The sequence below is a fragment of the Canis aureus genome, chromosome 19 (genome assembly GCF_053574225.1).
Source record: "Canis aureus isolate CA01 chromosome 19, VMU_Caureus_v.1.0, whole genome shotgun sequence".
In the NCBI taxonomy this organism is placed as follows: domain Eukaryota; kingdom Metazoa; phylum Chordata; class Mammalia; order Carnivora; family Canidae; genus Canis; species Canis aureus.
In genome coordinates this window covers 53,110,312-53,354,104 of record NC_135629.1, presented here as the reverse complement: position 1 = coordinate 53,354,104, position 243,793 = coordinate 53,110,312, and the positions used below count along the sequence as shown (strand labels likewise).

General features: G+C 45.3%; 2 protein-coding genes, 3 long non-coding RNA genes and 2 pseudogenes across 12 annotated transcripts in view; 3 read left to right on the top strand and 4 right to left on the bottom strand.

Moving 5' to 3' along the window:
* Positions 1 to 1,411: 1,411 nt before the first annotated feature.
* On the top strand, positions 1,412 to 136,639 carry INSR (insulin receptor). Of its 3 annotated transcripts, XM_077860063.1 has the most exons (22): positions 1,412 to 1,503; positions 17,965 to 18,516; positions 82,800 to 83,121; positions 88,418 to 88,566; positions 90,099 to 90,243; positions 92,646 to 92,860; positions 93,806 to 93,932; positions 96,379 to 96,629; positions 97,894 to 98,061; positions 102,565 to 102,766; positions 104,310 to 104,345; positions 109,730 to 110,001; positions 110,952 to 111,091; positions 118,441 to 118,600; positions 121,135 to 121,237; positions 122,710 to 122,777; positions 124,462 to 124,706; positions 126,357 to 126,467; positions 126,569 to 126,728; positions 128,290 to 128,419; positions 128,779 to 128,913; positions 131,516 to 136,639. In XM_077860063.1, the coding sequence occupies exons 2-22, from the start codon at positions 17,976 to 17,978 to the stop codon at positions 131,868 to 131,870; spliced, it is 4,035 nt and encodes a 1,344-aa protein (XP_077716189.1). In that variant the 5' UTR covers positions 1,412 to 1,503; positions 17,965 to 17,975; the 3' UTR covers positions 131,871 to 136,639. The 3 variants fall into 3 exon arrangements, with proteins under 3 accessions (XP_077716189.1, XP_077716190.1, XP_077716191.1); XM_077860064.1 differs by lacking the exon at positions 104,310 to 104,345; XM_077860065.1 differs by lacking the exons at positions 1,412 to 1,503; positions 17,965 to 18,516 and adding an exon at positions 67,185 to 67,252.
* Positions 136,640 to 138,058: 1,419 nt separating this feature from the next.
* On the bottom strand, positions 138,059 to 140,030 carry LOC144290654 (uncharacterized). The gene is made up of 3 exons (XR_013358238.1): positions 139,925 to 140,030; positions 139,306 to 139,394; positions 138,059 to 138,731 (listed from the first exon to the last, which is right to left on the bottom strand). It is a non-coding gene; the product is annotated as an uncharacterized LOC144290654 (long non-coding RNA).
* A 23,917-nt stretch (positions 140,031 to 163,947) lies between these two features.
* LOC144290652 (uncharacterized) lies at positions 163,948 to 213,956 on the bottom strand. Of its 4 annotated transcripts, none has more exons than XR_013358234.1 (3): positions 213,798 to 213,956; positions 204,423 to 204,518; positions 163,948 to 164,351 (listed from the first exon to the last, which is right to left on the bottom strand). It is a non-coding gene; the product is annotated as an uncharacterized LOC144290652 (long non-coding RNA). The 4 variants fall into 4 exon arrangements; XR_013358233.1 differs by lacking the exon at positions 163,948 to 164,351 and adding an exon at positions 179,538 to 181,351; XR_013358235.1 differs by lacking the exon at positions 163,948 to 164,351 and adding an exon at positions 192,826 to 193,096.
* Positions 208,595 to 209,306, top strand: LOC144291069 (ADP/ATP translocase 2 pseudogene; annotated as a pseudogene).
* Positions 213,957 to 214,071: 115 nt separating the features above from the next.
* On the top strand, positions 214,072 to 215,457 carry LOC144290645 (fructose-bisphosphate aldolase A pseudogene; annotated as a pseudogene).
* Positions 215,458 to 217,333: 1,876 nt separating this feature from the next.
* On the bottom strand, positions 217,334 to 220,294 carry LOC144290647 (uncharacterized). The gene is made up of 3 exons (XR_013358226.1): positions 220,040 to 220,294; positions 219,838 to 219,928; positions 217,334 to 217,720 (listed from the first exon to the last, which is right to left on the bottom strand). It is a non-coding gene; the product is annotated as an uncharacterized LOC144290647 (long non-coding RNA).
* A 17,265-nt stretch (positions 220,295 to 237,559) lies between these two features.
* The window catches only part of LOC144290644 (uncharacterized), a 20,626-nt gene continuing 14,392 nt past the window's right edge, over positions 237,560 to 243,793 (bottom strand). For all 3 annotated transcript variants that reach the window (XM_077860081.1, XM_077860080.1, XM_077860079.1), the window contains 3 exons: positions 242,021 to 242,116; positions 241,277 to 241,359; positions 237,560 to 240,780 (listed from right to left, as the gene is read on the bottom strand). In XM_077860081.1, coding sequence (XP_077716207.1) covers positions 239,998 to 240,780; positions 241,277 to 241,359; positions 242,021 to 242,116 — 962 coding nt within the window. In that variant the 3' untranslated portion in view covers positions 237,560 to 239,997. The remainder of the gene's footprint in view (positions 240,781 to 241,276; positions 241,360 to 242,020; positions 242,117 to 243,793) is intronic.

Here is a 243,793-nt window from a genome sequence, read left to right as displayed (position 1 = left end):
AATTGTGCCGGGCGCTTTCTTATGCTTTATTGCTCTTGCACCTCGTCAAATCGGACCGGCAGGGATTGTTACAGGCATTATAGAGCCGAGGCCAACCCAGCCAGAGAGTAAAGTCCCACGTCCAAGGCCACACAGGAAGTGAGGGGAGGGGGAGCCAGATTCCACTCGGTGCTGGCTTTCTATACCTAAGGCTCCTTCCCCCAGCTCAGGAAGGTGGCTTGGCTGCTATGGTGCCCTATTCGTGAATGACACTTGCTGGACATTCAGACACACACAGGGACTGTGGGTCTGTGTGTTGAAAACGGGGTGTGTCCACCTGCGCTGGAACCCGGCTCCGTGGGGCCTGGTTCGCTCTTCTGCGAGGTTCTGCACGTTGTCCCAGGTGTCTCTTCTCCGACTTGCACCCCAGGCCGCGCCTGAGGCCCCCCTCCCTCGCCCCTGCCACGGAGCACACGGAGCGCCCTGGGCGCGCGTGCACGTGGCCGTCCGCAGGGCCCCGGGCGCGGGGCGGGGGCGCCCTCGCGTCTAGTCCGAGACGCGCTGGCAGGACTGGGACGAGGGTGACGCGAGTGCAACATTTACGGGAGTACCAGAAACCCCAGGGACCAAGATAAACAGCGTTTTAATGAAATCTTAAAAAAAAAAAAAAAAATCAAACCGAACCTCCCAAAGTCCACAAGGGAAACGAAATAGCGAAAAATGTTACGGAAGGGATCCGTCCGGATGGGTCGGCATCGGGGGCGCCCCCGAGGCCCGAGACGCCTGGGCGCGGGGCGCGGGGGGCGGGGTGCGGGCGCCTCCAGCGCGGGGGGCCCAGGCGAGGGCGGCGGGCGGGGCGGGGCGGCGCCTCCCCGCGGCCGTCCTGCCTCCCCCTCCCGGGCCTCTCCCGGGCCTCTCCCGGGCGCCGAGTCCCTTCCGAGTCTCGATCCGCGCCGCCTTTTCCCGCGACCCGCGCGGGGCCCAGCTGACGGGCCGCGTTGTTTACGGGCCGAGCAGCCCTCGCTCCCGCCGCCCGCCCGCCGCTCGCCAGCCCAGGTGCCCGCCCGTCCGCGCGTCTGTCCGTCCGCGCGTCCGTCTGTCTCGGCGTCCGCAGATCGCGGCCCAGCGCGCTCGGGGCGGAGAGCCGGGCGGCCGGGGCGCAGCGAGGGGCTCCGGGCCCTGAGATCGCGGGACGGGCCCCGGGCCGCAGGGGTCCGGGTCGGGGCCGCCGCCGCCGCCGCCGCCGCCGCCGCCGCGGGATCTGCAGCGGCCGAGGCCCCGCGCCCCTCGGGGGCCGAGTGGGGGCCCTCCCGGGCGGGGCCGCGGGCGCGGAGAGGAGGGCGCGCGCCCCGCGCCGCAGAGCATGACCCCCGCGGGCCGGCGCCGCGCGCTCTGAGCCGCCGGGACCCCGCGCTCCCGCAGCCATGGGCGCCCGGGCCGGGCGGGGGGCGGCCGCCGCGCCGCTGCTGCTGGCGGTGGCCGCGCTGCTGCTGGGTGCCGCGGGCCACCTGTACCCCGGAGAGGGTGAGTCCGGGGGCCCCGGAGGGCGGCGGGCGGGCGCGTGGGGGGCCACCGGGAACCCCGCGCCCTCCCCGGCGCGTGTGGGGGCGCGGGCGGCCGCGGCGGGAAGCCGCTGACCTTGGCCTTTGCCCGCCTGGGCTCGCGGTTCTGCGCCCCGCGTGCGGGCCCCGGCCCCGAGGAACCTTGCCCCAGTGCCCGCCCCGCCGCGGGCGCCCCTCCCGACGCGCCTCGCACCCGTGCCCGGCCCTCTCCAAGCCCCGCTCGCCCGGGAGACGCGACCCGGGTGCCCGCTGGGTCCCCGGGTCCGGGCGACCTGGGGGCACCGCATGCCGCGGGCGCACGGGGTCCCTCGGGGTCTCTGCGGATGGGCGCCCCAGGCGGGGCACTGCAGAATCCCACCCCTCTGCTTGGACCTAGGCCGGTGGCTACCCGGACTTCAGATCCATGTTTACACTTTTGGGTTCTGTTTCCAGATGTCCGGAGGCAAACTCTAGCGCCTTGGCAACAGGGCCTTTGTTGTAGCAGAAGGGGGCGGGGGGGGGGGGGTGTTGTCTTTATTATGATTATTATAGTTAGGGTCACCGAATGCCCCGGACTGATCTCTCTGGACCTTCACAGTGGCCTCCGGAGGTCCATACGCGTTACCCATTTCATAGAGGAGTAAATTGAGGCTGAGGTTAGGAGACGGTTCGATTTGCCCTAAAGTCAGGGCCAGAGGGAGGACTCTAACCTCTCTGTGTGGTGCCCTGGGGAGGCTCTGGACTGCTGCATGTCCTATGTCTCCCCATAACCCCCACACCCCCCCCCTCCAGCTCTGCCTTTCACAAGGGCTCTTTTACCTGCCAGTCCAGGGAGGTCTCTAACCTCAGGAGAGGCTCTCACACCCCCTAGCCCCATGGACTTCCCTCCCCAGCCTCCCTGCGCTGGCAGCAGATGGAGGCAAACCCCAACTCCAGCATCGGCCTTGGGCTTGGTAGCCGTCCTTTCTGCTTGTGGGGCAAGAAATGAAGAACCTTTAAGAGAACATGGCTGGAGTTCCCCACTGGTGTTTGAGGCCCCACTTTAAAAATATCTGTTGGGTTACTTTTTCAGAATTGTCCATAAAAGGAAATCAGTCATGGTGAGGAAGGGGTCGGGGAGGGAAGGAAAGCAGCTCCTGAGCTCCCTGATGGGGAATGAGGTCCCTGGCAAAGCACGCACAGGCTCTGGCGTTGACAATCCAGGTTTGCGGAGCTCCTCTCTCAGTTACACCACGGTTCCGAGGCCCAAGTGCTTGGTATACAGCGGGCGCTCAATAAAGGTGGCAGTCGGCTTGAGTTCTTGTTAAGAAACTCCAGACAAATGTTAGGACTAGTCTAGGATTTGTGTATGTATGTATGTGCGTGCGTCTGCACACGTGCATGTGTGTGTGTGGTTCCCTGCTCTTCTGTTCCTTGTAGCTTTGGTAATTTATTGTGGACTTGTGCCTGGGCTTGCAGGGCCCAGGAGGTGGATTTACCGCTTCTTTACATGTTCACAGTTTCCACAGGGGTAGAGGCATATACTTCTTTTGTCCACTGCGATGTTTCCAGAGCCTAGAACAGTGCCTGGCACATAGAAGGTGTTTGGTTAAAATATTTGTTCTTGGTTCAGCTCATATTCTTCGTGTTCTCACCAGTACTCCAAGCTATGGCTTTTTCATTCCTCGGGTAATACCCAACTTAGACATAGTCATAAGAGCAAGCTCTCGGCGGGGGCTTTTCCATGTGCTCCGAATATATAATCTTAGTTAATCCCCACCATGGCCTTGTGGGGTGGGGTTTATTATCATTTTTCCCAGGTGAGGCAGTTTGACTAGGTGGCAGAGCTGCTGAGGACCCTACTTGGCCTGATTTCTTCATAAAAGGTGGCTCTCTTGGGTTTGAGCTTCCCTCCCACCGACCTGTGGTAATGGTTAACAAAATCCTATTGAATAAATGAGATGTGATGCCCCTCAGAGGTTCGGAAACCTCGAGAAACTTTACAGATCATTAATCTCTAATGTCAGCCTGTAGGGCGTTTTGGTTGGGGTGGTGGCGGTGTGATGTTTAAGAAGTGAAGGACTTTCTTAGGGGGGGATGTCCTATGGGATGTGCTACTTTGGCCCGCTCTCCTGTGGAGTCCCTACTGCTCTGCTGAAATGGGTAGTGTCTCCCCCCTCTGTTTCTCCTCGGACTGCCTGGCAGTGGCCTGAGATTACTTGGGGGCATTGCAAAGTTAAAGGATGAAGGCAATGTGGGATTAATTAAAAGAAAAGCCTGCGGGGCTTCGGGGGGAGTCCAGCGAGTTGGCTAATTAAGGTGAGAGAGGCTCGCTTCCAGAGCGCCCTGGTTTCTCGGGCACTCCTCATTTCACAAGGGTGGCCTCGGATGTCTCTCTTGTGTGTCCTCTTGTGTGCTTTGGGGGCCCTCGGAGCAGGACTTTTGCCTACTTCCTAACCTCCCTGGGGTTATTCTTAACTTTTGCTTCCCTCCTGGAGCCCTGCCCGCCATCCTTGTCCCACTCACTCATGGAGGTCATTGGGGTGGGGCTCCCTGGGGTCCCCACTGCAGCCCACTCCGTCAGTGACTCAACCTGGATAGAGTAGATCCTTTCAACTTCATCGCTCTTAATATTTGGGTTGAGACAGTTCCCGGTTGTGGGGGGGCTGGCTGTCCTGTGTATTGTGAGGAGTGGAGCCGCATCCCTGGCTTCTCCACCCACAAAATGCCAGTAGCACGTCCCTCCCTCCAGTCATGACAATCAAGAGTCTCTGGGCATTGCCAGCCGCCCCAGTTGAGAACAGCCACATTCAGGAAGATAACTTTTTCTTTGTCTAGGACACTTACCCACCTGGGTCCCTGCTCTCTTTGTTCCAGGATCAATACCCCGCCCCTCGACCCCCGGCCCACCACCCGCCTCCAGCCTTCCCCTGCCAAGCCTCCCCGGTGGGCTCTAACCACCCTCCCTCTCACCTCTGGCCCACTGTGCTGCCCGCAGCATCTGGCTAATGTCTCCATCGCTTTGCTTTGCCCATGGCTCTTGTGAAGGTAATGTGAAGGTAATCCCTTACCTCCCAAGTGCGTCTCCTGTCGCCTCACCCCAGCTGACCTCTCGGGGCCTGCCACTGTCCACTTCCTCCCCTCGGGGAGGGCAGGAAGGCACGGTTTCCTGCAGAGTTGTCACCTGCACCTGGCTCTCTCTCCATCCTCTCTGCTCCCTTCCCTGGGCTCAGATGTTAGCTCTCTCTTCCTAGAGGGCCAATCCCTACTGCCATCCACTCTCAGCCCAGTTGTGAATTTACGTAGTCAGACTCCTTCATCTAGAACAGGGGCTATCAAACTGTGGCCCACAGGCCAACTCCCGCCTGCCCACACCTGGTTTTGTGAATAAAGTTTTATTGGCATCATCTTAACAGTTGCTTTTGTGCCCTAATGGCAGAGTTGAGTAGTTGCAATTGCATGGCCCATAGAAATGTGTATATCTTGGCCCTTCTCGGGGAGAGTTTTGGGACTCCTGATTTATGACAGACTCTTTGAGGATCATGATGACATGCCTAATCGCTTGCGTGGCCCCTGGTATGACATGAGTGCATCACGAATGCTTGGGGATGCTGTGGCGTGTTCCCCTTTACAGAGACATGTACGCTCTCTGAACATATGGGTTCCAACGGGGAGAAAATACCATGATGTCCCCTCCTTAGCTGTGTCTATGGTATCAAGATTTATTTATTTGCACAGTCATCTTGGCGTTGAATGAGGATCCCTCGCTGTCGGCTTTGTGTCTAGAACTCAAAAGAAAGTGGTGTCTGCTGTGCGATTTTCTTTCAAGACCCCTGGTGTTACTTTCTATTAAGAGTACATACATTAGGGGCGCCTGGGTGGTTCAGTCCATTAAGCTTCTGCCCTCGGTTCAGGTCATGATCCCACGGTCCTGGGATTGAGCTCCGCTTCTGCTCTGCGGGGAGCCTGCTTCTCCCTCTCCCTCTGCCTGCTGTTCTGCCTGCCTGTGCTCTCTCCCTATTAAATAAATAAAGTCCTAAAAAAGAATACATCCGTGAGGGGCGCCTAGGTGGCTCAGTCAGTTGAGGGTCAGACTCTTGATTTGCTCAGAGCATCATCTCAGGGTCGTGAGATCGAGCCTCGGTGCGGGCTCCCTGCTCAGCGGGTAGTCTGCTTGAGATTCTTTCCTTCTCCCCCTGCCCCCCTCCTCGCTGCATATGCATATCTGCTCTCTCTCTCTCTAAAATAAATAAATCTTCTAAAAAAAAAAAGAATACATATGTTGGCTTATGTTTTGCAACGGGACCCTATTTATGGGTTTTTAATTAAAATAACAAGTAATGCATGCTCATTGCAAAAAAATTTACAAAAACCTGGAGAGGAAAAAATCAAAGTCCCCCTGCAACACTTTGTCCCTAAAATCATGCCATTTCTCTCCTGGGAAGTGACTGTGCTTTTGTTTGCATCTTAAAAATTGCGTGTGTGTGTGTGCGCGCGCACAGTTATGTGAATTTTAACCTTCTTTTTTAAAAAATGTATTTATTCATGAGAGACACACAGAGAGAGGCAGAGACACAGGCAGAGGGAGAAGCAGGTTCCCTGCAGGGAGCCCGATGTGGGACTCGATCCTGGGTCTCCAGGATCACCCCCTGGGCTGAAGGCGGTGCTAAACCGCTGAGCCACCCAGGCTGCCCAAGTTTTAACCCTCGGATAGAGTTGTGTGACTGCCCCCACACTGGGATACAGAACAATCCCATCACCCAAATTCCCTCTGGACACCCCTTTATGGTCACACTCTCTCCATCCCTAATCCCAGCAACACTGTTCTCCATTGTTACTGTTTTCTCTGTAGACTTTAAAACATATCTTACAACTGAATTAATGTTTTTAAGAAAGATTTTATTTATTGGAGAGAGAGAGCACGAACATGAGTGGGGGAGAGGCAGAGGCAGAGAGAGAGAGAGAGGGAGAAGCAGACTCTCCGCTGAGCGCACAGCCTGCGGGGGGACTGAGTCCCAGGATCCCAGGATCATGACCTGAGCCGAAGGCAGACGTTTGACAGACTGAGCCACCCAGGCATCCCAACACTCAGCATTTTTAATTTAAGCACTCATAAGCTCCTCGTTGTTCACGGATTCCTTACTTGTGAACTCACCTAGTCGCTAAAATGAATTTGTAACTCTAAAATCAATACTCAGTGCACTTTTGTGGTTGTTCCTGGACATGCGTGGAGCATCAAATTATTTGAATCGCCACATCGGCCCGTTCCCAGCTGAGGTCACACGTGGTCGTGCTGCTTGCTTCAGCTCTGGTGTGCCGGATTCACACAAGCCTCTTCTTGGGCGATGCATATAGCGCCACATTTCCAGCATTTTTGTACGTTTTGTTGGTGATTTTGCTGTTTTGAGAGGGCCTCGCCCATAGTGTGGACGTGCTGTGTAGTATAAGCGCAAGAATAAATGCAGGCAGGCTGTGATGTGCCTTATGGAGAAAATACGGGGCTAGATAAGCTTGGCTCAGGCCAGGAGCTGTCGCGCCTAGTGCTGTTGGCTGTGATTCAAAGTTAATGAATCAACACTGTCTATTAAATAAGGTGTATTTAAACAGAAATGGACATAAGGCAAGGTTATGGATTAATTGATTGACAAAAACATTGTGGCCAGAGGCTTGTAGGAACCTAACCCCGTCTTCCCCAGGGACGATGGCCCAGAATTTGCCGATTCCATGTTCCAGGGGACCCCAGAGACAGAACTGCTGAAACTGAGAATGGGCTGTAGGGTGGTTTCCTGTCATTGTGCTTTAAAATTTGTGAATTTGGGTTTGCCAGTGCCCATGTAGAATCTCGTGGAACACACATGCCCCTTTGGTCCTGTTTTGATCTGTGCAAAAAATCCTTGGTTTATATCTTGGAAAGTTCAGGAGATGGCACCAGACCCCCTGGCTTTCATCTCGAGGAGGGGTCCCCCGTGTTCTGTTGACCCTGGTGTCAGGGAGTGCTCCAGTGGCTTTTGGGGTTTTATTTAAAAATTTTTTTATTTTTATTGTATTTTTGAAGATTTTATATACCCATTCATGAGAGACACACAGAGAGAGGCAGAGACACGGGTAGAGGGAGAAGCAGGCTCCCTGCGGAGAGTCCAACTGGGGACTCGATCCCAGGACCCCGGGATCACGCTCTGAGCCAAAGGTAGATGCTCAACCACTGAGCCACCCAGGCGTCCCATAGAAAAGAGAGTTTGTTTCCAGCACAGCAAGATTTGCCAGATGCAGCCTGGATGTGAATTCCAGTTGGAGTTCAGGGCAGACTCATGAGGATTAAATTGGATTTCGCATCTGGGTTTTTCTTCCAATTCCCTACGGGTTGGGTGTCACATCAGGGCTGTATGGTAGCCTCTGTTTCGTGTTCAGGAATAGCAGCCCGTTAGCAGGAGTTTCTTGCTTCTCTCTCATGCCTTTGCGGGAATGTGGAAAACATAGGTACTTTTCAAAAACTGTGTTTGCTAACAGTGTGCAAAAAAGGTAGCGCCCGGACACAAGGGGTAAAGAGAGTAGAGCTCCCACTGTGTTCCTGCAGCCTCTCTGGGATTTCTTGTTGCCAGTCTGTTTTCAAAGATGTTGCCCTGTTTTCCTCCCAGATCAGAAAGGGGGTGAGCTCTGAGGTGCTCCTTCCTAATTACATGCGGTTACATTGTATCGCAGCCACCTGCTACTTTTTGTTGTTGTTGTTGCCCCAGACCCACATCTGTTCCTGGCGCGCCCCAAAGCCCTCAGGGACTCCGCATGCCCCCCACTGTGCCTGCTGTCCACAGCACCCCAAACTGGTCCTGTCTCAGTCTCTCTGCGTTCATTAGTGACTGGCCCCTCCTCTCCCATCCCCTTCCCTCCTCCACCGCTCCGGGTACCGCAGGTACCAGGTCGCAGCGATTGTAGTTCCTTGGTGTCTCCCTCCTTGCACCCTCGTCCTTCCCTTTCCTGCGTCATCCTCCACCCCCCTCCTTCCCTTTCAGTACAGATGGGGGGCGGGGGTCAGTATCCGTGTGGGTCCCTGTAGACACTGGTCTGCCCATCGGAGACGCGTTCTAGAGAAGCCTTGACTACGTGGGTAGAGGAGATGGTGCTCTAATGTAGGTTGGAGAAGGGCTTGCTTGCTACGGGTTTGTCTAGAGCAGGAAACCGAATCCTGTAGCCCCCACCCCTGCCAGTTCATACTCGAAGTCCTAACTCCCTGATGGGACTGTATTTGGAGCTCTTGGGAGGTCGTAAGAGTAGAGCTCTAATTTGATAGGATTGGTGGCCTCCTGAGGACAGGAGGAGAGGGATCTCTTTCCTCTTGCCTGTGCCTACCAGAAAAGACCAAGTGAGGAGGGCGAGGAGGCAGTGTCTGCAGGCTAGGAAGACAGCTCTCCCCACAAACTCACCTTGATCTTAGACTCCCAGCCTCCAGAACCCTGAGAAATAAATTTCTGTTGCTTGGGGCACCTGGGTGGCTCAGCGGCTGAGCATCTACCTTGGGCTCAGGTCGGGATCCTGGGGTCCTGCGATCGAGTCCCACATCGGGCTCTCCGCAGGGAGCCTGCTTCTTCCTCTGCCTGTGTCTCTCTGCCTCTCTCTCGGTGTCTCTCATGAATAATTAAATAAATAAAATCTTAAAAAAATTCCTGTTGCTTAAGCTGCACGATCTGTGGTAGTTTCTTATGGCCGTCCTAGCTAAGATGAGAACTGACATCAGAATTGGCTCTGAAGCATAGCCGGTAGGGCCTTGGGCAGATAAAATGGGTGAGGGTCCAGCTTTCTTTGAAATTGTTGGGGTGGCCCACCATGCTTAGGGGGTTCTTTTTTTAAAAATTTCATTTATTTCTTCATGAGAGACAGGGAGAGAGAGGGGGGCAGAGACACAGGCAGAGGGAGAAGCAGGCTCCCTGTGGGGAACCTGAGGCAGGAGTAGATTCCAGGACCCCAGGGTCACGACCTGAGCCCAAGGCCACCTCCAATGAGCCCTGAGCCACCCAGGTGCCCCAGCTTATGGGGTTCTCTCTAACAACAGTCAACAGCCCCAAAGAAGGTGTCTGATGGCGTTGATCCTGGAGTGGAGTGCTCAGTGGGCCAGAAGAATGGGGGTGGGGGCCCCTCCCCACCCGGGCTGGAGAGGTGGGCCAAGATGGGTAGCTGGTATGTCGATCCGAGGCCTCAGCAGAAACCAGCCCTGCTGACACCTTGAGTTTAGACCCCTAGACTGCAAGACTGTGAGAAACTAAGGTGTGGTGTGTAAGCCCTGCAGCCTGCGGTTCTGTGTTCCGGCAGCCCGAGCAGGCTGATGGACTGGGTTCAGGTCCCAGCTCTGTCTCACCTTTGCTGTGTGGCCTTGGGGAGGACACAGCCCTTTCTGAGCCTCCGGCGCTTTCCTCTTCTAGAAAAATCTGTCTGGGCAACACATGCACAGGTGTTTCACCTGTGTTCCAACCTTGTGCACCCTCCCCCCTCAGGGCACTTACCACCCCTCTGTGTCCAGCAATTTCCGGTGGAGCCCGACTCACATGCTGTGGCTGATGTGGCCTAGTGCGGCTAACTTCTGAAAGCCTGTTTTCCAGAGCTTATCTTCCCCGTCTGAGGAATTCACGGATCGCCTCGGGCCTTTTGATGCCTTGTGGACATCACAGTCAGGCATCTGCCTTCTCCCGAGGACAGAGAACCTGTAGGAGCTTCAGTTACATATTTCCCAGAGTTTCTCCGACTTCCACATCAGCGCCTTGTAGGCTCTTGGTTTGTTTAGGAGATCCCCTTGGTGCATCCTCCAAGACTCTAAGAAGTTTCTAGAAGGATGATGGTCTGCATGGTGAATGTCCCATCAAGGCCATCTTTCCCTCTCGTCCTCTGCTCACAGTTTTCTTCTCCATCATCCACGTGTGATGGTCCGCTGTTGCTCCCAAGTATCTGAGGGACCCCCGTCTCCTCCTCCGTCCAGCTGGGCTCAAGGACCACCTCCCTCAGGTCTCCTCTCTGGGGGCTGCTGCTTCTCTCACTGGTATTTTGACCAGGAACTTGCTGGAAAAGACTATAGTGCTTTAGTCTCCCCCAACCCTGGTCCACCCATAAACCTCCCTGAGTCGCATGTGTGGACCCATTTGCAGCAGACTTCCAGAACAGGACTCTCTGGTCCAGGGGCATCTGTGTTTATAAAATTGCCCTGAGCCTTGGTGGTTTCATCCCTCACCCTTCAGCCCCACGTTGTCAGGATAGGCCCCCCCCCAGGGCCTAAGGTGAAGCCCCTTAGATCTTGTCTGAGCTGGCTTCTCTCTGATACTTATTTGGCTCCCTATTACTTCTGTTTCCATTGCCTTCTGTGCACCTGCTTTCCCACCTCATGGGGCCAGGAACACTGAAGTCCAGAGAGGTTAAATCACACAGCTGCCAATCTGCAAAGCTGAGATTTGCATCTGGGGCCATCAGGCTGTCAGCTCATTGCTTTAGCGCACTCTGATGGCAGCTCGTGGCAGTAATTTCAGTGTCTCTATGAGCTCGTAAGCCTCCAGCCTTATCCATCTTAATAGTCCCCGTGCCCAGCGTGATGCCCCGTGCGCCGGGATGCCCAGCCAACATTGGGATGAATGAATAACAGAGTTATTTCCATATTTGCTGACTTGCTGGTCCTGGACCCTGCATTTGAATCCTGGTCTCTTGATTCTACTGGCCACCTGCTCCAGCTCCCCCATTTCTCTTTGTCTGAGGAAGTCCATTTTAAGAGCCAGTCTTCCGGGCGGGCAGAGAATCTTCAGGATGTCTGATACCACGGTGTGCCCGAATTTTCATTTCTGAAGGTAATAAATCTAGGAATTGGTTCTGTGAGCCCGGGGCAGAGAACTAACACGTGCACATGGCCAGGTTCCGGTTCTCCTCTGTTCTTCATAGCCTTTTTATCACGTGCTGCCATCGTTCCCAGTGAGGAAACTGAGGCAGAGATTGAAGAGGTGGCTCAGGATTACACAGCTGGCAGGTGCTGGGGTAGGAAGCCAGGTCTGGTGGGTTTCTAGCACGGCCCAGAACTCATATGGGTGGTGGCCGGACACCTAACCCAAGGCTCGTTGGCGTAGGACTCCTGAATTTCGGGGTGCTAAGACTGGCAAGAATGCAGAGAAGAGTGTGTGGCCCCAGGATAGATCACCAGGGAGCATTTGAAGAATGTGGAGACTAAGGACCGAGTGCATTCACGATTGGACACGGAATGTGTAAAACTCTCAGCATTGGAAAGCACTCAGAACCTTCTAGATACTTCTTTCCCTGCCCCTCTGCACGTCTTGCCTGCTTTCATGGTGGAGAGACAACCAGGGAGAAGGGACACTTTCCAAGATGGCCTTCATGTTACGTCTTCTCTTCTGGAAAATCCTCAGATTTCTCAGGCCCGGCAGGAAGTTCTAGACCAGTGTTGTCCAAAAGAACGTGTCGCTCTCAGGGAGATGGTGGCCATTGTCTACGCGAGGCTCTTGAGGCTGTGGCCAGGGTGCCTGAATCTTTACTTTTATTTTCCTTTAGTTCATTTAAATATTTAAAAAAAGTCAATATTTGATTCTGTTGTTGGAAAACCCTTTAGTACATTTGGAACAAGTTGGGGAAATGCGCCTACGTTCTCAATGATCGTTGTAGGAAATCTATATATACGGGTCTAGTGTTTCTGCTGCAGATTTAGCATCTGAGTTGAGACATACTGCATGGCATTTTGAAAGCTTACTGTGAAAAGTACCTCACTAATAATTAATTATTTTTAAATTTATTTTAAAAATTTTAATTATTTATTCATGAGAAATGCAGAGAGACAGAGACAGAGACACAGGCAGAGGGAGAAGCAGGCTCCATGCAGGGAGCCCGATGTGGGACTTGATCCCGGGACTCCAGGACCACGCTCTGGGCTGAAGGCGGTGCTAAACCGCTGAGCCACCCAGGGATCCCTCATTAATAATTTTTTAATGTTGAAGTGACATTCTTGGATGCATTGCATTAATTAAAATATACTTAATTTCATCTCTCTCTCTCTTTTTTAAAGATTTTATTTATTTGTTCTTGAGAGACAGAGAGAGAGAGGCAGAGACACAGGCAGAGGGAGAAGCAGGCTCCCTGTAGGGAGCTTGATGTAGGACTCGATCCCAGGACCCCAGGATCACAACCTGAGCCAAAGGCAGATGCTCAACCTCTGAGCCACCCAGACGTCCCCAGAACCGAATAATTCTTTTTTTAAATTTTTAAATTAAAAAAAAAATTATTAATGTATGATAGTCACACACACAGAGAGAGAAGCAGAGACACAGGCAGAGGGAGAAGCAGGCTCCATGCACCGGGAGCCCGACGTGGGATTCGATCCCGGGTCTCCAGGATCGCGCCCTGGGCCAAAGGCAGGCGCTAAACCGCTGCGCCACCCAGGGATCCCAAACCGAATAATTCTTAATGCACCGTTTGTGTAGATGTTAGTCCTAGTAACCACCTCCTCCAGGAAGCCCTCCTTCCTTGATCCAGACCAAATCAAATAGCTCGTTTCTATGATCTCTTCTGGCCCGTGAAGCTCTCCTTGAAGGCTTCCTCTTGGTTATATTTTAAGTTGACTTAGGTCGTTGATAGTGACTAACTAGTCCGAGAGATCTAGGAATCCGGATCTGTCCTATTCCCGATGGCACTTCCATACCTGGAACAATGTTGGGCACAGAGCCGATCCTCCTCAGATATTTGCTGAGGGAGTGGACAGGGGAAACGATCTTTAACAGGCTTTCTCTGTGTTGTCACTGCATGAAAACTGTTTCACTGTTTCCTGATTTATGTCACATGCACCCGCTTCTTCCTTAGGCGTGTTTTTGAAAGAACAAAGATGGTAAAACTGGAACATAGCTACAGCATAGACTCGGCAGGTAATCGCAGGGCTGCGAACCTAGTGCCACCACTGAAAGCTCAGCGTGTGTGAGTCGCGATTTGCTTGTCACACAAATGGGTGTGAAAATGCACCTCCTCTGGGGATTATTTTTAGAATTCAGGGAGCCAGAGAGGAGGCCAGCTACTTTACATAGTAAATGCTCAGAAAACACAGTAGCCCCCCCTTATCCACAGGACTCCCCCCCACCCCGCTGCCTGTGGATGTGTGAAACCACGATAGTACTGAGCCCCACATATGCTTTACTTATTTTCTATACACACATACCTACGTTATGTGACTAACGGGTGTGTAGCACACCCAGCGTGGATGGGTCGGACAAAGGGATGATTCACACACCGGGCGAAACAGGATGGCGTGAGATTTCATCACGCTACTCAGAATGGTGGGCAATTCAAAAACTGATGAATTGTTTATTTCAGGGATTTTCCATTTAATATTTTCTGACCGCAGTCAACCGCGGGTAACGGACCCTGGGGATCACAGGGGACTACTGTATTGGCTGTCGCTGGCTCCCCTGCACGCCCTGCTCCCTGTTGTCCTTATCTCCCAGCGTGTAGAGGGGGTGATCAGCCACGTGTACCACTCATCAAGAACCTGAAGCATTCCTCGGTTTCCCCCCCGCCCCAGAGGCATTAAAAGCCAGCAGAAGGCCCTACATTTTATTTCTGGCACCATTTCTAACATCCTCGGGATATCTTCTGTCCCAACAGTAAATTGCTCTATTGTTTGGACTAATAGGGACACACACAGCTTTAATGAGTTGAGTTAGATTCATGGGAGATTTTTAAAAAAGCAACTCTTTATTGTTCCCTACTATTGCCGTCATTTAATTTTTTATAACGACTTTATGGAGCTGTGATTCAATCCCATACAATTCACCTATTTACAGTTTACGATTCGCTTGGCTCTTACTCCATTTGCTGAGCTGTGCAGCCATCGCCCCAGCCAATGTTGGCACATTTTCATCACTCCAAAGAGAAACCCCGTCTTCGTTAGCTGTCCCTCCTGAATCCCTCCTCTCCAGCCCCTGGGAACCACGAATCTACTTCTGTCTCTGTAGAGTTGCCTGTTCTGGATGTTTGATGTAAATGGAATCATGGTGCATGTGGTCTTTTGGGACTGGGTTTGTTCACTGAGCATCATGCTTTCAGACTCCATCCAGGTCACACATATCAGAACTTCGTTCCCTCTTGGGGTTGAGCCATAGTGCATCGTATGGCGATGCCACAGCTTGTTTATCCATTCATTGGTTGATGGACATTGGGCTGTTTCTCCTTTTTGCCTGTTAGTGGATACTGCGCCAGTGGCCATTTGTATACAGGCAGGCACACATCGTTTTATTGCACTCCACTTGATCGTGCTTCGCAGATACTGTGATTTTTTACAAGTTGAAGGTGTGTGGCAAGCCTTTGTCGAGCAAGTCTCTCTGTGTCATTTTTCCAAAGCATTTGCTCACTTTGTGTCTCTGTGTCACATTTGGTAATTCTCATAATATTTCAGACTTTTTTCTATTCTGTTTGGTGATCAGAGATCAGTGATGATGACTCACTGAAAGCTCAGAGGATCATTAGCATTTTTTTTTTTTTTGGCAATACACCATTTTTTAATGAAGGGGAGTACATTTTTTTTTTTTTAGTGATAATGCTATTGCATGCTTACTAAACTTTTTTTACATAGTATACTGTGAATATAACTTTTTTTTCGAGAGAGGATGGGGGAGGGAGGGGCAGAGGGAGAGGGAGAGAGAGAGAATCTTAAGCAGGCTCTACAGCCAGCACAAGTGTAGAGCACAAGCCCCTGATGAGGGGCTTGATCTTACGACCCTGAGATCGTGATCCGAATCGAAATCAAGAGTCAGATGCTTAACCAACTGAGTCACCCACGTGCCCTGAATGTAACTTTTATATGCACTGGGAAGCCAATAAATTCATTTGATGCATTTTATGGAGATATTTGCTTTACTGCGGTAGCCTTGAACCAAACCTACACTATCTTCGAGGTATGCCTGTACAAGTTTCTGTGTGGTTGTGTTTTCATTTCTCTTGAGTATTTATCCAAGAGTGGAATTGCTGGGTCATGTGGTAACTCTTTGCTTAATGGTTTGAAGAATCACCAGACTGTTTTCCATGGCAGCTGCATCATTTTATATTCTTACTGGTAATGTAGGAGGGTTCCAGTTGCTCTGCATCCTTGACAACACTTGTTATTGTCCATCTCTGATTTTAGCCACCCTAGTGGGAGTGAAGTGGTATCTCATTGTGGCTTGGATTTGCATTTCCCTGGTGTCCAATACTTAAATGAACATTCATATCTGGTTTTGCCGTGGCCTGGGGAGGATGGCAGGCAGGTGTTTTTTGCTCCTGGACCAATTTTAGTGTGTGTGTGTGTGTGTGTGTGTGTGTGTGTGTATGTTGGCAAGGAGAAGTGGCCTCAGGAGTTTGATTATGATGAATGTTAACTCAAGTTTAAGGGCACAAGGAGAAGGGAAAGCTTCCAGTAGGTATATGGGTGAAAGGAAATCAGAGAAGGGTGTCTGGAGGAGGTGGCATTTGAGTTGGATCTTTTTTTTTTTTTTTAAGATTTTATTTATTTATTCCTGAGAGACAGAGAGAGAGGCAGAGACATAGGCAGAGGGAGAAGCAGGCTCCCTGCAGGGAGCCCAATGTGGGACTTGATCCCAGGACCTCAGGATCACGACTTGAGCTGAAGGCAGATGCTCAACCACTGAGCCACCAGGGGCCCCTGAACTGGATTTCGAAGGATGATGGGCTGGGAGCTAAGGCATAAAGGGCTTTGAGAGCCAACAGAGAGCTAGGGCCACCCTGTCCAATACGGTAGGCACCGGTGACATGTGTCTAGTTCCACTTAAATTAACTAAAGTGAAGTTAAATATTCAGTTCCTCAGTCTTATGGGCCACATTTGAAATGCCTGAGAGCCACAAATGGCTGGTGGCCTCTATAGTGGACAAGACAGATACAGAACATTTGCGTCAGTGCTGAAAGTTCTGTTGGGCAGCATTGGGTCAGGGCAAGGGTCACCACCCGTTTTTGTAAATAAAGTTTTATTGGGACACACCCACACCCACTCATTCACATACTGTCTCTGGCTGCTTTTGAGCCCCAGTGGCAGAGTGGAGTAGTTTCTGCACGGACCGTGTGACCCCCAAAGGTGAACGTATTTACTATCTCAGCTGGGGAAGTAAAGGCATAGAGCCCTGAGATGATTGTGATACATTTGGGAGACATAAACAACAGCAAGATAGCTGGCATTAATTGAGCACCTACTATGTGCTGGGCACTGCTCGAATGCCTGTGTTACCCCGCTCACTGCTTCTCATAGGTCATGCTCCGAGGGAGGACACGGAGCCTTGGAGTTGTGAGAGTGGTGGGCAGCCTGTTCAGTTGGTGCAGGGGAGTGAGTGGGGGGGGGAATCCCCGAAGGCTGGGGGGAGACATGCAGGGTGATGGGGAGCCAGAGAAGGTGCTGGAGTCTGGGAAGGACTGTCTTTGGGAGATGGGCGTGTAGGGTGTTTGTGCAGGGTAGAGTAGACGCCCTGCGAAGCTCTTGCCACACCCAGGTGACAGGGAACGAGGCTGTGACCCTGTGCCTGGGAGGAGGGCAGGTTGGGAAGAAGAGTCCTTGAGGGAGGAGAATTGACAAAACAAATTCAACTACCCTTGCCCCATTTTGACACGGGCAGCTTTATCCTCATAAAATCATCTCCTTTTTTTTTTAATTTTATTTATTTATTCATGAGAGATGGAGAGAGGCAGAGACAGGCAGAGGGAGAAGCAGGCTCCCCGTGGGGAGCCCGATGTGGAACTTGATGCCAGGACCCCGGGATCATGACCTGAGTCAGAGGTGGACACTCAACCACTGAGCCACCCAGGCTCCCCTCTTAATAGTGTGTGTGTTTAAGTATTTTATTTATTTATTTAAAAGATTTTATTTACTTAGAGACACACAGACAGGCAGAGACACAGGAGGCAGAGGGAGAAGCAGGCTCCCTGCGGGGAGCCCGATGTGGGACTTGATCCCAGGACCCTGGGATCATGACCTGAGCCAACCACTGAGCCCCCCAGGGCCCATAAAATCATCTCTTGAAGTTCTCCGAAGTTGACTCGCCGGGGTCGGCTCCCCTGCCCCTTCTGCACCTGCTGTGTTACTCAATCCCACGTAGTCCTAGTGTCTCCACCACGTCATATTCGACGGGGTGGCTCTAAGGCCGCTAACAGTACCTCCAAAGGACTTACGTGCTTTGCCTTCTGCAAGTGGTGACTTAGGGACAGACCCTCTAGAGAAAACCACGCATCGGGGCTCGCTATGGTGTTTGTGGGGCCCCGGTGTGGAATGGAAACATGGGGCCCCTTGCTCAAAAATGATTAAGGATTTCAAGATAGATGGAAGAGCCCCGAGCCCCAGGCAGGGCCCTTCTGAGTGGGTCTCGCGACTCAGGTTGCACACCTGCGAAGCTGGCCCTGCCACTACTTCTTCTAACCCATCCGTGGCATGTTTGCTCACCTGTCTTGCTTTCTGCTTGTTTTTCCTTCCAGTGTGTCCTGGCATGGATATCCGGAACAACCTAACGAGGCTGCATGAGCTGGCCAACTGCTCGGTCATTGAAGGACATTTGCAGATACTGTTAATGTTCAAAACGAGGCCCGAGGATTTCCGAGACCTCAGTTTCCCCAAACTCATCATGATCACTGATTACTTGCTGCTCTTCCGGGTCTATGGGCTGGAGAGCCTGAAGGACCTGTTCCCCAACCTCACGGTCATCCGGGGCTCGCGCCTCTTCTTCAACTACGCGCTGGTCATCTTCGAGATGGTCCACCTGAAGGAGCTTGGCCTCTACAGCTTGATGAACATCACCCGGGGCTCCGTCCGCATCGAGAAGAACAATGAGCTCTGCTACCTGGCCACCATCGACTGGTCCCGCATCCTGGATTCTGTGGAGGATAATTATATTGTGCTGAACAAAGACGACAACGAGGAGTGTGGGGACATCTGTCCAGGCACTGCCAAGGGCAAGACCAACTGCCCTGCCACTGTCATCAATGGGCAGTTTGTCGAGCGGTGTTGGACACACAGCCACTGCCAGAAAGGTATGCGGGGGGTGCAGGGCTCTGAGTCGCCTCTCATGCCTTGTTGGTTAGAGAGAAGCTGGAGGCCTTCGTGGGGCCAGGGGGTGGCACCCTTTTTCTGCGGGAGGGGTGGAGGGGCCTCTGATATGAAGCACTTCTGACTTTGCAGGCTGCTTGGTCTCCCATAACGACTCCTCAGCGCCGCCCTTGTGGCAGGAAAGTGGTCTGCGTGGCACATAGACACGTGGGCATGGCTACATTTCAATAAAACTTTATTTACAAGCCAAGCTGGGGGCCAGGTTTTGTCAACTCCTGGGCCGGGCAGTGGAATGTTCCTCTTGCTTGAGAAGGCGGGTGGAGGTGGATGCGTGCGGACTTCGTTGTGGGGGGGAAAGAAAAAGTTTATTTCTTCTCTGATTATAGAAGTAAGATCGCTCAGGGTAGATGTCTGGGAAAAGAAGTGGGTCAAGGAAGGAAGCACAGCCACGGTCCTTACTCTACCATTAGTGGGGCTACTTCCTTCTAGTGGTTGTCTCGTGTCTTTATTTATTTACTTACCTCTCCCCGTCTTTGGACAGTGAGGTGATTTCCAGTTCTCAAGAGAAGGATGAACATTTTGGGATCAGAGCTTTATCGAGCAGTTGTTTCTTTAGGCCTTGCTCCTCCAGAAGTGAAATTTCTGGGCCAGAGGCTCTGGATGCCAGTTGCCAAATGACTTTGCGGAAATGTCGTGTTGACGGGCGCTCCTCCTAGCATTGGCCGACAGGGAACACCTTGGCCGGCTCTGAGTGTTGTTTGAAACCTCTTTCATAATTTATTGGAGGGAGGGGCCGAGGTGTTGTCATTGTTTGTATTTGCATTTCTTTGATTGCTATTGGGGTTGAGCCTTTTAAAACATGTTTATCATTTGGGTTTTCTCTTCCTGTTCATATGCTTTGTCCAGTTATCTTTTAGTAGGTTAGTGGTTTTCGAAATCCTAGTCAATGCGTGGTTTTCATAGATGAAAGCCATTGACCCTCTGCCAATTGTATTTTCAGACATTTTTGTTCAGTGGTGAAAACGCTCTGGATGTCAGTTGCCAGAGAAGCTTCAAATGTTTATGGAGTCTGGAGCTGGATCTCTGCGTGCCTCTCATGTTACTTTATGTTTAGAAAGTCCTTTTCCATCTGTAAAATGAATGTTTTTTTTCTCTTTTTTCCAAATTTCCTATTTTAATTTTAATTATCATTAAGAAAAAATTCATCTGGGATTTTGGGATCTATGTGCATGATTCAAAAGGATGTCCCTTTCCCCCAAAATAATTTGCTGGGGTCTCACTGCTGTTTATTGCAGAAATTTATTGCTTTGTCTTTGATTTGGGGTCTCTTTCTGGATGTCCATAAATATGTTCCCTGCACCAAGGCTGCTCCTGTTCTAATCAGTGTACTTTTATAATGTTTTCATAACCAGGGAGACATGTTCCAAACACACACCCGTTACTTTTTTATTGTTTTGACTCTTTCATACATCATGAAATTCCCTGGGAAGAGTTAGTGAACATGAGACCGAGGTGGGAGAAAGTGAGTGGGGGTGCTTAATGGTTGTATCACTAAAGATACAAGGGAAGGGACAAAGGAGGGTCTTCTCCCCTGAGCCCAAAGCTATTGGGAAGCCACAGAAGGTGAGTCCTGAGTACAATCCACAGAATTGTCAGTGAGAAGCCATCTGAGCCTTGGGGAGGAGCCCCTCTGAGGCCCAGGTGTTGGGTTGTGGGGTAACAGAAGGTGAGAGTGAAAGCCACACCTCTTCTGAAAGGTTGGGCGGGGAAGGGAAAGAGAGCCTCGTTGTCTGAGGATGGAGGAGGGTACGATGATTATTATACTGTGGAGCAATCTTGGAGACGTTGGCAGGTCAGGGACAGAGAGAGTCGAAATCACAAAGTTGGGGCAAAGTCTCAGAGAAGTCGAGTGACTACTTGTGGGTTTGGAATTTTGTAGAACAGGCAAGCTTCTGATGCGTGGGTGGGCAGCAGGTACGGGTGGATGAACTGGGAGCCATGGATTTGGGGGGGGGGTTGGCATTCACGATGGTGAGGGGAGAAGGGGATGTTCAGGATCTATGTCACAAGGGCACACGGCTGCAAGGGGAGCACTGTTATCCTCATTTTAGAGACCAGAGGGGTTCCTTAACTTCCCTAAGGCCACACAGCTAATAAAAGACAGCTGGGGTTCGGGCCAAGGCCGAGACACAAAAAAGGCAAGGGTTGGGGGAGGGGGAAGGCTGTCCCCTCGGTTTAGAAATGGCTGAGCCACTTGTAGTTGGGGCACCAGGGAAATAGGGAACATGCTTTTATTATTCCAATGCTGAGGTCTCCAAATTTAGGTCTCTTGTTTGAAATGCTCCGGGCTCTTGTGTCTTGAGATATAATTTAAGACATTCCTCTGTGGATTTATTTCTGTACACATTTTCGTCAAAATATCCAGAATGGTATTATCTGCAGAAATGTCCCTGATGTGAGCAGTTTTGTTTTTTTTGTTTTTTTGTTGTTTTTTTTTTTTTTTTGCTTTTTTTTTTTCTTTTCCTAATCTCTTGCTTTTGAGAACAGCCTTGTTTTTTTCTGCACTGGGGGCTTTGTCATGGGGGAGGGTGTGGCTCTGCACATATTGCTGTGACCACCTGCTGAGGTACGTGGCTCCTGGCATCTGGCCTTGCTGTCAGCTGCTCCGGGTGCGTGATCAGAGCTGAGGACCCCTCGGCGAAGCATCGTCCTCTCCTAGTAACAGATGTTGAAATGATTGTTCTTGGAACCCGTGCCCCTGGCCTTTTCTTTTTCCCCTTAATTCCTTTTATTGCGGTAAAATGCAAATAATATAAAATTCACCATTTTAAGTTTTCTTCTTATTCTTTTTTAAAGATTTGGGATTTTTATTTCTTATGATTTTTTTTTAAAGTAAGCTCTCTACCCAATGCGGGCCTCAAACTCACAAACCCGAGATCAAGTGTCACGCGCATGCACTATCATCTCAGCCAGCCTGGTGTGGGCCCATCCTAAATATTTTTAGGTGCACAATTTAGTGACATTAAATATACTCACACTGTCGTGCAAGCATCCGCACCATCCATCTCCAGACGTTCTCATCTCCCCACATGGAGACTCTGTCCCCATGAAACACTGACTTTCCACTCCCTCCCCTACCCTGGCTCCCACCTTCTACTTCCTGTCTGTATGGATGGGACTCCTCTCGGGACTCAAAGAAGTGGAATCCCATAGTGTCTGGACTCCTGCCATTGGCTTATTTCACTGAGTATGTCTTCCAGGTTCATCCACGTTGTGTGTGTGCATTGAACTTCATTTTTCAGGCTCAATGATCTTCCATTGTGTGGTTGGACCACATTTATTTATCATCATCCATAGATGGGCTTCCACATTTTAGCTACTGTGAGTAAGGTTGCTGCAAACGTGGGTGTATGTCTCTGGCTTTTTATTATTTATTTATTTTGATATTTATTTATTCATGAGAGACACACAGAGAGAGGCAGAGACACAGGCAGAGAGAGAAGCAGGCTCCCTTTGAAGAGCCCGATGCGGGACTCGATCCCAGGACCCTGAGATCACCACCTGAGCCGAAGGCAGATGATCAACCACTGAACCACCCAGGTGCCCCCATCTCTGGCTTTTTATTTTATTTTATTTTTTTTAATTTTTTTTTATTTATTTATGATAGTCACAGAGAGAGAGAGGCAGAGGCACAGGCAGAGGGAGAAGCAGGCTCCATGCACAGGGAGCCCGATGTGGGATTCGATCCCGGGTCTCCAGGACCGCGCCCTGGGCCAAAGACAGGCGCCAAACCGCTGCGCCACCCAGGGATCCCATCTCTGGCTTTTTAAATGCTTATGCTTCCTTGCTGCCCTGGCCTTTGAAGGCTTATCTAATGTCCGGTGAGACTCGAACACAAAACAGACCAAAATGAGCCTTTTGAGGATGCTCCCCCCTCTCAGGAGACAGCCCCGTGGCCAGTGAAAAACTATCCATCAACTCGTTTAGTTCTCTAGAGCCCCCTCAAATGCTTCCCGGAACGTCGAGAGCCGTTGTCTTTTTCTTGCATGATTGTCAGGCTCTGGAGGCTTTTAGGGTCGGGGCCAGTGCTTGGGATGACGGTGTCAGATTGTTCTCTGGACCCGGTTTATGCATTCTCCACAGTGTCCCTTCTTCATCCTGTTCTCAATGATGCTTTAAGCAGAGAAAACAAAGCAAGGCTAAAGGAAGGCCAAGGTAATGAAAGGGAAAAAATATCATTGTGATGTGGGGTTTGAAGTGCTTCTTCTCCATCACCCTGCCCGCGGGTTTGGGGCGCAGATTCCAGGGGAGGCCAAGTGCGACAGGCCTTGGATGGGCAGGGTGGAGATGCAGGACTCGACCCCAGCAGCCTGGGACCACCACCTGAGCCGAAGGTGGATGCCTAACCACCTGCGCCACCCAGGCTCCCCTGGTGGCTAATATTGCCATGGACTATGTGACAAGGCACACTTGCCGGGAGGGTTCTAGGCGAGGGCTCTCTGTGGGTGGGAGCATGGGTCGAAGCCCCAAATTTGCCTTTGGGCCTTAGAATATCTCCCTTCCCCCAAATCACTGTGTCATTAAGACCCCGAAGGTTGGCCTCGCCAACCCTTTTTCAGAACTGCCTGGAGACCTGTTTTGCTCCTCACTGGTCATGAGCCAGGTCAAGCCTCTGTCTCCTGATCCAAAAGATGGGGACAATTATGGGACCTGCTTGTCAGAGTTGTGGTTTGGGAATAGGTGAGGTGGTACAGGGGGTGCATTGAACCCAGCACCTGGCACTCTGCGAGTGTTCTAGAAGCTTCCTGGGGGGCGCCATGGGTCCTCTACCCTTCTGAGCAGACCAGCCGCTGGGTGAATACTTGCCAGGGGTTGGCTCCAGTTCTGACTTGGGGCTTAGGGCAAGCAGAGGAGAGCGCCCTGTACGACCTGCCCACGAGGGGTGTTGGACCAACAGCCCAAGGGGAAGACCCCTCTGCCCACCTGGTGTCTTCACATGCTCCAGACCTCCAGCTCTGGGCTGTTGGGGGCATCAGAAGCCACAGAGCTTGCTTGACCAGCTGCCCTAGCCAAACCTACTGGCATTTTTTTTTCTGGGAGGCCACCCCAGCTGCTTGCTGCCAGTCAGAGGAGTGGGTGAGGCTGGGACATGCAGGGTGCCAGGAAACTGGCCGCGATGCCACATATGACATGGGCGGGAGTGGAGGAGCAGACAGTGGAGGGAGGCAGGTCTCTCCTCCCTGGGTTTGATACATCTTTGTTTCAGGTTCTCTGAACACTGGGGAGCCCTATTTAGATTAAATATAGAATATTTAATTCTGCCTTTGACTTTTAAAAAAAATTATTTATTCATGAGAGACACAGAGAGAGAGGCAGAGACACAGGCAGAGGGAGAAGCAGGTTCCCTGCGGGGAGCCCAATGTAGGACTCGATCCCGGGACCCCGGGATCATGCCCTGAGCCAAAGGGAGATGCTCAACCACTGAACCACCCAGGTGCCCTTGCCTTTGACATTTTAATAATCAGAATCTTCTTGGTCACAAACGACTTATTTTGTGGCAGGCACTGCTCTAAGTGCTTTGCTTGTAACACTGCGTTGAGTCCTCCTCTAATTGCTTCTCACAGACGAGGCCACGGAGGCCCCCAGAGGATAAGCCACTTGCCCCCGATCTTGTGGCTAGTGAACAGTACAGATGGGATTCCAACTGGAAACCCAGGCGTTCAAGCTCAGAATTTGAGCTCTTCACCATGAGGCTCTCCTGCACCCAAGGTGGAGATTTGGGGAAGTACAGAAGACAAAGGAATAGAGGGGAGGGGGAAATCCCCTAGAATTTTCGCTGCCAACATTCTGGCTGCTCCTCCCTCCCTCCCTCCCTTCCAAATTTATTTATTTGTGAGAGACCCAGAGGGAGAGGGAGAGGGAGAAGCAGGCTCCCTGCAGGGAGCCTGATTCAGGACTCGATCCCAGGACCCTGGGGTTAGGCCCTGAGCCTAAGGCTCAACCACTGAGCCACCCAGGTGTCCCTGGCTGCCTTTTCTTATAGCTTTTTTCATCCTGCCTTAAGTTAGCTGCCTCCTCCCTCAGGCTAAGATTTCTTGAAGACAGCGACGGTGGCTCTCCTTGCTGTGTCCCAGCACCCGTCATATAGATAAGCAATGGTATCTTTGACCGCTCAGTCCCAGCTGATATTTATTGAGCACCTGCTAAGCGGTAGGCATTCGACTATCGCTGCCTCATGGAATCCTCACCACAGCCAGCTTGCGAGAGGATGGGATTCCCATTTTACAGAAGGGGACACTGAGGCTAGAGCGGTAAGTAAGAGACTTACTCCTGGACACTTTGCTGGGGAATGGTTTGACCTCAGCCTTGTCTGGTGTCCTTGCCTGGAGGTCAGCAAACTGATCCGTGGGCCAAATCTGACCCATCAGTGATTTATGTGTGGCCCATGAGCTAAGAACGCTTTTTATATTTTACAAAGTTGTGTGTGGGTGTATGTGTGTGTGGAAATCTAAAGGATAATATTTTACGAAGGGTGAAAAATGCTGTGAAATTCACATTTCAGTGTCCCAAAATACAGGTTCATTGGAACATGGCCAGGCTCGCTCTTATATTCATTTACATAATGCCTGTGGCTACTTTAGTGCCATGAATAGTTGCAACGGAGACTGTATGGCTCTTTACAGAAAAAATTGTGCCCACCTTTGTTCTTGGCTACATACCTTATAAAGATGGGGTAGAGGCTGTTGTCGTTGGAAATTGGGAGCATCCTTGCATCCGGCCAACACGGTATTCCTGCCCCTTGCTGGCACTGAGGGGAGGGGACTGTGAGGCATGGGGTGCTGTCCTCACCTTACTTTACATCAGGAGTTCTTGTTTTGGTTGGGGAGTCAAAAGGCAGGAGTGAGTTACCCACTCAAAGCAGCCCAGCTGGCAGGAGACGTCACAAGGCAGGCAGGCCACCCAGCCCCCTTTCCTGTTCCCCTCCAAGTGAGTCATCGGATTGGTGGTTCTAGATACGTCTGGAGCCAGAGCACCTGGAAATCACGATGTTCTCTAGATAATATCGTTGCAGAATATTGATAAATTAAATTCCTTTGTGGCTGTGTCACTGTAGTCTCTGCAGAAAACAGGAAAGTCTAACTTGTGCACATGGGCATTGAATAATAATGATAATGATAATGATAATAATAAAATATGGTGGATTGTGTAGCATAATGGGCCATTTGAATTTTTGATCCATATTCCTTTTTGTTTTGTCGACAGTCTTTTTAAAAATCTAGGAGAGGATTAAAAGCACCGAACTGAAAAAAAAAAAAAAATCCAGGGTCATTGTAATTTCCTTATCATGGAGATGACTGGAATTTTTAAAATGAACTTCTGGCTTTGGGGATGACTGGATTTTATATAGCAGGAAGGAGCAAGTGCTCCCGGTTCTCCCCAGGGTTGATGACAAGTCACCATTGGCATTTGTGGAAGGTTGGAGTGGTTTGGTTCCACTGGCAAGTGATGCTTAGAAAGAGGGTAAGAAGGAAGGGTGTTGGGCACCTGGGTGGCTCCGTGTGGTTGAGCGTCTGCTTTTAGCTCAGGTTGTGGTCCTGGGGTCCCAGGATTGAGTCCCATATTGGGCTCCCCACAGGGAGCCTGCTTCTCCCTCTGTGTCTCTCATGAATAAATAAATAAAATCTTAAAAAAAAAAAAAAAAAAAAAGGAGGAAGGGTGTTCCAGATGGGTTGAATGGCAATGACAAAAAACATAGATGCCTTTTGTGGGCAAGATTAAGGAGGCTGCCTCATGCTGTGCAGAGGCTCAGACCATCCCATGCTCTGGATGCCAGATGTTTTCCTGTGGCTCGAGGGAGAGGTCTTGAAGGTTACATTGGGGCTGTGTTCAGGACGGCCTGTTTCACTGATAGTGAGTAAACAGCTGTGCCAAACCAGGCATGTTGCTGGGACCTCAGAGTCCTTGCTGAGTTGGGGAAGAAGTCAAGGATGTCACTATAAAGTTATAAGCTAGGTAGGCAGAAAGTGTTTTGGGAGGCTGGAGCATACACTGAAGGAAGGTAGACCAGTTGACCGCATTGAAATCTTTAGTAGTGAAGATTCAGATCAAGTTTGAACGAGTGCCCGGCTTCCTGGAGGGGGCTTAGGGGATTCCAATGAACTATTTTATCGCATAGAGAAGTAAATTGGCCCAATCTTTTTTTTTTTATTTAAGATTTTATTTATTTATTCATGAGAAGCACACACAGAGAGAGGCAGTGACACAGGCAGAGAGAAAGAGGGAGAACCAGGCTCCATGCAGGGAGCCCGACGTGGGACTCAATCCCGGGTCTCCAGGATCAGGTCCTGGGCTGAAGGCCGTGCTAAACCGCTGAGCCACCTGGGCTGCCCTGGCCCAATCTTTTGGAAGAAGGTGGTGTAGAGTTAAATACATAATTATGGAAAGGTGGCCGTCTGGTAACTTGGTAACTGGTCTGACAAGTTTTTCTTTTATTCCCTCCTCCTTGACGAAATTCATTGACCAGTTATTTCCCACCTTGTCACCAGACCCTTTGTCAGGATTAAAATCTGTTCTTTGTGACTGAACACCTGAAATGTCCCCAGGGAGTTCCCGGGGACCTCAGGTCATATGGGGCTCAGAAGCCAGCACCATGCAGTTGTCCTTGTATCCACACATCTGTCCCTGATAGAACATTCCCTTTCCCAGTGAAGAGTTTCAAAATTGTATCCCCTCTCTCCTCTCCTGCCCCCCATTCTTCCTCTCTCTCTTCTCTCTCAGGCTTGGAGGGTGTCTGTGCTAGCTCAGGCTTAGAGATAAATACTGTTAAATAGGATACAAAAAAAAATTACTTTCCTCTGGGGCCCCATTGTTTGTCATGTGTGGGGCCATATGAGTGGCAGCCATTGGGCTAATTTCCTTCAATTCTGGGTTTGGGAAGTGACCCAAGATCTCCCAAGCCAGCCTTAAGCCCCAGACACGGGACAGAGAGGCATGGGATGAAGCGTGGATCAAATGGCGCTGGGGGGCATCTGGTAGATAAAAGCCCACAGTCGTCAAGTGCCTGGAGGGTTTGGGGTAGAGGGTCCTTTGAGCTTTTTATTAGAGAAGTTTCTTTGCTGCTTCTTTTTTTTTTGTCTCATCAGGTTGGGTCTTGGGTCTTGAATGACCTCCCCAGGCTTGCTGGCTGCTGTCTAGAGAGGGAGGCTCCTTGATGAGCTTTTTCTAGAGTGTTTCCAAGTTCTTGCCTATAAGAAACTGTTATGCTTGGAAGATGTGATAAGGACCGGGTTTCAAGTATTCACAGAGTATGCACAGAGTGTGCACAGCCCCAGTGTTGCTTATTGACCGCCTGCAACGCTTGTCCCTGGGCAAATGGATTCCTGCCACAGCTACCTTATTAGTGGTGTGGAGGTTAAAGGTTTTCACCTTTGCAAAAAAACTGCTGGCTCTCACAGCAGGAGATACGGAAAAGCAAGACAGGCTTGATCCGAAGCATTCAAGATTTCTCTTCTTTAAAGAACAATTTTTTTATTATGGTAAAATGCACGTTAGTGCATTTTAAAAACTGTTAGATTTACAGTTAGTGACATTTGGTACATTCGCGGTGCTGTGTGACCATCACCGCTTTATACTTTTCATCATTGGACAAAGGAGCTGTGTCTGTTAACAGTCTGTTTTCAATCTGTTAGAAAGAATTACTAAATGATCCATGAGTTCCACTTCTAGATGTATCCCCCCATCCCTTCCCCAGCCCCCACTAATCTGCTTTCTGTCTCTGTGGGCTCACCTATTCTGGATGTTTCAGTATGAATGGAATCATGTGCTATGTGGCTTTTTTATGTCTTCTTCTTCTTTTCTTTTTTTTTTTTTTAAGATTTTATTTATTTATTCATGAGAGACACAGAGAGAGGCAGAGACATAGGCAGAGGGAGAAGCAGGCTCCCCGCGGGGAACCCAATATGGGACTCGATCCCTGGACTGGGATCATGCCCTGAGCCAAAAGCAGATGCTCAACCCCTGTGCCACCCCGGTGTCCCTATGTCTTACTTCTTTCACTAGGAGTAAGCTAGTGGTTTTGTGGTTCACCCACGTTGTAGCATATATCAGGACCCCATTCCTTTTCTTGCTGAATAATATTCCATTGCCTGGATATGCCAGTCTTGTGTCTCCATCTACCAACAGATGAACATTTGAGGTGTTTCCACCTTTTGGCTCTTGTGAGTGGTTTTGCTGCAAACATTCATTTGTGTACAAGCTTTTGTTTGAATACTTATTTTCAATTCTCCTGGAGGGTATATATCTGGGAGTGGAATCGCTGGGTCAATTAGTAATTCTGTCTAACAGATTAAATCAAGATTCATTTATTTCTTTTTTAAAAATATTTTATTTATTTATTTATTCATGAGAGACAGAGAGAGAGGCAGAGACACAGGCAGAGGGAGAAACAGTCTCCATGCAGGAAGCCTGATGTGGGTCTCGATCCCGGGACTTCAGGATCACACCCTGGGCCAAAGGTAGGCACTAAACCGCTGAGCCACCCAGGGATTCCCCCCCCTTTTTAAAAATAATTATCAAAGAAGACACAGATTCAGAAAACCAAATAAAGTGAATGTATGGCCTAATGGCTGCTCCTTCCCTTTGGGCAAGGCTGTGGCTCTTTGATAATTTATATATTTTTTTAAAGTCTGAAAATTCTTTTCTGTAGTAAAATGGTATTCATTGGTCTCTCTGTTTTTAATGTATAATAAACAAGGGACAGACTGAACTTGGTGATGAAACTTTGTGTTCTTTATGAAGGCAACTTTTGCTAAGAAAATTATTTTTATGAGTGAACGAGGTATGAAGGTTATTTGCAAAGGACTTTTACAAGGGCAAGGGGAAAAAAAGCCCCAAGAAGTTGATCTTAGGGCTCGTGGTTCTATGGAAGACAGAGTGGATAAGACCTTGAAACACATGCCAGAGGGAAGACAACAGATAAATCTGAGAAAGGAGAGATGTTCCAAATGGGGACGAATTGGGTTTTTTAAAGATTTTATTTATTCATGAGAGACACAGAGAGAGTGGCAGAAACATAGGCAGAGGGAGAAGCAGGTTCCCTGCAGGGAGCCCAATGTGGGACTCCATCCTGGGACCCCAGGATCATGACCTGAGCTAAAGGGAAACATAACTGCTGAGCCACCCAGGTGTTCCCCACATGGGGATGAATTTGATGAAGAAAAAAAGTTGAATTGTCTTAAAGATGCCCATGTGGGGGCACCTGGGTGGCTCAGTCAGTTTAGTGTCTGGCTCTTGATTTTGGCTCCGGTCATGATCTCAGGGGTGTGGGATGGAGCCTGCTTAAGACTCTCTCTCCCGGGGTGCTTGGGTGGCTCAGTGGGTTAAGCGTCTACCTTTGGCTCAGATCGTGATCTCAGGGTCCTGGGATCGAGCTCTGCATTGGGCTCCCTGCTCAGCGGGGAGTCTACTTGTCCCTCTGTCCCCCACCCTTGCTGCTAATGTGCTCTCTTTATCTCTCAAATAAAGAAATGAAATCTTAAAAAAAAAAAAAAAAGCATTTAACTCTTGGTTTTTGCTCAGGTCGTGATCTCAGGGTTCTGGGATGGAGCCTCACATCAGGCTCCATGCTCAGCACGGAGCCTGCTTAAGATTCTTTCTCCCTCTGCCTCTCCTGTTCATGTTCTCTCTCTCTCAAATAAATAAATCTTTTAAAAAAAATTCTCTTTCTTTCTCTGTCCCTCCCTGTGCTCCTGCCTGCACTCTCTCTCTCTTTCTCTCTTTAAAAAAAAAAAAAAAAAAAAAAGCCCCATGTGGTTTAGAGGAGGGTATAATTCTTCACAGACTTTTTTTTTTTTTCCACAGTTTTGAAAGGATGCCTTTGAAAGACAGCCACACAAGTCCAGTGCACTGCTTGACTTGATTTGGGGACTTCTGGCCATGGGGAGTTTACAAGTCTCTCACGTTGAGGGTGGCAAATAGCAACATGGGCATCTGCAGGATGAGAAATAGGAGCTGGGGACATGAGAGAGGGAAGGGCACAGTGGCACACTGGCCGGCCTTGAGGTCTTGGGAGGAGGGAGGCAGGGAGCTAAGGTGGACCCAGATCATAAAAGTTACAAATTCTGAATCGCAGGGGCACCTGGGTGGCTCAGTGGTTGAGCGCCTGCCTTTGGCTCAGGTCGTGATCCCGGGGTCCTGGGATTGAGTCCCGTGTCTAGCTCCCCACAGGGAACCTGCTTCTCCCTCTGCCTACGTCTCTGCCTCTCTCTATGTCTCTCATGAATAAATAAAATCTTTTAAAAAAATTCTGAATTACAGAAGCCAGAGAATGACAATGACCCCATCTTGACCCACAGTGTGAATATTGCCTGCACAGAGACAAGACACGTTGCTGTTTTTCCCGACTTAGCGAAGGATTGCTTGAGAAGGCTTTAGCCAGCCAGGCATGCTCAGTGGGGATCAGCTCTTAGGGATCTGTTCTTGCTAAATGCATAAGTGTACGATGGCATGGCAGGCTGTTTTATTTTAGAGGACAGAGTATTTCTAGAAGGCTTTCTTAGGTTTGGGGGTAACCCCGCTTGCCTCACACTGTTCTCCTCTGAATGTCTTATAATTGCTGCTTCCCCTGGATGGGTGGGTGGGCTTCAGCTGCTGAGGGTCCCACCTCTGGTGGCAGTGGAGAACCAATGTAGTGAATTCCAGAGCTGGGCTCTCCCTAAGGTAGCCCTTCTGGTCACATGGGGCAAAGCTTAACTGCATTAAAATGAGATGAAATGAAACATGTATTCCTCGGTTACACTCACCACGTTCAGCCATTGCAGATGTAGAGCATTTCCATCATTCCAGAATGTTCTGTTGGCCAGCGTTGTTCTAGAGCATTCCCATCATTCCAGGATGTTCTGTTGGCCAGCGTTGTTCTAGAGCATTCTCATTCCAGAACGTTCTGTTGGGCAGTGTCACTCTAACTTCCATCATTCCAGAACGTTCTGTTGGGCAGCGTTGGTCTAGAGCACTTCCATCATTCTAGAGCTTTTCATTCTGTGGTTAGATATAGCTCTCAGGTCAGATAGACCTGGATTTGAATTCTATCTCTGTGTGTGACCTTGGACAAGTCGACTGGCTTTTCCGAGTCCGTTTCCCCTTCTGAAAGGAGGGAATGGCAAAGGACCCAACTCTCATCATTTTTTTTTCACAACTTATAGCTGATATCCCCTCTTTTGATAAAAATAAAAATCTTATTCCTCTGCTTTTTTTGGTTTTGATTTTTTTCCCCACTCTTAACTGTGAAATAAAACGTTGAATTGTTTTTCAACCTTTGTGCCTCCTTGAGAGCCTATAGAAGAGAGGAAGGAGAAACTTGGGAAGGTTGCACACATAACAAAGGGGCTATTCTAGGTATATATGAATGAGAAGAGGAACAAGGAAGGGGTAGGTGTGTGGAGTGGGGCATGAGAGTGTCATCAAGAATGGGGGATACGTCAGCTCCTTCCTGGCTTCTCTTTTCTCCCAGGGGAACAGGGAACAGTGCTTTTCAGTGTAAGCAGAATAGAGCGGGTGTAGCAAAGAGGAAGTAGCCTCCAGATGGGGAAGGCACTGAGGGAGGGGACGCCAGTTTGATTTTGTTTTTCTGGCTCAGCATTGAGCATCTCAGTCAACTCATAATTGCTGGTAATGGGAATCTAGTCAGACCAACTAAAACTATGGTGCAGGGCAGGTGGTTTATTGGGAGGACATAGGGCCTTCTCTTGGAATGTGTATCAGCTAGCTTTTGCTGTGTAACAGATCGCCCTGAAACATAATGGCTTTACACAGCTGTCATTTCTTTTGCTCACGATTCTGGGGGTGAGTGGGGCAGGTTTTCTGGGCTGGACCCATCAGCTGACCACAGACACAGGCTCGGGCGGCTCAGTTGTGAGTCTGGGACCAGCTGGTGGCATGGGTGGTGGCTGGATGATCTAGCATGGCCTCAGTCACATGGCCGGCGGTTGGTGCTGGGCTGTCAACTGGTTTTCATCCCTGTGGCCACTCATCCTGCAGTAGGCTGGCTTATACTCGGATCACATGATGGTCTGGAGGTTCCAAAAGTAGCAAGAGATTAATCCCTAGAGCACAAGTGTTTTCCAAGTCTGTGTTTGCTTCATGTGTGCTAATTTCCTACTGGTCAAAGCAAGTCACGTGGCTGGGGCAAGCTAGAGGCAGGAAGGAGCATAGACTCCATCCCCTGGTTGGATGGGAGGAATGTGTGGTGGTTTTTGCCATCTACCACAGAACCCCAGGGCGGGAAATGCCGTGGCACTCTTGAGACATTTTAGCCAGGATGTAGAGCTTGATCAAACACCCAAGACTGTGTGTGGTGTAACTGAGAACCTAAAATGATTTTCCTGAGCAGTTATTTAATTTCCTGAATTCCAATGATGGAATAATCGGTTCCTTTCCCAAAATTACTCTTGATGTTTTCTTTATCATTTATTAAATTCAACCAAACACCAGTGGCCTGCTTCTGGGATACCAGTTCTGTTTCATTCATCTGTGTCTATTCTTTTTTTTTTTTTTTTTTTTTATTCATGAGAGACACACACACAGAGAGGCAGAGATACAGGCAGGAGGAGAAGCAGGCTCCATGCAGGGAGCCTGATGTGGGACTCGATCCCAGGACTCTGGGATCATGCCCTGAGCCAAAGGCAGACGCTCAACCACTGAGCCACCCAGGCGTCCCTTTTTTTTTTTTTTAATTAAAAAATTATTTTTTCATCTGTGTCTATTCTTACTCCAGTATCATACTGATATAATTACCGTAGATTTAGAACCTGTTTTATTAGTGGTAAATCTAGCATTTCCTATTGGACTTTTTCAAAGTGTTTATTTTTCTTTCTTTTTTTTTTTTTAAACAGAATTCTGTTTTAAAATTTTTTTAATTTTTTTATTTATGATAGTCACAGAGAGAGAGAGAGGCAAAGACATAGGCAGAGGGAGAAACAGGCTCCATGCACCGGGAGCCCGATGTGGGATTCGATCCTGGGTCTCGAGGATCACGCCCTGGGCCAAAGGCAGGCACTAAACTGCTGCGCCACCCAGGGATCCCAAGTGTTTATTTTTCTGATTGCACCCAAGAATCTCCAAATCTACCTCCTCCAGCATATGTAAAACCCATCGAAATTCTTATTCGAAAAATTGTATTAGATCTGTAAATCAGTTTGAGAATGTATACCTTAGTATTTTAATATTTTTCCTTTCCCTTCAGGGGTGTAATCAGTTTCTCCATTTGTTCAAATCTTTTTACATTGTTCTTTTAAAAATATTTATTCTCTATATTTCTTGCTATGATGATTCCTGTATTGTAGGTTTTTTTTTTTTTTTTTTGGTAAATATTTATTTATTTATTTGAGAGAGAGAGAGGGAGAGAGAGCACGTGCGCCCATGAGCTGGGGGAGGGGCAGGTGCAGAGAGAGAATCTCCAGCAGACTCCTCACTGAGCTGGGAGCTGATGGGGGGCTTGATCTCACAACCCTGAGATCATGACATGAGCCAAAATCAGGGGTTGGATGTTTAACCGACTGCGCCACCTAGGCACCCTTGTATGTAGAGTTCTTGTTCAGTGTTGCTACTGTGAATGGGCATATTTATCCCAAATCCAGATCCTTTAGTGAAATTGATTAGTTGTGTTTTAATTTTTTTTGTTCAATGTGTGCAATTTTATCCTCTACAAATTTTGGTCATTTTTTTTTAACCCTGTCTAAATGTTGTGCTTCTCAATTTAGTTTTAAGTCTTATTCTATTGGGCAGCCGAGGTGGCTCAGCGGTTTAGCGTCGCCTTTGGCCCAGGGCGTGATCCTGGAGTCCCGGGATCGAGTCCCACGTCAGGCTCCCTGCATGGAGCCTGCTTCTCCCTCTGCCTGTGTCTCTGCCTCTCTCTCTCCTCTCTGTGTATTCTCATGAATAAATAAACAAAATCTTAAATCAATCTATCTTATTCTATTAACTCAGGCCTCACGACTAATATTAAATATTCAACAGTGGCATTACCTGACATCCATGGTTAGCAGTTATCCTCATATAAAATCATCCTTACTTTCCTGCAGTAAACTCTACTTGGTTGTGGTGAATTATTCTCATAGTATAATGTTGAATTTGATTTGCTAGGTTTGCCTTGTTCTGGTTAGTTTTTATTATTTTGGGGGGATTTTTGCCATCTCTGTTCATGAGTGAAATTGTGCTAAGCTTTTGGTTTGTTTGATTTTGCAATCTCTTCATTAGGTTTTATTATCTGATATTCTAGCCACATAATGCGAAGTAGGCAAGTTTCCATTTTACATATTTTAGAATTATGGCATCAGGACTAATACTCACTTGAATAACCAGTTATTTGTTGGAAAAAATCACATGGTGTTATCTAACATTCTGGGAAAGTAATTCTTTGAGAACCTTTGAAAATTTTCATATTAGAGTGTTAGAGAAATCAGCTAAATTTTTTTTTTTAACCTCTGGTAAGATCTTTTTGAGTCCGCTTTTGTGATCTATAGTTTCTTTTTTTTTTTTTTTTTTAAGATTTTATTTATTTATTCATGAGAGACATAGAGACATAGGCAGAGGGAGAAGGAGGCTCCCTGTGGGGAGCCCAATGCGGGACTCAATCCCAGGACTCCGGGATCACAGCCTGAGCCAAAGGCAGATGCTCAACCATTGAGCCACCCAGGCACCCTTGTGATCTGTATTTTCCTAGCAATCATTTTGTTGAGATTTTTGGATTTAATGGCATGCTGTTATGCTTGCTATACTCTTGTTTGTATATTTTCCTTACATCTATTTAGATTTCCCAGTTTTACTCTCCCCCCCGCCCCCGCCAGGAAAGCAGATGTTGGATTTATTTATCAATTCCTCCTCCAGGGCAGCCCCAGTGGCTCAGTGGTTTAGCACTGCCTTCAGCCCAGGCCATGATCCTGGAGTCCCAGGATCAAGTCCCACGCTGGGCTCCCTGCATGGAGCCAGCTTCTCCCTCTGCCTGTCTGTCTGTCTCTGTGTGTGTGTGTGTGTGTGTCTAATAAATAAATGAAATCTTTAGAAAAAAATTCTTTCTCCACAATTTATTAGTTACTTAAAGGAATCTTATTTTTTTCATTTTTATATTATTTTGAGCCATGCTTTTGCCTCCCCCCCCACCACCGTGTTTAATGTTTAGATGACTCACCAGACACCCAAATCCTTTTTGAAATAAACTGGGGAATTGAATGAATGAACGAGTAAAGAATTTGATAATGTTCTTTGAATACAATTAAAGCTTTTAAGGCCATAAGTTCAAACCCCGAACATGGCTTTGGCCGCCCTCCAACCTTTTGGCTATGTAACATTCTTGTTTTCAAAAGAATTTGTGAATATAATTTTGATTTGTTATTTTTTAAAAATATTTATTTATTTATGATAGTCACACACACACACACACACACACACACACACAGAGAGGCAGAGACACAGGCGGAGGGAGAAGCAGGCTCCATGCACCAGGAGCCCGACGTGGGATTCGATCCTGGGTCTCCAGGATCGCACCCTGGGCCAAAGGCAGGCGCCAAACCGCTGCGCCACCCAGGGATTCCTTGATTTGTTATTTTTGATAATCACTATTAGGAAAGCAGCTCATAAGGGCCAACTCACTTTCAATCGGTTTAAGTGATGAGAATGCTCTGACTTAATCTTCATCGGCACTCTAGGCATTGTCCTTGCTTTACAGCTGGTTTTAACAGCCAATGAAAAACCAAGAGTGCCACAGGAGGGAAAGTGACTTGCCCAAGGTCATGCAGGTAAGCAGTAGGGGTGGGGCTAGGCCTGGCATCTAGCCCAGGGTCTGTTTTGATTCTGAACCACGTGCCTTTTGTGACTCTGCTACGGGCCTCTCCAGTTGAGTGAGTTTTAATCACTAGTCGTTAGGGTTTAAAGAAAAATTAACTGTTTAGCCTAATGGGTCGTCTCAATCTCCAGTTGATGGGATTAAAAATTTAACTTGTCCTGACTTGTAGAGTAGCTGCATTTTGTGTGGCCTCTTGGTTGCCGAGTGACTGTTCGATGGATGAACAGCTCCTACAAATGAATGCTGCTCAGAGCCGCCAGTGTAGGCAAATGTAGAGTCAGAGCTCCCAGTCTACCCTGGGATGTCCCCCGAGCTGGACATGCACATGGGGTGTGGAACTAAAGACTTCACTTCGATGGCAGAAGATCACTGGCCTCCCAGAGCTGGGAAGCTTTCTTATTGCTCACTGGCTCTGTCATCCCAGCTGCCCTGCCTCCTGGGACAGCTGGAACTGGTGTTTTGCAAAGGCACTTTCTCCTTTTGTCATTATGTGCTTATGGTTTTGTGATGCTGGCTTGGAGGAGCCCGGGCTGGGCCAGTGCTGAACTTGACCTGTGGGCTGCCCCGCTGTTTGGCCCTGGTTGCTATTTCTGGGTCTTGCTCTCAGCGTGAGGATGCTACAAGGCAGTGTGACTTGTCGTGACGTCACGTGGTCAAACCTTTCCTTTAAAATGGTCTGTGATTCATCTTTATTTTTACGGGGCTGTATCATGTTAGAAGTATTACAGTAGGAGTTTTCGTTTGAAATCTAATAAAGGTTTTAATCTGCCATCTGGAGTCTGTGTTCCTTACGCTTTTTTATTGTTCATGACTAAGAGCGGTGTTGGGCTCGGTGGTGGTGGTGGTGGAGGGGGGTGGTTTGGCGGTTCTTATCTGCCGGGAGAAGAAGGTCCAGCATCCAAAACCTAATTTTTTTTGTCGTGGCCGCAGGCGGAGGCTGAGAGCTGAGTGCTGATCCTAAGGAGTCCTTCCTTGGAGCAGTTCTTTTCTTTTGACCGAAACCTTTTATTTTTAATAGCTTTTTTTTTTTTTTAGATTTTATTTATTTATTAATGAAAGACATAGAGAAAGAGGCAGAGACACAGGCAGAGGCAGAGAGAGAACCAGGGTCCATGTAGGGAGCCCGACACAGGACTTGATCTGGGGTCTCCAGTATCACACCCTGAGCTGAAGGCAGACGCTCAGCCGCTCAGCTATCCGGGTGTCCCTTATTTTATTTTATTTTATTTATTTTATTTTATTTTATTTTATTTTATTTTATTTTATTTTATTTTATTATTTTATTATTTTATTTTATTTTATTTTATTTATTTTATTATTTATGATAGTCACACACACACACACAGAGAGAGAGGCAGATACATAGGCAGAGGGAGAAGCAGGCTCCATGCACCGGGAGCCCGACGTGGGATTCGATCCTGGGTCTCCAGGATCGCGCCCTGGGCCAAAGGCAGGCGCTAAACCGCTGCGCCACCCAGGGATCCCTATTTTATTTTTTATTATTTTATTTAATTTTTAATTTTTTAATTTTTTCTTTTTTAAACGCGATGAGTTTAGGCAGGTGTTTCTCAATCCAAGCACTACTGACATTTTGTGACCGAATAATTTTGCATTGTGGGGGCCGTCCTGTGCATTGAGGGATAGTAAGCGGCATCCCTGGTCTCCACCCACTAGGCGCCAGTAGCGTTGTCCCAAGTTGTGACAATCGAAAACGTCTGCAGGCATCACTGCCACATGTCCCCTGGTCGAGAGCTACTGCTCTAGTGTGAATATCCTCGTTACCTTCATTTAGTCCAAGAAATAGCACCTTGCCGGTTCCCACTCAAGCCCCTGGATGGGCCAAGGGTCCCAGTCTCTCTTACCTCTCCCCCCACCCCTCCCTGCCCAATAATCATTGTCCTGACCTGGAATAATCATTGCCTTGTGTTTCTGTATACAGTAGTCCCCCTTATCTATGGCTTTGCTTCCTGTGGTTTTAGTTACCTGTGGTCAGCTGTTGGCAGCAAGCAGATCCTCCTGATGAATGCCAGAGGGTCACGAGTCACCTATGTCCTATCACGTAGGCATTTTATCATCTCACCCCATCACAAGAAGGATGAGTACGGCAGAGTCCGATATTTTGAAAGAGGGAGACGGAGAGAGAGCACATTCACGTGACTTTTGTTATAGTCTATTGTTACAATTATTCTACTTCATTATTGACTATTCATCTCTTACCGTGTCTGAGGTCTAAGATACACCTACGTACGTATGGGAGAAACAAAATATATAGGGTTTGGTACCATCCTCGTTTTCAGGCATCCTGCAGGGATCTTGGAATGTGTCCTCCATGGGTAAGAGGGGCGCCACTGTCGATTGCATTGCAAATCCCTAGATGCTGTGGTTTAATCTTGCCCATGTAAAAAACAAAACAAAACAAAACCCCCCCCCAAAAACATGTATTAGATCTTTTAAAAAATTGATATTTTTTATTTCTTAAGTTATCTGTGCTTATTTCTGAGGAATATAGGTAAAAGGAAAAGTATCAGGTCACCCTAAAATCCACCCCCACCCCCACACATGGCTTTTAAATTTTTTTTTGGCTTTTTAATTTTGATGAGAAATCTTTCCTAATTGTCGCTGCAAACATATGTGTGTCAATTGAAATCCTATTATGCGTTCAAGAAAATGAGGTTACATGATGCCATCTGATGCCTGTGTTGCAATCTGCTTTTCTTCCTCCCTTTGGATCTGTTCTTACTCTCTCTATGTAAATATGAATCTATATTATACCTTTAATTCTATATAAATATGATCCTATCTCATACTTTTAATTCCTGTATTGGTGGACATTTTAAGGTTGTTTCCAGTTTATCATTGGCGTGAGATCATGCTGTGACAGAGATTCTGATGTTTACGTTTGTTTACTTCTCTGATTGTTTTCAGCTTTTATTTTTTCACAATTTTATTGAGATATAATTTGCAAGCAATAAAAAGCACACATTTTAAAATTTTATGAAGAGAGAATGCAGAGTGAGAGAGAGAGTATATAAGCAATGGGGAGGGGCCGAGGGAGAAGGAGAAACAGGCTCCCCACCGAGCAGGGAGTCCGATGAGGCGGGGAGATTGTGACCTGAGTGGGAAGGTAGATGCTTAACTGACTGAGCCACCCACAGGCTCCAAAATGCACATATTTGAACAAAATAATGCAAAGAGCTTTGGCAAAAGTATATACCTGGTGCTCACTCTGTGTTGGACCCTAGTCTTAGAGCTTTATAGGTATTGATGCATCTCATCTTCTTGACAACCCAAAGAAGTAGGTGCTGCTGTTATTCCCATTCTGTAGATGGAGACACTGACTCCAGAGAGGCTAAGTGGTTTCCCCAGGGTCACACAGCCAGTACCTGCAGTCTTCCTTCGTCTCCCTGTGCTTTCCTAGTTCTCACACTTCTGAGATCGTGGGTGAGTAAGTAGCTGAACACCTGCAAGCCTCAGTTTCCTCATCTGTAAAATGGGATAGTGGTACCTCTGCAAGTGGGTTGTTAAGGTCAGTTGGTAATGTGGGGGGTTAATTCCTAACCGCTTGGTTCCTGACTGGAAGCATCTTTCAGAAGTGAGAGCTCTGTACCCCACCAGCCCCCACGTGGTTCCAACCCCAAATACCTCCATCAGACTGTCCCTGGGCAGTTCTGCTTTTAGTGTCAATTTTCCCCTGGATGTTTCCTTCAGGGGCAGTGCCTGGTGTCACCCTATTTAGCCAGTTTGAGCGAGGGACTGGCTTGATTCTCCCCTGCAGCTCCTCCTTCAGCCCAGGCTGGAGCTGAGCATCCCATGGGCACCCCATGAATGTTGGAATGAACTTTTCTCATTCAGGGCGCTGGTCCAGGTAGGTCAGACCTCGCTTCTGTGTGTTCATATCTGGGAAGGTAGCTTTAGCAGATAGATTTTGTTTCCATCCTGTCTTATAAGACTGTCCTCTTGTGATTACTGGGGCCTTGGGCATCCGAAGGACTTGTGAAAGGTTTGAATCAGAAGGAAGAAAACTACAGCAGCAGGATTCAAAGGCCTGTATTTGAGCATGTATTTGATGCTTACTGTGTGCTGATGAGCACGCCAATCCTCAGGACAACCCTCTGAGGGATAAGATGTTAGCTTCCCCGTTTTGTAGAAGAGGGAACCGAGGCATCAGAGGGTGGCCTGACCAACGTGGCAGCTTCTGGGCCCACTCTGTGTAGTGTGGCATGTGCCTATATGTGCAATGCCTGGTGGCAGCCTTTACCCACCTTCTTCCAGCGAATCCCTCCGCTGGTGTCCCCATGTGGACGGCCACCGCTGCTGGCTGGGTCCCCGCCAGCCTTGCAGGGCTGTCGCTGGAATCGGTTGCAATGTGCAGCGTGAAGCTGCTTGGTCAGCTCTGTGAAATCCTGTACAAAAGCGAGCTGAAACCCAACAGGGCTCGCGTCCTCCCACTTTGTGTTGTTACAGTTTGCGTAACTCTTCTCTCTGAGACGGAGGTGATAGGATCTGAGGGCAGGTATCAGGGGCTCTGGATCTCTGCAGGAGGCCAGGCGTGCCCTGTGGTGGTTTGGTGTTTGTGTTCTGCAGAGGGGCGGCCCGGGCGGGTCTCTGATCTGCAGGTGCCCTCGTCACTCTGGCTGGGGCTGTCACATGACGACACGGACCTCTTACGCTAGCTACCAACTCCTGGGGCTCTCCCACACGGCTTCCCGGAGTCCTCAGCTGAGCACTGTTATCTAACACATTCCTGCCTTGCTCGCCCTGTGCCCTGGGGTCCTTGTTGAGAAAATCCCAAGCTAACAGGGCCAGGAGGGTGGCAGCCGTATTGCCCTTGGGTGGGTGGCTGGAATTTTCGCATTCCCTGGCATTGGACCCTGGCATTTGGGGTAAAGCAAGTCAGGATTTTCCATGGAGGCAGAGCAGACGCCTGCTGGCCTTGGGCAGGTGTCTTAGCTCGGGTTGCTAGAACAAAATACCGAAGATTGGGTGGCTTAACAATAGACATTTATTTCTTCCAGTTCTGGAGGCTGGTAAGTCCCAGATCAGGGCACTGACAGGTTCTGTTCACCCGCGTCTTTGCTTGCACGCGGGCTGCCTTCTCGCTGCACCTTGCACGGCCCTTCCTTGCTGCCTGCTCCTGGAGAAAGAGCTCGTGTTCGGACATTCAGGCACGTTATTGCGTTTACCAGTAGCTCGTCCCTTTTTAAGATCGCGGAGGAGAAATCCATTGTGTGGGCATCTGGGATTTCATATTTCCCTGTAAAGAGCATTCGGGTTGTGTTCCTGGGGACGTGTGCCCCCGAGCCTTTGTGTGCCTATATGCTTTCCTTTCTCCCGGATACACACCTAGGAGCGGCATGCACATGTTGATCTAGGTTTAACCTTAAGAAACTGCCGGACAGTTTCCCACATTACGACACCGCCAGCAACGTACCAAGAGTTCAGTGGCTCCGTGTCCCCACCAGCTCTTGGTACTGTTAGTCTTTTTTCACGTTAGCCGTTCTGGTGGGTGTGAACTGATGTCTCATTGTGGCTCTCATTTGCGTTTGTCTGATGACCGGTGGTGTTGCACATCTTTTCACAGATGTATTGGAGATCTGTATATGCTTTGTGGAATGATTGTTAAAATCCTTTGCCCTTTCGTTTTTTCCTTGTTTCATTATTTGAACATTTTGCAATCAAGAATGATGTCAGAGAGAGGTGTTGTGAATATTTTCTCCCATTTACTGGCTTAACCTTTTCTTTTTTTTTTTTTTTTAAACCATGACTTTTGAGGAGCAGCCAGTTTTTAAGGTGATGTTATTAACTTAATTAGCTCCAAGTCGTGGCTTTGAGAATCCTCCTGAAACTCTAGCCCCAGATATATGATTTTTGCATGATTTTATTCTTTTTTGTTTGTTTATGAATAGCATTTTTAAAAAGATTTTTTAAATTTATTTATTCATGAGCGACAGACAGAGAGAGAGAGAGAGAGGCAGAGACACAGGCAGAGGGAGAAGCAGGCTCCATGCAGGGAGCCTGACGTGGGACTCGATCCCGGGTCCCCAGGATCATACCCTGGACCGAACGCAGTGCTAAACTGCTGAGCCACCTGGGCTGCCCGAATAGCATTTGTTTTTAAGGCCAGTTGGAGGTTTACAGAAAAATTGAGTAGAAAGTTAAAAAACAACAACAACAACAACAACTCTTGTAGAGTCCCTCCCCCTCCCAACACAGCTTCCCCTATTATTAACATCTTGCATTAATGTGGTACATTAATACTGCCCTCTCTATACACAGGGGGTTTGTTCCAAGACCCCCAGCGGATGCCTGAAACCGTGGATAGTACTGACCCCTGTCTATACTATGCCTTTTCCTCTACACACATATCATCGGTGAAGTATAATTTACAAATTATGCCCAGTAAGAGGTTAACAGCAAAACAGAACAGTTACAACCATATAATGTGATAAAAGTTATGTGAATGTCATCTGTCTCTCAAGACTCTTGCTGTGCTGTACTTACCCTTGTTCTTGTGATGATGTGAGATGATAAAATGCCTACGTGATAAAATGCCCGGGAGGGGAGTGACACAGGTACTGTGACGTCACGTTAGGCCACCGAGGACCTTCTGATGAAGCGGCAGAGAAAGAATCTGTGCTTTGGATCATGTGGTTAACTGCATGGTTGACCGTGGGTAACTGAAACCGTGGTGGTGGTGGGGGGCTACTGTATATTTGTTGTAATCAATGAGCTAATATAGGATTATTAACCAAAGTCCCTAGTTTACATCCAAGTTCATATGTGGGGTGGACATCCTCTGGGTTGGGACATAATGGATAATGGCATTATTATCCACCGTCAGTGTCAAACACAGTGGTTTCACTGCCTGTGCTCCAGTTCCCTCATTCCCAGAACTTTTTATTTTATTTTTTTTTATTTTTGTCTATTTATTTGAGGGAGAGTGACAGAGAGAGAGAGAGAGAGAGAGAGAGCGCACAAGCAAGTGAAGGAGCAGAGGGAGAAGTCGACGACCCGCCGAACAGGGAGCCCAATGCGGGCCTCGATCCTAGGACCTGGGGATCACGGGATCACCACCTGAGCTGAAGGTAGATGCTTAAACCACCTGAGCCACCCAGGCACCCCCCTCCTTCCCAGAACTTTATTCTGTAGCATGCTAGAACTCTTTCATGTGAGTTTGGAGCAAAGATGTTAGGGTGGTTTTCTATCTGTAAGTTTAAGGAGTCAGAATTTAAGAAATTAAAGACTATCCTTGGAGAGGGAGAAGCGTAATAGGGGTCTAATGACCTTCTCAGGATCTTTCAAGGGAGGGAAAGCTGGAGGTTGAACCTTGCCTTGTTTTTAGACTGTGGACCAGGTTTAAAGCTCGACAAGGGAGGGTTACAGTGGGAATTAGGGCTGAATGATCAGGAGTGACGATCCGATGCTGGCATGTGCTCTCAGGAATGTTTGTGAACAATCTATTTCCAGAAATTATATATATATTATATATATATATATATAATTGGATTATAAATATATTTTGGATTATATATATAATATAATAATATAATATAATATATATTAATATATATAAATCTTATATATATTATAATATATATATTAAGATTTTCTTTATTCATGAGAGACACAGAGAGACACAGGCAGAGGGAGGAGGAGACTCCGTGCAGGGAACCTGATGTGGGACTCGATCCCAGGACTCTAGGATCACGCCTTGGGCCAAAGGCAGGGGCCAAACCACTGAGCCACCCAGGGATCCCCCAGAAATATTTTAACGAGAGGCGAAGAACCGCCGCCCCCAGCCCTCGTTTCCGTGATTAGAACATGTGAAAAACGCATTTTGAAATCTTATCCTTAGGTCCTGATGCTCTGAATTGTCAATTTTCCCAGTTGCTTTCCCTCCTGACTATATTGTACCAAGGATCATGCCCACGGGAAAGTGCACGGAACATCTGCCCGGTTTAGCGAGTCATTTTAAAGAAAGTCGGGCTTGGGTCGAGTAGCGGAACATTGTGGGCTCCCTGCAAGCTCCCTCACACTCCCTCACATGTCCTTTTCCAATCATAACTGCCTTCCTCTCCCCAGAGGTAACTTTTAAAAGCTGACTGCCAGGACCATATTTTTAACTAAATGTTGAGCCAACACAGTGCTGCATACATTTGAATGGATCAACAGCGTTTTACTCACTGTACAAAACTCTGCAGGTGGATTTTTACTGTTTGTTCTTTTGATATATCAGGTACTGACTGGATCTCTACGAGGGTCCCACGTTAACAGTGGCTTCAGACACATTTCAAACACAGAACGTGTGTACGTGGGGATCCCTGGGTGGCTCAGCGGTTTGGCGCCTGCCTTTGGCCTGGGGCGCGATCCTGGAGTCCCGGGATCAAGTCCCGCGTTGGGCTCCTGGCGTGGAGTCTGCTTCTCCCTCCTCCTGTGTCTCTGCCTCTGTCTATCATAAATAAATAAATAAATCTTAAAAAAAAAAAGAACGTGTGTATGTAATTAAAAGGGGACGCTGTTCTGGGGTTCAGGGAGGTCCAGAGCAAAGGTGCAAAGTAGTAAGCCCTGATTCGTAAAGGAGCTGATGGAGAATACAAGACTCTGTTTTGTAAAGGTTGTTCAGGAGTTTCCATCAACAGGGTTGTTTCCACAGACATCAAATTATCCAAATGAAAGATTAAAAGCAAAACAGCTTGGAAGTCATGTTTGAGGAAACACTTTGTCGTCGTGATTAAGGGCTCAGATGAGTTTAAATCTCAACCCACTGTTAACTCACAACAGTTCTGGGCAGGCTGTGTATTCTTATGGGATTTAAAAAAAAAAAAAAAAAAAAAAGGACACCTGGGTGGCTCAGTGGTTGAGCGGCTGCCTTCAGCTCAGGTTATGACCCCAGGGTCCCAGATGGAGTCCTACATCAGGCTCCTCTCAGGGAGCCTGCTTCTCCCTCTGCCTATGTCTCTGCCTCTCTCTTGAATAGATAAATAAAATCTTGAAAAGAAGAAAGGCCTCTGTTTTCCCACCTGTAAAAGATAAAATACAATCCGAGCTTCCTCATGGAGTCATCGTAAGATGATGCACCTAAAGCATTTAGCACATAATAGGGAGTCACTTAGAGTGAGGACATCACAGTACAGGTTGAAGAGTATGAGGGGGAAGCAGTTGAACGTCAAACATGTGAAAAAAAAAAACCCAGTTGTCTATATTTGTTTTGTTAAGATTATCACACACATATGTATACTCACTAGCTTTGGATTACTAAAGAACCTTGTTAAGAGCCAGAATAAATGGGTCTTTCAATATTGGGAGAAAGCTAAAAGACGTTTTGCTTTCCTGAGCTGCTCAAAATTGCAGGGACTTGCCATCCTTGGTTTGAAAGTGTCGGATGGCCAGGTGGCAGGTTGGTTCAGTGGGCAGCGTGCCTGTACGTGTGTGTGTGTGTGTGTGTACGTGTCTGTGTGCACGTGGTGTTTCTGTCATTGACAGTGGCATTTGCAGTGCTCGGCTTTAGGGCTTCATTGTGGAACTTTCTTGAAAAGCTGTAATCAAATAAAACACATGCCAGCACCTCCCCGGGCACACGGGGAGCCCTTGTGATCTGTAACCAGGCCCTGCCACTTCCTAACTGTGGGAGGCTGGGCGAGTTACTCGAATTCTCCAAAGTCCCTCAGTTTCCTTGCCTGGAAAATGGGAATAGAAACATAAAGTCGGAAAAAAAAAAAAAAAAAAGAAAAGAAAAGAAAAGAAAAGAAAAGAAACATAAAGTCGTAAGGATCAAATAAGGTAAAGCAGGATTATAGTTATTGTTGCTATTATTGGAGCTGTATTATAAGTGTATTCACGTTGTTGCTGTTGTGTCATTCTTTTTATTTTAATAATTGAGACAACTGACATACTGTAAAACGCACAGATCTTAAGTGGTTGGTTCAGTGGATTTTGATTTTGATAAATATGCACTTGTGCAACCGCCACCCAAACTGAGATGGAACATACTGTCATCACCCCCAGAAGTCACCTTGTGCCCCTTCCCAACGAATTCCTCCCATCCCTGGGCATTGTTGATGATGATCATCATCGTTATTGATTGTTGTTGTTCCGTTTCTTCTTTGGAGAAGAGGAGAGTGGAGAAAGAATTGCAGGAGCCGTGGGGTGGGGCACAGGGGGAAGGGTGCAGGCGGCCCAGCTACGACCCCGTCACTGCATTTGTCATGCGTTTCATGCTAAAGTGCGAGACCCAACCCCAGACAAGGCCTAAGACAAGTTTTGCTGGAGAAGTTTAAGAGGCATTGGCAGGTTGTGGTAGGTGAGACTCACTGCCGTGAGCTGTTAGGATCCAAAGACCAAGGATTTGGTGGAGGTGCGAGAGGGATGTGGGCGGCAGGTTGCGTGGTGGCAGAAATACACCCCGGACACCCAGTGGCTCTGAACTTTATCAAGACAGTATGGAGCCTTTTAACCAAGGTCGGGATCAGGAGCCTTCCTCGTCCCCCCCCCCCCCCCCCCCCCGCCTTCCTTGCTTTCCAGGCTGTGCAGATGATGTGAATAATTCAGAGTTTCTGGGACTCAGCAGGCCGCTGTGGCTCTCGACTCCTGGCTCTTGCTCCCGGGGCCGCCCAAGTTCTCGGGCCAGCCAAGGGAGTGAGCTTCCCGCGTCCTGAGCCAGGCGGGGAAGCTGGAGGCTTTTAAAGGCCATAGCTCAGGCCCTAGACACGTGTTCCTTTGGCGTTCACTTTGCTGAAAACACATTCCCTAGATAGTTTCTCTTCTGCACAGACCTCTGGGGCTCTGGGGCACACTGGAGGCCCTTGCTGTGTGAGGAGCAACCTGATTTAGTCTCCCCTTGGGGAGGCTCTGAGCTCTCACATTTTTGGAAGGTGGTGAGCCCCATTGCAAGCTAGACACTCTGCATGAGTTCTTGTCCCGATGCTTCGGTGACTTCCCGAGGTGGACCCCATTATCATTTCCATCTCATGGAGGAAGAAATTGAGGCGTGGACAGAAATTGGTACCACACCCAGGGGGCCCCAGCTCCTGCCAAAATGGCCTGCAGCTCTTGCCCCTGCTCACAGCCCGACTGGGCCCAGGGCCGGAAACCTCCCTCCCCTCATCCCTCCAAGCAGCCTTTGAGGCCTGTCACTTGAACCCCTTAAATGGCCTCAAATCCGTCTTCTGTGTCCAAGCTGCTCATCAGTTGACTTTTGCTTTCAATCTATCTGCTAAGTGCCAGGTACTGTTCTAGGCTCTGAGGACACGGCCCAGGACAGTGACGACGGGTTCCTGGCCTTGTGAGGCTGACATTCCCTCCGGGCAAGGGTAGATGCCAGTAATAAACTGGAGGCCACTGGGATACCACCTCCTGTTTGCTAGGACAGCAACTCTCAAAACATCAGAAAAAAAGCAGTGTTGGGGTACCTGGACGGCTCAGGTGGTTAAGTGTCTGCCTTTGGCTCAGGTCATGATCTCAGGGTACTGGGATCGAACCCCACATCTGGCTCCCTGCTCAGTGGGGAGTCTGCTTCTCCTGCTCCCCCGCCACTGCTCTCTGTCAAATAAACAAAATATTTTTAAAAATGAAAAAAAAAAAAAAAAAAGCCAAACCGAAACCAAAAAAGCAGTGTTGATGAGGATGTGGAGAGGTCAGAAGCCTTATGCACTGTCAGTGGGAATGTAAAATGGTGCAGCCTCTGGTTTTCCTCAACGAACCATAGAATTATCACATGACCCAGGAGTTCCATGTCTGAGTACATACCCCAAGGAATTGAAAACAGAGACTCGAAGAGATGTTCATATAGCCATGTCCACAGCAGCGTTATCCGCAGTGGCCGAAAGATAGAAGTAACCTGTGTGTCCATCAACCACTGAATGGATAAACAAAATGTGGAACGTATCCACACAACGGAATATGATTCAGCCTTGAAAAAGGAAGAACGTTCAGATACCGGCTACGACACAGATGACCCTCAAGGACATCATGCCCCATGAAAGAAGCCAGATACACAAGGACAAATACAGTATTATCCCACTCACAGGAGGTCCCTAGAGGAGCCATGTCCATACAGAAAATAGAGGGTCACTTGAACCCAGGAGCTGGGGGGCAGGGGATGGGGTGTCAAGGCTTCTTGGGGACAGAGGTTCAGTTTGGGAAGATGAGACCGTTCACAACTGTGAATGTGCCTAATGTCCCTGACCTGTCCTTAAAAAAAAAAATTAACGTGGTAACTGTTATACATATTTTATCACCATTGAAAAAAGGAAAAAGAAAGAAAAGAGGTCTTTGTGGGAAGACGTAGGGATTTCATTCCAGTGTGTCGGAAAGTCCTTGGCAGGCTCAGAAGTGTCTTGTCCCACTTGGAGAGCTATGTGGCGTTTTCATCTTTGGTGTCTTCAGTATCTGCCTGGTGGCTGCAACGTGGCAGGCAGCAGTGACATTCAGTGCATGAAGGAGGAAGGAATTCAAGTGTCTTGGGGGAAAGAAGTGGATGCTTGTGAGTGTGCCCAGGGCTGGGGGGCTGCTGTGGGGCAAGTGGAGAAGAGAGTTCTTGTGTTCTGGCACTGGTGGGCTTAATGTGGCCAAGAGGTGGCATTTGGCATGTTCTGAGACCCTATCTGCCACTGCGGCCCCACTGGGCTCTTTTATGGGTTAGATTGTGTGCCCCCCAAAAGGAGATGCTGGAGTCATAACCCGCAGGACCTCTGAGTGTGACTTTATTTGGAAATAGACTGTTTCCGGTAGTAATCAAGTCAAAATGAGGTCATTAGGGTGGGTCCTGGTCCGAATGACCGGTGTCCTTAAAAGAAGAGTTGGGAGGCAGACACAGAGACAAATGTGTACAGAGGGAAGATGACGCGAAGATAGAGGGGGAAGATGGTCAACTGGAAGTGAAAGGGTGTGCCTGAACAGACTCTTCCCTCAAAGCCCTCAGAGGAGCCAACTCTGAGGACACCTTGATGTTGGACTTCCAGCCTCCAGAACATTTCGGATGTCGTAGCCGTGTGGTGTGTGGTCCTTTGTCGCAGCGGCCCCAGCACATTTGTACAAGGTCCGTCTCCAGATGGAAGTGGGTTGAAAGCCTCAAAAGGGTTGATGTGATGGGGTTTGGAGTTTATACTTACAGGCCCTCAGGCTTCTAAATTTAGACCTGTGCTCCCATCAGCCCTCCAGTTTGTGATTCCCTTATTGCCTTATTCTGAAAAAATTTTCTCCTACCACGTGTAGGAAATAGCTATCCATATGTTAGTTGTTTTTTTTTTTTTTAATAGTTCTATGCTTTTCATACACATCTGGGGTTTCCCACACCTTGGCCAAGAGGTGAGACCTCTGACAAGTAATCAAATTTGTCAGCATTGGGTGTTGAATGGTCCATGTCATGGAGAGGGGGTCATACATATTTCCTTGGTTTTGGGAGAATCTGATGTTAGAACCCATTATTCCAGGGGCGCCTGGGTGGCTTAGTTGGTTAAGCATCTGCCTTCGGCTCAGGTCGTGATACTGGGGTCCTGGGATTGAGTCCCAGGTGTGTGTGCGGGCGGGTCCCTCAACAGGGAGTCTGCTTCTCTTTCTCCCACTGCCCACCCCCCACCCCTGCTCATACTCTCACTCTCAAGTAAATAAAATATTTATTATTTTTTTTATTTATTTTTAAAGATTTTATTTATTTATTCATGACACACACACACACACACACACACACACACAGGCAGAGACACAGGCAGAGGGAGAAGCAGGCTGCATGCAGGGAGCCCAATGTGGGACTTGATCCTGGGACCCCAGGGTCACACCCTGAGCCGAAGGTAGATGCTCAACTACTGAGCTATCCAGGCATCCCAATGAAAAAAATTTTTTTTAAAGAACCTCTTATTCAAAAGCATCAATCTTTGCACTTCTTGACTTCATGTCAAAACTATAATGATTGTAAAATGATCATAAAATATCTTCCATATAATTCTTCCTAATTTTTGAAAGCACCACAGCTTTGTTTGTTCTTCTTATAATGTAGAAAATGTAACCAAGTTCCCGGAAAGAAAAAGGAGAGGAAGAAAAAAATTTTTTTTAAATTAAAAACTGGGCAGTCCCGGTGGCTCAGTGGTTTAGCACTGCCTTCAGCCCGGGTGTGATCCTGGGGACCTGGGATCAAGTCCCGCGTCGGGCTCCCTGCATGGAGCCTGCCTCTCCCTCTGCCTGTGTCTCTGCCTCTCTCTCTCTCTCTCTCTCTCTCTCTCTGTGTCTCTCATGAATAAATAAATAAAATCTTAAAAAAACAAACAAACCCAGACTTGGAAGCTCTGTGTGGGCTTTACTGTGGGATGATAAGTCTGTAAACGGATTTGGAGAGAAGTGGCATCTTGGCAATATTTGCTTGTAACCTTTCACTTTTCCAAGAGTTCTTTTGTATTCTTAGGAATGTCTTATGATTTTTCTTCAGATAGAATATGAGTCTTATGAGCATGGTTTTTAGGTTGACTGGCTTTCTATCTCTCCATCCCTTCAACAGCCATCTATCCAACCATCCATTTGTCCATCCATCCATCCATCCATCCATCCATCCATCCATCCATCCATTTATCCATTCATCCATCTACCCACCCACTCACCCACCCCTTATCCACCTATTCTTTTTATTTCCCACCCATTCTTTCATCTACCCATCCATCTGTACACCCTTTCATCCACCTCTTTATCTACCTATCTGTCTGTCTACTGTGGGAGAGATTTTTAAAAAGTATTAAATGAGGCAATTTTCCAGAATATGGGACAGGGATTGTTTTCTCTATTCACTGCTACTTTACTAAGTGTGTACTAATTCTAAAGGCCATGGAGTTAATGTCCTTCAATTTTCCAACTCTGTAATCATAGCACCTGCAGATAATGATGATTTGCTGCCCTTTACCAATAATTATGCCAGTTATTGCTGTTAACCTTGTTACGGCAGGAACTTTCGGAACAGCGTTAAATGACAGAGTAGAACGTGGGTCAGCCGGGCGCCCTCCTCATTGGAGTGGAATGCCTCAATTGTTTTACTGCAGAGGATAATTATATAATTGTTAAGACTCTTGACCTTCCTGTTTTTAGCCTCCGTTAGCAAATGGGGTGTGATCATGAACTCTTGACTGTCTCATATAGCCAAGAGATCCACCTGGCATTTGGCCGTGTATAAGGACGGCAGATTCAGTGTGTTAAGCTGTTAACCTGTTAAAACCGCCTTGAAGCCCCCACCCCAGTTTTCAAGCAGGGTGGGAGTGTTAGTTTGTCACCTCCTGCCAAATGGCCATGTTCATTCCGGAGCCTTCATGGAGGGCCGTCATGCCCACTGTGGGCTTCAGGCCTGGGAACTCTTGGGACCCTGTGTCTTCATTGGGGTTAGGGTAGGTCTCAGAACTGCCCTGCACGATGGTAGGCGGAGAAAAGCTGGCTTTGTGACAGGTCCCACCGGGGCCTTGGGGAGTTGTTTCTTGTACCCTGAGAGAGGCCCCAGGTTTGGGAGAGTCTGGTCCAGGTGTGCCAGAGGTTTTTTTCCAGGTGATGCCAACCTAGCTCCTGTGTTGAAATAGGACCTTCGAGCGAAGGTGCTCTGGGTATGATAAGAAACAGAGAAATAGGGACACCTGGGTGGCTCAGCATTTGAGCGTCTGCCTTTGTCTAAGGGTGTGATCTCGGTCTGAGGATCGACCTGGAGACCCGGGATCAAGTCCCGTGTCGGGCTTCCTGCGAGGAGCCTGCTTCTCCCTCTGCCTACGTCTCTGCCTCTCTCTGTGTGTCTCATGAATAAATAAATAAGGGACACCTGGGTGGCTCAGCGGTTAAGCATCGGCCTTCGGCTCAGGTCATGATCCCAGGGTCCTGGGATCGAGTCCCACATAGGGTTCCCTGCATGGAGCCTGCTTCTCCCTCTGCCTGTGTCTCTGCCCCTCTCTCTCTCTCAGTGTCTCTCATGAATAAATAAATAACATCTTAAATAATTGGCCATATATGTCTGTTTTCGGGGGGAGGAGGGAAAGCTTTCAAAACCAAACCGAAATGATTGTGTGGCTGCTGTGGTCCTCGTGGAGGTGGGCTGCTTTTCCAACCCCAGCCATGCGTGGCTCAGTGCAAACACTGCCCTGCTGTGCAAGGGCAAGGGGATGTGCGGTAATTGCTGGTCGGTCCTCTTGGTGAAAAGCGGAGCTCCACGTCCCCGTTGTTCTGAGCCGGCTAGCATCCATGCAGAGCTCTAGAGCACTTTGGGAAACACAAGTGCTCTTTGGGCAAACATGCAGGTGTCCACCTCCCCCCCCTCCCCCCCCAATGATGACACAGTCGCTTCTAAGCGCAGTTTCCTTTGTCCCAGACGGGGTTGCACGTTTGTTAATTTTCCAATCTTCGCTGTTGCTTCTTTCCTGGTCGTCTGATCTTTCACACCGAGCCTACTGAACACACACAGGAGACAGGGTGTGCTGGAAACCCCAAGCCATTCTAGCAACATCCACGTTTACCACTTCGAGAATAAGAGTCATAGTCGCCGAGCGCCTGATGGCTGGCGTTGAGAGGAAGGGATTCCACGTGGCCCCGTGGCCAGCTTTCCTTGTTTCATTGGTTTCCAAGGTAAGATTTGAACTGTTTACCGAAGGAAATTAGTGTAATAAGTCTCCTCTGGCATATATTTCCAGTGTCCAAGTGGAGCTGCTGAGATGTTGCTCAAGAGTAGCAGGAGGGTGGCGGGGGGGAGCGTGCGTCATGTCAGCCCGAGGGGGTTTTATCCGCGTTTTTGCAATATGGAAACCTGTTTGGAATGTGGGTGCATTTCCTTCTTTAGGAAGGTGAGGAAAAACTGGGCTGGTTTCTAGGATTTATCTCTTCTTTGGACATTTAAAATTATGTTTGTGGTTTTCTTTTTTTTTTTTGAATTTTAAAGATTTTATTTATTTGAGAGAGAGCAAGTGAGCATGAGAGAGCACGAGGGGCAGGGAGAGGGAGAAGCAGACTCCCTACTGAGCAGGGAGCCCGATGCGGGACTTGATCCCAGGACCCCGGGATCATGACCTGAGCCAAAGGCAGATGCTTAACCTATTGAGCCACCCAGGCGCCCCAACATATTTTTTTCTATATTTTAATTTTGTGTGTGTGTGTATTGTAGCCAGGCAAGACTTTTTCCCTGAATTTGTGTCAAAGTTAGAGGTGTTTAGATCTTGACTTTGATGCAGTTGCGAGGGGGATCTTGTCACTCTGGGGCAGGGTTTCTCTGCCCTGGCACGTAGGACGTTCAAGGCCGGACCGTTCTCTGGAGGGGGACTCCCCAGGCACCGTGGGGTGTTGAGCAGCACCCTTGGCCTCACTGCCTATATACCGGCAGGCCCCCTCCCCAGAGTTGTGACAACTCCAGACGCCACCAGTGTCCCCTGGGAGGGCAAGGGGTACAGAACCGTCCCCTGTTTGAGGACCACTGGACTGCGACAGTGGAATCTGGCAGGGGGAGGGCACTGCACAGTTTTCTCCTTTTCATGGCAAAATGGAAACCTGGAGCCAGCTGTCAGCCACGTGTGTGTAGAACCAGTGGTTTGGCATTGCGGTGCTGCCTGCTGACAAAAACCACATCTCCACCCCAGGGGGACCAAAGAAGCTGAGGAAATGTGATTACGGTCCACGGCGGGTGGGTTTATGGGTTTCCCAGGTGCCGCGCTGCGGGGAGAGGGCGCAGCGCTAGGGAGCAAAACAGGTTACCCTGCTCTTGGATGCCATCTGTTAAACACCCGATCAGAGACATCGTAGACGGGAAGGGCACAGGGTGCAGCAGCAGGGTTATTTGGTTCGGGGCGGGGTCTAGAAGCAGAGCCGAGGAAGGCAGTGTTCAGCATTTTCCCCGGGGTGCGTCACACACAGCAGGACACAATAGGAAGGCATCACCCACCTGTGTCGGCGACTGGCCCACAGCAACACTGTCTCGCTGTGGCTCGGCCACTCACTAGCTGTGTGACCGCAGGCGGCTTACTTACCGTCTCTGTGCCTTGGTTTTCTCATCTGTAAAATGGGCATGACAGTAGTGCCCAAGGTCGTTGGGAGGAACAGCTGATTGATCATCGATTGGAAAGGTGCTTGGCGTGCCTGAAACACCGCCCGGGGTCGGAGACGGGGGCAGACTGTCCTTTCGCCTGCTGCCTTGGTGGGGCGCTCGCCTGTCTCCACGTCTGTCCACCCGCTGTGACCTCCCCACCCCACCCCCGACCCCTGTGGCTTCGCTTGCTCTTCGCCAGCCAGCCAACTCAAGAGATAAGTGCAACCTGGATGTTTAGTGGAATCTAGAGGCTTCTTTCTGTCCCTGTGCCTTGGTGAAAAAAGGCCCGGGGCTCGTTTGTGCAGAAGCCCACCTGCGACTGGTTAGCCGGGACCGTCCCCGCTGTCAGACACGAGCCTCATCTGCACACCCTCTGCTATATTTAACCGCGGCCCGCGTCCTCGGGACCGCCCGTCTTTGGGCTTCCTTGCCCCTCGCAGGTACTGGCCGAGACCTTCGTCCTCCAGTGGCGACAGTGTCTTCCTTTGTGCATTCTTGCTCCTCTGGTCGAGATGTGGCTTGGTCGCCTGGAGTGGGGCCGTCGGCGAGTCTCCTCGGCTTCACGGAGGCTCCTTGTCCCCACGGCCGAAGACTTGGCTGCGCACCCTGGCTGCCCGGCACCTTTGAGCTGCCCATGAATGGGTTTTCAGAGCTTCTCTTGTTTACTTCACTGCACGCCTCTCTGTGGGCTCTTGTGAAATCATCGGGAGAGGAAAAGCCAAGTGGAAAACAGCCCTGCTTGGTGTCAGGGCTTGAGGGTGATGGAGGGAAACCGAAATGGAGATTTGCATGGACTGGTTTGCACATGTTACAAGATCTTATCTTTTTTTTTTTTTTTTTTTAAATTGTGTGTCAGTCTGTTCTGGTGGTTCAGGGAAGGGAAATAGGGAACTCTGGGTCTAATGGAGGACAAGGATGGATAACAGATACAGCAGATGAAGGGCTCGGGAGCACCTGGGAATACCCACAAGCCATTACTTATTAGGCACCATCTACTGGATACATGGCCCTCCTAACCATCAAAAGAGGTTGGATTTGAGCCTAAGGTTTGGCTCCAGAAACCCAGCCTTTCCTGCTCTACTCTGCCTTACAGAGGAAGGGACCTTTTGTACTGGGTTTTGATGGTTGAATAGGAGTTTGAGGAAGACAACTCCCCCTATCCCATACTGATCTTGACCTCCTGTTCCTCCTAGAATTGGCTAGAGGCTACTACCCTGGGGGCCATACTTAGGTTACTAGGGTGACCAGCTTGTCCTGACTCTCCCAGGACTGTCTTCACTTTAGGAAGCTTTGCTTCCTGGGAAACCCATTGGTCCCAGGCAAACCAGAACCGTTGGTCACCCTAGGTTTCACCCAGCAGCAGAATTTGACACCAGAGCCCGGAGGTCTGCTGAATCCTCTTTAACGTGTCCCCAACCATGCTCATCTCTCAAAATGCTCCCTTACATCTTCATGCTGGGGTTCATTGTCTAGACCCTTCCATTTCTTGGCTCGGGTGATAATGAAATGAGGTACTTAATGCTTGTGATGAGCTGTGCAGAGTACTTGGCACATGGTAGCCCCTTTTGGTTTTAGTCATTGCAGTTTTAGCCCTTTTTGTTCTCTTTGAGACTATAGGGGCTGACACCCTGTCCCTGAATCCAGCAGGCTTCCTTGTACCCTTTTTTTTCTTCCTTTTTTTTTTTTTTTAAAGATTTTATTTATTCATGAGAGAGAGGGGCAGAGACACAGGCAGAAGGAGAAGCAGGCTCCCTGCAGGGAGCCCGACACGGGACTCGATCCTGGGTCTCCAGGATCATGTCCTGGGCTGAAGGCGGGGCTAAACTGCTAAGCCACCTGGGCTGCCCTGTTGTATCCTTTTCTGAGGGAGCATAATCATTCCAGCCTGGTCCTCCCCAAGGACCTGGCTGTTCCCCCCAGGAGCTGGGGGTGGGCACAATCACCGTCAATTAGGGAACAGCCACATGTGTGCCCGAGTTACGGGGCGGCATGGCAGTGTCGAGTGTCAGCTCTTAGCGGAGCAAGGAGGAAGCAGGTTCAGGGTTAGGACTCAGGGCCAAGACAACCGAAGGTCATCAGAGGCCAGGCATTTGAGTTCTGGCTGCAGCCCAAAGCGTCAAGCTGGGCCAGATGTTGGTTGAGTCTCTTCTCCTTCCAGCTGCTGCCACCATCTTTCCCATTATCTTGCTGCTATCTGCTGAGCAGCGGCCACCCCTGCTCACTTATTTTTATTTGTCTACTTATTTATAAATATTTATTTATTTTAGAGAGAAACAGAGAGAGAAAGTACATGAGCAGGGGGAGGGACAGCAGGAGAAGGAGAAGAGAAGAGAGAGCGAATTTCAAGCAGACTCCCCGCCGAGCGTGGAACCTGATGCAGGGCCCGATCTCACGACTCTGAGAGCATGACTGAGCTGAAATCAAGAGTCTGACACTTTTTTAAAAAAAGATTTTATTTAATTATTCATGAGAGACACACAGAGAGAGGCAGAAACAAAAGCAGAGGGAGAAGTAGGTTCCCTGCAGGGAGCTGGATGCGGGACTCAATCCCAGGACCCTGGGGTCACAACCTGAGCCGAAGGCAGATGCTCAACCACTGAACCACTAGGCGTCCCATCCCTGCTCATTTATTGAGGACGCCGGCTCAGACACCAACCCACCCTGGACCCTTTCTTCACTGGTGTTCTGCAGGAAAATAATAGCCGTGCATGTTCATCGGGTGCTTAGTCTGGGCCGGGCCCAGAGCTAAGTGTTCTCTACCCACTTTCCTTTAAAACGTGGCCGTGAGCTTCAGGAACCTGCTCAGTTTTCACCAAAGTACCAACCAGCCTGGGCCTTGTGGTTTGACCACGTCCTAGAAGGAAGACAGGGAAGCAGAAATGGGGAAGGTCGTCAGGAAAGGGGGGCTCAGCACTTTCTGGGGCTCACCGACACTCCAGGCAAAGTCGCGCGCTTCGAGCCCTTGGGGTCCAGCCGGAGTGGAGGGGGTTTTGTGCGAGCAGATGTGGGTAGCGGTGGCGGCGGCTGCCTGTTCGGCCTGGATCGGGAATCTGGGAGATTATCGTGCTGTTTCGGTTGTGATCCTCTCCCCCAGATTTAGACAATGACACAGAGGACAGATACGAGGAGCCATGACCTTCTCTGTGTCCTTGTTGGAAGCATCCGACGCTGCGGGAGAGGCCTGGCTGGGCCCGACCGAGCTCCCTGGTGGTCACCCGAACGTGCCTGGACCGCAGCCTGTAGTCCTGGGTTCCAGTTCTGGTTCTGCTACTTCCGGGCTGTGTGTGCCCTTGGGATGTGCTTAACATCTCTGTTTCCTCTTCTATAACCTTGGGGGACATGATTGTATCTGCCTCATCCAGTTGTCGAGTGGATTACACAAGACAGTGGCTACAGGTCCCTAACCACAAGTGCCTCACAGGGAGCTGGCCCCTGTTATTTCTCCTTGGGATCTAATGGGGATTGAGAACCCCCAACCTGTGCCCATCTGGAGAGAGGTCATGCTTTTTGTTTTAAATCCTGGGTAAGGGATCCCTGGGTGGCGCAGCGGTTTGGCGCCTGCCTTTGGCCCGGGGCGCGATCCTGGAGACCCCGGATCGAGTCCCACGTCGGGCTCCTGGTGCATGGAGCCTGCTTCTCCCTCTGCCTGTGTCTCTGCCTCTCTCTCTCTCTCTCTCTCTCTCTCTATGTGACTATCATAAAAAAAAAAAAAATCCTGGGTAAGCTCAGTAGCGAGGAATGAAGACCTCTAGCCGGGTTAGAGGGACCTGGCTCGGTGACCTTGGGGAGGCTTTTAACTTTTAACTTGAGTGCTGAAGACCAGTTCTCTCTGGTCAGGCAGCTGGCGGCCCAGGCGTCTTGAGGTTTTTGTTGCCTCCAACCCATTGGTGCATTTGTTCCTTAACCGTTTGGGGGGGGGTGGCCACAGGTGAAACATGACCCAGACCTGCCTCCTCAGGGCTGCGGTGGATGGACCTCCATGAAGGGGGTCATTGGAAGAAACGGGTTCAGGGCCGGCGGAGGGAGGGAGGTCACTGCCTGCCTCCCTCGGGGCGGGGGGGTTGGGGACACATGTGTCCTCTCCTACCCGGTTTACTTCGTACACTGAATCCCACCCCCACCCCCCCACATCGGACGCCTGTGTAGTCTGATTATGAGAAAACACCTTCATGGGGTTGATAATCCTTGAAAGGAGCTGATTTATATAATGTTTGGCCAGGCTGTTAATAGCCGACCGGCCCGGGTTTTAGAAAGTTCAAGTGCCTGTGTCCCGTGTCCTTGGTTCTGTAAAAAAGCCCCGCATTGGGACGCCTGAGTGGCTCAGCAGTTTAGTGTCTGCCTTCAGCCCGGGGCGTGATCCTGGAGGCCCGGGATCGAGTCCCACGTCGGGCTTCCTGCATGGAGCCCGCTTCTCCCTCTGCCTGTGTCTCTGCCTCTCTCTGTGTGTCTCTCATGAATTAAAAAAAAAAAAAAAAGCCCCACATTTACAGGTCCCTCTTCCAGAATCATCTCTCAGGCTTACAGAACTCTGTCTCTGTTCTGGGTCCTGTTTTAGCACATAGGTTCCTCCTGTAACCGGGACTGTGAGAGACTTTGACTTTTTTGTAACGTGACACTTAGTAAGAGTAGCATCTTCTGTTTCTCCAGGGTTTCTGGTTTTCTTAGGACCTGGGTTAGTCACTTTCCGTGCACGTCAGCAGGTTTAATTTTCTAACGGGCTGTAAGGTGGGGATTGTTACTCATTAACCCCTGTTTACAGATGGGGAAACTGAGGCCCGAGTAAGTTGGCTCACTTGCCTGATTTCACACAAAGGCAGACTTGATCGTCGACTCTGGGTCAGCCCCACCTCCCAGTCTGACCTCTGAGTCCTATTTGGTATCCCTTCTGTCCTGCTCCCCACAGGCTGGGAAGTGTGAGCACCTCTGTGTCCCCAGGGCCCAGCCCAAGGCCAACCAGAGAAGCCATGTGTGTATGTGGCTTGGCTGGGGGTCTTGTGATCATCACAGCGCCCATCAGTCGTCTTGGTGATCACTGGCAGAGAGGCAGTGTTTGCAGAACCACGCAGGAGGTAGAAGGAATTTACTGGAAGGCAGAGGGGGTATTGGCAGAAAGTCAGCATCGGGAATCCTGAATTTGAAGACCCTGCAATGTGAACATTAGAAGTTCCGACTCTGGAGCCAGACTGGGTTCGAATCCTGGCTCCTTCCACCATGCCCTTGGTGTGTGACCTTGAGCAAATTACTGAATCTTTTGTTTCCTTATTGACAAAAGATGGATGATGTTGTACCTGATGCGGTTAGCGGGAGGATGCAGACCTCTTAATCAATGCCTGGCGTGGGGCTGGCTCTCGCTCCTTGAATGTGTGCGTGTGTATGTGGTAAAATAGACATAATGTGAAATCGATCATTTCAGCCATTTCTAGGTGTCCAGTTCAGTGGCATTAAGTACATTCATATTGCTGTGCAGCCATCACCACTGTTCATCTCCAGAACCTTCCATCTCCCCACACGGAGACCCCATCCCCAGGAAGCACTGACTCCCCACCCCCTCCCCACCCCTGACTCCCACCACCTCCTCTCTGTCTCTGTGCATGGGCCTTCTCTGGGAACCTCCTGGGAGTGGGGTCATGCAGAAGGAGTCCTTCTGGGTCTGGGTCCCCTCTCTAAGCCCGGTGTCCTCAGGGTCCATCCACGTGGTAGCAGGTGTCAGAGTGTCCTTCCTTTTTCAGGCTGGAAAATAATCCAGCGTGCAGATGGGCCCCCTTGTGTTTATCCATCATCCATCAATGGTGCGGTTTGGGTTTTCTTTCTTTTCCTTCTTTTCTTTTCAAGATTTATTTATTTATTTCAGAGAGAGCACAAGTGGGAGAGGCAGAGGGGGAGAGTCAAGCGGACTGTGCAGTGGGAGCCAGACGCGGGCTCCATCTCACGACCCTGAGATCATGACCTGAGCTGAAACCAGGAGTCAAAGGCTCAACTGACTGAGCCACCCAGGCAACCGTGCATCCTGGGTTTTAAAACCCACCTTCACGCTGACATCTTGCACATGTGTGCCCAGGTCATGGACAGCGAGTAGGTTTTCCGTTGCACATCTGTCCAATGGAAAGCCTGCTTTTCCATCTCCGGGCCGTGTGGGTCTTCAGCCGTCTGTCTACGAGAAATGAGAACATCTGACCTGTTTCCCGAGATGAGTGTGGGGATGGGATGAAAGAAAACATGTGAAGCTGCTCTGAACATGTCAAACAGAGAGACCTCCGAGGGCGGGCTCCCTTCCTCTCACACCATGGCTCTGACTGCTTGACTTGCTATTTCACTTTTCCTATTCCAGGTCTTTCCCAGGTCTTTCCCTGCTGGATCTGGATTGTTGATGGTGGATGCTTTTCTTTGTGAGTGACTTTAGCGGCCCAGGCACCGGGCTCTGGATTATCCAGCTTTAAAGGTGTGCAGATTCTTTGCTTCTGAAATCATCCTCCCTGAGACATTCTCTGTCTTGATGCATTGAGACCCCCATAAAGGAGGACTGACCCTGAGCATTCACCGGTGAGAGAAGCAAAAAGCAAAGCAATACTGGTTCTTTGCGTGCTTCACCGAGGGTGGGCTCTTGCAGTGCCCCGTAGTGGTCTAAGGAATCCTCAGTGTTGTTCCAAGCCTCACATTTTAAATGGAGCTTAGGAAGGGCCCCCATTGCTGGCCTGGGGCTTCAGGAATTCATGGAGGGACCAGGGACTGGCAGAGAATGACACGGAATCAAATGGAAGCTTCTCTCTGGCTCTGCCTGCCTGCTGGCTGGTAGCATGATGAGGGCAGTGGCAACGGGACCCCCATGGCCTGGCACGTGGCCGACCCTCAGCGAAACTCCTGCAGGTGGATGGTGCAGTGGATTGCACACGTGTGTGCAGGTTGAGAGCCCAGCTGGAGATATGAGATGTGGGTTATGGGGACTCTGGAAACTTCGGTGTGACTCGGGGGAGGGTGGGGTGCTGGAGCCTCTGCAGCTGTAACTCAGGGCTGGAGGGACAGACGAACGTTGCAATTTCAGGCCCATTCCCTTGTGTGATTTCCTTCTGTCTTTGCCACAGGTCACGCTCCAAGGCAGGGGTTCTCGCTGGAGGGTGACTCTAGCAGTATCTGGGCACATCTGAGGTCATGACTGGAAGGGGTGGGTGTTACTGGCATCTAGAGGGTGGAAGCCAGGGCTGCTGCTCACTGTCCACCCTTGCGCAGGACCACCCCCAAGACAGAGAATGATCCGGCTCCTGATGTCCGCTGTGCTGCGGTGGAGAAAACCTGGTCCCAGACAACAGTGATGGTGGGATTGTCAGCCCCAGATCAGTCCCAGATCTCCCAAACCTGTGACGTGGGAAAGCGCCCCAGAGTTCCCAGGTGTGCGCTTGGCAAGGAAGGAGGAGCTAGCAGGTGGTCCCTGCCTCACAAGGACCGGTACCCCCTCCAAAGCTCTGTTTGGCAGAGGATGTGTTTGTTGCCTCTTGCCCGTGGTATCTCTCGTGATAAGCTTTGTGGGTTGTTCCGGATCGTGATGTTGGGGACAGCGTCCTTGTCTCCTGCTCCTGGCCCTGCAGCACTCCGTCGGTGGGAGAGGAGGCAGCTGCCCAGCTCAGTGCTCTGCTCCTGTGTAAAATGTGTTTGTGCACTTTGGTTTTGGTTCAGAGGGTCACTGGGTTGTGTGCTTTCCTTTCGTTGTTAATTTAATTTGTTACTAATAATAAAATCCGGAACTCACCTGGCCCTGAAGCCCCAGGTCATTGAGAAAGCTTGGTGGCATGCATGAGCTTTTCAAAGGCTGGCTTTGGAAAAAAGCAGAGGATGGAGTAAAATCGCCCCCTGTTCCGGAACAGCAACATTTCCTGAAAACAGAATTTACCTGATTGCTGACTAAAGCCAACAACTCGAACCCAAGGGGTCAATTTTTCTAGAATTACCTGGTTGTACCAAGGACAGTTTGAGGTCTCTGGGTAGGGGCACAAAATTTAAGGCGGCATCAAAAATATTCAGTACTTGGATGCTGTATTTGGAAAAAAAAAAGTCAAATTTAAGGCCAAAGTATTTATGATGAATAAAATTTCAAAATTTTAAACTTTTTTTTTTTTAAAGAGAGTGTGTGCACATGTGCATGAACTGGGCCGGGGGGTTGGGGCAGAGGGGAGAAGGAGAGAATCCTTAAGCAGGCCCAATGCTGAGTGGAACCTGACATGGGGCTTGATCTCATGACCCTGAGTTCATGACCTGAGCCGAAATCAAGAGTCAGATGCTTAACCTACTGAGCCACCCAGGCGCACCCAGATTTCAAAATTTTAAATAAAAATGGGATCTGACCCTGCTCACCCCATCCCAATCTTTTTTTTTAATTATTATTTTTTTACCTCACCCCAATCTTGGTCCTATTGAATCCTGATTTTAATAAAAAAATTTGATATTTGATGCACCATGGACTATTTGGCCTTAATTTGTTTTAAAGATTTATTTATTTATTATTCATGAGAGAGACAGAGGCAGGGGGAGAAGCAGGCTCCCTGCTGGGAGCCTGATGCAGGATTCGATCCCAGGACCCCGGGATCATGCTCTGAACTGAAGGCAGACGCTCAACCACTGAGCCATCCAGGTGTCCCTTTTGGCCTTAATTATGATTTTTAAAAATATTGTTTGTTCTGATGATCGTGTGGTTTGGCATCCACTTAACATTTGTGCCTGAGGTGAGTGCCTCATCGCCCACCTTATCCCAGTCCCAACCCTGGGAGTCTGGGTTGTTTTCTCAGATTGTTCTACAGATGGGGAAACTGAGGCCCATGGAGGGCTGAGTTTCTGTCCTGGGGTCTCAGCCAGCAAACTGGGGCAGGGACTTGATCCTGAGCAGTTGGACCATGGAATCCAGACTTTTCTGGCTTTTAGCTTCTTGTTGACTTCCTATAACTGTGCATGTTTGGGAGGCCAGAGTTTCTCCTGCTTATTTACAAGGAGAGACACCCCTGTTTCTTTTTGGTTTTTACCTTGAATTAAATCAGGGCTACATGAATTATATAAAACCTTGTCACGTAAGTGCTCAAACCATCAGATTTCGGCCGGTGTGTGTGTGTGTGGTTTTTTTTTTACTTATTTATTTATTTATTTTTTAATCAGGGTGAAATGTATATAACAAAATTTACCATCTTAACCATTGTTAAGTGCACAGCTCAGGGCATGAAGCACATTCACATTGTTGTGCCACCACCCCAACCATCCATCTCCAGAACCTTCCATCTCCCCACAAGGAGACCCTGTCCCCCTTACTCCCCCATGAAGCACTGACTCCCCCTGCCCCCTGCCCCACCCTTGGCTCCCACCATCTCCTCTCTGTCCCTATGGATGGGCCTCCTCTGGGGACCTCCTGGGAGTGGGGTCCTGCAGGAGGGGTCCTTCTCGGTCTGGCTCCTCTCCCTGAGCCTGATGTCCTTGGTGTCTGTCCATGTGGTGGCAGGTGACAGGGTCCCCTTCCTTTTTAAGGTTGAATAATGTTCCGCTGTATGCATGTTTTTCTGTGTGTCTACTTATTCATTTATATTTACATCTATCTAATCACATTTTGTTTATTCAACTGATTTTTTTTTAAAAAAGGATTAAACATGCAACGATCAAAATCATCTTAAAGCAGGGTACAGGGAAAAGTAAGGTCCTCCCACGTCTATCCTCTTCCCAGAAGCAATCACTCCTCTGAGTTTCTTATTCATCCCAGAGGGGACTTGTGTGCACATATGAGTGTAGATGCCACTCACATCTGCCTGCCCCCGTTTGTGCACAAACACACTCTCCTCTATACTCTGTGCCTCGGCTTTCTCCTTTAACGTGTTTTTCTTTTGTGGCCACATCAATTGTGATGGACTCATCCAACCTGCAATCGATGGACATTCCCGGCCCTTTGTTGCTGTGAACAGTGAAGCAGTTGGCTGTCCTCATCCTTGAGATGCACAGAATTTTTCTTTGGGAGCTGCCATCCTGAGGGCTGAGAGCATCCTAGCCCTTGCTCTGGGGTTGCAGTAGGGTGGGTGAAGTAGTGTTCAAAGATGGGGCGGTTCAGAACATTCTGTATTTAAGCCTGTAAGTTATTCACACATTATTTTTGTCCTCAGACCCACACGGATCTTTTATGGGGTAAAATGCACAACTTTTACAGAGTTGATCTCCACGTTTGCATCCACGGAAGGGCAGAAGCGAGAGGTTCCAAATACATGTCTGGTTTGTTCCGGCTGTCGGGGGTGAGGTGGGAGTTACACGTTCATTGCTTGCTGCACGGTGTACTTGGAGGAACTAAGCCTTAATTATTAAGGTGATGCCCAGGCTCAGGTGGGTTTGCAGGCACCGCCAGGTGTGGGCCATTACCCTCAGCGCGCCACCTGGTCTCACCTGTCCCCGGGGTGTGGGGGTGCCCTCTCAGCCTTGCGCTCATGCCCCAGGGGGAGCTTCAACGAAGATGTGATGGTGAGCGGTGCAGCCGGGTGAGCCGGATGCAAGTTTTATGTTTGGTTTGGCCCGATCTCATTTTTCTTTCTTTGTCTTTTTTTTTAAAAGATTTTATTTATTTATTCACGAGAGACACAGAGACCCAGGCAGCGACATAGGCAGAGGGAGAAGCAGGCTCCCTGCGGGGAGCTTGATGTGGGACTGGATCCCAGGACCCCGGGATCACGCCCTGAGCCAAAAGCCCACTGAGCCACCCAGGCGTCCCCTGATCTTATTTCTGAGACACACTTGGGGACCTGAACTCCGATAACCAGCCTGCCCAACCAAGCCCCCTAGGCTTACCCAAATGCGCACCTGCATCCCCCACCTGGGCCGGTTCCTCTCCGGGTCCCTCCTAGGTTATGAGCCGCTGCACCCCCCCCCCCCCGCCCCGCATCTGGGATTTTGCCTTCACATCGGGGTTCCCGACGCCCTTCCCTCTGCCTCTTGACCCCCACCTGCGCCACAGCCCTCTGCCACCCTCTTGCACACAGGCAAGCTTTAGGTCTTTTCTAAGGTCCAGTGCCTCGTATTTGGTAGTGGTCGCGTAGCTCTTAGCCAGTTACTGCATGCAAAATGGTGTGACTCTTTTCTATCCGATTCCTGAATTGTTTTGTGTCACTGATGACGTGTGTGGGTGTTGTGGCCCTAACCCTGTGCCCACCCCCCCCCCCCCGCAAATGTGCTGAGCTGCATTTCCAGGTAGTAACAGGGAGTTGAGGCCTGGCTTCAGCCCAAGGCCCAGTCAGTCACCTACAGGGCCGCAGTCTTGTCACCTCCAGGCTCAGGACTGGCCCCGAATCACCGTGGCTGGGCAGGGCTCCCAGCCCATGCACGTGAGGATGTTCGTAAAAGCAGTGGCCACTGTTTATGGCTTTTAGCCTTTGCTGGGCGCTGGCGTGGGACGGACGGTGGATGAAAGACACAGGCACCCACTCTCGTGCCGCCCGTACTCAGGGGGCCTGGTGTTCGGTAAACACGTCCACAAGCAGATGGACAAGATAATTTCAAGTCGGTGATAAGCCCTAGGAAGGAATTCTATCAGAGTGACAAGACAGGCCAGGGCCAGTGGAGGCTCCAGGAGGTAGACAGGTCGAGGGAGTCCCTTTGAGAGGAAGCTGCCACGGAGGCAATGGGGAGCAAAGTGACTTCTTGGTGGCTGGATCTGCATGTGCAAAGGCCCTGGGGTGGCCTGATGTTTTTTAAGGAATCAATTTTTTTTTTTTTATTGCCTGGTTACTCAGTGCCACAGCAGAGGCACAGAATGAAGCTCAGAGCAATTCTGCAAGCAGGTGGCCAGATGATCCTCCATTTTGCAGAAAGGGATGTGGGCTCAGAGAGGTCAAGATACTTGCCCAGGAGGCCAGAGTCAGGCAGTAGCAGATTCCACCTTGGATCTTACTCTCTGCCCTGAGCTTCTAGCCACTGGCATGCACTCTCTGAATAGATTACCATGTGGGGTATAAGGACAGCACTGCCTCACAGCCTCCATTAGACCCCCTCGGTCAGCTCAGCAGCTGCCCCCCCTGCCTCTCTCAGGCGGGGTCTCTGGCTCTGGCACCAGTGGGCCAGGACTTATCCTGGCCCCTTCTCACCCCCCATTTCCTTAGAGCCATGGCTGTTGGTTTCTCACACATGTAATGATTGTTCTCTGAAGCTAATCAAGATTCTAATGCTTGTGTGTGTTAGACCCCATTTTTTTTAATGATTTCATTTATTTGAGAGAGTGAGCGAGAGAGAACAAGTAGGGGGAGAGGGAGAAGCAGACTCCCCGCTGAGCAGGGAGCCCAATGCAGGGCCCCGTCTCAGGACCCTGGGATCATGACCTGAGCCGAAGGCAGATGCTTAACCCATAGAGCCACCCAGGGGCCCCTAGACCCCATTTCTCTAATGTAAAGTTTCTATTTGGGCACCTGCTGTCTAATTTTCCAAGGTGGGTTTTTTTCTTTCTTGCTTCTTTCTTTTTTTTTTTTTTTTGGCTGCTAAGGAAAAGTGCATTAATTTTTATTTTTGTATCCTGTGGAACTCTGTGAATAATGGGCAGTGGGGGGTGAGGACTGCCAAGGAAACAGATAGGAAGGAAATTCTCAGGGTGGGGGGGATATCTGAGAACCAAGGTACATCTTTGATCTTCAGATGCCATGGAGGGAAAGGCCAGGTGAGCTGGGGGTGAGGGTGGTGGGGGGCGCACCCAGGAAGGCCAGGGGCTGTGTGCGAGTTCCGGCACCAGCCCAGTGACATCACAGAGGGGTGACTGTCATTGCCTGAGAGCAGTGCCAGGAAGTAGAGGTTTGTGAGCCAAATATGAGGTGTTTTCCTGGGGGTGCAAAGGGGACACCCAACAAGGTGGAGCCGTGTCCCCGTGGAGACTGTAGGTTTCTTTATCTGCCTGAGGATTTCCTTCCTCCCAACCTTTCTCTCAGTGTGTGTGTGTGTGTGTGTGTGTGTTTGTGTATGTGTCTGTGTGAAGGGACACAGTTACACCTCTTGCTTTGGGTCTTACTCATTTTAAGTTTGAGCCCAAAGTCATTCGAGGCGCAAATTCCCAACCTTTCCCAGCATTTCATAATCACAGGCCTCAGGGAGGAATGTGCCCCAAAGCCCTCCAATTATGGTTTCCTTCGGAGGCTATTAAATCTTGATCCCTGAGAGGAAAATTGGGCATTCTCTGTTCTCCCTTTCAGTCTCCAGTGTTCTGCTACTGTTGGTGAGCCCTTCTAGAAACTTCCAAGTGGTTCTGAAGGCCGTTTAGGTACCATTGGGAAGTGTGGTTATTTTATGACGTTGCTGGGCTTTTTAGAAAGAGCACGTCGTGGGTTTTACAATGATCCCTGGACAATCATGTTAGCTGTGTCCTTTGGGGGGAAGATGAGAGTGTGGGGTTGATGGGAAGGTGGAGAGACTGGGGATTTGACTTCGAATGGACACACAAGTGTCTGGTGGGGACCTGCCTGTGCTGGCTGTGGGGATCCTGGAGAGCATGGGCCCCGGTGTTTTCTGCCTTGGATGCCCGCCTGGCCTCGGGCCGCCTGACATGGAGCAGGTGGATGTTTGGGGAACAAACATGGGGAACTGAAAGGAGCACGGTGATGGGCTGGGTTTCCAGGGTCACCAGTGATGTCAGATCTCAGTCTGTGTCCCCTGCTGCCACTCCTGCCCCATCCTTAGCAGATGGCAGGCTACAAACGTGCGGATCGGCACACTTTCCCTAGAACTCTTTAGGGGCGGGGGGTGGGGGGGAGATGAAAGTTGCTTGGGGCGCATTTTCGATTTGATCATCTAATCCAAATCTAGTGCCTCCCCGCCAATGGGACGGAGGAGGTCCACTACTTTGTGGAGGAGTCAAGGCCGGACAGATGAGATGCCTGGCATGGTCGCTGGTGGCTGAGGACGCCTGCGGAGCCCCTTCCTTGGGCTCTTCTATACAGATCATGTTTCATGCATCATCCCATCTGATCCACGAGACAGCCCAAGCTGCTCTTACTATCCCTGTGGAGACACACAGGGAAACTGAGGCATGGGCCGCAGAGTCACAAGACCAGGAAGTAGCGTGCATCGGCTCAAAAACCCAGGTCTGCCAGAAGTCATAGTTCTGTGTGCTCCACGCTGGTGATACGAAGCTGTGGATCTGGGGTCTGATGAGAAAGCCTCCAGAGAGATTTGGAGAGAATGCAGAAATCCCCCCACGCCCGTTCATCGTATCATCGTACGGTCCCCAATCCAGGCCCGGTCGCTGAGGGACCGGGATATAGGGCGGGCTGGCTGTACAGCAGCCTGATTGCACGGTGAGGCCGGAGAGGGGACCCGTGGGGGCTGAGGCAGGACAGGGTTCCCCCAGAAGACGGCATTTAGCTCTCTGGCCGTTGAGTCCAAGAAAGGAACACTTGAGCTTTTCCAGAATAACCGGCCAAGGAAATTAACAGCCCCCTGTGAACTTTGCCTAGAGTATCAGCACCATTGGTAACTCAATGTTCTTGATACGTAAACTAAATGTTCCTGAGCCATTCGGCCGCCTCCCCGAGAGGTGTGGAATTGTCTCTGCTGTTCCCCAGCTGGTGTCGGAGCTCAGGAGGGTGCCTGCGGCTCAGCAGGTGCTCAGATCTGTGGACTGAAGGGACCTAAAGGGATACGGGGGCGGGGGGCCTGGCATTGGGATGTGTTGTGCTACCTAGTGAACTTTTTAATTAAGAAGCAAAGAGTTCATAGGCAGCCCGTCTCTAAAGGTCGAAGGGGTTTCCAGGGCATCTCCATGGTGCCGAAAACAATCCACCTGTGAATAAATACTGGCCGGAGAGTGAGGGCGTGGATGTTGTTGATCCTGGTGGGGAAGCACCATCCCTCCGTGGTCATAGCATGTGTGTAAAAGAGGCCAATAAGCTTTCTCACCACCAAGAGAGAAGGTGACTTAGTGTGGGTGTTGAGGAACTCCCCATCTAAGTTTTAGATGGTACCGGGCATCCAGTGTGACGGGAGAGCATTCCCATGATTTTATTTTCCTTCATGCACTTTCCCTAAGCGTGTGCCCGGACTTGGCAGCGTAAATAGAGGTGGAGCCAGGGAGTTGCAGGTGTCCGGGCTGTTTGCTCAGGTAGATGGAGGGCTACGAAGTGGATCTGCAGAGCTAGTGAAGTCTGAGGATCCAGTGGCCAAGGGGCAAACTCATTCTTTTCTGGGGTTGGAATACACATGGTCAGGAAATGGGTTTTCCCCCAAATCAGAGAGCTCCATCCCCCCCACCCCCAATAGCATAGTAGTGTTGGAGGCAAACACACTGTAGTGTCCCAAAACAGCCACAGGGGCTCTTGGCGTGGAGAGGACACCTGGAGCTTCTGGTCTTTTCTAGACAGAAAATAAAGCAGCTAGACTGGCTTTAGGGACCATCTCAATAAGGAAATATGCCACAAGTTCTCTCCTTTGGTCACGATGGAATTTGCAATATAGGTGTGTTTTCTTTTTTTCAGAGTTAACTCTATTCTCCTTTGTGGTGTGCCTCTGCAGAAATGCAGTACATTGTGCTGTTTACTTTTGTCCTTGAGAAGTCGAGAAGATTTTCCCCGTTCCCTGTGGCTGGGTCTAAACTCTGCTAGCTCATGTGTGTAGCAGCTCCCGGGAAACTTGAATGTGTACATTCAAGACCACCGTGTACTTGTTATTTTTTTTTATTTTTTATTTTTCGTGTACTTGTTATTGAAAAGTCATCAGTCATGTGAACGAGGGGACTTTTTTATGGTGGAGATTGTCCCCGGGAAACCCTCCTTACAATTGAGACCTTCCACTGTGACAGATTTCAAACTCTGACATTCCCCATCTCTACTTCCTTGTTTCCATGGAGGCTGCAGTTCTCTCTCTCTCTCTCTCTCTCCCCCTCCACCTCCCCCCCACTAGAAAATGGCTATACCTAATGCCAAAAATGACACGGAAAACTTGACCATGTGTGGAACGGAGAAAAATAGGCAAGGAACTCAAGGCAAAAGGTGTTAGTAGGGAGGAAAGGAGAGGTTTTGCATTGTGTGAAGGGACCATCCTTACTGAAGGTCCACTAGCAAAGTATCAAACTTCAGAGAGTAATTTGTAGGAAGCACAAGAATTGAGAAATCTTTGGGGAACCTCAAACACCGTCTTGATCGTGTAGATAAACCTCAATTAGGCAACAAGGAGTTTGGATAATGTGGTTAAATAAGATCGTGATAACAGATACAGACTGAACTTTGTACTCTACGACTGATACACATTTTAAAGTGCTCTTGGAATATTCAGAGAGATTATCTATTAAATCTCACACAAAAAAAAACCCCACAACCAAAAAGGACCCCCAACAGGGTCCAAAAAGCAGACATTGCACTGGCCCTAATCTGTTGCTACAAGTAAATGTAAGTGGAAATTAATTTTTAAAAGCTTAACTGAACAAGCATGCGAAACAAACTCCTACCATGTGATGATTAAACACAAAACATAACTCTTAACTTGGGCTGGGAGGATCTCGATACTGTAAGGATAGACTCTTTAGAAGGCAGCGGAGTGGGTGCAGAGACCAAGGCAGGGCCATAAGCGATCACATACAGAAATCACAAAAATGACATGACAAATAATAGAACAGGTCTACACCAGAAGAAGGGAATAATAAATTAACAGGGGCAAAGTGATTTAGAGAACAGAACTGTCCTATTCGAGAGCTGGGTCTCGTAGAGCCACAACACCCAAGAAGGTAGCCACGAGCCACGTGAAAATTGTTTCTCAGTCACGTTAGTCAAATTTCCGGCTCTCCGTGGCTGCATGTGGCTCGTGAATTGGGACAGCACAGATACAGAACTTTCCTGTCAATGCAGAAGGTTTATAGGATAGTGCTGTTTTCTAAAGAATTTATAAAGTAAGGTAACAAAAAAAAAAAAAAAAAGAGGGGGAAGGATGGATATTATAAAATTAAGAATGAAAATAGAAATGGAATTTAGAACCCAATAAAAGAAATATAGACAGCTCTGGTGATACTTTTGGGGGATGTTATTGAAATTTCTTCACTCAGTGTTTTAAGCACTTATTTTACTAGATTGATCAGTACCTCGTGGAAGAAATTAAGGCTCTGATTTTGCCCCGAAGAGCAGCTATGCCTGAATCTCATAAGCCGTGCCATTGTCATTGCTAACTTCTGAAGAGCCTGTAAAGTTTACCTTGGCTCAGGAAGCAAAAAATCTGAGTAGGTGGAAACAGCTTTTAAAAAGTTATTACTCTTAGTATTAGATACACAAATGGAGAAAACTTTAAAAATGCCCACCACAAGCAAGCAGGGGTCCTTGTACCTTGCAAGAGTGTGGGCTGAGGAGTGGCTTAGCGAGCACAGACACAATCACTTGAGTGCAGAAGCCCTGACGTTCCCGACTGCACACATTCAAGCCCGGGTCAGGGAAGTCTGAGCACCCAGCTTCCTTGTCTGTCGTTTGTCTTATGGGTCGTGCCCAGCTGCCCGAGGTAGAAACTTGGGAACCATCTGGGAGAGAAGTCCTGAAGGCTCCACCTCCCTGGTGGTTTCAGAACAGTCTCTTCCTTCCAGTCGCCTCTGCCCTTGCCTTGCTCAGCCGTCCACCAGACAGCTAGAAAATTGCCCTAAACCTGGATCTGATGCTGTCTTTTCTGGTTGAGGCCCTTCCTCGGCTTCTTAGGCAGCGCAAAGTCCAAGCCCCTGGGCTCCCTAACTTTCCTGTCTGCCCTGACCTCCCATGCCTCTCCCTGTACTTTGCCCTTCATCAACTCTGAACTGTTTATAGTTCCCTAAAGGCAGCCCCGATGATTCATGCATTTGCACGTACTGTCCCTCCCCCATGGGATAAAGCCAGTCAGTCACCTGATCCCCCACTTTTTTTTTTTTTTACCCCCTATAAGCTTTACTGTGCACCTACTGTGTGCATGGCTCTGGGACCCAGTGTAGGTCAGGCAAGGTCCTCCCTTTCAGAGCTTACCTGTCTGTTGTGCATGTTGGGGGGGGGGGGGGAAGAGAGAGAGAGAGAGAGAGAGAGGCAGTATCTCCATTCATGTCTGCATACCAGTGCCCACGAGGGGCCCGATCCAGGTGGGCCAGGGTGGGGAACAGGTGAATAGAACCCACAGAACTCCGTGATGCCACCCGCAGCCCCATTCTCCCCGGGAGACCTGGGCTCGGGTTTTGCCCCTGCTGCTTGCTAGCTGGGTTGGCATTAGCCAGGCAGCCCTTCTGTGCCTCAGAAGGAGATGGTTGTTTGAGCAATGGGATTAATATCTTCTAACCCTTGTGGGTTGAACGTTGTATTCTGCAGACGGAATTCACATCTTAAACTGCACTCTTGGTGGTGGTGGTGGGGGGTGGTGGTGGTTAGAGATCATGCCCAATGGGGGCCTCGCTTTACTGGAACTGCAAATGCACGCCGAGCCCCCAAGGTCTGACGTCTTCACGTCTACAGGGAACACTGGCTGGAAGGCATCCCCAAAACAGCCTGTAGGTTTCCTTAGAAGTGTAATTTAGGAGTAGGGCCTCAGGTTTTCTGGGGGAGTGGTGGCTGGAAATACCCGGGATAGGGTCGGGGCAGCGCTGTCCCGCTGTCCGGCTCCGCGGGCTCTGCCCTCGCCACTCCCCCTGGCCTCCGGTCCGGGGGTTGCGCGCTGTGACCCTGGCAGCCGCTGCCCCTCTCTGGGCCCCGAGCGCGCGAGGCCCGGGGCCAGGGCACCCCTCGGCCACCCCCGGCGCTGCCACGCGGTGACCCGATCTCCTCCCGGGCACACGCCCAGCTCGCGCGGTGGCTGCTCGGGCGGCCCGCGCACTCGGCTGCACCGCTGCTTTTCGCTTTTCCCCGAGTCGGGTCTTTGCAGGCCCGTCCCTGGGGTCCGCCCGGCGGGGAGGCCCTCCCGGGGCGCCCCCCCCCGCCCCCCGCCCCGTCCCCCCCAGCGCGGCAGCCCCGCGGCGGTCACGGCCCGAGCGCCAGTCGGGCCGACTGAGCCCCGCGCGCCCGGGGGCGGGGCCACAGCTCCGGCAACACGCCCGCCTATTGGCTGAGCGCGAGGGCGGCGCTGCGGCCGCCGCCACCGCCCGGCCTGGATCCCACGGAGCGGACCGCGCCTCGGGCGCCTCGGGCTTTGTGCGGCGCGCGGCCGCCGCGGGCTCCAGGGGGCGGGGCCTCCCCCCGCCCTCGCCCCGCCCGTGAGGAGCTCAACACGCGCAGCTGCCCGCAACCGCCCAATCCCGAGGCTGCCTGCGCGGGCAGCGCTGCCCCTCCCCTTCCCCGGGCCCGCCCCCTTCCTGACCTGCGCGCGCCGTAGGTCTCCTAAGAGCTTCGCAATTCGATTCCAAAGGCATCTGGAAAGCCGATCGGTCGGCGCGCGTGGGGGCGGCCTTGTCGGGGCAGCAGAGGGGGAGCTGCCCTGCTTCAAGGACACGCGTCCTTGCGGTCGTCGCTTCGAGTGGATCGCACGCTCCGCAGAGCGTCTGTCGACCACCCAGCTGGCTGCACCATCAGATCATCTACTGGATTCCAGGGGGTGGGAGGGGGGCTGCTGCCCGCGTTCGGGACGCCGGGGCGCCCCAGGGGTTCGAACCTCCACCGCCCCGGGGTTCGGGGCTGGCGTCGGGGCGGGGAGCGGCGGAGAGGATCTGCGGATGCAGACCGAGTGCATGACTCTGCAGAGTTTATAAAATTCACACTTTCAGGGAGAGCCACGGGGCCCTGTGGGGAATGTGTCTGCAGGCCCATGACGCAACTGTTCCGTTTGGAAATTTCTGGAAAGCAGTAATTTGGGGAATAATAAATCTTGAGTGGTGTGTGTCTTTTTTTTTTTTTTTTTTCCTCCCCCCCAACTACAGGCTTTGGAAAGAAATGTACCAAAATGTTATTAACATATGTCGTGCTATGGAAACATAGTGGCTTTTTCCCCTTGGGCTTTGTTTTGCTTTTTACCATATAGCTGCTTCATGAAGGAACATGAAACCGATTTGAACTTAAAAAGGCAAAGAGGAAAAGGAAGGGTGGCTGTCTTTTTCTAAGCCCGTCGTTTACAAGGCAGCCTGCGCTAGCCTTTCCCCCTCTTTATTTGGATTTATTTTAACCTTTTTATTTTGATGTGGTTTTCAAGTTTCCAGAAAAGTTGCAAGAGTCGTATCCAGATTCCCTAGTTGCTTACATTTTCCCCCATTTGTTTTTATCTCTAAGCATTTAGGTACATTCATTATATACTGCTTTTTTTTTTTTTTTTTCTTTTTCCTGGACCTTTGGAGAGTCAGTCACAGGCTGACTTAAAATTACTTTTACTCGTAATTCTTCAGTGGTTTTCTAAGGACAAGAAAATTGTCTTGCACAGCTGCAGTATAATGAGCACAGTCAGAAAGTTAACACTGACGCAATATTTTAATCCACAGCCTCGTGTAGAACTCTCATCCCTCCTGCCAGTGTTGTCTTCATCAATACTATTTTTCCCCCCCGACCCTGTTTTGGATCTAGGACCACACTTCTTATTTAATTGCTTTGACTGTTAAAAGGCAAAAATGATCTTAAGAGAATGTTTGTAAAAGCTCCCAATCGAGGCAGGCAGCTATTCTAATGTAGTGGTACTGGTGTATTTGGGGGTAGAACTGTATAATTGATCAACAGTACTTTATTAATTGTCTGCTAGAGGCTTTAAAAAAGTGTGTTTTGGGGATCCCTGGGTGGCTCAGGGGTTTAGCGCCTGCCTTTGGCCCAGGGCGCGATCCTGGAGTCCCGGGATTGAGTCCTACGTCGCGCTCCCGGCATGGAGCCTGCTTCTCCCTCCTCCTGTGTCTCTGCCTCTCTCTCTCTCTCTCTCTCTGTCTATCATAAATAAATAAATAAATAAATAAATAAATAAATAAATAAATAAATAAATAAATCTTTAAAGAAAAGTGTGTTTTCAATACATGTTGGTTTTAAAAGGTACATATATGTAGCAAAAACAAAAAACAAACCCCCAAAACCCACCCCACCTAATTTGCTGATATGTAAGGATGCCCTACTTACCCTCTATTCCAAGTTCATTCCACTCCCCACAGTTTTGAGGCATATATCTTGTGTCCCTTCCAGAGGGGTGTATGTTTCATTTGTCCTTTCTTTGCCCCCCCATTTATTTATTTTTATTTTTAATTTTTTTAATTCTTTTTTTTTCCAGATTTTATTTATTTATTCATGAGAGACACAGAGAGAGAGAGAGGCAGAGACACAGGTAGAGGGAGAAGCAGGCTCCATGCAGGGAGCCCGATGTGGGACTTGATCCCCAGACTCCAGTATTACACCCTGGGCCGAAGGCAGGCACTAAACCACTGAGCCACCCAGGGATCCTCTATTTTTAATTTTTTAAAAAGATTTTATTTATTTATTCATGAGAGACACAGAGAGAGGCAGAGACGCAGGCAGAGGGAGAAGCAGTCTCCTTGCAGGGAGCCTAATGTGGGATTCGATACTAGATCCTGGGATCGTGACCTGAGTGGAAGGCAGACACCCAACCGCTGAGCCATCGAGGCTAAAATAAATCTTAAAAAAAAAAAAAAAAAAAAAAAAGGAAGAAGAAGAAGAAGTATACGTTTAACTTTGTAAGAAACTACCTAACTATTTTCCAAATGAGCTGCCCTGGTTTTTGCATTCCTGCTATGTTTGATTCTTTCCTTTCTCCACAAAGGAGTTACATCCTTTAGACACTGCTCTCTGCATCTTGCTTGTTTGACTTACTCCGTCAGAATGCCGTCTTTTTTTTTTTTCTTTTTTAGAAAGATGCAGTCTTTATTTTTTTTTAATTTTTATTTATTTATGATAGTCACAGAGAGAGAGAGAGAGAGAGAGAGAGGCAGAGCCACAGGCAGAGGGAGAAGCAGGCTCCATGCACCGGGAGCCCGACGTGGGATTTGATCCCGTGTCTCCAGGATCGCGCCCTGGGCCAAAGGCAGGCGCTAAACCGCTGCGCCACCCAGGGATCCCGTCTTTTTTTTTTTTTTTTACAGCTGCATACTATTCCACTCCTTGAGCCCCAGTAATTGATTCTCGTGGTCTCCTGCTATGGACTTTTCGGGTGTTTCCAGTCCTTTGCTGTTATAAACCCAACTGGTCCTGTAGGGTGAAGCCAATCCTTTTCCAGGTTTCTTGGTACCCAGGTTCTCTCTCACCTGCAGGGCAGTTCCTAGCAGGAGAAATACTGGGTCAAATTGCACTTGCCTCCTTCGCTTTAATCACCTTTTCCTAAATAAGTTGACCTTCCTGTCGATCTCCCTCTGGGGAGCATTGCACTTACTTCTAGGATCCAATCAGAGGATTGGTGAGCCACCTCCTCACTTCATGGATTTATGTAGGGTGCAGTTATCAAGCTTCTCAACAGGGCCTAGTGGGAAAGCCACTTGAGGTAAAGTTTCAGGAAGGCTGTGGCTGCTGCTTTTAGCGTAACTGGTGACCAGGGGTTTTTGGGAACCTTTAGGGAGAAGTGGGAGGGAATTGAGGCCAGCAGTCAAGGCACCATGTAGGGAAGAGGGAGATGGATGGACAAGGGAACTTGTGTGTTTGGAGGAGGAACTGGTGCTTGCTGTCTCTGGGAGATCTGGGTAGATGTTCCCTATGCACACGTTGTGCATCTGCACCTGTCCTGGGGAAGTGGGCACCCGCCCCCCCACTGCTTGACATTTTCTCAAAGAGGCTGCTATTGTCTTTAACAGAAACAGCCTGGGTGGGGGGTGGCTCAGAGGGCTGGGGCTGGGGCTCATTTGGTGTTTATGAGAGGGGGCGGTCGAGCTCAGCTCGTGGAGAGGAAAGTCAGCCCCCTCCTCCATCTGGTCATTTTTCCTCTTGCACAACCTGTGGTTTTCATAATTCAGCCTGGGGAGGGGTGGGGGGCCGCAGAGGCTGGCCCAGCGGCATTTCTATTAAATAAGATCAAGTACTTGGAAACAGAATGGGAGACACCCAGAGGTGGCTTATCGTTATCAAAACATAGTCTTCAAAAGTTAAAAACATAACTTTTAAGTAAAAAAAAAAAAAAAAAAAAAGGCAAAGGAACACCACCAGTCAGTCCATTCCTTTTAACTCTTTGGTGAGGAGGCCCGCAGGAGGGCAAAGCATTTGTCATCGCTGAAATAGAATTGCAAAGTTAGCTATAGGGCGCTTCATGTCCTTTGGGGCCACAACACTGGCATCTCTGGGAGGTTATGTCTGCTGGTGGAGGAAAGTCACTTACAGCGTATCCATCTATGAGGTGATGTTGACTCCCTCGGAGTCTAGGCCCTGATAGGGATGGTAACTCAATCACAGGTATGCTTCCCTGAGCAGGGGCTGGCAGTCTATCCAGCCCCTTGCCTGCTTCTGTAAAAGTTTTATGGGGCACAACCATGCCTGTGCACACATGCACCTTCTCGGGGGCCGCTTTGTGGCCCTTTGTGGAAAAAGCCTGCCAGCTGCTGTGCTGGAACTGGAGGTACTTCTCAGGTGGGCTCCAGCATAGAGTTGGAAACTCCTGCTCTCAGCCTCCGGCCTTGTGTGCAAGTGTGGAGTATTTTTTCTTGGCATTGTCTAGGCCGGAAGGCTTATGTGTTTGGGAAGTTTTTGTTGGGTCTTTGCTAATGCTTCTTTTGAACTCAAGGGCTGACTCTCAGACACAGCCCCAGCCCAGGAAATAGAGCCCTTCCTGTTCTCACATGTGCCTTCCCAGAGGGTGGGGTCTTTGTGGGTCCTAGGTATTGTTGTCTGCCTTAAATATTGCTTCCTGCCATTGACCCTCAGCCCTTGGGTCCCTGCAGACAGTTCATTAATCACGATGGCGATCATGATAATAGTATCCGTAGTAGCTAACTTGTATCAAACCTACACATTGATCAAAGAATCCAGTGCCTGGGTGGCTCAGTCTGTTAAGCATCTGACTCTCGATCTTGGCTCAGGTCTTGATCTCAGGGTGGTGAATTCAAACCCCATGTTGGGCTCCATGCTGGGTGTGGAGCCTACTTAATAAAAACGAATCTAAATGAAAATCTAAATGAAAATGGACCCCAAAGAATCCAGTGCTTTATCCACATCATCTTATTTAGTTGTGAGAAGTTAAGGGATTTTACAAACTGTCCCCATTTTACAAACAAGAAAAGGGAGGCTGTTGCTTCTTTAAGGAAATCTTTATGGCGGGCCTGTGGGGTGGCGGGTGCTGTGTTGCCAAAGCTGAATGAGGGTCGCTTCGTCCCTTGGCTGCATGGACCCTGTGGATGGCCACGGTGATTCTTTAGACCCAGGAATATCAGATTCAGAGCCAAAAGATCAAGGGTTTAGCTTTGACCCTGCTGCTTCTCAAAAGGGCCTGTTGTCTGGCCAATGTGAAATGGAGATACCAGTACCTACCCCTCTCTCTGCTGGAGTCCTTGTTAGAATTAAGTGAAAATCTAATGGGTGGTACGTAATCCCTAAAAAAACCTACACAGACTTTCTTCCATCACCCACCTACCTTCCTTCCTTTCTTCCTTTCTTTCTTTTTTTCTTTCTTTCTTTTCTAAAAAATATTTGTTTATTCATGAGAGACACACACACACAGAGAGGCAGAGACACAGGCAGAGGGAGAAGTAGGCTCCCTACAGGGAGCCCGATGAGGGACTCCATCCCAGGACCCGGGATCACAGCCTGAGCTGAAGGCAGATGCTCAACCACTGAGCCACCCAGATGTTCCACCTGCCTTTATCCTGTTATACCTTATTAGTTCTTTCTGCGTCCATAGAGTAAAAAGTCAGAATATGCACCATGCAGAGATGCTCCAAATTTTGCATTTGCATGTAAATATTCATGATATTTGTGGAGCACCTACAACCGGGGGATGAGTCTTGGATGCATTCTTGGGCCAGTGGCTAAAAGTTGGGTGCCTGGAACTGCTCCAGAGTCATTCCTTTTGCCTCCTCTCTGTGTGATCGGAGCTGTGCCTCCTGAGCTCCTGCTGGCGGAAGCCCCGTCTTAGGACTGGGTGTCCCAGGAGCGGGTGCTGTGAATGGAGCAGACATAGCCTGCCCTCTAGCCTTCCTCCTAGACAGATGGTCAACAAACAGCCAGTATAATTTTTGAGAGTGATAAATACCATAAGAAAAATGTCATCAGATAATGTGTTAGAACATGGTTAAGAAGGGGGGAGTGACTTCCAGTGGGGAGGTCAGGGAAGGTCTTTCTAAAGTGCTGGGACCTGAAGGAAGAGAAGAGCCAGTCATCGGGAGGTAATGGGGAGGGCGCTCCAGCCAGTGGGGACAGCAGATGCAAAGGTCCTCAGGTAGGAGTGTGTGTGTGTGTACAGTGGGGGGGGGGGGGAGCAGAAAGGAGACCCAAATGGTTGCTGCCTGAGTCTAGGAGAAGGACTCCAAGGGGCCAGCAGGCTAGACCACAAGGGACCTTGGAGGCCTTGGCAAGGACTTGATTTTCATTCTCAAAGCCTCTGCTGTCCAGTGTAGGAGCCAGTAGCTACCTATGGCTGGTAAAATTAAAACTGAAATCCAGGGATGCCTGGGGGGCTCAGTGGTCAAGCGTCTGCCTTCAGCTCAGGGTGTGATCCCCGGGGTCCTGGGATCAAGTCCTGTATTGGGTTCCCTGCATGGAGCCTGCTTCTCCCTCTGCCTGTGTCTCGGCCTCTCTCTCCGTGTCTCTCATGAATAAATAAATAAAATTAAAAAAAAAAACACCCAGTGAAATCCAATGAAAAGTTTAATTCTTCAGTAGAAATTGGAACCCTTGGGTATGCTTGCTAGGAATGTAAAATGGTGTAGCCACTGTGGAAAACAGTATGGCAGTCCCTCAAAAAATTAAAAATAGAATTACCATTATGATTCAACAATTCTGCTGCTGGGTGTACACATAGGAGAATTGAGAGCCGAGTCTCGGAGACAGATTTGTGTATCCATGATCTTCACGGCATTATTCACAATGCCTCAAAAGGTGGAAACAACCCAAGTGCCAATTGATGGATGAATGAAAAAATAAAATGTGGTATATGCACGCTGTAGAATGCTACTCAGCCTTAAAAAGGAGAGCATTTCTGACACCTGGTACAATATGGATGAGTCGTGAAGACATTATGCTCAGTGAAATAAGCCAGTCACATAAGGACACGTGGTATATGACTCCACTCCCAGGAGGTGCCCAGAGGAGTCCCGTCCACACGGACAGAGAGGAGATGGTGGGAGTTCAGGGTTGAGCAGGGGGTGGGTTGTCAGTGTTTGATTTTATTTATTTTCACTTTTTAAATATTTTTATTTATTTATTCATTCATGAGGGATAGAGAGAAAGAGAGAGGCAGAGACACAGGCAGAGGGAGAAGCAGGCTCCCTGCGAGGAGCCCGACTCAGGACTTGATCCCAGGACCCCAGGATCATGACCTGAGCCAAAGGCAGACGCTCAACCACTGAGCCACCCCGGTGCCTGAGAATCAGTGTTCTAAATACAGACAGAGTTTCAGTCTGGGAAGAGGAGGACGTTTGGTGATGGATGGAGGGAATGGCTGGTCGCCGTGGCGGCGGTGGCGGTGGTGGTGGTGGTGGTGGTGGTGGTGGTGGTTATATCTTGGGCCCCTTTTAAGGGCCACTGAGCTGTGCCCTTAAAAATGGCTAAGATGGTCAATTTTATGCTGTGTGTATTTTGCCACAATTAAAAAAAATTGGTTCCTCATTGTACTAACCACACACGAGAGCCGCAGGGGAGTAGTGGCTACCGTGTTGGTGTTGGACAGCGCAGCTCGAGAACATTCCCGTCCTCGCAGAAAGTTCCATCAGATGGTGCTGCTCCTGTGGGAATGCGGCTGCAGGGGCCGATTTGTTGGGCTCCACTGGGGCCTTAATTAAAGTCACTGCAGCAAAGAGCCCGAGGGGCTTGGGGTCAGTAGCACTCACCAGCGTCCAAAGTGTGCTTCAGGCCGTGCAGAGTGTGTGAGCGAAGAAAGCGACTCCAGGGACCGGTGGGGTCACGGCCGAGGTCTGTCCAGCCTCAGCGAAGCCCCGGTCCATGGACAGATTTGCCCGCAGACTAGGAAGGGAGGCCCGGTTATTAGGGACCAGGCTGGTTATTAGGGACCAGGCCAGATGCTGAGAGACTGAAATCAAGGGGAGGGGGTGTATTTAGGGGATGGGTGACAAGCTGCTGGGGGAAGCCCGGCCAGAGTCCAGACCTGGGGAGGCGAGTTCAGCTGCGCGGAGCCAGGAGCTCCCCGGGCCATGAAATCAGAGGCCAACTTCTGGCCTCCCCACCTGCAGGGACCAGAAACACCCCCTCCCCTAACCTCCGGCTCCGTGCTTGTTGCTTAGGCACTTGCCCAGCTGTGTGTTTGAGCGACTAACCTGCTTCTTCCCTTAGACCCCACCGCAGGGAGGGTCTGTGGCCACCTGGGCCCTGCACTTCCTTGTTCTTTGGCTGCAATGTTTATTTAGATCGAGGCGATCGGATGTCTGTTGAAGTGATAAATGACCTTTGGGCAATTGGCTTAACCTTCCTGTACCTTGGTTTCCCCCTTTGTAACGTGGAGGAAATGGACAAAATACCGTCTCTTTTTACCAGTCCTGCAGGAGCGTGCTGGAGCCGGCTTGCTGGAGCCGACGGTCACACTGGCGGGACATTCGTGAACTGGTGATTAAAGAAGCCGCTGTGGAAGTTTACGTGCTGTAGACTTATAATTAACAAATTCTGGTAAAAAAAAAAAAAAAACAAAAAACAAAAAAAACGAGGCGACAGGGATGCCTGGGTGGCTCAGTGGTTGAGCATCTGCTTTCAGCTCAGGGCGTGGTCCCGGGGTCCCGGGATCAAGTCCCGCATCGGGCTCCCCTCAGGGAGCCTGCTTCCCCTTCTGCCTGTGTCTCTCATAAATAAATAAATAAAATATAAAAAAAAAAAGTAAATTCAAAACAAAGCAAAACATCTGAGGCACCTGTGTGGCTCAGTGGTTGAGTGCCTGCCTTTGGCTCAGGTCGTGATCCCAGGGTCCTGGGATTGAGTCCTGCGTCAGTCTCCTTGTGGGCAGCCTGCTTCTCCCTCTGCCTGTGTCTCTGCCTCTCATGAATAAATAAATAAATTTTTTAAGTAAATTGTTTAATTAATTAATTAATTAATTCATGAGAGATACACAGAGAGAGAGGCAGAGACACAGGCAGAGGGAAAAGCAGGCTCCCTGCGGGGACCCCGAAGCGGCACTCGATCCCAGGACCCTGGGATCACGCCCTGAGCTGAAAGCAGACGCTCACCCACTGAGCCACCCAGGTGCCCCCCGAAGTGCTCCTAAATACCGAGGAACAAGCCACTGGCTCGGGGGCTGACACGAGTTGTTAGTTGTGCCTGGCATGGAGCAAGTATAGTAGAAGTGAGACTCTTCCCGTTACTATTTTGTTTGGCTTGCACTCCCTCACCCAGACCTCCCGTCTATGCAGGCAGCAATTGGGCGAAGCTGTTGACCAGCTGTTTTCTTTCCCCCTCCAGTTTGTCCGACCATCTGCAAGTCCCATGGCTGCACCGCCGAGGGCCTCTGCTGCCACAGCGAGTGTTTAGGCAACTGCTCCGAGCCCGACGACCCCACCAAGTGCGTGGCCTGTCGCAACTTCTACCTGGATGGCAGGTGCGTGGAGACCTGCCCACCCCCGTACTACCACTTCCAAGACTGGCGCTGCGTGAACTTCAGCTTCTGCCAGGACCTGCACAACAAATGCAAGAACTCCCGGAGACAGGGCTGCCACCAGTACGTCATCCACAATAACAAGTGCATCCCCGAGTGCCCCTCTGGCTACACGATGAATTCCAGCAAGTGAGTCCTGGGCGCAGGTTCCGGGGACGGAGCGGGGGCGGCACAGAGGGGGGAGCGACGCGGGCTTGACGGTGGGGGTGGCACCTGTTAAAACTGTGTGACACGCAGGAGTTAACTGGCTACAAGCAAGTGGCCAGCTTCTTGGGTCTGTCGGATGCCGTTTCTGCCTCCTGTTTCCATCCTGGCCTTTGGAGCAGGAGTCGACTAGCTTTCTGTAAAGGATGAGAGAGTAGAGGTAAATGTTTTCAACACCTTTGCACACCCCTTTATAAAGGTTTTCTGTGCTTAGCTTTGGGAATAGAAGATGCAAAAGCAGGAGCGCTTGGTTTTCTGCTAGAATCCTTCACGTGGACAGGACTGTCCGCAGTGATGGAGCTGCCCAGGTGTTACAACCAAGAGCAGAGCTGAGGTTTTTACGTTTTCTGCACCCTGGAGCCAGGCAGCGAGCTGAGATTAGCCTGGATCACAAGGAGGAAGAGACTCCATTCTAGACTATTCTCAGGACTTCGCCTCTTTTTGAAGGACAGTGCCATCAGACCGTTTCCTCCTGTTCGGGTGAGGAATACGGTTTTCTGTCCTCGGCGGTGAGTCAGATTTCCTACGCACATCACAGACTTTTTGTTCATGTTGTTAGCTTCTCAGATGAGCTATTTCGGTGTCTCAGGGCTGTAACCAAGTTTAAAAAATCTGTTTCCTGGTTTTTGTGCGGAGGGTTGGAAAAAAAAAAAAAAACCTCACAAAACAACAAAAACCAAATCAGAAACAGACGCACGTCAAGGGGCCTTGAGCTGATCTGCTTACGTAAAAAATCTTCCTCTTCAGACTTGAGAATTAGCCAAGCGAGCGTGTTCTGGTGGGAAATTTTATTTCCCCGGGTGGAGTGGGTGGGAAGGAAAACAATCTTTATTTCAGTCCTTAGGAGCCTCTCTTGGAGTGTTTGTGAAACCTGCAAGTACAACATGTTTTGTTTTACTTGTTTTTGACAAAACCTATCAAGTGGCTTTGTTGGTCAAAAATAGGCTTCTATAAATCACCTTTGCCTGCCAGTTTTTTTTTTTTCTCTTTTTTTTTCCTGGCCAGTTTATCAGTCAGGTTGGGAAAATGACTATATTCCTTTTGATTCATATCTGGGTTTTTTGTTTTTGTTTTTGTTTTTCCATGTTTGAAATAAAGCATGGATATTAACATCTTCCGCTGAGATGTTTGTTTAAAAGACACTGGCTTTACATAAAAGGTTTTTTTTTTTTTTTTCCCTGACGATAACCGAGACCTGAGATGTAGAGGAGATTTCTTTGATGCAATTGCTGATGGTACAACAGCCCCTAGAACTGAAACCCCGGGAAACTGGCAGCACATCCTGTGATGTCTGGGACCTTTACTGAGGGGAGGAGGGCAAAGTGAGAGATGCCAATTATAACTTGTTGTAGCAATATTTTACTTTGTTGGTTAAAGAAAAAAATTACCAGCTTTCCTTTTTTTTTTTTTTTTTAAAGATTTTATTTATTTATTCATGAGAGACACAGAGAGAGGGGCAGAGACACAGGCAGAGGGAGAAGCAGGCTCCATGCGGGGAGCTGATGCGGGACTTGATCCCAGGACCCTGGGATCACGCCCTGAGCTGAAGGCAGATGCTTAACCACTGAGCCACCCAGGTGCCCCATTAGCTTTCCTTCCGAAGCTTTTTATTTTATGAAAGACTTTAGGGCCCTCGTTTTCTAATGTGGTTTGATATCAAATAGGACCAGATATGTTTTCTTCCAGTCTGGTGGTTTATCTGGGAAATTGGTGTCTGACAGTTTCAGAACAGAGGTCTCGGAACCCACGTGATTGATTAAGAAGCCTCACTGTCTATGGTCCCTTTGAGGTACCTGGTGGGAGCACCAGGGTGCCCTTTACTGGCACGAGGAGGGCTCGATATTTGAGTGACTGTTAAGAGTGCGGCAGGTGTGGGGCATCCCCTAGAATGATCTTGGTGTGGCTGGCTTCTTGTCATCCAGGTCGCAGCCGAAAAGTCACTTCCTCTGAGAACCCTCTTCCCTATCTGACCGCCCTGTCTGAATTAGTATCTAGCTCCTTCTTGGCATATCACACAGTTTTCACTCTGATCAATGATATTTGATAAATGATTCAATATCACCGGTTGCTATCACAATGATTCAGATATCACTAATTGATATTTTAATTGCCAATTTGTTCATTTTAACCCAACCTGACCGTATGTTTCACAAGTATATCGGTCAGCTCTTTCTGTGTAACAAACCACCCAACACTCAGTGACCTTAAACAACACTCATTTATGATTTATAGTGATTTCGTGGGTTGACGGGTGGTTTGGCTGGGCTGAGCCAGCCCGGACTGGATGGTATAGTAGAGCCTCTCATATCGTAGATGGGCAGCCGAGGCCTCCCTCCATGTGGTTTCTCAGCCCAGCAGCCAGGGAGGGCTGCTCCCATGTGTGTGCAAGTACTTTTCAAGCCTCTACTTGTGTTACATTTGTTAACGTCCCATTGGCCAAAGCAAGTCACACGGCCAAGCCCAGATTCACTGAATGGGGAAGTAAACCGCACTTCTTGGTGGGATGGGCTGCAAACAACCTGTGGCCATGATAATCTCCCACAGGGAAAGTACGTCTGTTTTGCTCACTCCTGTGTGCCTGCAGCTTTGAACGGGCGTTGGCAAAGGGCCAGATAGTAAATATTTTCAGCTCTGAGGGCCATATGGTCTCTGTTGCAGCTACGCAACTCAGCCCCTATAGCATGCGAGAAGCCATAGACGATACACAAACCGACGGGTGTGTCTGGGCTCTGGCGTAATGTTATTTGTAAAGACAGGTGGCCAGCTGGCTTTGGCCTGCAGGCCGGAGTTTGCCGACCCCTGGCTTAGAATATCACCTGTCACATAATAGGTGCTCTGTGAATATTTGCAGAATCAACAAAAGAACCCAAACATTTGGTCACTCTTCGGTTTCCACCCCAGCTGCTCTGGTATCAACCAGGTGTCTGCAATGCAGTTCTGACCCTCTCCACCTCCTGGAGTGAGCATCACACTGTGTCCTTCATAAGACTGCCCTCACTCCAGATACCAGCCACGCTATGGGGGTACCCAGGCCACCCGTACTTCTCATCACCTGGCTATAAACATAGGGGTTCTCACTGAACCTGTTTTAGGTTCGATAATTTGCTAGAACAAGTTGCAGAATTTACATTAAAAAAAAAAAAAAAAAAGAAAGAAATCCATGCTGTTCAGGCCGTCCCGAGCCTGTTAATGGTAGCATCCTTGATTAGGGATGCCCACAGGGCTCTCCCAGGAGGCAGGCGTCGCATGTGGCGAGCTCCAGACCTTTCCCCATCAGGGCCCCTGTTTATGGCTGGGCCGGCCCTGGTGGTTCTCATTATGATCGCCACACGTGCTTCAGCGAAGACCATCTGGGACCCTTGAGGAACGAGGGTTAGGACTCACAAGGCCTCACCAGAGGGCTCACGGCACCCTCATGGGCCACACAGTGAGCTCATGGGGGGAGAGAGAGAGAGAGAGAGAGACTGACAGTGTGGACTGGGGGTTCCACCTTTGTTAGAGCCCGAGGTGGGCTGTCCAGGGTTTCATGGGATCACTCTTTACTGGTGAATCTAAAGCATAAGAAGAGGAATTGGGGTGGGACGGAAGTGGGGTCACTTGGGCAGGCAACTCTCTAGGCTACCCAGGGCTTTCTGGAAGAGGGAGCTTCATGGCCGGGCAGCCAGGTTCCTTATCGGCCGTGTTGCTCCGACGTGTCCTGCAACTGGCCATACATTTATTCCAGAGGGATGTCTTAGGAAGTGGATGCCTTGGCAATCAAAGCTTACCATCAGGCACTTACACTACCCATATTACAACTGCAGCTTTATTATTAGGGACGCACATGTTATCAAGGAGAGAGCCCCAGCTCTGCCCTGTGGAATCCTACATGCATTCACTGTCCAGGACGCGCCACTGAGTGGGTATCCAGAATTTTTCCTGGGGTCTCATCACATAGGTGTGTGATTAAGCGAATCCTTGACCACGTGATTGAACTCCGTCTCCAGTGGCTGAAAGACCCACAGATCTAATCCTATCATTGGTGTTTTGGGTGACCAGCCCCCATCCTAGAGTTGCATGGGACCACCACCTGTCACCTCACTAGCATAGCAGAGATGCTATGCAGAAAATTCCAAGGGCCTTTGGAGCTCCGTGCCAGGGCCTGGGACTGCCACCCCAAAGGTCATTCTGAAGAACTGAACATGCCAACACCAGTAGCAATGACATGGTGTGTAGCCAACACCAGTAGCAACGACGATACCACTGATAAAAAGTGGTCATCAGAGCAAGAACTGATGATTCTTGTTTTCTGTGTGCCAAGTGCTTTAGACTGTTTCTCCCTCTGGGAAGTTCTGGTAAAACCCTCACTTGGCTGACTTGGGTACATGCCCACCTCTGAACCAGGGGGATGAGAGTGACAGGATTTAGGCCGTTACCCAGAGGGATGGAAGATGGGGCCCTGCCTGGCCCGGACCCTGTGTCTTGCCTGGACCTATGAGGGCCGCGCTCGCCAAGAATGCACCTTGCACCCTGCGTGGGGGAGGGCCGGTTCCCCAGGAATCCCTGGGGCCTGTGTATTCGGGGACCTTCGGCTGTCATCAGTGAAGCCACAGGCTGCTGTCACATGCTGTTCTGCATGAGGTTGTGTTCTAGGTGTGGGCACGTCAGATCCCCACAACAGCAAGTGCCGGATCTCCTTGGGGCGGCCGCCTGAGATCTGCCTTGGGGGGGCAGTGGAAGCCCCCCGAAAGGCCCGTGAGCTCAGAATAATTCCCATCACTATGGTGACAGCCAAGCCCCATCCCTTCAGTGTGATGGTGTGAGTCCTGTCTCTTCGGGGTAGAGCGTGATCCTCCACGGGGGCTGGGGGGCAGCGTGAATCCCATTCCTCTGGGGTATGGCAGGAGCCCCATCGTTTTGGGGGGCAAGTGTGAGTCCCCGACTGCGGGGTAATGCTGTTGGGCTTGCCACCATGGAGGCCTGGCAGGGGGTGCTTTGCCCCTGGTCCCCACAGGGGACAATGTTTGGAGCCATTTTTGGCTGTCATGCCGTCGGGGCAGGTGCTACTGGCAGCAAGTGGGTGAGGGCCAGGGATGCCACAGGACACCCTCACAGCGGAGAATTCTCGGGCCCAGATGTCAGGGTGCTGTGGGTGCAGCACCCAGCCTCAGTGTAGGGGTGTAACCTGACACGCGCATGGGGTCCTGGGTGCCCTGACCCCCTCTCTCCGCTCTTTCTTCAGCCTGATGTGCACTCCGTGCCTGGGCCCCTGTCCCAAGGTCTGCCACATTCTGGAAGGCGAGAAGACCATCGACTCAGTGACGTCTGCCCAGGAGCTTCGAGGCTGCACTGTTGTCAACGGAAGTCTAATCATCAACATTCGAGGGGGCAGTGAGTGCTGGGGAGGGTGATGGGGGGGGGCTGCAGCTGGCCGGGACCCAACTGCCCAGACACACGTCAGTCCCTTGAGGCATTGGCTTCCAGACCTGAAATTCACAGCCCAGTCCTGGCCCCAGCTGCCCCGAGATTCTAATTTTCCAAGTTGGAAATTAATGTTCCTATGCGGGAATTTGCATTTTTATTTATGTATTAAAAATTTGTTTTCTGGGGATCCCTGGGTGGCTCAGCGGTTTAGCGCCTGCCTTTGGCCTGGGGCGCGATCCTGGAGTCCTGGATTTGAGTCCCACGTCAGGCTCCCTGCATGGAGCCTGCCTCTCCCTCCTCCTGTGTCTCTGCCCCTCTCTCTCTCTCTCTGTCCATCATAAATAAATAAATAGATAAATAAATAGATAAATAAATCTTTAAAAAATTTGTTTTCTGTGTTTTAAGGATTTTTATTTATTTATTCCTGAGAGAGAGAGAGAGAGAGAGGGGCAGAGACACAGGCTGAGGGAGAAGCAGGCTCCCCTCACAGAGCCCGATGTGGGGCTCGATCCCTGGACCCGAGATCTGGGATGACGCCCTAAGCTGAAGGCAGATGCTCAACTGCTGAGCCACCCAGGTGCCCCCTGGAATTTGCTTTTTTTTTTTTTTTTTGCATTTTTTTTTTTTAACAAGTAGGCAGCATGCCTGCCGCGTTGCAGGTCGGGGACCGTGTTTCCAGAAATACCATCGCAGGCAAAAAGGCATCCCTCTGTTTACTTATTCAGCAAACATTTACCAAATACTCGCAGTGAAGAAAGCAGAGCCCATGTGTGATGGAGCTTACGAATAAGCCCATCATCGTACGTAGAACGTAAACCTGGGGTGGATCCCACTACGAAAGGAGGAAGTAAAGCAGAGGTAATGGAGGGAGCAGAGATCGGCGACTCTTTCTTATAAAGGGCCATATAATAAATATATTCAGCTGTGCAGGCCAGACGGTCTCTGCCATTACTACTGCTCTTGTAGAGGAAGATCAGCCGTAGAGAACTTGTGAACAACTGGGCGAGACTCTTTTCCAATTAAACTTTATTGACAAAACAGACTGGGCTTGGCTTCTGGGCTGTCATTTGCCAACCTCTGAAATAGAGGATAAGGGGTTTGCTGTTTTCGAAGGGTTTATGGTCTGAGGTGGGATGCTTTGAGCTGGAGAGGAAGCAAACCAAGCAGATCTGTGAGAGAATAATAGTCTGGGCAAAGGAGGAAGCCAGTGCAAAGGTCCTGGGGCAGAAGGAGGCCTGGCTTGTTTAAAGAATGATGGGGAGGCCTGTGTGTCTGGAGGAGGGTAGACAAAGTTAAGGATGAGAAAAAAAAAAAAAGCACTGGTTACTTATATAGGGACTTGCAGACCTTGCGGTACAGGCTTTGGGTTCTTGTTCTGAGTATGATCAGGGTATGTTGAAGTCATCTGCAGCCTATAGGTTGACTCCTCATTATGGGAAGTTTTGGGAAGATTAAAGTATTTCTGTAGAAGCTCACTGGATATTCTCTCCTTTCTTTAGACAACCTGGCGGCCGAGCTGGAGGCCAACCTCGGACTCATTGAAGAGATTTCCGGGTACCTGAAAATCCGGAGATCCTATGCTCTTGTGTCTCTTTCCTTTTTCCGGAAGTTGCGGCTGATTCGAGGGGAGACCTTGGAGATCGGGTAGGTGGCCCGGTTCTGGGTGTGTCCCGAATGCTCTCTGGGAGGTTTGTGATTTCAAACAACTTAGGGGTTTTTGCCAAGACGTGGAAACACCTGTGTCCATGGACGGATGAATGGATAAAGATGTGGCACACACACGCAGTGGAGTATCACTCGGCCATAAAAAGGGAGGAAATCCTGCCATTTGCGACAATATGTACGGAGCTTGAGGATGTTACGCCAAGTGAGATAAGTCAGCGAAACACAAATGCTGTAGGATCTCACTTATGTGAGGCATCTAAAAACAAAACCAAAAAACCAGGCTTATAGATAAGAGAATAGATTGGTGGTTACCAGAGGTTGGGGGACCGTGGGTCGGTGGGGGGACTGGGTGGAGGGGAACAGGTGCCAGGGGTCAACAGGCACGAATTTCTAGTTATAAAATAAATACATCCTGGGGAGGTGATGTATCACCCGGTGACTGTAATTAGCCAACCTGTATTTTACATTTGAAAGTTGCTGAGACTGTAAATCTTAAAAGTTCTCATCACAAGAAACAATTTATTTTTTAAAGACTTTATTAATTTATTCATCAGAGACACACAGAGAGAGGCAGAGGCACAGGCAGAGGGAGAAGCAGGCTCCCTGTGAGGAGCCTAATGTGGGACTCGATCTCAGGACCCTGGGATCACACCCTGAGCTGAAAGCAGACGCTCATCCACTGAGCCACCCAGGTGCCCCAGAAACTTTTTTTTTTTTTTAAATGATGTGAAGTGATGGATGTGAACTGAACTTAGGGTGGTTTTTTTTAATTGTTTTGTAATATCTACAGGTATCAATTGTAATGTTGTATGCCTGAAACTAATACAGTCTTATTAATCAGTTATATTTCAATAAAACTGGGGGTGGGGCGAGAAAACTTTAGCTTTTTTTGTTTTGTTTTGTTTTTTACTGAGGTATAGTTGGCATGTAATATTATGTTTCAGGTGATAACATAATGATTCTATATTTGCATATATTGATATTTGCATACATTGCAAAATGATCACCAGGATAAGTCTAGTTAAGAACCATCATCCCATATAGTTACAAGATTTTTTTCTTGTGTTGGGAACTTTTTTAAGATCTATTCTCTTAGCTTTTAAATATGCGGTACAGTATTATTAACTAAACTTACAATGATATAACTTAGGGTGTTTAAAAAATATTTAATTATTTGAGAGAGAGAGAGAGAGCACAAGCAGGGGGAGCATCAGAGGGAGGAGGAGAAGCAGACTCCCCAACTGAGCAGGGAGACTGATGTGGGTCTTGATCCTAGGACCCTGGGATCATGACCTGAGCTGATGGCAGATGCTTAACTGACTGAGCTCCCCAGATACCCCAACTTAGGATCTAGGTTCTGTCCATTTTTGTGCTCCTCATGGTTGCAAGATGGCTGCTTCGCCTTCAGCCTCACAATTGTGGAACCAATGGGAAAAGGGGAAGGACAAAGGCCCATGCCAATTGAGAATGTCTCCTTAAGAAATAAAACCCTGCCTGGACCCTTCCACACTCTCAACCCCAACACTGATTTCTCATGTCTCCTTGGTGAGAACAGGGTCAAGTGGCTGCTCCCAGTTGCAAGGAAGGGTGGATGCATGAATATTTACCTTTTCCGATCTGTATAGTAGAGGAAGTCAGAGAAGAGGGGACTATGAGTGGCATTTGAGAAGCCACTGCACTGAACTGTTTAGACCACCTTCCTTTTTTTTTTTTTTTTTTTTTTTTTTTTAAGACCACCTTCTTGAATCGTTCACCAGCTCATGCTGATTTTTCTGCCATAAAATGGCCTTGTTTGCTGAGGTCTAGACCTTTCATTTGGATTGTGCTTATGACCCCCTACATAGGTGTCCTAGAACTAGACCAGTACCATCCACTAGAGATATGGTACAAGTCAGGGGTGCCTGGGTGGCTCAGTCTGTTGAGAGTCTGACTCTTGATCTCAGCTCAGGTCTTGATCTCAGGGTTGTGAGTTCAAGCCCTGCATTGGACTCCATACTGAGCACAGAGCCTGCTTAAAAAAAAAAAAAAATCAGTGAGTAATAATCAATTCAGACATGAATAGATGCTAAATGGTGAAAATTTGATGAGTAACAGGATATTTACAGAGTCTCAAAGTACCTCCCCATAAGATTAAAAAAAAAAAGGAAAGAAATGTGACACAAGTCACACGTGTGACTTTAAACGATCCAGTGGCCACATTTTAAAGTCTTCAAAACGAATCAGGAAAGTGAATTTTAATAATGCATTTTACTGAAACTGTTCCATCTGAGATGTTATTTTGACGTGGACTCAAACTAGGAAAGTGAAAGAGGAGGATTCTTACATTTTTTCTCTGCTTGTGACAAGCCAGGGAATGACAAGGTTTGTGTGTGTTCCCGTAGGAACTACTCTTTCTATGCCTTGGACAACCAGAACCTAAGGCAGCTATGGGACTGGAGCAAACACAACCTCACCATCACTCAGGGGAAACTCTTCTTCCACTATAATCCCAAACTCTGCTTGTCTGAGATCCACAAGATGGAGGAAGTCTCAGGAACCAAGGGGCGCCAGGAGAGGAACGACATTGCCCTGAAGACCAACGGGGACCAGGCGTCTTGTAAGTGGTGATGTCCTGGTCCTTCCAGCCCGAGGACCAGATAAGGCGGCTGTCTTTCTCCTTGAGCACTGCACTGGCCCTCAGCGGGGGTGGGGTGGGGTGGAGTTGGTGGCAGGTGTCATTGCCCCCCCAAGCTAAAGCAGCTCAGAGTTCTATTTCTGCAATGCCAAGGACAGGTCTATCATATCTCTGTGATTTCAGAGAGACAGTGCCTGATTTTGGAAGATGCCACATCTGCATTGAATGAATGAATGAATGAATGCATGCATGCATGAATGAATGGATTTCTCCTTATAGGTGACCTTGGCTCTAGTGCTCCAGCAGGTCCTGCAGCTGCTGCATAGCTGGAGGCTACCAGCTGACTTCACTCCTCTGACAGGTTCTCTCTCGAGGAAATATCAGAGCAGCAAGGTGCCAAGGCTTCCAAGAGCTGGGTCTTTGCCGCAGATTTGTGGGAATTCAGGAGAGGGAGAGAGAGCAAGGTTGGGGTGTAGCTTGGGGGGGGCTTGCATCCCACTCTTTCTAAGGCATCGTCTCTCCAAGGCCTGCGTGCTCTCTAAACTCACTTGGCCCATATTCAGTTTGCACTGGAGTCATATATTCTGACAAGGAAGGCTTGAAAGTCCATGTGTGTGAGAAAATTGTGCCAGGACAGTCGTCACTCTTGAAAAATCACTTTTCCCAATAATTATCGGCCAGTTGTCCTTCTCAGTTCGGTGCTGACCACTGTTCCTGTGTTGAGCATCTGGCTGCGTGGGGACCAACTTGCGTGACCAGTTCTAGCCTCCGAACACCAGGAGGAGGCTTGTGGGGGTGAGACCCATCCGGGGAGCAGCAGACTGACACCTCCCTTCTCCCAGATGCTCTTGGAAATGTTGGGTCACCTGTTGGGGCCTGAAACAAGTTTTTAATGCTGATGTCATTAATGTTTTTAAACTTTTCTAGGTGAAAACGAACTACTTAAATTTTCTTACATTCGGACGTCTTATGACAAGATCTTGCTGAAATGGGAGCCCTACTGGCCCCCCGACTTCCGAGACCTCCTGGGGTTCATGCTCTTCTACAAAGAGGCGTAAGTAAAGGGTATAGACGTGTGTGGGTTGTGTGTGTTCAGAGGTTCCCCTCTGAGGTGCCTCTCTCTCTCTCTTCCTTGTGGAATAGCGATTACAGGATCCCTTTTATCATCTCACAAGCTGATGGCATGTGAAGTTAGTAACATCCTCATTTGTCAAAACCAGAAATTGAAACAGGTTTCTTTTGGCCAAGTTCTACGGCAATATTCCATTTTGCCTCATATACGTACACCTCAACAAGACGTCCTTAACAAAATTTGCTCAGTCCACTGAGTGGGTCTTTAAAAATTTATTTTTGGGGATCCCTGGGTGGCGCAGCGGTTTGGCGCCTGCCTTTGGCCCAGGGCGCGATCCTGGAGACCCGGGATCGAATCCCGCATCGGGCTCCCGTTGCATGGAGCCTGCTTCTCCCTCTGCCTGTGTGTCCGCCTCTCTCTCTCTCTCTCTGTGACTATCATAAATAAAAAAAAAATTTTTTTTTAAATAATAAAAAATAAAAATTTATTTTTGTATCCATTTTCTATTTTTTCCAACCTTTAAAGAATTTATTTTCATTTTTATTATTTTTATTTTATTATTATTTTTTTATTGGAGTTCAATTTGCCAACATAGAGCATAACACCCAGTGCTCATCCCGCCAAGTGCCCCCCCCAGTGCCCGTCACCCAGTCACCCCAACCCCCTGCCCACCTCCCCTTCCACCATCCCTTGTTCGTTTCCCAGAGTTAGGAGTCTCTCATGTTTTGTCACCCTCACTGATATTTTCACTCATTTTCTCTCCTTTCCCCTTTATTCCCGTTCACTATTTTTTATATTCCCCAAATGAATGAATCCATATAATGTTTGTCCTCTGATTGACTTATTTCACTCAGCATAATACCCTCCAGTTCCATTCATGTCGAAGCAAATCCAACCTTTAATTGTGGCAAAACATATCTAATGTAAAATTGACCATTTGAACCATGCTTATGTGTCCTGCTCAGTTGCATGAAGTACATTTGCCGTGTTGTGCAAACATCACCAGCATCCATCTCTAGAACTTTCTCATCTTCTCAAACTAAAACTGTCTCCATTAAACTTGGTCATTTTGGGGCACCTTGGTGGCTCAGTGGTTGAGCATCTGCCTTCGGCTCAGGGCATGATCCTGGGGTCCTGGGATCGAATCTTGCATCGGGCTCCCCACAGGGAGCCTGCTTCTCTCTCTGCCTATGTCTCTGCCTCTCTCTCTGCGTCACTCGTGAATAAATAAATAAAATCTTAAAAAAAAACCCCACAAAAATACAAAAAGCAAAACTTGTTCATTTTGAGTACAATTGAGCCTTGAACAATGCAGAAGTTAGGGGCACTGACCACCGCCCAAGTCAAAAATCCACATATAACTTTTGATTCCCCTAAAACTTAGCTACTAATAACCTGCCATTGGCTGGAAGCCTCACCGATCACATAAACCGTTGATTGATATGTATTTTGTATATTATATGTATTATAGACTTATTCTTACAATAAAGTCAGCTAGTAGTAGTAAAAGGAAAATGTTCTTAAGAAAACCGTAAGGGAGGGAAAATGCATTTATGGCCCTGTACTTTAAAAAATCCATGTGTGGATGGGTCCACCCAGTCCAGCCCATGTTGTTCAAGGGTCTACTATATACGACTGTGCTGAAATTCTTTTTTTAAAGATTTTATTAAAAAAAAGATTTTATTTTTATGTAATCTCTATACCCAACATGGGGCTCGAACTTACAACCCCGAGGTCAGGAGTCAAACATGCTCCACCCACCAAGCCAGCCAGGCATCCTTGACTTTCCTGAAATTCTAAAAGGAGGTGGTGGAAGTTGTGGTTATATTCCTAGTAATAATTGTTCCATCTCTGAAGATTTATCATGTGTCTGACTGTGTGCTGAGAAGTAGCACACGATCTCTCATGCAGTCTTTTCTTTTTAAAAGATATTGTTTGTTTGTTTGTTTATTTATTTATTTATTTATTTATTTATTTATTTATTTATTTATTTGAGAGAGAGAACGAGTGAGCATGCACACAGGGAGAGGGAGGGGGCAGAGGGAGAGGGAGAGAGAATCTCATGCAGACTCTGTGCTGAGCGTAGAGCCCGACGTGGGGCTTGATCTTACAACCCTGAGATCACTGCCTCAGCTGAAATCAAGAGACAGATGCTTAACGGCTGAGCCCCCTAGGCGCCCCTCTCATGCAGTCTTACCAATAAGTAGCGAGGTAGTTGGTGTCATCATCACTACTGACAATAGTCGGAAAGTTGAATGATAAGGGGAAGAGTCCCCTCTCTTCGGGACCTGTGTCATTTTTCCTGGTGGCATCAGATTTTTGGTGAACAGGAGACAACCCTATAGGATGTCACCTCCCCTGCTGCATATCTGTCCTCAGAGCCATAGTCATGGAATGATACCTGCCTTCTCCTGCTTTGTCTTGAAAGCCCTTATCAGAATGTGACCGAGTTTGATGGGCAGGACGCGTGTGGCTCCAACAGCTGGACGGTGGTGGACATTGACCCACCTCTGCGGTCCAACGACCCCAAATCGCAGAACCACCCGGGGTGGCTGATGCGGGGTCTCAAGCCCTGGACCCAATATGCCATCTTTGTCAAGACCTTGGTCACCTTTTCTGATGAACGCCGCACGTATGGAGCCAAGAGTGACATCATCTATGTGCAGACAGATGCCACTAGTAAGTGTTTCTTCCGTGGCCTGGACATCTTGCCTTGAACGGGTCGACACAGTAACATTTGTAGGAAGTGCTCTTTTATGTGGTTATTGGCTTCTGAAAGCATCGGCTGTTCTTTTGTAATTTCAAAAGACAAGGCAGTAGCAACAAGCCACCTGAGGAGTCTATAAATATTCCTTCCCATTCTGGAAAATTTCCAAATAATTCACAAAAGTCGGAAAAAAAATGAACACCATGGACTGTCTCCCGGCTTCAACAATTACAGTGTTGTGCTATTTTTATTTCATTTCTGTGCCCTACCCCCCTCCATTTTTTTCGGGGTGGGGGGCTGGAATATTTCATAGCGATTTAGTTGTATTTGTATTTTTATAAAGCCTAAGTCGTTCTCCTGTGGTGGAGGTTCTCAATCCAGGGGTGATTCTGCACCCCCACAGACGTCTGGTGAGGTTTGGAGACAGTTTTGGGTATCATGACAGTGGAGGTGGGGTGGTAACTCCACCAGATGCTGCTCAGCATCCAGCGATGCACAGGGCACAGACCCATACCCAAGAATTATCTAGCCCCAGATGTCTGTAGTACTGAGGGTGAGGAGCCCTGTCCCATGGGATACAGTCCAGACTTTATGAGTCGGGCTCCCTCCCACCCATCTCGTATCCTCCAGCAATACCAAAGGACTCCACAGTTTCTGGAAAGTTCCAGCTTCCGGATCTTTGTACACATGATGCTCTTTGCCTTGAGGCCCCCCACCCCCGCACCTCACTGACTCCCTCAGCCACCTGCATTCTCAAGGGGCAGGTTTTGTGGAGCTCAAAGGTGGTATGTCTTGGGGGATGTCAGAATGAGATGCCATATCCGCGAAACGGATGACTGGCATTTGCCCTGCAACTGGGTTCAATTTGGAGCAAACATTAGCCAGAAAATGTGAGTTTATTTGTCTCTCCCCACTATCCTCCCTTGCCCCAGCGTCTTTCCGGTGCTCCGCACAGAGATAGCTTGGCACACAGTTGGGGCCTTCTGTGCGTAAATGTGTGTTGCCTAAAAGAACGAACGAGTGGCTGTGTGATGATCTGTGGTACAAATGGACTGTGATTTGGTAACGCTTGCACCTGCCCCAGGAGCTTTCCACGCATCTTCAGTTTTCTCTGATGTTAAATAACACTGCAGTGAACATCCTCATGATTTCGTTACCTGCTGTGTTCCTTCCTAGGCCCGCCTGACAGCCAGTCCCCCCCGCTCACGGTGGACCTGTCTCCTCTCTCCTTTGCAGATCCTTCCGTCCCCCTGGATCCGATCTCGGTTTCGAATTCCTCGTCCCAGATTATTCTGAAGTGGAAGCCTCCCTCTGACCCCAATGGCAATATCACGCACTACCTGGTTTTCTGGGAGAGGCAGGCCGAAGACAGTGAGCTCTATGAGTTGGATTATTGCCTCAAAGGTGAGTGCCGGCAGGTGTGGGGAGCAGATGAGCCACTTTGTCCTGCTCCCAGGGAAGCATCTCTCCACATCCTGTTTCCCAGTGGAAGCAGGGGTGGGGGGTGAGGTGCAGGGGCATGTGCACACACACTCCATTGGCTCTTGTGCAGAAACACACAGACACATTTCTAAACATCCCCAGGGGGGTGCCTGGGTGGCTCTTTCGGTTAAGTGTCTGCCTTTTGGCTCAAGTCACGGTCTCAGGGTCCTGAGATCGAGCCCTGTGTTGGGCTCCTTGCTCAGCAGGGAGTCTGCTTCTTCCTCTCCCTCTGCTCTCTGCTCCTTCCCCCTGCCGTGCTCTCTCTTTCCCACGCTCTGTCTCAAATAAATAAAATCTTAAAAAAAAAAATAAACATCATCACCTAATGACACTCTGAAGACTCATGTCAAAACCAGATAGTTCCCATGTCTTGGCACCATTTCCTTCTGAAACGTTCTCCTCCTCCTCCTTCCCTGCTTTGGGGATGCAGCTCTGTAAATCCCCTGGATTTTGGGGCTAAGCTGGGAGTTGAGAGGTTATTGACGAAGGCAGGGAAGAGTTTCAGGCCCTACATTTTTTTCTTTTTTTTTACATTTCTTTTTTTTTTAATTATTTATTTTTATTTTATTTAAATCCAATTAGCCTCTACATTTAGACACTAAAGTTTTAAGGATTGAGGTAGCGAGGAGTGATCATGTGTTTTCTTCTACGCTCTCCGTGAAGAATTCATACTAGTGATGATTTACCACCCACACAGTCTTTAATCTTGTTTACTTAATAGGCTTCATCCCTTTGCAGGAAAACAGAAAATTATTTGAGCCTCAACCTGGTTTGTATACATTAGTTTAAAAATTTAAAACTGAATTAAAAAAACATCCCATCCAACCGGAGAAACAGATGTCATTTTTTCCCCCTTTGGGTTTTTGTTGTTTGTTGTTTGTTTTTTACGTTTGTCTGTATTTATTTTTCTGTGGCTGGTTTTGAGTTCATCATTTCCTCAGCTCTTGACCTTGGAGGCAAAGGCTCAGTGTCTGCTGGCGAGGCCTGGATGAGGCCCGAGCCTGCGGGCTACTCTTGGCTGGACCTCTGACCTGCTGTAGGGCTTTGGGCAAGTCACCGAGCTGGTCACTGGCTGCCTCCTTTTCGGGAGAAGGGGCAGGAGGCCAGATGATCTCTGGGAGCCGTCCCAACTCTAAGATCATGTGCTATATGTATGCCTGTGACCTCATCTCCCGCCTGAGCTGAGGCTTGCAAACGTGATTTATCTCCTCAGATGCTTTATATAACTCAAGAGCAAGCACAGGCCTCGGCTTAGCTGTGAGCTGTTGGCCCTGCATTCGAGTAACCGAAACCACCAGCTTGAACCACCACCAGGAGCGGCCCGCAGTGCTTTCGTTTTTTTTGTTTTGTTTTTTGTTTTTAAAGAATAACAGCTTTTATTCTGGAAGTCTGAATCTATCATTACAATGTGGCTATTTAAACGTAATTTGTAATGACCACAAAGTTTATGTAGTTAAAAATAAACTAAGGACAGATATTGTAGGATTCCACCCACAGGAGGTCTCCGGGGGAGTCCTGTCCACAGAGGCAGGAGGCAGATGGTGGGGGGCCGGGGGTGGGGTGGGAGTGGGGAGTCAGTGTTTCAGGGGGACAGGGTCTCCGTGTGGGGGAATGGAAAGTTCTGGAGATGGATGGTGGGAGTGGGTGTAGATGGTGTGACTGTGCTTCATGCCGCTGAGCTGTGCATTTAGACATGATGGAGATGGTGAATTTTATGTCATGTGCATTTTACCACAATTTTGAAAAAAAATGCACAAAATAAATAAGCTTACTAACTAGGACTTGTGATGGTTTCCTATTCGTATCACCAGTGGGGTTTTTCTCTCCCAGCTTTATTGGTGTGTGGTTGAATGATAAGATATTGAAAGGTAAAATTGTAAGATACTGAACGTGCCCATCGGGATGATTTTGGTTTGCCTGTATGCTCTAAAGGCGTTTCTCCCAGGTAGTTACTTAATTCTCCATCATCTCATATTTTTGGCTTTGTGTGTGTGTGTGTGTGTGTGAGAGAGAGAGAGAGAGAGAGAGAACGTTTAAGTTCTACGCCCCTAGCATATTTCGGTTCTATAGCACGGCATTATCAACTGCATTTTTAAAAATTGTGGTAAAATGTATATAACATAAAATTGACTATCTTAACCATTTTTTAAAAAAGATTTATTATTCACGAGAGACGCACAGAAAGAGGCAGAGACACAGGCAGAGGGAGAAGCAGGCTCCCTGCGGGGAGGCCGATGCGGGACTCGATCCCAGGACCCCGGGGATCACGCCCTGAGCCAAGGCAGATGCTCAACCGCTGAGACACCCAGGGGTCCCTTAACCATTTTTAAGTGTGCGGCTCAGTGACAAGAAGCACATTCGCATTGCTGTGCATCTGCCCCCACCACTGTCTCCAGAACTTTCTCATCTCCCCCGACCTGAACCTCTGTCCCCATGAAACTCTGACCTTCACCCCCCACCAGTTCCCACCATCTCCTCCGTCTCTGTGGACGGGACTGTCCGAGGCGACTCATTACCTATACTTTTACTACATAGTCACAGAAAAAAACCCACAGGATTCTAAGTGCCCTGCGGTGGGGGCCAGAAGGAGTAACAGGATCGAGGAGCTGTGTCTGGCCTGATCCAAAAGTCCTTTCCTCTCCAGAAAATTCTCAGGATCCTCCCTCACTAAGGAAACCCAACCTTTTTCTCCCACCCCTAATGCCATTACCGGTCCGTAATGGTTAACCCAGCCAGGTTAGCCTGTGTCTATTAATAAATATCAGAAATATTTTTTAAGAGTCCCTGGTAGGCTTTGACAGCTGTATAAATACTTGGGCTTCCGAGTGGATACTCAGCCAGTCACGGGAAGGCCCTTAGAGCCCATTGTCTCCCGGACCATGGTAGGGGAGAGGAAAGAAGTGCTCAGCAGCCCCCAGGAGGCTGTGGGCACGAGGGCTGGCGGCAGGAGAGGTGCACCCCAGGGCCCTTGGTGGCTTTTGCCTGCAGAGAGGAGCATCCATCCTCATGGTCATCCCAGAAGTGTGGCTGTGTTCCACCCGGTGGATGGCAGGTGCCCCTGGGATTGGCCTCGGGGGTCAAGGTGCGGCCCGCTGCGGTACTCCAAAAAGCAACTTTGTGGGTTTTTAAAAATTTATTTTATTTTTTAATTTATTTACTCATGAGAGACACAGGGAGAGAGAGAGAGAGGCAGAGACACAGGCAGAGGGAGAAGCAGGCTCCATGCAGGGAGCCTGACGTGGGCTTCGATCCCGGGTCTCCAGGATCATGCCCTGGGCTGAAGGCGGTGCTAAACTGTTGAGCCACCCGGGCTGCTCGCAACTTTGTGTTTTTAGGACACTGCCCTCTAGAAGTTAGGGTTCTCTCTCTCTCTTTCTCTGTTTTTTTTTTTTTCTTTTCTTTTTTCAATTCCCTTTTCTGTGCTTCTTTGAAAACTATCTTCCCTCCTCTGTCTCCCCTCATGTCATTAGTCCAGAGTTTCTTGATCTCAGCACTGTTGACATTTGGGGCCAGGTCTCTCTCTGGGGTGGGGCGGGCTGTCCTGTGCCCTGTCGGATGGTGAGCAGCACCCCTGGCCTCACCCCTCAGCTGCCAGAGTCTCCTCCCCCCCTACTATTCATCACAGCCAGAATGTCTCCAGACCTTGCCCAGTGTCCTGGGCTGGGGGACAGTGCAGAGTCACCCCTCCCCTGACCCTGGGGACGAACCACTGCTCTACTCTGACTTCGGGATTCCTGAATGAACTGTAGATTCATTGGTTTGTAACCACTGGGTCTGTTGGTCAGATCCTTTATATGGCCTCCCGTCACTTTATGTGGTTGACTGGCTGGTTGATTCATTCATGCAACTGTCACTCACCCTCTAGCCCCCCATCTTTTTCTAATCCCACCTCCCACCATGCTGTCCTTCGAGCTGCTTTGGGTTCTTGGTGTCTCTCTGCAGGCCAAGGAAATTCCTACCATGGGGCCTTGGCTCTTGCTTTTTGTTGCATCTGAACCCCTTTACACCAAGATATGTGGGTAGCTCATTCCTTTACTTAATTTGGGACTGTTCAGCGGTCACTTTCTCTGAGACCACCCCGGGAAAAGCATCACCCCCAGACATCCTCTGTGCTTTTACCCTGCTGGCTGACCCATGGCATAGGCATTTGTGTTTATTGTGTGTCAGCAACCGGCAGCTCCCCGCTCCCACCCACCGCCCCTCTCATCCCTTGGGTTGTAAGCTCCATGGGGCAGGGACATACCTGGGCACCTTAGGTCTCCCAGCCCAATGGGCTCACGGTGTCTTACAGTTTCTGGAACACGCTGAGCTGCACAGGTGTCCCACATGCCCGGGCCCTCTGAGAAGGCCCCCCTCTGCCGTGTGTGTGTGACCCCTACGGGGTCAGGGGGAAGAGCCGAGGCCACCTGTCCTGCCTCTCTCTAGGGTTGAAGCTGCCCTCCCGGACCTGGTCTCCGCCGTTCGAGGCCGAGGGCTCCCAGAAGCACAACCAGAGTGAATACGAGGAGTCTGCCGGCGAATGCTGCTCCTGCCCCAAAACGGACTCTCAGATCCTCAAGGAGCTAGAGGAGTCCTCTTTTAGGAAGACGTTTGAGGATTACCTGCACAACGTGGTGTTCGTCCCCAGGTCAGGATGGTTCCTAGGCTCGGTGTTGGGGGTCATTACCCGGGGAAGAGGATGAAGTGGGGACCCAGAGGGTGGGCAGGTGGGTAAAGGAGGAGATTCAGTAGCAACCTTGCCAGGAAGAGTACATAAGCACCCTAAATGGGGAAAGGTTAAAAAACAAAAAACAAAAAACACCTAATATTTGTTTCCCCACGTGGCCCAACCTCTGTGTCCCAGCCTCAGGCCTCCATCTGCGTTCTTAGATGAGCTCCATTAGATTTTGAGGCACAACCTGAGGGATGCCCACCTGGCCCCATGCTTGATTTACTTTCAAGTCTCAGGCTTGTCCGTCTCCGCAGGCTTCTCAACCGTTCTGGAAATTTCTATGGCATCTTCAACATCCCAAGGCTTCTCCTGTTTAAATATGTTGAGTTTCCTTTAGTGAATGAAGGGATTTATTGATGTACATTTGATCTGAGAGGGTTTGTAGTGACCCCACGCTACTCATCCGTCTTTGCCTTTCCCAGGGCAGAGATACTTAGGTAAATGGCATGTTTCTCTCGATGCCTCAGTTTACTTATCTGCCAAGTGCAGATAATAATAGTTCCTATTTCTTAGGAACGTGAGAGCACGTGAGTCGCTCAGGCTTCACAGTGAAGCCTGAGCCCTGCCAACCTTTAGAGCCAGCTCCTCCTCTACTGTGGGGCTGTGGTCCTCTGTGCTGTGGGATTGTTGAGCAGCATCCCTGCCTCGACCCACCTGATGTCAACAGCTCTGTCTGCATCATAACAGCTCATGAATCTTTATAGTAACCTACCGACCTCCTTGTCACCTCCCTTCCATGGGTCCAAAGCCAGTGTTTCTGAGCTGGCGAGTGATCCAGTTATGGGAGCTGGTGAGCCACCTCCTATCCCGCTCCCCTTACAGACCTCAGCAGGCGGGCCACCCAGGAATATCAGATGCAATGGGAGGTTTCCAAAGTGGATCGAAACCGCACTTGGTTAACGTTGGGATAAAAAAAAGATGATAAAAAAAAAAAAAAAAGGATGCTAAGATGGGTCCCTTCAAATGCCTTCCACCCCTTCTCATACAAATAGATGTTTTTCCAGAGCCATCGGTGTGTAAAATTCTAAAAAACCCTCTTTTCCTTGTGTTTCTCCCCCACCCGATGACCCTGAGTCCAAGAGTACTAAATGTCAAGCCCAGGCATGGAGGCAGTTACTGTTTTACCCATTAAAAACAAAATACGGCCGGTCTCAAGGAAATGGCTGAGTCAGTTGTGATGTTTAAATGTAGTCAGGTTTGACATCCGGGGGGAACCCCAGCTGGCCAGGTCTCCGGCAGGGAGTGTGGGGAGAGGGGATTTTCTCTGATATTCTTCTTGCTGGGTTCTCTGCACCTGCTGGAGCCGATGTGAGTTGGGTGTTGGGAAAAGTGGTCCACAGTCAAGGGCAGGGCACCCTTGGGCTGCTCGGAGGGAATGTGGCTTCCAGGGTGTCAGAAGGAAGTCGTCGGTCTGCAAGAGTTCTGTGTGTCCTCAAAGTGGTTGGTTTTGTTTTCACAGAAAATCCTCTTCGAGCCCTGGTGCTGAGGACACTAGGTATGGCTCACCTGCAGGACGTCTGCGTGGCCGCTGGTGGCTGCTCAGTGCAGAGCCAGGCCAGGCAGGGCAGGAAGCACGCTGTGTGCCTTCGACACTCCGGGGGCTTCTGTGGCTTAATGCATGTGATGGGCTGCTCTGCTGACACCAGAGGCTTCGTGAATCCAAACGTTAATTGCCTTCACCCTCAAATGGGATCTGGGCATGAATGTTGGGAACAAATCTTCACTAACATATTCTTACTAAAACATAGAATCAAGGGGCACCTGGCTGGCTCAGTCAGTAGAGCTTGTGACTCTTGGTCTCTGGGTCATGAGTTTGAACCCCACGTTGGGGGTGGAGTTTACTTAAAAAAAAAAACGTAGAACAGAAAAGCTTCTTTCTGGGCACCTCTTAGATGCCCCACATGTCCCTCCATGCATTCGTTCGCTGAACATTTATTTATCAACACCTACGGTGTGGGCAGAGCTATGTCTGACACCCAGAGTCGAAGCCACATGCAGCAGGCAGTGGGAGAGCCTGATCTGCTAGCAGAACGTTTTTTATTTGGGGTGACAAGTGTGGGACTGCAGGTGTGAGCACAGGTGTGCATGTCACTGAAGTCCACGGAGGACGGGCAGGCTTGCCTTTGACTTGTGTCTTGAACAGCAAAGGGGGATGGGTTGTCCTGGAGGGGAGGACAGGCAGAGGCCCTGGGGTGAATCACGGGCTTTTGGGAGGAACCAGCCAGGAACCAGCCGGGAGACTGGAAAGGCCAGTGGGGGCCATGTGGAGGGATTTTATGCTCTCAGCAGTGAAGGTTTGCTTTATTTGTTTTCAGGCATGTTTGTGTGGCCCCGATCTGACATCTAGTGGCCATTTGGAATATAATCTGGAGAAAAGAGAGGCCTAGAAATTTAAGGCTTTGGTCCAGATCAGGGTTTCTCTATCTCAGAGGGACCTACATTTAGGGTCAGAGTATTCTTAGTAGCGGGGCCTGCCCTGGGTGTGGTAGGATGTTGAGCAGCATCTCTGGTCTCTGGTCTCACAATGCCAGTAGCTCATGCGTTCCCCAAGTAGCGACAGCCAAAAATGTTTCCAGACATGCCAGATGTCCCCCAGTGGTGGGGTGAGGGGCAGACCCACCCCTGGTTGAGGACCGCTGGTTTGGCATGAGATTGTGGGGTGTGTAAGCAGTGGAGCCTGTGGGAACCCCAAGCTACAGATAAGGGGGGATGACTGCAAGTACATTCGGCTTCTTTGATGAGACCTTTTCATGTTTCTAGTGGTCCAGACACCCATTTCTCAGTGGTTCTTCATGAGGCACTGTGTCATGGTCATTTGGGAACCCCACCTGTGCGTGGATGGAAATGTTTTGAATCTCACTAACATGGACTCATCTTTGTTTTTTGTCCAGGGACGTCACTGCTCTTTGCATATGAGAGGACCATGCAAAAAATCTTTTTTTTTTCCATGCAAAAAATCTTAATGCATACCCCCCCACAGCCCCCACCAGGATTTATTTTCTGACTACAGTGCAGTAGGAACTAAAAATTGACTTGAAACATTTGAAAGGATAAGTGTTTCCTGGTGATTTAAAAGTCGATCACTTTTATACCTTTTGGGAGAGGCAGATGTGGGGACTTTCATTAAAGTCCACTTGGAAAATAGTGGGAAGGAGAATCTCACTCACATAGCTTAAATTTGTAGAATATCGCCAAAAACTGGGCTTTGATGCAAATTAGTAGCCTTAAATGATTTTGTGACTTAAGAAAAAAACCTGAAAAGGTAAAAATAGAAATGTATTGCAGGGGAGGGGAAATCAAGATTGCTGAACTTGCAAATATAAGGATGAAACCACAAATAACTAGAAGTAAAGCAGATGATATACTACTGGGTCCAAGGAAGATTTTAATGTTGAACTGTCTCTGGACAATTTTGTGTTATCCAATTTGAAGCTTTTGGTGAGAAGTGAAGTCTTAATTTGATCTGATTCAAGACAAAGCAGAAAAAATTAAATATTCTAATACCTTTGGTAAATGACTAAAAATTATGTCTCAAATAGTCCCTGGACCCAGAGAATTTTATAGATGAGTTATTTCAAACTCTGTAATATAGAAACTTTTCTGAGCATAGGAATCTATGGAAATCTTTCTAGGTTGTTTTGTTTTGTTTTTTGTTTTATTTAAAAATATTTTTATTTATTTGTTTATGAGAGACACACAGAGAGAGGCAGAGACATAGGCAGAGGGAGAAGCAGGCTCTCCACGGGGAGCCTGATGTGGGACTTGATTCCAGGACCCTGGGATCTCAAAGGCAGATGTTCAACCGTTGAGCCACCGAGGTGTCCCTCCAGCTCATTTTATGAAGCTAACATAACACTCCTTAGTAGAACCTGATGCAGATGCCATGTCAACAGAAACCCCAGGACCAGCTAACATGAGACTTTAGATCCAAACGTCCTAAATGAAACTGTGTGCTAATGGTATCATTTAACTCAGAAGTGCAAGGACGGTTTATGACCCAGAGATATGATAGTTCATTAAGGGACCCAATAAGGAAAATCACGTAATAATCTCCATTGTCAAATTAATGAGCAAAAAATGAGGCAAATGATGAGCAAAAAAGAGGCCTTTTATAAAAATGGGAGTAGGATACTTCTGCTACAGGTAAATATTACTTGAGTGAAACCAATAGCCAACCTAACATTGTACTTAATCTGTTCCTGTTATATTTAGAAGGAACCCCAGTGTTGTGGTGTCATCATTGCTAATTAACATTTCCCTGGGTGTCTAGCCAATGCAATAAGACAAGAAACAGAAATTAGAATAGCAAAGAATGGATTGTGAGGAAATAACGTTATTGATATTCGCAGACAGCCTAGCGCAACGGTAGTAAACACGCTATGGGCTACGGCGTACAGGCTGGCCACCCATTTCTTGTCAATGAAGTTTTATTGGAATGCAGCTGCTCCCATTTGTTTATATTTTGTGTACAACTGCTTTCAAGCTACAATAGCTGGAAAGCCATTGAGAGTTTTGACAAAAAGTGCGTGTGGCACGTGTCCCACAAAATCGAAAATAGTTACTTTCTACCATCGACAGGAAAAGTTAGCTGACTCTTTTTCTAGTACGATCCTTGAAAACTCAGCTCTGAAGCTCTTAGAAGAGAGTTTGGGAAAGAAGGTACAATAAAATTAAACAAAAAGCCCATCGATATATTAGCAATAGTTAGAAAACAGAGGAGATCCCTTTCGTAATTGCCATACCACCTTGGTAACCAAGTGGAGAATTAAAAAATTCTAAAGTCTGCCGAGCACTAAGATTGTCCAGATACGTGTGGGAGACTTTTTCGCACCACTTAAAGAAAACCCACTGGCGATTGACAGATGGGTAAATTGTGCAGCGTGGTTGATAGTGTTAATATCCTTAGTGAATAAACAGGGCAGGAGTAGGAACAGTGAGGAAAGCGCTAGAATATCCCAGAAACAGAGGAGAGAGACAGGCACTTCCCTAGAGAAACATGAGGAACCGAGGAACGGAGGAAGGAAAGACAAGCTCACAGAGAATGGTTCTAAGAAATGCAAACAAAGCAGCAGTGCTTTGTTTTTCGGTCAATCTCTTGTATTGAAAATCTGCAAACAAACAAATCCCAAAGAATCCTTTAACCCAGTGCACTGATGAGGTTACCCTGAGGTGCAGTTTCAGAGGCTACTGGTAAGACCTCCCAGTCAGTCTAAAGGCCCTGGAGAGCAATTTTGCCCTATGGGCAAATTGGCACAGTCTGGTGATTTCCCTTCTTAAAAGAGTCTAGTTTTAGGATGTCTTAAGATAATCAATGATCACAGCAATATTTATAATATTATTATAAATATTTATTAAATATTAAATATAGCAATATTTATTATAATTATTATAATATTATAATAATTTATAATAGCAAAATGCCCGCATGAGGGCATCCTTGTACAGAGGTACTTAGGGCTCAGTTCTAGACCCACCGTGGTAAGATGAATATTGTAGGAAAGCAGGTCACGTGAGTTTTGGTTTCCCAGTGCGTATAAATGTTCCGTTGCGACTCGACTGTGCTCTATTAGGTGTGCAACAGCATTATGTCTAACAAATCAGCATACACACCTTAATTAAAAAAAACATTGCTAAAAAACGCAAACCATCATCTGGGATTTCGTTGAGTCGTAATCACAGATCACAGATCACTGCAATAACCACAATAATAATGAGAACGTTTGAAGCAGTGTGAGAATCACCAAAAGGTGACCCCGAGACCCAAAGTGAGGAAATGCTATTGGAAAAAGAGTGCTGGTAGACTTGCCCGATGTGGGGCCACCACCGACCTTCAATTTGTAAACGTGCAGGATCTGCAAAGCACGATAGGGCAAAGTACAATAAAATGAGGTGTGTGTGTGTGCAGGAAATAAAAGAGGACGATGCTTAGTCATTTATGGCTCATGCATCAATTGAATATTTTCTCATCCAAGTTTTCTGAGGTGAACATTTGTAGCAGGGAAGGAAAACTTCCACACTGAAAAAAGACAAAACATAAATTCCATGCTCAGTACTTAGGGCATTATGGTTTAAGGAAGCTCTTTGATGAATGTTTCCACAAGCGAACAAAGGCATACAAAACTAGCTTGGTCCTCATTATACCTACACATAATATTTCTAGAAAAAAAAAACAAATTGCCCACAGGAAACAGTGTGCGGTGGCATGATGAGTAAATGAAATTTTCTCTATGCTTTTTGTGTATGCGTGTCTATACATTTTTAGGCCATTAGGTTCATTTCTTAATTTCTTCTTAATTAATCGGGGGGAAATGTGTGTTGACTGCATTGGGTTTTTGTTTGTTTTTTTGGAGTTACCCTTACTGACCTGAGTGATAAGATTTTTCTCTTTTTTTCACCCAACAATTGAAATTTAGTCACTACTATGATGAAGATGTCCTGTAGGGTCACAAGAATTAGAAGATGCGTTTTTCCTGTTTAGTCTGCTGATGCTGGCCAGTAGTTGGGGCTGCTGGGCTCCTGCCATTTGACAGGGTTCATGAAAAGTTAGACTCTTCCATGCTTTGGGCATCTTATCTTTAACACTGACCCTGGGTGGCCGATTAATCTGCAAAATGACAACCTGAAATCAAGCATGTTGAGGGGGAATATTGGTGTGTGTCCTCTGCAGATGGTCCTGGAGTCCCCTCTGCCCCCTGCCCCGCCTGGAGGGCATCCTGGAAGCTGCTCCGGGTTGTAATTCCTGGCAACCTGCATTTAATCTGTGTGCCTCCCTGCATCCCCACTGCACCAGCCTGTGATTTTGAGCCTTCTGATTCCCCCGCAGCGTTTTGTCCTCAGGGTGGTGATTGCATGACCGTGTGTGTCCTGTTGTCGTGACAGGCCATCGAGGAAACGCAGGGCGCTCAGTGATGCTGGCAACGTGACAGCAGCTATACCCACAGTTCCTGGTTTCCCCAACACCTCGACCAGCACGCCCACGAGCCCGGAGGAGCACAAGCCCTTCGAGAAAGTGGTGAACAAAGAATCTCTGGTCATCTCCGGTCTGCGCCACTTCACTGGCTACCGCATCGAGCTGCAGGCTTGCAACCAAGACTCCCCCGAGGAGAGGTGCAGCGTGGCGGCCTATGTCAGCGCCAGGACCATGCCCGAAGGTGGGTTGTCACATCGTGGCCCCAGGAGCCCCAGGCTGACCCAGGGGAAGCCCTCCACCCGTTAGGCAGCGGGGATGTGTACTTTAACTTATTTGTCTTTGTCATTTCTTATTTTTATTCGTACCCAGCTTTATTGAGATACCATTAACATATAACATTGCGTAAGGTGTACGGCGTGTGGATTTGATACACGTGTGTATTCAGTGTGATTACCACTGTAGCGTTGGCTCCCACCTCCATCCCAGTACACGATTACATTCCTTTTTCTGTAGTGAGAACACTTAAGATCTACTCTCCTAGCAACTTCCAAGAGTGTCGTAAAGTATTGTTAACTGTAGTCACCACGCTGTACGTTGTTAGATCCCTACAACTGATTCATCGTCCACGCTGGAAGTTTGGACCCTTCGGTTAATATCTTTGCATTACCCCTCAGGTCCCCCCAGCCCCTGGTAACCACCATTCTACTCTGTTATCTGTGAGTTCTGCTTTTTTTAGATTCCACATATGAGTGAGATCACACAGTATTTGTCTTTCTCTGTTTGGCTGATTTCACTGAGCAGAATGCCCTGAGGGTCTGTCCATATTGCCTGTATGATCATTTGATTGCACGAGTCGTGCATAGCCATTATATAAATGTTAACAAATCTACACACGCAGATATACACATGAGAAAAATAAAGCGAAATTAAGACATACATAGATGTATGGCATTAATCAGGGTTCTCCTGAGCAATAGAACCGATGGGATATGAGATAAGACAGATGGAGAGATAGGGACGTAGGTAGTCCCGTAAAGAAGTGAGTTTTACACGTAGGAAATTTCCCACGAGGAAAGTGGAACACAGGACAGTTAGGCAAGCAGCTTGAGGGTGGTTGCCCAGCTGGTAGGTGGTGGAGGTGGGATTGGGTCCAGGGGTTAGGTGCCTGCCTCTAACCACTGCTCCTCACAGCCAAGGCAGACGACATCGTTGGCCCCGTGACCCACGAAATCTTCGAGAACAATGTCGTTCACTTGATGTGGCAGGAGCCAAAGGAACCCAATGGTCTGATCGTGCTTTATGAAGTGAGTTACCGACGGTATGGCGATGAGGTAAGACTCCTGATGCTCGGGCCTGTGCCTCCAAGCTGTCACTGGGACCTCCTTCCTCTTCTTAAACCTGGCCCAGGCACTTCTCCTATCAGATGTGTTGTCATGAGGACTCAAAGCCTCAGATTTACAACTTTCCAGGGCGATGGCTCAGAAGTGCCAATCTATAAACTTATTTATTTCCTGTTTCCCACATTGCTTCTCACATTTCAGCCTCGTCCTACAAGATGAATGATGGTGTGTCCCTCCTGACACGGCAGGAGACCCATTTCCCTTTAGACAGAGTTATCTGAGTCTGGGGACAAATCACTTAAGATCTTGATAAGTAATTTTTTGTTTGCTACCAGACACCGTGCAGGGTGGTGTGTGAATGCAGAGACGTGCAAGATATGTAACCTGAGAATAAAAAAGTGGCCAGGCTATCCTGAGGGTTCTACTGGGTGTCTTGCACACAGGAGGCAGGGAACACACAGTAGTATCTCATTTATCGTGTTTTATCCCGTCCAAGGCATGATAAGCAGCCCCATGATTTTTGTGGACTGCTAAAAAAGAAAAAAAAAGATGCTGCCAATTCTAATTGTAAGTCTGTGTTGCTTGTAAGATGCATTGCAATTTCAGAAATGCCAAAATGTGAAAATAATATGCCTCTCAGGACCGATGAAATGCGATAAATCCTCAGAATAGCCCAGTGACCTTGGTACTGAGGCAGCCAGAATTTAAATAGTTTTGTCCAGGGTCCATGAGAATAAAGTCAGGATTCAAACCCAAGACTATCTGATGTTCTAATCCAAGGGTTGGCAACTGTTTTTCTGTAAAGGGCCAGAGAGTGAACATGTTTGGCTCTGCAGCCAGATGGTCTCTGTTGCAAATACTTAACTCTGCTGTTGTAGCTCGGAAGCCACCATATAGAGGATGTGTAAACTAATGGGTATGGTCGTGTGCCAGTGAAACATTTTTTTTTTTACAAAAACAGGCAGCAGGCTGGAGTTGGCCAGTTCGCGCTCTAAGCCACGCCTGTAACTACTGTGGGGGTAGATTTCCGTCCCTAGCAGGGCTTTGGGCTGCTCAGAGTCACTGGTGGGGGCTTGAATCTAACGGGACAACTCTCCCCTTTACCATGTGACTTTGAGCAAATGAGTCACTTCACCTCCTTGGGTTTGACTGAGCCCTTCCCCTGTCCCAGACATTGCACTGAGTCCTTTGCAACTGTCCATGTGAACCTCACAACGACCCAACCAGGTGGGATCTGTTAGTGCCTCCTTTTTCGGGCAGGAGCATGGACATTGGAGGAGCTGAGTGGACTTGCTCGGACTCAGGACTTAAACTGGACTGTTGGGCTCTGGAGTCTGCTATCTACACCTGAGGGCAGTCACTTAGGTCAGAGGTCATTTTCTATATATGGCCAGAAAGTTAAAGTTTTTAGTTTTTAGTTTTTTTTTTGTTTGTTTGTTTTTTTAAGATTTTGAAATTTATTTTTCATGAGAGACACAGAGAGGGAGAGGCAGAGACACAGGCAGAGGGAGAAGCAGGCCCCATGCAGGAAGCTCGATGTGGGACTCGATCCTGCGACCCAAGAATCACGCCCTGAGCCACAGGCAGACACTCAACCACTGAGCCACCCAGGGGTCCCTAAAGTTTTTAGTTTTGGGAGCCATAAAGTCAGGCTTGGGCATGAGGTTTTTTTTGTTTTTGTTTTTGTTTTTTATAATAACAGCTTTACTGTGGTACATTTGCATACCATAAAATACACCCATTTAAAATATACAATTTGGGGTGCCCGGCTGGCTCGGTCTGTAGAGCGTGCGACTCTTGATCTCAGAGTTGTGAGTTCGAGCCCCACATTGGGTGTAGAGATTGCTTACGAATAAAATCTTTACAATAAAACAAAATAAAATACACAATTCAATGGTGTTTTTTAAAAAGATTTTTGCAATTTTTATTGTAAAGTTTTATTGAATTGTATACAATTCAATGGCATCTTTTAAAAGATCTTTACAATCTTTATTGTAAAATTTTATTGAATTGTATACAATTCAGTGGTTTTTTAAAAAAGATATTTACAATTTTTGTTGTAAAATTTTATTGAATTGTGTATAATTCAATGGCGTCTTTTTAGAGATCGCTTCCTTTTTTTTTTTTTTTGAGGTTCTATTTATTTATTCATGAGAGTCAGAGAGAGAGGCAGAGACACAGGCAGAGGGAGAAGCAGGCTCCATGCAGGGAGCCTGATGTTGGGACTCCATCCCGGGTCTCCAGGATCACACTCTGGGCTGAAGGCGGAGCTAAACCCCTGAGCCACCCGGGCTGCCCTTTAGAGAACTTTATAATTTTTATTGTAAAGTTTTATTGAGTTATATATAATTCAGCATTTTTAAAAAAGATTTTTACGATTTTATTATAAAATTTTATTGAATTCTCTATGGATTTGCTTGTTCTGGACACTTCCTTTGAATGAATCATACGATATATGGCCTTCTGTTACCGGCTTCTATAATCATCATCATGTTTTTGAGGCCCGTCCATGCAGTGGTGTGTGTCCAGGCTTCATTCCTTTTCATGACTGAGAAATATTCCATCATATGAGTGGACCACATTTTGTTATTCACTCATCCATAGATGGGCATTTGGGTCATTTTCACTTTCTTGTGAGTAATCCTGCTCAGAGCATTTGTGTGTAAGAGCTCAGAGCATTTCTGTGTGGATGTGTGGTTTCAGTTCTCCTAGGTGCATGTCAAGGGATGGGGTCCCTGGATCCCGTGCTAACTCTTTTAAGGAAATGCCCACTCTCCCCACAGTGGCTGCACCATTTTATATTTCCTATGATTCCAACACTTGTTGGCTATCTTTTTTATTAGAGCCATGCTTGTGGGTGCCAGTGGTATCTCATCGTGGTCTTGGTTTGCATTTTCCCGATGGCTCATTTGGGCCTGAGTTTTGTTGTGCTCTTCCCTGAACTCATGGGGCTCTTCTGCTGCAGGCAGAAGTTAGGGTCAGCCCTAGAACCAGGGTGGGGTTGAGGATGGGAGGCAGGAGCTTCGCAAGGGGGAGGGTCAGCTTCCAAAAGAAGTTTGGGATGTTTTGGGCAGCAAGGAAGAGCATGTGGATTCTTTGCAGTGGGCAGCATGTTTCCACTGCAGACCCTCCTTGATTTTATTTGTGCTGCTATGACCAACTCTTTCCCGTTTGCCTGGAATTTGCCAGTAGTGAGCACTGAAGTCCTACATCGTAGGAACCCCTTGGTCCAGGGCAAACTGGGACAGTTGGTTACCCTATTGACCTAACTCTAAATTCTCCCAGCTGCCTTTGACTGGACTGCCTCCCCTGTTCCTGGAGCCCAAGGGTCACCAGTAGGAATCCCCATTAGAGTGTCTGCCCCACATGGCCGAGCACCAATCCCGGACAGACTGGCCCTATTTTTTTAAATATTTATTTTATTTTATTCATTTTTGTTTGTTCACATTTTTTATTTAAATTTAATTTGCCGGGCAGCCCTGGTGGCGCAGCAGTTTAGCACCGCCTGCAGCCTGGGGTGTGATCCTGGAGACCCGGGATCAACGGGTTCTGTGTCAGGCTCCATGCATGGAGCCTCCCTCTGCCTGTGTCTCTGCCTCTCTCTCTCTGTATGAATAAATAAATAAAATCTTAAAAAAATTTTAATTTGCCAACATGTAGTTTAATACCCAGTGCTCATTCCACCAAATGTCCTCCTCGGTGCCCATCACCCAGTTACCCCATTCCTCCACCCACCTCCCCTTATGCAACCCTTTGTTTGTCTCCCAGAGTTAGGAGTCTCTCATGGTTTGTCTCCCTCTCTAATTTTTACCACTCAGTTCCCCTCCTTTCCCTTATAATCCCTTTCACTATTTCTTATATTCCACGTATGAGTGAAACCATATGATGATTGTCCTTCTCTAACTGACTTATTTCACTTAGCATACACACCGCATCTTCTTTATCCATCATCTGTTGAAGGACATCGTGGCTCCTTCTGTAGTTTGGCTATTGTGGACATTGCTGCTATGAACATTGGGGTGTAGGTGTCCCGGTGTTTCATTACATCAGTATCTTTCAGGGTAAATCCCCAGTAGTGCAATTGCTGGGTTGTGGCGTAGCTCTATTTTTAACTTGTTGAGGAACCTCCACACTGAGTGGCTGTGCCAGTTTGCATTCCCACCAACAGTGCAGGAGGGTTCCCCTTTCTCCACATCCTCTCCAACATTTGTTTCCTGCCTTGTTAATTTTCGCCATTTTCACTGGTGTGAGGTGGGATCTCATTGTGGTTTTGATTTGTATTTCCCTGATGGCAAGTGATGTGGAGCATTTTCTCATGTGCTTATTGGCCATGTCTATGTCTTCTTTGGAGAAATGTCTTTTCATGTCTTCTGCCCATTTCATGATTGGATTGTTTATTTCTTGGGTGTTGAGTTTGTTAAGTTCTTTACAGATCTTGGAAACTAGCCCTTTATCTGATAGGTCATTTGCAAATATCTTCTCCCATTCTGTAGGTTGTCTTTTAGTTTTGTGGACTGTTTCTTTTGCTGTGCAGAAGCTTTTTATCCTGATGAAGTCCCAATAGTTCATTTTTGCTTTTGTTTCCCTTCAGACTGGCCCTGTTTGCCCATTAGGGGAACACAGAGATGGGGGGAAAATAGGAGACAGTGAGAGATTACAGTCACCTTTTAAAAAACCTTGTCAGAATAACACCAAGTGCTCACCCATTCACCCCCACCCCTCACCCTCCTCCCCTTCCACCACCCCTAGTTCGTTTCCCAGAGTTAGGAGTCTTCCATGTTCTGTCTCCCTTTCTGATATTTCCTACCCATTTCTTCTCCCTTCCCTTCTATTCCCTTTCACTATTATTTATATTTCTTCTGTATGTTGGCAAATTGAACACCAATAAAAAATAAATTTATTATTAAAAAAAAATTCTTGAAAACAAAACAAAAAAAACCTTGTCATAGACAAGATGGCAGATTATCTCCAACATTTTCCTTTATTACCTGGCATTGCTTTGATAAAGTAAGAAAATAATGTAAAAATAGTTTTTTTAAAGATTTTATTTGTTAGAAAGTAAGAGAGTACAAGCAGGGGGCAGGAGGGGGAGAGAGAGAAGCAGGCTTCCCACTGAATAGAGAGCCCGACTTGGGGTTTAATCCCAGGATTCCAAGGTCATGACCTGAGCCGAAGGCAGACACTTAACTGACTGAGCCACCCAGGCACCCCAATTTTTTTAAGCATACCATTAATACTGTTGGGGTATGAATTTGCCAGTTCTACAAAATTCTCTCCAGCATTTGGTGGGAGGTCTTTTTTTTTTTTGGTATTTGTAGGTTAACTGAAATCCCCTCTAGCTGCATCACCTTCGAATCTCTCTGTCCTTGAGCCTCTTGCTGGAGTCATTTGCCCTCTTACCTCATCCCCTCTCTGCCCAGGAGACCCTGGCCCCAGGGACCACCCCCTCCCTGGAAGGAGCATCGATGTTGAACTTTGGTGTACTCCTGTCCTTGGCTTCAGTATCTTTCACAGTTTTGAGATTCTTTCTTGATGGCACAAACTTTCATATATTTGGCTTCTTTGCTCTTTGTCAGGTTTTGCTTCTCTCTCTCTCTCTCTTTTTTTTTTTTTTTTTTTTTTTTTTTTGCTTCTCGTTTTTGCTTTTGTTTCTCAGTGCCTGTGGAGAGACAGCCGCCTTGTTCCTTCCATCATGCTCCCTTCCTGGTCCTCTCACCCCTTGAGGTTTGTGGGACCCATTGCCGGCCTTGGAGGATGCATTTCCACTTTGTTCCTGATAGCAGCTACCTTTGGTTGCTATATTTGCTTATTTGTCCCTTTCTGCTTGGTGACTCATTCTACTTGGAAGAACCTTTGGATCAGAGCGCACCCCCCCCCCCCCCCCCCCCCGCCGCTGCCAGCCCAATCCAGCCCGATCTGTTTTCTGGCTGCTATTGTCACATGATAAGCCCAGGAACTTGGAGCTGTTTTGGAAAGTTCTTAAAATTTGGCCTGACTCGTGCAGGTTTCATGGTCTCATTTCCCAGTGATCTTGCCTCTCCCAAGAAAGCTCTGGGTTGATCTCTGTTTACACGGTTATCACTGGGCTGTGTATGCTTTACTTATCTCCTCTCTGTTTTCAGAGATTGAGGTAGATCCCATCTCTTTTTTTCAGAATGGTCAAATCAAATCAAGAGGTGGGAAGGAGCTTTAAAACGTGTCCTTGGGACGCCTGGGTGGCTCAGCCGTTAAGCATCTGCCTTTAGTTCAGGGCGTGATCCTGGAGTCCTGTGATTGAGTCCCACATGGGTTCCCTGCATGGAGCCTGCTTTTCCCTCTGCCTGTGTCTCTGCCCCTCTCTCTCTCTCTCTCTCTGTCTCTCATGAATAAATAAATAAAATTTAAAAAATCTTAAATAAAATGTGTCCTTAAGACATAAAGTACATTCACATGTTTGGATCTGAGGCTAGCAGGTGGGGGGCAAAGCCTGAAATTTGGTTTAGGTCATGTAGGTCTCTTCTTCCCCGACCTTCTTGGACTTTCTAGAGGCCTGGTGACTGTGTCCCCCAGTGGTTTCAGAAAGCTCAGGAGCCAGATGGTTCTGGATTCAAGGGTTGGCCCTGCCACGTACCAGCTATGAGATCTCCAACCAACCATGTCATCTCTTCAACCAGGGGTGTCGGCAAACTTTTTATGCCTGTTTTTGTCCAGCTCGAGATCTAAGAATCACTTTCATATCTTCAAATGGCTGGAAAAAGAATTCAGAACATCGAGAGGGGAATAGTGTTATGACCCATGTCAACCTGCGAAGTTTAGCTTTGACATCCACCGCGTTCAGTGGGCTCATGGCCTCATCTGCTTGTGGATGGATGCTATGGGTTGGCGATTGGCCTCGGGCTGCTCTTGTGCTACAACAGCGGAGTTGAGTGGGTCATTTGAGTTGGTCCCAGTGACTGCCTGGCCCCTTGAAGCCAAAAAAATGTTCTCTCTGGCCCTTTATGGCAAAAAGTTTGCTGACCTCTGCCCTGGTCGCCTCTTTCCTGGTTTCTGATGTGAGGCTGAGCCCCAGTGGGGTTGTCAGAAGAGGGAAATGACATGATCCAGGTCAAACACCTGGCTTGTGGTTTAGGAAGGGGTGGCTGTTATCAATAACGACAGCTTCCAAGTGAGCTTCCTTACGTGGAGAGCCAGAATGCGGAGACTCTGACCGGGCCAGCGTGGCTCGTGTGCGTGGTACTCGGACTGTGGCTTCCTTCCTCGGTGTCATTTCGGAGCAGGGGACATTCCTGCTGGGGATGGACATTCCCGAGTGACAAAGAACAACCCTCACACCTGCCCTCTCTCCTCTTCTTGTCTTCCAGGAGCTGCACCTGTGTGTCTCCCGGAGGCATTTTGCTCTGGAGCGTGGCTGCAGGCTACGCGGGCTGCCTCCGGGGAATTACAGCGTGCGAGTCCGGGCCACCTCCCTGGCGGGTAATGGCTCCTGGACAGAAGCCACCTATTTCTACGTGACAGACTATTGTAAGTCTGCATGCCAGAGCATTTCAGAGGATGGCTGGGGAAGCGTGGAGGCCATGCCCGCCGGCCCTGGCCTGGTCCTCTGGGTCTGCTGGCTGGTGCTGTGTGACCTGGGCAATGTGCTTGCCCTTTCTGAGCCTGTACTTCCTCGTCTGACCATGGGGATAATAATAAGATCCCCACCACCCCCTGCCTTGGAGGTGAAAGGAGATTTCAGTGACATTATAAATGTCAAATAGCTTGTACAGAGCATGTCTGATTAACATTAGCTCCTGTTACTAGTGTCTTAATATTTGTTTTTACATGGGTTGTGCTCTCCAAGGGAGGACATGGGAGCTTGCCTACTTAGTCTCAGATATGTTCTTGATATGTGGGCAGTAAATGCTGCCATTGGGTGAGCAGGGTACACTGGACAGGGTGGGAGGCTGGGGAAGGCTGAGCTGGTCAAGGAATGCTTCCTGGAGGTGGTGACATCTTGACCCAGACCTAGAAGAATGTATAAGTGGGGACAAAAGAAGATGGCTATCCTGGCATGCGGTAGGAGCCTAGACACTTGAATGAGCAAGCAAACAAATGACTGAGAAGCAGGGGAGATTCTAGACCAGGAGGAGTGGGAGCTTGGGTGGGAGGAGTGAAACAAGGCTCCTGCTTGGCTGGCTGGATTTTCAAACATACTGGGCACAGTGGGACTTTGGAAAGTGGGAAGTGATTCTTGCTGGCCAGTGTCAGGGCTGCGATGAGCGTCGTGACACCAGCTGGGTGTGCGATGCTATGATTCCGATGGTGCCTAGTAGAGTTAGCACAGACCCTGCCAGGTTAGGAGCAGGGATCCCAGCAAGTCTGCCGTCCCTTCAGATGCCAGATGCAAGTTGGGGGTTCTCCAAGCTCCCTTGAACTTCTAACTGGCAACAAACTTAGGGGTTCCCATGACCCTCTCCCCCAGATTCAGTCATTTGCTAGATCAGCTCCCCGAGCTCAGGAAAGTGTTATATTACAATGACTGTGTTATTATTATAAAGGCTATCGCTCAGGACCACACAAATGAAGAGACACATAGGGGAAGGCCAGGAGGGTCCAGGACACTGGGCTCCTGCGTCTTCTCTCCCTGGAATCAGGATGTGTCCCATTGTCCTCCTGGCATTCTGATGTGGTCACCAGCCAGGAAGCTTCTCTGAGCGTTGGTGTTGAGGGTTTCGTTAGCGTACTCAGTACTGATCGCATCGTTGGCTGTGTGACGGAACTCCATCCCCAGTCCCTCTGAGCTCTGGAGGTCAGGCTGGCTCAGGTCCCAACCTTCCAATCACATGCTTGGTCTGCTGGTGACCAGTCCCCATCCTGGGTCATCCCTTCTCATAGCCTAAGCTCAGGGATGTTCCAAGAAGCTTGTATATAACAAAAACACTCCTATTACCCAGGACATTTCAAGGATTTGGAGTCTCTTGCTTAAGAACCAGGGACGCCATGAATAAAATGGCAAGGAAAATATCAAAATGGGAAAAATGTTTGTAACGTCATTGACAAAGATTTAATCTCCTTGATATAAAATGAATATATATCTATATTATAGATATATAGTATATGAGTAGAAGATATATATAAATCCCAACACAAGAATATGCAAAGAACATAAATAGCCAATTTAAAAAGAAATATAATGGGATCCCTGGGTGGCGCAGCGGTTTAGTGCCTGCCTTTGGCCCAGGGCGCGATCCTGGAGACCCGGGATCGAATCCCACGTCGGGCTCCTGGTGCATGGAGCCTGCTTCTCCCTCTGCCTATGTCTCTGCCTCTCTCTCTCTCTCTGTGACTATCATAAATAAATAAAAATTAAAAAAAAGATAAAAAAATATATAAAAGAAAACATAAGAAAAAGAAAGAAAACCTCAAAATCACACCAAAAAAAAAAAAAAAAAAAAAAGAAAAGAAAAAAGAAGCAAATTAAAACAACATGTAATTTTTAACGTATCGGATTGGCAAGGCTTTTGTTTCTGGGTGTTTTTTTTTTAAGATTTTATTTATTTACTTGAGAAAGAGAGAGAGAGAGAGCACAAGCTGGGGGAACAGCAGAGGGAGAGGGAGAAGCACACTTCCCACTGGGCAGGAAGCCCGACCTGGGTCTTGATCCCAGGATCCTGGGATCATGACCTAAGTTGAGGCAGATGCTTAGCTGACTGAGCCACCCAGGCACCCCTAAAAATTATTAAGACTTTCAAGATGGTGACAGTGGAATGTCAGGGAGCAGCACCCTGCCAAGTGTGGGGACTTGGATGATGGCCTGGGCTATGTGTCTGTGAAGCTGGCCCTGTGGGGTATGGGGGGAGAAGACTGACAGTGGGCAGTGGTCTGGGGGTCAGGGCCTCTGGGAGCCAGCCGGTGTTTCAGGACTGCTGGAAAAGAAGAGTTGGGGAGACCAGCAGAGAGGCTCGGGGACAAGAGAAGGGGCAGGTGCGTGTGGCTCCCACCATTATAGGCATAGGTGTGATTTGTGATATGAACACATTTTGATGCGAACCATATATTTTCTTATTCCATTTCAGTAGATGTCCCATCGAATATTGCAAAAATTATCATCGGCCCCCTCATCTTTGTCTTTCTCTTCAGTGTTGTGATTGGAAGTATTTACCTGTTCCTGAGAAAGAGGTGGGTACGGTGGTGCACTGGTAAATGGTGAAAGACTGGCTCTCCAGAAAAGAAAGTATGCCTAGATACAGAGAGAGCTATAGCTAAGCTCATTATAAATTTTGCTGACCCCCTCCCCCCAAAATGTTGCTGACACGAGGGATATAGATAGCACACAACGTACAGGTAATGATCATAATACAGTACATAGGGCTCTTTATCATAAATTCCCTCTAGTTGGTTGATTCTCCCCACATGTTTTGGTTGATTTTCTTCCCCTCCCCGAACCTTTGTATCTACCAGTCCACCTATGGCTGCAGGTGATGAATGAGTGTAATTCCAACCTGAATGTTGGTTGATGTCTTATTTTCATTAAAGAGTAAGGGAAAAATGAACTAAGATGTGTAGGTTCATCAATAGAGAGGTGACTTCACTCAATCAAGGAGTAACTCTTAAATGCCAGAGGAACATTTTCTCAAAAATTTTTTGCCATTTGCAACATCGTGGCTACGGAGATGACATGCTTTCTTTTTTTAAGATTATTTCTTTGAGAGAGAGAGAGAGAGCAAGCAGGAGGAGGGGCAGAGGGAGAGGGGGAGAGAATCCCAAGCAGACTCCATGCTCAGCAGGGAGCCCAACGCAGGGCTCGATCCTAGGATCCCGAGATCATAACCAGCCTCTTGGGACGCCTGGGTGGCTCAGTGGTTGAGTGTCTGCCTTTAGCTCAGGTCATGATCCTGAGGTCCTAGGATCGAGTCCCACATCGGACTCCCTGCAGAGAGCCTGCTTCTCCCTCTGCTTGTGTTCCTGCCTTTCTCTGTGTGTCTCTAATGAATAAATAAATAAAATCTTAAAAAAAAAAAGAGTCAGCTGCTTAATTGACTGAGCCCCCAGGAGCCCTGAAATGACACACTTTTATGCTTATTCTGCATTGTCAATATTTTTTTGCCATCATTTCCTCAAGCCTGGATAGACAACAGAATGATAGATGGAGTCTTGGTTTGTAGCTTCCTGTTTCTTTCTGTGATGTAAATATCACCACTGTGGCCAGTTTCAAGCTACAGACATGACACTGATGGTAGTAAGAAGTAACATGATAATTAGGAAGTGGTGAGTTTTGCTTTTAATGTCATTTTATTTAATTATAAGCCGATATCATGTAATTTTGGACGATGGCTGTATTCAAAGCCTGCTCTCAAACTTCCTGAAAATTTAGCAGTTGTTTCTCATGAGCTGGGATGAGAACAGTAAAGGGTGAGTGGCCTTTAGGTGTTATATGGGCAACCGTAAGTTATGGTTTGTGGTCCTATGTTGATGCACGGAAGTAGCCATGTGATGGGCTCCCACTCCTAACACCCTGGACCATATCCAGGATCACATGGATGCACCTGGTAAGGGTTGCTGTTTGCACTGAGGAGCCTATATTCCCCCTGCGAGTGACCCAGAGTCCTGTGAGAATATCAAGCTGGGATGTCCTCCTTGTTCTCCTCCAGGCAGCCGGATGGGCCACTGGGACCGCTGTATGCTTCTTCAAACCCTGAGTACCTCAGTGCCAGTGATGGTGAGTACCATCCCCTTACCCCTCGGTGGCCAGAATCCTGCCTTTTGGGCTCCTTGGCCATCACTGTCAAGTGGAGTCAGGGGTTGACACCCGGGGAGGCTGACACAAGCTCTCTTGTTCACTTGAGCTTGCAGACCTGCCCCTTGCAGACCGCCTTACTCTGAGCAGCCAAGCACCTGGTGTATGGCTGGGCTGGTCTAGCTGGTCTGGGACCCGTGAACTGGGCTGAGAATCTGGTGTCTCAGCTGTAGGAGTGTGGATCCTGGGACCTGTGCCAGGGACGGTGCCGAGGGTCAGAGTCAGAGAGCCATGTATGGACTTGCCATCCAGGCTGGCCAATGGGAGTCGGAAGCCAAAATGAGAGACGGGAGATGAGGGGTGGGGAGGACAAGAATGAAGGGTAAGATGGGGCAGACAGGGGACCATGTGGATGCCGGGGACACACCTGCTGCTAGCAGGAGCCAAACACGGATGTGACGCTGATGCTGGTGGTGGGAGTATAGGACCGACTCAATTTCCCTTGATTGTACCAAAGGGCATTGAGCAGCCCCTAGAGGTAAGGCTTGGTTGTTCCTTCAGCGGAGAAAGCACATGCCACGTTATGTTTCCAAAGTACTTCGTGCAGCCAAAAAAAAAATAAAAAAGTGACTTTTGAGGCATGGGCACTGTTGCCTGGTAGGACACTGCTGTGGGATACAGAGGTGATGTTTTTAAGGATACCCAGGATTTGTTTTGATCAGGTCTGATAAGGCATGGGGCACCACACAGGGAAGCCCCGGGGTCAGGCAGGAGGCAGAGGGAGTGTGGGAGAAGGTGGATGAGCATCTTCATTGTGGTCTCCTCAGGAGGGCAAGGCAAGGCAGGGTGAGATCGAGGACTGGCTATTTTGAATGATCTCAGTGGGTTCTGGGGTGTACAGGCTGGTCCTTGGTTGACCAGCCCTGTCTTCAAATAGAGTCGCATTCTGAGCTACCAGAATGGACTTCAACATAAATATTTTTGGGGGGAACACACAATTTAGCCCCCCTTTGGAAGAAGGCAGGAACCATTTTGGCTTTTCTTATGAGGCCTTTGTGCGTTCGTCTGCAAATTGTTGGCCGTGTAACAAACCACCCCAGAGTTAGTGGCTTAAAACAGCCGGCATCTATTAGCTCACCATTTGGTGGGTCCGCCACCTGGGATCTGCTCAGCGGGGCCAATTTTTTGGTCTCGCCGGGGCTCATTCACATGGCTGCAGGCTGCCTGCCGACCCATCAGCTGGTGCTGGGTGGTCTTGCATGGCCTCCGTCACATGTCCAGCGGTTGGCAGGCTGGGTGGCCTCCCATCCCCTTGGCGCTTTACAGAAACGACAGCCTGAGATGGGAAGTAGGGTCGTTCGGTGGCTGGGCTCTGAGATCAGATCGAAAGGATGAGGAGGCAGGCTCAGCTCGGCACTTCCTGGCGGGGACCCTGGATGGGTTGTGGCTCCTTCCCAAGCCTTGGCTGTCCCCTCCGAGAAGGGGGCAGCCCCACACCTGTCCTGTCCTTGGCTCTGTGCCCAGTGCCCGGCACAGGTCCTGGACCACAGAAGTCACTTAGTAGACATTTGCTGGGGGAGGGTGGTTTGGGGGGCTCAGGTGGGAGGCAGCTGGGGGTCCCTCCAGCGGGTCGGCCGAGGATGCCGCGTAGATAAATGAGGAGCAGTGTTTCCATGTTCTGTGTATGTGCCGGACGAGTGGGAGGTGCCGCGGGAGAAGATCACCCTCCTGCGCGAGCTGGGGCAAGGCTCCTTCGGCATGGTGTACGAGGGCAACGCCAGGGACATCGTCAAGGGTGAGCCCGAGACCCGTGTGGCCGTCAAGACCGTCAACGAGTCCGCCAGCCTGCGAGAGAGGATCGAGTTTCTCAACGAGGCGTCAGTCATGAAGGGCTTCACCTGTCACCACGTGGTGAGTCCTGCATTTGCCCTGGAAGCGGCCAGAGGCCTCCTTCCGTGCACGCTCCCCATCCCACATCTTCCGTCCCCCCTCTTCCGACTGCACAGTGCAGGAGGACACCAGCCTGCCACCGGCCTGGCTCCTGCTCTGCCAAGCATCCTAAAGGTGTGGGGGCCGGTGCCTACCTTCTCCCTTGTCTCATTTTTTTTTAGAGATTTTATTTATTTATTCATGAGAGACACAGAGAGAGAGGCAGAGACATAGGCAGAGGGAGAAGCAGGCTCCCTGCGGAGAGCCCGATGTGGGACTCGAACCCAGGACCCCAGGATCATGCCCTGAGCTGAAGGCAGATGCTCAACCCCTGAGCCACCCAGATGCCCCCTTTGTCCTTCTCTAATCACATCCTCTCCCACCTTGCCCGGAGCCAGACTCATTCCATTGCTCTCCAGAATCTTTTGTGTCTTCCCTCTTCCTGGGCCCCCTTGTAACCCTTAAACATGAGGTGAACCACCTCATGTGTTTTTTTTTTTTTTTTTCAATTTGCTCAGAATTTTATTAGGATTAGGTTCACAAGGAACAAGGAGGGGCTTCTGGGGGAGGGGGACAGGAATACCGCAATGACAAGTGGCCTTGCATAGACACCAAGGCTGGCTGGCGGGCTTGCGGGCACAGCGTGGGGGAGGGAGCGAGGGATGGAGGGAAAGAGAGGCTTGGGAGAACAGGGTGGCAGCAGAGTCCCCAAGGCCACAGCGGCCCTCCCCACCTCATGTGGTTCACCTCATCCCCTCCAAGTCAGCACAGCCTCTTCATGCTCTTCTGCACCCATGGCGGTCCCATTGCTTCTCCATGAGCCTTGAGCCTTGTGTCCTTTCTTCCTCACCGTGTGTTGTTAAATGGGGTCAGCTCCATGCTAAGGCCCATTCTCGTCTCTTGGATGCAGCAGATTCCTGCCCTTGTGGAGCTTCCTGTACAGCCGTGGAGTCCGACTGTAAACCCATGGGTTCCTTTTGGAGGATGTTAGGAGTCAATGCTGTGGTGTGGCAGGATGTAACAGCAGAGCAGAGTCAGGGGGCTGGGAATGTGGGAGTGGGGGAGGTGTTTTAAGGATGGAGGGATCGAGGGGCGCCTGGGTGGCTCAGGGGTTGAGTGTCTGCCTTTGGCTCAGGTCATGATCCTGAGGTCCTAGGATCGAGTCCCACATCAGGTTCCTTGCAAGGAACCTGCTTTTCCCTCTGCCTATGTCTCTGCCTTTCTCTCCACATCTCTCATGAATAAATAAATAAAATCTTAAAAGAAAAAGGATGGAGGGATTGAGCTATATGGACATGTCGGGGACCAGAGAGTCAGGCAGAGGGAAGAGCAGGTGCAAAGCCTTGGAGGTGGGGACATGCCTTATGTGCTCAGGGACACCAAGGAGCTCTCCAAGGGGCCGCCTCAGAGTGTTGCTGTCTGCTCCTCCCCCCACCCCAGACCAAGAGTCCAGAATCCCTCCTCCCTCCCCCGTCCCAGCAAGGCATTGACCCTGGCATTTGAGCCGGACAGACCAGGGCCCCCCACATGGGGTGCCGTGTGCAACACAGACGTCAGACGGGGGAGACCTTGGTGGGTGGAAACCTTCCCCCAGGCCCTCACCCAAGATGACCCCCCGTGCTTGCCTCACAGGTCCGCCTCCTGGGGGTGGTGTCCAAAGGCCAACCGACGCTGGTGGTGATGGAGCTGATGGCTCATGGAGACCTGAAGAGCTACCTCCGCTCCCTGCGGCCAGAGGCTGAGGTGAGCTGGCCCTGGGGACCCAGCAGGGCTCCGCCCCCCCCCCCCCCCCACTGGCGACGGGCACCCGAGACCCTGAACCCAACCCTGTGTTTTGACTTTAGAATAACCCCGGCCGCCCTCCGCCTACCCTGCAAGAGATGATTCAGATGGCGGCGGAGATCGCCGACGGGATGGCCTACCTGAACGCCAAGAAGTTTGTGCACCGGGATCTAGCAGCCCGAAACTGCATGGTCGCCCACGATTTCACTGTCAAAATTGGAGGTTTGTCTGGCCTTCTGCTTTGAAGCATGTGGCCCAGGCCAGGTTCGATTTCGGAAGGGGTCAGCTCAGCTTTTTCCAGTAGTGCAGAGCGGGCCCCTGGTCCTCACACTGTAGTTTAATTGCATTTGCACGTGGGCGTGCGTGTTTACTGCTCTGCATAACTGTGTTCCCCGTCAGTGGAAGCCACCACTCTAGGAGCCCATAGATGTGACTGGCGATGGATAAGTCACCACGATTTTCCTGCCCTCATGCAGGAGGTGCTCTTTATCTGTATCCCCCAGCCCCTGGCCATTTACATTTAAGGTAACTTAAATTAAATAGAATTGGAAATGTGTTCCTTGGCTGCACTGGCCACATTTCAAGCGCTCAGTCGCCACCTTGAGCCTGCTGGCTGCCATATCGGGCCGTGTAAATGTAGACCGTGTTCATCATCATCACAGAACGTTCCACTGGACAGGGCCATTCAAGGGTGAACAGTAACATAGAGCTTGTATAAACAAGATAAGGAAGGCTGGGAAAGGAGTCCTGAAGGGAACACAGAGTTCCTTCGTAGAGAGGAGACACCTCTCTCTGCAGAGAGGCAGGCTTTGGGCCAAAACTTGTAGGATGAGTTGACCTGAATGACAGCATGCCAGGGGGCACTCCAGCATATGCCAAGGCCTGAGGCCAGAAGGATGGTTGATGTGGGGTGAATTTAGAGGAACGTGGAGGAGAACAGACCAGAATGAGATGTGAGGTTAGGGAGAGAGGCAGGAGGCAGACCTGGAAGGGCCTTATTAGTCAATTAGTCACCGAGGTATCATCCCAAGGAGCCAGTAGGAAGCTAGAAGTGATGTGATCCTATTTATGACCCCAAAACGACATTATCAGCAAGGGAAGCCAGAAGTGGTGGCATCCTCCTTATAATCCCCAAAGACCTCTTCCCTTAGCCATGGGAAACAAGAAATAGTATGATCCTGTAGCTTCTCTTGTGCAGTGGACTGTCCGGGTCAGGATGGGGGGAAGGTCCTGCAGGTGAAACTGGCAGTGAGCCTGGGGCGGGGCTGGAGTGATGGAGAGGAAGAGTTGGATTAGAGCAGGATGTGGAAGAAGAGTGGGTAGGACGCGCTGCTGTTGTAGATGTGGGTATGAGGAGAAAGGTCAAAAGGGGACCCAATCCTGGGTTTTAAGCTGGGCATCTGGGTGGTGGGGGGCCCATACCTAGCAGAGAAGAGCATGTTGGCTGCAGAGACCCAAAACTTCGGTTTGGGATAACTGCAAGGTGATGGGTGGGAAGGAAGTATTGCTGAGAATGGGATTCCCAGGCTGTGGGCCAGAATGTTGCTTCTTGGCCACTTGGTGCTTCCTTATCCTTCCCCTTACCTGGTGGTCCACTCTCTCCCTCTATTTCCCCATGAGTACCCTCAGAATCCATTCTCACTGGACTTGACCGCCACCTAGGTGAGCATACACCTGGGGCAGGTGAGCCCATCTGAAGGTTCTCCAAGGCATGGGGCAGTAAATATGGAGACACCTGGACTGTAGGCTAAGGGTTAAGACCATGTGAATCATTTGTTGTCAGACTTTGGGATGACCAGAGACATCTATGAGACGGATTACTATCGGAAAGGAGGCAAGGGTCTGCTCCCCGTGCGGTGGATGGCACCGGAGTCCCTGAAGGACGGGGTCTTTACCACTTCTTCTGACATGTGGTGAGTTGTGCATGGATTGGCGGACAGAATGCTGGGCTTGAATACCAGGTCCTCCCACCAGTGTGACCGGCAAGAAGGGGCCAGTTAAAACCCGCCTTCCTTCCTCATAGGCTCTTGATCCGGGAAGTGAAGGGGATGTCCTGTCTGAGGACCCTTGCACGGCTACTTGTGATCCGATTGACACTAATACAGGCATTTCTGAATGCAGCATGAATTGTTTAATTAACTGGCCAACCGCGTTCTAGGAAACCAAGAAAGGGGGCATGTGTTTGTGTGTGTGTGTGTTTGTGTGTGTGTGTGTGTGTGTGTGCGTGTGCTCTAATGGCTTTTTTGTTACTACTTTCAACTGTCGTTGGCAGGTCCTTTGGCGTGGTCCTTTGGGAAATCACCAGCTTGGCAGAGCAGCCTTACCAAGGCCTGTCTAATGAACAGGTGTTGAAATTTGTCATGGACGGAGGGTATCTGGATCAACCCGACAATTGTCCAGAGAGAGTGTAAGTGTAGAAAGAGTGCAGTGCGCGGGCTCTTCATCAAAAAGGCATCACCCTTTGGTTTGTGTGTCTTACGTCTACACGTGAGCTGGTGTTAGCATGTTGTGTCTTCGCATGGACACTTTTTTGCACATCATACTACATATATGCACGTCACATCTTTACACGTGTGCTGTCTTGCATATCATGTCTGTGGAAGGCTATAAAGAAACCCCACAGCAGTGGTTACCACGGGAGAAGGCAACTGGGTGGCTGGGGTGGGATATTTCTGCTTAACTGTCGATCCTTTATATACTTTACATTTTGTCAGGGAATTAATATAATCTGACATATCAATTATATCTCAACAGAATTGGGAAAAAAAATCATAAGCATAAACATTAGAATTATTTTTTGGTCAGGGAGATGTGTTACCTATCTCCCCACTCCCCCAATTTTTGTTGTAAATTTTAGTCACAGAAAAAACAATTTTTTTTGTTATAGGACCAAGACACACAAACAGGCCATTAAACACTTCCAGACTTGTCCAGTCTTACTAATAGTCTGATAAACATAAAGTAAAATGAAGGAAAATACTATCTTCCTAAATTAGCAAAAAAAGGGAAGGAAGAACAAAAGAAAAGAGAGCTTTAATACTCTGTGCTGGCAGTGGTTTGGCTAGATAATCCTTCTTATCCCCCTGTTGTTAATAGCTGCTCAGAGCAATGTTATTTTAAAATTGTATTTATTTATTTGAGAGAGCGAGAAAACATGATCAGGGGCAGAGGCAGAGGGAGAAGCAGACTCCCTGCCAAATAGGGAGCCCGACATGGGGCTCGATCCCAGGACCCTGAGATCACAACCTGAGCTGAAGACAGACACTTAACTGGCTGAGCCACCAGGTGCCCCTAGAGCAATATTATTTAAAGTCTCAAAAAGATTGAAGTGATCTAAATACCCAGCAACAGGAGAACTGCCAAGTAAATTTATAAATTAAAATGATGTAGCAATTGAAATTTTAAATGATGCTTATAAAAATATTTTACAACTTGGTGGATAAGCCTATGTTAAAATGTTAAGTGTAAAGAGTGTGCATCTATTGTTTCCAAATGTCTCCGGATAGAAAAGGCAAGAGGTGAGATCTGTAGGAGAATTGAGTGCAAACTAAATTTTCTTCATGTTTTGGTTCTACGAGATTGTTTGCATATAATGTCCTTTATCAATGTTTCTTAAGAAAAAAGTTTCCCCTCCTGGAAAATTCAGGGGGAAAGACCATTTGGAGGCTTCATCCCCCAAAGAATAAGACTGTTAATTTAGAAAACTCGTTTGGAAGGGGACCTCATAGGAAAAAGTATGAAGCAGAGTTATTTAGAAACTCTGAGCAGTTATTTCTAAATGTTGCTTCTTGAAAGTCCTTTCCTAGCCATGAGCAGCTGCCTGTAGTTTCAGGACCAGGGAAATGAAGTAGGCCCTAGGGCAGAGGTCCATAAATTTTCTTTTTTCTTTTTATTTATTTGACAGAGAGCCAGAGAGCACAAGCGGCAGGGAGGGGCAGAGGGAGAAGGAGAGGCAGACTCAACACAGTTGAGCAGGGAGCCTGATGTGGGGCTCGATCCCAGGACCCTGAGATCATGACCTGAGCCAAAGGCAGATGCTTAACTGACTGAGACACCCAGGCATCCCCACAAACTTTCTTTAAAGGGCCATATTTTTTTTTTTTTAAAGGGCCATATTATAAATATTTCCAGCCTTGTGGGCCATGTGGCTCTCGGTTGCAGTGATGCAACTCTGCAGTGTAGAATGAAGATGGCCATGAACAGTACATAAATGAATAGGTGTGGCTGTGTGCCAATAAAACTTTATTTACAAAAACACTTCAGGGGGCCAGATTTGGTCCACGGGTGGGAAATTTGCCAAACCCTGCCTTAGAAGTTACAGTGGGAGAGGAAGCGGTAAAATAGAAATCCCAAGCCCCCAGCACCTGTACTGTGTGCTCTTGTAACCCCTGGCCAGCACCCTGGAAGTCACGAGTGCTAGGCCTGCAGGATGGCTGCTCAGAGAACATGGTTCGCTAGGTTCAGTCCACTTAGCTGCCCCATCAAGCCTCAAGCATCTCAACCCTGAAGGATCTTGGACCCTAGAAAGAGTGCTCATTGGCACAGGGAAGCCTTTCAACAGCCCCAGTAGGTATTAAGTTTTATGAAATGCACCAAATGGGGATGGCTGGGTGGCTCAGTGGTTGAGTGTCTGCCTTTGGCTCAGGTAGTGATCAAGTCCCTGGGATCCCTGGATCGAGTCCCCACATTGGGCTCCCTGCATGAAGCCTGCTTCTCCCTCTGCCTGTGTCTCCGCCTCTCTCTCTGTGTCTCTCATGAATAAATAAAATATATTAAAAAAAAAAAAAAACTAGAAAAAAAGAGAAAAACATGTGGCTGCATCAAGAGGGGCCCTTCCTGATCTCACCTGGGAAATCCTGTTTCTGTCTTGCCCGTTGCTTGCACTGGTGGCCGCCTTCTGATATTGGCACTTGTCATCATGGGTGTGGGACACAGAGGACAGGGTTGGGGTGGGGACTGCTTGGCCGGATGCCCCGGGGCCATTCCTGACTTGTCCCTCTGTCCTGCAGCACTGACCTGATGCGCATGTGCTGGCAGTTCAATCCCAAGATGCGGCCCACCTTCCTGGAGATTGTCGACCTGCTCAAGGATGATCTGCACCCCAGCTTTCCAGAAGTTTCCTTCTTCCACAGCGAGGAGAACAAGGCACCCGAGAGCGAGGAGTTGGAGATGGAGTTTGAGGACATGGAGAGTGTCCCCCTGGATCGGGCCTCACACTCTCAGAGGGAGGAGGCCGGGGGCCGGGATGCAGGGTCCTCGCTGGGCCTAAAGCGGAGCTACGAGGAGCACATCCCCTACACTCACATGAACGGGGGCAAGAAAAATGGACGGATTCTGACTCTGCCAAGGTCGAATCCTTCCTAACAGCGCCTGTCTTGGGGGAGGGGATCCCGTCTTCAATTTCCTCTGCTTTGAAGGCCTCCAGAAAACTCAGGATTCTCATACGAATCTGCCACAGTGTCAAACGGAGCTCAGAGATCATTACTATCCATTGCTGTTCATCTATGACTTAAAAACACATTTGTTTGCCAATTTGACTAGCTGTCGGAGAATTTAACTGTGACCCTGGAAGAGAAGGGGTTTCCTTGGCTGCTGTCCTTGTAGACAACTGAGGTTTTAAGCCAGGATGTTACTTTTTTTTTTTTTTTTTTTTTAGTAGATTGAAAGCAAGCACCTGTTTTTACAAATCTCTTTTTTCTTTCCTTTTTTTTCTTTTTTTTTCTTTTTTCCTGGTATCTGAGCTACAGTATAAAGCATAAAACTTGTTTGTGGAACAAAAGTTTGAAAGAAAGAAAAAAAAAAGCCAACCCTGTTCCAGTAGAATTTCAGGCTTTACAGAGCGGGCTTTGGGAAGGTTTTTCTCATCCAGGCTGAAGGATTTTTTTTTTTTCTTCACAAAAATCAGTTCCTCAAATTGACCAATAGCTGCTGCTTTTATACTTTTGATAAGGATCTGCAGTCCCAGCGTGTGGCTCACGTGTGTCTGTGTGTATATGTGTGTGTGTATGTCCAGGCTAGACATGGCTGGTGTGTGTGTGTATGTGCACACAGTCATGCGTGTGCAAAGTGTTCATGCCGAGTTGATGCTTTGGGGGTCGGCTCATGAAGGTTCTGTTCTTCTCGAGCTCCTGATCCTCCCATCTCCTTCCTTTTTATTTACTGGGAGACTGTGCCCTCCACAGATTCTTCTGCCCCAAGCCTAGTCTCAGGAGTCTTTTCTCCCTTAACTTTGGTGAAAAATGTTTTCCGGGAGCCAAGGGAGTAGTTTGGAGTGATAGTGGATCTTTTCAAGACCAAACAAAGCTAGGACATAAAAAAAGAAAAAAAAGAAAAAAAAAAAAAAAGAACTGAGATGATTAAAAGTTTTGAGAATATATTGTAACATATTTAATTTTTTAAAACTCTCCAACGTCAGCCTCATAAGTTATTACCCTGTTTCCTGGGGTGGGGGGAGGGCTTGTGGATTGGTCTGCCTGTGTGCAGAGGGGGTGCGAGGCACCAGTGGCTGATTTGTTTGGTCTTAAAGGCATCCACTTTTCTGGGAATAAAGCCACATTAGCTGCTGACCCTTTTGGACATGATGAGGCCATGCTGAGGGTGTGGGCCATTGGGTTTGGTGGATGGTTTGATTTCTGCTTGGGTAAGCCGATAGCCACCTGGAGCTGAGTCCTGCCTTCAGACATACTTGTGGCTCTTGGATCTGTTGGTTCCTTGTGTGTACCTCGCACGCTTCCTCAACTGGGTGTGCACAGCCTACAATTATTGTGCAAACAACCGAATCAAATCCCAAAGTGCCACAGCCCAGATGGACTTTGAGAACACTAAGCAATATGAAGCGAGATGCACCTGTTGGTCCCCTCCACCCTCAGGGCATCCAACTGTCCTCAGAGTTGACCTCCCAGAAGCTGCTCTGTGCCCAGTGACCTCAGCTGGGCCAGATGTGGGGCCTGAGCAGAACTCTCAGGTGCTTATGATGTTGCAGTCCCCAAGAGAGTAGAGTCTGGAGGAGAAACTGCTAAGGACCTTCACGCCAATGAGAACTTCTGAATGGGCGTGAATCCAGTTTCTTCCCTTTGGGGGCAAGAATCACAGCTGCTCAAATAAAGAACATGGTGAACTCATTACTTTGGTTCATCAAAATTATCACCCACGGGTTATCCCTGAGAGCATTTTCTCATGAGTTTTTGATTGCTTCCTTCTCCTCTTCTCTTGAAAGTTGTGGGCTTAAGAACAGGATAGAGACAATGGCGACCTCTGAACCTTCTTGATTAAGAACACAGGTAGACATAAATCCCAATTGCCTATTACTCTCTTATTTATATGATTTGAGAAATTACAGCACGTGAAATATTTCTGGGGAGCCTCAATGATTGGGTACAAGGAACAAGAGTACAGAAATTATTTTCGCCAAATTTATTTTGTACATATAAGAGGGTCTGTACGTAAATTAAAAACATGTAGATCTAGGTATTTTGTTCTTTTCATAGTAAATTTGTAGTGGCCGTATACGACACTAGCAACAATTTTCACATTTTTCTAATTCAGAAAGGTTTTCTTATATTAGGGGAAAATTATTTATTTTAATATATAAAAAAATCACTGTAAAAATCACTTTCGTAAAAAAATGGAGTGCATGTAAATTTTTATCAAAAGAAAAATAAACAGGTGAATGTGGGGTAATGATTTTTTTTTTCCAGCACAGTCTACCTCAGTGTATCATTAGGATATGGTTCAATAATGGACATCTTTGAGACTTCAGAATTCTGCCTGGATCCAATCTGAATCAGGGAAAATCTGTATCAGCTGATTCCAAATGCCAGGGACCAGTAAGAATTTTGAGGGAGGGAGTTGGGATAAAGTGTGGCTTTCGTGTGAGCATTGATCTTTTTTCTGGCTGATAGTCTTCTCTGAATTCAATCCCCCTCCACTTTGTTTTGATCCTCCATCCATTGACACCATGCTCCCAAACATGAGCAAAATTTCAGGCCATCATGATGTATCTGATGTGTGCAGTGCCCAGGCCTGAGCTACTTTCCTTTGGTGAGGAGAGGATACTCCATCTCCTGCTGGGGAAAAGAGAGGCTGTGGTGCAAAGCCAGCATCCCTACTGTCTCACTGCATCCCCCTGAAGTGAGGACAGAGGTGCCCTGGGCTCTCCATGGCTTGTTCCTATTCCTTTTAAGCTCAGATGCTTTTTGGGAGTGGAATGACGAATTGCACTGGTGGGCACCTCACACACAAACATCTGATGTAGCATTTCTATTCTCTAAGTGGAAAGGGGAATGTTAAGAAACTCTAATCCAAAACCCACCAGCATGCTGGGTATGTTTTTTAGCAACAAAACCTTGGACCCCTGTGTTTGGTTGACTTCAGGCCAATGCTTGTTTGAACTTGTGGGGCTTTGAGAACCCATGTGTAAGCTTGGGAAGGACCAGCAGGGCTGTTGTCATACTTGCCAGACCTCACTGCCCCTTGTCATACTTTCAGACACTGCCCCCACAGGCTTACTTACCTTTCTGCACTTACCCTGGGGGTGGGGGTAGAGGAGAGAGCTGGGCCCACTTGCACAAATGGGATTTCATCTATTTTCCTTAGCCGCCTCTACTACTGCAGTGAGAAGAGCAAGCAGCCATTGGGTCCCAAGCCTTTTTCATCACATAATGTTGACTAACAATGACTTTGGTCCTGGAAAGTCATGGCTGCCCTGGGGAGGGGGTTTGCAGTGATGGGATGTACTGGGGGGACTTATAGTGATGAGCTGTAAAAAAGGCAACAGCCAGCTTAGGTTGACACTTTTTTGTTGTTTGCTTTTAAAGATGTCTCATTATTATTAAAACCATTTTCATTAATGTGGCCTAATCCACATAGTAATTTCTTCTTCCGGGAGGAGAATAGCAAGCACATTACTTTCTCCCAGGACCAGTGATGTCAAACACACTTCTGGAAATGTTTGTATTCTGGGAGCTATCCTTGGTGCTTTCCTGTTACTCAAGCTAGTAGGGAGAAATGCTGCTGGTTCTCTTGGAGAGATGTTGAGCACAAGGGAGAAAGTATGGGAATTGATGCAAGGGTCTGCACATGCAATCCTGGGACTGTCGGAGACTGCTGCCAATTGATGGACAAATCTTCCATTCTCTCCCACCAGAGCAATCTGCCATAAAACGTGCTTGTTGGGTTGAGAGGTGTTCATTTGTAGCTGTCAAAACAGTGGTCGGTGGGCAGCACTGCCTTCAGAGCATGGTCCATGCTAGTCATCTGGGTAGGTGATGGATGTGCTGTAGTCCCAGGTACAATAGCTTTTCTACTTCACGGTGAGTGAAAGTTTGGTGTTAAATGTCTTCTGGATACCACTTGGCGAGTCCCTGACACCTCAGGCTCTTCAGAATTATGATTTTGTTGGGGATAGGGAACAGGGAAATGCTGATTGTATATAAACGGTACATGTAGAATGGTGTTCCTTCAGAGAGCCTTCCAGAATGTTCTTTAGACTATTGCTTTACACCAGAGGTGAAGTTGAAATGGAAAGAACAAATGCTGATTTGTTCCTGTGTTTGAAAGAATGTGATGGACTTTCAGGGGCTATAGCTAAAAGTGAATGTTTCCTTAGGGGTCCCCCAGAAGCAGAGGGAAACATTGACTTTTTGAGCTCACTGTCAACTCATACCAGTTAGGGTCCAGAACCAATCTCCAGCCAAATACTTATTTGGATATAGGCCCTAAAAGTCCTTCTTAAAAACCAGATCATGAATCTGAGGCTCTTGGTTCCCTTTGAGAAGGAAGGAACAACTTCCAAGATAAGTGTGCATCTATGCACACATTCAGGAATGGCTTGCTTGTTTAGTCTTTCTACTTTGTGTGCCTGGGGGGTCTTGGCCCTGCATGTCAGCAGCAGACACTTCCCATCTGCTGTCAGCTGCACAGGATCAAATGTGCCTCGGCTTATGTGGAAAACAGCTCAGAAACACAAAACCCACCAAAAGCTCAAATATTTTTTCAATGTTTTCCTACAAGAGCCAAGTAGCACCATGTACAGAATATGCCTTTTTTTTTGGAAATATTGAAATTGCTCTGCATGTAAAATATGGGATAATTACCTGTTTATATGAAAATTCTGAATAAATTATCTGAGAATAGCCTTGTTTTTGCGTGGTGTTCAAGCAAGGACCTGTGAACTGTGTGGGGTTGTGGCTATGGGTTGGGCTGTGTTAAGGGAAATCTAGAAGTTATGGGTATGTTTTAAGAAGGAACAAAACTATGGGTTCTACAGAACAATGAAGCAGGAGGTTAAATATTTTATAATCAGGGCTGATGATCTGCTGGTACATACCTGTACAGTTGAACTGGTGGCTTAAATATTGAACTATTTACATACCATTTGGTAAGTAACCACTACCCATGATGCAAGCACTAAGGGGTTCACTGCAGAGTACAAGGGAATCTCCAGGATCTTACTCCATTCCACCATGCTGAAGACTTACATATTGAATACTTTTAATGTCATCCTGGCAACATGAACCTGACCCCAGGGTGGGTGGTCAGTGGGGGACCACAGATTGAAAGAATATTTTGAACAGCCTTGCACAAACTATACACAGAGTGCAGTGGGTAAGGAGATAGACTCCCTGCCTTCAGCTCCCTGTGCTTTGAATGAGTCACATGACTTCACATGTTAGTTGTTGCTGTGTAACAAATGTCCTCAAAACTTTGTGGCTTAAAACAGCAAACATTTCTTTCTCACAGTTCTGTGTGTTGGCTGGGTGGGTGTTCCGGTCACAGTCTCACCCCATCTATCCATCCATCCATCTAACCTATCCACTCATCACCCATTTACCCATTCTTTCACACATTCATCTGTCCATCAGTCTGTCCATCTGTTTGCCCACCTACCTATCCATCCATCCATCTTCTTTGGGGAAATGCAAATAACCAAGTGTTCCCACATTGCTGATGGGAACATAAATGGTGCATAGGTACCATGGGGAAAAGTTTGAAAATGTTAAAACAGAGGTCTCAGCTGGGGGTTGCCTGGGTGGTATGGTCAGTTGAACATCAGACTCTTGATTTTGGCTCAGGTCATGATCTCATGCATTGTGGGATTGAGACCCAAGATGGGGCTCCACACTCAGCAGGGAGTCTGCTTGAGGATTCTCTTCCTCTGCCCCTCCTCCTTCTCTAAAATAAATAAATAAATCTAAGAAAAGAAAGAAAAGAAAAAGTTTGGAGGTTCCTCAAAAAGCTAAACACTGAATGACCATATGACCCAGAAATTCCATTTCTAGCTATATGTAAAGAAAAAAAAAGAAAGCAAATGTTCTGGCAAAAATGTGAATGTTCATAGCACAGTACTTTTCACAGTAGCCAAAGGGTGGAAACAACTCAAATGTCCATCGACTGATGAGGGGGTACTCAAAAAGTGGTTTTTATACACAATAGAATAATGTTCAGCCAGAAAAAGGAGTAAAGTTCTGTTACATGCTACAGCATGGCTGAACCTTGAAAACATTATTCGAAGCAAAAGAAGCCAGATACAAAAGATTATATATTGTATGATTCCATTTATATGCAATGTCCAGAATAGGTAAAATCACAGGACAGAGTAGATCCATGGTAGCCAATGGCCGGAGTGGGTGGGAAAGGGTGTGGCCACTTAATGATTACAGGGTTTATTTTTGGTGCAAAATGTTCTAGAATTAAAGATCGTTGCATAACACTGTGGCATTACTAAAAATCACTGAATTGTCGTTAAAAATATTTTCTGTTCCGTGTTACATGAATTTTTTTAAAGATTTATTTATTATTTATTCGTGACAGAGAGAGAGAGAGAGAGAGAGAGAGAGAGAGAGAGGCAGAGACACAGGCAGAAGGAGAAGCAGGCTGCATGCCTGGAGCCCGAGGCTGGACCCGATCCTGGGACTCCAGGATCCCGCCCTGGGCCAAAGGCAGTCATCAAACCGCTGAGCCACCCAGGGATCCCCAAGTGTTACATGAATTTTTAAAAAAGAGTTATTACTTGGGTCATGAAATAAATGCAGGGCTGAGGTCAGGCTTACCTAGAGATGGGAGGTTTGGGGATTCTGGAAGAAATGGGAATCCCCAAACCCTTACTGCCAGGTTCCTGCAGTTTTCCCGCATCACATCTCTGTACAGTGTTCTCTGAGAAGGGTCCAGCAGGGCCCACTCCTCCTGGCTGAACTCCACCGCCACATCCTCGAAGGTCACCGAGTCCTGAGCGGTCACAAACATCATGGCTTAGCCAAGGACCACCCCCACCAAGTTAACAGGAGGATGACAGGATTGAAACAGGGAACCCAAAGCACAGGATGCATGGGTGCGGTTCTGAGCTCAGCCTGCAGTGCTCCTCTCCTGTCAACCTACTCCCACTCCTAAGGCTAAACGTACCTCTAACACGTAGGTGATTCTCTTATTCCAGTGAGACTGTGAAACTGCAGTCTTATCCCTCAATCTCAGGGTTGAGCATAAGATTGGGTCATGGTAGATGTCAGAGAAATACTCCCCAGTGGCCTTCATCAATTGCTTGACTATAGGACACAGTCATGTCTTTTCTTTTAAAACTCTCAGCATAATCTAATGTATAAAGTGACCCTGGGGGAAGCTATGAAAATGCAGAAAATGTTGACAAACACTAACATTTTCTGGGCAGCCCTTTATCCACCATCAGATGCCAAAGATCTTGGAATGCCTGAGAACCTGGTTTGGTGGTGGGGCTCCAGGCTGAGAAAGGTAAGTCCAACTTCCAGTCAAAAGAATAATCATTTGGAAAAAAGAGTATGTGACTCACCGGTAACCAGCCTGTCAGGAAGCCATGAGCCAACCCTTCCCCCTCCGCGCATCCTCTCTGAGGGGAGGCCGAGTACAGGGAAAGCTGAGCTGGAGAAGAAGAAATGGGTCAGAAGAATCTAGGATTGCTCTATACTCTAGCACTCACCAGTTTGGAGGCTTCCCCCACTTAGTTGTAACTGGCCATACCCCAACACACACACACACACACACACACACACACACACACACACACACACACAGCTTTCCCAGGACACGAGGGCATAGCCCTTTCTCACCAGGGCCAGAAAATAGGCCCAAGGCTCTTACTGCCCTGGAGGAAGACATTATTATTCCCATTTCACAGATGAGGAAATTGAAGTTCAAGGGACAGCACTGTACTTTATCAAGTTTATAGAAAGAATGAAAGGTACAATTCAAAGGCTCTCCCACATTCACCACACAGGTGACACCCCCACGGATGCTCAAATCCCCAAACCCCCAAATCCCAAGAACCACCTGGAGTCCCAGGGACCCCCGGACATTCGGGCCTCTACTCCTGCCTCACCACTCAGCCCCTCCTTTCCTGCTCTGTGGTGCAGGGGCCTTTAACACCGGGGCTCTGGGGGCCCCCAACGTACCGCAGGTGGGAGACAGAACCATGGCCGCCATCCTGTGACTCAGACAGAGAACCTGGATGCTCGTGCTCTTGTCCCCACAGTGCACGCAGGCCAGGCTCTGGAAGAAACGGGAAACAGGAAGCCTTCCCAGTCTCTCTCCCTCTCCCGGCTACTGAGGAAGAACCTGCCTCAGCCTGCCCGCCATGTCCTCCTTCAAAATGCAAGTGGGCTCTCCAGTCCTGGGTCTTCACTTTGCTTGGCAGGTGATGGGCGCAGGGCACGTGAAGGCATAACCTGTCCTCTTCTGTCCTGACCAGTACGACCAGCACATGCCTGTCCCACCCCACTCAAGTCCCCAGCTTCACTGGGTCCCAGGGCACCTTCCTCCCATCCAGGTGGTCGTCACACATTCCCAAGCACAACCCTTTACCAACCGGGGACAAAGTATATTGCTAATTCTGCCTGTTTCCTACTGATGGACACGAGTTCCTTCTCATCTTTTGCTGTTTGGAAATAATACTCCCATGAATAACTTCATATTATCTTGTATTTTGGGAGGTTGACATGCAGAGTGTATTTCCAGAAGTGGGGCTGCTGGATATGTGTAGCAATGTTTCTGAGTGTCATCCTTTATACATAGTGCAGGAGAATACCATTCAGTAAATAAATCAAAGTTGTTAGGAGCCAATATTTTAAATATGACATATAAATAATATAAAATTAAAAAGTTAAGGAGAAACACCACTGCAAAGTTAAAACTAAATTAAAAATACCATGTTAAACTCATGATTTTTTTAAAAGATTTATTTATTTGTGATAGACATAGGAGGCAGAGACACAGGCAGAGGGAGAAGGAGGCTCCATGCAGGGAGCCTGATGTGGGACTGAATCCTGGGTCTCCAGGATCATGCTCTGGGCCAAAGGCAGGCACTAAAACACTGAGCCACCCAGGGATCCCCTAAACTCATGATTTTAAAAAACATTTAGTTCCTGGGTGTCTGGCTAGCTCAGTAGGTAAAGCATGGGACTCTTGATCTTGGGGTTGTAAGTCTGAGCCCCACCTGGGGTGTAGAGGTTCCTTAAAAATAAAATCTTAAGCAACAACAGCACCCTCCTGCCAAAACCACACATATATTTCCTAACTATATCCAAGGAAAGTCCTAGAAGGAATGCTACTCCAGGACCACTTAGTTAGCATACTTGGCATCTAGATCTTGTTTTTTTTTTTTTTGTTGTTGTTGTTGTTTTTGTTTTTTCGTTTTTTTAGATCTTGGTTTTTAACACTATTCACCACTACAAGAAGCAAAGCATGAACTAATAATGGAAAAATCTCCAGTATATGTTAAGGGGAAAAAAGTAAAACAAAGAAAAATGCACATGGTACTACAATGTTTTGTATGAGTAAAGTGGAAACAAGAATATATTTGCTTGTATTCAGTTGAAAACTTAGAAGTATAATGCATGATAAAGCATGAAAAGTCATTACCTAGAGGTCGCTAAGGGAAGAATAGGATGGAAGAACAGGTGAGGGCAAGATTTTGTAACATATACCTTTTCACATCATCTTGGTTTTTTAAGATTTTTTTAAAATCTATTTATTTGACAGAGAGACAGAGATAGTGAGAAGCCTGCTGAGCAGGGAGCCCCACATGGGGCTCTATCCCAGGACCGCTCTATCCCAGGACCCCGAGCCAAAGGCAGATGCTTAACGGACTGAGCCACCCAGGAGCCCCCATATCATCGTCTTGGTTTTGAACCAAATGCAAAAAAAAATTTTAACCAGAATTTTAAACATGTGAGTATTTTAGAAGAAAGTGAAATACTTTACTTTTTAACCCTCACTCCTGGAGACTCCTGGTGTCACCTGAGCACATAAAGGGCCCCTCAGCAGTGTTGCACAGTGGAAGCAGCTGGGACCTGTCTCTACAAGTTCCTCAGGGTACTCACCTGGTCACACAGAAATCCACAGATCCCTGAGGACACGTGGAACTCGAGGCTGGTTTCAACACAAACTCAAACTGGAGAGACACTTCTCCTGCCTGGGGGAAAAATAAATAACGGCAGGAAGAGTGCTTTGGAAGCTTTTATATAGAAAATAGTAGTTGTTGGGTATAGAAAGAACACCAATGCATCATTTTTAAAATTTACTGATTTTAAGATGTAGTAAAACCCAGCCTGTTTTGGCCGCGACTGAATTCGCCTGGTTCCCAGCCCCGTCTGCTCCCAGGTGGGGGAAAGCAGCGTCAGGCTGTGCATTCGCCCTGCGCAGCCTGTTTCTTGGGATGCAGCTTCCAGGGCTCATCACTTAGGGGCCCATCAGATTAGTGACTCAGCTGATTTTGATTTGCACAAGACGGACTGCAGAGACGTAAGGCCCCGGGGAGGGCTGGCTTCCTGACCTTGGCACTAGGGACACTGCGGAGGGGTGATTTTTTGTCGTGGGGGTGGCCCGGTGCATCGGGGGATGTGGGGCAGCATCCCTGGCCACTGCCCTCTAGATGCAGGATGTGACCACCGCACTGTCCCCCGACAGGCCCGGAAGTCCGGGGGCCGGGCAGAGTGGCCCCCAGGTGAGGTGACGGGGACCGTGCTTTCTGAGCGGGGACGGCGGCGTCCAGAGCCAGAGGCTGACCTGAGGCACAGCCTGAGACCCCCGCGTGCCCGGAGCGCCCGTGAGGGACCGAGGGGTGCCAGCGTGAACGGGGCTGCCCGAGGTCCAGCGCCTCCTGCCGGACCGAGACCCGGGGCCGCGGCTCACCAGACCAGAGCCCAGCGGACTGAGGTCCCCGCCTGCCGGGCAGACAGGCCCCGCCCCCGAGGCCCCGGCCCCGCCCCCTCCCCGAGGCCCGCCCCTTCCCGAGGCCCCGCCCCTTCCCGAGGCCCCGCCCCCGAGGCCCAGGGCCCGCCCCCTCCCCGAGGCCCGCCCCTCCCCGAGGCCCCGGCCCCGCCCCCTCCCCGAGGCCCCGGCCCCGCCCCTCCCCGAGGCCCCGCCCCCGAGGCCCTTCTGCCTGCGGCCTCGGGTCCGGAGGGGCGGCCCGGGTCTCTCGGCAGAGGCCGGGGATGGCGGGGGACGGCGGGGGACGGCCGGGAGGGGATAGGATGGGAGGAAATAGGGCGGCGGGGGGCTGGCGGGTGGAGGGGGGCCGGGCCCAGGGGGCGGGGGGGGGAGAAGTGGGGGGCGGCGGGGGGCTGGCGGGGGGGGGGCTGGCCGGTAGAGGGGTCCAGGCCCAGGGGGGCGGGGGCGCCTAGGGGCAGGGAGGGGGGTTGCGAGGGCAGGTGGGCCTCTGGGGGTAGGGCAGCGGGAGGCCCGGTCTCAGGCCTTGATGCTTTACTTTTTTTAGTGGACAAGAAAAGACAACTTTTTGACAAAAATCCATGAGGGGAATATGGAAAAAGCGAGATACCGAAACATCTCTAACTTTTGTTATTGGAGGGAAAAAACAAAAATAACCTATTGAAAGAGGAATACCGTGGGTGGAGAGACAATCCTTGTATAAGGGAAGCTTGATATGTGAGAAAGTTAGCATCTCACAGAAGCTGGGAAATGATTTAATCATGGTTTGAGGAGAATATAGTACACATTTAAAATTTAACTGAATTTTTCAGGAAAAAGTGCCAAATATATTGGAAAGGTAAAATTAAAGCCTCTAAAGGAGGGATGCCTGGGTGGCTCAGGGGTTGAGCACCTGCCTTCGGCCCACGGTGTGATCCTGGAGACCCGGGATCGAGTCCCACATTGGGCTCCCTGCATGGAGCCTGCTTCTCCCTCTGCCTGTGTCTCTGCCTCTGTGTGTGTGTCTCTCATGAATAAATAAAATCTTAAAAAAAAATAGAGGAGAGAATCTCATAAATAAAGATAATAGCTTTGTAATATCTGAGTGAAAAGCCGGGGTGGTTTATTGTTTAAAGACCTAAATATGTGTTAGAGACCCATGAGATCAAACCTAAGAATGCTTATTTCTCCTGCGACCTATTCCTTAAATCTTTGGAAGTGTGCTGGGTGGGTCTTAGGATGATGCAGCACTTTGGGGCAGAGATGCTGCCTAGTAATCCAGCACTTGGAGCCAAGATTGAGATCTCCACCAGCACCATGACTTAGCCCTTGGTGCTTTGGTAGATGGGGAGGAAGGTGACTCGGACAATGCAGAACATTTTTCTCTCTTCTAGCCTCCACCCCCACCCCCCCACCCCAACACACGCACACACCACCACCACCAACAGCAACACCAACAGCAAAAGCATTACTCATGCCAGTGCCAACAGCAGGGGTGCATGGACAGGGACAAAAGATGTGCTGCAAGTTAGAGCAGAAGATGAAGAGAGGCCTCCTAACAGCTGTGTTTTAGGCTGTTTTATCTGTAGGCTTGAACTACATATTAGATTTTTTTTTCTGTTTGGGCAGACAAGAAGCTATTTAAAACTCTTACTCCAGAAAAGCAAGATTACTCTTGCAGTCCTAGTTTTGGAGCTGTTATTTGACAAAAGTCGGGGACACACATGATCCTAGATTCCTCCCTCATGTTTTATCAGGGATGTCAGGGTTTATGATCTAGTTACGTAAAGCAATACATGATTTTCCTTATTACAAAGGTTGTAAAAACAAAAAACAAAAAAGGTTGTGTGATCATTTTGGTAGAAATGCAGGTAAACAAGGAAAGAAAAAAATGAAAACTAAGTTAACTGTAAGTTCATCTTTAAGAGGTATTTGCTATTGACATTTTGGTGCATCCTCTTCTAGGCGATTTTCCTGCTGTATATATAAACAAACACAGCGCTGATATTGCATAATAACTAAGTTTTTGCTCAAAAAATAGACTGAACTTTCCCCCATATTCATAAATATGTGGTTCTTAATGTCTGGAGTCCTTCAAACTTATCACTGTTACTTTAAACAGCATCCTATCAATACTTGGAATTTTGGGAAATTTTCAGTATTATAAGGTTGAAATGAACATCAGTAAGCTTCCATTTCTGCTCATTTGTTGGATTATTTTCTTTGGAGAAGCCCCTAGAAAATAGCTAGATAGAGGGTATGTTTAGTTTAAGACTTCTGATAAGTAAGACTTCTAAATTGCTATTTAATTCTATATTCCCATCAGGAATGAAAACTAGTGTGAGTGTGTCCGCATACTTTCGGCACACAAGGGTATTATCACTTTTTAATATTTGCAAATGGTTGGAAAAGGCATTTCTTTGAGGGCAAATGTACTTTAATATATTCACAGGTGAGTTCTATTTCTTCTTTGTCCCTTTTTTTGGATTCTTAACTCCTCCTTATTGATTTGTCAGAGTTCAAAACACATCAATGCTATTAATCTACATTCTGTGTTTGCCAGATTTATTTTTATTTTTATTTTTTTAGCCAAGATGTCATTTGCCTCTTCATTTTATCGTGGAATTTCCTGATAAAGGAAGTCTTTAGATCTTATAGAATCAAATTTTGCCTCAATGGCTTATGGATTTCACATCAAATTTAGATCTTATAAAACCCATGACTATATAAAAAGTTACTTTTTTCCTCTAGAAGTTTATAGATCCATTTCTTAGATTTTGAGCTTTTAAATTTTTTTTTCAAATGTTTATTTATTTATGATAGTCACAGAGAGAGAAAGAGAGAGAGGCAGAGACACAGGCAGAGGGAGAAGCAGGCTCCATGCACCGGAAGCCCGATGTGGGATTCGATCCCAGGTCTCCAGGATTGGCCCTGGGCCAAAGGCAGGCGCCAAACCCCTGCGCCACCCAGGGATCCCAGATTTTGAGCTTTTAATTGATCTGGAATAGAGGCGTGATTTCAGCAATTTAATATTCTATAACAGGGAAGTGCCATTATATTAATTATTCTAGGGAAAGATCTACATGAAAGATGAGCAAAGAGGGTTACTGAAATCATAAACAAATATCTCAAGATATGCATCAGGTTACAGGTAATTGTGACCAGAATTAAATGAGAAACAAAGTGGTTCTGTGATAACAAAATAGCAAAGAAATACAAAGTACTAAAGAAAATATGAAGAAACTGAGAAAAACTCATGATAATCCAACCATTCAAAGTTATTTGGGACTATTTTGCAGTGTGCATTTATTATCTTTCTAAATGCACAGATATTTTCAAGCCAATGTATTTTGGGGTGGATAGCCACAATAACAGGATTAAGTTAGAAATGTAGATAAGCAGTAATACAATCATAAAACTCCAGACCTGAAGGGTATTTAGGGGTCACTGGGGTTATAAATCATCAGGAGAAGAAGAAATGAGCCTCCAGAGATTAACAGTTTCAACTAATTGAGGTTACTATGTGTTTTTTTCTTCTCATGTTGAATTTGTGTATTGCTTCATATTTTTGCAAAACACAAATCTGTAGTAGTATTTGTTTATAGTAATAATCTTCCAAGGGAAGCAGTGAAGTACATTTATTTTGTAAATGATTAAGCCTAAATGTAAAACCTAAGTATTAATTCAGTTTAGAAGTTTGAGAAGATCTACTTCTGCAAGACATTTTGTTAAATTCCCCTGAAGAGAAATGAAGCAGTTTGATCTCCAGAAAGGCAGCATTTATGTGAGAACAATTTGTTGGCAAAATTATAGCGCAAGACAAGACAGCCCACCACTGCTAAGGGCAAAGTGCAGTGCTCTTGGCATTCCAAGAAGGGAGAGATTATATTTCCCTGGGGACACTTCTTGCAAATGTTAATGATAAAATGATTAAATTACTTGATATAAAAAGTAATGCAGTGAAGGCACAAATATGAAATAGCTCATCCCTATGCTGATATGGTCAGATGTTTTGTAGAATTTGCAAAAGTAAAATGTTAAATCCTTTCTCTTTTTCCCCCCCCAGCTTTGTTATGGTGTAATTGACAAAAACTGTATCGTTGTGATTAATTATCCACCAGGCAGTAAGCCTCGATGGCCCTCTATTTCAGGGTCAAGTAGAGGGGACAGAATGAGGGCCAGATGGTCACCAGCCTTCTGGCATTAAAGGAAGGGTGGCACTTCACATGCCTGTCATCTTCTACTATTTTTAATATTTACAAATAGTTGGAGAATGCACTTATCCAAGGCCAAATAAGGTAATTAAGTCCTTCTGCCAATTTCTTAAATTCTAAATTCATTGCCAACTTTTTCTTCTTTTTCACTTTCTCACTCTTTGACATTTTGTAGGTAATCTGTTTTATCTCTATAGTTGCTATACTTCATACTCAGCAAACTCACCATGTTATACTTGTGGGTAGATTGATTTTTATTCTCCTTAGCACTCCCTGGATATTTCACTTCATTTTATTTTATTTTATTTATTTCATTTTTTAAATTTAATTTTATTTTTTCATTCTTTATTTTATTCAAATTCAATTAATCAACATATAGTGTATTGTTGGTTTCAGAGGTAGAGATCATGGATTCATCAGTCTTATATAACACCATGTGCCCTCCTCAGTGACTATCACCCAGTTAACCTGTCTCATCACCCCCCACCCCTCCAGCAATCCTCAGTTTCTTTCCTATGATTAAGAGTCTCTTATGGTTTGTCTTGCTCTCTGATTTCATCTTGTTTTATTTTTTCCTCTCTTCCTCTATGATCCTCTGTTTTGTTCCCTAAATTCCACATATGAGTTAGATGATACAATTGTCTTTCTCTGACTGACTTATTTTGCTTGGCACAATAACCTCTAGTTCCATTCACATTGTTGCAAATGGCAAGATTTCTTTTCTTTCTTTCTTTCTTTCTTTCTTTCTTTCTTTCTTTCTTTTCTTCTTTCTTCTTTCTTTCTTTCTTTCTTGTTTCTTTCTTCTTTCTTTCTTTCTTTCTTTCTTTCTTTCTTTCTTTCTTTCTTTTCTTCTTTCTTCTTTCTTTCTTTCTTTCTTTCTTTCTTTCTTTCTTTCTTCTTTCTTTCTTTCTTCTTTCTTTCTTTCTTTCTTTCTTTCTTTCTTTCTTTCTTTCTTTCTTTCTTTCTTCTTTCTTTCTTCCTTTCTTTCTCTCTCTCTTTTTTTTTGGATGGCTGAGTAGTTATCCATGGTATATATACACCACATATTCTTTATTCATTCATCGTTCGATGGACATCTCAGCTCTTTACACAGTTTGGCTATTGCAGACATTGCTGCTATAAACATTGGGGTACAAGTGCCTCTTTGGATCACTACATTTTTATCTTTGGGGAAAATACCCAGTAGTACAATTGCTGGATGGTAGGGTAGCTCTGTTTTCAACTTCTTAAAAAACCTCTACTGTTTTCTAGAATGGCTGTACAGCTCACATTCCCACCAACAGTGTTCTCTGCATCCTCACCAACATTTGTTGTTTTCTGTCCTTTTTTTTTTTAATAATAAATTTATTTTTGATTGGTGTTCAATTTGCCAACATACAGAGTAACACCCAGAGTTGTTTTCTGTCTTGTTAATTTTAGATGTTCTGACTGGTGTGAGGTGATATCTCATGGTGGTTTTGATTTGTATTTCCCTGATGCCAAGTTATGTGAAGCGTTTATTCTTGTGTCTTTTGGCCATGTGTATGTCTGGAGAAATGTCCGTTCATGTCTTCTGTCCATTTCTTGACTGGATTAATTAGTTGTTTGGGTGTTGAGTTTGATAAGTTCTTCATGGATTTTGGGTACTAGCCCTTTTCCTGTTATGTCATTTGCAAATATCTTCTCCCATTCTGTCGGTTGTCTTGGTTTTGTCAACTGCTTTTTGTTTGCTGTGCAGTAGCTTTTTATCTTGATGAAGTCCCAATTCTTTTCTTTTGTATTTTTCTTCTCTTTCTCACTATTCTGTGTTCACAGCACATGTCTCACTACTTTCCAATTTGCCAATTATCTAATAACTGTTCAGTTTGGGTCAAGCAATATATATTATGTTTTCATATTTCCAATTTTAGGCATCATACATGTACTTCTGTGCCACTTGCCCCGCAGTTCACACAGACAGGACTTTGCAGATGCTTCTAAGATGTCCTCTTTGATTTTCACCTTCCTCCTGGTCCTGCAGTTTCCTTCACCTGTTCTGTCCTTCCCCCTGCACCCCTGTGTCCCAGACTGTCCATAATTAATTTCCTCTCTTCCTGCTGACTCTGTTGTTTCCTTCAAAGGAAGGAAGAGAATTTTTTTATGTTTTCTGGTTTTTTTTTTTTTTTTGCCCTTTTCGTTCTCCCTTTTCAGGAGTGGAAGCTTAGTGAGACAGCCCTGTCCAACAGTGTCCTCCACCTCCCTGCCCCCTATCCTGCCTCAGCTTCCAACATTCAAACTCACTTGAGGTAAAGGTCTTGTTATAGGTTGAATTGTCTCCCCGCAGATATATACTTCAGTGATAATTCCTGGTACCTGTGTATGTGAGCTTATCTGGAAATAAAGACTTTGCAAACGTAATCAAGTTAAGATGAGGTCATTAGGATGACCTCCAACCCCGTATGACTAGTGTGTCCTTATAAGAAAACACTATGTGAGGCAGAGGCAGAGAGTGGAGTGATCAGCTGCAAGCCAAGGAGTCCCAAAGATTGATAGCCACCACCATAAGCTGGAAGTCAAGGAAATGCCCTGTTGAAACTCAATCATTTCCCTCCTTGTGTTGAATTCAGTAAGGACCTTCCAGAGCCTAAGTCATGTTATTTCCTGTGGTTCTAAATTCTAAGGCTTCAGGAGCCAACTATTGCCACAGACACAATGGGCTCACTGGGCATTCATCCCTTTTTTTTTTTTTTAAGATTTAATTTTATTTATTTGACAGCATAAGCAGAGGGAGAAGCTTTCCTCCAAGTAGTAATTCAGAGACCTGGACTTCTTCTGTCTTGTGGCTCAGTCATGCTAGGGTCTCGGAGTCTTCTGTGGACCATGGGAGAAGGGAATATGCGTGATGCATGTCCTATTTGGTCACAGTCATATGACCATACCTGGACACAAGGTGAGCTGGGAAATTAGCCTGTGGTGGGTAAGCTGCCTGCTAGTGACAGTTCCAGACCATGGAAAGGGGAGTGTGGAGTTTCTGCTTGACTTTTGACTACCAAACCATCTCTGGGACAGTTAATGCCCATGGACACAATGGAAACTACACAGCTGTTCAAAAGTATTAATTAGGACTACATGGATTGGTTTGGAAAGTCACCCCAAACATATCCTTCTAATAACTTTTTATTATAGAAATACTTAGACATTCAAAGGTAGGGAAAATAGTACAACCAACACCCATGTACCCATCACCCAGCTTCCATGCTTGACAAATTTTGCTGCTCTTGGTTTGCAAGACTTACTCCTAAGTAAAAGAACAAGGAAGAATGAGTACGACAGGGTTTTCCAACAGAACTTTCTACGATGATGGACATGTTCTGGATCAACTGTAGTCGCTCGTCAGTCACAAGTATTTACTGAGCAATTGAAATAAGGCTAATAGGATCAAAGAATGGAATGTTTCATTTTATTTAATTTTCATAGATTTATTTTAAAGATTTTATTTATCTATTTGAGAGGAGAGAGAGAGAGAGAGAGAATGAATGAGGGGAGGGGCAAAGGGAAAGGGAGAAGCAGACTCCCCGCTGAGTGGAGAGCCAGATACAGGGCTCCATCCTAGGAGCCTGAGATCATGACCTGAGCCGAAGGCAGACACTTAGCCGACTGAGCTACTCAGGTGCCTGGCATTCATCCTTAATTATATCCTTGGATTAGATAAAAAGATAACCATGGTTTTATCCTTTTCCCTAAGGATCCCTACCTATCCTTCCATGCAGGTTTAGTTCAAGAACTACCAGTATGTTCTGGCCTTAGTTTTCACCATTAAGGAAATCAATAGGAACCCCCATCTTTTACCCAAATTGTCTCTGGGATTTGATCTCCATAATGCCCTGCACAGTGAACAGAGAACATTGGAGGATTCCCTCATTTGGCTCTCAGGGCTGAACAAAGGCATCCCTAAGTATACCTGTAGGAGAGAGAGCAAGTCTGTAGCAGTACTTACAGGAACAACGTGGGCAATTTCCGCCCAGATTGGAGCATTGCTGGAACCCTACAAGTTTTCACAGGTAAGTCTGGGTGGGATAGGGAGAGTTTAAACCAGGTCTCCTTTGGCACCTAAAAAGAATGAAAGGAGGAGGCAACCATCAGAAATGCAGCCAACTGGAAGAGGGGAACGTCGGCACAGACTGTAATAAATGTGACTTTCTTAAGGAGTTCCATAGGTGCTCAAACCAAGTAGTTGGGAATCTTTATCCAAAAGCACAAGAGTTTTTGTGCTTGTTTCTCTCTTTAGGAGGAAAACTCACTAATCCTGGGTAGTGATGGTCATCAAGAAGATGCTAGTGGCAAGGAGGAAATGAGCTATGAGTCATTATCAATGCTTGGTGTTACAAAGGATGTCCCAACAACCTGCCGACTTCATGTTTGCAATAGGAACTATCCAGACGTCTCCCATGAAGCTTTTCCATGACACCACATGTTCCACATGGTCAAGAATTATCTTTATCTCCTCTGGATGAGGAGGTGATAGAAGGGGCCCCAGAATTACTGAGGTGGGTTGGACGCTAGCACAATGCTTTGCACTCTACATAAGTAACCAAAATCTTGTGCCCTCTCAGAGCTCAGTAAATGGCCACACATGGGCATTTAACAACTCACTTCTAACTTAGGGAATCTTTTTTAAAGATTTTGTTTATTCATGGGAGACACAGAAAGAGGCAGAGACACAGGCAGAGGGAGAAGCAGGCTCCCCATAGGGAGCCCAATGTGGGACTCCATCCCAGGACTCCAGGATCACAACCTGAACCAAAGGCAACACTCAACCAGTGAGCCACCCAGGTGTTCTGAGGAATTTTATTTACCGGTTATCTGATGGATAGAAATAGAACATACTTATTCAACTGTATGTTTCTGAATGTTTGTACATTCCATATCATGCAGTAAACACAGCATCCAATCAATGAATGGGTTTAGATATTAAAAATTAATTTTGTCTGGTAGCCCCGGTGGCTCAGTGGTTTAGCGCCACCTTCAGCCCAGGGCGTGATCCTGGAGACCCCGGATCTAGTCCCATGTCAGGCTCCCTACATGGAGCCTGCTTCTCCCTCTGCCTGTGTCTCTGTGCCTCTCTCTCTCTCCGTGTGTTTCTCATGAATGGATAAATAAAATCTTTTTAAAAAATTTAAAACAAATTAAATTTGTCAGTGGCCCAATAATCTAAAACACATTCATTACTGGGAAACAAGGTAAAAGTCACAGCTGTTACCACCAGGTATCTGGTTTTCCCCAGCTTCCCCACTCCACACGCAGTGAGAACTATAGTCCTGGATTCAGGAAAACTCCTCAGGAGAGGAAGGCTGCCTGCTGTTTTAATTGGAGCCCCTGCCAGAGAATGAGATTTCCAATGCATCAGGTTAGTGTACATTTTATAGACAAATTCCCCATCTCTTTTATATCTTCCACCCACCCAAGAAAATGGGAAGGTTCTGGATGAGCACTGCAAGAGTCAAAATGCTTCCTTATGTGTAATAATTTAACTTTTATAAACCAATGATATTTCCCCCTGCAATGACACTCTGCCTTGAACTAGCTTACCTGACTCATTGTTTTACACCCTTAGCAGACATTTTCTCAAGGAAGCCCTTTTGACAACTCCAGGTAACATCTCCATCATGAAATTTAATCCATGGTATTTTTTTTTTATTTATGATAGTCACAGAGAGAGAGAGAGAGAGAGAGAGAGAGAGAGGCCGAGACACAGGCAGAGGGAGAAGCAGGCTCCATGCACCGGGAGCCCGACGTGGGATTCGATCCCGGGTCTCCAGGATCGTGCCCTGGGCCAAAGGCAGGCGCCAAACCGCTGCGCCACCCAGGGATCCCAACCCATGGTATTTATAAGTACCTACTTTTCATCTTCTTAAAACTCCTTTGAAGACATGGATCTTAAGCATCCTTATTTTTACAGTGCCTGGTACTGTTCTTGACAGAATATTTCTGCACAGAAAGTTTGTGCTCAGAAAGTTTGTATTTGACTTAAGAAATAGTTTTGCTTAAGATTTGTTTATCTACATTAGAGATAGTGTACACATGAGTGGGGGGAGGGGCAGAGGGAGAGATTCCCCAAGCAGACTCCCCCTGTTGAGCACAGAGCCAGATGTCTCTCTTGGCTCAATCCCATGACCTATGAGATCATTACCTGAGCCGAAACCAAGAGTTAGGGGCTTAACTGATTGAGCCACCCAGGTGCCCCTAGGAATAGGTATTTCTTATATCTAAAACTAATATAACACTGGAAAAAAATAGATATTTCTGTGGTGTAAAATGTACCTATGGTTCAACATGCTCTCAATGAGAAACTTTGTCCCTGATCGTCTCAAGTTCACAAGTGGGTAGAGGAGACAGATTACATTGATATGAGGGGCACCTGTGTGGCTCAGTGATTGAGTGTCTATTTTTGGCTTGGGGCGTGATCCTGGGGTCCTGAGATTGAGTCCCGCATTGGAGTCCCCACAGGGAGTCTGCTTCTTTCTCTGCCTATGTCTCTGCCTCTCTCTGTGTCTTTCATGAATAAATAAATGAAATAAAAAAATACAGTGGTGTGAATTCAAGGTGATGAAATAGAACTGCAATAATCATATGCAGAGAGCTGTGGGATAAAATAGGTGATAGTATCTACATTTTGTGGAGGGTGTCAAGGACTTCTTAGTAGAAGCAGTAGCATTAAGGATTACATCAGCCTAATTAAGGGGGGGGATAAATTATTGGTCAAATTATTATAAATGACAAAAAAGGCAAATTAGCGTTGTATTTAATATTCAGTGAACCTAAAAAAGTTTCATCATGACTGGAACCAGAGAATGTGAAGATGGGAGTTAGAATATAGTATAGAAGAGAGACAGAAAACAAGTATTAACGATTTTTTATACCATAATTAACATCTAGGGATTCCTCATATGCATGATATTAAATGGTGCAATGCTAAGAATCACCTCTGATGAAATTTTCTGATTTTCTTTTTGTGCTTGATATGTAGCTTAACTTCAGCATATGCTTAGTATGATTTCAATTAAAAAATTATGTTGAGACTGATGATAGAGTCCAGCATATAATCAACTTGGGTAAAGGTACCATGTGGACATTTGTTGTATGATAAGTTTGGGCGTATGTTCTAAGTGCAGTTACAAAGAACATCGCATTCTCTTACCTCAGTTCCTACATGCCTAAAGAATAAGCAGTATACTTCTAAACAACTCCTAAGTTAAAGAATAAACTACAATAGAAATTTTAAAGTTAAATTATTATAAATTATTTTCTGATTGAAAATATTATTTAACAGATCTTATAAGATGGAGTTAAAGCTATTCTTAGTGAGAAATGTGCAATCTTAGATTTTATATGTTTATATATGATGTATATTTGATTAAGAAAGGCTGAAGTTTTGAGGTGCCTGGCTGGCTACTCAGTTGGTAGAGCATGCAACTCTTGATCTTGGGGTTGTGAGTTTGAGCCCTACATTGGGTGCAGAGATTACTTAAAAGTAAAGTTTTTTTTTTAAAGGCTGACGTTCTAAGTTCCAGACATTCAGCACTAGCTAGAAAAAGAACAGTAAACTAAGCACAGAGAAGTCCCAAAGATAGGAAATGATAAATTTTCAAATGATACGTTTGAAAATTTAAATAAAATTCACAAGTTCCAAGGAAAATAAAAGTTACCAAAACTGTCTCAAGAAGAAATGATAAATCTGAATAGTTCCATAATTGTTAAAGAAATCAAAACAGGGTTCCTGGGTGGTTCAGTTGGTTAATCATCTGCCTTCTGCTCTGGTCATGACCCTGGGGTCCTGGGATCAAGCCCCGGGTCAGGCTCTCTGCTCAGTGGGGAGACTACTTCTCCTTCTTCCTGCCCCCTGCATGTGGTATCTTTAGCTCTCTCTCAAATAAATAAATAAAATCTTAAAAAAAAAGAAATCAAATGCATAGTTTAAAACACTCCCACAAAAATTTTATTGTGGCTAACAGCTTCACTGGTAAATTCTTTTTAAAAACTTTTTTAAAATTTAAATTCAATTTAATTAACATATAGTGTATTATTAGTTTCAGAGGTAGAATTCAGTGATTCATCAGTTGTATACAACACCCAGCACTCATTACATCAAGTGCCCTCCTTAATGCCCATCAATCACCCAGTAGCCCTATCCCCCCACCTCCTCTCCAGCAATCCTCAATTTCACTGGTAAATTCTATTAAACATTTACAAAAGAAATAATGTACTCTTCCATAACATGAAAAATGGGAAAACTTGAATGAAAATAGTTTAACTTTGGTACCAAAATCTAACAAGGTCATTATAGGAAAGGAAAATTATACTCTCCTTCTTCTTTTTTTTTTTTAAGATTTTATTTATTTATTCATGACACACACACACACACACAGAAAGAGAGAGAGAGAGAGAGAGAGGCAGAGCCACAGGCAGAGGGAGAATCAGGCTCTCTGTGGGGAGCCAGATGTGGGACTTGATCACAACCTGAGCTGAAGGCAGACGTTCAACCACTGAGCCACCCAGGTGCCCCTACACTCTCCATCTTGAACTAAATTCCCATCACCTTAAAAAAAATTAACATGAAAATCCAGCTGTATTTTATAAAAGGGCTGTATCATGACCAATTTTGGTTTACACAATGTAATTCAGTATACCAGTCTGTGAAAAAGGAAAAATAATTTCAATAACTGCAGAAAAACCATAATAAAATTCAACACTCACTTATGATTTAAAGACAAACTATAACAAAAACAACTCTTACCAAATCAGGAATAGAAGGGAACTACCTTAATCCCATAAAGAGTATTTACAGAATAGTAAAGCAAACATCAAACTTTATGGTGCAGTGTTGAAAGCAAAGATGAGATAAGAATGTTCAATATGACTGCCTCTCTTAGACATTACACTGGAGATCTTTCCCAATGCAATATTGTCAGGAAGAGATAAAAGGAATAATTCATTGGAAAGGAAGAAATAAAACTGACATTATTTTCAGGTGTGTAAGTATACAATCCAGATAAATTAATGAATTAACAACTGAGTTTAGTGGTGACTGAATACAAGATTAATATACAAATTTTTATTTCTACCAGTCACAAGTCATTTGAAAATTAATTTTAAGTTTTAAAAAATATTTATTTAAAAAAATAAAAAATAAAAATTAAAAATATTTATTTATTTATTTTAGAGAGGGGTACAGGGAGAAGGAGAAAATCCTCAAGGAGACTCCCCGTCAAGCATGAGCCTGACCCATGGCTTGATTCCATGATCCTAAGATCATGACTTGAGCCAAAACCAAGAGCCTGATGCTTAACTGACTGAGCCACCCAGGCACCTCTGAAATTTAAATTTTAAGATGATTTTTACAACATTTTAAAAGTATGAAATACCTAGAAATAAATCCAATAAAATTTGAAAGACTTCTGTCTACAAATCTATAGAACAGCATTTAGAAAAATAAAGGTTGAAATTAGCAGAGGGATCAACCATGTTCATGGCTGAAAGACCCAATATTGTGCAGTCTCAATAATGTAATAGAATCTAGTTTTGTACTGCCCAAATTGATCTACTTATTTAACACAACTACAGTAAAAATTGTCTCATGTTTTGTTGTGGAAATTACAAGTTATAAAATCCATGTGGAAATGGCAAAGGCAAAGCATAGCTAGGATAATCTCGAAGACAAAGAATAGTGTGGGAGGACTTATTCCTCATGATATTAAGTATTAAACCACCACAGTAGGATGGTTTCATCGTAAGGATAAACTTGCCATAAACGAATGGCAAGTTCAGATGCAAACTAGTCATATAGGGCCCCATATATGGATATCTGATTTATAACAATGAAACATTGAAGAAGAGTGGGAAGACAAAAAGACTTTTCAATGAACAGTGTTGGGTGAATTAGCTATCTGCATGGAGAAAACTATGACTTTAATCCTAGCTCACACCATCCACAAAAGTCATTAGAAGGCAGATTGTAGTTCTAAATGTGAAAAGCAAGTTTTAAAGGAACACATAGAAGAAGGAATGATACCTCATGGAAAAGGAAAAAAAAACATGCATTAGTACCTAGCGGAGTGCACATGAACAGTTTGAGAATTTGGGAGTCCTACTTATTTGAGAGTGTAGGAGAAAGACTGTGCGCACACGTGCATGAGTGTGGGGCGGAGAGAGGCAGAGGGAGAAGCAGACTCTCTACTGAGTGGGGAGCTTGACCTGGGGCTCAATCCCAGGACCCTGAGAGCATGATCTGAGCCAAAGGCAGGTGCTTAACTGACTGAGCCACCCAGGCACCCCAAAATATGTTTATTTTTGAAGTGCTATACCAGTATAATCTCAGCATTTTTACTTACTAATTTAACTATTAAAAATTTCCCCACTTTTATTGAGATATGACTCAATATCTTCTTTGTCCATTCATTCATTGACATTTAGGTTGTTTCTTTGTCTCAGCTATTGTGAATAATGCTGAAATGAATATTGTGAATAATGCTGAAATGAATAATGCTGAAATGAATCATCAAGCTCCTGTTTCATTTCCTTTGGATATATGCCCAGAAGTAGGATTGCCAGATCATGTAGTAGTTTTATTTTTAATTTTCTGAGGAACTTCTAAACAGATTTCTATAGTGACTGCACCGATTTACAATCCCACTAACTATGCACAAGAGTTCTCTTTTCTCCACATTCTTGCCAACACCTTGTTACTTCTTGTCTTTTTGATGATAGCCACTCCACCAGGTATGAGGTGATATGTGGTTCTGGCTTGGATTTATTTCCCTGGTGATTGGTGATGTTGAGCATCTTTTCATGTACCTGATGGACATTTGTATTTCTTCTTTGGAAAAAAATCTATTCATTCCTCTATTGATGTTTAATTGGATTTTTTATGGATTTTTATGAGTTTTTACATATTTTTGATATTAACCCCTTATCAGATAGATATATGATCTGAAAATATTTGTCCCTCAATCCATAGTCTTTTCATTTATTTAATTGTTTTTTTGCTATGCAGAAGCTTTTTAGTTTGATGTAGTCCCACTTACTAATTTTGCTTTTGTTGCTTGTGCTTTTGATGTTGTATCCAAAAATTCATTGCCATGATCAATACCAGTGAGTGTTTTCTCTGTTTTCTACTAGAAATTTTACAGTTTTAGAGAAGTGACTAGAATCTTAACATGTTAATATATCACATTATTAGAGTGTTCTGAATTTCATACCTTTATCAGTGTGTTTTATGTTTTCATATTATGAATTAGCATTCTTTCATTTCATCTTGAAGAGTTCCTTTCAGCAGTTTTTTAAAGCCGGGCCTAATGGTGATGTATACTCTCAGCTTTTATTTGTCTAGGTAAGTCTTTCTCAATCTTCCTCCTGAAGAGGGTAACTTTGCTGGATGGAGTATATATTTGGTTAGTGATTTTTTTCTTTTAGCTATGTGACTATGTCATTCCACTCTGCCCTGGCCTGTAGAGTTTCTGCTGCAAAATCCACTGATAGCCTTATGGGGTTTCCCTTGTAACTTATAAGCTTCTTTTCTCTTACTGCTTTTAAGATTCTCTGTCTGCAATTTTTGACAGTTTTATTATAATGTTGAGTTTGTTTGATGACCTGTGAGCTTCATGAACTTGGATATCCGAATCTTTTTCCAAATTTGAGAAATTCTCAGCCTTTACTGATTTCAGCCCCTTCTGCCAAAAATATTTTTTTTCTTTTCCTTCTGCAACTCCAATTCCAGACTCATAAGTTGGTTCTTTTGATGGTATGCTGTAGACCATTTCCTCTTTTCTCACTCTTTTTAGTTCTTTTTCCTTTGTTCTCTTCTGGCTGGATAGTTTCAAAATTCCTGTTTTCTGCCTCATGGATTCTTTCTTCTGCTTGATCCATTCTACTGTGGATATTTTCTCTTTTTTTTCTTTTTTTAAGGATTTTATTTCCTTGAGGAAGAGTAAGAACAAGAGTGAGAAAGAGAGAGCACAGAGGGAGAGGGAGAAGCAGACTTCCTGCTGAGCATTGAGCCTGAAATGGGGCTTAATCCCAGACCCTGAAATCATGACCTGAGCCAAAGGCAGATGCTTAACAAACTGGCTGACTCAGGCAGCCTATGCTGTGGATATTTTCTATTGCATTTTTAAGTTCATTCACTGTATTCTTTAGCACCAGAAGGTTTATTTGGTTCTTTTAAATGATTTCTATCTTTTTGTTAAACTTTCCATTTTATTTTTATGCTGTTTTCCTGATTTCATTGATTGTTTTACTGTTATCTTCTATCTCATTGAGTTTCCTTGAAACAGCTATTTCGAATTTTCTATCCAGTAAATCTCACATCTTCATGTATTTGGGATCAATTAATGGAAGATTATTGTAATCCTTTATTGGTGTCAAGTTTCCTTGGCTTTTTATGTTCCTTAAAGTTTTGCACTGCTGTCTTTGTATTGAAGTAGCAGTCACATCCTCTAATCTTCACTAACTAATTTCAGGAGAGAAATACCTTCTGCAGCCCTGCTAGGGATCCTGGGTTGCTTGACCCACTATGGATATACCTCGATGCTCATTGTTGTTTTTCATGGCAGAATTTTTCAGCTTGTCTGATACATCTGGTGATACATCAGGTGCTGACAGCCTTTCTTTTGTTTTTCCAAAAGTGATGTGATAGCTCAAGTTTGTGGTCTTTCACTGGCCTGCAGATTTGGGCCAGCTTTCTGTACATGTTCACTAGCTGTCTGCCAAAACTCGCCTTGGCTGCCACTGTTGGGAGCACCTATAGGGCACAAGTAGTTAAGGTGGTGTCTTTGGATAAGGCACACAGAGCACTGGGGGTGCCCAAGGGCCAGTTGGGGGTATCCAACTGGGGGTATCCAGTTGGGTCATTTTAAGTGACACATGGGTGGGCTTCCGGAGGGAGTCATCAATGCAGCTAGTAGGACCTGCATCTCTCTAAAGCCCTCCAGGAGTACCAGTGCATCTGCCAATGCATCCAAAGTCGTCACCATATGAAAACTCCTATAGTTTTGCTTTAATTGTGTGCTGAAACTTCTCTGGAAACCTGGACTTTCACAGAGGGTCTCTTAACCATGTGTCATAGTCTAAGATATGATCTAAGCACTGTAGGGTCCACACCTGGGACCAAGTTCTGTCTGCATGTTACCAGATGCACAGGTAGGAGAGACTCCTCCCAGGTCCCTTGGTGTACAGTTCTGGATCTCACTGCTCCCATAAAGACACTTTTGTCTAAGGATGGATGCCAAATTACTGTAGGCAGGGAAGTAAAGGGAGAAAAATGAGTGGCCTCTTATTCTATGATGCTGACATCATTCTCTTTTGATTTACAGAGATTCAATTTTTACTCAGCTTTTAGGAACATGCTGTTTGCCTAAAAGGCTCTACAAATGCAGACCCTTCCCACTCCATGAGTTAAATAGAAAGTAGTTTCTCAGTTTCTTTCTTTTTTTTAAAGACTTTATTTATTCATGAGAGACACAGGCAGAGGGAGAAGCAGGCTCCATGCAGGGGGCCTGATGTGGGACTTGATCCCAGGACTCCAGGATCACACCCTGAGCCGAAGGCAGACACTTAACCGCTGAGCCACCCAGGCTCAGACCTACTTTCAAGGTCTGAGGGGATGAAAGCCAACAAAGTGGTTGCAGTCATTCTGCTGGGTCCTTATCAGACACATGTGACACTAGCCCAAAGGTGTTGTACTTGTTATGTCACATATACCTGAAGATGTTGCTAGCAAGAAGTTTCTAGCATGATGTCTTTTGAGCAGGTTAAGAGGCTGAAGAGGCCCCCAGTGGCACAAAGGTTCTTCCAGGACAGAGAACTAACAGAGGAAAAAGAGAGGGCTGAACTCAGCTCTGTCCTCACCAAGCTGGGACTCTGGTTACATTCGCAGGGCGGGCTGTGGTGGACATTTGTGTACAGTTATGGAGATGGCACAGCCAAGGAGGGTAACAACCCAGTGGAAGCTTTGGGTGGGTCTCAATGACAGAAGGGGCCCAATTAGTGGAACTTTGAAAAAGTAACCTCACTTCCTTGGTGACAGACCCCCAATAGGACTTAGAACTCTCATTATGAGGCACCCACATTCTAGAGACAGCCCCTCACCCAACTCACTTGACCAGAGATGCTCAACAGAGCAACATGTGATCCTGTTGTTTCCCTAACTTTCCAAGGCTCTGGCCTCAGGAGAGCCAAGAGTAAGAGCCCTATCAGTCACTGTAGACTTTGGCTCAGCTCTGATTTCCAACACCTCTGGCTGTTTGTTTGGTACAGAGTACTCTAAGGTAACACAGGGCAGCCCAGGACAGGTCAGTCCAGGCCAGACCAGAGCTGTGCTCCCACCAGGGCAGCCCCATGCCCTTTGCCCTTTCCTCTGTGTGTGGGGTGAGGGAAGGGAGGGGGGTAAGGCAGGAAATGAGGTGGGATGTGCCTTCCTGCGCAGGAGCAGGTTATTAGGTGTAGGAAACCTGGCAATCTGTCATGTTCATTCCCCAGCTCATGGCTGGCAGGATGGAAAGGTGGGTTCTGAGCACCAAGCCCCTCCACCCACATGTTAAACCCAACACTCAAAGTGTCATCTTGTTCCCTCCCTGGCTGGAGGTCCATGCAGATGCTCCTCTGTGCTGGATCTTGAAAGAAGAATTTGTGGTGGGGTAGCCCCCCTGTGGAGGTGTTTATACAAGCCTCTAAAGCCTCCTCCTCAGCTACCAGACACTGTCTTGGCAGAGCTCCACCCAGGAGATCAAGAAAGAGCTGGTAGATAGGTTCAACTATTCCATCTCAGGGGGCAGGTGCATCAGGCCACCACCAGCAGCCAGGGTTGGACTGAGGCGAGAATGGGGGCCGAGTCTCTATACCCAGGATGCTCTGATGAATGAGCAGGGCCCAGAACCCCAAATCTGGGGATTCTTCTGGGCCTTCCTAGGGCTTCTTCAACAGTTTCATGGTCTTACTCCCAAGGGAGGCTGCACCTGCACTCCCTCCACCAGCTATGTGGGAGAATGGAAAGATACTTTTCACATATTAATATGAATAGTAGAGAAAAAATTAATGTTTTCACTTTAAAATAAGCAACTATGGGTGCCTGGGTGGCTGAGCGGTTGAGCAACTGCCTTTGACTCCGAGTGTGATCCTGGGGTCCGGGATCAAGACCCATATCAGGCTCCTGTGGGGAGCCTACTTCTCCCTCTGCCTATGTCTCTGCCTCTCGTTCTCTTTCTCTCTCTCTCTCTCTCTGTCTCTCATGAATAAATAAAATCTTAAAAATAAACAGATAAATCAATAAGGCATGAGTATCTTTGAATTTTGCCCTCTTTCTTTCTTTTTTTTAATAAATTTATTTTTTATGGGTGTTCAATTTGCCAACATATAGAATAACACCCAGTGCTCATCCTGTCAAATGCCCCCCTCAGTGCCCGCCACCCAGTCACCCCTGCCCTCTGCCCACCTCCCCTTCCCCCACCCCTAGTTCGTTTCCCAGAGTTAGGAGTCTCTCATGTTCTGTCTCCCTCTCTGATATTTCCCACTCATTTTTTCTCCTTTCCCCTTTATTTCCTTTCACTATTTTTTATAGTCCCCAAATGAATGAGACCATATAATGTTTGTCCTTCTCCGATTGACTTATTTCACTCAGCATAATACCCTCCAGTTCCAACTACGTCGAAGCAAATGGTTGGTATTGTCATTTCTAATGGCTGAGGAATATTCCATTGTATGCATAGACCACATCTTCTTTATCCATTCATCTTTCGATGGACATCGAGGCTCCTTCCACAGTTTGGCTATTGTGGACATTGCTGCTATAAACATCGGGGTACAGGTGTCCCGGCATTTCATTGCATCTGTATCTTTGGGGTAAATCTTCAGCAGTGCAATTTCTGGGTCATAGTTTGCCTTCTTTCTGATTCTGGGATCTCCAGATTGAGGGTCTCAAAACTCCCTTTAATGTGAAAGAAAAACGAGTGGCTTTATTTAAAGTCAGCAGGAATCATGTAGAGTGTGTCTACCCTGTACACCGTCTCCAAACTGAGGAGGGTCTTTCCCTCCATATCAGGGGCAGATCAACCCTCAGCTTTGAGGGGGATGTCGCGCAACTCTGGTTTGGGTGGTCTCAGTTCCAACCCACAGAACTGCAAGCAGCCATTTGACATCCCGAATTAGGCCTCTGTGCTCTCATCTCTATAATGGGGATGTTTGTTGAAGATGCACTTGGACAATGCTCTTAATACAAACTATTAATACAGGGAGGGCTCTTGTTCTCCAGCTCACGAAATGCCTTGAAGGTTCTAATTGTATAAACATTCTCCCTAAATTTATATTGTTCTTCTAAAGCCTAGAACCTGTATCATTGTGAGGTCTCCTGTCCTGCCTCCTGCTTACATCACTGTGGGGCTGGGAGTCCCTGGGTAGACTCCAAATCATGATCCTCTTGGGGGTTCATGGTGATGCTGCTGACATTAGGTCTCTCCTTGTCCCACCCACTGTGAAGATGGGTCCATCCTGAACATGTATGAGACCTGAAGATATGGGTAAGCATTATGGGGAAAATGGGAAAGCCCATCGTGCTAATCTTCCCAGGTAGAAACATCTTCCCCATCACCACCTTCCTGCTCACATGCCCAGCCTTCAACACCACCCAGCAGGTGTGGACCAGCTGTTCATCAGGTGAGCACCCGCCCCTCCTCTGCACAGTGGTGGTTCTGCCCACTGCATGCTGTGTGTGTGTCTTGTGAACATCACTGCATCTCTCTGAGCCTCAGTTTGTTCCTCAGGAAAGTAGGGTCACAGATGATCAATCTCAAAGGGTTCTTGTAGGAACTAATGGGATAATCCTTGGAAGGTGCTTACCTGGTGCCTGGCTCTGCATAAAGGGCTACTGGACGTGCTGTGGTTGTTCTTGGTTATTAGTTCTCTCTTCTCCATGAAAAGCCATCACTGGCCTGTGGCCTTTCCAAATTTGGAAAATCATACGGAAAACAACTTTTTCTTCCCCCCCATGAGTAAAGGAAGGTTGAGATTTTATCTGGTGGGTCCTGGTCCTTGTCCGTGGTGTGGCCAGATTCGGGATCTCTGGGGGCAGCAGAGGGCTCCTGGCCCACTCAGATATCTGGGAAGGTTCTGGTTGGAGTTAATTCAGTCAACAATGTATCTTAAGCACCCACTCCCTACATCCAGACACTATTTTAGACACTTAGCATAACTCAGTGAGTGAGGCAGACACAGTTCTTAGGCCCTAATTCTATTTGGACAGACATTCACACCAGACATCTAGTCTGTGTTGTCTGGATTGACAGGAAAAGGGGTGTGTTTGGTCCTGAGCACATGGGAGCAGTTTGAGAGCAGGAGGCCCTGGTGGTGGGATGTAGTGGTGCTGGCTGGATGGCTCCAGGAGGGTGAGAAGTTAGCAGAATTAGCAGGTCTCTGGCTTCCATGCCGGTCCATCAGCTGGCAGTAATCTTCCTCCTGGCTGGTGGGTGAACAGGGCGGGTTTGATTTCCTTTCTTCCTAAGCCAGCTCATTCTGCCCTCAGGAAGCCAGGCCCCCACTCCTCCTTCTGTCTTCATTGAAACCCCAGGGGAGGGCACACTGCCTACACCAGGGATGGGTGCTGCGGGATCCCATGGGCCAGGGGGCAGAGAGCCTGCCTAGCCTTGGGTCTGAATCTCTGACATGGGACAGTGCTTTCCGCAACTGCCCACTCTGCCCCTCTACCAGTCACTGCTAACCAATCCCAGTGGGAGTCTCAGCCCATGCCTAGCTGGCAATGACATATCCCCCGCATGGGGATGAGAAGTATCAACAGAATGGATAGATTCTTTTTTTTTTTTAATGAAATCTTAGAGATTTCTTTTTCTTTAATTTTTATTTATTTATGATAGTCACAGAGAGAGAGAGAGAGAGAGAGAGAGAGAGGCAGAGACACAGGCAGAGGGAGAAGCAGGCTCCATGCACCGGGAGCCCAACGTGGGATTCGATCCCGGGTCTCCAGGATCGCGCCCTGGGCCAAAGGCAGGCGCCAAACCGCTGCGCCACCCAGGGATCCCAGAATGGATAGATTCCTAATGGATCCTTCCTGATGGGAAGTCAGAACTTTCCATGTAAAAGAGGAAGCAAAGGGTTACCACACAGTGCCCTGGACACCCCCTACTCTTGCAGTCTGGGTCTCTTTCCTCAGTGGATGAAGAAAGGGTTCTGTGCAGGGAAAGCCCTGAGGAACTCCTAGGGAGGTGAGGCTTTTGGCATGACTGAGCTTTGACTGGGGTTAGAGACCCCTGGGGGGCTGGGGCAGGCAGGAGCCACTCAGCCAGGCACCTCTTGACACCCCAACCCTCTCCCTGGCTGGGGGTCCTGGATGCCCATCAAGAACCCAGAGGATGGGCCCCTGGTTAGTGATGGGGCTGGGGGTGGGTAAGGCAGGGGAACAGGAGGACAGGGCCTGTGGCCTCTGGGGCCCCTCAGCATCTCATAAGTCATTCTGGAAGCCGGGGCGTCATGCTCATCTTAGGGATGAGTGAGGGGAGGGCCCACATAAGCCACCATCCTGGTTCTCGGGGCAGAAGGAGCTCAGTGCTGCCTGACTGCAGAGCTGCAGGAGGCTGTGTCCGAGCTGGACCTGGCCTCTCCCTCAGGCCCTGCCATCAGAGGAGTGAAGCCAGGGCCTTCAAAGTCAGGAAGCACACCAGTGGGCCAGCAACCCCTTTCTGTCTGAGGCCTCAGTCTCCCTGTCTGTCATCAGAGAGGGTTGAGCTGGAAGGTCTGGACCCCGGCTCCTTTCTCCCCCTTCTCTGGAGCCCAGAGCCTGGCAGCAGGTAGGGTCCCCTCTCTGCACTTGCCTGCCCCCTGATGGACCCTGGATGTAGCGCAACAGAAGAAGCAGTGAGGATGCTGGTGGTGATGGGCTAAGGGACTGTTTCTGATGGAATCTGGATGTGGCTTTCCAGGGGTAAAATGATCAACTTCCAGAAAAACAGCGAGGTCAGCTGCTGTGGCCTCACTGCACGGACAGTGGAGTGTGGAAACCAGAGACCCTTCTGGGGGAGGATCTTCTCTGGCCTCCTTCCTTGGGTCTACACCCTGTTCTCTGCCCCAGGAATAATTAGGGAGATCAGCTGCTCCATGGGGTTGCAAACTATTACAACCTGGAGCTAAGGAGCAATTGGGGGCATGGCTTCAGGCTTGGTGTCCCCCTAGCGAGGATGAGAGGGGAGGCTGCACAAGATTCCAGTGAGGGCAGGGTGGACCTTCCCTGATGGCCAGCTCTAGAGAGCCTGTGGCTGTGGCCCGGGCGCAGCCGAGACCTGGTTGCACGCCGGCACGCTCTGGGAGGGCCACCTGAGGTGTGGCTCCTGGTAGCTCACAGGTAGGTGCCCCTCTGTGCTGCAGCTACAGCCCCTGCCAGTGGGTCAGCAAGATTGGGTGGTTCTTCAAGGCTGAGAAGAACTTGCCATCTTCAAGTGGGGTGCTGAGTGAGTATCCTGGCCACCGTGGCTGAATGCAGGTGCTCAGTAAGGCTCTGGGCGGGGCGTGGGTCGGGGGTTTCTGGCAGCTGGCACAGGGACCCTAGCTCCTCTCTTCACCAGTCCCATGATGGGTGATCCCCCTCACCTTCCTGAACACAGTTTCCTCCATCGTGAGCGTGGGGACGACCATGCCCCAGCTCCCTGACATCCCTACCTTGGTGCCTAGCTCCCCCCGGCAAGGGCAACATTTGTTGTAAGTTGTGAATATTAGAGGCTTGTTTCTTTACGGCCTGGGAGTTGTGGTGTGGTTCTTTCACTTCCTGGGCTCATTTGTTAGGCATACAGAATCTCACCTTTCTCCTTGAATTAAGAACTCTTTTATGGGACACCTGGGAGGCTCAGTGGTTGAGCATCTGCCTTTGGCTCAGGGCGTGGTCCTGGGGTCCCGGGATCGAGTCCCGCATCAGGCTCCCCACAGTGAGCCTGCTTCTCCCTCTGGATGTCTCTGCCTCTCTCTCTCTCTCTCTCTGTGTCTCTCATGAATAAATAAATAAAATCTTAAAAAAGAATCTTTTGGGACATCAGCTGATTGTATGGGGAGAAGGGCCAGCCCTTGGTTCCTGAAGACCACCTGAGTCCCCTGACTCTGGGGGCAGGTTCATTTCAGTGTCTCTCATCGGGCTCAGGAGCAGAGATGGCCCCTCAGAACTCCTGGGATTTTGAGGTTGGAGGCAGTTCCCTGGGCAGAGCAGCAACCACCGAAATGTGGGCATCTTGAAAAATAGCGCAGGGCCATGTCCTGCACCAGGATGGTGACGGCCTTGCAGTAGCTCCAGAAACAGAGGAGCATGTTCTGCTTCTCTTGTTGAGGTTCCTTTGGACCAAATATTAGGAAACTGTGGTTTCCTCACTCAGCCTCTGGAACTGCATCAGCCGTAAGGGAAAACAATATAGAAAGGTCAGAACGAGAAAAGAACAAGAGAGAGAGAAAAAAAAGGAAGGTCAGAATGTGCATGTGGAAGGAACAAGGCCAGCGGGAGGGCGAGCAGGACTTTCCATCCTCAGGCCCCTCTAGGGGCTCCCTGATTGACCCTTTACCTACATGTGAGTCTCCTGGGAGCCTTGTCCACGACCTCTGAATTCCTTTTCCTGTTTGTCCCCTATCATAGGGAGTGATTTGTGATGCAGCTTTTCAGGCTACAGCTGGGTCTCATTCCCTAAATATCACGGCTCCCTATGAATTAGAGTTTCCAGTATCTTCTTTCTTTCTTCCCTCCCCTCTCCCTTCCCTTTCCCTCCCTTCTCCCTTCCCTCTCTCTTCCCTCACTTCTCTCCCTTCCTTCCTCTCTCTCTCTCTCTCTCTCTGCGCCTCCCTCTCCTTTTTATTTCTTTTCTATTTTATTTATTTATTTATTCATGAGAGACACAGAGACATAAGCAGAGGGAAAAGTGGGTCCCTGGGGGGAACCTGATGCGGGACTTGATCCCAGAACCCTGGGATCACGACCTGAGCCAAAGGCAGACACTCAACCACTGAGCCACCCAGGTGTCCCCATACTCTTGGTTTTGAAGGGGGAAAAATCGAATAGAAGCAGAAAGAAGAAAAAAGGGAAATCTGCACATAGATGGGGCAATTGTATGAAGTAAAGGAGAATAAGAAAGAGTTACAGCAAATGGGGTACTTACAACATCCAGCCTCATTTGCCAGGGAAGCCCCGTGGAGACAGCCGGGCTGGAGCCCTGACTGAGAGACCTGGGCCAAGCGTGTCCTCCCCCAGGGGAGACTTCAACTGAGCATATTAATAGGGCAGGTGGCCAGGTCTGAAGTACATTTGTGTGACTTCTTAGAGTTTGGAGCGAGCTGCATTTCTGTGTCATCATGCTTTTACATCTTCAAGGAGCCTGAGCTACGGGTGCTTGCCTTCCCTCCTAGATTCCATTCTGGGGGTGGGGTGGGGGAGGGCAGCCCAGCCTGGAGCAGGAGGGGATATAGGGCAAGATTTATAGCTCTTGGCGTCCAGACCAGAAGGCCCAATCTTGACCGGCTAATGTTAAGTAATCAGGCTCCCAGGGTCACTTATGCAGCATGAGTCTCACAAACAACATTCTTGAGCCTGCCTGCTCTATGCAGGCCGGGAGGTGGGGGGTGGGTGGGTTATGCGGGACGCATCCCAGAAACCCCCGTCCATACAGTACACCATCTCCTGGGCAGAGGCACCCCAGGCATCATGTGATTGTCAAGCTCTGGAATATTCCTTTCCTAAAGTCTGCGGGTTACAATGTGGGTAAATACTGTCAACTTCATTGCATCAGTAGCTTCTCATGCATAATAATACATTATGAACGTAATTTAAGTAAATTTACATTATTTTAATAACTTCCAATGTCATTTCAAATGGATATGCCAATATTTTTTTTTGCCATTCTTCCTTATTTTATGTTGACAGTAAATAAACTATGATCAATTCTTTTTAATAAACTCTGAACATTTCTCAGATGTAGATATTTGTAAAATTGTTGGATCCGAAGAAACATACATAAAGCTTTGGTTTAGGTTGCCAAGTGCCAGCTGGGAGAAACAGCAGTTTATAATGCCACAAGTAGAGTCACCCATTTCCTAAATTCTTGCCAAACTAGATATCCTATTTTTTTGTATAACCTGGGAGACATTTCCTAAGTTCTTGCCAAAATATATATTCTAATTTTTGCATCACTTGAGAGACATTATTTTAATTTGTTCCTCTTTGCTGAGGTACAAATATTATTGCCTACATTTATAGGCAATATTGCCAAGAACTTAATATTTTTCCCTATGTTTATAGGTCATCGTATGTATTTGTGAATAAGTATTCATTGCCCTTATCTTTAATGATCTTTCTCCTGAGGTGTTGGGTCTTCTGGTTATTTATCCATTATACTCTTTATGTCATAATGACCTGAGCCCATTGTCATGGATTTAATTGTTTCTTTCCAGCTTCTGTTTTGCCATTTGATTGTGTGATGGTGTGGAGAATTTAAAAAGTGCTCACATTTATATAGTTAAGTCTTTTATTTTTCTACTTCTGCTTTATTATTTCACGGACCTCAAGAGTTACGACAATGTTGAATTTTTAAAATAAGCTTTAATTATTTTTAAGATTTTATTTATTCATGAGAGACCCAGAGAGAGGCAGAGACATAGAGGGAGAAGCAGGCTCCCTGCTGGGAGCCTGCTGTGGGCTTGATCCCAGGACCCTGGGATCTTGACCTGAGCCAAAGGCAGATGTTCAACTACTGAGCCATCCAGGCACCCTTTAAAATAAACTTTATTGGGATATAAGTCACATAACATAAAATCCAGGCTTGTGCAGTGTACAATCAATAGTCCTTGGTATATTCACAGAGTCGTGTGACGGTCACTATGATCTAACTATGGAATATTGTCATCACCCTCAAATGAAATCCCATACCTGCTACTGATTTCCTTCAGTTTCCTTCTCTTCCCAGCACTAATCAATGATTGCTATGCATTTTCCTATCTTGCACATTTCATATAAATGGAATTAGGTCATATGCAGTCGTTTGTGAGTGGGTTCTTTCACTTACTTTCCTTATGGATTTCCTGTCTTGATGGTCTATTGTTGAAAGTGTGGTGTTGAAGTCCTTTACGATTACTGTATTGTCTATTTCTCCCTTCCGATTTGTTAGTATTAATATATTTAGGTGCTCCCATGAGGTAGGATCTATGTAGTAAGTTTTTTGTAGATGTGTTTTTACCAAGTTGAGGAAATTCCCTCTGTTGCTAATTTGCTAAGATTTTATTAGTAAAAAATGCCAGAGTTTTTGCTTTGCTACACATTTATCTGCATATACTTAGATGATCATGTGTTTTTTTTCTTTTGAGAATATAGTAAATTACATTGATTTTTTTCAATGTTAGAACAACCCTGAATTCCTAAGATAAACTTGGAGTTGTCATGCATTATCAAATATATATATGAATCAATTAGCTGAAATATTGTTAAGAAATTTTGTACCTAAGTTATTGAAAGACATTTGCTGTGGTATTATTTTCTGGTTTCTGGTTTTGATATTTTGGTAATGCTAGTTGCATAGAATGGGTCAGAAAGTATTACATTTTATTCTGTTTTCTGGAGGAGTTTGTATAGAATTGTATAGAAATATTTGGGAAAAGTCATAAATTTTCTTTTAACCCTTGGATTCTGGGATACATTTTACTATATCATAAAATTTTATTAAAATTTTTTAAAATTAAATTTAGTTAACAAATAGTGTATTATTAGCTTCAGGGGTAGAATTTGGTGATTCATCAGTTGATACAATACCCAGTGCTCATTACATCACATGTCCTCCTTACTGTCCATCACCCAATTACTCCATCCCCTCACTCCCCTCCCCTCCAGCAACCCATTTATTTCCTATAGTTAAGAGTCTCTTATGGTTTGCCTCTGTTTTTTACTGTATTTTATTTTTCCTTTCCTTCCACTATGTTCATCTGTTTTGTTTTTTAAATTCCACATGTGAATGGAATCATATGCTATTTGTCTTTCTCTGACTTATTTTGCTTAGCATAATACTCTCTAGTTTCATCCATGTCATTACAAATGGCAAGATTTCCTTCTTTTCGTAAGCGGAGTAATATTCAACTGTATACCACTTCTTTATTCCTATGTCAATGAACCTCTGGGCTCTTCCACATTTTGGCCATCGTGGACATTGCTGCTATAAACATTAGGGTGCATGTGCCCCTTCAAATCACTATGTTTGTATCCTTTGAATAAATATCTAGTTGTGCAATTGCTGGGCCATACATATGTTAGCTCTATTTTTACTTTTTGAGGAAGCTCCATACTGTTTTTGAGAGCAGCGACACCAGTTTTCATTCATACCACAATGTAAGAGAGTTCCCCTTTCTTTGCATTCTCACCAATATCTGTTGTTTCCTGTTGTTTAAGTTAAATCTAGTCATTCTGACCCACGTGAGGTGGTATCTCTTTATGGTTTTGATTTGTATTTCCCTGATGCCAAGTGATGTGGAACATTTTTTCCATGTGTCTGTTGGCCATTTGTATGATTTCTTTAGAGAAACGTCTGTTCATGTCTTCTGCCTATTTCTTTTTTTAAAAATTTTTTCAAAAAATTTATTCATGAGAGAGAGAAAGAAAGAGAGAGAGAGAGGGGCAGAGGGAGAAGCAGGCTCCATGCTGGGAGCCCGATGTGGGACTCGATCCTGGGTCTCCAGGATCACACCCTGGGCTGAAGGTGGCACTAAACCACTAAGCCATCTGGGCTGCCCAGTCTTCTGCCTGTTTCTTGATTGGATTATTTGTTTTTTGAGTGTTGAGTTTGATAAATCTCTTATAGATTTTGACCCTTTATCTGAGATGTCATTTGCAAATATCTTCTCCCATTCTGTAGGTTGCCATTTAGTTTTGTTGACTGTTTCCTTGCTGTGCAAAAGCTTTTATCTTGATAAAGTCCCAATAGTTGATTTTTGCTTTTGTTCCCTTTGCCTTTGGAGATGGGCCTAGCAAGAAGTTGCTGCAGCTGAGGTAGGTCAAAGGGGTTGCTGCCCATGTTCTCCTCTAGGATTTTGATGGATCTTGTCTCACATTTAGGCCTTTTGTCCATTTTGAGTTTATTTTTGTGTATGGTATAAGAAAGCGGTCCAGTTTTATTCTGCTTGTGGCTGTCCAATTTTCCCAACACTATTTGTTGAAGAGACTCCTTTTTTCCCCACTGGATATTCTTTCCTGCTTTGTTGAAGATTAGTTGACCTTAATGTTGAGGATCCATTTCTGGGTTCGTTATTCTGTTCCATTGATCTATGTGTCTGTTTTTGTGTCAGAATTATATTTTCTTAATGATTACAGCTTTATAATACAGCTTGAAGTCCAGAATTGTGATGTCTCTGGCTTTGGTTTTCATTTTCAACATCACTTTGGCTATTCAGGGTCTTATCAGGTTCCATACAAATTTTAGGATTGTTTGCTCCAGCTCTGTGAAAAATGCTGATGGTATTTTGGTAAATATTGCATTGAATGTGTAGATTGCTTTGGGTAATGCAGACATTTTAATGATATTTGTTCTTTCACTACATGAGCATGGAATGTTTTTCTATTCCTTTGTGTCTTCTTTAATTTCTTTCATAAGTGTTCTATGGTTTTCAGAGACTGATCTTTGCTTCTTTGGTTAGGTTTATTCCTAGGTATCTTATGGTTTTTGGTGCATTTATAACCGGGATCAATTCCTTTATTTCTTTTTCTGCTGCTTCCTTGTTAATGTATAGAAATGCAATAGATTTTTGTAAGTTGATTTGACATCCTGTGACTTCGCTAAATTCCTGTATCAGTTCTAGCAATTCTTTGGTGGAGTCTTTCAGGTTTTCTGCGTAAAGTATCATGTCGTCTGCAAAGAGTGAAAGTTTGACTTCTTCTTTGCTGATTTGGATGCCTTTTATTCCTTTTCATTGTCTGATTGCTGGGGCTAGGACTTCCAGTACTGTATTGAACAACAGTGGTAGGGTGAACATCCCTGTCATGTTCCTGACCCTAGGGGAAAATCTCTCAGTTTTCCCCTGTTGCGGATATTTGCTGTGGGTCTTTTGTATATGGTTTTTGTATTGTTGAAGGATGTTCCCTCTATCCCTACATAGTAGAGGGCTTTTTTTTTTTTTTAATCAAGAAAGGATGCTGTAAACGGGTGACGGGCACTGGGTGTTATTCTGTATGTTAGTAAATTGAACACCAATAAAAAAAAAAAAAAAAAAAAAAAAAAAAAAAAAAAAAGAAAGGATGCTGTATTTTGTCAAATGTTTTTTCTGCATCTATTGAGAGGATCATATGGTTCTTGTCCTTTTATTAATATGGTATATCACATTGGTTAATTTGTGGATATTGAGTCACCCTTGCAGCCCAGGAATAAATCCCACTTGGTCATGGTGAATAATCCTTTTAATGTACTATTGGATCCTAGTAGCTAGTATCTTGGTAAGGGTTTTTGCACTCGTGTTAATCAGGGTTATTGGTCTACAATTCTTTTTGTTTTGTATTCGGTTTTGGGATCAAGGTAATGCCGACCTCATAGAATGAGTTTGGAAGTTGTCCTTCCATTTCTATTTTTGAAACAGCTTCAGAAAAATTGGTATTAATTCTTCTTTCCATGTTTGGTAGAATTCCTCAGAGAAGTCAACCAGCCCTGGACTATTGTTTGTTGGTAGATTTTTGATTACTGATTCAATTTCTTTGCTTGTTACAGGGCTGTTCAGGTTTTCTACTTCTTCCTATTTCAGTTTTGGTAGTTTATAAGTTTCTAGGAATGCATCCATTTCTTGCAGATTGCCTAATTTCTTGGTACATAATTGATCATAATCTCTTATAATTGTATTTCTTCAGTGTTGGTTGTGATCTCTCTTCTTTCATTCATGATTTTACTTATCTCAGTCATTTTTCTGTTTGATAAGTCTGGCTAAGGGTTTTGTCAAACTTACTATATTGTTCCCAAGATTGTGAATCCGAGAATCCACCAAGGAGCCGACACCGATGCAAGTACACAAGGGTTTATTAACAAGCTGGAGCTTGGGTCCAAGTATACCCAACACAGCGGAGCAGGGACTTGGACCCCGAGGTGGGTTACAGCTGGGTTTTTATGGGCTAGTCTAGGGGATTTTCAGAAGGCTAATGGAGGAATTTTTTCATTCTGATATGGGGGAAAGGGTGGGGGAGTTTCTTAAGATCTGTTTTCATTCCAATATGGGACTTTCTGTTTCTGTCAAGGGTGTTCTGAGCTCTGTTTTCATTCTGATATGGGACTCTCTGTCAAGGGCATTCTGCAGTTTTTCTTGTAAAGTTCAGCTCTTATTCACAGGGACCTGAGATGGCTGTACTTGTGCTAATGCTAAACTTGAGGTGGAATGGCCTTAATTTTCTTGGCCTCCACAACTAATTCTTTCAAGGAACCAGATCCTAGTTTTGTTGATCTGTTCTATCGTTTTTTAAAAATTTCTATATCATTGATTTCTGCTCTACTTTTTATTATTTTTCTTTTCCTGCTGGATTTAGGCTTTACTTACTTTTTTCCCCAGCTCTATTAAGTATAAATTTAGGTTGTATATTTGAGAGTTTTCTTGTTTTTTGAGGAAGACCTGCATTGCTATATGCTTCACTCTTAGGACTGCCTTTGCTGCATCCCAAAGCTTTTGAACTGTCATGTTTTCGGTTTCATTCCATATATTTTTTAAATTCTTTAATTTTCTGGTTGATCAATTCATTCTTGAGTAGGATATTCTTTAATCTCCATGTATTTGTGGTCCTTTAAAATTTCTTCTTGTGGGTGACTTCAAGTTTCATAGCATTGTGGTCTGAAAACATGCATGGTATGATCCCAATCTTTTTGTACTGGTCGAGACCTGATTTGTGACCCACTATGTGATGTATTCTGAAGAATGTTCCATGTACACTCAAAAAGAATGTGTCTTCTGCTGTTTTAGGATGAAGCACTCTGAATATATCTGTTAAGTCCATCTGGTCCAGTGTGTCATTCAAAACCCTTGTTTCCTTGTTGATCTTATGCTTAGGTTATCTGTCCATTGCTGTGAGTAAGATGTTAAAGTCCCTTAGTATTATTGTATTATTATTAATCAGTTTCTTTAATTTTGTTATTAATTGGCTTATATGATTGGCTGCTCCCATGTTAGGAGCATAAATATTTATAATTGTTAAATCTTATTGTTGGATAGACTCTTTTTTTTAATTTTTTTTAATTTTTATTTATTTATGATAGTTACAGAGAGAGAGAGAGGCAGAGACACAGGCAGAGGGAGAAGCAGGCTCCATGCACCGGGAGCCCGATGTGGGATTCAATCCCGGGTCTCCAGGATCGCACCCTGGGCCAAAGGCAGGCGCCAAACCGCTGCGCCACCCAGGGATCCCTGGATAGACTCTTTTATTATGACATCGTGTCTTCATCTCTTATTACAGTCTTTGGTTTAAAATCTAGTTTGTCTGATCGGAGCATTGCTATCCCAGCTTGCTTGCTTGCTTTTTTTGAAAAAAGATTTATTTATTCATGAGACACACAGAGAGAGGCAGAGACATAGGCAGAAGGAGAAGCAGGCTCTCTGATCAGGAGCCTGATGTGGGACTTGATCCAGGACCACCAGGATCATGCCCTGAGCCGAAGGCAGACACTCATCAGTGTCCTGATGAGTATTATTTTTTAATGCATTCTGATATCCCATGTCTTTTCATTGGAGTATTGAGTCCATTTACATTCAGAGTAATTATTGAAACATATGAATTTAGTGCCATTGTATTACCTGTAAAGTCACTGTCTCTGTAGATTGTCTCTGTTCCTTTCCAGTCTTTGTTACTTTGGGGCTCTCTCTCTGCTCAAAAGATTCCCTTTAATATTTCTTGCAGGGCTGGCTTAGTGTTCACAAATTACTTTACTTTTTGTTAGTCCTGGAAACCCTTTGCCTCTCCTTCTATTCTGAATGACAGCCTTGCTGAATAAAGTATTCTTGGCTGTGTATTTTTCCCATTTAGCATGTTGAATATATCATGCCAGTCTTTTCTGGCCTTCCAGGTCTCTGTGGACAGGTCTGCTGCCAAGCTTATGTGTTTACCCTTGTAGTTTAAGGACCTCTTGTTCTGAGCTGATTTCAGGACTTTATCTTTGTAATTTCCAAGCTTCAGTATAATATATCGAGGTGTTGACTGACTTTTGTTGATTTTGATGGGGGTGGGGGGCTTCTCTGTGACTCCTGGACTTAAATGCCTGTTTCCCCAGATTAGGGAAGTTATCAGATATAATTTGTTCAAACAAACCTTCTGCCCCTTTCCCCCACTCTTCATCTTCTGGGACTCCTATAATATAGTTATGATTTTGCTTTATGGAATTGCTGAGTTCCCTATGTCTACCTTTGTCATCTAATAGTTTTCTTTCCCTCTTCTTTTCAGCTTCTTTATTTCCCATTACTTTATCTTCTATATCACTGATTCACTCTTCTGATTTATTCATCCTCATTTTTATGGCCTCCACTTGGGTCGGGATCTTAGTAATAGCATTTTTAATTTCAGCCTGACTAGATTTTTAGTTCTTTTATCTCTACAGTAAGGGATCCTCTAGTGTCTTCTATGCTTTTTTCAAGCCCAGTTAGTATCTTTATAATCATTGTTTTAAATTCTAGTTTAGATATCTTCCTTATATTCATATTGATTGAATCCCTGGCAGTGATTACTACCTCCTATTCTTTCTTTTGGGGTTAATTTCTCCATCTTGTCATTTTGTCCAGAAAAGAAAGGAAGAAAGAAACAGCAGCAACAGGAAAAAACAAAAACCAGCAACTAGATCCTGGGTGTATCTTGGTCTCCTTGTTAAAAGAAACTAGATCTCAAAATAAGAAAGACAAACATACGCACACACATGTACACACACACATATATACACACACATATAAATGCAATGGAAAGAAACAAAAAACAAAATGTATAAAAATAAAAATTAAAAAAATAAAAAAGGAATTGAAAACATGAGAAAATAACTGAGACTTAAGAATAAAAATACAAAGATTGCTATACACTGTTTTACCCAAGAGTGAAGATTTGCAGCCATGGTCAGTAAACTTGGTGAGAACGAGCTGTTTGTGCTGCTCTTTTAGGGAAGGGGCCTGTTGTGCTGATTCTCAGGTAGACTTGCCCTAGTGGAGATGTGCCTCATGTGCATAGGAGGGCTCAGTGTAAGTGGCTCTAGATGCCCCTAGGTGGTGCTGTTTTGCTTCCTGAAACTTTCAACACTGATGGGCAGGATGAGTATGGGTGTTCCCTGCTTTCTAGCCCCAGATCTGAAAATTCATGTCCCCTACTCTTTAGTGAGCCCTCACAGAAAAGCAATCACCCACTCTTGTCTCCTCAGTTCTCATCAGAACTCTTTGTTCACTTGGCTTGTGACCAAGCATTATCTCAGGCACACAACTGAGTTTCAAAATTCCACATTTTTGGGACTCCCGCAAATGTCTACCCACGCTGTTCCTAGGTAGGGGAAGCGTGTCTCACCATGCTTCTGCCTTTGGCTGGACCCCTCCCAGGAAAATGGTTGCAGGTCCATGCAGTGGTTTGTAGTTTATGGTAATGCAGAGCAGAGAGCCAGCACCTAGATACACAGTTCTCAGCTGGCTTCCCAGCTCCTATTGCCTGGGAACTCTGCTGTACTCAGGCATCCCTGTTCTTGTGACCCTGGAGATCCTGAGACCACACTTTCGCACCTGGGATTCCATCCTACTTTACCACCTGAGCACCTTTAAGCCAGGCATGCCCCTCATTGTAGTAGACTTCTAAAAGTTCTGATTCTGTGCTCTGCTGCTTATAATACTTTGTGGTAGCCTCCTTACGAAGGCTCCCTCCCTACTGCCATATCTTCTACTATATCACATATGATTCAAGTATCTGCACCTCCTATGTTACAAATGGTGGTCGCTTTTCTACTTGTACACTTGTAGCATTTGTTTTCTCATATCCCCAGTTGATTTCTTGGGTGTTCAGAATGATATGATAAATAACTATCTAGTTGTATTTGAGAGATGAGACAATCTTAAGGTCCCCCTACTCCTCTGCCACCTTAACTCCTCCCACCCAATGTTATTCTTTTTTAGTATCTTGTTGGATTTTAGTAGCTAATGTGTTTTGTAGAATGGTCACATCTAGATTTATCAGTGGAATGGGACAAAAATTATTTCCTCATCATCTGGAGTTGTGTCATGGTCATTCTAGCCTCAAGAAAATAGGTAAAGGAATCCTTCATTTCATTTTCTGGCATACGTTTTATAACTTGCACTTTATATGTACCCTGAAATTTATTAAAGACTATTGGTAAAGCAATCTCTATCTGTGGCTTTGTGTGGAAAATTAGATTACAAATCTAACCTTGTTGATGTTTATGAATCTCTTCAGGTTTTCTACCCATTAGGCACGAGATCATGAACTGAACACTTGACAGGTTAAATGTGGGGGATAGATAATGAAACAAGTCCACTTTAAAGCTGTCTTCAGGTGTTATACTCTAATAGCAAAAAAAAAGATTCCCCCCATAAAGAAAAGAAAATATGAGGCAAATCTTAAAAGTAAAAAAAAGTGAATTCAGCTCTTCTAGTCTATGATTGTTCATGAAATACATGAAACTAAGGGGAAGAAAGCTCTTAGGATAATTAGTGCAGAGTATATACAGTTGGCCCTTGAGCAATGTGGGAGTTAAGGGCACTAAACCGATGCACAGGTGAAAATCTATATACAACCTTTGACTCTCCACGAACTTAAGTACTAATAGCCTACAGTTGACCAAAAGCTTTAGCAATAATATAAAGTCAGCACATATTTTGTATGTTATATGTATTATGTATTATATTTTCAATAAAATAAGCTAGAGAAAAGAAAACGTCAGTGAGAATCGTAAGAAAGAGAAAATATATTTACAGTACTGTTCTGAATTTATTTTAAAAATCCACGAATAAGTGGACCTGTGCAGTTCAAAGCCATGTTGTTCAAGGGTCAACTATATTATATATATATATATATATATATATATATATATATATATATATATATATATATATATATATATATATCAAGTCTGTCCTCTATTTATACTGTATATAGTTTTCTTTCAAGGGTTTTTGGAGAGGAATAAGATGGCCACATGTTTAGGCAACAGAAGAAAAGCTAAAATTCCCAAAGTAGAAGTAATATACATAAAATTATTTGAATACAATAGAATGACAGATTTTAATTTGAAATATAACTCTACTACTTAGGAGCTACTAAAACAACATCTCATGATATTTAGGTAAAGAATTAACCGAAAATAAAATTTTGCACATTATCTGGAAAATCTTAATATTGAAAACATGTAAGAAAGAACCACTAGAAAATAGCCAGAGTGCTGTTTGTGTGAAAATATTTTATTATAATTTATTAACAACCAAGAATTGACTTTTAGAATGTTTAAATTTGGTTTGAAGTTCACATGGTTAGAAAAATACCAAAGTATTTCTCAGGAAAGGAGAAGACAGGAACTAACAGAAAGGCAACATTAATTCTTTAGGAAATACCAAAAAAAAGTCAAATATTTTAAATATCAAAGAACTTATTGTTAAGTTTTTTAGTAACTAGACGGAAATGAGACCGCCAAGGCAAGCAAGGGTCCAAGAACAGATTTTATTGCAGGCACCCTCGGGCGAGGTTCCACGACTCACGGGGGAAAGAGAGTGAGTCGAGGAAGTCGCGCCAAGACAAGGTGGTAGGGGGTTTACATAACGTTGTAAGGCATAACGGTTTCCTATTGGTTGGCTCATATGCAAAGGAAGGATTGCAATCCAACCAGAGTGACCCTCACTATGCAAAGGAAGGATTGCAATTCGACCAGTCAAAGGTGACTTCCTCCTCTGGGGTTTGAAGGGCATTGGGTTCGGTTGGGGAAGTCCAAAGGAGAGGTGTAAGGGTCTGCTCAAGCTGTCGTCCCAAGTGGAGGTGGTGACAGGAACCTCAGCCATTTTGGCGTATCCGCCATCTTGAGGAGTTTCCCTTCCCGCCTGGCCCCAACACTTATATTTTTAGCTAATGTAATTGAGAAAAATAAGGAGAGTCACATATAAAAACCTATGGCTATTGTTCCAGAAAGAACCTCAGAATTTTCAGCTGAGATTGGAACATTCCTAGGGCTCTACAAAAGCCCACAGCTAAGTGGGCCTGAGTTCTGGAGAGAGATGATTTGCTCTTCCCCAATGCCTTTCCCTCTCACCCAATCAAAAGAAAAGGGAGGAGTTGTGTATATGTATGCCATTCCAGGGACTTTCTCAGATTGTGAGATTATTAACTGGGTTGAGAAAGAAGAAGGTGAAGAAATGCAATAGATACTTTGAGTGTTAGCCCAGGTTTGTGCTCAGGGCTGAGGCATCCATCTCACAGCTACTGAGATTATTGACTGAGGACAGCTCATAGCTCTACCCCAAAGGAAGTGCCCACATCATTGGGAGTGACCTTACCCAAGGATGCAACTCTCTTAGGGACCATCCCAAGGCCAATGTCTGGCAGACATGGGAATATGAAGCTTGTTTCCCTGGACTTCATTTGGGCAACACTGAAGGGCTGTCCCTGTCCAGAGATTTTTGGGATTGGTTGACCCTCAGTTGCAACTATTTTGTGATTCAGCTTCTCCTTTCTGTTCCTGCCTTTGCTCAATTCCCACAGGAACTCTCTGAATCTCTTCCTAGGGACTTATCTGTGACCAACAGCAATAGGGGGACATGCTTCTGAACATAGCAGCATTAGATTAAAAGAGTTCTGGAAAAATTATTTTTTAGAAAGTTTGAGAGGGTAGGATAATCTAGGTAATGCTGTGGCGATAAGTCCAATAATTAAGAGTTTAATAAGTAAAAAGTTGTTGCATCAAACACTGGACTTCTTTACAAGCCACATAGGACAAAGCTGATGGACATACCATGATCTTGTTGGCATATGATCTGGAACTCATGCCAGTGAAGGAGATAAAAAGCACATAGGGATATCACACATCATCTTTTATTCTTTGGCTTAAAAGTGATACCATTGGTTAGAATTAATCACCTAGTCTTTCTAAAAGCAAGGGGTCTAGAAAACATGGTCTTGGTCTTCTATGTGCCCAGAATGAAATAAGAACTGTATAATGTCCCCCTTTTTTTCACCAAATAATCTGGTCACTTTTCCTCTCACATAGAGAAATTGCTCACCCTCTTCCCAAGGAAGACATCCCAAAGTCCACTAAGCTCAGAATCATATTTTCCTTTTCTTATTTAGGTCTTAAATGGTCCTTTTTGATCCTATCCTGAGTGATAAAAGACCAGTTCCCATCTCTCTATCAGATGGTCCCCAGGAATAGCTCTCCCCTTCATGGAATAATCTGGTTATTGCTGCATTTTGGCTAGACCTGGGTGGCACTCTTTTTCTCTGATGATAGGCAAAGGGAGCTGCTCCTTGACCTGTAAGCAGAGAAGGCACAGAATGGTGTATGTGTGGCCTTTATAGTGAAACTCTCTACTGCTAAGAAAATGTAGGGACCAAGTGGTATACATCTCATGACAAAGACCAGAGTTTCATCTGCAAAGGTGCATGTAATTTAGGGCGATGTAGCAAGCTTCATTACCCTTAGCAGGATGGTAGAAGCCTATTTAACCTTGGAGAAGGTGTGGATCATGATAGCAGAGTGCAATATTGTTTTGTAGAAGATGGGCCACATACTGCATTCTTTCCATGGAAGTTTCTCATTTCACCCAGAAGAGGGACATCTGGCTTTTATGCACTTTTCAAGGCAATCCTTGAACAATCCTTCCCAGTATCCAGAAGACTTTAACCTCACTAAATTTTGGCTTGAAATGTGTGATTGTTTGCTTGCTTGATCACTATGTGGAAAAATTGGAGCATGCCCACCAAATTCTTTGAGTTTATGCCAGATGTTGACTTAATGCCATTGTCTGACTCCAGCTATTTCATCTATGATGCTGTGTATCCCATGGCCCAAGCCCTCCATCAATGCTTTTGGTGGAAACAGAAGTAGGTTCTATAAGGGATGTAGATAATCTATGCTTTTCCCTGGAAGGTAATTGTTCTTCAGATATAGATAGACAACCTGTTGCTGTCTGGAGGTATTTCCTTGTGATACATCATCATGACTATATTTTTTGTCTCAAGGTCAACAGGATTAGGCAAATGGGTAGCTCTTGCATATTGATTGTACGTTTATCTATAATTGTCACATTTATTTTGAGAATTCTACCATTGGGGGCTTTAATTTCAAACTAATTAGAGAAATTATACCAAAAAATATTTCCTAATGTAGGAAAAAAAATGCTATGAAGTGTAGGGGAATTAAAAGTTAGTAAAATCTATACTCTTTTTGGGAATTCATCCAATGGCAGAAAATACTGAAATAATGACCATACCTGACTCCAGCTATTTCATCTATAATGCTATGTATGTTGTGGTCCAAGTGTTCCATGAAATTATTTTGGTGAAAACGGAAGTGTCTACATGATGTTCTATGTGGTCCATGGAACATGGACCAGTTTTAGAACATTTTTACAAAACCTGCAACAAACATGAGAGCAGGGATGTGATCCTATATTTAACTCTGACAACAATAATGATGCATATAAACTCAGCATATCTTCCCAGGTTGTAAATGAATCTGTCAGAATTTTGCCCCAGGCATATCTGAATCCATAACTCCTCTATATTTAGGAACTTCTGTTTTTATGCACAAGGGAAAAATGCATTTAATCAAGTTTTTAAAAATTAAATTCAATAAATTTATCAGGTCAAATATGTTTAGTATCTTTTCATATAAATTTAAAGCAAACATGTACATGTAAAATTGTGTCAGAAAGTTAATTTACTAGCTGATTTTAATTTTTATTAACAACAGTAATATTTGATATATACCTTAGAGCTCATTTAGTGTTCACTCTTAGAAAAGAAAGAGGCCTTTCCAAGATGACTTTCATAGATGTGATTCTGGATTATTTAGGATGCTTCTACCAAGGTGATTGAAAACTTAAACATCTCTTGCTTAAACAATAAGAATAGGATGTCAGGGAATATGGCAGAGAACTCTAAAAGTGTGTCCTTCCAAAAAAGTAAAAAAATTAAGGGGAAGTGGGCGGGGGGATGGGGTAATTGGGTGATGGGCATTAAGGAGGGCACTTGATGTAATGAGCACTGGGTATTACATGCAACCGATGAGTGACTAAGTTCTATCCCTGAAACTAATAATACACTATATGTTAATGAAATTGAATTTAAATAAAAAATTAAAACATAAGCTAGATCCAAAATGTCAGAATTAACTTTTTTCAGAATTATGACATTTAATCAAAAGCTTATAACAAGGGAGGGGAACCTGGGTGGCTCAGTCAGTTAAGCATCTGCCTTCAGCTAAAGTCATGATCCCAGAGTCCTGAGATCAAGCCCCACATTGGGCTCCCTGCTCAGTGGGGAGCCTGGTTCTCCCTCTCCCTCTGCAGCTTCCTCCTGCTTGTGCTCTCTCTCTCTTTCTCTGTCAAATAAATAAAATCATTAAAAAAAAAAAAAAGCTTACAACAGGGAAATGCTTAATGGCATTTAAGGAATTTTAAAAAATTCCTAGCTGATCACTAAGCTAATGGAACAAAGACTTCAGTGGCCACCCATGACAAAGACTACAGAATATACATGATTTGATCAGAAAATGCACTAAGCAAACTAACAACAATTATAATAAGCAGCAACAACAAACACTGGGTTGGGGGAGAGCTTGATTCCCATAGATATCATATTATGTATTCCAAATATTAAGTTTTCAACAAAAAATAACAAGGCATACAAAGAGACAAAATAGGATGGTCCATACATAGGAAAAAATAATTAATAAGAATAGCCCTAATAGAATAATTAAAATTAATTAATAAGAATAGGAAGGCTTCAGGGTTGCTAGACAAATGCTTTATCTGGTTGTTGCTGTTCACATTCCTTTGTTGAGCGTATACCTTCATAAGGTTTTTAGCAGATATATGTTGAATATTGATGTTTCATGGTCAAGATACAATCAGAGACCATAGATACTGACAACCAATTTGTCTATTCTGCTTTTTTCCCCCAAGACTGTATCTATTGATTTATCTTGATTTCTAAGCAAAACCTGGAAAACCTACAAAATTAAGTGTTTTTTGGTTTACCTATGAATAATACAGAAAATACTGTTATTATTTTTGTGAAGAACATCAATTTTATGTAGTTTATTTCAACTTAAATGTCAATTTTGTTTTAAAAAACAAGGATAGAAAAAGATGACCCAGCATTTCCATTCTTAGATATTTATTCAAAAGAATTGAATATAGGTCTCCAAACCAAAATTTGTATATGCATAACTATAGCAGAACTGTGCCTAATGGCCAAAAGTGGAAACAATACCCCAATATCCAGCAACTGAAAGTGGATGAACAAAATATGGTTTATCTATGTGATGGAATGTGATTCAGCCATTAAAAGAAATGAATTGCTGATATATTTATAAACTTTGAAAATGTTATGCTAAGTGAAAGAAACTAGACACAAAGGGAACATATATTTTATGATTACATTGATATGAAATGTCCAGAACAGGTAGATCTCTAGATAGAAAGTAGATTCATGGTTGCCACAGCTGGATTTAGGGTGGAATGGAGAGTAACTGTTTAATTAGTATGGGATTTCCTTTGGGATGATGAAAATATTCTGGCAATAGCCAGTAGTGATAATTGTACAGCATTGTGAGTTTACTAAAACCCACTGAACTGTACCCTTTAAGGTCGTGAATTTTATATTATTTGAATTTTACTTTAGTTCAAAAAATAGTTAATTATCTCCCACAACAATGTCAAGAACCACCCTGGTTCAAGGATTAAAAGGTAATAACCTCATCAATACTTGAGGAGTTGTAGATTTACTCTCATAGTGAGACGATTCTCTCCATGGTCATAGACAATCCTATTCTTGGCCAAAAATGTCCAAATGCAGTAAGAGAAAAAATTCCCATATTATAATCCTTTTACAATACAGGCATTTCCTTCCAGATGCTCCAAGCCAACTATGGGTCAGGGTTGCAATAAAGTCCTTGACTTAGCCATGCTTTGAGCCATGTCATGATTATGTTCTATTCCTTTCCCATTGGTCTTACCACGAGAGGAAAAGTTTATTTCACCTGAGTCCATGAGATGGTAAACACCCAAACACAACTTAGCTTCTACCGTCAAGAAACCCTGAAGGTGGGGAGGTGAGAAAGAAGAGGTTGCTTTTTAAGCATGAGCCTTCAATCTCTAATTTGAATGCTCTCTTTTTCAATTTTTGCTCTCCACTAGCTGCTCCTATTCCTGAATAAAATCCAATTTAGAAACAGTGCCAGAGAGCACATGTCCTTAGATAAGGAAAGAAGCCATCTGATGCAGTGTGATATCCTGAACACTGAATTCTTCTGCTGGTCTTGGGCTCCTGGGTAAAATGAGAGAGTTTGGCTCTAATAGTCTATATGATCAAGGCTTGGTCATCAATGAAGAGATGATAGAATGGCCTATTGTATTCAAAGAGATATGACATCTTTTCAAGATTAGATGTACTTATCGTAAGGGTATCAGAGCAGAATCCTCAAATGAGATGAAGTATACTCTCACTTAACTCAGCACTAAATTCACATTTCAAATGCAACATCTTCATACTATGTAATCTTACATGTATTCTGAGTCAATGCCTACGAAAAGCAGGTTTGCATATGCTATTATTTTTAATTTGAGTATATCTATTCATGTAGCGGCTGTGAAAGTGCAATGAACTTAATGGATATATCAGATACCCTGAGTCTGATTTATAAATGATAAGTTATGTTTACGTATAATGTATATGTATACATGTATACACATATACCTATACACATGGATACATATACATAATATACATTATGTATAAATGATAGTTATGTTTAAATATGAGAGCATAATAACATATTCTTGAGCACAGAGGGCCAGTGTATCATGACCACACATATATCTACATTGAAAGAATTTTTGGATGAAGTGGTTAAATAAAAGAAAATCAAGTTATGTTGGCCATAACATATGAAATAAAAATGATAAAATAATTTGGTAAAATTTTGGTTCTTTGCAAATAGAGGAAACAAAACCTAATAATCTATAATTAGGTTATTTAGATAATATCAACAAGGTGGGGCTAGAAGGCGATATAGTGATGTAATGACAGGTAAAATGTTCTCTCTCTTTATGGGAGAAATATAGGTATCCTCTCATAGATACAATATGTGTAAAATTATGACCAATGATTCTCTATTTTCCTGATTAGACACCTAAATCTATGTGTAGCCAGAGTTGTAGTTTGGAATTCAGAAACAATCCACAAGAAGGAAGGCCTATATGTTGTCTTGCTTGTGTTTTTTGCCCAGAGAGACATTTCCAATCCTACAGGTATTAAACTTCATGATTACCCTATAATAATTCCTGTTACTTCTTTCTTAATGAAAAGGAAACCAAAGACACTGACAAGTAGTGCACCATTGTTCTCAATTCATGAATGTATTCATTCTTTTGATGTATCCATTTTCTATAGCCTTTTAAAAAACTGGAGTATAATTGACATGCAATATTCTATTAAGTTTCAGGTATACAACATGTTGACTTGACGATTCTGCACATCACAAACGCTCACTGTGATAAACGTAGTCATCACCTGTCACAACGTTATTACAATATTGACTATATTCCCTATGCTGTACTTTTTTTAAATTTATTTTTTATTGTTGTTCAATTTACCAACATACAGAATAATCCCCAGTGCCCGTCACCCAATCACTCCCACCCCCCGCCCTCCTCCCCTCCTACCACCCCTAGTTCGTTTCCCAGAGTTAGCAGTCTTTACGTTCTGTCTCCCTTTCTGATATTTCCCACACATTTCTTCTCCCTTCCCTTATATTCCCTTTCACTATTATTTATATTCCCCACATAAATGAGAATATATAATGTTTGTCCTTCTCTGACTGGCTTACTTCACTCAGCATAATACCCTCCAGTTCCATCCATGTTGAAGCAAATGGTGGGTATTTGTCATTTCTAATAGCTGAGTAATATTCCATTGTATACATAAACCACATCTTCTTTATCCACTCATCTTTCAATGGACACCGAGGCTCCTTCCACAGTTTGGCTATTGTGGCCATTGCTGCTAGAAACATCGGGGTGCAGGTGTCCCGGCGTTTCATTGCATCTGTATCTTTGGGGTAAATCCCCAACAGTGCAATTGCTGGGTCGTAGGGCAGGTCTATTTTTAACTCTTTGAGGAACCTCCACACAGTTTTCCAGAGTGGCTGCACCAGTTTACATTCCCACCAACAGTGTAAGAGGGTTCCCTTTTCTCCGCATCCTCTCCAACATTTGTTGTTTCCTGCCTTGTTAATTTGCCCCATTCTTACTGGTGTGAGGTGGTATCTCATTGAGGTTTTGATTTGTATTTCCCTGATGGCAAGTGATGCGGAGCATTTTCTCATGTGCGTGTTTGCCATGTCTATGTCTTCCTGTGTGAGATTTCTCTTCATGTCTTTTGCCCATTTCATGATTGGATTGTTTGTTTCTTTGGTGTTGAGTTTAAGAAGTTCTTTATAGATCTTGGAAACTAGCCCTTTATCTGATAGGTCATTTGCAAATATCTTCTCCCATTCTGTAGGTTGTCTTTTAGTTTTGTTGACTGTATCCTTTGCTGTGCAAAAGCTTCTTATCTTGATGAAGTTCCAATAGTTCATTTTTGCTTTTGTTTCTTTTGCCTTCGTGGATGTATCTTGCAAGAAGTTACTGTGGCCGAGTTCAAAAAGGGTGTTGCCTGTGTTCTTCTCTAGGATTTTGGTGGAATCTTGTCTCACATTTAGATCTTTCATCCATTTTGAGTTTATCTTTGTGTATGGTGAAAGAGAGTGGTCTAGTTTCATTCTTCTGCATGTGGATGTCCAATTTTCCCAGCACCATTTATTGAAGAGACTATCTTTCTTCCAATGGATAGTCTTTCCTCCTTTATCGAATATTAGTTGACCATAAAGTTCAGGGTCCACTTCTGGGTTCTCTATTCTGTTCCATTGATCTATGTGTCTGTTTTTGTGCCAGTACCACACTGTCTTGATGACCACAGCTTTGTAGTACAACCTGAAATCGGGCATTGTCATGCCCCCAGATATGGTTTTCTTTTTTAAAATTCCCCTGGCTATTTGGGGTCTTTTCTGATTCCACACAAATCTTAAAATAATTTGTTCTAACTCTCTGAAGAAAGTCCATGGTATTTTGATAGGGATTGCATTAAACGTGTATATTGCCCTGGGTAACATTGACATTTTCACAATATTAATTCTGTCAATCCATGAGCATGGAATATTTATCCATCTCTTTGTGTCTTCCTCAATTTCTTTCAGAAGTGTTCTATAGTTTTGAGGGTATAGATCCTTTACATCTTTGGTTAGGTTTATTGCTAGGTATCGTATGCTTTTGGGTGCAATTGTAAATGGGATTGACTCCTTAATTTCTCTTTCTTCAGTCTCATTGTTAGTGTATAGAAATGCCACTGATTTCTGGGCATTGATTTTGTATCCTGCCATGCTACCAAATTGCTGTATGAGTTCTAGCAATCTTGGGGTGGAGGCTTTTGGGTTTTCTATGTAGAGTATCATGTCATCGGTGAAGAGGGAGAGTTTGACTTCTTCTTTGCCAATTTGAATGCCTTTAATGTCTTTTTGTTGTCTGATTGCTGAGGCTAGGACTTCCAGTACTATGTTGAATAGCAGTGGTGAGAGTGGACATCCCTGTCTTGTTCCTGATCTTAGGGGAAAGGCTCCCAGTGCTTCCCCATTGAGAATGATATTTGCTGTGGGCTTTTCATAGATGGCTTTTAAGATGTTGAGGAATGTTCCCTCTATCCCTACACGCTGAAGAGTTTTGATCAGAAATGGATGCTGTATTTTGTCAAATGCTTTCTCTGCATCTAATGAGAGGATCATATGGTTCTTGGTTTTTCTCTTGCTGATATGATGAATCACATTGATTGTTTTATGAGTGTTGAACCAGCCTTGTGTCCCGGGGATAAATCCTACTTGGTCATGGTGAATAATTTTCTTAATGTATTGTTGGATCCTATTGGCCAGTATCTTGTTGAGAATTTTTGCATCCATGTTCATCAGGGATATTGGTCTGTAATTCTCCTTTTTGGTGGGGTCTTTGTCTGGTTTTGGAATTAAGGTGATGTTGGCCTCATAGAATGAATTTGGAAGTACTCCATCTCTTTCTATCTTTCCAAACAGCTTTAGGAGAATAGGTATGGTTTCTTCTTTAAACGTTTGATAAAATTCCCCTGGGAAGCCATCTGGCCCTGGACTCTTGTGTCTTGGGAGGTTTTTGATGGCTGCTTCAATTTCCTCCCTGGTTATTGGCCTGTTCAGGTTTTCTATTTCTTCCTGTTCCAGTTTTGGTAGTTTGTGGCTTTCCAGGAATGTGTCCATTTCTTCTAGATTGCCTAATTTATTGGTGTATAGCTGTTCATAATATGTTTTTAAAATCGTTTGTATTTCCTTGGTGTTGGTAGTGATCTCTCCTTTCTCATTCATGATTTTATTAATTTGAGTCTTCTCTCTCTTCTTTTTAATAAGGCTGGCTAATGGTTTATCTATCTTATTAATTCTTTCAAAGAACCAACTCCTGGTTCTGTTGATCTGTTCCACAGTTCTTCTGGTCTCGATTTCGTTGAGTTCTGCTCGAATCTTTATTAACTTTCTTCTTCTCCTGGGTGTAGGATCTATTTGCTGTTTTTTCTCTAGCTCCTTTATGTGTAAGATTAGCTTTTGTATTTGAGTTCTTTCCAGTTTTTGAATGGATGCTTGTATTCTCCATTCTAATGAGATCTTCATTCTCATTAGTTTCCATGAATCTTTTTAATTCTTCCTTAATTTCCTGGTTGACCCTTTCATCTTTTAGCAGGATGGTCCTTAACCTCCACGTGTTTGAGGTCCTTCCAAACTTCTTGTTGTGATTTAGTTCTAATTTCAAGGCATTATGGTCTGAGAATATGCAGGGGACGATCCCAATCTTTTGGTATCGGTTCAGACCTGATTTGTGACCCAGTATGTGGTCTATTCTGGAGAAAGTTCCATGTGCACTTGAGAAGAATGTGTATTCAGCTGAATTTGGATGTAAAGTTCTGTAGATATCTGTGAAATCCATCTGGTCCAGTGTATCATTTAAAGCTCTCGTTTCTTTGGAGATGTTGTGCTTAGAAGACCTATCGAGTATAGAAAGAGCTAGATTGAAGTCACCAAGTATAAGTGTATTATTATCTAAGTATTTCTTCACTTTGGTTATTAATTGATTTATATATTTGGCAGCTCCCACATTCGGGGCATATATATTGAGGATTGTTAAGTCCTCTTGTTGGATAGATCCTTTAAGTATGAGATAGTGTCCCTCTTCATCTCTCACTACAGTCTTCGGGGTAAATTTTAGTTTATCTGATATAAGGATGGCTACCCCTGCTTTCTTTTGAGGACCATTCGAATGGTAAATGGTTCTCCAACCTTTTATTTTCAGGCTGTAGGTGTCCTTCTGTCTAAAATGAGTCTCTTGTAGACAGCAAATAGATGGGTCCTGCTTTTTTATCCAGTCTGAAACCCTGCGCCTTTCGATGGGTCATTAAGCCCGTTCACGTTCAGAGTTACTATTGAGAGATATGAGTTTAGTGTCATCATGATATCTATTCAGTCCTTGTTTTTGTGGATTGTTCCACTGAACTTCTTCTTAAAGGGGAATTTTCAGAGTCCCCCTTAAAATTTCTTGCAGAGCTGGTTTGGAGGTCACATATTCCTTCAGTTGCTGCCTGTCTTGGAAGCTCTTTATCTCTCTTTCCATTTTGAATGAGAGCCTTGCTGGATAAAGTATTCTTGGTTGCATGTTCTTCTCATTTAGGACCCTGAATATATCCTGCCAGCCCTTTCTGGCCTGCCAGGTCTCTGTGGAGAGGTCTGCTGTTACCCTAATATTCCTCCCCATAAAAGTCAGGGATTTCTTGTCTCTTGCTGCTTTAAGGATCTTCTCCTTATCTTTGGATTTTGCAAGCTTCACTATTAAATGTCGAGGTGTTGAACGGTTTTTATTGATTTTAGGGGGGGAATCTCTCTATTTCCTGGATCTGAATGCCTGTTTCCCTTCCAAGATTAGGAAAGTTTTCAGCTAGAATTTGTTCAAATACATATTCTGGCCCTCTGTCCCTTTCGGCGCCCTTGGGAACACCAATTAAACGTAGGTTTTCTTCCTCAGGCTGTCGTTTATTTCCCTTAATCTATCTTCATGGTCTTTTAATTGTTTGTCTCTTTTTTCCTCAGTTTCCCTCTTTGCCATCAACTTGTCTTCTATGTCACTCACTCGTTCTTCCACCTCGTTAACCCTCGTCGTTAGGACTTCTAGTTTGGATTACATCTCATTCAATTGATTTTTAATTTCTGCCTGATTAGCTCTAAATTCTGCAGTCATGAAGTCTCTTGAGTCCTTTATGCTTTTTTCTAGAGTCACCAGTAGCTGTATAATAGTGCTTCTGAATTGGCTTTCTGACAATGAATTGTAATCCAGATTTTGTAACTCTGTGGGAGAGAGGACTGTTTCTGATTCTTTCTTTTGAGGTGAGGTTTTCCTTCTAGTCATTTTGGTCAGTGCAGAGTGGCCAAAAGCAAGTTGTATTGGGAAAAGGAGAAAAAGAGAGGAGAGAAAGAAGGAAAGAAAAGAGAAAGAGGGAAAAAAAGGAAGAAAAAAAAAAAAGAAGAAAAAGAGAAAGAAAAAGAAAGGAAAAAAGGGGTGGGGGAAGGAAACAAATCAAAAAGCAAAGCAAAGCAAAACAAAACAAAACAACAACAAAAAAGAAAAAAGAAAAAAGAGAAAAGAAAAAAAGAATCACGGGGGAGTATCTTCTGATTCTGTGTACTTTATTTTTTTTAATTTATTTTTTATTGGTGTTCAATTTACTAACATACAGAATAACCCCCAGTGCCGTCACCCATTCACTCCCACCCCCCGCCCTCCTCCCCTTCTACCACCCCTAGTTCGTTTCCCAGAGTAGCAGTCTTTACGTTCTGTCTCCCTTTCTGATATTTCCCACACATTTCTTCTCCCTTCCCTTATATTCCCTTTCACTATTATTTATATTCCCCAAATGAATGAGAACATATAATGTTTGTCCTTCTCCGACTGACTTACTTCACTCAGCATAATACCCTCCAGTTCCATCCACGTTGAAGCAAATGGTGGGTATTTGTCATTTCTAATAGCTGAGTAATATTCCATTGTATACATAAACCACATCTTCTTTATCCATTCATCTTTCGTTGGACACCGAGGCTCCTTCCACAGTTTGGCTATCGTGGCCATTGCTGCTATAAACATCGGGGTGCAGGTGTCCCGGCGTTTCATTGCATTTGTCCCTTGACTTCCCCTGGAACTTGTCCGTCTAGCTGGTCTTCTGGGGGAGGGGCCTGTTGTGCTGATTTTCAGGTGTTAGCACTTGGGGGAGCTGCTGTGCCCCCTGCCTGGTGCAGGGCTCAGTGGGGGTTGTTTACCCCGTGAGGCCCCAGGAGCAACAGCCCTAGTGGCGGGGCCAGCTCTGGAAACCTGGATTCAGCCCCCGCAGTAACTCCAAGCTCTCCGTCTGCAGGGCCTGGAGGCTCCGGGGCGGGGCCGCTGATCTGCTCAGCTCGGGGCAGGAGCGTCCTCTCTGTCCTGGGCCCTCCTGGCCTCTGCCTGTCCCGGGGGGAGGCCGGATCCTGGGCTGTGTCCCGGCGCCTGCGCTGTTGGATTCGCTCCCGGCCGCGCAGCCCCCTCCGCGGAGCCGCCCCCGAGCCCCCCCCTCGCCCTCCTGGGGTCCTGCTCCAACTCCCTGCGAGGCCCTTTCCGCCGGGAAGGTTGGTGCAGCTCCTGCTCCTCCGGGACGGGGCTCTCCTGTCCTGGGGACACTCGCCCCGGCCTCAGCCCGGCTCCTCGCGGGCCCCTCCCCCTTGGAGGCCTTTTGTTTCTTTATTTCTTTTTCCCCGTCTTCCTACCTTGATAGAAGCGCGAACTCTTCTCATTGTAGCATTCCAGGTGTTCTCTCTTTAATTCTCAGGCCGAATTCATAGATTTTCAGGATAATTTGAAGGTTTTCTAGGTAGTTTGGTGGAGACAGGTGATTTGGAGACCCTGCTCTTCCGCCATCTTGCCCCTCCCCTGTACTTTTCATCTCCATGGCTTATGTATCTTACACCTGGAAATTTGTACCTCTTAATTCCCTTTTTTTTTAATCCATTTCCCACTTCCCTCTGGCAACCAGCAGTTTGTTCTCTGTATTAAAGTCTGTTTTTTGTTTTTGTTTGTTTTGTCAAGATGTGGAAGCAACCCAAGTGTTCATCAACTGATGAATGGATAAGGAAGATATGGTGCATATACATGATGGAATATTACTTAGCCATAAAAAAGAATGAAACAAAGAGAGTCTTAACAAAAGCAATGTGAAGATAGTTTAACATCTTTTAATCGATATATACTTATATATATTATATCTTCTTGCTGGATTGACCCCTTTATCATTTTGTAGTGCCTCTCTTTTCGGTTTATTACAATCTTTGTTTTAAAGTCTATTTTATATAATTATCCCAGGTTTTTTTTCATTTCCTTTTACATGGAATATCTTTTTCCATCCCTTCTTTGTGTATTTACTTCTGAAGTGATTTTTCTTGTAGGCAGCATATATGTGTTTCTTTTTAAATACATTCAGCCACTCTGTGTCTTTTGATAGGGGAATTTAGCTCATTTAGATGTAAACTTATTGATATGTCTTCATTGCCATTTTGTTCATTGTTTTTCTGACTGTTTTTGTAGTTATTCTTTATTCCTTTTTTCTGCCTCTTCCCTTGTGGTTTGATGACTTCCTTTAGTGTTATGTATACATTTCTTTCTTATTTGCTTGACTGTATTTACTATTTTTTCTTTCATGTAGATAGAAGCACTTAAAAATTTTTTTTTAATTTAAATTCAATTTAGTTAATGTATAGTGTATTATCAGTTTCAGGGGTAAAATTTAGAGATTCAGCAGTTACATATAACACCCAGTGCTCATTACATCAAGTGGCCTTCTTAATGCCCATCACCCAGTCACCCCATCCCTCCACCCACCTCCTCTCCAACAACCTTCAGTTTGTTTCCTATAGTTAAGAGCCTCTTATGGTTTGTCTCCCTCTGTTTTTATCTTGTCTTCCCTTTCCTTCCCCTATGTTCATCTGTTTTGTTTCTTAAATTCTACATATGAATGAAGTCATATGCTATTTGTCATTCTCTATTATTTCGCTTAGCATAATACCCTCTGGTTCTATCCACATTGTTGCAAATGGCAAGATTTCATTCTCCATGATGGCTGAGCAATATTCCATTATATCTATCTATCTATCTATCTATCTATCAACTGTCTATTGTCTATCGTCTATTGCCTATCGTCTATCACATCTTCTTTATCCATTCATCTACTGATGGACATCTGAGTTCTTTCCACTTTTTGGTTCCTGTGGAGATTGCTGCAATAAACGTTGGGGGTGCATGTTTCCCTTTGAATCACTCTTTTTGTATCCTTTGGATAAATGCCTAGTAGTGTAATTGGTAGGTCATAGGATAGTTCTGTTTTTAACTTTTTGAGGAACCTCCATACTGTTTTCAAGAACTTCATGTTTACCATGAGGTTCTTCTATATTGTCCTATGTTTATAACCAACTATTTTAAGTCGACAGCAACTTAAATTCAAAAACCTTCCCAAACTCCACATTTTTCTTCCACTCCACATTTTATGTTTTTGATTTAACATTTATATCTTTTTATTTCATGTATCCCTTAGCTATTGCAGTTTTAATTTTACTATTTTTGTCTTTTAGACTCCATAGTAGCTTTATAAATGATTAATCTGCTACCATTATTATATATTTACCTATTCCAATAGGTTTTTACTTTACTATGTTTTCTTGTTATTAATTGGTAGTATTTCTTTTCAGCTTTAAAGAAGTACTCTTAACATTTCTTGTATGGCTAGTTTAGTAGTGATGATCTACTTTAGCTTTGCTCATCTGGAAAAATCTTTAACCCTCAAGTTCTGAATGATAACTTTGAAAGGTGAAGTACTCTTGGTTGGAAGTTTTTCCTTTCAGCACTTGGAATACATAATGTCACTTCCTCCTGGCATGCAAAGTTTCTGCTGAGAAATCTGCTGAGAGCCTTGAGGGGTTTCCTTTGTATTTGAAAATTTGTTTTGTCTTGCTGCTTTTAGGTTACTCTCTAATTTTTGGCATTTTAAATATAATATGTGTTGGTGTGGATCTCTTCTGGTTCATCTTATTTGGAACTCTCTGTGTTTCCTTGACCTGGATGTCTGTTTCCTTCCCTAGGTTATACAAGTTTTTAGCCATTATTCCTTCAAATAAGTTTTCTGCTGCCTTTTCTCTCTCTTCTTTTTATTATGCTGATGTTGTCCTATAGGTGCCCTAAGTTATCTTCATTTTTAAAAACTCTTTTTTTTTCCTCTTTGCTGCTCTGGGTGAGTTCCATTGCTTTATCTTCCCACTTGCCGATTCATTCTTCTCTTTAATACACTCTGCTATTGAAACTGTCTAGTGTATTTTTCAATTCAGGTATTATATTCTTCAGCTCTGTGACTTATGTTTGGTGCTTTCTTACATTTTCTCCTTATTGATGTTCTTGTTGATTGTTCATCCTTCTCCAGAGTTCAGTGAGCATCTTTATAACCATTACTTTGAATTATCAGGTAGATTGGTATCTACATATCATTAAGGCCTTTTTCTGTGGTTTTTCTTTCATTTGGAACATGTTTCTCTGTTTCTTCATTTTGCCTGATTCTGTTTCTGTGTATTAGGCAAACAACTTCCTTTATCAGTCTTTTTTTTTTTTTTTTAAGAGGAGGGGTGGGGCAGAGGGAGAGAATTTTCAAGTAGACTCCCTGCTAAGCATGGAGCATGATGTTGGGCTCAATCTCATGATCCATAAGATCATGACCTGAGTTGAAACCAAGAGTTGGACATTTAACTGACTGAGCCTGGTGCCCTACTATCCGTCTTAAAGCGAGTGGCTTTGCATAGGTGATGGTCCTTCTTGTACAACTTTGTCCTAGCACTTTGTTACCTCTCTACCTTGTGATTGCCTAAACTGCCTGATTTTTTTTTTAATATGCCTCCATTGTGGAGGGTATGCCATGAGTTATCAGTATTCTAAAGGGAGGAAATGTTTTTTGTTGTTGTTCAATTTGCCAACATATAGCATAACACCTGCCAAGTGTCCTCCTCAGTGCCCATCACCCAGTCACCCCAACCTTCCACCCACCTCCCTTTCCACTACCCCTTGTTCATTTCCCAGAGTTAGGTATCTCTCATGTTTTGTCACCCTCACTGATATTTTCACTCATTTTCTTTTCTTTTAAAGGGAGGAAATCTTATTTAATATTTGTTTCAAGTATTTTGGAAACCAAATCTCCAGGCAGTAATTTTTTAAGTATGCAAATATATACAATCCTGTGGGGCCATAATTGTAATCCTTATTGGCCTGCAGACCAAGATATCTGGAGGTGTCATCTAGGTGACATTTGCAAAAATTGGGTCTCCAGGCAAGTGTATAAGCTCCTTTCTGGGAGGTCTTGTTAAGCTGTAATGAGGCTGGGGGTGCACAAGGATGGTGTCTACTTGCAAACATTCTTTGAGAGTATCTTCTTAGCCTCTGGATATGTGGGAAGCTGAAGCCTGCCCCTCAGGCTGAATCTCCAGGCTAAGTAAATAGGCCTTTTTTCACAGGAAGACTGATTTTCTGTGAAGCCGGAGGTGGGACTTGATCCCCAGTCTCCAAGACCAGGCCCTGGGCTGAAGGAGGCGCTAAACTGTTGAGCCACTGGGGATGCCCCATGCAAGCCTTTTTAAAGGGGAATTTCAGTTTCCTATGAAAATTTAGGTCCCTTAGATGTCAGTCCCTTTGGTTTTCTAAGCCAGATATTTTGGGGAGTCATCTCTCCAGTGCAGATCCCAGGGGTTGGGGTGCTTGATGTGTGAGCATCAACTCTACACTCCTCTAGAAGAAGTGTGGACTGTGAGATCCCTCCCTACTTTGGGTTTCCATGCCATCGGTGGCATTTTCAGTGAGATTGTGCCTTTGCCTCTCCTATCCATCTTGATGAGGTATTTTTTTTTTAAGATTTATTTATTCATGATAGACATAGAGAGAGAGAGGCAGAGACACAGGAGGAGGGATAAGCAGGCCCATGCCGGGAGCCTGACGTGGGACTCGATCCCGGGACTCCAAGATCGCACCCTGGGCCAAAGGCTGACGCGAAACCGCTGAGCCACCCGGGGATCCCCTTGATGTGGTATTTTTAAAAAATATTTTATTTATTTATTCATGAGAGGCAGAGACACAGGCAGAGGGAGAAGCAGGCTCCATGCAGGGAGCCGGTCGTGGGACTCGATCCTGGGACTCCAGGGTCACACTCTGGGCGGAAGGCAGGCGCCAAACCGCTGAGCCACCCAGGGATCCCTTGATGTGGTATTTATATATATTTTTTCTTTTTGAGAAGAGGATCATTTAGTTTTGAGATCTTTTTCGGAGGGAAAAATGAGCCATATATAGCTGTGGCTTTGGTGTGTCTGCGGGAGAAACTGAGTGCAGGATCATCCAATGCCATCACCTTGTAGAATTACCTCTGTCCTCTTTAGTCTCCTTTAATCTAGAAGTTTGTTTTTCGTTGTCATTCATAACTGACGAGTTTGAAGCATGAAGGCCAACTCTTTTGTAGAATTTTGCAGAATGTTCTTCAAATAGGTTGGACGGTACTTCGTTAGGATTAGATCAAGGTTATTTATTTTTTTGGTATAAATTATGTCATGTTTTTCTCAGTACATCATAGCAAAAGGAATAGTATGTTGACTTGCCTCCATTATGAATTGTATTAACTGGGATGACTTGGTTAAAGCATTGTCTGACAAGTTGGTTCACTGTCAAGTTGCTATCTTACCCTTTTTAATTAAGTAATTTGTAGGGAGATACTTTGAAAGTATATTATTATCCTGTTCTTATCAAAATTCCACTGACTACTTTAGCAGCAACTGATACTTTGATCAATTATATTACTGCAATGATTGCAAAACGGAGATTTTTCTAATTCCATTGTTCCTTCTATATGTAATAGCTGGCATTCTACTGTAAGCAAGAGTTTGTATATTCCTTTCCACTTGTTTATGTTTTATTTCAGCATGGATTCATGAAATCTTATTTTAATCAAAGAGTTCAAATTCATTTACTATATTATGTTTTTCAAATTATCCTAGATCAGGCTAGGAGTCTCTTTGATGTGCTTCTATATCCTATTGACAGGTGTCCCTTATTTTTTGAGCATTTCCCTACTTCTGGCACAATAAATTGATTCGGATTCATTCTGTCCTTTTCTTGCCTCAGCCGTGGAATCAGCCATTTCTTCTAAGAACTGTCACTTACTTTTTAATGATATATATATAAACCAACTCTAGATGCTAGGGGTATTTATTGATACTGGGAACAATTTTTTTCTGGGGTTTTCTCTTAACAAAGTAAAAAATATGTGTATTTATACATATGACTATACATAAATATGTACACACTTAGCAACTTATTTGTGTGCATGTTGTATAAATATATGTATATTATATGCATAATGTATATGTATATATAATGCATATGTATTTATGTATATATGTATATATGTGAAAATATATAGGTATATATTTAAACATCTATACATATCCATATGCTTATACATATCTATGTGTATCTTCTATTTATGTTAAAAGCCATCACTTGATATTTTCAATTCCAATCTAATACCACAGATTATTCTAGCCTTTCCACTTCCTTATATATAATTCTCTTTTCCAACAGGGAGACTCTTGGCCCACATTCTCAATAATGTCTATTCTTGTCTTCTGCCTATTTTTTAAAATGGAGTTACTTGGATTTGGGAACAATTATAATTTTTTTAAAGCTTTCTTTAAAAAAAAAAGATTTTATTTGACAGAGAAATAAAGCCAGAGAGCACAAGCAGGGAGAATGGCAGAGGGAAAGGGAGAAGCAGGCTCCCTGCTGAGCAGGGAGCCAGACATGGGGTTTGATCTCAGGACCCTGGGATCATGACCTGAGCCAAAGGCAGATGCTCAGTGGACAGAGGTGCCCCTAAAACTTTTTTAAATTGACTTTTTGAAAATTTTATTAGTTAACATTCAATGCAATATTGGTTTCTGGAGTAGAATTTAGTAATTCATCATTTACATATAACAGTGCTCATCCTAAGTACCTTCTTTAATACCCATCTCCCTCCATCAACCCTGTTTGTTCTCTATCATTAAGAGTCATTTATGACTTATTTCCCTCTCTTTTCTTCTTTTCCTCCTTCCCATATGTTCATCTGCTTGCTTTTTTTTTACCACATTTCCATGGTCCATGCCATGGAAATACCTAAAATTTGGATGCTTTTTATTCATTTTTCTTGTGAAATTTTTGTGACTAAGACTTCCAATACTACGTTGAATAAAAGTGAGGAGAGTGAGCATCCTTGTCTTGTTCCTTATCTTATAGAAGAAGCTATCAGCTTTCCACCATCGAGCATGGTACTGGCTCTGTGTTTGTCATTTATGGCCTTTCTTATGTTGAGGTATGTTTTTTCTACACCCACTTTGTTGATAGTTTTTATCATAAATAATGGTACTTTGTCCAATGTTTTTTCTGAACGTATTGAAATATGATTTTTATCTTTAATTTTGTTAATGTTATCTAGCACACTGATTTCCAGATGTGGAACCATTCTTGCATCCCTGGAATGAATTCCTCTTGGTCTGGTGTGTGATCCTTTTGTTTTTGTTTTTTTTAATTCAGTTTACTGATACCTTGTTGAGGATGTTTACATCTCTGTTCATCCTTGTTCATCAAGGATATTGGCCTGCAACTTGCTTTTCTTTTAGTGTGTCTAGTTTTGGTATCATGGTAATGCTGACCTTGTTAAATGAGTTTGGCAGCATTCCCTCCAATTTTTTGGAAGGGTTTGAGAAGGATAGGTATTAAATCTTTGAATGTAGAATTCACTCGTGAATCCATCTGGTCTTTGACCTTTGTTTGTTGGGAGCCCCCCCACCCCATGTGCCAGTCATCTTTTATTGGATGTTAATGTTCAATTAGGACATGAAAGGATTTGGAATGCCAGGCAAAGGTCATGGTCAGGAATATAGAGTGCACATTCTATCCTGGGCCCTCTTCAGTGTTATTTGTGCAGCCACTCACGTTTGAGTTCCTTAAGAATGGGAGTAGCTGAAAAACACATATACTGCTAGTACAATAGAAATCCCAGCAATGCTCCTTTTCTTTACATTGAAATACTTGTTAATACCTATAGAAACACTCCAGCAATGCCTTCAGTGGTGAAATCTTGCGTCAGTATCCAGCTTGGCAGCTCTCTGATTTTGACATCAATGAGCTCCTTCTCCTTTGTTGGTGTGACTGATGTCATCTTGGAGTCTTTGGTCTCTTTTATTTGTTGGTTTTTTAAAACAATTTTTATTATCTCCTTACTAGTAATCTATTCAGATTTTCTGTTTCTTAATGATTTAGTTGGAAGATTGTAGGTTTCTAGGGTTTTATACATTACTTGTAGGTTATTCAGTTTATTGTCATATAACTAATTGTTCATAGTTCATAGTCTCTCATGTTCCTTTGTATTTCTGTGGTATCAGTTGTAACTTCTCTTTCATTTCTGATTTTGAGTTCTGTTTTTTTCTTGGTTAGTCTATCTCTAACGGACAATGTTCAACATGCACTTGAAAACAATGTGTGTTGCCTGTTCTGTTGATGCCTAGCCTCTTTTTTCTTCAGTTCAGTTCTCTGTTCCCACAAGCAGTTGGCTATCTAGGCTGGAGGAGGGCAAGAAAATTGGTGGCCATTTGCTCCTTTGTTTGGTTCCCAATTACATCTTTACCCTTTCTACCTTTTCCATGTGGCCTATGTCTAGGACTAGCTGTGGAAGACCTATTCTGCTGGTGTCAGGTTGTTTTTGGTGAGAGTTGCAATATATGCATTGGTCTCAATATGTCCATGGCTCCGGAGCTCACTCATCCCTTCTACTCTATCTTTCCAGCAATTGAAAAAATTAAGAGTCTGATTGAAATTGTATTGCTGTTAAGTACTTTTGAAGAATTTGATATTTTAATCATTGAATCAATGATTCCATTTAAGGATTAAAAATTTCTGAAAAATTTGGATTCTGAATGAAATTTTATTCCAGATGTATATTTTTGGAGGTATTTATATTTTAATCACTAAAGGACAGGGTGTTTTTTTAAAAAAATTTCATTCATTTACGCTTTAAAACATGGTTTAACTTAATATTTTCAGCTTTGCTTGTCATATGGTCTCTATTGCATCTACTCATCTTTGCTATTGATGTAGTTTTTGAATGTAGGTGAGGTTTGGTGGGGTGAGGTCCAGAATAGACAACCAAGAAAAAATTCTTGAGATTTTTGAGTCTGTGGTGCAGAATGGTGGTTTTATGTAGTTTTAATTTAATTTTACTTAAATTTAATTTAAACACCCAGTGCTCATCCACTCAAGTGCCCTCCTTAATTAATGCCTGCCACCCAGTTACCCTGTCCTCCCATGCACCTCCCCTTCTGCAACCATTTGTTTGTTTCCCAGAGTTAGGAGTCTCTTATGGTTGGTCTTCCTAATAAAATGGTGGTTTTATTAGAGCATGGGGCCAGGACCTGTGGGCAGAAGGAGCTTATTGCACCTGGGTTGTAAGGGGTGACTGATTATATACTTGGGGGAGAGTTGGGGGTGGTAAGGAAAAGGGAAGTTTTCAAAAGAACTTACATAGGCTAAAGAGGACCTACAAGATACTGGAGCCTTTGCCATTGTTAATGTTAATGCCTTATTAGAGAGAAAAGCAACCTTAAGACAGTTGGGAGCTTCCTGGAGGAACATTCTACTCTGCCTGTCTCAAGTGTTTGTCAGTGAGCTGCAGATTATAAGGATGTTTAATTTTATCTACATTTCCTTTTGGAAGTTAGGTTATTGACAAGAAAGCTTTTTTTCAAAAATTGCTAAGATATTTATAAACTGAAGGAGGCTCATGTCTTGCAGGACTTTAACTTCTATAAGTTTAACCATTTGTTTTTCCTTCCCTTAGCTTTAGGGCAGCCAGGAATGTCTGAGGAATGTCACAGGTATCCCACCTGGGGTTGGGGGTTGTGGGTTTGTGCTTTGTCCTCAGCTTGCTTTGTCTCCTTCATCGCTATTACAGCAGGAAAGTAGTCCCGGACAATATCTAAATTAATGGGAATGACTGTTTTTCAGTTAGATTTTAACTCTTGCCTTAAACATCTTATTTTTCATATGTAATAGTCACACTATAGTACAAAATTCTAAAATAGAATTCTCTTTCACATTTCTTTTCCCTGGATACCTAGTCCCCCTTCTAGAGACATGCTTAGAATACATAAATGTTTATGTTATATGGTGGGCCACTAGTCTTGTGAATTTTTGTTGCTTATTAATGCCTGAAAACATCTATTTACCAAGTGACTAAAACCAAATGATTCCTATTGTTAAGATGATTTGCAATTATATAATATTTATGAAATAATTAAAATCATTAAGATATTCTTTATATTTTAGAAAATGGGAATAGTTATTTGGCATTTCAAATTTGTAACATCTTTTGATATATAATTCATTGAATTTATATCTTATGTAACAATGACTTACAGGGTACCAGATTGTGACTTTTATTGAAATGCTATCATTTTTTTTACATGTTCCTCTTTATCAGAGTTCTAGTATTGATGTAGGAAAGATGTTAGAGTTTGAAGCTGATGGCCAAGAAAGGATTCTTGAGATGTCTCTGGTGCAAAAAAGGTGATTTGATTAAAGGTGGACAGAAAGAGCTGCACTGGGGTCATGAGGAGTGGCCTATTATGTACTTTCAAGTTGGGAGGGATTTGGGGAGAGCATAGATCTCTGAGGAATTTTGGAAGCAAGGTTCCCAGGACCTTGAGGGGGCTAGCTATTGTTGGGAAAAGGTAATTTATTACCCTCTAAGTCATGAAACCCTTCAGATGTATATGCTTGGGGGATGATTTCCAATATGTATCTTGGGGAGTTTAGGGATAAAGGGCATTTCTAAAGGAATTTTTATACATTAAAGTAGACATACAGGATCCTGAGGGTCAGGCTAAGATTGCCTTTTGTTCGTAATGAAGTATTAACATGGAGGCAGTTAAGTCCTTAGAGGAATGTCACTCTACCTGTTTCAAGGACTTGTCAATGCGCTGTATAGGTAGTAAGAAAATTTAATAATTCTTCTTCCGCTTTTGTTTCCCACACAAGAGCTGTGTTGGGGTCATGAGGAATAGCCTATTATGTTCTTGTACTTTAAAGAGGATACACCATGGAGTTTTCCTCTTTTGGCTTTTCTACTTCTTTGGTGAGAGTGTGATAATGAGGGTGTACTCTGTGACAGAAAATAAAAATTAAGAACTTCTGGATTTTAATGAGGTTTTTGATATGGTTAATTAGCCCTTGAACCTCTGGAGCTCATAACCCTGTTGTAGAAAATAATTTTAATGTTTAAGCAATTGCTGGTGTCCTCAAATTTTTGGGGGTAGAAGCACTCTAAATAATCCAGAATCACATCATTTGAAGTCATGTGGCAAAGCTGCATTTTTAAATATTAGAAAAAACAGAAACCAGATGGTAAATCTTTCTGATGTTAATTTAACATGTTCATATTTGCCTTTGTTAAATATGTACCAAATTCATTTTAGATGGTGAATGTATGATTTAATCAACAAATTTTATATCTTCCTTTCATGTACATGAGGACAAAGTTCATAAATATATTCTACATGTGGTTTCTGGACTCAGAGAGGGCTGAGTTAAAATTCAGACAAATCCATTTACAACCGAGGGTGAATATTCTGAACTTATACACGGCATCAGTGATCTCAAAGTAGGACCAGTGTCTGCTCCCATAACTGTTGCAGATTTTGTAGCAAATGTATTTTCCAATCATTTAGGAGGTCATAGAGAACCTATTATGTTTTCACCAAAAGCACTTCATGGAAGGCTTGGCCACAGCATATTCAGCATCATATATGAAATAGCTAGAATCATATCATTATCATGTCAATATTTTCTGGCATTGGATATATTCCAAGGGAAAGTATATTTGACCAATTTTTAATTTCCCTATGTTTTCTTGTGAGTTATCTGGATATTTTACAGCATACATCTTAAATTAGAAATATTAGGAAAAAACTTCCAAATAGTTTGAATTTGAGTAGTTTGAAGTAGAAATTCTCAAAATAGCTATAACAATTACAGATATGTCTATCACCAATGTGAAAGCACTCTATCTATTTAGTGTGATGCAGCTAACCTTGAGCTGAAAACTTGGTCATGATGTAGCTCAAAAACATATCGCCAGATGCTGTGAGGTGGTCAATGCCTGTTCTGCTTCTGTGGGACCTTCCACCTGCCAGGGAAGCAGCAGAGGTTAGTTTGCATGTCCTGGAGGCCTTAATTCTGTTTTCACCAAAGCATTCCATGAAGGATTTGGGCCACTGCATGCACAGCACAATAGATGAAAAAAGTTGCAGTCAGATATGGTCATTCTGTCCATATTTTCTCACATAAACTCTAAGGAAGAATTTGGTGAATAATCTTTGATTTTTCCACATGGGGACCCAGCAAGCAAATAATCAAATATGTCAAGAGAAGTATTTGGACATCAATCACAGGCACCAATCACACCAAGGGCCACTCCTGCCTGGACCTGCTGACCCAGCTACAGTCCAAGCTGGGGGTGCCCCAGCACCTATGAATAAGGAGCATGCTTCCTATCAGAGATGGAATGCAGGTCAGGAAGCCAACCTGATAAGACTTGACTTGTTAAGTTTCCTACTAAGATTCCTGATTTTTTCATTTCATTGTTTTAAAATAACAGAAGCTCTACTGATTTACCACTTTACTGATTCAGATTTATTCAGAAATAATCATTGTACCTGGCGGTATAGATAACAGAGAGGTCTGGGGTTGGAAGCTTTTATTCAACTATAAGAAATATTAGCAAATCAAACCCAACAATACTTTCAAAAAAATCATACACCCCAATCAAATGGATTTATTCCTGGGATGCAGGAATGGTTCAATATTTGTAAAACAATCAAATGATATACCACCATCAATAAGAGAAAGGATAAAAACCATATGATCATTTCAATAGATACAGAAAAAGCATTTGACAAAGTACAATATCCATTCTTGATATTAAAAAAAAGTCTCTGCTAAGTGGCTCTCGTGGGAACATACCTCAAGATAATAAAGGCCATAATATCAGGAATAAGACAGGGATGTCCAGTCTCACTATTTATTCAACATAGTACTCAAAGTTCTAGCCATAGCAAGTAGACAAAGAAATGAAAGGTATCTAAGTTGGTAAGGAAGAAGGAAAACTCTATTTGTAGATTAAGGATACTATATGTAGAAAATCCTAAAGATTTACTAGAACTGATAAATTCAGTAAAATTGCAGGATAAAAAAAATCAATGTATAGAAATCTGTTGTATTCCTATACAGTATTAATGAAGCAGCAGAAAGTGAAATTAAGAAAACAATCCCATTTACAATCACACCAAAACCAATAAAATACCTAGAAATAAACCTAAAGAGGTGAAAGACTTGTACTCTGAAAACTATAAAACATTGATGAAAGAAATTCAAGATGCAAAGAAATGGAAAGACATTTCATACTCATGATTGGAACAAAGATTGTTAAAATGTCTATGCTACCCAAAGTAAATCTACACACTTAGTGCAATCTCTATCAAAATACCAACAGCATTTTTCACAGAAATAGGACAAACAATCCTAAAATTGTACGGAACCAAAAAAGATCTCAACCAAAGCAACTTTGAAAAACTTGAGGCATCATAATTCCAGATTTCAAGTTATATTACAAAGCAGTAATCATAACAGTATGGTGCTAACATAAAAATAGAAACATAGATCAATTAAATAGGAAACCCAGAAACAAACACATGGTTATATGGTCAATTAATTTTTGAGAAATGAGGAATTATTATAAAATGGGAAAGAGTCTCTTCAACAAATGGTGTTGGGAAAACTGAATAGCTACATGCAAAAGAATGAAACTGAACCATTTTCTTTCATCATACACAAAAATAAGTTCAAAATGGATTAAAGATCTAAATGTAACACCCAAAACCATAAAAATCTTTGAGGAGTGCACAGGAGTAAGGTCTTAGACATCAGCTACACGACATTATTTTTTAGAGATATCTCCTGAGGCAAGAGAAATAAAGGCAAAAGTAAACTATTGAGACTACATAAAAATAAAATGTTTCTGCACAGTAAAGAATCAACAAAACTAAAACCCATCAACTGAATGGGAGAAGATATTCGCAAATGACATTTGTTCTTTTTTAATTTACATTTTTAATTTAAATTCAATTTGCCAACATATAACACCCAGTGCTCATCCCATCAAGTGCCCTCCTCAGTGTCCCTCACCCAAGTTACGCCATCCCTTACCCACCTCCCCTTCCACAATCTTTTGTTTCCCAGAGTTAGGAGTCTCTCTTGGTTTGTCTCCCTAATTTTTCCCCACTCAGTTCCCTGGAAATGATATATTTGAAAAAGGGTTAGTATCCAAAATATATTAAGAACTAATACGACTCAACACCCAAAAAGCAAGTAATTAAAAAATGGGCGGAAGACATCCAGATGGCCAACAGACACATGCAAAGATGCTCAACATCATTCATAAGAGAAATACAAACTAAAACCACAATGAGAATCACCTCACACCTGATAGAATGACTAAAATAAAAAACAAAACAAGCATTGGTGAGGATGTGGAGAAAAAGGAACTCTTGTGCATTGTTGTTAGAATGCAAATTGGTGCAGCCTCTGTGGAAAACAGTATAGAAGTTCCTCAAATTAAAAATAGAGGGCAGCCCGGGTGGCTCAGTGGTTTCGCGCTGCCTTCAGCCCAGGGCATGATCCTGGAGACCCAGGATACAATCCCATGGTCAGGCTCCCTGCATGGAGCCTGCTTCTCCCTCTGCCTGTGTCTTTGCCTCTTTCTGTGTGTCTCATGAATAAATAAATAAAATCTTAAAAAAATTAAAAAATAGAGCTACCCTATGATCCAGTAATCACATTACTAGATATTTACCCAAAAATACAAAAGCACTAAATCAAAGGGATACATGTACCCCTCCCTTTGTTTGTTGCTTACAATAGGCTGCTATGAAAGCAGCCTAAGCATCCATTGATAGATGAGTGGATAAAAATGTGGTAATATATTTACAATGAAATATTATTCAACCATAGAAAACAATGTAATATTTCCATTTGCAACACCATGGATAGAGCTAGACAGTACAATAAGTGAAATAAGACAAAGACACATACCATATAATCTCACTTATATGTGGAATTTAATAAATGAGCAAAGGAAAAAAAGACAAACCAAGAAACAGATTCTTAACTATAGATAAACTGATGGTTATCAGAAAGGAGGTTGGGGGGGATGGAAGAAATAGGTGATGAGGATTAAAGAGTACAGTTATTATGATAAAAAATAATTTTTAAAAGAATTCTGTGGGATCCCTGGGTGGCGCAGCGGTTTGGCGCCTGCCTTTGGCCCGGGGCGCGATCCTGGAGACCAGGGATCGAATCCCATGTCGGGCTTCCGGTGCATGGAGCCTGCTTCTCCCTCTGCCTGTGTCTCTGCCTCTCCCTCTCTCTGTGTGACTATCATAAATAAATAAAAATTAAAAAAAAAAAGAATTCTGTGTGACCCAAATGTTGAATTTTAAAAGACAACAACAACAAAACAACTCATAGAAAAAGAAATCAGCCATGTGGTTGCCAGAGGTCAAGGGTGCAGGGAGGGGGAATTGGAGGAAGGGAGTCAAAATTTGCAGATTTCCAGTTATAAGTCAGTACTAGAGATACGGGGTACAACAGAAGGACTCTAGCTTACACTGCTATATTATATACAAGAAATTTGTTGAAACTAGATCTAAGAGTTCTAATTACAAGGAGAATTTTTTAATTTTGTTTCTTATTGTGTTTATATGATGATGGATGTTAGCTGAACATAATACAATAATCATTTCACAATATACATAAATCAAACCTTCATGTATACCTTAATCTTATACAGTAATGTATATCAATTATTTCTCAATAAACCTGGGGGAAAAATCCACATTAAAAAAGAATAGAATTATTATATGATCTAGTAATTTCACTACTGGGTATTTACCCAAAGAGTACAAAGACACTAATTTGAAAGGACATATGCACCCCTATGTTTACTGCAGCATTATTTACAAACAGCCAAATGATGGAAGCAACCCAACTGTCCATCAATAGATGAATGGATAAAGAAGATATGGTGTATACAACACATACAATGGAATAGGACTCAGTCATAAAAAAGAATGAGCCCAGAATCTGGGAGCCCCGGCTGGTTCATATCGTAGTCCCATAGTTGCCTACCTCCTCTTTCCTTTCACCATGACAGAAGTCACTGTGTCCTTTGCCAAGGACTTCCTGGTGGGTGGAGTGGCTATGGCCATCTCCTAAGACTGAGGTAGTACCTATGGAGAGGGTCAGGCTGCTGCTATAGGTGCAGCATGCCAGCAAGCATACCCACAGATAAGCAATACAAGAGCACTCTCTAGACTGCACGGTTCATATCTCCAAGGAGCAGGGAATCCTGTCCTTCTGTCATAGTAACCTGGCCAATGTCATCAGATACTTCCCCACCCAGGCTCTTAGCTTTGCCTTCAAAGAAAAATACAAGCAGATATTCCCAGGTGATGTGGACAAGAGAATCTAGTTTTGGTGCTACTTTTCAAGGAATTTGGCATCGGGTGATGCTGCTGGGGCCACATCCTTGTTTTGTGTATCCTCTTGATTTTGCCCATATCTGTCCATCAGCTGATGTGGGCAAAGCTGAGTTAACAGGGAATTCAGAGGCCTCAGTGACTGCCTGGTTAAGGTCTACAAATCTGATGGGATTAAGGACCTGTACCAAGGCTCTAATGTGTCTGTGCAGGGTATTGTCATCTACCAAGCTGCCTACTACAGTATCTATACTGCAAAGGGAATGCTTCTAGATCCCAAGAATGTGCTTCCAGATCCCAAGATCTTCATCAGCTGAATGATCACACAATCTATCACAGTGGTTCTGGGGTTGAGGGATAAACCCTACAAATGGGAGTGAAAAGAAAGCTGGGGGAGTAATACTCCCATTAGACAAAACAGACTTTAAAAGAAAGACTGGAGCAAGAGAGGTACTACGTAATGATAAAGGCAACAATCTAACAAAAATGATGTAAGAATTATAAATATTTGTACACCTAACATGGGAGTATCTAAATGCATTAAGTAACTATTAAACATTAAAAAAAGAAATGGACAGTAATATAATAGTTGGGGACTTTTAACGTCCCAGTTATACCAATGGATAGATCATCCAGACAGATAACCAACAAAGAAATAACGGCTTGGAATGGTCCATTTAACCAGATGGACTTGATATATTTAGAATATTCCATCCAAAAAAACCCAAAAAACAAAAACAAAAACAAAACAACAAAAAAAGAATATTCCATCCAAAACCAGTGAAATACACATTCTTTTCAAAGTGCACATGGGGGATGCCTGGGTGCATCAGGCGTCAGTTAAGCATCTGCCTTTGATTCAGGTCATGATCCCAGGGTCCTGGGATTGAGCCCTGCATTGGGCTCCTTGGTCAGTGGGAAGCCTGTTTCTCCCTCTCCTGCTCCCCTTGCTTGTACTCTGCCAAATAAAAAAGAATCTTAAAAAAAAAAAAAAAAGCCATCAAAGTGCACATGGAACATTCTCAGTTTAGATAACATATTAAGCCACAAAAAAGTCTTAAATTAAAAAAGATTGAATCCTATCATGTATCGTTCTGACCACAACAGCGTGAAACTAGAAATCAAGTACAAGAAAAAAATCTGAAAAGAACGCACACACATAGATGCTAAACAACGTGGTACTAGACAATGAATGGGTCAACCAAGAAATCAAAGAGGGAGTTAAAAAGTATATGGAAACAAAAACACAACAGTTTAAAGTCTTTGGGATGAGGCAAAAATTGTTAGAAGAGGAAAGCTTAAAAAAAGGCGGGGGGGAAGCTTATATCAACAGATGCCTAGGTCAAGAGACAGGAAAAATCTCAAACAACCTAACCTCACACCTAAGGTAGATAGAAAAAAGAAAAACAAAACAAGAGTAGAATAAAGGAAATTAAGATTAGAGCAGAAAAAAAATAGAGACTAAAAATACAACAGATAATGAAACCAGTAGTTGGTTCTTTGAAAGATCAATAAAATTGATAAATCTTTAGCTATACTCACCTCCCACCACTGAGAATGAGAGAATGAGAGAGAGAGAGAGAGAGAGAGAGAGAGGCCTTTACCTTTATCTATTTGTTTATTCATGGACAGTTGGGTTACTTCCATATCATGGCTACTATAAATAAGGCTTCAATAAGCATAGGGATGCATATATCTTTCTGAATTAGAGTTTTCATTTTCTTTGGATAAATATTCAGTAGTGGAATTACTGGATCATATGGAAATTCTAATTTTTTGACGAACCTCCATACTGTTTTCCACAGTGGTTGCACTAGTTTGTAATCCCACCAACAGTGCGTGAGGATTCCTTCCCCTGCCATCCCACACACACATTCTGGCTAACACTTTTTATTTCTTGTATTTATTTTGATTCTGACAGGTGTAAAGTCATATCTCATTGTAGTTTTGATTTGCTGGAGGGGAGATAAGTGAAATAGGTGAAGGGGACTAAGAATACATGGGGCACTTGGCTGGCTCAATTGGTGGAGCATGCGACTCTTGATCTGAGGGTTGTGAGTTCGAGCCCCATGTTGGGTGTGGAGATGACATAGAAATAAAATCTTAAAAAATGCACTTATGATGAGCACTGAGTAACGTATACAATTGTTGGTCACTATATTGAACATATGAAACAAATATAACAATGTATGCTAATCATACTGGAAATTTTAAAAATTAATTTTTAAAAATGAGGAAACAGTCCCTCACACAAAGAGAGAAGACTCAAAATCAGAAACAAAGGTGGAGAAATAACTGCCACCACAGAAATAAAAAGGATAAGAGATTATGAAAAATTACATGCCAACAAATTGGACAACCCGGAGGAAATGGATGAATTCCTAGAAACATAACCTTCCAAAATTGAATCAGGAAGAAATAGAAAGTTTGAATAGATTACTAGCAATAAAATTGAATCAGTAATCAAAAAACTCCCAACTAACAAAACTCCAGGACCAAGGCCTTACAGTTGCATTATTTAAAGAAGAGTTAAAGGATGCCTGGGTGGCTCAGTGGTTGAGCATCTGCCTTTGGGCCAGGGCATGATCCCAGAGTTCCGGGATTGAGTCCACATTGGGCTACCTGCATGAAGCCTGCTTCTCCCTCTGCCTATGTCTCTGCCTTCTGTGTCTCTCGTGAATAAATAAATAAAATCTTAAAAAAAAAGAAGAGTTAATACCTATTCTCAAACTATTCCAAAAGACAGAAGAGGAAGGAAATCTTCCAAATTCATTACAGGATACCAAAACCAGATAAAGACACTCCAAAAAGAAGGGAACTATAGACCAATAGCTCTGATGAACACAGAAGCAAAAATCCTTAACAAATTATTAGCAAACCAAATTCAACAGTACATTTAAAAAAATCATTCACTACAATCAAGTGGGATTTATTCTAGGCATGCAAATGTGGCTCAATAGTCACAAGTCAACGTGACTTGTGATCACATTATCAAGAAAGGATAAAAACTGTATGATCTCAGTAGATGCAGAAAAGGCATCTAAGTAAAACATCCATTCATGTTAGAGAAACTATACTTCAACATAATAAAGTCTACGTATGAAAAACACACAGCTAACATCATATGGTGAAAAATTGAGCTTTTGTATTAAGAACAGAACAAGACAAGGGTGTCTAATCTTACCACTTTTATTCAACATAGTACCGGAAATCTTAGCCAAGACAGAGAGAAAGAAGAAAGAAGAAAAGAAAGAGCATCCAAATTGGCAAGGAAGAAGTAAAACTTTTACTATTTGCAGATGAGAGGACACTATATATGGAAAACCCTAAAGGCTCCACCATTATACTACTAGAACTAATTCAGTGAAGTTGCAGGATACAAAATCAAAATACAGAAATTAAGACATTTCTGTGCGCTAATTATAAAATAGCAGAAAGAGAAATTAAGAAAACAATGCCATTTACAAATACAACCAAAACAATAAAATACCTAGGAAAAACTTTTTTTATAATAAATTTATTTTTTATTGGTGTTCAATTTACCAACATACAGAATAACACCCAGTGCTCATCCTGTCAAGTGCCCCCCTCAGTGCCCGTCACCCAGTCACCCCCACCCCCCGCCCTCCTCCCCTTCCACCACCCCTAGTTCGTTCCTAGGAAAAACTTAACCAAGGAGGTAAAAGTCTCCAAAAACTAACACACAGATTAAAGTAATTGAAAAGGACACAAATGGAAAGATATTCCATGCTCATTGACTGGGAGGACAAATAATATTAAAATGTCTATACTCCCCAAAGCAATCTATAGATTTAAGGCCATCCGTAACAGAAAACAAAGTTTTTCAAAGAACTAGAATAGTAAAATTGGTGAAGAACCACCTCCACAACACACACACCAAATAGCCAAAGCAACTTTTTTTTTTTTTTTTTTTTGCCAAAGCAATCTTAAGAACAAAACTGGAGGTATCACAATCCCAGAGTTCAAGATATACTATAAAGCTGTAGTAATCAAAACACTATGGTACTGGCACAAAAACAGACACATAGATCAATGGAGCACGATAGAAAATCCAGAAAGAAAAACCCCACAACTTTATGGTCAATTAATCTTTGACAAAGCAGGAAAGAATGTCCATTGGGAAAAAGACAGCCTCTTCAACAAATGGTGTTGGACAGCAACATGCAAAAGAAAGACTGGATTTTTTTTTTTTTAACATCATACACAAAAATAAATTCAAAATGGATGAAAGACCTAAAAAAAGACCTGAAACCATCAAAATCCTAAAAGAGAACACAGGCAGTAACCTCTGAAATCAGTGGCAGCAACTTTCTTCTCAATAGGTCTCTCGAAGCAAGGGAAATAAAAGCAAAAATAAACGATTGGGACTACATCAAAATAAAAAGCTTCTGCACAGCAAAGGAAATAATAAAACTAAAAGGCAACGTATGGAATGGGAGATGTTTGCAAATGACATATCCAATTAAGGGTTAGTATCCAAAATACATAAAGAACTTATAAAGCTCAACAACCTGAAAGCAAATAATCCAATTAAAAAATGGCCAGAAGACATGAACAGGTATTTCTCTAAGAAAGACATACAGATGGGCAGTGGACACATGAAAAGATATTTATCACATTATCAAGAAAATGTGAATCAAAACAACAATGAGATATCACCTCACCTGTCCTATGTATACTAAGGATGGAACATTACTCAGCCTTAAAAAAGGAGGAGATCTTGCCATTTGTGACATGAATAGACAGAGAGTATCATGCTAAGTGAAGCAAGTCATACAGAAAAAGACAAATACCATATTATTTCACTCCAATGTGGGATATAAGAAACAAAATGAACATAAAAAAAATACCTGTTCAGGGGATCCCTGGGTGACTCAGCGGTTTAGCGCCTGCCTTTGGGCCGGGGCGTGATCCTGGGGTCCCGGGGTCGAGTACCACGTCGGGCTCCCTTCTCCCTCCTCCTGTGTCTCTGCCTCTCTCTATGTCTATCATAAATAATTAAATCTTAAAAAAAAAAACCCTGTTCAGCCCCACCCCCTGCGCCCCCCCCCTCCCACCCGGGAGCTGAATAGGCTGCGTTCCTCCTGGAACGCGCCGCAGAACCGGGGGCCTGGTGACCACGGCCGCGTTCGCTTGCTCAGTCCGCTGGCCGGCCCACCGCCCTCCACCGCCGCACCCCCTCCGGTGCCAGGAACGGACCCGCAACATGCCCTACCAATACCCAGCGCTGACCCCGGAGCAGAAGAAGGAGCTTTCTGACATCGCTCACCGCATCGTGGCCCCGGGCAAGGGCATCCTGGCTGCAGATGAGTCCACCGGGAGCATCGCCAGGCGGCTGCAGCCCATTGGCACCGAGAACACCGAGGAGAACCGGCGCGTCTACCGCCAGCTGCTGCTGACCGCCGACGACCGCGTCAACCCCTGCATTGGAGGGGTCATCCTCTTCCACGAGACACTGTACCAGAAGACCGACGACGGGCGTCCCTTCCCCCAAGTCATCAAATCCAAGGGTGGCATTGTAGGCATCAAGGTGGACAAAGGTGTGGGAGCCCTGGCAGGAACAAACGGGGAGACCACCACCCAAGGGCTGGATGGGCTGTCCGAGCGCTGTGCCCAGTACAAGAAGGACGGGGCCGACTTTGCCAAGTGGCGCTGTGTGCTGAAAATTGGGCAACACACCCCCTCAGCCCTTGCCATCATGGAGAATGCCAACGTCCTGGCCCGTTACGCCAGCATCTGCCAGCAGAATGGCATCGTGCCCATGGTGGAGCCTGAGATCCTCCCCGATGGGGACCACGACTTGAAGCGCTGTCAGTATGTAACCGAGAAGGTGCTGGCTGCTGTCTACAAGGCCCTGAGTGACCACCACATCTACCTGGAGGGCACTTTGCTGATGCCCAACATGGTAACCCCAGGCCACGCCTGCACCCATAAATATTCTCCTGAGGAGATTGCCATGGCAACTGTCACAGCACTGCGCCGCACAGTGCCCCCCGCTGTTACTGGGATCACCTTCCTATCAGGCAGCCAGAGTGAGGAGGAGGCATCCATCAACCTCAATGCCATCAACAAGTGCCCCCTGCTGAAGCCATGGGCCCTGACCTTCTCCTATGGCCGAGCCCTACAGGCTTCTGCCCTCAAGGCCTGGGGTGGAAAGAAGGAGAACCTGAAGGCCGCCCAGGAGGAGTATATCAAGCGAGCCCTGGCCAACAGCCTCGCCTGTCAAGGAAAGTACACCCCAAGTGGGCAGGCCGGGGCTGCAGCCAGGGAGTCCCTCTTCATCTCTAACCACGCCTACTAAGCGGAGGTGTTCTAAGGCTGCCCCCTCAACACTCCAGCACCTCCCCCCCAACACTCTTGAAGAGAGGGCCTCACCTGGGGCTCCAGGCTGCTCTTTCCCATCACTTTGGCCTCCCATGTGACCTTGGTGTGTGGTGGTGTCTGTACATGCTAACTCCGTTGCTCTTCCCGGCCCACTGCCAATAAACAACTATTTAAGGGGGAAAAAAATTCCTGTTCATGTCTTCTGCCCATTTTTAATTGGATTATTTGCTTTGGAGTGTTGAGTTTTTTTATTTTTTATTTATTTTTATCTTTTTACTTTTTTTTTTTTTAAAGATTTTATTTATTTATTTATTCGAGAGAGAGAGAGGCAGAGACACAGGCAGAGGGAGAAGCAGGCTCCATGCAGGGAGACCGACGTGGGACTCGATCCCAGGCCTCCAGGATCACGCCCTGGACTGAAGGCAGGTGCTAAACCACTGAGCCACCCAGGGATCCCTGGAGTGTTGAGTTTCATAAGTTCTTTATATATTTTGGATACTAACCCTTTATCAGATGTCATTTACAAATATCTTCTCCCATTCCAGTGGTGGCCCTTCAGTTTTTCGTTGTTTCCCTTGCTGTGCAGAAGCTTTTTTTTTTTTTTTTTTTTTTTATGTAGTCCCAGCAGTTTGTTTTTGTTTTTGTTTCTCTTGCCCCGGAAGCTACACATCTAGTAAGAGGTTGCTATGGCTGATGTCAAAGAAAAAAAAAGGAGACAATAATAATAAACAGTCTCTTAAATACAGAGAACTAGTGGTTGCCAGAGGGAGGGGATTAGTGGGGGTGTTGGTGATGTGAAATAGATAAAGGGGATCAAGAATACACTTATCTCTATGAGCACAGAAGAATATAGATTGTTGAATTATACTGTACACCTGAAACTAATATAATGGTTCAATGAAAATAACACATTGCCCACCTTAAATTTACACAATGTTGTATGTCAAATCTTATGAAATTTAATGTCCTGAGTCTGAATTAGCATGTGGAAAAAACAAAAATGATAAAACTTGTTTAAATAGATGTAAAAATGATCTTAATATTACTGTATTAAAATACTAATCTCTTTAGAGTATATGCTTTTTAAAAAAATAATACTTTAACTCAAGGAAAATATAACTACAGAACACTAAGATAAAAAAAACACTGCAATAAAAAAAAAAGGCATGTGGAGCAAAAACAAATGTATTTATGTGGCCAGCTTTGGAAAATACATTCTGCCACAAAAGTGAACCCTTTTGAAGGGAGAAGAAATGTGTGGGAAATATCAGAAAGGGAGACAGAACATAATGACTCCTAACTCTGGGAAACGAACTAGGGGTAATGGAAGGGGAGGAGGGCAGGGAGTGGGGGTGACTGGGTGACGGGCACTGAGGGGGGCACTTGACAGGATGAGCACTGGGTGTTATTCTGTATGTTGGTAAATTGAACACCAGTAAAAAATAAATTTATTATTAAAAAAAAGTGAACCCTTTTATGCACCTTGAACTATTTACAGGGCAAATGCTATAAACACTTTAAAATATATGTTACCAGGACCTATTTCAAAAACTGACTTAAAGTTTATTTATTTAGGACATCAGGGGATCCCTGGGTGGCGCAGTGGTTTAGCGCCTGCCTTTGGCCCAGGGCGCGATCCTGGAGACCCTGGATCAAATCCCACGTCAGGCTCCCGGCGCATGGAGCCTGCTTCTCCTTCTGCCTGTGTCTCTGCCTCTCTCTCTCTCTCTCTCTGTGACTATCATAAATAAATAAAAATTAAAAAAAAATTTTTTTTTAAATTTATGACATCAGGGTCAGGTACTCTCCCCCCTGCTGAATCCTATTAGGTACCATATTTCTTTTCCGAGGGTCCTACAGTCCCTATCTACTCTATAGACCAAAGATTAATTCTTAGAGTCTTTGTTTGTATTTGTGTCAACCAAAGTTCTTATTTTTAACCTATTAAGTTACAGGAGATGGTTTTTTCTAGCTTCTATGTGCTATGCATATATGATGTACAACAAAGCCCTATATAAAAAAATGAATAAGCAACATGGTAAACAAATCAAACAGCAACAAGTGAGGCTAGGATATCCTTTCATTCCATGAAACCCAATCTGTCACCTATAAAATCATCTACTTATAATTTTTCTCTCTCAAAATATTAATAAAGAACAGCTGGTTATAACAGAGTATCATATTTCAGGGCAAGACTCGCATTAAAAGAGAGGCAAGCAAAACACAGAGCTGTTTCATGGTGTGCCACTTCCCAGGGTACACACCACTTGTGTTCTGCAGCACCACCACCTCCTCTTTATCACTGTTTTTGGAGCATCCATCTTGGCTCTGTGTTCTCCCCACCTCACTGGAAGGAAGGTCTTCCTTCAAGGCCACAGCTGGTCTAGTGTCTCTTGCTTTCTTCATTCTCCAGGTCTGTCTCTGGATATCTACAGATTTCATCAGTTGTCTGCAGAGGGGCCAAAATTCTCGTGTTTGTAAATAACTCTGATCCACCATTTTCCCATCACACATTTCTAGTGGGATTCATGAGGACCTCCACTATAAATAACCATTCCTCAGATAATTTCCTCCAGCTGCAATCTCCTGTGACCCTCTTTCTTCTCTCCCCTTCCTCCCTACTAATCTAGGGTCTTATTATTTGTATTTTTATTCTTTCTGTACAGCGACATCCATACAGTGTTGCTATTAACATTTAAGAAAGATTAACAATGATCCTTTTTAAGCTCTTATTTCTGACCTAATGTGACAAATGATGCTCCTTAGGAATCAGTCCTGCTCTCACACTTTTTAAAGATTTTATTTATTCATGACACACACACACACACACACACATACACACACACAGAAGCAGAGACACAGGCAGAGGGAGAAACAGGCTCCCTGTGGGGAGCCCAATGTGGGACTCATCCCAAAACCCCAGGATCACACCCTGAGCCAAAGGCAGACATTCAACCACTGAGCCACCCAGGTGTCCATCTTATACTTCTTTTGTATCCATTCACTCCTGTTAGGGAATCCTTTTGATTTCCCTGGCTTCAAATATTATTAATGAATTGGAATGGCAATAGAATCAGCACAAATCTCTCTTCAACATGGAGACCCAAATATTCACCTGCCCACTCATCAGTGATCACGTCAATGACCACCAACAGTGACCAGGTGTCAAGATGAATTAACCATCTCCCTGAATAATTCAATCCTTATCATTCCCAAACTAAATTTTTGGTACTAATGTCATGTCAAATCCTGAGTGACATTTTGGATGCCCTGGCACCACACCTATCAATGAACAATCCATCCACTCTCCTGAATCCACCTAATGATTCTCGATGTTCAATAATTCTTCATCACCTCTCAGGTCACATAGAAAATATGTCCACAGAAGGTCCTTTTTTGATCCAGTAATCAAAATGATAATACCATTTTCCTGTGTTGATTTTTCAATTTTTACTTACATATATATTATCCCTTGCATATTATTTTTCTCACTAAGTTAGAAGCTTCTTGAAGAGAAGACTACTATAGGATTTAAAGTATTATACACAAGGGGGCTTCAAGATGATGGGAGAGTAGAAGGATCTAGAGCTCACCTTGTCCCATACACACACAAAACAGTTACATCTATGTGACTAACTCTGAAAAAGCCCTGAAGATCGGAAGAACAGACTTTCTACAGTTAATCATAGAGAGGGGGCCATGTTGGAAAAGGTAAACCCCCCAGCAAGACTAACCACAAATGAGAAGGGTACCATAAGCACAGAGAAGAGAATCAGACCCCATACCAGGCACTGCTGGCACTGGAAAACCTCACTGGGAAGATGAGTCCCATAACATCTGGTGTTGAAAACCAGTGGGGCTTAGCTCTGAGAGCTTTAAAAATCAGTAGGCTTAACTCTGCAGGAGCTGGAGGGTAATAGGAAATGGAATCCCTGATCTTAAAGAGTCAGCATACTAAACTCAACCAGAGACACAGTGTAGGTGCAACAGTTTAAAAAATGCCTAGGGTATATATGAAGAAAATATACTGACTAATCTTAGAATGTGTGCCAGAGGGGCAAGAAGCTGCAGAAGTTTTCCCTGGGAACAAAAATGCCAGTGGGCACTATTTCTCTTCCCCTCGCCTCAGGCTAGATAGCCAGACACTTATAGAAGTCAGTGCTAACAGTCTCCATTTACCTTGCTAGCACTGTGTGCCCCACCCCAGCAAACTCACCCCATCCAGCCTGCCTACTTGGACAGGAATCCCTGCAAAGCAGTTCCTGCCTTATTATACCCAGTAGGCAGGCCCAGCTTGGATCAGCACCACTCCATAGTGACTCCAGCCATATGGAGTTTGGTGATATAACCCCACACACCAGTCCAGTGTGTCCACAGTTCCTGTGGTCGGCTTCTTGACTGAATGTGCAGGGATTTGTTGTGCCTATAGCTATGACAGAGAAACTAATTGTAGACAATGAGGCTGACTTCCTGGCTCCACATTGCAGCTGGCTGGGATGAAGGCAACTGTGGCTTAGCCACAACAGTAGGGCACATGCATCCCATCCAGGGTGCACCCCTGTATACCTGGTTCTGGTGACAGTGGTTATTGTACGTCAGGCAACAGTACTTCTACACAGGGCACTAGATCCAAGACCAGGAGTTGTAGCTGACCTACCTAATATATCAGAAAACAAAACAGGGTTAGACAAAATGAGTAGAATTGCTAAATGAAATGGAGACAAGCCATATGTCTGATAAATAAAGTAATGGTCATAAAGATACTCACCAGACTTGAGAAATGAGTGGAAAGACTCAGTGAAAACTTCAGCAAAGAGATAGAAAATATAAAAGAGAACCAGTCAGAACTGAAGAATTCAATAACCAAAATAAAAATACACTAGAGGGGATTAACAGCATATTAGAGGTGCCAGAAGAATGGATCAGCAACTGGAAGACAAATAATGGGAAGTAAACCAAATTGAAGGGCACATAGAAAAGAATACAAAAACATGAGAAGAAGCTAAGAGAACTCTGTGACATCATCATGTGTAATAATACTTGCATTATAGGGGTCTGAGAAGGAGAAGAGAGAGAAGCAGTCATAACTAAATGAACCTTACAAGAAATGGTGAAGTGAATTCTTTTTAGTGGAAAGAAAAAGCCATAACTAGAAGAAGATTATGAAAGGGAAAAAATTTCACAAGTACAAGCAAACACAGTAAAGGTAATAGATTTATCATTCATAAAGCCTATATGGAGGTTAAAACACAAAAGTGGTAAAATTATATCTGTAAAAGTCAAGTCAAAAGATACACACAAAAAAAGTAAAAATAGGACATCATATACATAAAACATGAAGAGGGAGGTGAAAAAAATAATGTTTTTCGAATGTATTCAAACTTAAGCAACCATCGATTTAATATAGATTGTTAGACGCATAAGACGTGCTTTGTGAATCCACTGGTAACCACAAATCAAGAACCTATAATAGAAACAACAAAAATACAAAGGAGTCCAAATATAACACTAAAGAAAGCCATCACACCATAAGGAAAGAGAGCAAGAGAAGAATAAAGAAAAGTTTCAAAAACAACCATAAAACAAAAAACCATAAAACAAGTAGCAAAGTGGTAATCAGTAGATACCTATCAATAACTTTAATTGTAAATGGACTAAATGCTCCAATCAAAAGACATAGGTGACTGAATAAAAAAAAAAAGAAGACTCATCTATATCTTGCCTACAGGAAACTCACTTAAGACCTAAAGACATATACAGACTAAAGTGACGGGATGGAAAAAGATACTCCAAGCAAATGGGAGGGAAAAAATGGGGTGGCACTAATTATGTCAGACAAAACATACTTTAAAGAATAGCAAGCCCAACACCCAAAAAACAAATCCAGTCAAGAAATGGGCAGAAAACATGAAGAGACATTGTTCCAAAAAAGAGATACAGAGGGTCGACACATGAAAAAATGCTCAATGTCACTTAGCATCAGGGAAATGCAAGTCAAAACCGCAGTGAGATACCACCTCACACACTGGTCAGAATGGCTAAAATTAACAAGTTAGGAAACAACAGATGTTGGCGAGGATGCAGAGAAAGGGGAGCCCTCTTACACTGTTGGTAGGAATACAAACTAACTGGTGCAGCCACTGTGGAAAATAGTATGGAGGTTCCTCAAAAAGTTAAAAATAGAGCTACCCTATGACCCAGTAATTGCCCTACTAGGTATTTACCCAAAGAATACAAAAATACTGATTCAAAGGGATACATGCACTCCAATGTTTATAGCAGCATTATCAACAGTAGTTAAGCTATGGAAAGAGCCCAATGTCCATCAACCGATGAATGGATAGAGAAGATGTGAGTGTACAATGGAATATTACTCAGCCATCAAAAAGAATGAAATCTTACCATTTGCAATAATGTAGATGGAGCTAGAGTATAGTTATGATAAGCAAAATAAGTCAGAGAAAGACAAATATCATATGATTTCACTCACATGGAATTTAAGAAACAAAATAGATGAACATGGAGGGGAAAAAGAGAGGCAAACTATACAATGGACTCTTTTTTTAAAAAATTGAGGGGGAGAGTGAGCAAGCGAGCATGTGAAGGGTGGGAGGGGCAGAGGGAGAGGGAGAGAGAATTTCAAGCAAACCCCCTTGCCCTCCACTGAGTACAGAGCCTGACGTGGGACTCCATCTCACAAACCTGAGATCATGACTTGAGATGATGAAGAGTCAGATGCCTAATTGTGTCACCCAGGCACTCTCATGAAAAAGACTTAACCATAGAGAACAAACCAAGTGTCGCTGGAGGGGAGGTGGGCAGGGAGTTGGGCTAAATAGATGATGGGGATTAAAGATGGCACTTGTGGGGATCCCTGGGTGGCTCAGCAGGTTAGTACCTGCCTTTGGCCCAGGGCGCAATCCTGGAGACCCGGGATCGAATCCCACGTCGGGCTCCCGGTGCATGGAGCCTGCTTCTCCCTCTGCCTATGTATGTATGTATGTATGTTGTGAATCACTAAATTCTACACTGGTACAGCATAGGGAACACAGAGATGTTATAATACCTTTGCATGCTGACTAATGATAACTAGAGATATGGTGATTATTTTGCAATGTATAAAAATAATGAATCACTATCTTGTACACCTGAAACCAATACTATATGTCAATTCAATCAAAAGGAATAAAACAAGTATACAATGATATAATCTTGGACTTCTATTCTGCAATAAATGATTAAATACTAAGCTTTGAATCCAGTCTCCTATTATACAAATATAAATATTTTGTCACAATAATCTGTTTAAAATGCAAACCTAATCAGCATATCTTTCTTTTAAAAATCTTTCACTGCTGTCCTCAGCTGGTATTTCTAGAAAGGCAGACCATAGTTCTCATTTCATTCCAGTTGTCCTGGCATAATTATTGATGCTACCGACTTTAGTACCCAAGATGTTCTAGTTTGAAATGAAATAAAATTGACCTCCTTATTATAGAGCACCTATTACGTGCCAAGGAGAATAAAAACCCAGGAACCAGAAACAAACTTATCAAGTCACTGCCCCTGTTTATTTTAATCTTGGTGAGTGGGAAGTGGTCATAAACAGACTAATGAATTTCTAATATTAGGTAGATTTAAGCATGATGATAAACAGGAATGCAGAGAGGAGATGGAGGGAGGGTGGAGGAAGAGAAATTAGCTACAATTAAAATTGAAAATATTAGTGAAGGCCTGACTGATGATATGCTATTAGAGCAGAGAGATTAAGAAGACAACAAGCACCCCCTAGATAATGAATTTTCCAAAGAGGGGAACAACTGGAACAGTTCAGGAAAAAGTATTATTTCTTCTTCCTAGCGATGTGAGTTAAGAAACAAAATTGGCCTGTTATACCAAAAAAGCTTCACAGACAAAAGAACACAATATCTTGAATATCACTCAACAAATATTTACATCTCAGAGGTAACTTTCCAAAATATATTTTAAAAACAACAACAGTATAACGTAAAGGTTTTACAGAAGGATGCTCTTTGTCAACATGGATGCTCTTCTCACAAGAACAGGCTGGCCTGGCATCCAGGTCCATGCAGGGTGCCCCCACTCCTAAGATGCAAGCAGCCTTTTTCTTGCTGGAAAATGCAGCGACCTCGGATTCCTCTCTTATGGAGGAAGTGAGTGGATAACCCACAGTGGACAAACCAGAAGAGGCATCCTGTCTCACATCCCCGGGATAGGAGGGATTCCCGAATCTTTGTACAAAAAAACCCACAAAAATGTGGGTTTATTACAATGTCAGATACTGTCTGTAGAAGAAAAATCTGATCATATTTGAGTGTGAGGGGCGGGATCTGGAGTTTCTACCAAGAGTTTGAATGTTTCCTTTCTTTCCCACTGTTTTGACATCTTTGAATACATTCTATAGGAATGGCAGTTTCTAGGCACAAAAACTTTCAAACATTTTTTGAGGGTGGGGCACGGAAAGGGCAGAGGAAGGAGGAGAGCATTGAACACAGAAGCCGGAATTCACAGATAACAACAGACACACCATTAAGGAGTCCTCTCACAATCCTACACTTAACCCACTCCCAAAACAGTGAATACCTATTGTTTGGTTCCTTCCCTGCCTGTAAAACACTAAAACTGAGAAAACTTGTCCATGGTGCTGTCACATCCAGGGTGAGAGGACCTCAGAAGTCACTTCCAGGATGAGGTACATATTCTGTTGACTTTAGAGCTGGCACACAAGTGCATTTAGTTTATGAAAGTTCACGGTGATGTGTGTGATTGGTCCTTTTCTCCATATAAGTCATATTATAATAACTTGGGGAAAAAAAGTCTGAGGTAGAAATACATAGCATGACCTGGCATGCTTCATTCAGCAAATTATCAGTAGCGTGCACAAAGAACAGAAGCAACTTTGTGATGGAGGATCCCTTTTGTTAAAAATAAGCACTTGGCGTCCATTCACATTAGGAATGGGAAAAGTTTGAGATGTTGCACATAAAAAATATATATATTAACGTTTAGAAGGGAATAAATGGAGGAGGATTGAAAGATGAATCCTACATTTGATCACAGGTACTTGTATTTCTGGAATAGTTCATGGACTATGTACTTACATGCATGAAATCATATCCCCAAATGTAGCCCAAGAAAGTATGCATCCCAGGACCCCGGGATCACCACCTGAGCCTTAGCTGACTGAGCCACCCAGATGCCCCTACATTTTTCATATTTGAAAAGTAAATGAAGTGAAAAAAATTTAAATATATTTATTAACAAACTTTTTCTAGAAACTGAAAGGCAACATTACTTTGAAACTTACCTAGATGACTTAAATAAACAGCTAATTGTGCCAGCCAGGGCATGAAGGTCGAGAAAGGTGAATTAATGGCAATCAGTGAAGAAAGAATTAATTAAACTACTCTCTGGATCTCCTGGTATGAGTCGCTCCTTGAGATCAGTGACCTCAGGGATGGACAGCAAACTAGTACTTAATGGCCAGAGGGTGTGAGGAATTCAAAGAATGTGAAATTAGAATAAAAATGTCTAGATTTTAGATAGTGGTTATCTCTACATGCAATGAGAGTGAAAGGGGATCAGAAACAAATGCTCAGAGGGACTCATACGTATCTGTTTAATTTTTCTTAAGTATTGTGGACAGTGAACTAAGTATACTGTATTAAAATATTCTGAAATTTTTCAAAATTTTGCAAAAGTAGAGATTAAGGAGAAGCCAATTCCCAAGTCTCCATCAGGTTACTTCAAAAATTGTCAACTCATAAATGATTTGGATTCTATTCCAATGATTCAGACGCTATTCTCATGGATGAAAGTGCAGCAGATTCCTGAGAGCGTATGATTTTAACTATAAACATTTTAGCATCTCTTAAGGATAAGAATCTTTAGAACAGGAACACAACATTATCACACACTAAAATAAGTCCTGCAAGTAAACAAATATTAGTTTTCCAATTTCTTCAACTGTTTGTTCTCTGGTTTTACATTTCATTTGATTCAGGATCTTTGTAAAATCCACAATTTGCATCTGGTTGATCTGTATGTGAAGTCTCTTCAATCTCCACAGCTCATCCAAGTTGGGGTGGGGGTGGAGAAGAATGATGATGATGTGTGTGAGAGTTATTTCTAGAAGGAATGGGGCTGTATGTCTTGCAGGGCTTACTACAGTTTGGATTTTTCTTCTTGCAATTCCGTGGTTCCACTTAACATTTAAGTCTGGCATCTATTATTTCAGGGGAATAACAATTTCCCTTCAAAGGGAAATGAAGGCTTGATAGTGTTTGTGTTGTTTTTCAGAAAGAAGAATTCTTATGTGGTTTTGTGATCATCCATCAGCAAGCAACTGATGTCTTGGAAGAATCTGTTTTTGGGGTATTATGCTATATGTTGGCAAACTGAACTCCAATAAAAAAAAAAGAATCTGTTTTTGAAGTTAACAAAGACTCAACTCTATGGGTCCAATATGTCATTAGGGGTTGCAAACAGTGATATTCAATTTATATTATCCTGTTCTCATTTATTACATGGAATAATGTAATTATTCTTTATGCCTTCAATCGTCCACAGTAGAAACATACATTTTAGTATAAATTTAAGTTAGGATTACAATTTTTTGAACCCACTGGAGGAAGAAAAGCAGGTAGAGAAGGAGGTTGCCTAAAATTCCTAGTCCACTTCCACTGATATCTGGATACCTCCTCGAAGATAAAACCAGAAGCACCTGTAGAAGGAAAATATCATGAGAATGAATGAGGAAGATTGTAGAACCAGCTGCAGGGTCAGAGGCTGGTGAGATTGTTTCTGTGAGGTGGGAATTTGCTGCAGCTGGCAGTGAGCAGGAGCTGGACTTATTGCCAATGAAGTAGAAACGAAGCTTTAGGGACCTGCTCTTCCTTGCTTTTCACTGTGGACTTTGGAGGCTGTTGTGGAAATCAGGAGGTGAATAAAAGTGTTCTCTGGGGTTGAAATCTGAAAAGAGAGTAAGGTTTGGGCTCTGTACCTAAAGCCGGTGTCCCAGGGCAAACCTCAGGTGTCTGATGCAGCTGCCCAGGTTGGGGGCACCCATCACCGGGCATGATCCAGGAGCAAGACCCATGCTAGAAGAGAGACTGGTGCACAATGAAGGATCGTCGGGACCCCAGATAGGGATTTAAAAGGATTCTAAGCATGAAACCTTACCTAGTAAAAAACCTATGTAGCTCAGAAAATAGGAAGCCTAGGCCACTGGTGGTCAACAGAGGGTGACATTTTACCCCAGTGGACATTTGTCAATGACTGAAGACATCTGTCTTTGTCAAAGGGTTAGAGGAGGGGACATTTGTCTTCGTCACAAGGTCAGGGGAGAGAGGATTGCTACTGGCATCCGGTGGGTGGAGGCCAGGGCTACTCTCACATCCTACAAAGCAGTTACCCGGCCCCAGACGTCAACAGTGCAGAGACGGGGAAAACCTTCCCGATTCGCGGCGGAGGGAGGATTAGGACACGCTCTTCTCAAGGCAAAAGCTGAGGAACCCTCAGCAAGGGCCCGAGGAGGCGGAGGTGGGCCGGGCGGCGGCCCCTGCTGAGGGCTGCGCTGGTGTCAGCACTGGGCCCGCACTCGGCACGCCAGCCTCCGTCTGGGATCCGGGGTCTCTTCGCAGACCCGCACGCCGGGGGAGGGCGGGGGGGATCCGGGTACCCCGGCGGCCTTCCCCGGGGTTTGGGTCGCGAGCGCAGCGCGGCTCAGACGCTGCACCCCAGGGGCGTCGGTTCCCGCTGCGGGCAACCGCGCCGGACTCCACCCAGCGATCCAGCCGGGAGCGATCCGGCCGGGTGGGGGGGAGGGGGGCGGCGGGAGGGCGGGGTGGGGGCAGGAAGGGCAGCGAGAGGGCCGGAGGGGCAGGGGACGGGGTGGGGGCGGCAGGGCTGGGGGGGCAGGGGAGGGCAGCGGGAGGGCCGGGGTGGGGGCAGGGAAGGGCAGCGGGAGGGGGCTGGGGGGGCAGGAAGGGCAGCGAGAGGGCCGGAGGGGCAGGGGGCGGCAGGGCTGGGGGGGGCAGGGGAGGGCAGAGACGGGCAGGGACCCGCAGGAAGGGCAGCGGGAGGGCGGGGGGGGCACGGACCGACAGCGGGAGGGCTGGGGGGGCAGGGAAGGGCAGCGGGAGGGCGGGGAGGCACGGACGGACAGCGGGAGGGCTGGGGGGACAGGGGAGGGCAGCGGGAGGGCCGGGGTGGGGGCAGGGAAGGGCAGCGGGAGGGGGCTGGGGGGGCAGGAAGGGCAGCGAGAGGGCCGGGGGGGCAGGGGAGGGCAGCGGGAGGGCAGAGACGGGCAGGGACCCGCAGGAAGGGCAGCGGGAGGGCGGGGGGGGGGCACGGACGGACAGCGGGAGGGCTGGGGGGGGCAGGGAAGGGCAGCGGGAGGGCCGGGGGGGGCAGGGAATGGCAGCGGGAGGGCCGGGGGGGGGGCAGGGAATGGCAGCGGCAGGGCGGGTCCACGACCCCTTCGCCGGCGGCGGCGGGGATTCGGTGCTGGGGGCTCCTCCCGCAGGGCTCGGTGCCTCGGTTCTCCGCCGCCCCCGCGCCAGCCCCGGCTCTCCCCGACACCCCGACCTCTCGGTCCCGGCCCCTGAGGACTGGGCTCGGCTCTCCCGCCTCTTCCCGCTTCGCCCCGCCCGCAGCCCCGCCCTTTGCCGACCTCGGGTCCCTCCGCTCGCCTTCGGCTCTTTCCGGGTAGCTTCGTCCCCCTCCGCCTCTCGGTTTCTCCGACTGCGCCGCCGCAGTTCGGCTCTTTCCGCCTCTCCCCGCCACACCGGGCTCTGCGGGGCTCGCTCGGTCGGATCAGGGGCGCGTGTGGGTGGGCAGAGGCTCAGATCCACGTCCCGGTCGTATTGGTGTGGGGTGCCACCCTCCCCACATTCTGGCTGGTAACATAATAAACCTAAAAAAGAATGTGCCCGGGCAGCCCGGGTGGCCCAGTGGTTTAGCGCCGCCTGCAGCCCGGGGCGTGATCCTGGGGACCTGGGATCGAGTCCCACCCACATCGGGCTCCCTGCGTGGGGCCTGCTGCTCCCTCTGCCTGCGTCTCTGCCTCTCTCTCAACTCCCCCCCGCACCCCGGTGTCTCTCATAAATAAATAAGAGCTTAAAAAAAAGGATGTACCCAATCGGATACATGTAAAAAGGAATCTCTGGATTTTGCTTCGAATTTTTCTTTCGATGGATTAAATTGGGGATCATCTCTTCTGTTGAGACTACTCTATATTTTCTGCGAGCTCTGTTCCAGCACTTAGCTACTCTTTAATTCTTGGTATTTTTCTTTGGTTGGTAGGATTTCTCTAATATTAATAAATTTGCCTTTGGTGAGGAGTTGCCAAAATTTCCTCTTAAAAAAGATGTTTTTTTTTTTTGCCTCTAGTTGTTGCCATGCAGATTTTAAAAAATGAAAATGTATTTTTGTTTCTTCTTGTTTTATGTATAGTTTTTAAAAGACCATCTCTCCTTTGAGATTATATGTAAAATATCTATGCCTTGGTTTCTTCTAGGACTTTCATAGCCTCAATTTTTACATTTTTTAAAAATTTATTTATTCACGATAGACAGAGAGAGAGAGAGGCAGAGACACAGGCAGAGGGAGAAGCAGGCTCCATGCAGGGAGCCTGACCGGGACTCAATCCCAGAATTTCAGGATCGTGCCCTGGGCCAAAGGCAGGCGCTAAACCGCTGAGTCATCCAGGGATCCCCTAATTTTTACATTTGAATAAAATATCTTAATGCTTTAAATTTTTTTTTTTTATTTATTTATTCGTGAGAGATACACAGAGAGAGGCAGACATAGACAGAGGGAGAAGCAGGCTCTCTGTGGGGAGCAGGATGCAGGCCTCAATCCCAGGACCCCAGGATCATGACCTGAGCTAAAGGCAGACACTCAACCACTGAGCCACCCAGGTGTCCCTAAAATATTTTAATGCTTATTTCACAGACCAGCTCGTTGTTCCAGCATGATTTTCAAAAACAATCCATTTTTCCTTTCCTGACTTAGCATATCACTTGTACCGTTTATTATGAAAAATTTTCAAGAATGGAGATAATTTGAAAGAATTGAACACTCGTGTGGTGAACTGAATTCTGTCCCCTTACATTCATATGTTGAAACCCAATTCCTTGGTAACTCATAACATGACTATATTCAGAGGTTGGGCCTTTCAAGAATTAAGACTAAATGAGGCCATTAGGATGGGCTGTAATTCAATCTGGCTAGTGTCCTTAAGAGGGGATTATAACATACAGACCAAGAGATGACAGGAGCACACACTCTCAGAGGGATGACCCATAAAGAGGCAGCAAGAGGTGGTCATCTGCAAAGGAAGGAAAGAAGCCCCAGGAGAAACCAACTCTGCTGGTGCCTTGAGCCTGGACTTCCAGAATAGTGGGCAAATAAATTTCTGTTGTTTAAGCCACTCAATCTATTGATTGATACTAATTCACTTAGTGGCATTTTGTTATGGCGGTCCTAACAAACTAATATAATCTACCACTCAGATTCTGCAACATTTTACTATACTTGCTTTGCCGCTTCCATTCCTCTACCATCCATCAATCCACCTTAAAAAAAAAAAAAAAAAAAAGGCATTTTGAAGTAGGTTACAAACAGCAGGAGACTTCACCCCTAAATATTTTAGCATACATATATATATTAGTTGCAACACCATGAGAAGCTGCAGTTGAGAGCTGTCTATAATTTGTTCTACTGTTCTTCCTCTTGAAAGTTTCTCCAACCAAGATGACCAACCAGAATCCTGTGTGCATTTACCTCTAAGAAGCAAGTGCATCCAAGTGGCATAAGCGTTGGGCTATACTGGAGACAGTGGTATATTTCTTAGATTCTCCTTTGAGGCCTAAGTCACTCATTTCCCCAGCTGCTGGAAGTGTTCTCATCACTCATCCTGCCATTTTTTCAGGAATTTTCTCAGGCCAAAGGAAAATGCCACATCTAAGGTTATGTCCATCTCCAAGAGGCAGCCCAATTCCAATGACTAGTTCATATGAGGACTACTAATGCCCCATTCCATTGCCTCAATTTGTGACACTGCTGAAGGGCCACCGCAGCTCTGGAACTCCCCATGGGATCAACTGTTATCTCCATTTTTAACTTATCAGAGTTCAACCTCTTATTCTGTACAATCCTGGTTCTCTCCCTTAAAGATGGTTATCTCATGTAAGTGACAAACTTTTTTTTTATTTCTTCACCCAAAAAATAGAAACAATGAAATGCCTACTTTGTAGATTTGTATTAAGGATTTAGTTCGTTAGTGTCTATAAAGCACTTATGAGACTTCTGGTATATAGGAAACATCTTATTTTTTTATTAGAAATTAGTTAAAATTTGTAGGAATATACTGAGCAAGATAAGTCACACAAAGAGTAAATATTATATGAATCTATTTGTATGAACTTCACGAATAGCCAAAAAAAAAAAAACCTGATAAAAAATTCAGAATGGTGGTTGCCTCTGAACTCAGGTCATGGGAGCGAGGGGTAAGAAGCAGGGATTGACTGAGATGTGACATGAAGGAACTTTATGGAATGAAGAGAATGCTCTGTATCTCAGTAGAAATATAGGTTACATAAGTGTATGCATTTGTCACAGTGCATTATACATTCAAGATATGTACATTGCACTGTATGTAACTTGCACCTCAGTCTGATTTATTTTGCTAAGTGAAAGAAGCCAAATATGAAAAACTGTATTGAATGATTCCATTGTATGGCATTTGGGAAAAGGCAAAATTCTATGGAAGGACAACAAATCAATGGTGTTCAGGGGCAAGGAGTAAGAGAAGGGGATGACTGCAAAGGGGTAGCACAAAGGAATTTGGGAGTGATGGGATTGTTCTCTTGTGACTCTGTTGATGGATACACAATTCTCTGCACTTGCCAAAACCTGAAGAATTGTAAGCCATAAAGAGTGACTATTACTATGAGTTAAAAAAAAATAATCTGCAAGGTATCAGGGGAATGCAAAATAGAATAAATTATAATGAATGAGTCTAACTGTATTACAAATGAGTAACAACCAAATTTACTGTTTTTTTTTTTTTTCAAATTTACTTTGGAAGGTGTAATTTGACCAGATACGTAAGGCTGACTACAAAAACAATTGTCAAAAAAAACCCAACCAAACGAACAAAAACAATTGTCCAGAAATCCTCTTCAAAAATTTGTTTTTTACAATGTTGTGGATTAGCAATTATGAAACTATTTTATGTGTATACTAGGGTTGAACAAGTAAATATGTTGTAGATCTGAAAGTGAGTTTCTTCTCACTGTCAAAGAGAAATGTTACAAACAAGTAAATAGAGAAGACTAGAATAAACACTGTGGTGTTGGATTGGATTGGAATTGGGGGTACCAGTATGAATTCATGCTTTTTGATAGATGGATGGAGGGGGAGAGGGAGGTGAGAAAGAGGAAGAAGAAGAACTAGAGCTCTTTGGAGAAATGGGGACAGTCATAGGGAATATAGAACCCAATCCTGAATTTCTTCTAATGGAAAATTAAGATTGACAGAGAAGAAGCCCCCCAAATCTGCCTAAAACATTATCTTAGGTCCTTAAATAATACCTTAGCTGTGCATTTACAGAGGAAGACTAGGAGGCTTAGAAGACAGTAGCTATTGAAAGCTGGAGGTTGTGCAGAAATTTCAGAGATCACACATGCCATGAGTCAGAGGTTGGATTTTGGACTCCTCTGGAGTGGAATGACCCTAGTAAAATATATGCATACAAAAGTATGTACATAGTGGGTTTCAGTTAAGTCCCTAGAAATGTCCCACCCCCAAAGTAAATACCATGCACTACAAGTAAGGGCTGCATTTTAGAAGTCAGTTCCAAACTGAACTAGATCTGTGCTTTATAGCCTTCATAGGCTCAAGGTGATCTATCAGTACCATACCTGCCTGCCATAACAAAACCTAATCTTTAGAGGAAGGTGCCACACATAATTAAGAGCCTCTACCAAATATATCATTCACAAGATCCAGTAAACGAGAGTACTAGAAATGCAAAGCAGCAGGAAGATGTTCTCTCAATTAGGGATATACAAATCAGAGACTAGATAGTGAATTTAGCAGACAAAGACTTCAGAATAACTATGAATAATAGGTTAAGAAAAATGGAGAAAATATGGAAAATTTTTAGAAAATGAAAGACAAGCTGCAAATCTTCAAATCAGCCGGAGAAAGGACCTGTAGTTTTCTAAGAAGCAATAGACTGAAAATTTTTCAAAAGAAACTATGGAAGCAAGAAGACAATGACATTCAAAGGGTTGGGGAGGGGGAGTATCAACTGCCAGTGTAAAATCCAATGACCTAAGAAAAAAGTTTTTTTTTAAGATTTTATTTATTTATTCATGAGAGACAGAGAGAAAGAAAGAGAAAGAGAGAGAGAGAGAGAGAGAGAGAGAGAGAGGCAGAGACATAGGCAGAGGGAGAAGCAGGCTCCCCGCAAGGAGCCTGATGTGGGACTCGATCCCTGGCCCCAGGGATGGGGACCCAAGTGGAAGGCAGACGCTCAACCACTGATCCATCCAGGTGTCCCTTGACCTAATATTCTTTGAAAATGCAAACTGAAGATGTGTTCCAACAGAGGTTTTTAAAAAGCAAAAGCTGAAATAAATAATCAACAGCAGAACTGCACTTCAAGAAAAGCTAAAGAGAATTTTCAAGCTGAGTCTCCTGGGCAGCCCAAGTTGGTTAAACAGCTGACTCTTGATTTCGGCTCCAGTGATGATCTCAGGGTCATGAGATCAAGCTCCACGTGTCTCTCTCTGTCTTTCTCCAATAAATAAGTCTTTAAAAAGAGAGAGAGTTTTGAGGCTGAAGGAAAATCATTTCAGACACATAACTCCCAAGCATCAAGAAACAAAACATTTGCAGGAAACAAAATGTAAGTAAATATAAATGAATATTGACTGTATAAAAGAACCCTGTATAGTTTTGCAACTTCTTTGTAAGCCTAGACTTTTTCAAAATGAAATGCTTTTAAAAATGTATTGAACTTATCCCCCCAATCTAGAGATGATGTAAGCCACTGCAAGAGAGCTTCCAGTCCATTCCCCAAGACAAGGATTATGGGAAGCCCCAGCAAGTGATGCTCACAATCTGCATCCAACAGTAGAAAAGACAGAAGCCCTAGCAAAAGATGACAAGTCCCATCCAAAACTAGAGACAACAGGACCTTAGATAGCAAATGTCATCCCCAAACAAATGATGGGGTCTGAGCAAGCAAGACCTCCCATGCCTCCAAACTAGAAACAATAGAACTCCAGCAAGTACCTCCCTCCTCACTTTCAATTCTAGAAGTGACAGCAGCCCCATCAGTGACTCCTCAGCTCTCCTCAACACTAAACAATGGGGAGCCCCAGTCCACTGACCCACTCAGTCTATACCAACAATATTGACAAGGGGAGACCCAGAAAGTGATTCTTTGTGTTCCCTCCAAAATAGATAAAAATGGTTTATATAAAAAGACTTCCCCAGTCCCCATCACTAGAGAGAAGTGGAATCCCATGCAATTATCCCCCCATCCTCTCCCCAAATTAAACACAATGGGACCTCCCTCCAGGGGCCCCTCCCTATCACACCAACACTTGAAAAATGGGAGCCCCAGGCAGGCAGTGACCTTACAGTCCCCCATCACCACAGACAATAGGAGCTCCAGCCTCATACCTTCCAGTTACCCCCAACATCATGAGGATTCCATCTGATGATGGAAGCTTCTGCAAATGATTTGTTCTCTCTCCAAGATTAGAAATGATGGAAACACCAAAAAGCAATTTACAGTCCCCTACACACTAAAGGAGCAAGAGCCCCAGCAAATGTCACACCATTATCAACACAAATCCCAGCTTGCCTCCCTTTACTCCCTCAGACCAGAGATAGGAGTACCCCCGCAAAGAGTAAACCTGTCTCTCCCAAGGCAGCAATACCAGTTTCAATAGGCAACCCTCCAAGGTTCTCCAACCTGGGTGTCAAGCATTCCCAGAAAACTGCATCTCTTCCCTATTATTACAAAAACAGAAGTTGATAGAAGGGTCAGCAAGCAGCACCCTTACCCAAATAAGGAGAGAAGACCACCATTCAAATCCCTCAAGTTTTTCCCAGCATAAGATGACTGCCTCTGTGGTGACCCCCCTCCTTTATTCCAAATACAAGGAACAATCTGAACCCCAGCAGGCAACTTTTCAGCTTCCTCTTGCAATACAGATATCTCTGTTCCCAGGTTATAGTGGATAGATAGGTCCCCATCAAACCTAGTGTCCCCTGTCCTGAGGAATAGTGAGGACTCCAGGGTCAGAATAAGGAAGACAATCATAGTCCTGATAAGCCAGCAGAGCCCAAGCTCCCATTATTCAGGGGACAGGGACTCAGGAAGGAAAGCTTCCTCCAACATTTCCTGCCCTAGCGGACTCTTCTTATCCATTGCATTCCCAGCTGATCCTCAGAACATCTACTCAAAGGACACTAGTGGGCAAGAAAGGCTGGAGCTGGGGTCAAGACTGAGAGGGATAGAGATGGGAGAGGAATAAAAGATAGTAAAGGGGAAAAGGAGACCTTCCAAGTTGTTCCGCCCCCATGTAGGAATCCACAAGGCTCCAAACAGCTACCCTGAAACCAGGCTCTCAGGAGAAAAGTGGAGCAGAATAAAGGAATTCTGGCCTGATAAAGGAATAGTGGCCTAGAGAAGAAGTGGGTGCATCAGCTAGCCTGCAAGATGGCCATCAAGGGTCCTTGCCACCTGGTATTTGTGCCCTGTGCAATCTCCTCCCACATTGAATCAGACATGACCCAGATGATATACTCAATGCTGCAGAAATGATGGTATGTCATATATGAGGCCATAAAACGTATTGGAGCTTCTTCCTTACTCTCTTCAGTTTCTTCCTCTCCAGGGAAGCAATATATATATTTAATATATTTATATATAAGCTATATATATATATATATGATTTTGTTTATTGGAGAGGGAGAGAAAGAGGGAGAGAGCAAGAATGAGTGAGGAGAGAGGCAGAGGGAGAAAGAGACAGACTCCACACTGAGCATGGAATCCCAAACAAGGCTCAATCTCACCACCCCGAGATCATGACCTGAGTTGAAATCAAGAGTCCGGCACTCTACCCATGGAGCCACCCAGGTGCCCCACAACTGATAATCATCACACTTCTATCCCATCTAGATTCCCTTCACCTTTGACTATGACCTCTGCTGGACCAGGCGGCTTACTTGGAGGGATGATCCAGATCCTCACCCCTGAGGAGTCTGAACACTTGGTCAACATCCCCTTCTCAGGATACACCTGCTACATTTATTTATCAACAAAATTGGGGGGAAATTCCAGAGGATTACCTGAGTGCCAAATGTCTGCTCTGCCCTTACCGTGCAAAAGCCCCACATCTTCTGGCACAGGATTACCATGCCAGAAGCCATGGTGACTTCTTTTCCTCATGTGCTGGTCTCCAAGCAGTCATAAAGCTCAATGGGACCCTTACTTTACCGGCAAAAGTGTTCCCCCTCTGGAAACTAGGGCTTTTAGGTTAATTTTTTTGTGTGTGCTTTCCTCTCAAGAGCCCCATGACCCATCTTATATGAAGAACACTTGTGAAGGCAACTGTTCTAGACTCTAGGTGGGAACATCAATGCTTTAATACCCAATGCCAAGTATAGTAGCCAACAGAATTCAGGGATATGAACTTTTTGCCCAGGTGACTGACAAGAGTAGATTCGAGAAACACAAGGGGTGAATAGTTCTGGATAGTTTCCATTTGCCCCAACTGACCCACTTTCTCTACCTTGCTGAACCTAGTAACATTAATCAGTATGAACTACATCAATAGGTGTCCTTGCCTTCTGGTGTCTGGTTGGGTTTGCTCAATGGGGATCCTGGACATGAAATAAGTTTAGTTCTGGCTATTTCTTGCAGAATGCTACCGCTGACCTCCCAGCTCTTGGAATGCAATTCTCTCCTTTCTTGTCTCTGGATTTCAACAATTGTTCCGTTCTCTTGCCCTTTCCAGCTTAGGGATGTTAATAGAGCCCTGTCCTTACCAGCTACTAGGTACCAGCCACTTCTTGTGGTTATCCTATATCCTGTCCACAGCTCTGTGACTAGCCCCTTTATGAAAACTCCTTTATGATTGTCCTCATCTGTGTCAGTTGTTTCCTGCTGAGACTCTGACTGACATGCCCACTTGTTCCAAGTATAAGAAAACGTTTTAATGTGACCCAACAAGATCAGGATCCACCATGTCTCTGACCATATCAACTTCTACCACACTTTCGTTGTCCCCAGCTTGTTCTATTCCAGTGTCACTGGCTTCTATGCTGTGAGACTTTGCATGCCAAGACTGCTCTTGCCACACAAATTCATGACTCACTGTCTCAACTCATTAAGGTCTCTGCTCAAGTGTTCCTTAACTAAAAGGCTTTCCCTTCCTATTTTATACACAATGGTAAGATCCCAATCTCCCTTAACTATTTTATAATGCTTTGGTTTTCTTTCTTTTTTTAAAAAAAGATTTTATTTATTTATTCATGAGAGACACACAGAGGCAGACATGGGCAGAGGGAGAAGCAGGCACCCTGCAGGGAGCCTGATGCAGAATTTGTTCCCAGGACCTTGGGGATCATGACCTGAGCTGAAGGCAGACACTCAACCACTGAGCCACCCAGGTGCCCCAGTGCTTTGCTTTTCTGCTGAATGCTTATGTTGCATGTTTTCTTGATTTTTCTATAATCCATCTTTCCCCCACTAAAACGTAAGTGCTTCAATAACAAAACTTGAGTTTCATTCATTGCTATAAACACCAGTGTCTTAAACAGTGCCTAGCATATAGAATATATTTAATAGATAGATTTGTGGTTAAGAGCACAGACTGTCTGGGTTCAAAACTTGGCTCTACCATTTACTAGACAGGGAGCTCAGGTAAATTACAGGTACACCACATTCGTTTTCTCATCTGTAAAATGGGGATAATAACAGTACATGCTTCCTTAAGCTTATATTGAGTACTCAATAAGTTAATATTCATATTCATAAGGCATTCAGAAGAATGCCTTGCCTATAGGAAGGGCTATGTAAATGTTTAGTCCTTTATTAATGTATTGAAATAACACTATAAAAAATGACCCCTACATAAAAAGGAACAATTCACAAGAAAAAAAACCTAATCCTGAATGTACTCAGTTATACGTCAAAATATATATAGAAAAAAATGACAGAAATGGCAAAAAAGTGTTAATCCATATCCAGAGCATAAGACTTTAATACATATCTATCATTAAATAAGTCTGAGGACAAAAATCTGAATGTACATACTATCTCTGAAAACACAATTAGCTTGAGTTAATAGGCACATACTCTACATCTAAAACTTAAGAGAATATACATTATTTTCAAAGAAACATGAACACTTACAAAATGTGACCAACTAATAGGTTGACTAGTTAGATATTGCATTCAGCTGGACATGAACAGAATACCACCTCAAAAACAAACCAAAAAATAAAAATGACTTTGGCTTCAACCAGTTAGAGGTTATTTTTAATCATATAAGGACAAGTCTGTGAACAAGCAGTCCAGAGCTGATATTGCCAATCAGAGATTTTGGAGGAGCCCATATCATTGTGATTTTTTGCTGCACTGTGGTTTTTGTCATCATGATCAAAATATAGCTCTTTCAACTCTTGCCTTGAGTCCACTTTCAAGAGAAAGAACAGGTAAGATGAATAGAATATAGGTGAAGCAAACAAGTCAGATGATGTTCTCCTTAGTGACTCCTACCTATTTCTCATGGTCAGCAGAGCAAGGCAATACCCCTCTGGGCTTCAAAGAAGCCTTGGAGATTGAGTATTTTCAATCCTGCTCATTGACAGCTTGAAAAACAACGAAAACATTTTTAAAGTAAGTAAGTAGGGGAGAATGGACATTGGGAAAGAAGCTAAACAAAATACCATACCAGGGTAGAAAGATAAAAAAGAATCAGTGTCATAAACTCCACTTACCTGACAAAAATGCCATTAAACTAGGAAAAGTATATAGTAAATATAGTCTAATTTACACTATGATAAACTAATTCACTCAGGAGATATTCAGAAATGCTTTTTTGAATATGCTACGTACTGATATTTTTAAAGAGTAAATTATAGCAAACATACTAAATACAAAACTATGGAACATAACTTAACATTTATTTTAGAGTATGGCTCTAGACATAAGTGTTTATACTAAAACAAAAAGACTGAAAACTAACAAATTAGTGGCCCAATCTTAGGATGAGACACTGTAAAAGTAATCCCACACTCAACTATTAATAAATGTCTGGTCCCAGTTTATTTTGTGGCCACTCAGTAAAGAGCTGAGGCATCCTCATACTGATTACTTTTCCAGGGTTTGCCTCCAAAGTCAGTTCTCATAAATCAACAAAGAATCACTGAAAGATTTTTCAAAATTAATACACCCACAAGTTTTGCATCCAGAGAAAACTTCCTATTTTTCCTAATGTAGGAGGTATTATTAAAGGCATTCCCTTGGTCTTTTTATTCACAAGCGTCTTTGCAGTGAATTCTCAGTTTCCTAAGGAATGTGGAAAAATGACTTTCCAGTACTGATGACATTCAATAGGACTTTCTCTCCAGAAGAAATCCTCATGCTTCTTAAAAATTCAGAGAACATTCAAGGCCTTCCCATAGTAATTGTATTCAGAATATTTCCCTGTCTTTTGCTCAGTTAATGCAAAGACTTGTGCTGAAGGGGTTTCCACATTCTTTCTACAGATATTCCTCTCTAGTGGTTTCTCACATGTGCTCTAAGGGATGAGTGTCCCTGAAGGCTTTTGCATTCTGATGATATTGAAAAGGCTTTCTCCATAGTGTGAACTATCACCTGACTCCCTAGAAATATCATAAAGGCTTTCCTACAGCTACTGCATTCCTCAGGTTTCTCCCCATACATAATCTTTTCTGCACATTGGGGTGAGTTTGAGCTGACAAGCTTACCACAAAGCTTGCACATGTGAGATTTCTCTCCAGAGTGAATTAATATGAGTTATTGAAGGCTACTTCATATAGGATAGAATGAGAGTCTGCTAAAGGCTTTTCTCCACTGATTTCACGGCAAGCTTCTCAGATGGTTTCTTACAATCTGTCTCCTGATATACATACCCTGTGTAATTTCTTCCCACATTATATGAGCAATACAGTCTGGAAGAAGTGATATGTCCTTCTGAGGCTAGGTTGATAAAGTCAATGTGGCTTTTGCATTTAGTTCTCCCACAGATCAAATGCTTTGGGAGGAACCTGCTGCTACATCATAAAGATACTTAGCCCTGTGGAGAGTGAGGTAACGAAGGTTCCCTGCCAACAACTGGCATTAAGCTGCCAGACACGTGAGTGAGCTATTTTGGAAGTAGATTCTTCAGCAGTAAAGACTCAGATGAGTGTTGTTCCAGCTGACGTCTTGACCTCACCTCATGACAGATCCTGAAGCCAGAACTACACAGCTAAGCCATTTCCAAATTCCTGACCTACAGAAATTGTGAGATAAATGTATGTTGTCTGAAGCCACAATGTTTTGGAGGGAAATATGCAGCAACAGATAACGCATACATCTATAGTGAGTTACCATCGGTTGCCGGAGGGATGAGAAATCAACGAATATTTTCCTGGTTATTGTACTCATATCCACCTATTATGAATCCTCTTGTGCACGGAAAGGTAAGAGTTAGTGGTGAAAGATTTTCCACAGTGATTACATTCGTAGGGCTTTTCTCCAGTGTGAGTTCTCACGTGTTTCTTAACAGCTGAGAGATTATTAAATGCTTTCCCACAGTTACTGCATTCATAGGGTTTCTCCCCAGTATGAATTCTCTTGTGCACAGTCAGAGAAAAGCTACTGCTGAAGGATTTTCCACACTGATCACACTCATAGGGTTTTTCTCCAGTATGAGTTCTCATATGCTGGGTCAGATACGAGCTCTTCCTAAAGGCTTTCCCACAATCGTGACACTCGTAAGGTTTCTCCCCTGTATGAATACTGTTGTGCCCAGTAAGGGAGGACCTTGTGCTGAAGGCCTTGCCACACTGATTACATTCATGATGATTCTCTCTTGTATGAATTCTCTTGTGGCTTTTTAGGTTACAACTAGTGCGGAAAACATGAAAACATTGATTACATTCATAGGGTTTTTCTCCAGTGTGAATTCTCACATGCAGTCTAAGGGATGAAGGATCATTGAAGGCTTTCCCACAGTCGTTGCATTCATAGGGTTTCTCCCCATTATGTATCCTCTTATGAATAGTCAGGTAAGATCTACTGCTGAAGGATTTCCCACACTGATTACAGTCATAGGGTTTTTCTCCAGTATGAATTCTCTTGTGCTGAGTGAGGTTAGATTTCGTGCTGAACACTTTAAAGCACTGGTTACATTCATTGAGTTTCACTCCAAGGTGACTTCTTTCCTGTTGGTTAAGAGATGAATGATAACTATAATTTATACTATTTTTAATATTCAATGAATTTTATGCGTATGGACTCTCTTTCCCAGGGATTCTGTTACATTATTACAAACGATGTTTTGGCTATTTTCATGTATATGGCTTCTGCGCAGTTTGGGCTCTCAGAAGTTAAAAAAGATGGACACTTTGCCACAAGTCCTCATCATAATCACAGAGCGTCTTCTAATAAACTTAAGCCCACTTTATATTTCAGCAGTCAATATCTTAGTCACATTTAAAGAAATATTTACTTGTGGAAACTCCCAGTGAGGAAACAAGTTTGGAGCTAATTTATAGTTTTCTCCAAATTGACAACTTTTCATACTTTTCATTATCTTTCCAGAGACACAATTTCCTCATGTATAAATGATAGTTTTCTTTAATGACTCTGTTTACTTTGTGACTTTTCTAACTTATTCTCCTACTGTGAAAAACCAGAAATCAGCCATCTTAGTCTTACCGCTTTTATACCATTAGAATGTTCTTTTCTAAATACATGCTTCTTAGGAGTTAACCATTTGGCTTTAAGTACAGTCTCCAAATCTGAAACAAAACAAAAAGAAATTAAAGTTGATGGAGAAAAAAAATGCACATATGAGTAAATGCAGACTCTGAGGGATCAGCATATTTGAGGTTTGCCATGAAAGAGATAGGAATATGAAAATTGTAGGTTTTTAAAAAGTGATTCAAGGAAGATTAAGACCATTGAGAAATTTAAAGAAGAAGGGATTATCAGGAATGCAAAGTAGGAAGGAATTGGAAAAAGTGCTCATATGAGATTTATTTAAAAAGGTAAAGAACTATAATAGCATTGTATGGTGACAGATGGTAGCTACACTTATGGTGGGCATAGTGTAACTTAAAACTTGTCAAGTCACTACATTGTACACCTGAAACTAATTTAACACTGCATGTAACTACACTTTAATTTAAAAAAAAAAAAAAAAAAAGGAAAAGAGGTCTTTTTTTTCTCCCTCTGAGTCCAAGGTAATGTTTGAGATGTTGAATAGAAAGGTAAAAAGGAGTGAAAAAATATACAGAAGGAATCTCATACCAAAATTCTTGACCATCTCTGTCAGAAAAAAGGACACTATACAAACTTCCCTGATTGACATTTCCTAAATGTAATACTCTCATGCTCCAAATCACCAGCCAGAGCTATTCCTCAAAAAGATGCATATCCACCTGTCTACCTGGTGCTCACCTGAACAGGTGCCTTGGAGAATTCCCCGCTCCTCTGTCATCACCTTGTCTTCTTGCTCCAGTTGGGAGATTAGACTGGGCTTATCAACATGATATCCTGTTCAAAGAGAAAAGACACGTGATGTTGGGTGACTGTGCAGGTGACAAGTAATCCTATGAAACTGGAACCAACAATTCCGAAGATGATCGAGTAGGACTTTTGCAGCAATGGAGTAACTATGCATAGGCTCTAGTGAATATAGTAACTCTCAAGAAGCAAAAATTCAAGCAAACTCAATGTCCAGATGACAGGACATAAACAGTCCCAGAGTTCATGTCCAAGTTTACATATATTTCAGAAGCTCTAAAGCTTTTAACCATGGAGAATATAAAGTCAGGGCAAGTAACAGCTGTTCATTCACAGAGAAGGCATCAGACAAAAAGTTCCATGAGGGTGAGGACTCACTCATCACTATTTCTTTCTTTTTTTTTTTTTTTTAATTTTTATTTATTTATGATAGTCACAGAGAGAGAGAGAGAGGCAGAGACACAGGCAGAGGGAGAAGCAGGCTCCATGCACCCGGAGCCCGACGTGGGATTCGATCCTGGGTCTCCAGGATCGCGCCCTGGGCCAAAGGCAGGCGCCAAACCGCTGCGCCACCCAGGGATCCCTCATCACTATTTCTAAAGACAGTGTTGATCCAAGGACACAGAAGTGCTTCAGAAAGACTTGTGTGAAGTGATCATAGTGAAAACTGAGGGAAACTGAACCAAAAGTCTATAACTTTACAAAAATGGTGAATAAACTGGGGAAAACCATCAGAATCAACTTTATCAGAACTTTGGAAACTTACAAAAGTTCACAGCAACTTGGAAAATGTTTAATCAAAGACAACAACCAGCTGACATTTTGACTGATCCTTGTCTCACCCTCTATGTCCTGCTTTGGTTGTGACCTTGAAGATGACAGCCCACATTTCTAGAACAAGAGGGAGCAGGATGGACCTTATTCTCCAAGTTCTGTGGTTGTTTGTTTTGACCTTTCTGCAGGTTTGGCTCAAAGGGCTTGCCTTTATTTATCTAACTCCAAACTCTCCAAAGGCTGAGCTGCCTACTCAGTGGGCACATTTAAAGGCAAATATACTAGCCACTGCCACCAGGGGCATATGAAATAGCCCAGAAAACAAAAGACTAGCCAAGAAACTTGGGAGGAAAAGTGTGGAATAAGATGTTTGGGGAAATTTTTTTTTATACATGTTTTTTTATAAATTTATTTTTTATTGGTGTTCAATTTGCCAACATATAGAATACCACTCAGTGCTCATCCCATCAAGTGCCCCCCTCAGTGCCTGTCACCCAGTCACCCCCACCCCCCGCCCACCTCCCCTTCCACCACCCCTAGTTCATTTCCCAGAGTTAGGAGTCTCTCATGTTCTGTCTCTCTTTCTGGTATTTCCCATTTTTTCTCCTCTCCCCTTTATTCCCTTTCACTATTTTTTATATTTCCCAAATGAATGAGACCATATAATGTTTGTCCTTCTCCGATTGACTTATTTCACTCAACATAATACCCTCCAGTTCCATCCATGTCGAAGCAAATGGTGGGTATTTGTCGTTTCTAATGGCTGAGGAATATTCCATTGTATACATAAACCACATCTTCTTTATCCATTCATCTTTCGATGGACACCGAGGCTCCTTCCACAGTTTGGCTATTGTGGACATTGCTGCTATAAATATCGGGGTGCAGGTGTCCCAGCATTTCACTGCATTTATATCTTTGGGGTAAATCTGT

What these genes read in the sequence shown, in the direction of transcription:
- INSR (XM_077860063.1), top strand. Translation starts at nt 17,976, where the DNA reads ATGGATATCCGGAACAACCTAACGAGGCTGCATGAGCTGGCCAACTGC. An exon ending in CCTGGTGCTGAGGACACTAG is followed by an intron (nt 104,346 to 109,729) that starts GTATGGCTCACC and finishes TTGTCGTGACAG; the next exon opens with GCCATCGAGGAAACGCAGGG. An exon ending in GCTTCACCTGTCACCACGTG is followed by an intron (nt 124,707 to 126,356) that starts GTGAGTCCTGCA and finishes CTTGCCTCACAG; the next exon opens with GTCCGCCTCCTGGGGGTGGT.